Genomic DNA, 238,776 nt, shown 5'->3' on the forward strand with positions numbered 1-238,776 from the left:
TTAAATATCTATCTATCTACCATGTAATTATCATTAACTATATATATATATATATTACAGAAACTAAATTGAAATTAAAATAAATTAAACATAAATAATATAAAAATGTTCAAAAATATAATATATTAATAAACATAACTTTTTACAAATAATAGGCTACTCTATCTATCTATCTATCTATCTATCTATCTATCTATCTATCTATCTATCTATCTATCTGTCTGTCTGTCTATCTATCTATCTATCTATCTATCTATCTATCTATCTGTCTGTCTGTCTGTCTATCTATCTATCTATCTATCTATCTATCTATCTGTCTATCTATCTATCTATCTATCTATCTATCTATCTATCTATCTATCTATCTATCTATCTATCTATCTATCTATCTATCTATCTATCTATCTATCTATGTCTGTCTGTCTGTCTGTCTGTCTGTCTGTCTGTCTGTCTATCTATCTATCTATCTATCTATCTATCTATCTATCTATCTATCTATCTATGTCTGTCTGTCTGTCTGTCTGTCTGTCTGTCTGTCTGTCTATCTATCTATCTATCTATCTATCTATCTATCTATCTATCTATCTATCTATGTCTTTCTATCTATCTATCTATCTATCTATCTATCTATCTATCTATCTATCTATCTATCTATCTATCTATCTATCTATCTATCTATCTATCTATCACATCTGTCTGTCTGTCTGTCTGTCTATTTACAGCATAAAACTTTAAAACTTCAAAGAATTTGAAATAATGTCAAGTCAACATTGCTTTTCTGAATGTCTGCTTAAATTACATGAATTTCTTTCAATTTAAATTTAGTTTAATTATTTTAGGTTCCTTACATTCTGTTCAAATTTTGTTACCTTCAATCCAAAATCAGGAATTGTATTGGAATTTTCAAGGCTTTCTTACTGTAATTCAACTCTGAACGCAGCACACTTTGTGATCACATGACCAGGTTGATCAATAAGTTACTGACACAACGTTAAGTGTAAAGTATGTACAGGACAACATTGTGTAAGAATCACTCTCAGGCGACATTCTAAACAGAGAAGTATATTTTTCAACGTCAGTAAAAGGGGACAATCATTTTGTCCTCGCATGAGGTTTTCATGCAACATAATAGAGGAAAGTTGCCATAGAGGGTGCAGCATCAAATATGGTCTCGGTACAAATATGGAAGCCAACATGGATGCCAGCAATGTGAGAGAGAGCTACACATGTTTTGAGAGTGGGCATGTATGGAGTTCATGAGCTAATGCTGCATGTTATAAAAGCAGGATCACCTGGAGAATTCAGGTTATGGAATGTCAGTCGTTGCATAAAACGAAAAGAAAAACCAAAGCAGTGGCCTTCTCCTTACATCTGTTCATTCAAGAGTGCAAATAAGCCCTTAGTGATCGCTTTCAGTATTCAAACTCTTTATCTAAAGGTGAGACATGATTATAAATTATAGCATTGTACATTCCTGTCTATGTTGTTGATGGAAACCTAAGATTGTGAATTTGAGTACCATATTACGCAGGATAAAGGTGTCACGAGTTTGCTGCTTCAAATCAGGGTTCAAAAACTTACTTGCATACAAAGATATCGTATTTAACTACACAAAGTGATACTATAAAGTTAGCACAGACGCATACATACACCAAAACATGCAAACCGTCACTCTTGCATACATACGAACGTGCATAACCGCACACACACAGATGAAGCGCTTCAAATGATATGTGCTACCAGTGTCTTCCATTCAACGGAATGTGTCCCCTGATGCAAAAATTTCTCACAATGCATTGAAAAGCCTCGAATGACTAACAACTTACTCCAAACAGCATAATACATCACCAAGTGTCTCACGTCTCGGTTTGACAGTAATAAAATCACTCTTGGTAAAATAAACACCGTAAAAATGCAAAAAATAAATAACGAAATATGGAAGCAAACCACATATTTACAGCAACAACAAAATGAAATGAACAGAATTCAAGAATGGGATCCTCAGCCTTCTCTTTGTAAAATAAAGATCATGAGCGCCAGAGCAGAAAAATCCCAACATTCAGTCCATCAGTCCACTGGGTCAATTGGAGGCGAAGTTTTGGACACTGTCTGAAGCTACATAATACTGCCGTAAGATGCATGTGAGTAAAAAGACATCTATAACTGCCTTCCTTTGATGTCCTAACGTTTCTATATGCATTTATACTGTAAATACACTTAAATATCAATATAAAAAGTAGATGGGGAACTGTGCCCTCACAAAACAACGGGGAAGAGAAAAAAAACAGCACAGATATTAAACACAAGAAGGTGGTGAAGATCAAGAGTGCATGCACAATTCCTAAAAAGGAACATTCCTTTCCAAAATCTGGACCCTGGAACACGATCAGCCGCTTTTTTATATATTTTTTTGAGTCGAGAACTCCATCAGCTTCTGCAGAGACAAGGACAGATGACACGCAGCAGACAGAGAATGTCCTGGCAGGTGTTGTCTTTGTTCTTCAGATGTATGCATGTCCTTTCTGGGAAAAACGGAAAGTAAAATTGTTGCATGTTTTTTTCTTAAAACTCTTCCGTCTGGAACACAAAGAAGAATGACATATAAGAGCTTTCATGCATTGAGTGCCGCTTGTCTGGAGCGACTCAAAACTGCGAAGCGCTGCTGGGGTCACACTGCAGTAGCCGCACAATGGAGGGATCACTTTTGGCACCTTTTATGAACTCTTCCAAAGACAGCTTGCCTAGAATGGGAAGACAGAAATGGTGGGGAGAAAAAAAGTTGAGAGAAAAGACACTGCAAGGCCTGACCTGATATGAACTGGGGTGCAGGGGATTTTTTTTATTTTTTTTTAATATTGCGATGATAGAAGTTCAACTTGAAGGTGAATTTTTGGTCAACATTTTAGTATACAGCAGTCAAGGTATTGTTTATAGATTTTTTACACCTGTATTTTGTACACAAGTATTACATTATTTATATTTTTTTATTTATCTTATTAATATAGATAGCTAATTATGATTTATATACTTGATATATATGATTTATTTACTTAAGACCTTTCATGAGGCCTACACATGCTCTTGATGTCCACAGACTATACATTTATTTAATTAAATCACACACTTTTGCTATTTAATAATCACACCAGGCCATTTTGTGATTTCAATTCAAAATGAATTCAGACAGTCAAGAACTGGTCCATATCTTACCATCATTGTTCAGGTCCATTTGTCTGAATATCTTATCTGTCCTCTTCTCTGGTGTGGATTCATCCTCAGGCATTTTCATCACCGATGACACCATCTTATAAATGGCCTGTTAGAGATATGCATAATGAAAAGTTAAAATATCAGTGGACCACCTTTATCTGGCCTTCACAGGTTCAGCTTATCCAATATTCGGTTCCATTAGTATTTCATCCTGCACTGAGGTTCACCACGAGCCATGAAGCAGAAAGCAAACTCGAGTAAGGAAACGTCACAGGCTTTTTCAGCTCATTTACCTCCCATACCCACTAAATCAGAGAAGTCAATCAATTATGTAATGTTTTTGAGGGATAATGAGATTCACAGTTGGGCAGACTGCTGGTGCTTGGCTTAGCCCTCCACCTTTTAAAAGCAGCCGCCGTGATAAAATATGCAACACACTGCAATCTCTGAGTGCCAGCCAACTGTAACCTCCATGAGCTTGCGGATAATCTCGCCACCCTGCACACATGGGGATAAACCCCAGTTAAATTTAACTCCTTAATCCAACAGAGAAGAGAGCCAACGCGGGCGCTACGGCCCTCCCCCAACTCTACGATCTTCCCCACTGGCATTACTAGTCGAGGGGCATCACACAGAACGGAGCTTTGCCAAGCCTAGCTGAGGGAGACTGGTACCAACTGAGCATGCTAAGCACATGCTAATAGCTCCTTTACTCCCACAGCACAGGCTGACAGGGGAGCGATCATCTGGGACAGCGCGCTAATGTTTGTGTTTGATCTCTCCACCAGGGGTCAGGCTGCTCATCTCTGTGCTTTCTGCAAATTATGCAGACTTGTACTGTACCTACACTTAGAACTAGAAGTAACTGCTGGTGTAGAAGGAGAATGTCTGCCTGTGTGCAGAATTGAAGCGCACTACTTTCTAAATGCTACACAGTATGCTGCCTTGTAATTTAATGTAATTTAGTCAAAATACAATGCTACTTTTTTACAACCAGATGGTGTAGCATATGCAGAGTATACATACTATATACCTCAGAAATAGTAAAAATATATAATAGTTGTCTCTTAATTATCAATTCTGATTTGATTAATCATTTCGCACACATGAAAGAAGAAAAATATTGAGGCAGGCTGAATAAGAGGAGCATGAAAGGCTGTGGCTGCACTGTTATATATTGGGTGAGTAAAAAGAAATGCTCAACATAAATTAAAAATTGCATCTGTTTTCTTCAAGTATTTTCATTCTTTCATTTCTTCAAAGATAAAAGCAAGTGTTTTTCTCTCATCTGATATTATAAGGACACAAAGTCAGTAGGCTACAGAAGTAAGCGAACAGGATAATTTTTTGAGTCAAGTTTGATCATCATAAAACTAGTATGCTCAATAAGCCTGCACTTTTATAAATCACAAATCCATGCTGAAAACCTTGCTTGAAAGAAAAGGTGAGCAGATTTCTGAAATGGAAACCAGGGGCATTTTCTAGTTCAGTGGTTAAAATATCTGTGAAATGTCATGTTATTACAGTAGTGGCTAAAATTATTAGAACACTAGTATTTTTACCAGTTAAAAAATGGTTTTAAATCAGTTATTTCTATCTTTTGCTGGAGTGTGTCAGTAGGAAATATAAATTTACATTTCAAAACATTAATTTTGTCATAATTGTAATAATCCAGTGAGATTTTTGTCAAGTCTGTCTGGAATGACATGAAGAAACAGAACAAACTGAGACAGACTAAATCCAGAAGAACTGTGGGAACGTCTCCAAGATGCTTCAAGAAATCTAACCTGCCAAGCTACTGTTAAAAGTTTAAATACTAGAAAATACTAGTGTTCTAATCATTTTGGCCATGAAAATCCATGAATTTTTGAAATGGGGACAATACTTTTTTATTGTTTTTTAATTGTTGTTATTTCCATATACTATTATAATAATTAATAATTATTACGCAGTTTGCCGGTCAAATGGCCCCAAACTGGTGTTAATAAAATTCAACAAAAAAATTACACTATGAAAAATTGTAAATGCTACACATTGCATAGAGCAAACAGATCTAAAGAGTATTATAATATAAAATTATGACTTTACAGATGCATTGCAAAAATAAAAATAAACAAATAACATGATAAATAAACCTGTATTTAGCAAACAATGTTTTTTACATTTTCTAATTGTATTTAATAATTACATTCATTTTCACAAACTGTGCTGTATACAGTAGTTACATATTTTTTCCCTTTTCAAATGTTACTTTAGGTTTGTGCTTTTGGAAATGGATCTTTACTATGCCTAATTAGTCTCATGCAACTTTTGAATAGTCTCTAGTAGACTACTATCTATCAGAACATCTGCCAGAAGCTTCAGAGATGTTGAAACTGTGTGCAAAACAGTCCTGCACACTTTTCAAGTCCTGTTATAGTAGAACATAATCACTAAACAATTGCTCTGGTAACCAGCAGGCTATGTTGCAGTGTATTTGTGGAGTGTTTCAATGGTCACACTAAGGCTGTTAGCTGGTCTCCCAGCCTGCCCAATCTGGTTGGGCTGGACTGTTTTGGTAGTTTGGGTGCTTGTCAGCTGGTCAGGCTGGGAGACCAACTGGCCCAACGTTGAGGATTATTGAGCACACTAACGTTGACAATTAGCAGTTAGCATCAAACATCTAAAGTCCCAAAATCATATTTGTTTATCAAAAGCATCATTGCAGTGAAATAATTAGTGTATGGATGCAATATACATACATTTGTTCTTATGTTAGATGTGGATTTAAGCTGCAGCACAAGCCAGAATGCCACTGACCTGCACGATCTCTAGCATTTCCTCGCGGCTGATGTAACCGTTGCCATCCAGATCATACATGCTGAAGGCCCACTTTAGCTTCTGCTCCAGTTTTCCCCGTGATGTCACACTCAGAGCAATGATGAACTCCCTGAAGTCAATGGTCCCGTCATTGTTGGTGTCAAATGTACGAAAGACATGCTCAGCAAACTTAGAGGCATCACCGTATGGGAAGAAGTTGGCATAGATCTTCTTAAATTCCTCAACGTTCAAATGCCCAGTGGGGCAGTCTTTCAGGAACCCCTGTTTAGAGTGAACAATGTATACTGACATAAGTGGCATGCTTTAAGAGGCTCCTTTATTAGAATATGACATCTCAGGTCAGACACAAGCATTCCAAAACCACTAAACTCATAAATAATTTCTCATGATGATGCTGTAATTTCCACTTAAGTCTTCAACTTTCACAATCAGCCAAGTGTTTGTCGGTTTATATCAAGTGGGAAGGTCTATTGCTGCATTCATGTCCTCCTGGGAAATTCCTACTTGCAGAAATTACAACATGATGTGTTTTAAAGTGATTTTTTTAATACTAAAATGGACTCACCAGACAATTTCATATTTCTGTCTTTTTTCCTTCCCAATAAAGACAGGAACTGTTTTCAGCGCTAATGTAATAATATAGTTTGTGTATTTTATCATTCTTGTGCTGTTATAAAAAGTAATTTGGTCAGCTCATAAATTCTACATCAACAGTACATAAAGTGTATGCAAACTAAATGTTACAGGCATTTCCAACAGCACTTGACTGCACAGCAAAATACTGTCCCAGTGACATAATGCATATATTTTGGGACACCATGAATATGAACTAAAATGCACTTTTAACATACTATCATTGTATTTAAAAAATGTGTTACATTTCCACTTGTAGTACACTTGAGTGTACTAGTATATGAAAGATGGGTTCAAGTGAAGTACAAGTGGTAACTAAATACATTTTTTAAATACAAAGATAGTATGTTAAAAGTGCATTTAGTTCATATTCACGGTGTCCCAAAATAGTACAGTTGAGTATACTTAGATGATCTTAAGTTTATCTTAAGTAGTACTAAAGAATCATTTTTAGTATATTAAGTCCAAAATTGGTGCGCAAAAATAAATTAAATTAATTAAATTAAATATTATTCTTACCACACTGGCAAATGTTTTTTCTTGTTTTATGTAGAAACTCAGTTCATTTTGATACGTTTTTCAGAATTGTTTTTTTGTCAAGTTTAGATATTTTTATTGGAAAATAAATATCATGTAGGAAAATATTTTTTTGCTGTGCACTTAAAAATGTATGTCACTGCATTAGATAACACACTATCAAATAAATAAATAAACAGATAAAATACATTTAAATTTATACGTTCACAATGAAAACCAAAAAAGTAAATGCAAAATGTCTCAGTGTAATTACTTCTGAGAAAAGATATAGCATAATTTGTTGATGCTTGGTTTGATATTTTGTTTGCTAATGCAATAAAATTAAAACATTTTGTGTGGCTTAAGTACCCAGTTACTTTTTAGGGGCACCTGTGCATGTCTCAAGATGTTCCCACCTTATACCACTCCTGCAGCTCGTGGTCAGTGAACTCTGTGTTCTCCCTCAGGTCCTGTAGCATCTCAGGCCTGAGTTTGCTGTTCTGTTTTCCCATGATGATACGTCTCTGTGTGCGCAGTGACAACACCGAGGCCCCAGGTCAGACCTGTCGGCAAAAATGATACGAGGGCCAATAATGTGAGCCCTGAAAACATTTTAGACTAGGTTACAAGTTCAAGTGGTAAGAAGGAGTTTTAGTTATGAGGCCAGGGGTCAAGTGATTAGACGTCGCCACGGCATCGTGAACATGAAATTTCAGCTAATTAAAAACCACAGGCTTCTTCCAAACCATAACAACGTGTGTTTGAACTCTCTTGCTCTGGTGTGACACCCATCAGTGCTCAGTGAACTCTAATGTCTTCCCTGACATTACATGGATAATTAGAGATAGTGTGTTTGTGTGCGAACATGTGTTCGTATATGAACATATCCATTAGTGAATTAGTACCCTTCTGAGCTGACTCATTCTCATTTCCTGGGCACAAAAAGTGCTCTGATAAAAATACATAAACGTCTGTAATGCTGCAAAAGGAAACGTACAAATTAATTGGTCCAAATGTGAGGCAGAAAAACAGCCGTTCTCTCATGATGTTTTGAGAACACAGTTAGCTACCTGTGCTAATTAATAAAAGAGCCGCCCACAATTACTGCGAGATGGGCAGCGATCCGAGACCGCGCAGTGCACTGCGGTAAAAACACTGGAGGAGGATCAGTACACACAAACAAGACTCTCCAAGATATATGAAAGCATCCAGCACTGAGCACTAGGCACATTTATCTCAAACACACAGGGAGCAGTATGAGCTCAATGAAGAAAGATTATCTGACAGTATGCGATAGAGGCAAAAGCCCGGTTTGAGTTTAAGCTAAATTACCTTACATAAGCATCGAGAAAAAGAACATTCTCCAAACTGTATCACTTTCAGGGACGCTAATTTTTGCACGATTATGGAATGATAGCAGTCTGTCTGATTTGATTTTCCTACCCCATGCTGAGTGCATGTACTCTCGAGGGAGAAATAAACCCCAGCGGAGAGGGATCAGATGAGGAAAACCTAATTTAAAACTATTTTTTAGCTCTCCAGATGCATGACCTGGGAGAGAATTCATTGTTGTAAATCATTTGCTGAAGTCACTGCAATAAAAACAGCCCCAAAAAAGCAGTGCTTCAAAATATCTTCTATTATGTTGGACACAGAAGAAAGAAAGCCAGGCTGGAAACAACATGAGGGTGAGCAAATGATGAAAATTTTAATTTCTGGGTGAACTATCCCTTTAAGTAAGTCCGTTTAAATGTGTTAAAGTTAACAATTTTGCATTGCAATGAGTGCTGCACAATTAATCAAAATGAATCTGAAATGGCAATATGACGGAAAGACTGCAATGTAATTAAACTTATTTCAGAGTAAAGCATTGTGTTCATTTACACATGAGCAGCTCATGAGCCGGTGTTTTCAGTTTCTCAAAGCAGCTCAGGTCACACAGTAAATGCTGCTCCGCACAAACTCCATCTGCTCTGTATTTGGGGTGCCTATAACATGCATTTGGGAATGCAACATGCACTGTTCATCTTCCCAAACTTTTAATGAGAAGCACTTACAAACCGGCTGTTGTCGACAAAAGAGAAGCTATAATGGCTCCCTGCAGTTTTCCACCCAAAAGCTTGATGTTCAGTGTTTAAAAAATAAACATTTATCTATCTATAAATGTCAGTATTGTAATATTGCAGTTTTATTATAAAATAAAATTACTGTTATATTATTATTATTATATTTTTCTTAAATACTTTTTTAATGTTACAGTGGTATATAATCATAACATTTTTGGCCAAAATGTTCAGCCTTATAAACAAGCACAGATTTGTTTTTTTAAGAGCAATTACAATTTTATCTGAAAAATCAAAACATTTTCCCAAAATAGCACAGCCTTAATTGCAATTATAGTGATCCTACATATACAAGTTCATATGTGCTTTTCTTTGCTAAATCAAAAGGCCACTACAGGATATCAACGAATGATGCCATTGGTTTTGTCCCTACTTCATCAGGCTCCAAGATTCAAAGTCTTTAACCTCAGCTGAGTCCTGTGATTATATGTCCCAAACACTTTATACTTATAGCTTGAGGCTGGTCTCCAGACTTAGCCATTTAGGGTTGAAGCTACAGCAAATGATTTAGCACAGGGATCACAACGAGGCCAACAAGGGAGTGTGGGTGGGGAGGGCTGATGGGAAAGAAAAAAATAACAACAATGGCAAGAATGCAGAGCAGGAGCAGCTTACACTGGCGGCAGGCCCAATGGTGATGAAAGAGCTGAATGTTGGTGTTGGACTGACCAGCAGACATGCAAATGGCTCTGTGCCGTGCATGTTGTTTCCATTATGCCGTCTCATTCTGTGTCTTAACCAGCCCTTTGGATAATTGTTGGATGTCTATTGTGTTCTATGTTGCCTTCCACAGGAACCAGAAAAAGGAGAGGTAATATAAAACTGAAACTACAGGACGAAGTATCTGTGTCTGCATCTGTGCCAGAATAAACTCCAACTGGCTATCAGTGCAATGTCAAGCGACATACCTCTCTCTCTGCATAGCAGACACCTTGCTGATATACTGAAAGGAGGGCCGTTCCCCAGGGCTTGAATGTCATCACTCACACTGGGACATGTCACGCTAGTTTTAGCACTCTACACTCATTAGACTTCATAAAAGAAGGCTGAACCGAGCCTGTCTAAAAAAAATGTCCTTAGCTCCAGCCAAGAAGAGTGGAATAAATGACATCTGGAGGAAGATGAGGGCAATGTATAAAGAATGAAATGACTTCATCCACTCACATTTTCTCACATAACTGTCCCTTAGCCAATCCTAAAGGGAAAATCAGCAGTAAGATCTTTTAAATATCGTGTTTCTCCTTAGAAAGGAGGTTAAATATCCTGCTTCTTATCATTTTCTCTTGCAAAAAACACCCTAATAGTCTTCCCTAGGGTTTTCAGCAAGCTCTCAAACTACGCTTAGATTAGCCAAGATCGCACTCAGCAAGTCTCCACTCAGAAATCAGAGATTTGAGTGTCTTTTATGCTATTCTCGCTTCTATTATTACTATTTAAAAGTTTGGGGTCGGTAAGATTTTTTAATGTTTATAGTGAAATCTCTTATGCTCACCAAGGTAGCATTTATTTGCTCAAAAATGCAGTAAAAAAACATCAATATTGTGAAATTCAATATATCTGTTCAATTCAATAAGCTATATTGTTTTTCTAAATTATTAATATATTTTAAAATGTAATTAATTCCTGTGCTGGCAAAGTCTTCCATGCCAATCAGTGTCAAATGATTCTTCACAAATCATTCTAATATGCTGATTTGCTGCTCAAGAAACATTTCTTATTACTATCAATGTCAAACAGTTGTGCTGTTTAATATTTGTACGGAAACTGTGGTACTTTTTCCAGGTTTCTTTGATTAATCTGTTCAAAAGACAGCATTTATTAATGTGTAAAAAAATTATTATAAAAGTCTTCACCTAATGTACACCGATAAATCATTCACTGTAATACCAGGCAAGAGCAAAAAAGTAAATGGGATCATATCTAATTTCACGTTGACTTTAAGCCTCTAAGAAACCTCTGAGCAATAAAATGTTCATCTGGAAAAGCCTGCAAATACAAAAGTGCACAAAAAACAAATTACAAACAGAGTTTATTTATGACATAGAAGTCGGACAAGTGCTCTTGAAAACCCCCGATGACAGCAGATACAAGAGAGTCGGATATGCCGAGGCACGCTGGCGCACACACCCCCTCGCAACCTCAAACAGAATTTCTCCTTTTCTTGTTCTTTGCAGTTTCTCTTGTTCCTCCCTCTGGATGTTTGGGCTTAAGGGGTAATCCTCTCTCTCTCCACAGTGTCCCACATGTGTTAGTGGTTGTTATGACTGTTAAAATCCAGGACAGCCTTCCCACCCCATCCTACAGACAGCTGTTCCTCTACTCTATGTGGGTCAGCAACATCTGGACTGCTAATCCAACTGTGGAGGGATGGAAGGATGGATGAAAAGGAGAGGAATGCTGTGCTCTCTGGAAAAAAGACAGAGGCAAAAATTCACCAAGAACTGCACTGTTTGCTTTGCGTCTGCTCAATGCTGCATCCGCACCACCAAATGTCAGTATAGTGGCACCTGAAGTATCGGTCAGCACAACATAAACCAAAAAATCTTCAAGCACAGCTATCAGTAGCCATGTTTGCGTTGATCAGTGCATTTAGTGCAGGATTGCGAACACTTGTGTACAGCATTCAAAAGGGCCTTAGCCTGAGGGCTAAGGAGGCTGAATATCTGAAACACAAGAGCCTCATTAAAATCCCTGCCAGCAAGAGAGTGAATGAGCCATTGCACACCAGCGAAATAAAAGTGCAAGGCCGAGAGGAGAAAAGAGAAATGAAAGGAGGGAGTAAGAGTGTATCAGAGGAGGGGAGAAAGAGCCAAAAGATTAATCTCACAACAAGAGTATCTTATTCCTGCATCTATAAAAAGCCAAAGGAAAGAGGATGACAGAATTGATTTTTCTCCCCGCTCCTGCGTTTCTATCACTCATCCATTTATGAGAAACAGAGGTAATCAGAGAATCAATCTGACCCGACAAGCGACTTTTGATCTTTCTAAATCAGCCGCCATCTCTTTCTCTGCCTCTTCCTTAATAATCTGCCAGCTCTATCCCTTCCTTCATTTCATTTGCTTAAGACCCTTTTAATTCCTCTAAAGTTTCATTCTAATTGCGCAACCTTTGCATGAACCATCTCCTGTTTTAAATTATCTCTCTCTTTTTTTCCCAAAAGTCCTGTTCCAAAACCTTTTGAGTTGTCTCTGTAGGCAGCATTTTAAGAAATCATAGCCACCCAGCTGTTCCAAAAAGAAGATAGCATAATTACGTTGGCTGTTAATACACCACCATTTCAGGATGTATCCCTTGTGGAGAAAGCAATCCTATAATGCTCTGAAAAAATTCAAGGCTGTCAACTGATTAAAAGTTTTAATCAAACTAATAACATACTACATACAGCATTTCAATATTTGCTGAGAAAACCCCTTAGTGATCAATACATTATAAAGATAAAATCAATGAATAGATATTATAAAGTAACTTTAGAAGTCTATTATTATTTGTTTTATTTTCATTTCATAAACAATCTTTAAAGCAGGCAGTAATTTGTGCTGCTCTTGGTAGTTTGTGCTGGTCATTATGGAAATTATCTGGCTGCGTCTGTGTTCTTTAATGCGCATTGTTAGTAAATCACCCGCAGAATTTTCCCCTCCCGTCGGCACTTTTATGGAATTGCGCTCTAACTCTAATTTGCCCCGTTTTGTAATCTGGCCCTTAGTTTGTCAATATATTTGAAGGGAACTTCGATATAATGTTACAGAAGGAGACTCACACAGAAGATTAGAATAATGCAGAAGGCATTTATTAACAGCAATAGAGGTAAATGGGTCAATGGCAGGTAAGTGGAATGTTCAATGCAGAGGTTGCACAGTACTGATGAGGAAAGTAATCAGGTCTTTTCCTTACACCTCGATGGAGCAATCCAGGGGGACACAACGGAGACTTGGGAGTAGACACACGCTGGAGAGGAGCACAGGTAAGTACACGAAGGAGGAAAGTATAGCTGGAGAAGCATAGAGATTCCACTTCGTATGAACGAGACCAGACACTGGAGTGGAGTGAGGTGTGTGCTTATAAAGCCATCTTGATGAGGGTGCAGATGCAGTGCAGCTGTGTGCAATCAGTAATCAGGTGAGCGTGTACGCTGTGATTGGGTGGTGAGTGAGCCTGGCCAATCTGTGACATATAACTGATCACACTAAATAACATGTTAAATAACAAAGAAAATAAATTGACAGATGAATTGAGAGAAATTTATTTTATAAATATATTTTATTCTAAAAAGAAAAAAACTACATTTAAAATAGGAATTATATTTTTAAAAATATATAAAATTCTATTTTAAAATGGTATTGTGTATTTTGGCCACATGCGTGCATAGTAATTATTTTATTTTTATAGTTATATTTAATAAGTCACACTATGTGTAGTGTCCGCACCAAACCAAATCTGCAGGTTCTCTCACGAGAACCAGACTGAAAACCTTATGTGCAACCCTGCTAACCCTTATCCCTACACTGTAAAAAAAATTCCGTAAAATTTACGGTAAAAAACTGGCAGCTGTGATTACCAGAATTCTACCGTAAAAAATACGGTAGCAACGTTTTAGGTTTTACGGTTTTAACTTAAATTTACAGTTAATACCGTAATCTCTTTAACTGATATAATCTTAATATACCAATCTATCAAAGTACTGAAATCTGTTTTGTTCCTTTGAAATACACTGATATCCACCAAATGCAGGTGATGATGAGAAAGTCACATGATGAGTCAAAGCCCATCACAAGCAACTTTTAAACAATAGAATAAACAGAAGGTGCACAGTATAATTCACACAAGCACTAAACACCATCATGGTGAGACTCATTAAACTGAAATATGCTATAAACATTAATTTAACAACATTAGATGTAACATACAACCCTAATAAACATAACCGATAAGAAAAAACTAAGAAGAAACATAGTTATTTCAAAGAAAAAAACGTCAAATTCAAGCAGAATTTGAAATGGAATGCAAGGAATTCTGGGAACGTCAGTTTACGGTTTTTCCCTGTAAATTTTACAGGAACTTTCCGTTAACCATGTAACAGGTTTTTACCGTAGCATTTTCACAGTTTTTTACCGTTAAAATCACGATCATTTTTTACAGTGTACGCTGTAAAAAAAATTCAGTGAATTTAACGGTAAAAGACTGTAAAAATGCTACAGTAAAAACCTGTTAAATGGTTAACGGTAAATTCCCCTACTATATATGGTGAAAAACTGCATTGGACATTACATATAATTTTACGGTAGTATACCATTTTTAGAAGTGAAAAAGAACATATAATTTACAGTGAATAACCATAAATTGACATTCCCAGAATTCCCTGCACTACATTTCAAATTTGATGTTTTTTGTTAAAATAACTGTGTTTATTCTTATTTTTTCTTATCAGTTTTGTACATTAAGGTTGTATTTTACACCTAATGTTGTTAAATTAATGTTTATTGCATTATTTAAGTTTCATGTGTGTTACCATGATGGTGTTTAATGTTTGTGTGAATGACACTGTGCACCTTCTATATATGTTACTATTTAAAGCTGCTTGTGATGGGCTTTGGTTCCTCATGTGACTCTCCCATCACCACCTGCAAATGGTGGTTGTCAGTGTATTACAAAGGTACAAAACAAATTTCAGTATACTTCAATACAGTAGGTTGGTATATTAACATTATATCAGGTAATGAAATTACGGTATTTAACTGTAAATTTATGTTAAAACCGTAAAACATAAAATGTTGCTACCGTATTTTTACGGTAAAACTCAGCTGCCATTTTTTTACCGTAAGTTTTACAGAATTTTTTTTACAGTGTAACCTTAACCTTGGTATAGTTGGTAGCACATCCTGATAAGTAGCATTATTTTTTGTCGCGGTTGGATTTTTTTTTCTTCTGTGCTCTGAATTGAATCCATGAAGTCTGACCGTTTCTTGACAGGTAACTACATGATTGAGTTGACCAATGCAAACAAGTGGGGAGTGGCGTTTGCGCTTGGTTTAAAATTACAAAAAATAAAGTCCATTTTATGCTTATCAGAGTGGTGCACAGTTAGCTTAGCAACATGTTAATGGAAATCTCTATTGGAGCGCTATTTGTGTGGCTGCCTTTATAGAGTGTTCCAATTCAGTCAGGTCAATCAGTTGGAGGTTCCATGAGGTTAATATGCTTTCTTAGAAGGCAGACAATAAGGCAGCTCACTATGTTTTGGAACAGAGCCATTTTCTATTTTTTCCAGTCTTTTCCTCGTTCTGTGTGATAGTGTGGAAATAAATTACAACTTGTTTTTTTCACCACTCTCACACACACACTTCACAAAATGAATCCTTGCGCTGACATTTTGACAATATACAAGAACATCTCCTATGAGCCAAAGGACAGACCTTCTCCTTAAAAACACTGCACTGAAATCCCCAATCCATCAAATTTCGGAACTTACAGAGGCTAAAGGCTGCCAGCCAATATCATTCCACAAGTGTAGTACAACACAGTAAATCTAAATGCAGATTTCAAATCACGGTTTAGCTACTAAACAATCCTGACGTGACATCAGTGTTTGAAAAGATGTTTCTAGATTTGGTTTAACATTTGAACGTAGCATTACACAGCAGGACTCGTTTCATCCAGCTGTCAGGTATGGTTTTTAATAAAGACAGCAGGGGTCGAGCCCTGACCTGAATCAATGAATCTGCTTCACATTACTGAGCGAGGGAGGGGCTAGAGGACATAATAACAAGAACAGACTGAGAAACAGAAAGAGAGAGAGAGCAAGAGGAAGATGGAGAAAGTGAAAGAGCGAGAGGAAGATGGAGAATGAGAAAGGGAGAGAGAGCAAGAGGAAGATGGAGAAAAGATGCTAATGAAAGAGGTAAAAATAAGAATGAGGCTGTGTCCTCAGTGAGTGAGGTCCCTTCTGTTAGCTCACATTGTAGACGTCATTTCATACCTCTTGCCAACAGGGACTTCAGCTGATCTCAGCTGGCTGCCCATCACAGAGATGGAAGAGTACTGGCTGGGTGTGTATTGAGAGGTGTTTGGCCTTTTTACCATTTTTATTGATGGGACAGTAGAGAGAAGACAGGAAATGATGACGAGAAGAGGGGAGAATGGCATTGGGAAATGACATAAACTGCTGTTGTACCCTATCCAAGTCTCTGTCATAACCCCAGCCTCACAGAATGAAAGATTCCACTGACTGAAAAAAAAAAAAAAAAAAAAAATATATATATATATATATATATATACACTCCAAATGTTTTGAAACACCCCAACCTTCCTAAACCTTCCAACAAGACAATGACCCCAAGCACACTTCTAAGCTGTGCAAATCCTATTTGGAGAGGAAACAGTCAGCTGGCATCATGTCTGTCATGGAATGGCCTCCCCAATCACCCGACCTCAACTCAATTGAGCTACTATGGGAGGAACTCGACCGTGATGTCCGTAAGAAGTGTCCAACCAGTGTGAATCATCTTTGGGCAGTCCTTCAGGAGGCTTGGAGTAATATACAGTATCAAGTCAATGTTTGCTCGGATTTCTATGTATAAACTGTTTATGTAATAAAATATTTGTACGTAGTTTGTGTTGTCCCTTATCAGTGCAAAATTATCACATATTAAAAAGGATTCATGCCAATATTGTCCAAAACCCCACTTTTCTGTGGCGTTTCCAAACTTTTGGAGGGCAGTGCACATATATATATACAGTATATATATATATATACACACACACACACACACACACACTCACACACACATATATATTTAATTGTTTAGTATGTAATGAATTATGAGGAACTATGTCAGTAAATTGCCTATTTTTTAACGGAAGGATAACATTTAATTAATTTACTTCAAAAAAGTAACATATCAATACATAATTTTTTTTGTTCTAATATCTGTATTGTCAGTGCAGAGTAGAATACTTAATTGTAGTACTGTACATTACTGATTACAGATTGCATGATGAAATCTGTAGTTAGTAACATAATCTAGGTTACTCATTTTTTTAGATTACTTTTTATCGAACTTCTTTTAAACCATTTTATACGGAAGTTCTAAGCGGCCATGCATTATTATAATTTTTCTGTCTTGTTTTCTCGTGATCACGACTTAATTTTTTCGTGATCTCGACATAACGAAGGTTGTTTTGTCGTTATCACGACTTAATTTTCTCGTGATCTCGACATAACGAAAGTTGTTTTGTCGTTATCACGACTTAATTTTCTCTGTGTATTCGGCATGATAAAATGCTATAGAAGCAGCATCATCGCAGCATCATGGATGATCGTATTCGCTTTAACTTTGATCAGGGACTCACTCAAACTGAAATAATAAAAATAAAAATATGGTATAAGTACCATCCCAAATATTGAAGGTGTTGTGTGTGTGACCGACTACATTGATCCATGATAGAATACTTTTCATGCATATTCATACTCGGACATTTTAGCTCTGTGTCTGTCAGTGATTGACGACTTACACATAAGTGTTCGACACTTGAGAAGGAGGCTGTCGGGTCTGCAACTTTATCGTCGAAGACAATATAGCTACCCTGATTTTCTCACGATAGCTACAATTACGTCGTGAGAAAACGGTTTTTAGGTTGAGATCAACAACTTTCGTTATGTCCAGATAACCACAAAACAAATTTCGTTATGTCGAGATCACGAGAAAATTAAGTCGTGATAACGACAAAACAAATTTCGTTATGTCGAGATGACGAGAAAATTAAGTCGTGATCACGACAAAACAAGACAGAAAAATTATAATAATGCATGGCCGCTTAGAACTTCCGTAATTTTACCATTAAATGTATCAAATTTATATAAAAAAGCAAAGAGAAAGAAAATATATTCCGTATTTAAAATGGAAATGCATTAAACATTACATTAAGCCAGGGTTTCCCAAACCGAGCTTAATGTAAGAATGTAGTGGGTTTGCAAACTGATAAAAAGCTAATAATTAATTAAATCATACAAATATAACAAAGATAATTTAAACAATTGAACTCTAAAAATAGAGATATTTTATTTGTTTACTTGCATGTCAATGTGACAATTAACCGACATCAGAACATTTTGAACATGTGAATGTTGTAAATTTCAAGTAAATATTTTATGTCAAAAGGGTTTGGCTGACAAAAACTTTAGGAATCCTTGCATTATATGAATAGACATTATGAAAAACGTAAACAACAATGGCATTTGTTTGATTATGCCCAAAGTCTTCCAGGTTTGAAATATTTTTGTCCAGAATCATCGATTACTGAAGGTCACTCTAGATATGATGACGACATAATGTTTCAAAGTTATACATCACCAGTGTTTAGTAACTTTTTTGATCTAATAGCTTGATCTAATAGCCCCCCCCCCCCCCCCCCCCCCAAATTCATAAGCATGGTTCACAAATTTATTTACATGACATTTCTGAATCTCTTATCTCTCAGTCTGATTACAGTAGGGGCATATGATGGCATGATCATTAGAGATATTATTATGAGAGAGAGAGAGAGAGAGAGAAAGAGATTATATGCAGGAAAAATATGGCATAAGCAGACAGATGGACACATGCGCTGCGAGCATCTCCCTCAGCGTATGACCTACACCTTCGTTAACAAGCTTTCCGACACATCGGCTGTAGCGTATAGCTATTACACCATCCTTCCTCCACTCTAACGAGTGATACATGAAGAAATTCCTGGCATCCCTGCCAGCGTACTGTAGGCAGATCGCTTGATCATAATAAACAATAGCAACTAGGACCTGCTCTGAACGTGTAAGCCTGATAATCACTGGAGACGGGATGACCTCTGTGACCCGTGCGTGAGCGCATGTGTGTGTGTGTCCACACGTGCATATATGCAGTATACTGTATGTGTGTATGTGTGTGTGTTGCGTCATAAGCTGGATAGAGTTGCAGATGGTGCTGAAAGAGTATAACTGCTCATCTGTCGTTTATTGTTTCAGGAACAATAATTTAGTTTCACTGCGGCTGCAGAAGAAATGCAGTCCATTATATGCAATGATGAAGGGTTATTTTGCTCAACAAAAGACAATATTGACTAGCCTTTAATGAGATGCTTTCTTGCAGTGACTCGATGAGTAAGCTGTATATGACTTATACTACTGTAGAATACAAGCATCTCTCAAGAAGAAAAGTGAATACAAACTAGTATTTGTCTGAACAAAAATCACCACCACCATGCTTGAGTGTTTGTATTGCATGAGCATTTTAGCACATTTCTATGCAGTTTCTAAGGTATTTTGTGTGATCAGGGGTGGTGCTGTCTGATTTTGGGGGGGAAAAAATTGAAATTGTGATTTTTCTGATAAAATCGCAAATGCAATTTAAAATGCGATTTATAAAGTGCTGTTAGGGGTGCACAATTTGGTCAAAAATGTTGATTATATATCAATATGACTATAAAATAATAATAACAATAATAATAATAATGGAAACACTTTACAACAAGGTGTCATTTGTTAACATTAATGTATTACAATTTTTTTATTTTACAGTAAAATATTTATACAATTACATGTATAATAATAATAATAATCATCATTATTATTATGCAAAAAAATTATAAATATTTTACTGTAAAATAAAAAATGAGTATTTTATATATTGATATTACAATCAATATGACTATAAAATAATATGTAAATGATATTATTGAAATATGTAATATTAGTAAAGTATAACATTTGACTGTAAAATTAAAAATTACTAAAAGTATATTAAAATATACTATTTTTTATTTTGTAATACTGTAAAATAACAAAAGAAATATGGCTGTCTTAATTTCTTTATTCTACAATCATTAAACCATCAAGCTTTTATTTTGGTGGAAAATGCAGCCAGTTTCTAAGCACTTCTCATTACAAATATAATAATTTACACAAAGCCATATCGCAAATTTGGTTTTATTCTGATTAATCATGCAGTCCTAATTACTACAAGGCTGTTCGGAGTTTGCTAGGTTATTTCTTACAGGTCCAAGTTAAAAAGTTGTTGAAAGTCTATGAAAATCATACAAGTTTAGAATGACATGAAGATGACTAAATGATGACAGAATTCTCATTTATATGGAAAAAAACTGTATCTAAATATGAGCAATAGTGATGCTTGCATTAGTAAGCATTGCTAAATCATGAAGAAAAAACACTCACAGTTGTAAACACCTACAGTTATCAAGTTACTTGGCCTGAGTCAGATGACACAGAGATGGAGTGTTTGAAAAAAGTGGTACATCGAGGTCAACCCTGAGCACATCTCCTTAGAGGAACTCAGGCTTTTAGAAGAACTTATGGTCATGTGGGTCACACAGAAAGGGACCAGCAGCCTTCATCCACATTGGCACAGCATCAGAGCACAAGAGGAAAGAATAGAGACATGAGAGAAGGACACACGCACAAAAGCACACAAAAACTATTTCACATTCCACTTTAAATGAGCTAAGTGCTTCTTTGAATATACATAGCAGCATAACTTACTAATGTAACTGAGAGCTGACATATGAAATCAAGATCTTAACATATAAAACATTTGGGCCGGAGCTTTAACTGAAGCATTTCACAAACCAGGAACAGATCATGACGTTGAAAGAAAATAGACAGCCACCCATTGGACAGGAATGCTGTTTATATTGAGCTGTACACTCATGCTCACTACAGTCTAATTTATTACACTGGTACTGGCATCAAACAGTATACACTTCAGAGAAATTAAAGTACTCTAGTGAAAAATAAATATTCTAAAATGTATTTGAAATACATTTTTTTCATGCTAAGTATACTACAAATGTACTTAATAAATATAACCTGCAATTGTACTTTTGATATACTAAACTGGTATACTTAAAGTCTGCTAAATTGAAATAACTCATTTTGAGCTTAGTGTACTTTAATTGTGCAGAAATAGTCTAATAGTCCAAATAAACATATACTGAAGTATATTTGATTGTGGTAAAGTGGAACTATTGCAAGTATACTTTAGGTACAAATATCTTGCATTTAAAGACAAATATTATTCAAAGATCATACAATGCTCATCAATAGTGACATTAACACACATTTTAGGCTTAATATTAAGAAATGTACATTGTGCACAAGTAGTAACCCAAATAAAGTTTAATTATAATTTTTATATCGGTAAGTCACGAGCAATATGTCAGTAATTATGTTAATATGTTTGAAATGGTACTATATTCGATTATTAGTCGATATTTGATTTTTAAAAATTTTCGGTATTGGTCAATATTGTATATTTAATCAGTCATGCCCATTTTACAGTTTAACTCAATAAACTGTAAGCAAATCACAAAATAAATATTGATTTTTATCATAAATTATGATGTTGTGATGCATAAATTCAGTTTAGCATCTAAAATGACAGATTTTTGTTTTTTAATGTTTTATTTTAATTTAATTTATTTATTTGAATTAAATAACACCAAATTTTAATAGACAGACAGACAGATAGATGATAGATAGATAGATAGATAGATAGATAGATAGATAGATAGATAGATAGATAGATAGATAGATAGATAGATAGATAGATAGATAGATAGATAGATAGATAGATAGATAGATAGATAGATAGATAGATATCGGACAGAATTTTAATATCAGTTCATCTCTAAATGAAAGTCTTTAAGAATAAAATATTTCTCAAAACAGACATCAACTCTTTAAAGTCTCTGAAGTACCTTTTATGCTGCAAGCAAAAGCCCAGATGGAAAAGCAGTGTTTAAAGGCTGTGTCAAGCATTCAGTTTCAAAGAATTCAAGAGCATGGGATGTTCACATTCATGAAAAATTCATTCTCAGGGACTAATCAAGGTTCACCTCTTTAGAGTTGCTCGTTATAGATGTGGAATTCAATAGATAACAATAGGACCTCTTAACAGCTTGTTGACCTAAGTCATTAGTTTTATTACCTGTCACATTATTGATGCGCAGCTGGCACGAGCTTTCACGTCACAATATACACTTTATATGGAGCCTGCAAGTGCCAATCCTATCCTCTATTCATCTGCCTCATACTCAGGCCAAAACATAACTCATCTTGTTATGTCGACTCCCAAACTTTCTTGTGCAGTCTGTAAAGATAGTGAACGCACACACACAAATACTGCAACACTGCAGTGGCACTCATAAAAGTCAGCTTATCTACTTCCACTGAAACACTGTTCTGAAATACTGCACAGATGAGAAACCCCTCGACCTGAAATCTCTCTAAATGTGTATTAAAATTCAGATAAGATGTTCATCAAATGCTCTTTGACAGAAGCCACTGGAGCTGCAAGAGAACAACACCTAGAGCAGCTGGACCATGAGTTTTACTCTCAGCGCCTCAGGATCTCTTCCCAATGTAGAAATAATGTGTAAGGGAGTGGGAAACAACAAAAAGGTTTAGCATTTGTCTAATGACCCCTCAGGCAGTAGCTTAAATAGAATAAGTATTAGGTTTCGTGCCATTGTTTTCCCAAAGGGTATAAAGTGGTGATATCTTTTGCAGAGTGCCCAAAAGCAACAAATGAATGATGGCTAAATTACAGACACAGGCACTGAAAGTAACCTAAGGACTTATTTAAGCTAGAGATTTTACAAACTACAGTCAGTGTGAAAGGATAAAATACTGCAATGATAAAGACTGTTTTATTTGTGTTACTGAGCTACGTGTCTAGATGCACATGTATTAAATGTGCCTCATTTAAAAATGGACATCACTGAGAGTAATAACTTACAGTTTAAAGGCCCGTTTACAGCAATAACGATAAAGATATAGACTATAAAGATAACTATATCAGCATCCACATCAACGCACATTGTAACATTGTGTTTATTATAAGTGTGCTGCAGTTGTCATCTTGCTGTTTAAAGCAGGGTGGATTCTAATTGGCTGACCATGTTTTATTATTCATCATCTGGAAAAAAAAAAACATTGTCAAAGTGATTCCAATGATGTTGTTCCTCTGTGTCCCTAGTGTGGCCTTGTCTAGTCTTATATTGATTTTACAACTATATATTTTACAGTTATGTTAGGGAAGAGCGATATGTAAGAATCTATAGTCTGCCTCGACCCAACTTCCACTCCACAATATATTTGATCATGCTCATTTCCCAAAATGGCTTAATTATTATAGAGAATAAGTAAACAGTTGTTTGTAGACCATTTGGGATGATCACATCTTGGGCAAAAGTTGACCAATTGTAAAATAGGAGCAGGTGTGGGACACTGAGAACCACCTCAGACAAAGGAGTGTCAGAACTTAATTATCAAACAGACTACAGCTGTTACAAAAGAAGCAACTTCATTTACATGTAGGGTAGTAAACTGGAAATGTATAAAAGGTTTGAACTTATGATGTTCTGGGTTCATTCCGACTCCGTTGAACCCAAGGTACTACATGTACTTTGTCACTGCTATGCTGCAATAAACTTCTTCATCAAGATCTTCAAAGTCCTCTTCACTTTTTCATACAGATATGACTAAATCTTTTATCACAATATGAGTCATTTTATTTCACAGTACTGATATATATCAGGATATAGTTATTTTTGTTTTAAATAAGGTCTTCATGATATCAAAATTTCCAATACCATAGAAATTTCATAATTCTTGTCATCAGCGTCAATATCGCAATAACCTCTTAAGACCCTGGGGCCTCATATGAGGACATTATATTTTAGTGAATTTCTCTGAGACTATACATGCCAGAGTTTTACGTCTGGATGTCCTGTACAGAGCACTTTCAGGGCTTTTCAGAGATACCAAATTATTGGATGTTTCACCATGACCACTTCCTCTACTTGGTCTTCAAAAATGTCTGAAATTAATTTAGTGACACTCTTTTGGAAATATGATAATGTTTTGTAATCATAATTTAAATCTGTCTAATTTTTAAATTGTGTGTAATAAATTAACATCTCAGGAAAAGTGATTTCATACATGTCCTCATATGAGGACACTGGGACTAAAAGCATGTTTTTTACTAAAAACATGTTTTTTATTCTATGAAATATTATATATTATTATGAAAATCTGGTCAATTATTACTCCCATTATTACAATTCTTTTTTCATTACATGTTGCCCTGAAAACACATTAATATGCAAATTAGATTTAGTTTACAGATACATTGTATATAATGACAAAACCCCGTTTATGGCCATTTTACACACATTTTGCATAAAGAGAAATGGTATATCAAATCATTCTGTTATAACATAATTGAGAATCATCTTTATACAAAGTTTGGTAAAAAAAATAAAAATAAATCTTAAACTAAAAATGTATTAGTAATTTAAAATATCTATTGTTTTTGCCCATGCATGTTCATTCATGTCTTTTTAGTTTTTCAAAGAAATTGAGTCCCGATGTCCTCAACCGAGGACATAGCATAACTTATGAATGAAATATCAGGGGTTTTTTTGTTTTTTGTTTTTTTACATTATTCTAAACGTTCTAAACAATTTAAAGACATGAAAAAACTCGGGTCTTAAGAGGATAAGCTAATACTAGCCTAAAAAAATCTTTCTCAATGAAGACAAGTAAACAGTTATTGAATAAGTATAAGAAACAATTACAAGCAATAGGATAAAAAAATAGAGTACAACAAATAAGAAATGCTACATACATTATATAAAGTAATCAATATATAAAAGTAATCAATGTATAAAAACACTGCATATTCTTCACTGTGTAAATTAAATATATACTTATTTTTATTAAAGTTAAAAAAGTCGAGGGCAGAGAGACATTTCTTTCTTTTTTTGTTTGATTAACATGAATGAATGACAGACAGCAGGAATATTAGACTACTGTCACTTTAAGAGCTGCCTGAATTCAATATACTGGCACACGTGTTTCCTTGCTTTCACTTAAGAACTAAATTACTGTGTTTATGAGGATACTTCCAAAGACGGGCATTTTGACACATAAAAGTGTGTGTATTTCATCATTCAAGGCCTATAATGCGGCAAAAATAGAATCAATACTCACAATAGTTCAAAATCTCTACCAAATCTATACCTTGACAAATTTCTACTGGTTAATCGTGTCTACCGGTATATCGCACACCCCTAGTTCTAGTTATAGTTATCATTCATAGTTATAGTTATCATCCTTGGTGTTAAAAGTGTTAGATGTTGAATCAGTCAGAGACCCGTATCTATGAGTTCAATCAGTAAAGGATTCATTTGGACAAGATTACAGAGATAGAGTTGGGGAGAAAATGTATCCTAGTTTAGTCTCCATGTGCCTTTTATACGAACATAATGTCAACATAGAGATATGTCAGATGGATAATCTCCCAGCTGTACAAGCACAGATTAATTCAGATAACACCTTACTCTGCTCAGCCAGCTGACACAAATGCACACAGAAGGTCTGCTATTCTGTTATTGTAGATGGATTAAAAATATATGGCAGTGCTTATCAAAATATTGCAATTAGCACGATTTGGATTCACCCCAGAGTGTTGCTTCAAAACCTCTGCAAAACTACTAATGTTTAACAAATCCATTAATTTCTTCCTCAAACGTCCACCTGCTTGACGTTGCTGAGGGATCGGTTTGTGAGTTCCTACTGCCAGATTTGGTGGCGGTCTCCTGCCAACCAGTCTAGCACTGGCTGACTGTTCAGCCACAAGAAGACACAAACACATAAATCACCTCACAGGGCTGTGGAGCCGCCTGCTGCTGCCCATTCCTGAGATCTACAGTATCGCCTCAAACTGGGCCTGAAGGTCATTAAGTCACGATCAGTGTAGAGAAACAGACAGGGCTCAGTTTCAGTAGCCCCATTTTTGAGGGTTTGGGTTATGGCAATTTCCTGCACTGTGGTCTGCATATTAGATCTGGAGAACCTGAATTATGTAGGCGACGTAATTAGAATGTAACTTCTGCTTTGGATTTCCCATTTTTCCTCTGGGACGTGCAATGCAGTGGAGTGAAGCGAAGGCAGCGTATCATTCATCCCTCCGGAGTTACCTGTTGCATGAGTCCTTCTGCAGCTGTAAATCCCACTGACTGGGATTTGGGCATCAGCTCTCAGTGTACGAGGAACACAAATAGCTTTTCGCAGAGAGTCTGATCTTATTAGTGAAGGAGGTGATCAAGGTTGTGAACAATTCCGTTTTCAAAGACATCATCCTGTCAATATCGGAAGACAAGCCAAATCTCCTACAAACGATGTTAAGAATGACATAAACACACAAAAGAAGTGTGAACTGAATGTAACGTTTTCAGACACTTAATTGCATGTTAATTACAATTAAATGAAAATGTATTAAAGTTTAAATATATATGCAAATAGATGAACTTTAGAGTGCTTTAGTAGTACACTTAATAGTACTTAAGTACACATTTTGGTAACACTTAAGGTGTCCATAATACAGAGTAATTACTGAGGCTGTCAACGTTAAAGCGTTAACGCATACGACTAATCTAAAAATTTTAACGTGTTAAATTTTTTACGCAAATTAATCGTTTGATAAGGTTTGACCCCAACTTCTTAACGTCATCGCAGCGCGGAAGGTAATCATTGCCTGCGTGAGAGTGTGTGTCCGAGAGAGAGAGAGAGAGAGAGAGAGAGATGAGAGAGTACTGTCTACCACAGTGACCCTCAGCCTGTGTGTTTATATGTTAAACACTGTGGTATGAAATGTTCACACAAGTTCTTATTTGTTAAAATGTTTATTTAAGTTTATATTGTTATAATGTTTTAATTCTGTTATTTTGATATTTTCATTGTTATTATATTTCAAGCTTTGGCAATATTGTATTTTTTACAGTCATGCCAATAAAGCAATATTGGATTGAATTGAATTGAGAGAGAGAGAGAGAGAGAGAGAGAGAGAGAGAGAGATGTATACTCATATGTGATAAGGGTACAGCGAACCAGTGTTGCCAGGGTTGCGGTTTCCCCGCACAATTGGGCTATTTTGAAAATACAGTAGCGGGAAAAATTACAGAGCCGTGGTTTGCGTTTTTTTAGGCTACTTTTATAATGTACCGCAGCCGCCCAAAGTATGCACATGTGATCGCAAAAGGAAGTTATTACAAACACTCGATGGTGGTTTAAAGTGAGTTCTGAGTAAAAGTGTACTATTAATCTAATACATTTTCTTATGTAGCATGATGCTAATGTTAGCTCTAATGCACCTGCAGAAAAGGTCCAATTCTTCTTCATAATGCATTTTATCATAATACTTCATGTAAGGTCGCAAGAAAATGTTTTGTTGTATTTATTTAGAAATACTTTTGATAATAGTTGGATAAATGTGTACTGGGATTGAAGCGATGTGGCTTGGTAAACGTTTTATTGCCAGTATAAAGGCTGATAATGGCTGAATTAAAACAAAAGAATAATAAGGATTATGTCTCATACCTGGCGGAGATGTGAAAGATTCTGTTTCATTAAACTAGTTTGTCATGCATTCCTTTATTTCAACACATTTACAGGTAAATCATAGTATTTTAAATTTGCGATTAATCGTGATTAATCACAGTCCAGAACTGTGATTAACGCGATTGGCAGCATTAGTAATTAGCTAGTTAAATACTTAGTAGTAGCCGTTGTACTTACATTAACTAAAATGTACTTACCATGTAACTAAGTTATGGAACAGCCTGTACTTACAGTCTGTAATTATGTAGATGTAATGGGCAGCTACTGTTAGACATATGTAACAGACCGAGTCTGTTACACAGCTACTTATGTCACCAAAAGATTGTTACATATGTGTTGCAAACTTTATAAAATGTAATTATAAATGTAAGTACACAGACATAAGCAACTTAAAATAAAGTGTATCAAGATTGTACTTAAGTGTACTTCATGTGTATCTATAGGCTAATGTACACCTTATCCAGCTGCACCTTAGTTTGATTTAACCCACCAGTACACAGTTTAAATACATGTAATACCTTTCTAATTACATTAAAATTACAGAATATTACACAGGCATAAGCTACTTAAAATAAAGTCTATCAAGATTGTATTTAAGTGTACTAGTAGCTGTGTAACAGACTCGCCCTGTTACATATGTATAACAGTAGCTGCCCATTACATCTACATAATTACAAACTGTAATTACAAGATGTTCCATAACTTAGTTACATGGCAAGTACATTTTGTTTCTTATAAGTATAACGGCTACTACTAAGTACTTAATTAGATAATTACTCTGTATTATGACACCTTAAAATAAAGTGTTAACCATAATTTAATGTAAATTTATAAATACTTCTGTTGTCTTTGAAACATTGTTAAAGTGTGCAGCCAAATGGACTTTTGCAATGACAAAATTGCAATTTAGTACATATAGAACATATTGACTTTAAATGTAATATCGAATGACACACTGAAGATAAAATTATAATCAATTTCTTTACACGTTTTAGAGTTTTAGAGAGGAAATTGGATGTAGTTTAGCAGGCATTACACAAAAATATTTATAAATATATTGAGCAATCATCATTAAGTACTTGAGAGTGATGTCATAAAAAATATTAAAAGCCACTGCAGTAGTGCTGACCACCTTTAAGGGATAGTTCACCCAAGAATGAAAATTCTGTCATTAATTGCTCACCCTCATGTCGCTCCAAACCCGTAAGACCTTCGTTCATCTTCTGAATACAAATTAAGATATTTTGGATGAAATTCAAAAACGGGCATTGCTTCATAAAATTATGATTAAATCACTGGTGCTACATGGACTATTTTAACGATGTCCTTACTACCTTTCTGGGCCTTGAACATGATAGTTGCATTGCTGTCTATGCAGGGCCAGAAAGCCCTCAGATTTCATCCAAAAATATCTTAATTTGTGTTTTGAAGATGAACGAAGGTCTTACAGGTTTGAAACAATATGAGTGTAAGTAAGTAATTTTCTAAATTAATTAGAATTTTCACAGGATTTTCATTTTTGGGTGAACTATCCTTTTTATTAAAAAAAGGAATAACTAATAAGTTTGTCTCAAAATATAATTCAAAAAGCCACATATACTACCACCCATAAGTTTGGAATAATTACAATTTGAATGATTTGAAGAGTGTCTTATGGTCACCAAGGCTGCAATTATTTGATCAAAAATACAGTTTATTAGAGTCAGGGTTTATTAGAGATATTATTACAGTTTCAAAGAATTATTTTTCATCTCATTCTTGCACTGCTTTAATAAGGCTAGAAGTTGGTGAGGTTTCCTTAAGGCAAAAAGAACAGGTTATCAATGGTATAAAAACACCATGACTGATTGGAACATCTCTGCACTCTAAAGCTAAGCCTGCAGTCACTTGTCTGCACTTGTGAAATCTGCCAACCTGGTTTCTGGTGGTCTTCATGCACTTAACAACTGCTAGACATACAAATCACATCTGTTCTTCCGACAGACGCTTGTTCCAATTGCCACATTGAGCCAGACTACGGACATGTTCCCTAAGCCTCCATTACCAACATTTCAGAATCCACTAATGAGGAATGAGAAAGCAGACAGTGGAGAGAGCATTAGCAGAAGAGCACCAGCTGTAGTCTCTGTGGCTACAGCTAAATCACATCAGGGATTTTATGCCATATTTTCAATTCAAATTTATTTAAACTATATTTAACCAATCTGACAATACAAATCATTCCAAAGCATATGCACATAGAATAGTGCTTTGAATTCCCCAGCAGAGAAGCCACGGCATCGACAGCAGCAAGGAAAAACTCCCTAAGATATTTAATAAGACTAAAAGCCTAAGAAACCTTGGGAGGAACCAAGACTCAGCTGAGGAGTCCACATCCTCAGGCCGGCACGTTTAAATGTACACAAACCACCTAAAGGCGATCTTTATAGAGCTTTATTTAGCTTTGTTTTGAGGATGTTCCTTTTGGATAGAATTCATAAAGGCCCTTAGTCCAGTGTCATACTGCGTTAACTTCAACTCGAGATGATGAAACAGTGTAAACAATGCTAGCTTGTACGTTTTTTTTTTCTTGCCTTTGTCTTACTTTCATTACTTAATAAAACCTACACAAAAGAAAAAGCTGTGGTCATGATGAATAAAAATATAATGTGAAGAATATGTTTGTAGAAATTAGTGATATACCAATTCATCATTCAGACCAGTTGATCAGACAATATTTGTGCATTTTAACATATTTTTTTATGTTAAATCCAAAAATATTGCATTCACCCGGGAAACTTTCCGTTCGCTCGCAAAACTACAGCATTCCCCTGAGGATCTTTGTATTTGCTTGCAAAAAGCACTGAAATATAGTTTTCCTTCTCATATTATTTCCAAAGATTTTGTGATCAAACACAAAGTTTCTCAGGAGGAAGCAATGAAATATATATATTTTTTCCTACCGATCTCATTTTTTAACATCACTATTTCCTTTTAGGAGCTTCATACAAATCTACAAACAGCCTTGTCAACAGATAATAAACATAAACAAATACATTTTTAGGGGTAAATTATTGTGTTAAATTTCTCTTGTTTCATCATTCGCTATCATTTAACTGTTTTATTTATTATTTATATTATATAAGGGCCAGGCTGATTTGAGATTATTGGCCCAAGGATGATCAATTGACAGCTTTTATAGTATAGTGTATTGGCATTTTCAAATATTTATTTTATAGTGATTTATAATTAGAAATGTGGGTCACACTTTATTTTAAGGTGTAATTCTCGCTATTAACAAACCATTAACTAAGACTTTTGCCTCAGTAGACTACTAATTTGCTGTTTATTAATAGTTAGTAAGGTAGTTGTTAAATTTAGTTATTGGGTAGGATTAGGGATGTAGAATATGGTCATGCAGAATATGTGCTGTTTAAGTACTAAGAAACAGCCAGTATGTTGATAATAGGCATGCTAAGCAACAGTTAATAGTGAGAATTGGTCCCTGTTCTAAAGTGTTACCAAAATGTGTAATATTACATTTAAATGCTATCATTTAACCACATTACTTACATATATGAGACATACTGGTGTTGGACAAAAATGCAGGTAACCACTAATATCCAACAATCAAACATTAAATAACCTATATTAGTAGATTACAAGCAAAAAACGTAAAGCCTCTTCAGGAGATATCTGGTCCCAATTTATTCTGTGATATTTTTTTTTTTTGTCACACCAGAATGTACAACGGATTTTGTGGAAGTTTCCATTAATGGAAGCAGAATGTAGCGCAGCACATTCCCATTTTTAACACTACACACTGAAATGTGCCAGACTCAGAGGACATCCTCCATCCCACATCGTAATTATTCTCACCACACTTTAATTGCCCAGAGCATCATAGTATTCAGGTCAAGGAGAACTGATCTCTCACTTCGCAGGTCTCCGATGAGGAACAAAATAGGCTTCAAAGTGGCAAGTCACGGCCAGATCTTCAAAATGCCAGATCTTCATCTTATGGATGTCCAGACATCAGCCTGACATGCCAACCTCAGCACATCCTATGACAGGACAGCAAGTAAATCTTTCCTGTCACACCTGAGATTTGGACTCATGGTTAAGAGATGATATACTAAGGATTCATTTTCATAAAGTGTGACAGCAATAAATTCAATTTCAATAACAATTATACAGAGTTGTTCACAATAAGGCTATACGGTCAAATTGGTAAAAACAAATCTATATGCTTCAAACCACTGCAGTGATAGTCCCAAATAAGGTCAAACTGTTCCACCTATTGTTTAGTGGGAGGGCTTGGAAACTGTGTTAAGGGTTGGGAGACAGTGAAACAGAAAAGTCTCAAAAAGTATGTTATTTGAGGCATTATGGAGCCCACTATCCCATTTCCTGTCGTGATGAGGCCAAGACTAAAAATACACATTCCCTTTCGTCAGAACGCAAATTGCCCCCTCAGCACGAATTTCTCCTTCAACCGCTATCATGTAGCACAGCACACAGTCTCAGAGCAGGAAGCGAACCCCCACGATCCCCATGCCTGGGATCAAATGTGCCACACGGTTGGCTTACTTTGATCCTGTAATGGGTTATGTCTGTGTAAACTGTGTTGACCTCACTAGTCTACAAGAACACATTCTTGGCATGACTCAACAGCAGCGTATCAGACCAAGGGTGTGTGAAAACGAATTGCGTGCATTGACCTTAAACATTTGCTCTCATTCTGTTTATTAGTATCCATAGATCCTTTGGGAATACTGACAATATGTGTTCATTATATAATGAGAGTGGGGGGTGAAAAGATTTCAAAGTTATAAGAGTCCTTGTGATTTTCTTCAGAGTCATTTTTATCAGCATTTCAGTTCTAATTTTGTTTAGCTTCACTGGCTTTCATTCATCTTCCTAAACTAACTAACAGTGGTCTTGAACTTTATACTGACACCTAGTGGCATGGATGACAAACCACACAACAATAAAAGGTTTTGCGTTATGTATGGCATTGTAGAAATTACCATTTTACCAGGGTATTAAAATTCAATCAGCAAGCAAAAGTGTTCAGTAATGGGGAGGTTGTCAAGAGTGAGTAGTATTTAGTCGGTCATGTGATCACAACATGGCGGTGTACATGAGGAGGCACCTTCTCTATGTAGAAAAAAATATGCATATTTTTTAAAATGCTGAAAATAAAATTCTATAAAATTAAAAGTTAAAAGAAATAAAAATAAAAATATAATTTCTGTATGTGAAAATCTTAAAGGGTAAATAATCTCAGAACTCTTTTAGCGACAGTTTTTCTCAAGTCAAATGATCAATTTTGCAGCTTGAATCCACTACACTGCTTTCTTTTTCTCATTTTCTTCTTTGAACTTCTATGTTGGTCTCTAAATTTCTCAAACGAGGAAACCACTACGCATCCCAAAACACCAAGTATGACTCTCATCAAGTTCAAGAGTTCCTCCTAACTCCCCAGTGTCAATGATAGATCGTCCAAGACATGACAGCAAAAGGAACTGACTCACCAAGGCCCAGTTCATGCTGAAAACAAGCCAGTCCATCTGAACAGTGGGAAGATCCTCTGAAAGAGCTAATACTACGTCAGACTGGACGTACAGAAGCACTGCTGTTCAGCACGACCTCACAGAAAAGGAGACAGATGTACTTGAGACAACTTCACATTTCGGTCCCCTTAATATCAGAGTTCTGTAGTTTGCCGTACTTAAGCAGGGCACTAGTACTTTTTTAGCACTAGCCACAGACTTAATGTGCTCTTAAGTTTCTATGCAGCCAGTGAGCTTAAAAACAGCATGACATTGATTGCATTTGCTCACAGACAGAGGCTCACCAAGAAACACTTGAGCACACAAAAACACACATCCTACCACACACACTCTCCCTGCAGAACAACATAGCATTTCTGAGAGAGCTCCTTAGAATCAACCACAGCACTGCTGCTGGGAGTAATTGGCCTTCCTTTCAGCAGCCTAATGGAAAGCGCGGGGCAAGGTTGGATTTGGGTATACTATGGAAAAAGGAAGCAAGAAGTTCTCAGTGGGGGGCAAAAGCCACATCCTCCCTTGAAAAGGTTCTCAAACTCACAATCACACCCCACAGCGAAGCCACATCGGGATGAGTGGAACGCAGCGGTCAGGTGAAAGGAGCACGCAGGGCTTGGTTACTCACAGTGTTCAAATGAGCAGTATAACGCTGAGTCACACTAAAGCAAAAAAGTGAAATCTGAAATTCTCAAAATTTTAAATGCCTCTACAAATTTCTGTAGGCCTTTTTGATTGCAGTCTCCCTGCTGCATTGAAAGTAATGGCACCTCTGATCTGATTTCCATATCTTCATTACAATGGGTACTGTAATTTATTCTAACAACTAGCAAGAACGTCATCTTTATCTCAGATTAACTGCCATGACTAATATTATCACTAATGTCCATTAACTCACAGGCCAGTAATGTGGTGTTTTATGGACCTGTGTTTCCGATAACGTATGTCATAAAGTTACATTTTATGTGCAGCAAACCACAGCTTCTATGTAGTGAGTGCATATGCCGTCACTTATTGTTGAAAACGAACAAAGTGGATGAGATCCACCTTTCATTCATCCTTTGACCAAAACCAAAGAGGATCATGTGCTTCAAGCCACTAAAGAAAACAGCAGAGTAAGAACTAATGAGACCAAGAGATTTCTAAGAGAAATCCAAGGAAATGCCCCGATGGGAGATTCTAGCCTCAGAGTGGCAATGCTTCACGTGTCTCAAGCACTGATCACATACTTTAAATGGTGCTGTTAATGGCATGCGGAATCTACAGAGCCCTTGAGTCACTGGCATCTTCTGTTTTCTCAGTCTACACTTAGATGCAAAGTAACTATCAAAGGAAAGCACTTTCTTCAAAGAAATGGTTCATCAAAAAAATCGAGATTATGTCATTATTCACTCACTGTTCCAAACCCATATGATTTTACTTTTTCACTGAACATAAAAATAGAGATTTTTTGAAAAATGATTATGCTGCTCTTCCCATAACACTGGTAAAATTTAATCTGTTCATCATTCAAAGCTTTGACTTGGAATATAGTGCAAGAGTTATATGGACTAATTTTATAATACATTTATGTTGTTCTCTGTCTTTTTGTCTTCACAGTAGTGTTTAATCAATATAAACATTCATTTTATTGGAAAAAAAGCTGTGCAACAATTCTATTTTGGTTACTTATAAAATACATAACAGCACAATGCACGCAAAATCTAAGATTGTGTTCAGTGTCATTTTAAATGAATTCTGACAGCTCAAACCCCAACCAAATCTATCATATGAGTTAATCATTAATCTTACACACTTCTCAGCACATCTTACGTAAAAAGAAATCCCTGGCCTGATGTCATAACCCTTCCATCGATCAATGTGCGACTTTGAATAAAGTATGTCCTGAAGGGATTCAGTGGGACCAGCAGCCTGATTACAAACAGACTTTGAGCCCGCCATTCCCACTCTTATCTTCTTACATAACCGTAGCCTTCACAAATATCAATGGCATGGAGAATACCCATTCATATGCAAGTGTGTGTCACTCAAATTTATAAGTATTGGTTTTTTTTGTTGTTGTTGTTGTTGTTGTTTGAAAGGAAAATTTGGGACCCCTAGGACCTGTGGGCCCCTAAAACCATACAAAAAATATGCACATATAAAAGTCAATAAAATGTCATTTGATATATATATATATATATATATATATATATATATAAATATATGCATATATGTGTGTATATACACACACACACACACACATAAATTGGACCAGAACTATCCAATGACATTTCATTTATTTTTATGTATATATTAAAATGTTTATTTTTTTTAACTGTGAAGCAAGAAGAAATTTACTGTCTGTTGGTAATAAGGTGTTTCGTAAATATCATACAGTAGCCAATGGTACATTAGCTATCACAGTAGCCTATAATATATAGCCTACTGTATGGTTCTTTATATAGGCCTATCTTTAATCGATTAAATCATTAGCTGGTTATTTTAAAAGCATCGTAAAATTGCGTCATAAAATAAGCTATACAGTACACTGACTGTAAATATCATATGCCACTTTTTTCGAGATTATTGTTGATTAAAATACTGCTTTTGGAGTCTACTGCGGCGTAATGCACGTTGCCGAACAGTACTCTACTCTTCATAATAATTCCATTTACATAGTAGATAATTGCTTCAGGTTCAGAATATTTTTGCTTTGACCACTTTTCGAGCTATTGACTGATCCCAGCAGCCGAGGGTTGCCTGCGTAGGATCCATGTCCCGCTTCCTCGAGCTCTTCAGAAGCGCAGTTTGAACAATAGCATCGCCTGACTGTCCAAACAAAATAACTGGAAGCGCGCACATCCGTCGAGCGCGACCCCTGACCCATCTAAACATTCCTTACATCCGTCATAATCACAAAACTATCAATTTATTCATAAAGTGCTGTTCACACGACATGGAGGCTGCGCAATGACCCCAATCCCATGTTGTGAACTATCCATCAATGGAGCAGAAATAATAGGCTACGTTATTTTACATTCGCGTTATTTGTGTCTTTCTTTTTAATTATATTTGTTTTGTCGCTCTTTTGCAACTGCAGTCTTTACTTTCAATCGTTCTCCATATCCCAAACAGCTCGTTATTTTACGCGTGCTTATGATGGGATGCTATTTGACAATACAGTCTCACTGCAAGAGGAGAGCCAACGTTCCGTCATTAAGAATTAAAAAATATGAATATTTTACAGTAAGTAAGCAAGGCGCGTTGATTGGCCATCATATCGAGCTTACCGTATCCAAGAAAGGCGAAGTTTCCCTCGATGTGTTGATATGTTGTGGAAGGAGAGCAGACTCTTACGGTCCAGTGATACTGTCTACTGCTGCCGCGCGCTGCACACCATGTTACCGGAGGAACACGAGCCGCGGCGCTGCTCTGCTGGAGGAGGAGGCTGTGCGTCTACGGAACTGCACCGGACCAGCGGATTTAAAGCAGGGGAGGGTGTTGGTAGGATTACGTGGTGCCGCTTTAATAAGATGTCACTACGCCGAATGGGACCGCTGCTACTGTGTCAAGGTCCATAAGGCTTCTTTTAGAGGTACAGCAACACCAAAAAAAAAAAAAAAAGAAGCTCATGTAGGCTAGGAGTCACGAATGAAAGCCGACTGGAAATATTGGAGTGGCTGCAATTAAACCTTGGTTTAACCGTATTGATGTTGGAGTCCAGCAAGGAGTATATAGTTGCCTACATTATGTGAGATGCATACAGACAGACAGACCTATAATCTACAATAGATAGATAGATAGACAGATGCTAAATTCCAAGTATACATACTAACATTTTACCTACAAAAATGTTTATGGGGCCCTTACAAATACATGAAACAAACAAGGAGCACTGTTTCATTCCAGAAGGATGGTTGTGGCATAGTGGGTTGAGTCCTGTTTTACTTTTAAGAGGGACGTCTCTGTTTGATTTAGGCTATTTGTGATCTCACTGCATGTGGCCCCTGAGAGCCCGGGGCCCCGGAGGGTGTGCCTCACATGCCCAATCTGTAATCCTGCCCTGGCTATGAGGAGGTATCACTACTGGGAGAAGAATAGCATATGGACTAGCATATAAGATAATGTGAATCTGTGGCTCTAATAGTCTCATTATCCACTACAGTATGTAGAAAACACATTTTCCTTTTACTAAACAAATGGGTACAAAATACAATAAAGCGATGTGGATCCAAACCATGAGATCTCTCTGGTGTGAGACTAAGTAGCTTTAAAAGCTCTTAATGCATGATCTTAAAGGCTACCAGGCGGGCAGAGCTTTGACAGAGATCCGGCTAATTAACAACTTACCAGCAGGATCTGCCCAAGATGCATGATGACCCACCAGGAAGGCAAACATCGAGACAAAAATCATGTATTTCTTCCTGACAAAATGACTTGAAGCTACTTGCAGAATTTTGCAAAAAAAAAGAATAGTTTTAGAATGTCAATATATATTATACAAAACCTCTCATTAATAGACAAAAACTGAATATGCAGATTCAGACTCATTTAAATTGAGGCGGCCAAGAATTAAAATAGAGTAAAATGTAAAGAAATTTATATAACTGCTGTTTTTAATGCATTTTGTACTTCATTCCAAAATGACCCATAAATGTATACACGCTCAGAGAAAAGAAGCAAAACTTTCACTGGGGCTAATACAGTTTAGGTACAAATATGTAATTTTAAAGAACTAATATATACATTTAAAGTATGAATATGTATCATTTAGGGGTAAATAACATACAAAGATGTACCTTTTTACCTTTTGCACCTTTGGGTACCAGTACCAGCTTCGTACCTATTTGATCATGTATAATTAATTATTTCATAATAGTTTTCCACTGTAATCAACTATCTATCTATCTATCTATCTATCTATCTATCTATCTATCTATCTATCTATCTATCTATCTATCTATCTATCTATCTATATATATATATATATATATATATATATATATGCACACACACACACACACATACATGCAGTACATAAAATGGATCACAATTGAAAACATTTTGTTTCCCAGGATGTCTTCAAAAGATCCCAAATATCCTCTTCCTGTTAATTTAATTCTAAATGTGTGGTCAAATCTATTCAAATTCACACTCATGAATAAATTCTGAAATTTGTCCAGCTTTGTTAGAGAATATTTCTTCAAATAGATTTTAATCTTTGAATCCAGTTTTACATTCCATTTCTAACTAATTAAAATATCACTGTTCACTGAAATGAATAGGAAGTTGAATGTTCTGCTTTAAATATCTTCTGCTGGTCATTATTAAGTTTAGTTTCAAGAAGCATGGCTGAAGTGTCTCATGGAAGACTGGGCAAAGAGCTTGAAATAACATTAATCAAATCCTGGGGGAATAGATCTTGAGCATGATCACGTTATGATCTATGAGAGCAGGTGTGTGTGTGTGTGTGTGTGTGTGTGTGTGTGTTTTGAGTGGCCGTTTTACTGGTAGATGGAGACGGCTGGTGCGGAGTCATATCCCAGGCCAAAGCTCTGACTCAGCTGATGTCGATTGCATTAGTGTTGCTATATCTTCAGCTCCCTCCTCTCTCCTCTCTAGCTCTCTCTCTATGTGAATAAGAAACTGTGTGACTGCTGCACCTTTTGGTTTGTTAGCTGTGCCAAGCATTATTCTGTTTCTTAGCCAAGCTCCATGCTTTTTCTCACTCCTATTGTCACATGCATTGCCTCTTTTTTTCTTCCAGGGCATTTTTGGCTTTGAAATACTCTGGACTCAAAAGCATAGGGCATATCACAACAGTCTTTTCACAAAGAACAAAGCACCTTCACAGGAGTCTCAAGGCCAAGACGGAACCTAGACATTTTGACACATTATGTCCCGATTTTAAGGGGAAAATCTGTGCATCTCAAACAGTAAAGCATGACACAGCGATACCAAGGTCAAATAGGTTTGATTCCCAGGGATTGTATAAATAAATTAAAATCTATATCTTCAATCCCTTTAAAAAATATATCTACCAAATGTTTAAATAGCACTAGATACAAATATAGATTTTCTGGTCATTTATTTAAATCCTGATATTAATCTAAAATAGTATGAGATATTACTATGACAAAAATCATACGACCAGTATAGTCTGATTCAAAAGAAATTCCTCTTATGAGCCAGTTCTCATTAGTGAATCAAAAACATGCAGTGCAAATAGTGTAGCCTGATTCATGAAACAAATGACTCTTATGATTCAGATCTTATAAGTTACAGATTTGAATCAGTCTGAAACACTGTCCTGTACAGCTTCAGTAGAGAGAGGATTTCTTTCATATATAAGGAAAATGGACATTATAACTTAATCAAATCAAAATTAGAATCAAATAAAATTGCTGTGTATCTGAATGGAATCAGGGAATTTGTAATAATAACTAGCTGTAAACATCGATGTAATCAGTCAGAAAAAGTTGCCTGTACAGCTTTAGCAGAGAGAAACAATTTATATAGAAGGCAAATTGGACATTATAGCACTTGATTTGAATTGAATCAAATCAAAATTAGAATAAAATAGAAACACTGTGAATCTGAATTGAATCAATAAATCTTTATTAATATCCATTTGTAAGAATCAGTGTAATCAATCTGAAAATTTCCCTGTACCGCAAGAGAGAAAGTTTTTTGTGTGTAATCAAATTGTATATAAAAACTGAAAACACACAAATGAATCAGAATCAAATAGAATCAAAGTGAAACTGAAATGAATCAGGGAATCTGTGTCAATATCCAGCCCATCAATATAAATGTGCAAAACTGTGAGTTCTACACTTTGAATAGCTGAAAGCGTAATTAGCCAAAATATAAAATAAATGAATACAAACAGTGCTAAATTCTGTAATCACAGAATCAATTATCACTAAGAAAACAAGAATTAGTTCCCACCATGAATCATCAACATTAAATTAGCACACAGGCAGTGAGCAAGCCCTCTTTTTCACAGTACAGTTCCCTCTCTGATAGCAGTTCTGCAAGGTAAGACACACGACCAAAGGAAACTGCGCGCAGGGTTACTGGTGTTACATTTCTGCCTGACTCAGAGACCTGTGAAGCAGGCGGCACTTTCACCTGGCCACTGTCTCATTCAGCGACGGCTAATCCTTACAACGTTTATGTCACCTCTGCTCAGTTAGGGGATTATCGGGTTGAGCTATTTCTGGTGAAACAGGACGAGCTGCTCCATAATCTTAGGCGAAGCTTGACCAACCCCAACACAGTGGTCACTGAAGACAAGCACACAGGTCTTAACTCGCTGCCTCTCAGAGCACAAGGTGATGATTGATTTAATGTGCTTTTCACAGCCGTAATGCGTATAGGTGCTAGAACACCTTTCAATAATTGCCTCTGAACTTGAATAGAGCGGATGTTCTTGTATAAGCCAAAGAGCACAAAGGATTATGAATGAATGCACGAACAGCTGAATGAAACTAATGGATGAATGAGAAGAGCTTCTCAAAGCTCTCACTGTACTCATGCATTTGGGTTATTCCCAGTGCATTATGATAAATGTTAAACTTAGATATTCTCTAGACAGCCTTAAAGGGACGCAAAAGGTCAAATAAGGTACTGATCTGCATAGAGATTTTTTGTGTTCTTAGTGATTCACAATCACTGACCTTAGCAGAAGCTTTTTAGTTTCATGAAAGCATGTCTTCTGTCATAGGCACCTGTGGCCCACGTGGTCTAACCAAAACAAATGCTGGCCAGAGTGAAGTGCCTTTGCCATGTGTTGTCCATGATGTGGAAGTCATTTAGACTCTACAGCCTCCATCCATATAGGATATTACTGTAATTACGATATTGGCAGGGCTGGGTAATTTCCAGAGGAGAACATCTCTCTCAGTAAGGCAGGGCAGAGGATGAACCTCAGTGCATGGCGGCACATTAGTGAGAGTGCTCACAAAAGCAGATTAATAAACCGTGATTTGGACCTCACACCCTTTCTCTCAAATTAATAAAAGAAGGGTTGGGAATTGAGAAACAGGGCTTATTCAGAAAAGCAGGTATTAATTATATATATTTTGTTTCACCCCTTCAATAATTTGTAATAACTTTTTTGAAGAAGAAGAAGAAGAAGAAGAACCAGGGTTCCTACTATACTGGAAAGTATATGAAGAAGGCTAATTTTAAAAGTGTGATTTATAGACCTGGAAAAGTCATGTAAATTCATAAAATGAGCATTTTTATACATGTTGGATTTTTTTTTTCTTTTTTTACATTTTATGAATATACATTTTTCTAGTTATGTCTCCTATGTATAGGCTCTAAAATAGGTAGAAATTGTGAGTAAAATTGTGAGGTAGAGGAAGAAATTGTGAATAAAAAACATGCAAACAACTTGAAAAGTCATTGGGCCTTGGATATCATATTTCTATCAAGACAACTCTCTGAAGATTTTAGCATGGTAATGGATATGACAATGTTAATGTATTTGGTCTTGGCGGAATAGATTATGCTATGCCGTTGCTGCTGAATTGCTCTTACTGTTGGTTATTGCTGCTGCTGGAACTATCTACTGCCAATACATATGGCAATACGCTGCTGTGAGTATTTAAGACATACTGCTGCTGCACAAATAGCATATATAGTAACCCGTAGCAGATCTATACAGGTGGATCTGGGGAGGTAGAGGGTTTCAGAGGATCTCTGAACTGTGAAATGCTCTAGTGGATGCTAACCAGCCATTGAAATGTAAAGCAGCAAACTCATTGGCTGCATATGAAACATGAACCAATCAGTTTGTGCCAAGTAGTTTTACACTGTGAATATCATCAGTTGCATTATCAACCCATCAGCCTGCGCCATCTAAAGTTTCTTAGCAGAGCTTGGCATATCCTCTTGATCATACATCTTCTTAATCCTGTGCATGACCTGGCTAGGATTTCTAAATTGCCTAAAATGTGCAGGTTTTGACTTTGTTTTTGTTGTTTTCATACTTGCTGAAGGTAATGACTAGGAAGTTTGACCAATAGCGTGCAGGAATTGTAGATAATTTACCAATCATTGTTTGCAAGAAGGTGGCATCTACAGGTCCTTCTCAAAAAATTAGCATATTGTGATAAAGTTCATTATTTTCTGTAATGTACTGATAAACATTAGACTTTCATATATTTTAGATTAATTACACACAACTGAAGTAGTTCAAGCCTTTTATTGTTTTAATATTGATGATTTTGGCATACAGCTCATGAAAACCCAAAATTCCTATCTCAAAAAATTAGCATATTTCATCCGACCAATAAAAGAAAAGTGTTTTTAATACAAAAAAAGTCAACCTTCAAATAATTATGTTCAGTTATGCACTCAATACTTGGTCGGGAATCCTTTTGCAGAAATGACTGCTTCAATGCGGCGTGGCATGGAGGCAATCACCCTGTGGCACTGCTGAGGTGTTATGGAGGCCCAGGATGCTTCGATAGCGGCCTTAAGCTCATCCAGAGTGTTGGGTCTTGCATCTCTCAACTTTCTCTTCACAATATCCCACAGATTCTCTATGGGGTTCAGGTCAGGAGAGTTGGCAGGCCAATTGAGCACAGTAATACCATGGTCAGTAAACCATTTACCAGTGGTTTTGGCACTGTGAGCAGGTGCCAGGTCGTGCTGAAAAATGAAATCTTCATCTCCATAAAGCTTTTCAGCAGATGGAAGCATGAAGTGCTCCAAAATCTCCTGATAGCTAGCTGCATTGACCCTGCCCTTGATAAAACACAGTGGACCAACACCAGCAGCTGACATGGCACCCCAGACCATCACTGACTGTGGGTACTTGACACTGGACTTCAGGCATTTTGGCATTTCCCTCTCCCCAGTCTTCCTCCAGACTCTGGCACCTTGATTTCCGAATGACATGCAAAATTTGCTTTCATCCGAAAAAAGTACTTTGGATCACTGAGCAACAGTCCAGTGCTGTTTCTCTGTAGCCCAGGTCAGGCGCTTCTGCCGCTGTTTCTGGTTCAAAAGTGGCTTGACCTGGGGAATGCGGCACCTGTAGCCCATTTCCTGCACACGCCTGTACACAGTGGCTCTGGATGTTTCTACTCCAGACTCAGTCCACTGCTTCCGCAGGTCCCCCAAGGTCTGGAATCGGTCCTTCTCCACAATCTTCCTCAGGGTCCGGTCACCTCTTCTCGTTGTGCTGCGTTTTCTGCCACACTTTTTCCTTCCCACAGACTTCCCACTGAGGTGCCTTGATACAGCACTCTGGGAACAGCCTATTCGTTCAGAAATTTCTTTCTGTGTCTTACCCTCTTGCTTGAGGGTGTCAATGATGGCCTTCTGGACAGCAGTCAGGTCGGCAGTCTTACCCATGATTGCGGTTTTGAGTAATGAACCAGGCTGGGAGTTTTTAAAAGCCTCAGGAATCTTTTGCAGGTGTTTAGAGTTAATTAGTTGATTCAGATGATTAGGTTAATAGCTCGTTTAGAGAACCTTTTCATGATATGCTAATTTTTTGAGATAGGAATTTTGGGTTTTCATGAGCTGTATGCCAAAATCATCAATATTAAAACAATAAAAGGCTTGAACTACTTCAGTTGTGTGTAATGAATCTAAAATATATGAAAGTCTAATGTTTATCAGTACATTACAGAAAATAATGAACTTTATCACAATATGCTAATTTTTTGAGAAGGACCTGTATATGGTCAAAGCAATGCAAATACATATACATATAATATATGATGTCTGCAATGAGCACTTCAATAGAGAAACAAAACCAAATCCTGGACATTTTAGGCAATTCAGAAATTTTGAAGAAAGAGGACATATGGTCACCGTGGAGCCAAAAGGTTGAGAACCACTGGTGTAGACTGATTACAAAATTAAAGACTCTTATGAATTGGTTCTTTTTGACATAGTCATAAGCATAACTTTACAAGTATAGTTAGATTTTCCAAAGAACATTTAGGAGCTGATTCTTTTTAGGGAGTCAAAACACTTGTTCAGGCTGATTTCTGAAGGAATGACCCCAATCATTTCTTGCAATGAATCAAGCACACACTAAGAGCTATGATTTTACTAGATCATTTGTAAAACTGAACATTATGGGTTTTGTCAGTAGCGTTTCCGTAGCATAAAAATAATTAAATATTTTGTTCGTTTATTGTTGTTTGATGCACTCATTAAAGCATCGTACAACATTTACTATAAATTAAATGAAGAATCAACAGAGAGAATAAAAAGAGTTTGATAATGGGCAAAGAATTATCATAATGAGTCATGATAAAGTGTAACGAATTAACATAATGAGTAATGAATAATGTATTATCTGCAATTTGGTGCAACAAAACATTAATTACAAAGCAATATGAGATGTCTAACAAATGTACTTCAGTCATAATATGTTGGAAGCTACATCAGTCAGTTTTTCTCAGTCTGAGAATTTTAAATATGGCAGGTTTACAATTCAACATGTTGCGTACCAAGGACAATCTGCATGCTTGATATCAGGATTGATATCGAGTACCTGACGATTCTCTTCCCTCAGTGCACAGATGAGGTGATGACACTGGTGCATATTAATGGGCCATCAGTGACGCCAGAGAAAAACGATGGTCAATTTCTATTGCAATGTCAATATCAAGGTGGCACCATTCTGGCCATTTAGCACTAGTCTATAAACAAAACCAGCCAAACGTTATCAGTTACATTCAGCTGCATGTGAGAATGAATTTAAAGGTAAGCGGTAAGAGCACTTGCGGCCGGACTGTGTGAATTATTAAAGTGTTTGTCAATGTCACTACTGCTATTAGCAGCAGATTGCCTTAAAGGACAAATGTTGATGTAATGTTGTGGGAAAACCCTCTGTCACGATATATATTCCACTATGTGAAGCCAAGAAACACTGAGCATCTGCAATGCAGCCCCGGAGTCAGCCTAAAGTCTTGTATAACAGCAGCTGAGCAGCAAGAGACTGAAAAATGAAAAAAAGAAAACAAAGCTAAATTAATAATGATGGTGGAGCCCACCAGCAGCAGGAGAGTTGCTGCAATATTGATGAGATCTGAATAGGAACAGAGTCTGAATTCTATGCTCGTCTGTATGGAGCATGAAAAAAGCTTGTTATCGGTGTAACATACTGTTATCTACTTATTAAGCTACATACTGTAGGGCTTGTTTTTGACAAGGCCAGGGCATTTACATGCAAAATAAAAAACTGGACAATATTTTTCTCTGGTTTTGGTTTAAAGCATAAAAAGGGATGCGCACATTGAATAACCTGCCAGAATGCAAAAGTAAATATGTTTACATGGTGAGTTAAATCATGGTAATTGTCTTATTACAGATTACAAATGTCAATTACCTGGTAAAAATAGCATAGTTTATGGTGTTTTCTCACCCTCACACATTGTTGGGTTATTAAGCATAGCAAACTATGTAAAATTGCACATGCAAATGCTCTCAGAGTGCTTTTACCTAGATTATTTGGATAAATAACTTTATTTTGCAATATTTGCTGCAAAGTTTCCTCTAAAAGTTGTGCTTGAATTATTCCTGGTTCTCAATGATATGCAATAACCCACACAAGCACTGAATATCAATTAATTTGCTTGGGTTGCCTTTCACAAGTTGCAATCAATATGCACTATCCTTAAAATTACCCATCAGTTTTTGCAAAGCATATCGCTGGTTTATATAACCCATAAGATGCTGAATTATTTATACAGAGATGGATGAAAGTGTTGATATAAGAACTGTGAAAAGTGTTGAGGCAAGTAGCAGTTTGTGATTAAATACAAAACTTGCTACAGCTAAGACAGAGACATTTATGAAGGTTGATTAAGATGAACCATGGTGTCTAAGCTGTTTCCTCTGATTTACTCTCTTGCTGCTCTCTTGAGTCTTTTGCACAGACCCAGAATGCTCCTCATAAACTGTGTTCTTCACCTATTATCATTCAGGCAAACACTGGCCGTTTCACCCAAATGGGTTTAGTGTTTATCACAGGAGCAAAAAATGGCCACTTGTGACAATGATTATTGATGCTAATGAATACAGTTTTGACGTGGCCCGTCTCCCCTGTTCATTCACACAAAAGACACCAATCAGTACAAACCTCTAATCAACAAAAGTCACATACACACACTCACGAGAATTCACTCAGCAGTCACAGAAAATGAGAGGAAAATAATCAGGTTTACTGGAGTGTATATGCCACACACAAAAAACAAACATTCAAATTAGTAACTTCATGATCATATCTGATTCAGTCAGTGGCTCTCTAATTTGGGTCATGACCAACAAATGGATTGCAGGTCTTTTTATCTGACAACGGGGAAAATGCTGCTAATTGGCAATAATAGAATGCTAATACATAATAAGAAAATAAATAAAATAAAATAATGTTCTTTTAAGATTAATATTTAATTATAAGTAATTTTGCATAGTTACACGGTAAAAATGTGTCTATTTTTTTACAGTAAGTTACCTTATATGGTGAAAAATTTTAAATGATTTAACGTCACATTATGTGTTTTTACTGTAAAATACTGTCACATTTATGATTTTTGCAAATAAAAACCATGAATTATTGTACAATTTACAGTCAAAACTGTAAAGTGATATTTCTCGAAGCCCTGCATTACACATCACATATGATCATATTTTATTTAAATAGTTTTAAATAGTTCTTTTGATTTTTGTTATTAGTAAAGTTAGTAAAATTAGTAATTGCATTATTTTAGTGTCATGCGTGTTACCCTGATGGAGTTTTGTCTTTGTGTGTATGATCCATCTATAAAATTGGTTGTGTTTTATGATTGATCATCATTATAACATTTTATGGTAAGCATTTTATTGTGAGTTTAAGGATTCAGAAAATAAATGATCAACTTTTTAAAAGAGATTGTAAAACTCATGTTTGGTTGACATCAAAGGCTGTGCCTCCAAAAAAAAAAAAAAACTTCTGTTGCTTGAAGCAGCCAAAATGGACCACTCATGTATCGTGTCCACATCCTAAAAACCATGAAGGAAACTAATCAAGGAAGAAGAAAAAAAATTAAGAACCCAACTCTAGACGAATCCTGAGCCCAGAAGGAACCACCATCTCATAATCCTCTGGAAGACCTAACCTCCCAAATCTGAACCCATTAAATTACACAGTGAAGAAGAACTACATCTCGCCATCAGTCTGCAAGTCGGGAATAAAATTTTGAACAAGACGCATCATTTTATGAGCATAATTCAGTTCTGAAATGTCCTTGCGATGTGAATTATTTTAAAAGGAATCCTTAAGCATTATTTATAATTTAAGACGCTCATCAATAAGAGATTTGTCAATTTAATTAAATGTACAACCATAATCCATAAGGCAGAAATATCCAGTGGCACTCAGAACGTGTAATCTTCTCTTATGAAAGTACTGAATCACGACCAAACAAATCAGTAATTTCGAGTTCTTCAAAGCCTCCTCTTTTCAACTCTTGATCAAAGTATCTTTCCTTTCCAGCAACTGTCAAATCCACAGAGACTGAAACGATTATCAGAGCACAAGTGACATGCACAGAGCTGCCCTCTTGCTGTTGATGATGGCAAGATGTCACAAAAGTACTACATTTGACTATTTTCTCATGAAAAACATGTTACGGGTTCATTTGAGTACAAATTATGCATAAATGTAAATTAGATTGCTTGCTATGCAGCAGACACCTACAGTATACTAGACTAGTCCATTTGTGTACGGCAGTAAATCCTGTTAAAGTGATGCTGTAGTGGAGTAATTGGCTTGATGTCTTCCCACGACTCTGGAGCCAAACTGTGACGCTCAGCTGATGCTACCTCTAGAGAAATTCACTGAGGTGGGTTAATGTGCTCAGATAGGAATCTTCTTGTGATGGGTCTCATAACTTTAGATCAATATTCAATATCTTGTGTGGATATCAGAATGTGTTTCAATAGTGATCTTAGAAGGTTTGCTAGGCAAATACAGAGTGCATATCTCTTTTCACACACTTCTCAGCTGTTCAGTCAGTGGAACAACACACATCTATTATGCATGGGAAGTAATGCACACTTTGTCTATACTGTAGAGTGCAACTGCTAAAAACTAAAAACAGCCTGAAAATATTATCTTGTATGGGTATTAATTAAAGAGATTTACATATTGTATCCTCATATTGTTTGAAACATGTTGTCCCATTCATGAACAAATCATTCTTTTCAGTAATTTTTTTTTTTATGAGTTGGTTGAACCAATTCAGAAAACCAGCTCACTGATTTAGTGATTTACAGTTAACAGCTCATTGGAGGGGAAGATTACTAGTGAATATCGACTTACATTTCTGTTGGTTATGGAAGCAAGTGACTGCCACAGAATCAAAAAAGAAATTCAAAAGACAATTGAGACTTTGGGACAGATTTACTAATAGCTTGCGCCAGTGCAAACCGTCTTTTGGCATTAGGGTTAGCGCTGAAAAGGCGTGGACACAGTTATTTTTGCACCTGGCCTTATTGAATTGCATTTGTATGCACAATTAATGGGATGACAGTATTAAAATGAATCATGCGATGTGAATTACAAAAAATCCCACGCAGAATTTTTCCCTCCCATTGGCACTTTTATTGAATTGCACTCTGAAATGCTTATTTGCCCTATTATAGTAAATCTAAATCTAAAAATTCCTACTTTGCTTCTCGCAATTCTGAAAAAAAAGTCATAATTGCTAGACATAAACAAATAATTCTGATTTTAAATCTCACAATTCTGAGATTTCACAATTCTCTGCCAGTGCTATCCAGGGACTATTTTTTTCAAAACAAAACTCGAGACTCCACCATTAACATATTATAACAACAAAGTAGTCAGAGGATGGAAGCGCCACAACTTTGCCAATTGCCAAAAAATTTTGTCTTTTTTTCAGGAGAAAGCAAGGAAGCCCGTTATCGCAATGTAATCGCAACAAATGAGATATAAAGTTGAAATGTTGAAATGTCATATAAATGTTAAATGACAGAAAAAGGCTATCTATATGTATAAATAGAGGAAAGATAACATAACCGAAACCAGAAAATTAAAACATTGGCTGATAATAACTGATCTAGTAGGTACCAATATATCATAAAGCCCTACTAGTGTCCTATTTTTCAGTCTGAGAAAGACTGCAATGATTTAAATACTGTAATAACTAGAATCCTTCTGATCTCAACATCTCATTCACTTTACCAAAAACATTTTTTTGTTTGATGCTGTTTACTCAGAGGACTTTACTGTGGAAACTACTGTACAAGAATCTTTCACCCTTTCACCATCTCCACCATTGCATTTCATTAGGAAATGTCACTAGTTCTTGTCACTTGTTTAGCAGAGTGTCTCTTTTTATTCGGGACTGAACTGTCAGATCACAGCTTGGACCAATTTCACATCTGACTCCCTCATTATGATGAACAATGGTTTTGACGTAATCATGTTGACTTTCAATAAGTGTTAATCTCATCACTACATCCTTTTATGTACAAATACTTTGTAATTTGCTCCGTTTACAAAGTTATCAGGCTCAGCCCTAAATAATTAAATGAATAATTATTAATAAAGGAATAAAAGAGGATTTGAAATCAAACCACAGCTTATGGGCTAGTCCCTGAAGTCCTGCGCAATATATGATCCAAGACCATCTATTTAAGAGGCTCATGATCAAAGAACAGAGCTCTATCTATGTAAACATCTATCACATTTTCACCAGTCTTTCGATTTAAGTCCAATTTGGGACCAGCTTCACATGGGAGCGATTTTAATTAATGTGGATTGCCCTAATTAGCCTCTTTGTGACTGTCTTAATTACCAGGACAAAAACCGGGACACCCCAGTCTGAATTAGCGTCATGCTAGTGGATTCTGAGCTTTATTTTTATGCAGCAAGGTCAAATGTTTCCGTTCTGCTCTCCTTGCATTAATGAGACTGAATTTGCATGTGTACTGAATCAGATCTGACAGATTATCGTTCCTCTGCTAATCTCTGCCAGTGCTATCCAGGGAATATTTTTTTCAAAACAAAACTCGAGACTCCACCATTAACATATTATAACAACAAAGTAGTCAGAGGATGGAAGCGCCACAACTTTGCCAATTGCCAAAAAATTTTGTCTTTTTTTCAGGAGAAAGCAAGGAAGCCCGTTATCGCAATGTAATCGCAACAAATGAGATATAAAGTTGAAATGACAAGAAAAGAATTCACACTGTGAAATACAATGTCATACAAATTTGCAAGAAAAAGTTGCATTAACAATAAAAAGTCACAATTGCAAGAAATTATCTCTAAATATATATATATAAAAAAAAAAGTTGCAACTGTGAGATGTAAATATACAATGACAAGAAAATAAGTCATACTGAAATGACACACTGAAAGATATAATTTTGCACATAAATTTGGAATTACAACAAAAAGTCACAATTACAAGAAATTTGCAAGTACAAGACATAAATTCCAAATGTAATGATAAAAAATAAAGACAAAGTTGCAGCTATGAAACATACATTCGCAATGACAAAAAAGTTAAATTTTATCAGTTAAAAGAAATTTGCACAAAATTGCAATTACAAGAAAAAGTTGCAATAACAACAGTCACAATTACAAGAAATTCACAATTACTAGAAATAATTTCCAAAAATAAAGATAAAAAATAACCGAAAATTTGCAATTGTGGGACATAAATTTGCAATCACAAGAAAAGAAGTCATACTGTGAAATGTCACACTGTAAAATATAAATTCACACATAAATGTGCAATTATGAGAAAAAGTTGCAACAAATAACAACAAAAAGTAACAATTACAAGAAATTTGCATTTACAAGAAATAAAGTCTAAATATAATGCTAAAAAAATAAATAAAAAGTTTGAACTGTGAGATATACATTCTCAATGACAAGAAAAGAAGTCACTGTGAAATATAATGTCATTCTGTGTGAAATAAATTTGCACAAATTGCACAAAGAAAAAGTTGAAATAACAACAGAAAGTCACAATTACAAGAATTAAAGTCTAAATATAATTATAAAAAATAAAGAAAAAATAAATTAAAATTACATTAAAAATTATGTGAATTACATTAAAAAATCTCAAATATAAGAAATAAAGTCACAGTTATGAGAAAGTTGCAAGTACAAGAAATACAGTCTTAATTATCGTATATGAAGTTGCATCTATGAGAAATAATGTTGCAATTGTGAGACCCTAAAGATTAAATTATGTAAAATAAGGTTTCGATTATGAGAAAGTTCTGAAATATGCCAAATTGTGAGATATAAAGTCTCTGGGCTTCCATACATAAGTGAGAGATTGACGATGGCCAAGAATAGAAATGACAAAATAACAAATTCATAAAGGTCTATTGAAAAGCAATAGATTTTCTATGTACAATGAATACATGTGGCTTTGTACACCATATTTATGAATTTCAGTTGCATGCTTGGCTCTCAAAAGAGATGAGAAAATATTAAAAACCCTCTGAACTTCAGAATTCCCAGCATCGCCTGAAGCAGAGGATTTGCTGCGTTCCAGAAGTTTGATGGCCTCGTAGTAAGAATCAAAACAAACATTACTTGACAGAGCTGATGTACTTAAAGTCGTATGCCGAACAGCCTTTGGCAGCTCAGGAGCCTTAATTAAATGGAGATTGAAGAATGAGAAGCTTCGCCAAAAGGATTGAGCTTCCATGGCAACAAAGTTGGGAAGGTTTAATTTATGTGTGAGGATTTTCTCTCTCTCTTTCCCCACATTATGGGAAGTCTCAAAAAAGCATCAGTGAATAGTGCTGACAATGCTTCTATTGGAAGGCCTTGTCACCCAGGGCTACTCATTGGTCTGAAGATACAGCAGATTTGGTTATTGGTATGGCCTAAATATAGCACCAGGGCCGCTAACAGATGAGAGCAGACAACTTATCCCTGGAGAAAAGGAGCGTTTATAGAGGCATTCAAGCAGTGGACATCTAGCAGACATGCATAGAATGCATGAAAATAAATTGTTGTTTGAGTTTCATTTAAGAACAATATTGTTAGGAGACTTTCAAATCCAACATAATGCCAATCATTGATTAAATGGCCAAAAGAATGAATCTCAAACAGTGCTGCTCACGCTTGCTGAAAATATATTATTAAGTCAACAAATAAAATCAGTGAGTACTGAATGGCTGAGCCCTCTAGAGAAAATGCTCTAAAATTCTAGAAAATTATTTTCTAATTTAATTTTAAAAAAAGACATTCCAATTATATTATTTGATTGATCAGCACAACAATTTTAATAAAAAGTTGCAAGATGTATATTGACTTATTTGGACTTATTTGATACTGTAAGTAACTTTGTAACTAACTCTCATTAGAGTATTTGTAGACTGCTAGATTAGTTAGTAGAATTAGGTGACATGTAGTTGCATAGTTACTTATAGTCAACCAAATGTCTAAAGAAGACCATGAAAATAAAGTGGATATTTATATTTATACAACAGTTCTTTCTGGTACTCGAATCTGATTGGCTGAGAGCCTTTTCCAGAGGTGCGATATTCTAGTGATAACAGAACTCCAATGGACTCACTGTTTGTACCACTCCATTTGTTATATTTCTCACAGCGAGTGTCTTGTCGAATACCTAAATCCACTATAATTTTATAAATAATACTGCTTTTGTGTCACGCAATATAGTTTAAGAGTTTTTTAGGGGAGAATACGCTTCAAATAGGCAGTTTACTACAAGATAAGGTCTATTTGAAAATTTGCTTCAATGTTTTCGGAGATGTAAGCTCCAAGGCGTCAGCAGCCGTTCAGCGCTCATGAAACTGCCGAGACCAACCTTACGATGTCCAGCTCAGTCGCGCAGTCCATCTCTCTCTCATAATATACATAATATATAATATAGTATATATTATGTATATTGTATACATAACATAATATAGTGAGCTTTTAATACAGTAAAACAATAAGCTTTTAATGTTTCTTCGTTCCTGCGGCTTCGTGCCTACAGCGAAATCACAGCCGTACTGATATACAGACATATCGCACTGCTATTCGTGTGATATTGCTCATGTAAATCACTTTAGGTAACCCTAACCCTTTGTTTAAAATTTTCCATAATCTTAAAACCTTCTTTTTACTTCCAGGTTTAAACTGGTCTCTTTTTGAAGCCCACTGGATCTCTGAACTTCTGGACCTCGTTCAAATATGATTTTGTAACATTATTGACCTGTTGATCATGGATGGATTTGTAGATTGTAATGCACATGTAGCAATCATTCAGTCTTGAAATGCAGCATCACTTGTGAAAGACTGTTTAGTTTAACATTTCTGTAAGAATCCCCAAGAGTGGCCCCGTAGCAAAGGTATGCTGGAGGTCTCTATCTCTGACTCATGTTGACTCACCATGGGAACTGGTCCTGTTTGGGTTAAATGGGATAGGAGGGGGGATTCTGATGTAATGTATTTGACATATTTTATTGGCATCCCTCATATAGAGGAATAAACATGGTATTATTTACATTACACCGTGTACTGTTAGCCAGTACTTTCTAGAAGGGCAGTCTAAACAGATTCTGTGAATGAACCTCACACCATATGATCTGGAAGCAGCCCAGTGCACAAGTAGGTTGCCATGGTGAGCAGTGGAAAGGTTCTCCCCATGGAGACTGACTCAGACAAATTTGAATCGGGCAAAAGTCTGTTCTATTGCTGTTTGAAAGATGTTGAGTCTGGGGGACTAATTAATTTACAACAATGCTTTGTCTTGTGAAGAAGAGAAAATCTACTTCAGCCTACAGCAGGATTAATCAAAAAAACCAAAAAGCTTAGAGTGACTATCCACGTATAATACAACGTAAGTCAACAACTCTGCTGAAATCTAAAGGCGAAAGGAGAAATCTAAATTTTAGTGTTTGTGGCTTTTAGTCTATTAACTTCTATATGCTATCTATATGCTAATCCTAAATACTGACAAAATGATCTTTTAGTAAATATACACTACATTCAAAATTTGGGGGGTTCAATATTTTTGAAAGAAATGAATGCTTTTACTTAGAAAGTATGCATGAAATTGATCAAAAGTGACAGTAAAGGCATACTGTTACAAATCATTTCTGTTGCAAACAAATACTGTTCTTTGAAAATTTCTATTCATAAAAAATGTATCACTGTTTCCACAAGAATATTAAGTAGTACAACTGTTTTCAACATTGATAATAATAATGTTTCTTCAGCAGCAAATCAGCATATTAGAATGATTTCTGAAGGATCATGTGACACTGAAGACTGGAGTAAATATAGCTGCAAGCAGCGATTCCGGGGCCAAGCCTGCGAAGGGGCTGTAGCGCAGCGCAGAGCGGGAAGAACAAACACAGCAGGAATAGAACGTACATTGAAAAAACAGATAGTTTCAGAAGTTCAAAACCTAACAGAAGTTGGAATGAGAACGAACAAACACACATTTCTGATTCAAGACGAATGCGCACGGAAGATCCAATGTCTGGAACAAAAGAAATATTCACACTACTTCTGACCACAGTACCTCTTGCAGTCTGGGAATGCGCCAACCGGGATTCGAACCCTCAACCTGAAAGGTATTAGGCCAGTGGCTTAGCAGAGCATGCCACTCAGTCACTGCACGTTTGACAGGCTGCCGAGGAGAGGTTTAGGTGTGAGAATGAGCTGACAAAAAAAAGTTATTTAGCATTTTAACCAGTGTAACATGCAAAGTTAAGTTAACTGTAACGCAGCTTATGGATAACTCGATAGTTGAAGAGTCACAATAAAGAGTATGGTAATTGTTTAGCCAGTAATTTAGTAGAATGCTAAAATTACTAGCATAAGACAACGAACACAGGTATGGTCAACTTCCGAGAGGTATTTCACGGGAACGGTAGTGAATATTAAAAATTTGTTCAGTAATTTCTATGCAGGTCAGTCCAAAGATCATATGATTAGATTTTGGACAAAATTGGACAAACTTTGAATGAGGAGTAGCAAAAAAATTTTTTTTTCATTTATTTCAATTTGGCTGATAGGCACATGGAAAATGACAAATGAGACATCATCAGAATCGGCATATCCCAGAGAACGAAAGGACATAAAAATAACAAAATGTGGACAATGCTTTCAAAAGTTATAAGCAAAATTGTGCATTTTTGGTATCTCACAACCCATAGGTGGCGCTGTTCCCATCTTTGGCATATATCCTCAGTTCATGGTGTTGATGAAGCGTACCAAGTTTTGTGTTGATTGATCAAAGTTTGGCTGAGATACAGCCTCTGAAACAATTTCAGGTCGACCTTGTTAACTTCACAGCATCATAACTTTTTTTTTCACCAGGAGGTCGAAAAATTCTGTTCAGTCATTTCTATGCGTCTCGGTCCAAATATCATGTCAGCCAATTTTGGGAAGAATTGGACAGATTTTGAAGGAGGAGTAGCAATAAAACTGTTTTTCATTTAATTCAATATGGCTGACAGGTACATTAATGGAAAATGACAAATGAGACATCGTCAGAATCGGCATAACCCAGGGAACGAAACAACATAAAAATGAAACAGTTTGGACAACATTTTCAAAAGTTATATGTGTTTTTGCAAGAATCGTTATATCTCTGGAACACTAGGTGGCGCTGTCTTCATTCTTCCGGGGTACCTCCAGGACATCATGTTCATGATCCCTACCGGATTTTGTGCAGATATGTCAAGTGGTTCAAAAGATATTGCAATTTATGACAAATTTCAAAATGGCGGACACGTGGTTCAGCCAATCCTGGCAAAATTCTTTGATTCGGCATGATCCAAGGAATCCATAGACACAAAGATTATAATTTTCTGCCTGACTATTCAAAAGTTATAAGCGAAAATGTGAATTTTTGGTATCTCAAGACCCATAGGTGGCGCTGTTCCCACCTTTGGCATGGACCCTCAGATCATGGTGTTTAAGAAGCGTACCAGGTTTTGTTTCGATTGATCAAAGTTTGGCCGAGATACAGCCTCTGAACCAATTTTGGGTCGACCTCGTTAAGTTCACAACATAATAACTTTTGAACAAAGATAAAAAAAAAAAAAAAAGACTGTTCAGTCATTTCTGTGCGGCTCAGTCCAAAGATCATCTGAGCCAATTTTGGGAAGAATTTAATCAATTTTGAAGGAGTAGTAGCGAAAAGACAGAATACTGTACTTTTCAAAATGGCTGCTACTGTAATGGGTGGAGTCTTAATGTATGGTATTGAATGTGATCAGCATGAAGAGAGTAATCAGGTGTACTAAATTTCAGGGTTCAGGAGTTATTACCATTTCAATGTTGAATTTTTGAACTGGTGGTGGCGCTATAGAGTTGGTCATAGAGACCCCAAAGTTGGTCAGATCACTATTCATGGCCATCACTACAAGTGTGCCAAATTTCATAATTTTCCTATGTTCCCTTCATAGGGCTGCCATTGGATGAAAATAATAAATCATACAGAAACAAAAGGGGCTACAGCCCTTCGGGCTTGGCCCCTAATAACTGGAGTAAACCTGAGGTCAAGACTATGGTCAGAGAAGAGTGTAGAAACACTTAAAAGGATGTTTTTTGAACACAGACTGGGAAATCCTACAGAATGGGCACATTCATGAGGCTACTGACACAACTACTGAATACATTAAGTTTTGTGTGGACAATGTCTTGGAAAAGAAATGTGTAACTGTCTTTCCTAATAACAAACCATATTACCAAAGAAATTAAAGAATGTATTAATCGGAAGAAGGAGAAGGACTGGGTTAGACTGAGAGTGGTACAAAAAGAACTCACTGTCATGTTGAGAGGTGCTAGGAAAAGACATAAGGACATTTTGGAGCAGAGGTTTACCTCCACTCCATCAAAAAAGCTATAGGACACTATTAAAGCGATGACAAATATGAACACTAGACATAAGCATCTCTTTACTAATAATGATTTAGAGAAGGCAAATGAATTAAATGAGTTCTATCTCTGATTTGAAACACAGGATTATACTCAGGAAGATATGCACTTTCCCGAGACTTTTGTAAGTGAGGATACTTCTTTCTGAGTGATAATTTACCCTCAGAAGGTCTGTTCATTTTTTACTCAAATTAATACTAGAAGGTCTGCAGGACCTGATGGTATTTCAGCTGCTCTTCTAAAATCATGTGCAGATGAGCTTACAATTGCATGGTGCCCTGTTTTTCAATGATCTGTGGATTGTCATAATGTCCCTGATATTTTGAAAAAATATGTTATTGTTCCTTTACCATAGATATCATGTCCAGTGGAGAACTATGACTATAGGCCAATAGCCTTGACATCATGTGTTATGAAGTGTTTTGAGAGGTTTAGATTACTTTGCTAAAGACAGAGGTAAAACCTGTTTTAGATCCACTTCAGTTCGCCTGCAGACAAGGCCGTGGTAATAACTCATACTATTCTCCATACTAATATATATATGCATATACATATACATATACATATAATATATTAATAGAGGAGTACAGAAGTTCCACAAGGTTGTGTTAGCTCCCCAATTCTTTTTACATTGTATACAAATAAATGCACAACTCATGATCCCAGTAACCTCATAAAGGCAAGGACATGACATGTGACCAAGTATGGTGACCCATAATCAGAATTTGTATTCTGCATTTAAACCATCCAAGTGCACAAACACAGCAGTGAGTAGTGAACAAACAAGCACACACACCGCGAACACACACCTGGAGCAGTGGGCAGTCAATGCTGAGGTGCCTGGGTAGCAGTTGTGGATCCAGTACCTTGCTCAATGGTCTCACCTCAGTCATGGCATTGAGAGCACTGGACATTAACTCCCCCCACCAACAATCCCCACCGGACCTGAGATTTGAACCCACAACCTTTGGGTTACAAGTCCGACTCTCTATCCATTAGGCCACCACTGCCCACAAAATGCTCAGATGATACATAATAAAATACTCTGCTGAGCCTCTTGTATAATGATACTAATCCATCAGTATATTATTCAGAGGTAGAAAGGTTTGTAAAGTGGTGTGACCTAAATCATCTTATTATAAATATTTAAAAAAACTGAGGAAATGGTCTTTGAACCAAAGTCAATTGGAAACCACTCACCCGTATTTATTCATGAGGAATCCATTAAACAAGTGTGCTCCTATAAATACCTGGGCGTTTACTGGGGATAATTTACTCACCTGGGGACCCCATGTAGATATGTTCTCGTGCGTAGCAGAGGTTACACTTTCTACGAAGCCTGAGAGTTTACGGGGTTCAGCAGAAAGTAATGTGTTTATTTTACCAGGCTGTAATTGGAAGTGTACTACATTATGGTTATACTGTGTGGTTTGGAAACATTACAGTTCAATAAAGCCAAACTGGCACGTCTTATAAAGATGGCTATGGGAATTATAGGGAAAAGAGAATATCAAACCTTGGAATCATCTTATGAGCAGTCGGAAGTCACTAAGATACTATCTGACTCCTCACATTGCTTATACTCTGAGTATGAGATGCTGTATGAGAAAATTCAGCTTTACCATCACAAGAATAAAATAAATTTTAAAATATATTCAAATTATATTATTTTATTAATTATGATTATATTATCAGTTATTTTAAATTTCAATAAAATTTCTCAATATTACTATTTTTACACTAATTTTGATCAAATAAATCACATTTGAACGATATATTGTACACATTAAAAAAATTATAGTCTTTCTCTTCTGGTAAAATGGAGCAAATACACCGAAACATTATGAGGTAGTCAAATTCTCTATTGAATATGCAGCAGTCTAGTTTCCATTTCAATGTAAAACTTAAAACAGGTAATATGTGAGATAAAGGTTAAAATATGAAGTCACAAATACAAGAAACAGTCACTTTTTATTATTTTTACTTTGATGTAAAATCATGATTTTATTAGAATGAATGTCTTTCCCTTTAAAACCGCAGGCCTGTGACTAGAAATAGCAACTAGGCTTGTAAATCATGGTTAATGGAGAATTGCTACTAGTAATGATGTTATAGTTGGTTTCTTCATGTGGTCTTGTATGTATGTGAACATGACCATCTTCAATTGCGTTATACATTGGAGCCTATTGAACCAAATCAGGAAAAGTCTGAGAACATGACTCCCTCAAATATCCTGTGGTTTTTAATCATCAAATGTGTAAAACTGGAAGACAGATGAACATCCAGTTTCATATTGCTGCTTTTAATTCTCTAATGACTCAGTTCTAAGATTCTAAATGATGACTGGCTTAAGGTGCATAATCTGCATGACCTTAGAGACGTGTCGTGTCTGTGCACCCAGGGTCCCTGTTATTACATTACAGTCTGCTTAAAGTCACAGAGAGAGAGATGAACATGGCCATTTGAGGCCAGCGGTGTAGCCTGACGGGGAGTGGAGATCAACATCATTGGTGAGGGACGCCTGTTGTTCGGGATCAAACTGACAGAGACATCAAATAACCCCGATTTCCGGGAACAAGCATTTCACACATAGGGCGAAGTGTGACTAAACAGTTAAAATGTCACTGGGAGGTGAACAAGTGGCCTTTACAGCACATTTTGGTTCTAATAAAAAGCTACTAAAATTAGGCCATCAATATAACTGTTGGAGGACAGGCGCACAGGCGCACATCTAGAGGCAGTTGGAGTCTATCAGCTCCTTCCTTCATGAGGCCAAAGAGACCGGTTGGTTTTTATTTGTTTAGCGTCAATGGCTTCCGGATACAAATGACACACATCTTCATGATTTTAAAGACGAAACGAATGTGTCTTACAAAATCTTTCTCTGTAAAACATCCACCATCATGACAGTTGCAAATTAAGGAATTCAATGCAAATTCCATGTGGATGAACGTAATCCTGGGACACTCAATCAACCAGCTGCTGAGCGTTGCTGATAGCTGCAGTTAATTCCTGCGTCATGAATAGATGAGGAGAGCTCTTCAAAATCAGTGAATGTTGTAATGTGTGAGTTTTCTGGCAATTTAACAACAGATAGAGAAATATTGATAACTGAGGTAAATTAAGCAGAATTTTCACTGAATTTTTATAAAGGTCTACACAGCATGTTTATTTAGATTGAGTAGACATCACTGCAGAACGGATGCACACTGGGGACCTAAAAACCCAGAGCAAGCCACCCACCGCTGCCCTGTCCACCCACAGCCTGACCGCAAGGTTACATCAAGGTGTCAGCGAAGTATCCCAATCAGGCTTACTTTGCAGTTCAGTTACACTTTACAATTAGTTATACATGTTAAATATTAATTAATGCAATAATCAAACTGCTATAGATTGAGACTTAGCTTTAAATCCCGCCCTAACATGTTTAAAAAATATGTATGATACAGAAGTTTGGACATTTTAATATCAATTATTTTGGTTTCACAGGAAAAAGACATACAAATTTCAAATGATAACATGGTGGGTAGAATATGCCCTAGTAAAAATGTAATATATTTCAATATACATTTATTTCATATTAATTATAGTTTAAATGAATTAACATATTTACTGACATATCGCTCAAACTTACTGACATAAAAATTGTAATGAAACTTTTTTTGGAGTACTACTTGTGCACAATGCACAAATTTCTTCTTATTAAAAATGTGTTTTAATGTCCCTACTGATGAGAAATATATGATCTTTGAATAATATCAGTCTCAATAATTGTGCAAATTAATTATCAGATATACAAACCATTTCTTTTATTTGACTTCTTTTCTGGAAGTTGCATTAAAAACAGCGTTATTTTAGCATTATTTATATACTATTATAGCATTTATAGCTTTTATTTTTATATTTTAAGTTTTTGTTGAGGTTTTGGTTCTTTTGGGTATTTTGTTATTTTTATTAGTTGGTTTTTAAATATTTCTATAAAAATTTATTTTTATTTCAGTTTTAGTGATTTTGGTACTTCCACTTCAACTTATTTCAATTAATTGCCAGGCAATATTTCAAGTTTTTCATGTAATATTTATATTCTATTTTAGCTTTATTTTAAATATCGGGAATGATTTTTAATAGTTTTATTTAACAACAACCGCACTTATTACAAATTGACTTCAATGTGTTTTGCTATAAATAGCATGATGCTTCTGACAAAGATTAAAAATATTAATATTATATTATTATATCTATTATATCTAATGCATTAACAAATATTTAAATTTACAACCTTACTGTAAAGTGCTACTTGCTGCCAAATCTCATTATAAAACACATTATAAACATATACAATTTTCAGAGAGTTAGCCTTTAAAAACTGTGTGTTCACTTATAAAGGTGTTGATTAAAGAACCCTGTTCTTGTGCGGAGCCTAAGTTAAGTTATGCATGATTGCTCTAATGGTGCTACTTGGGCTCTGGTTGCTATGGAGACAGCCATAAGCTGTTTCTAATTTAATAAATACTGTAAAGATTGACCATAGATTGCCCACACCAAGGAACAACCTCATCCTGTTGCCATGGATACCTCCTGCCGACCATTAAGTCCAGGTTCAGCACCAGAGAGATGTTGAAATAAATAAATTTACAAATTTACATTATAATAAAGGATACAAAAAAAAAGAGTTTTGAAGTTATATGAAATGTCTAAACATCACCATCATATAAGCTTGTAACCAAGACGTCAGTGTTAAGTAATTACACAAATCCTTGTCTGCCTCCACGAGACTCAATTCAGTTCCACAATGACGTCTGTGGAAAAAAAAAAGAAATTCCTGTTCTTTTTTTAGACACAGGTAGAAGAATGTGTCTAACTGTTGCTTTTAGTCACAATGGAAATCAATGGCCGGCAGTGTATGAGCTTATTGATTAGATCTGCATGCTTGCTTAAGGAGACATTTCAGTAGAGCTGTCGCAAAGGGAGCGAGGCTTTCTACTGATACTTGGCTCCTTCCAGCTCCCTGTCATCTATTCAGGCCTGTCATCCTAAACCGATGGCTCAGGCTGATCAGAGGCATTTTGGTGAAGCTTGATGGATCCGTCAAGACTCATTCACTCTCAAATTAGATTGTTGTTCTTGGGCTATAGGAGTCCAGATCCTGGTCTGATAAAGAGATGCCTGTGTTACAGCAGAAAGAGAAGCAAAAAAGCAAAGAAAGAACTGGAAGATCTAGGACTGGAAACTAATTACTTTTATACACACATAGCTTATCTGTTGGTTGGTTTTTAAAGGATTCTGGGTATTTCTCATCTAGTCAGGCTGGGAGACTAGCTTGGACTAGCAAAAACCAGCATAAAACAGCTAAAATCTAGCAAACCAGTTTAGACTGGTTTACGTTTTTCTTTTCATGGATGTTCATGGATGTTCATGGATATGCATGCAAAAATATTATCTCTTCATTACAGGAGTAAATAAATCAAATAAACAGCAATATTAACGTAAATATATTTGTAGTAGCATGCAGTTAAAAAACGCATATTTTCTAGTCAAGCAGTTTAGCTGGTTAATATGGCCTCATCAGCCTGGTGGTAGGCAATAACTACACTATAACTTCTCCATAGACAGCCAAAATAGTTTTCTGAGAAATAAAGTTTTTAAGCAACATATATAATGCAAATGTTTCATTAGCATAGTAGATGTATTACCAGTGTCCGATTCTTGTAATAGCATGACTGTTGTGGTTTCACCTGTAAATCCGCATTGCTGTGCCAATTTTTCCTGTGGCTTCAGAGTCACATGGCATTAGTTCTGTGGTGAATTCGAATGGACCCTTTTCACAAGACTGTGATCGCGTTTCAACTGTCATCAGCATCATAAATCCTTGAAAGTGTTTTATGTTTTGATTTTTAGAAATGGTAATGCGAGTGTGTTTCTAATGCAGCATCTATATGGAAGGGACGGAAATTTTGACATCGTTCTCTCTTCTGACTGCTGTTATCGGTCAGTCTCAATATTTTCCCTTTTTTTGAAAGCCATGAAAACACTATTGTGGAGTTTTTCTTTTGTTATTTGAGCAACTGGGAATGCAAAAAATATTACTCTGCCATTCACTGCTCTCGAAGTTAACTCAACTATGAAGACTTCAGCTTAGTGTTGCCAACTAATTTTCTTACAGTGTACCTAACTGATCAACAATGATAGGAACAAACTAATAACAATGTGTATCATCTGGCAACTTGATTCACATCTCATCTCTGTATTGGTAGGCACTTCTCTCCAACTCTCTACAGGCTGATTGTCACGAATCCTGTCCGTGATTTTCCGTCTTCTCGCCACTAGTTGTTGCCTTCCAGTTACATTGGCTCTCACACTCAAACTGTTGCATGTCACCCCGGACTACATTTCCCATCATCCATTGCACTGATTACACACACAGCTGCAACCGATCAAACACACTTTATAAGCCATGGAATTCCTATTTCTGATCGCTGAGTATTGTTTAGCATTTATTGCTCTCATACTTTATAGAGCCAGTTCCCGGTCCTAGTTTCTAGCTCTAGTCTAAGTCTAGTCATGTCGTGTTGCCTTATTGTCTGTTTCCTAATCTTCTGCCTGTCTTGGATTTCTCTCTCATCTTATCTTTTGGACTCTGTTTGTACCTCGCCTGGATTGTTGTCTGACTGTTGGATTACGTCCGAACTGACTGCATTGGATTTTTATGTAATCATTTTCTATTCTTCTATTCTAATTTCATTTTAAATCAATTTCCATATCATTTTAAAATTCGTTGTTTTTATTATTCTTTTTTTAATTCCGTTTTTATTTCTGTGATTATTATTTTTAATGACTATTTCACTTTCTTTTATGTAAACCACTTTGAATTTCCACTGTGTATGAAATGTGCTATATAAATAAACTTTGCCTTGCCTTGCCTTGCCTTACCCGTTTGCTTTGCCCTGTTGGTTATTGTTCGCCGGAGACTGATCACATCTGTCCTTGAATTACTCTTTTTGTCTCACCTGTGCCATACCTGTTTGCTGGTGTTTTGACCCTGCCTGTTTCTGACCATGTCTGTTAATAAAGCTCTGCAAATGGACGTCTCTCGTCTCATTCGCCCCATTAAACTGATGTGCTGCTTGGCTGGTTAGCTCATCAATGTTTTTTCTAAAAGCTAATAGTTGCCAAATGAATTTTAAAAATAGATAAATTTGTAAAAAAATAAAATAAAAAGTTGCTAAATCAAGCAACAAAATTGCTAAGTTGGCAACAATGCTTCCACTACTGAGAAACCCGCAAATGTAAAAAAGGTCCATCGACTGCTTACAAGAGTCCTGCGTGAATGAGATGGAATGAGGAATGAGATGAGGATGAATGAGAGTGCTAAAGGATAAGCACTCTCATATTACAGATCTCCTTGGTCCCCTAAACAGACTACAGATCTCATGGTCCCCTAAACTGTATTCACTCTCATTGGCAGAGTTCAGAAGTCCGATTCAGTAATCAAATAATCATCAAGACAGTACATGTAACTGAATCAGTTAATACAAAACGATTTGCCGTTATGAGTCCCTAAAAAAGCCTGTGCAATGTTTTGTCTTTTTCTACCAAATATTTAGTTCAGTGCTGCTGCTCTCATTCGTTGTACAGTTTCATTCTGATCCTGATTATTGTAAATTTATCTAAGTTTAATGATAATTTAGTAATAGTCTTATATTTATTTTAAAATGCTGTCTTAAATAGTTTTAATATATTTACTTTGGATTATGTATCTTGATTATTAGTTACAGAGCTTAAACATTAGTAGTTTGTAATTTTGAAAATTACAAAGTTGCCTCCTTGCTCCCAAATCTCTATCTACAATATGCATGAAAATAATATTAACAAGGGGCACCTCTTTTTAGCACATTTTTGTTTACATTTGATATTTATTTGTAATTATTTCTCTGTAATTTTATTATAGCATACATTCATGTGGAGAAAATCATAAAGCATGGTGCAAAAACAACAGCAAATTCCCTTTACAGTCCAATGTGGTTAGTCGTGGCATAAGATTATAATGATGATTAACTTCCCGGGACCATACACCATCCAATCTCCCACTTTTCCCTAAAGAATTCCCCCAGCTGCTGATAGAGACTAATTATTGGTATTACTTCAAAGTCTGCAATTATCTCACTATTACCTCATTGCCACAAAGGCCAATTCATTGGCTACCATCAAAGGTGCCATGAGGCTATCGATTTTAGACAGGATATTAAACATTAGGTGTATACAGAACCTGCTGCAGCCTATCTGATGAGAAGATGTTTTCCTGTGGAATATATTTGCTAAAACATTGGTCTGAATACATAAAGACACATCAGCAGTGGAGACTGCATGATTAACTGAAGCGAGGCTGTGCTGAGCGAGAGGGCGACCCTGCGTTGTGGCAGGCAGATCATATGAGTTCACGGCACTTCTGTCCATCTGTCTGCAACAGGTTTAGATGTGGCTTCAGCTCACTAGCTCATAATAAATTGGTCATAATCTTCCACCCATCAGGTTACAGCTGCTTCAGTCTAATACTACAGGATGTAATGGTGCAGCACGTACAAACTGCCATATCATACACAGAACCGCTAACATTTTGTTCTGACTAAAGAAATGCTTTTATGCCTGCATTGTGCATTTTTACAGCCACTCTAATTAGCCAAACCTGGCAAATGTCATAACAGAGCAGCTGTCAAAAGTATCTAGCGAGATTTGTGTGCATGCTGACCTAAGGTTATTATAAAAAATTCCATGCTCATTATTTCAACATAAAATGCCCTTTTAATGTGTCTCTGACTAAACAGGCATATCAAAAACCACAAATTGTAATTTTCCACTCTGTGAGACCCCTATCAAGCCAGTGCACATTGAACCAACTGCAGAACTACAGGAAGGAAGTAAAAGTGTTATGAATTTATTTTCCTGAGAGCATAACAGCATGGTTTCCCCCAAGCAAACAAAACAGTTTCAGCATTACCATTGATTTGCAGGCAGAATTCAGTTTCTGTGAGCTTTATAACACATAATCAGTTTGAAGTGCCTCTATGGGCAAACTGTTAACATGTATCCTCATTCATTTACATTTGTCAGAACATTGGAAAACAATACAACCGTTAGTTAGATACAATATTTCTACATTTTCTTAAAGAAATGGTTCACCTAAAAATTATAATTTGCTGAAAATGTATTCACCCTCAGGCCATCCAAGATCTAGATGTTTACTTCTTCATCAGAACAGATTTGGAGAAATTTAGCATTACATCACTTGCTCATCAATGGATCCTCTGCAGTGAATGGGTGCCGTCAGAAAGAGAGTCCAAACAGCTGATAAAAACATTACAATAATCCACAACATGACTCCAGTCCATCAATTAATTTCTTGTCAAGGGAAAAGCTACATGTACTGTATGTAATAATCAAATCCGTCAAGATGTTGCTTCCGTGAAAAGTCCATCCCTTGTTGTCTTCTCGCATCCAAATCCACCCACATATTTGTTTAGAGCTGTTCTGGACTGTTTTATACAATATTGGAAATGTCTTTGACTACATCTTTATCTGTATCCATCTGTATGCCATGGCTTTATTTCTTACAAACATGCAAGATGACCATGATGAACTGGACTCGTGTTGTGGATTACTGAGATAATGATTTTTATCAACTTGGACTGTCATTCTGACGGCACCCATTCAGTCCAGAGGATTCAATCCAGAGCAAGTGATGTAATGCTGAATTTCTCCAAATCTGTTTTGATGAAGACATGAAGAGGATGGCCTGACAGTATATGTTCGGCAAAATTTTGGGTGAACTGTTCCTTTAAATTGCAATTGAAATGAAGGTGTTGTTAAAATGCGTCCTGGGTCGCTTTTCTTAATCAGTCAGTTTCAAAATCATTTTATTGAAATTTTGTTTAGCAGCAGACTTTCATTTGCTTATTTACAGATTGTTTGAGAACAGTGTATTAATAAAGTCAGCCAGATGGCAGAAGTCCCTCCCCAGCACTTCTCCGAAGTAATAAAATGGAAACGATCTCTGATCAATCACTACACATGGGGTGGACAACGATAGCCTCATTACCACGATGGCGCCTCAGAGGCACAGTTGCTTGATAGTTTATCTGCGCCTACATTTTTGGCGAGGCTTCTGGGTAATTGGCACCAGCAGCAATGATCAACAGAGAAAGCATTAATTTCTTCTCTTTTTAGTTTCAAAACCTCACAGTGCTTGGACACTGACAAATTATAGTCCTGTCTGATAGATTATTTAAAGCAGAATGACACAGAAAATAATAAACGTCTAAAGTATATAAATGCTCCTTATTCATCAATGTTTTAAAAGATTTATTTTGAGATTATGGTAGCTTTAATAATGTTTTTGAGGTCTTCAGCTCGCATAAAGCATTGCTGCCACCTAATGTGATGCTAAGGAGGTGCATGCCAGGATTGCTAAAACATGTTCTCAAAAAATACACTCAGAAATGTTATTTTATAAAACACTTCTTTCTTTAAACTGAACAAGAAACAGCTGAAGGACTGTTATGCAATTACTCTTTTGTCTACACAGCATTTGCAGGCGAAATATGCTGACGGTGAAACTGATAAGACTTTTTTTGTGCTACGTTGCACATGGATACAAAAGTTCTGTGTCCTCATAAAATACTGCATTCCTAGGAATTGTAACTTTTGTATCAAGGTAGATTTTCACATTAGTTTCTAAAAGCAAAAACCATTAAAAACTCTTCATTCGGTCAGAACAAAACCTCCTGTATCCAGTATGTAAAGTTCAAGAGAACAATACGTTCTACATTAGTTGCAGTTTTGATTATAAAGAGCACAATGAAAGCTGAAATGATGTTTGCTTCTCTGAGATAATGACTTTATTTTTTTCTACATTGTACAGTTTAATAAGTAGAAGGTTTATTCGGTGATGGAAATGTCTTTGACTGTCTTTATCTGTATTCATGACATTAGCTGATCATTTAAGAAATGGCATTAAAAGTTAATATGGCAATGGCAAAATTAATAGCCTTGGTTATAGTGTTTCATTATTGTGACTACAAATAGGATAACACCAGAAACTGGGCTCTCTTTTGACAGCCATCATAATTGTCCAAAAGTAGCATAGTTTGCCTGCACTGTATCTTTTTAAATGAAATCATAATTATTGCATTATATGTGTTTTGTCCTTCATAATATTGACATTCTCATAACTGTACAGTGACACAGCTCTGTAAATAAACATTTATGGAGGAGGCAGCTAGTCTGTCACATTTTGTGTAGATTTAACAATGAGAGGTGGATTAATTTAAAGAGGCAGACTAAACACTGATGTCAACACAATTTGTTCCAATTATGTTTATATGACAGATGCTGCAAAACATTACTAAACAGCACAGGAAGACAAGGAAGAGGAAACATGTGAATAATAAGCAGGAAATAATGTCTTCACTACCCTAAATCAGAGACAGTTCTGGATTGAAACATAATGATGATAACTTTTATTTGTGTGCATGCCAAGCCAAGGATTATGTGTAAACAAGAAATTACATTAACTGCATGACAAACGTATGAGCAGAGAAAGAGTGGCAGGTAATGAAGCTCAATAGAAATATTGCACGGTTTGACTGTTTTGTTTCTACAAATGAATTAGCAAGGGATTTGTTTTCCTTTGGATGACATCTGTCGATATATGTGACCACTACTTTCCCTTTTAAATTCCATTCACATACCTTAATTTCCATTACTAACCATGTAAAATTGTCTTGGCTGAAAATAGCTAAGTACATATAAGTATGTATGTTTTTATTTGAGGCCTATGGACACAGGTGGATCAGCCTTTGCCAGTTTTTTGGGCTAATCCACTATTTGGTATACAGGACATGAAAGTAATCAATACTTAAAAATTGCTTTCAATATATATATATATATATATATATATATATATCATTCAAAAGTTTGGAGTTATATTGTCATTTATTTTCAAACTAAATGTATTCCTGTGATGCAAATCTGAATTTTCCGCATCATTACTCCAGTATTCAGCGTCACATGATCCTTCAGAAATCATTCTAATATGCTGATTTGCTGCTCAAGAAACATTGATTATTATCAATTTTGAAAACATTTATGCTTCTTAATATTTTTGTGGAAACTAATGCATCCTTGCTTGATAAAATTATTAATTTCTTTCAAAATGTATTACTAATGCTAATTACTAAACTTATAGTGTATTGAATGCAGATGAGAAAACAAAAAAAGGACAGTGTAAAGATGAAATATATCTTTCACTACTCATGGCTTTCTATAGATTCTGAGTATTTTATCTTCTCATATGTAAAATATTATGGCTTCTTATCAATATCGAACATTACATTACAGACTAATACTCCTTCCATTACATATATATGACATACTCACATACGTTAGATTATATAAAAGAATACTGTATTTTGGCTCACACAACAGCAATAAACAAGCACACCCTTCTCTGTCCATTGCTGAATTATACAGTGCGGTTCAAAACACACACTGTGTAAACACCATTTCTGTATCACTCCTTTTCGTTTGTCATGTTACATATTCACTTTATGTATAAGAATAGCAGCACACATTCCATTTTAACAGTAAGTTGATGTCATGTATATTTCGACAAACCATCGCTGAGAATCGTATGCTTAGATGAAAATGACCATTCATTGCAGTGCTTCAGCAGAGGCACATTGGTCAAATTTCATTCATAATGAATATGTCAAAAGTCATGTACAGAATTACTGATGTTGAGGCAGTGCAGAAGAACAATACAGGGTTGAATCTTTAGCTGGTTACATGTTGTGTGTGTCCTTGCATAGGTCACAGAAAAAGGCCAAGAGAATACTGAGGTCCTGATTCAATGAGCGCACAAAGGAGTTTAAAAAATAAAGATATCTGCAACTTGAACGTCGCTTCCAAAATAAGAACATAATATGCCTCTTTATATTTTCACCATTCATCTTTGTTATTTTCCTGCATTGGTGCTTTTTTTATGAGGGTATTTCTGCGCAATCCCATAGGGCACATGGGCGGCAATGGCACCCATCTCTGCAGCACCCTCCACGTGAAACATCTGGTCATCAAAGTAGATGTGGGGCCGGATTTTCTCCAGCATGGGGCCTTTTGGTGCCCCGGCCAGGAAAAGAGCCTCGTCCACCTCCAGTCCCCAGGCACGGAGAGTCTTTAAGGCACGGATGCCTGAGCTGGCTGCGCTGCGGGCCGTCACGAGGTAGGTGCGGATGGGACAGTCCATACGGTGACCTTTAGCGTAAAATTTCTTCTGAAGCTTCCCAAGCAATTCCAGGAAACCCTTCAGTGGCCCCTGTGTGGTAGACAGATATACAGTATTAAACAGTATGTCTATTGTAGCATCAACTACATTAAAGAACAAGGACACTCAGTCGTGTTCTTGGAGATTTAGCCTTATATAAAACTTTACATATTATATCTGCTAATTTAAAGGTGAAGTGTGTCTTTTTTTACTCCATTAGTGGCACCATATGCAAAAATTATAATTATAAAGGATTATAAAGGGATAGTTCACCCAAAAATTTAAATATGATGAATTCTTCATCAGAAATGATCTGAAGAAATTCAGCATTGCATCACTTGCTCACTAGTGGATCCTCTGCATTGAATGGGTGCCGTCAGAATGAGAGTCCAAAAAGCTGATAAAAACATCACAATGATCCACAACTAATCCACACAACTCCAGACCATCAGTTAATGTCTTGTGAAGTAAAAGCTGCATTTTTGTAATAAACAAATTCATCATTAAGACATTTTTAACTTTTAACCGTTGCTTCTGGCAAAACTATGATAACATATTCTCGAGTGAAAAAGTTGTCTCATCTGAATAAGGAGAGAAATATTCACAGATCAAGATTTGTACTCTCATTCTGGCGGCACCCATTCACTGCAGAGGATCTATTGGTGAGCATGTAATGTTAAATTTCTTCCAATCTGTTTCGATGAAGAAACAAACTCATTTCCATCTTGGATGGCCTGAGTACATTTTAAGCAAATTTTCATTTTTGAGATAACTGTTACTTTAAACATGCATTTTACATTTGCTCTGTGTCATATTTAAAATATAAACCGTTTAAATGAGTAACAATAACAATGCTTACATGATCTAACAATCTGTTTTCATTTTCCCTCTCATGCTCGAAGAACTTGTCCAGGCCGTGGGCTTTAAAAATGCGCTCAGACTCATCAGAGAAAAGAACAGCGTCGCCATCAAATGCCACTCTCAGCTGGGTCTCGGACACCTCGATTTGTTTTTCTGACATAAACATGGTGGCTGCTGCAATCCCTGTAAGAAAACACAAAGTCAAAGATAAAGCTCACCAGCCTAAATGAAAACGCAGTGTGATGAATGACATTTAAAAGGTGTCCTTTAAAGACATTAGGACCCATTAAGCCTCAGTAAAACAAATAGGTCATTGGATTGTTAAGTCGATCTGGAGTTCAGTGCGTTCCCCCGCTTCAGTTAGTTTTATTTAGCTTTTTTTATATACACGATTATTTCTGCAATAATTAATACAATGACTGTATATTACTGTATATTACAATGACTGTAATATGTGAACAAAGCAACATACGATATGGTGCTCATGTGCTCAAAGGTTCATTTAATGGCAAACTCATTTTAAATGGCAAACTGCAAGAGCAATTCCTTTGGAGTCACCATCACCACTAAGTAATTTGGCACTTTTCATCATTCAAAGTCAGGTTACCTTTCAAACGCTATCTAAATATACAGCAAGTCTAATGTCTGTAAGGCACACCTGTTCGTGATTTTTAAACTGGTTTCTTGGTAAGTTCACTTCATACGGTTTTGCTATACTTTGTATGTCATTGAGACATGTATATATACCAATTCTGCATCATATAATATAACTTTTACTCACCATTTGAGAATTCAATTTGATTAAAACATTTTGCACAACTATATTTGGCCAGAAAAATTCCTATGAATATTGTATTCATTAAAATAACATGAAAGGTCTCTTGTTAGCATTTTTTGCACTGCTTGTTGCACAAAAATGTCACATTCCTTTCATTTACTGAAATTCTGTAATTGTGCTACAAGATGAAGCACTAGGCAGTTGCATGTGTTATCAGATATTTACTGTGTACTAACCTTCAGCGAGGGCTTCCTGAACCTTTTCAGCATCAGCAGACAAATACAAGTTTGTATGCAACGCTTTCAGGTACCCAATGGGGCTGCTACCTCCTGTCATGCAGAACCGCTCAATGAATAGATCTGGGGATGAGAGAAGAATATTAAACAGCAATTAACATTTCATGAGAGCCAGATATTATTACATTTACATTTACATTTATGCATTTGGCAGACCCTTTTATCCAAAGCAATTTACGCATTCGAGCTATTGTTACACATTTAATCAGTTATTACCATATCCAGCACTCAGTCTAATGCTTTTTTTTAGAATACACCTCTTTTTTATTTACATTTACATTTAGTCATTTAGCAGACGCTTTTATCAAAAGCGACTTACAAATGAGGACAATAGAAGCAATCAAAACCAACAAAAGAGCAACAATATGCAAGTGTTATGTTATTGATTTTTTTTTTTATGAGGTTAAGAAACAAGTAGAATAGAAAAAAGAAAGCTAGTGTTAGTTTTTCAAGAAACGCTAGCAGTTAGAGAGTAAATATGCAATTGATAGAGGGTCAAGTGTGTGTGTGTGTGTGTGTTTAAATAAAAAGAAGACAGATCAAATAGAATTAGAATAGAGAGTGATAGAGTTAGAGGGGCAAATATAGATGGAAGAGATGTGCTTTTAGCCATTTCTTGAAGATGGCTAAGGATTCAGCTGCTCAGATTGAGTTGGGCAGGTCATTCCACCAGGTGGGAACAGTTAATGAAAAAGTCTGTGAAAGTGATTTTGTGCCTCTTTGGTATGGCACAATAATGCATCGTTCATTTGCAGAACGCAAGCTTCTAGAGGGCACATAGTTCTGAAGAACTGAATTTAGGTAAACAGAGCCAGAGGTAGTTTTCCTCAAGTTATTTAAACCGTGTTTAAACGGTCACAGTCTACAATTAGAAGATTCACTATTTTCCCTTATGAAAATTAACCATGGTTTTATTATAGTAAAGTGTAGTAACCATGTTTTTTTTTTGCTCATTACCATTTGTATAACCACAGTTTTACTACAAATGTCATGGTTAAACTATGGTTAGTGTTGCAAGACTATGGTTAATTTGTGGTTACCATGGTTTAGTATATGGTTATAAAATAGGTTTATAGGTTTACCATATGTAGTAATATAGGTAATATCTATATTATATATAATATTGTAATATAGGTTTACCATGTTTTTTTGGTTTTATTTGTAGTAAAATCACGGTTCATTTTCATAAGGGATTGACACCTCAGTTATGAACTGTTTAACAGATGGAAAGCTTAGACTGGTGAGAAATGTTGGGGTAATGTGCTCCTTTTAGCCTTTAGTCTTTGACACATGGGTGCCAGCTTAGTAAGACATCAGCAGCAGGTTTGATTTACATGACATGTCAAGCCAAGTTTGCACAGGAGTAAAAGAAGGGATAAGGTACAGTCAACTGATCAGTATAGTAAAATGAACCCCTATCAGCATTCTGGTGTTTGAGGGTGCAAAAAAAATCTAAATATTGAGAAAATCGCCTTTAAAGTTGTCCAAATGAAGTTCTTAGCTATGCATAGGCTATTACTTGTCAAAAATTAAGTTTTGATAAATTTACAGTAAGAAATTTACTAAATATCTTCATGAAATATGATCTTTACGTAATGTCCTAATGATTTTTGGCATAAAAGAAAAATCGATACTTTTGACCCATGCAATGTATTTTTGGCTATTGCTATAAATATACCCCAGCGACTTAAGACTGGTTTGTGGTCCAGGGTCACATATCTATTTTCTTTTTATTTATTATATAATTTAAAAACCCCTTGCTACGTGTACTGCATTAGGCTAACTGAGACTTGTCATAGCACATGCGTATCATTGCTCTTTTGTTGATTTTGATTGCTTACATTTTCCTCATTTGTAAGTCGCTTTGGATAACAGCATCTGCTAAATGACTAAATGTAAAATGTAATGTACTTGGCAAATAAGTGAATACATCAATATTAAATATTGATTTGAGCTATTTTATCACTTAAAAGATGAAACTGCTGAGTGCAGTAGGAGACATGAAATAGCACCAAGTAGGAGACTGGATGACAGGAACAGTGTCAAATATACAGTTTAGCCTCGTTATACAAAAATATGTGATCTTTGACCAGAGGATGCCATGACTGACCAATCAGAATCAAGTATTCCTGAGCGTCATTAAATAATGAGATATATGCAGGCAGGAGATGTAAAATGATGCTAAATGAGATAAAAAGGCTCAGGTGATTGAGCTCAATGCTATGTGATTGGCTGATGACAACTCAATACCTGACATCAAGGAAAGCAGTAAAAATATTTTCATATCATTGATTGATATTGCTAAATGATTATAATGTGTTTTAATAAAGTATGAATATGATTGCATCTCCAGGCTAACAGGGTTATTGTTCCCCAGTGAGATTAGCACAGAAACATGAGAGACATTTTCAACACTCTTGATATTTTAGATCAAATTATCCTTCATGTAATCTGATTGGCACTTGTTTCAAAGCCCCCCCCCAAAAAAATCTGGAAAATAATTATTGGGCTTTAGATGAAAGAAAAATAGGTTCTCTCTTATTTGTTGTATTATTTGTATAATTTTTGCTTTCTTCTTTGCAGTGATGGATTTCGGAACTATTAGGGCATTAGACTCACATTTATCATCTAACAAACATCTAAAATTTTCATGGTTCAGGACATGAAGTTCTGACTTCAAATGGTTCTTGAAACGTCAGTTCATATCCACATATTTGTTGTTTTGTCCAAAGAGAGGCCAAAGCATGAAGAGATGTTTATTTTTCTTCAGTAAGCCACCGGAAAGATCAAAACCAGTCCAGCTGGGGCGCTGCAGGGAACTGAGCAGGAAGTGGCTGGTTTGTGATACAAAGGTTAGAGGTGTCACATGCATCTCTGTGGGAAGATATGATTGGCCAGCTGGAGATTTATCTTCTAAGAAAACATTTGCCTTTACAGTTTTGTGTTATCAGAATCATGTCGTTACTTTGCATCCCATGCCTTTGACTTATTGATTATCAATAATAGAGCATAGCAGTGTACATTTTCTGTTTTGTGGTTTATGATTTCATGATGAGGCACCTTTATTTCTTTAGTTTTTATTTTTTTTAATGAGTAAATGATGACAATTTTCATTTTGGGTGAACTATCCCATTAATAATTAGCCTATCATCCATTGTCAACACTGATCATCCAAGGGGAGCAATGTTTGCAAGAATGGACCTTTCTGACCATGTACAAGTTTGTGACAAGTCCAGGTTATTAGAAGGTCAGCAAATTATACTTACTGTGGTAGTTGATAGTGTTGATCAGTCTGATGCCTACATGAGCATGGTTGTAGGTTACCAGCACAATATCAAAAATCTCCTCGCTGTCTGGATAAAGCTCCCGCAGCCAGCTATTTACTGCCTCCAGTGCCTGGCAAAACACACAAAATTATGTGTCTAAAACACAAGTGTTGTAAACTATTATTAATAGTATATTAATACAAATACAAATGAAGATAGATTTCAGTGTGTTAGAGTACAAAATCACTTATACAATGATTTAGGTACATCAACTGGTGTTCCACAAGGATCTATCTTGGGTCCAATGCTTTTTGCTATGTATATAAATGATTTTCATCTTGCATGTCCTGGCATTAATATACAAATGTATGCGGACGATACAGTAATTTATATACATGGTAATAGTCTGATACAGGTTGCAAATGAAATTACAAATTCTATGGTTAATGTGTCGGCATGGCTAAAAGAGAATTGCTTACAACTAAATGTGTCCAAAACAGTATGTGTGTTTTTCAGTATTATTAAAGAGCCGGATGTTTACGTGTCAGGGGTGAGGCTGCAGGTATTGCCTCAATATAATTATCTGGGAATACTGATTGATTCTAAACTTACATTTAAAACTCAAGTTTTAATCGGTACATTATCATCATTGTCCAATACTGGAAAAATATAATTTGTTAAATTGGGAAAACATGATTAAGTATGCAAATGTATGCTTGATGTATAAAATTATTTATGGTTTATCTTCTCTCCCTCTTGGTCAGTTAGTTCGTATCAGAACAACTGATTATTGCTCTACAAGAGGCGCATTAAGAGGATACTGTATCATACCGTTTAGACGAAGTAAATTTAGTAAGTCTGCTTTTTGTGTCAAAGCTGCACGGGAATGGAATAGCCTACTGTTCACATATGCTTTATTTAGGGTTCAATTGAAGAATTGGTTCATTAGTACGCAGATTTGTCAACACTAGAATCTATCCTATTGTTGTTTGTATTTTGTTTGCATTGTTTTTAATTGATCTTATATTGTTTTCAATAGACTACTGTATGATTTGTATTGTGTAATTACTACATTTTCTAGTATGTATTTTTAATAAAATATTCTTTAGGGTGACTTGTAACATCTTGTCCAGGGACTACGGATGAAAAATAGCCTTTGGCTAATTCTGGTACATTTACAGACATGTTTTATTAATGTACAATGTCCCTGTCAACTAAATAAATAAATAAAGTAAGTAGTTGTCAGGAGTATGGACTGTTTTGTGTGTGTTTTGCTCCCCATGTGTTCCATGTGACCCAGTTTCCCCCTCATGTTGATTGTTAATTTGATTCCAGGTGTGTCTCGTCTTCCTCCCTGATTACCCTGTGTTTATAAGCCCCAGTCCTTTCAGTTAGTGTTTGTCGGTTCTGAACATCATTCCTTGTATTTCCTGTGCTTCCTATACACCCTGTTGGATTATTAAAGACTCGTTTTTGTGAGTTCCTCGTCTCCTCATTCTTTGCTCTGTGCTCCCTGGCAGAGTGTGACAGTAGTAGACAGTGAGAACATTGCGGTCAATAATAATAAAGGAATAATCCTGAAAATGTACCCACCCTCAGGCCATCAAAGATGTAGATGAGTTTGTCTGTTCATTGGAAAAGACTTGGAGAAATTTAGTGTTATATAATTTGCTCAATATGAGAATAAGAGAACGAGAATTCAAACAGCTGATAAAAACCTCACAATAATCGTATTAATAAACTAATAATAGTTTACAACATTTCTGTTCATAATAAACAAATTCTCCATTAAGATGTTTTTCAGCTAAACATAATATTGCTTTCTCCAGTGAAAAAGTCATCTTGCCTGAATCAAGAGAGAAATGTGCACAGATCAGCATGATTTACAAGCAAAAACAGTTCAAAACCATTCTAAACAAATATGTGGGTGGATTTGAATGTGCGAGGACAACAGGGGATGACATTTTTACACTGGAGGAAGCATTATTATGGATTATAGACTCATTTGGGACAGAAGTGACTGTTTAAAGTTAAAGCATCTTAATGATGTATTTGTTTATTACAAACACACAGCTTTAATTGGTTAATTGATAGACTGTATAGTTGTGTGGATTACTTATGGATTATTGTGATGTTTTTATCAGCTGTTTGGACTCTCATTCTGAAGGGAACCCATTCATTAAATGATGTAATTTCTTCAGATCTGTTCTAGTGAAAAAACAAGATGAGTAACTCATCTACATCTTGGATTACCTCCAGGTAAGTACATTTTCAGCAGATTTCATTTTTGGGTGATCTTTCCCTTTAAGGCAATGTCCTAGTTTTTGTGAAAAAATAACTCTTTATAAATTCATAATGCATTATATTTTATTGTGCATTATTACCTTAACAAATGGGAATGCTGGGCCCGGAGCAAAGGGCTCATTTTCGTGCTCCATCTGATACCTGAGGTACTCCTCTATTCCTTTCTCCTCAAACACCTTCTGCTCTTTCTCTGTGCGGAACAGAACCCGCGATGACACCGCAATGGTGACGGCATTCTCTGGTTTGGGCTGAATAGAGATGGTGAAAGAGTGAGACATTCCCAATGAGACATTCATTACAAATGTTGAGCATATAACATACAAGTACAGGCTACCTGGTTCTTCTGTTTGTTAAAAGCATGTGCACTGATTTCATAAAAGTGGTCTATATGACTTGTGCACTGTTACAAATCTTCTGAAGTCATAGCTTTATGTGACAAGTTTTTTCACAATAATAATCATCTCCACCATAGCTCTCGAATTCCATTTGAATATGGATATATTTACATCCAATATATTGTATACTGTTCATTTTAGTAATAAATTTAGTAGTACATTCTTTTGTCATTTTTTAAATATTTTAAATTAATTTCCTTTTTTTAAATAATTCTATTTAGCTTTCATTTATATTTATTTCAGTTTTAGTTATTTGTGTATTGTAACTTAAATTTACTTTATTTTTATTTTTTTATAATTTTTAAGTTAATTTTTTTATCTATTTCATCTATATATATATATATATATATATACATATACATATACATATACTGTGTGTGTGTGTGTGTGTGTGTGTGTGTGTGTATATACATACATATATATATATATATATATATATATATATATATGTGTGTGTGTATATATATATATATATATGAATGTATATATTCAATTATTTATTTGTGACCCTGGACCACAAAACCAGTCTTACGTGTACATTTTTCTAAATTGAGATTGATACATAATCTGAAAGCTGAATAAATAACCTTTCCATTGATGTATGGTTTGTTAGGATCGGACAATATTTTGCCGAGATACAACTATTTGAATATCTGGAATCTGAGGGTGCAAAAAAATCTAAATATTGAGAAAATCACCTTCATAGTTGTCCAAATGAAGTTATTAGCAATGCATTTTACTTATCAAAAATATCTTCATGGAACAGGATCTTTACTTAATGTCCTAGTGAATTCTGGCATAAAAAAAATCGATAATTTTGACCCATGCAGTATATTTTTGGCTATTGCTACAAATATACCCCAGCGACTTCCAGCGGTCCAGGGTCACATTTAGGTAATCTTTACTTTAACAAAGCTATAATAATACAATAACAACACTGTTCAATATAAGAACCAGTGACACTAAGATCAATGATTCTAAACCTGGCAAGACATGTTAAAACCGATAGTTCACCCAAAAATTCAAAGTCATTGTTTACTCACCTTCAAGTCTTTTTTGGGTGAACTATCCCTTTAATGCACCACATCTGAATATACATAAGCACACACGAAGGGAGAAACTATTGAATAACAATGCCACTAATGTATCACATAACTTCAGATGACTTAAAATAGCTCAGAAGCCATATTGACCACTCATTACATAAAATGATCATTATTTTCATTTTTGGGTGAGCTATCCCTTTAAAAAGAGCCAGCAAGAAATGCATTCTGTAGAGTGCATAAAGCAGCTGAAAGAACAGTATGAAATGCAGTAGTCATCTCTCCACAGCAAGCAATCATGCGTCATTACAGATTATCTCTTAAGGTGAGAAGGCACGAATAGCGTGATTAATGAAGAGCACATTAGGATCTCCGGCGTCAGAGTAGATCGCACAGAACTGGATAATTTGAGATTATCATGGTCATCACAATAGCTCTTTCCCCAATTTTATTGTTCAATCAATATTTCATATGCAGCCACAGACCACTAAAAGTGATCCAGTGATTATACAAAAAATTCATTTCCAATAATGTTGTCAACCTGTATAGTCCCCAGTTTAGATATAGTCAGTAATGTGATTCCCAGAAGCAGAGCATAAAACATGTACAGTGCTTATGTATAATCACATGGCCACACATCAGCTGAGTATGTCACAGGAAACCACCAGGAAGAGCAGGGCTACTTAATTTTGGAAAGGGGCTACCGCATGACGCAGACCTCTGTTCGTGCTGTTCAGCACGCCCTCAACCGAGCGACAACCCTCCAACCCCAGACATGTACTGCCTGGAGGGTTATGGGAAAAGGACAAGCCTGTGTAAATTGATCTGTGACAAGTTAACAATCTCTTTCCCCAAAGGACCGGAGACCGATTTGCCATTCCAGATGAGCCGTGTCACGTCTCTCGCTCGTGCTGAGAGATCCTGAGAGCTTTGAGCTGGACTGGGAAATTTTGATGATAAAGGGTTTTTCAGGTGGTTGTAGAAATGAGACATTACCAGGAAATGAGAGTGGATAAGTGGCCACTGCATTACAGAGGGAATGGGCTGTTGGGGCAATGGGGCCAGAGTTTAGCTATCCAGCACATTGTTAGAGGGAACATTTACTCTAAAAGCCCTTTACAGATCAGGAAGAGTGAACATTGACCCACTGTATCTGTCCTAATTGTTATCCTAAATTGTGACTTTGGTGCCCACTTACCAGCTATATGTGATATTTTACTACAGATATTAGAGTTTTCTGAATCAGAAACATAAAGGCAAAACACAGGGAAAAAAGTATATAGTGTTTCAGGGGGAAAAAATAATAATTTAAGAAAGAAAGAAAGAAAGAGTTACTGAGAGGACAGGAAAGGAAAGAGAGGAAAAAGTCTGAAGTGTCCTATAAACCAGTGGGACCCCGCCCCCCAAACCCCCCCCCCCCACACACACACACACACACAAACATAAAATTATTATATGAGGGAACTTTACAAATGTGATTTCTGGACATGGAAAAGTCAGAGAAAATATTTTTTAAAAAGTGTAGTTTTTATAATTAACAGATTGTTTTTATTATTTTAATTCAGAAAAGGTCGTTTTAAGAAACACAACAAAACAAAATAATCACACATGACTATAAAAGACAAGTTAACCATGAAGAGCATTGTTATTAAAGCTTATGAAATTATGCATTTTGATCATTTTAGTTTTCATACATATTTTATTTAATTATTCAAATATTGCCACTCCTGTTTTCTTTTAAACGTTTATATTCAATTTTTTTATTCTACACTATTTCAAGTCACTAAACAAATTTGTAAATTTCTGAAATGCATGTTCATTTTTCTGACTGCATTTTTCTGAGTCCTATATAATTTTTTATAATTATATACTGTACATTTGTGTGTGCGTGCGTGTGTGTGCGTGTGTGCGTGCGCGTGTGTGCGTGCGTGTGTGTGTGTGCGTGGGTGTGTGTGTGCGATGAAAAAATAAAGGATTTACACTTCACTCTTCGTCTTTTGGACCACTGTGTGTGATATTGTGGTTATGCTACTTATTCTAATTTGCTATTTTCTGCCTTTCATGTGTGGTCAATCACAGGAAATCACAATTTCTAATGCATACAGCAAAAAATGTTGAATGCATTGCACAGGCACATGAAAACTTAAAGCCGTATATCTCTTGCCTTTAGTTAATCGCCACTGGCAGATACACTGATATATCTACTGAAAGACAGAAATGGATTTCGAAATGAATTTTCTTTGCACCCAATAATGTGACTTAAACACACTGTCAAATGTACTAAAAGCACCATCAAACTGAGCTCTTAAAATGCATTAACGTATTTATTTGTGTAAGTCCATATTGTGGGTCAAAAGGTCATGCGTTTAGTAGAGCAAAGCAGAACAGATTGTTAATGAGACGGCAGAGTTGAAAATCTGCATGACCCTTTGAAAATACTTACAAAGAATATGCCTCCCTCCACCTTCCTGGCCCGTCTCACAGGTCCCTTCATAAAATATTATAACATATCAACCTCCACGTAACAGGCATACAGATTTGTCTATTATGTAATGTATATCACAATACATATATGTTCTATGGATGAGATTGCCATAGCTGGAAATAAATAGGAAAAAACAGGTGGGGCAGAAAGCAAATAACAGACAAGCCTTGTTGAGAAACGAACCACGAAACAATCCTATGACCAACAACAATATTGGAAAAACTGCTTCTGATTCATAAAATAACACTGTATAAGACACATGTATAAGTGATATTGTAGTGCTTTGGAGTAGCTGTTCCTATAGAGGGGTTTAGCTCTCCTGTGGAGATGTGTTATATAAACCGTGTGCTTGAAAAAGCTCCTCAAATGCTTGCTCAGTAGTATGCAGTGTTATTCATGGTTCAAACTCTTGATATAGAGACACTTTAATTATACTGTCACAGATACAGTTACAGACACCACATGGGCTTCAATATTGAGTGTTAGTAACAGCTCCTGGTAAATAAACTAATTAAACTCTGTGTTTTCTTTCCCTTTGACCAAGCGGAAACAGAAACTCAAGCTGTACACTGTGCATATAAAGTGGGCAGATACTAGCCCTCTTCATGTGGTTTTGTTGTGGTAAGGCTCATAAAATAGGAACAATTGTCCATTTATATTCACTTGATAGTTAACCTTTTACAAATCATTTCAGAGACCATTTCTGGTTATGATACTGAAGAACTATGCAGATGCTTTGCAGTTATGCTTTGGGTCAATTCAATATTGAAAGGTTAACTATTTTCCCAATGGGTGTTTATTAGCTAACGAGTCATGGAGCTTTAATGTGGAGATCACAAGTGGTCATTTTTGTAAAATCTGACAAGAGGTCATTTTAACCAGTTTGTTTAAACAATTTAAAAAAAAATCAATATCAGGTTGGACTAAATTGTTTTATTATTTTTATTATTATTATTGTTGTTGTTGGGGCAAGTTGTCCTGTGCTTTTTATTGTACACCATTCAAAAGTTTTTTTTTTTTTTAAGTTTTTTATGTTTTATAATAAGTCTTTTGAAAGAAGATAAAACATATATAGTAAAACAGTAATATTGTGAAATATTTCTACATTTTAAAACAGCTGTTTCTATTATGATTTCAGCATCATTACATCTTTACAGTCTTCAGTGTCACTTGAAGAAATCATTCTAACATTACTGATTTGCTGCTCGGGACATATTTCCTCTTTCATTTTTATTTCATGTTTATTCAAGATTCTTTCATTGAATAGACTGTTCAAAATAACAAAACTTCTTTGAATGAATTAGATTTTTGTCATAACAATGTGAAAGTCTTTACTGTCACTTTTGATCAAATCAATATATCCTTGCTGAATAAAAGTATGAATTTCTTTCAGAAAGAAAACATCTTACTGACCCCACACTTTTGAATAGTATAGTGTCTGTTTATCATTTATATGTAGCTGTCTAATGGCAGGTTCCCATTTTGACAAATTACCATAGTGTACATGCTGTATATGAACTGTAACGCTGGAAATATTTCAGTTTTCTTTGTAATCAAGATTTTAGTGTATGTAAGACTGTAATGTAAGAATTTATTAATCATTTGGCTAATGTGGGTTCATTCATACAGGTCAAAGTGGTAGACTATGGGGTGGTGACTTTCTATACCCACAATAAATCACTTCTGGGTCAGTCTGGGGCAAGCAGTGCAAGTGTTGGAAATGGGAGAATACAAGAGGATAACAAAGAAGAGAACGGCATTGCAGGTTATTAATAGATCTGGAAAAGGCCAGTGACGCTTAGAGTAAGTATAGAGCTAAAGGCTATGGCAGAGAGGGGAATTATCCACATGGTGTTGACCAGCTGCCTGTTGCACACACTGAGTGTGTTTTTATGTCTGTTAAAGTGACAGTGTATTTAACAACACATTTAAAGTTCTCTAAGTTACAAAACAAATGCACTAGGCCAGACAAAATGTCCTATTATAAAGCTCTGCCCTTGGCAGCAGTGTCACTGTTTTATTCGCCATGCACAACATATGACAGATGGCATTTCGATATTTTACGGTGGTGTTAGCAGAGTCTAAATAAGCAGTGGACAACATAAAATGAGCTGCACATGCTGTACCTCCGATGGCATTATCTCCTTACATTAGTACCGTTACCTAATAGTGCTATCACCCCCCTCCTTTCCCATGAAACCTGTTTTGTTTCTGTTTTACAAACTCTGACACCGCAACCAGGCATCACAACATAAAAGGCTATGCTCCTCTTGTAATTATATTTCATTTAATTATGCTGTTCTGACAAGCTTCAGATCAGTATGAGAGGAAAGTGACTGGAAATGCATAAGGAAAAAAGGCTGACTTAAAAGTGGGAGCTGAAACAAGTGCACTACTGTATGTAAACATTCCACGTACTAGATAGCCCACAAAAGTGTGACCTCACCAGAAAAAGGACAGAAGCGATAGGAAAATTCACATCACAATGAATGTTAGAGTTGTGTATGCGAATATGATGCACAAAATGAATGTGAATTCACAAATGGGACACTTACTGATTTGGGCTTCTTTGTAGAACCTACATTTTCATGGACATCCTTGCTGTCATCCCAGGATGCTTGGCTATCACCATTTGAGGTTGATGGGCAGGTGTTGGGCATGGGGTCTTGCCGCTTCGTGACCTGAACAGGGTCAAGACTCATTCTCTCCAACTCTTCTCATTAACGGCACACTTATCCAGGGCTTTATCACGCTGTGCTGTTCTCTCTGTTCACATGCACAGCCTCTCTTCCACATACAGAGTATGTCTCCAGCTTTAGGTAGAACAGTATCCGATGCTATACTCCTGATTCAGTGTCTAATGATAGTGCTGGCTTTGGTTCTATGCGGCTATATCCTCTCTGCTCTGACGTTCTGCCTGCAATCTGCTGCTGTGACGCGGTATGTGTTGATATCTACCCCTTCTCTCTCTTCCTCCCTCCCCACTTATTCCTCACTCATGCACATGCCATCCTCCTCGCTTTCCCTCTATTCGCTCTAATCTATCTGCATGCGTTCTCTCTCCCTCTCTCAAAATATAATATTCTGATTGGATCAGCATCTTCCAGCCAATGAATAATGGACTTCCCTGGCAGCTAGTCCATCCCCACAGACACATACACAGACAGACAGACAGACAGACAGATAGACAGACAGACAGATAGACAGATAGACAGACAGATAGATAGATAGATAGATAGATAGATAGATAGATAGATAGATAGATAGATAGATAGATAGATAGATAGATAGATAGATAGATAGATAGATAGATAGATAGATAGATAGATAGATAGATAGATAGATAGAACTTCTCACTGTCCCCTTAATGCCATTGTAATGGTGCAAAACAACTCATAACCCAATAATTAGTTGCTAGGCAGCACTTCGACCCCATGTACAACCTTGCCAGGGATTGGCTGTTTAGTTGGCGCCCTGACAACAGCCCTGGGGCCCGGAGTGACAAACTGTCCACACTGACCAGTGGTTGGCTGCACTCTTCTGGGTGAAGGAGGAACTATACTCTCATTCTCAAGGATTCAACGATATTAGAATGACATCTAGATATTCAGCATTGCAGAGTGTGAGTGTGATCATGCTTACAATAAACAATATTGGGTAATATAAATTTTAGTCAAAAATTGGCCAGTTAGTTTTGTGTATTTCCCCTTCCTATTTATCTACAGACTCACTCTGGGCTTTCCATTTCCTAATTTGGCGTACAAGCCAACTCTTGGCAAACACCATTTAGGCTATATGTTTGTATCTGCATACATCGCCCTCATTTTACCCCATATGAACAAGTGAAGAGGAGACTCATATTTTGACCTCTTTGAGGAACAGTATTAAATAGCTGCCCATAAATATGAAACTAAATGAAATCCACTACAACATAAACTGGCTTTTGAATCGATTCATAATCGGAATCAGAATCAGAATCAGAATGAGCTTTATTGGCCAAGTATGTTTACACATACAAGGAATTTGTTATAGTGACAGAAGCTCCACAGTGCAACAGAAAGACAGTAACAGGACAGGACACAGGTAATGAAACAAAATAACAGGAAATAGCAATAACCAATGTACAAAGCAGCAAAAAAAAAAAAAACAATACACAACATATAATATATAATATATAATATAGGCGATGATGTAGATGTATTTATTTTCTGCTGCAACACTGTAAATGAGTCTCCATTATTGCAACCTCTTTGAGCCTCAAGTGGTATATGTAATAGAGTTTTGTATTTTATAAGCAGTGGATAGTTACAGTATATTAGTCTTAACGATGACGCTCATAGGACTTTTATTTTGAAGTGTAGTTTATCACGGAAAATCCCCACACGTCAGCTCGCTTCATATCGTTGTTAGCGGCGGCTCGGAAAGACAGATAGTGCTTCCTGAAAGTCTAAACAAAACATGCGTTATTGCTTTATTTCTTAAGTTTTGAGCAAACAAAGTGTTTGAAATTAATCGGAAATTACCTGTTCATTAGAATAACAAGAATGGAGCATTCGGTGCCCAAAAAGTAAGTGAAAATACGAGCTCGGCTAACCAGCTATCAGTCAAGCTAATATTTACAGGCCTCATCTTACTAACCAAACTGAAACTGCAGATCATTTAACGAACTAGAATAGATTAATATCTTAGTTAATATCTTAAGGTTCGTAATTAACTAAAGCTACAAGACCAGTTGTTGTTATGTTTATTGGTGTTTATATTAGTTTAGGTTACATTTTAACTTCTGCTGTCTGGACCTATGGCGTTTTATGCATTAAATAAACTATGATTGTGTTTATTCATAACAGTAAACTGAAGAAACTCAGTGAAGACAGTCTTACCAAGCAGCCAGAGGAAGTGTTTGATGTCCTTGAAAAGCTTGGAGAAGGGTGTGTATTAATATTATACTTCTTAAGTGATGTTGTATGCATATGTTTTGGGAAAAAATTAATATAATGAATGTTTTTTGGTTCAGATCATATGGCAGTGTTTTTAAAGCCATTCACAAGGAATCAGGCCAGGTTGTGGCCATTAAACAGGTTCCTGTCGAATCGGACCTGCAGGAGATCATCAAAGAGATCTCCATAATGCAGCAATGTGACAGGTAAAACAGCCATTAATGAATAACAATATCCTTTTATTAATCTCTTGTTATTGGCTCTATATTAAATATTTCCCAACACTGCAATTACTTGTGTTTTAACAGTCCTTATGTGGTGAAGTACTATGGCAGCTATTTCAAGAACACAGATCTGTGGATTGTGATGGAGTACTGTGGCGCTGGATCGGTGTCTGATATCATCAGACTGCGCAACAAAACTGTAAATAAAATACAACTGTAAATACACTACAGAACTTCATTGCGTGGTTAATAACGCAGTTTTTTTCTCTCTTGTCAAGCTCACCGAAGAGGAGATCGCCACAGTCCTCAAATCCACCTTGAAAGGTCTGGAGTATCTCCATTTCATGAGGAAAATCCACAGAGACATCAAAGCAGGGAATATTCTGCTCAACACAGAGGGCCATGCTAAACTAGCAGATTTCGGAGTGGCTGGACAACTTACTGTGAGTATTGAAACTATCTTGCTTTAATGTAGAACTTGCATAAACTACTAGTTAAAGGTTTGAACATTACTCATATTTTAGAATAGTAGTGCGTTTTTTTTTGTTTGTTTGTTTTTTGCTTGTTTGTCTTTTTTTTTTTTGCCTTTTTCATTGTTATTTGTTGAATTAAAAATGTGTAATTCCATAGTGTGGGAATTATATTGTTTTAAACAAATAAATTTAGTATTTTCTTAAATCTTAAATCATCCATTAGTTATGAAAAAACAAAACGTGCATATATATGACCCTGGACCACAAAACCAGTCATAAGTGTAAATTTTTCGAAATTGAGATTTATACATCACCTGAAAGCTGAATAAATAAGCTTTCCATTGTTGTATGGTCAGTTAGGATAGGACAATATTTGGCCGAGATATAACTAGGTTAAACGTACCTATTAAGAACAGATTTTTAAAACACCAGGCATCATACACTTAACGACTTTGTATATAGTCACAAAGGAAAACTGGCCATCATACACTAAACGACTGAGGATCACACACTAGCAGACTTTAAATTCCTTCCGATCACAACAAACTCACACAGAAATGTGCGCATTGTTTCTGTGTTCATCCCTATGAAGGAAATGTTTTATTGAACGTGATTTACTGAACGTGGACTAATCTTGATGTTGCAGTGTCCTTAAATGACACTTCACTATGAATATATAACTGAACAAATTGAATGCCCTGTTGCTTGATTTTAGTGTTTAGTGCCTTTTTATTGACTTTGTACCGTCAAATAAAACATTTTCAATTATTCTTTAAAAAGGTTTTTTTTTAAATAAGATTTTTTAATAAAACATGATGTGAGCTTAATGGGAACAGGGGTGTGCTTAAAGGGTACACAAATTAATTTAATGATGTATATCTTAATCAAAATTTGTTTGTCATTTAAAATAAAATATTTTTATGTGAGAGATTAATATTTTATTTTAGCATAACTTTTTGTACCGAAACCAATATCTTGTGCACTAAAAATGTCTCAATGTAGATTTTGGTGAGCTTAATAGGTACGTTTACCCTATTTGAAAATCTGGAATCTGAGGGTGCAAAAAAATCAAAATACTGAGAAAATCGCCTTTAAAGTTGTCCAAATAAAGTTCTTAGCAATGCATATTACTAATCAAAAATTAAGTTTTGATATATTTACAGTAGAAAATTGACAAAATATCTTCATGGAACAGGATCTTTACTTAATATCCTAATGATTTTTGGCATAAAAGAAAAATTGATCATTTTGACACATATAATGTATTTTTGGCTACTGCTACAAATATACCTCAGCGACTTAAGACTGGTTTTGTGGTCCAGGGTCACACACACATGTGTATATGTGTGTGTGTGTGTGTGTGTGTGTGTATATATATATATATATATATATATATATATACATACACCAAAATAGGGTAAACGTACCTATTAAGCTCACCAAAATCTACATTGAGACATTTTTAGTGCACAAGATATTGGTTTCAGTACAAAAAGTTATGCTAAAATAAAATATTAATCTCTCACATAAAAATATTTTATTTTAAATGACAAACAAATTTTGATTAAGATATTAAGTCGCTATATATATATAAAATTTACATTCAAATTCTCATCCATAATCATCTAAGAACAATTTCGGTCAAGTGTATCCAAACTGGTCGTGTATATCATGTTTCATGAATCATTTTCATTTATAATGACCACAAAAGGACACAATGGCGAAGAGGAACACAGTTATAGGAACACCCTTCTGGATGGCCCCTGAAGTAATCCAGGAGATCGGCTACAACTGTGTGGCAGATATCTGGTCTCTAGGCATCTCATCCATAGAAATGGCTGAAGGAAAGCCTCCTTATGCAGACATTCATCCAATGAGAGTGAGTGGAACACGCTGAGAAGTCCTTGATATGGAATTTAAATAAGAAACTGGTTGGTGATGGTGTGTCTTTTTGTGTCATTAGGCTATTTTTATGATCCCCACAAACCCTCCACCCACTTTCCGCAAGCCAGAGCTGTGGAGTGATGAATTCACAGATTTTGTGAAGAAATGTCTGGTGAAGAATCCAGAGCAGAGAGCGACGGCCACTCAACTGCTGCAGGTATAGGAAGAGGCAAAATTATTGCTAGATACTAGCTCCTTTTTATGATTCATACAGCTATTTATTCATTCCTGATTTTATTTTGGGCATTTGTTTTTTGGTTTTCCATCCAAGTCGTGATCATAAACATCTGGTTTGCTGTTCATTTTCTGTTCGGCAGCATCCATTTATAACCTATGCTAAGCCAGTGACCATCCTGCGGGACCTGATCACAGAGGCCATGGAGATGAAGATCAAGAGACAACAGGAACAGCAGAGAGAGCTGGAGGAGGATGATGAGAACTCTGTGAGATAATTCACCGACGTTGTGCATTAGTTATTTAGTTTACGTCAGCATTTGTGTTTCAGCTGATGTCGTATGTCACTGCATTATGCAGGATGAGGAAGTGGAAGTGGATTCCCACACCATGGTGAAGTCTGGTTCAGAGAGTGCTGGAACCATGCGAGCCACAGGAACCATGAGCGACGGCGCTCAGACCATGATCGAGCACGGCGGCACCATGCTGGAGTCTGACCTGGGCACCATGGTCATCAACAGCGATGATGATGATGATGATGAGGTAGATCTCGGCTCTATGAGGAGTGAGTATTTGTATCTTTTTCTTCACATTAACACTTTTTTGCTGCTTTGAGAGAGGTTTAATCTGATGTTTTTTTCCTTTAAACAGGAAATCCTACATCTGAGCAAATTCAGCGTCCATCCTTCATGGACTACTTCGACAAACAAGACTCAAATAAAACACAAGAGAGTTACAATCACAACCAGCAGGACCCGTGTTTAATTTCCAAGACCGCTTTCCCTGATAATTGGAAAGTGCCGCAAGATGGAGATTTCGATTTTGTAAGTGCTCTGATAATGTTCTTTTGATTCGTTGTTTATGCATAAAGCTGAATCAAATGAATCACTGTTTGTTTCTGTCTGCGAAGCTGAAAAACCTCGATTTTGAGGAGCTCCAGATGCGCCTTTCTGCTCTGGACCCCATGATGGAGCGAGAGATTGAAGAACTGCGGCAGCGCTACACGGCTAAGAGGCAACCCATCCTTGACGCCATGGATGCGAAGAAACGCCGGCAGCAGAACTTCTAACCGACTTCACAGATGCTGAAGCTTCAAAGCTGGCTGGCCAGATCTTATGTCCCCTCCTGTGTTCAATCTTTGTACTGATGCATCTTATTCTAGATTCCTGCTGTTTGTACATTCGAAGAAGGTCCCAGTGGATGTACAAAACATAAAATCACGATTTGTTTTTTGTTCTTTAGAATTCAAAGGTCACAATTTTAGGAGTTCACTTTAAACGGAACAAATTATTCACAATCTTAATCAGTCTCACCCTCTATTGTTATGAAGTTTAGGCTTTTCTTTAACTTTAAAATTCAAGCCATCTCTACATCCGTGGTTAATACTTTCTTAATACTGTAAATGAGTCCAAGGTGAAAATGACTGTGAAAATGTGAAGTTTTGTGGCTGAATTCTTAAGAAATGCTGGTTGGACTGCTGCAAAGTCATTTTTAGGTGTGAATGGATTACTAAACCAAAGACAATCAAAAGTAGAGAATGCCTTATAGCGCTTGAAAACCCTCTTTTGGAAGTTTGCATCACGAAGCTATAGGTTAGTATTCTGCTAATATGGGACCATGTTAGAGTAGAGATGCCACAGTCATCTTTACTGGTATTAATTTAGAGACAAACAGGACCATTCCTGCAGCTATGCTTCCCATCCCATCAAAATTCGTCATTGGCCCAAAGTGAGGTTTGAAACATCTGCCCACAGCTTTGTAAATACGCATGGCTTGTTTATGCTGAATGTCACTTTCTCGGTTTCTGAATGTTTCTGTGTGATGTCTTCCCTATGGTCTCTTCGCTGCCACTGGCTCTTTAATAACTTGTGGCAAGTATTAGTGTGAGGAAGTGAGAACTACTTTTCCTGTGCCCTTTTTTAAAGTTCTTGCTTTATCTCAGGGGTTGCATATCTTTGAACTGTCTCTCTTTCTTCTGGTCTTTTTTAAAGATTGAGTCATTTCAATGCAGTGATTTTGTGTTTCTCATTATGGTAATGGTACCATCATTACTAGGCCTATTGAGTCTCTCCATAACTACCAAAAGCAATACAGCAACTCAAGGACATAGTAATGTAACAATGCAAGTAATTTGAATGACCTAAACCAGTTGCTGAATCTTTTCAGAGAAGGATGAGTTGTTTTAAATAGGCATTAAAATCACTCTCACAATGTTTATGCCCTGATTGTGGACTGATGTCTATAAATCTGAGTTGGTTTGAAGTATAGTCTGCTAATGATTTATTTTTTTTAATAAAAAGGCTAATTCATAAAATAGTTAGGGATGTTACCAATGCCTTACATTTCCTGCAGTTGTGAGTTATATCAGTTTATTTCATACTCTGACATTTACATAGGCACATTTTTACTGAACACTCTAATTTATTGTGGCATTATACATAATGTATGTTATTTTTTGCACTCTGCATAGTTTTTGAATAAAGGTCTGTTACTTGTCTCCTTAAACCCAATGTGGACTTATTTAACAACAGTATATTTAATATTGTTAAACATATGGGAACACTATTGAAACGCTATTAAATACACAGACAACCCTGGAAACAAAAGGGCATTTTAATGGTGATAGAAAATTAGTCAAATGTTGTTCTATATTTTCTCAGCTCCAAAAAAATAATAATTTTGAAACAGAAATTGTTCTTTTCGAGAACAAATGTGTATTATTTCAAAATAACTTTTTCAAAATTAAAAAAATTCAAAACTTTTTTCAGTGTGAAGTTACAAAAAAATTACTTATTGTATGAATATGATTCATTTATTTAAACGATGAACACTAAAAACTAAAATAAACAAGCTAATATTTATAAATGATATATATATGACTACAAACCATAAAAACTATATATTGAATATATTGAACTTCTTAACTGGTTACACTAAATACCGTAATTACTCTATTTCACAGAGCTTTAAATTATTCTGCCAAGTGAAAACTACTATATTTATGCATAAAGACCTGTATCAGCTTGTTTATCCATACATCCTCTGTCTACGATTTATTTTCTTGAATTTTCTTTCAAATATAGTTATATAATACCGTGCGACATGTTATTTAATGATCGTAAATACACGTGTAATGTCTCTATATGTGAGTCTTTATGGTAGGAATCGCTGACGCCTACTGGAAGTGAATCCCTACAAACCTGCTTTACACTCATTCATTAAGTTCAGTAGAAGTTTACTGACAGTTGTGCTTCCCGGGTGTCGTTGGGATCTCAGTGTTCAGAGATGTCTGCGGTTATTAGGAAGATCATTCACACTGCAGCTGCTCCGGCCGCCATCGGGCCCTACAGGTGAGAGTCTGCTGTCCAGTCAAACCAGCATGCTTACCTTCCTCAGCAAACGCGCACGTGACATGCTCTAGCATATGGATGTGTGATTTTTACATAAAACACCACCAGCTATGCATTGAGCAACAAAAGGCCCGACATAGGCTGCAATGCAATATTTGTTCGGGGCGTGTCTTTAGAAAGCGCACTCAGCAACTTTGTGCAGGAGATTCAGTGCGACTTACTTTTCATAAACTGTTTAGATGAGATGGCTTCTATTCAGAGAAAAATCCCATATACAGCTAAAGCCCCTATTAGACAAGGCATATACAGGTAATATTCTAATGAATTACTTTGTTTCAGAACAATAACATTTAGATTAAAAACGGTTTAAATTGTAAAATAGGGATTTCATGCATGCGTTATGATAAGATTTCTGTAACGTTCCATAATACCGCCGTTTTATCATTTTTAACAGGGGGCTTCAACCCCCTTATAATATATATATATATATAAGGTTTCTCCAAAAAAAAAAAAGACATTTACCATTTAGAGCTTTTTTATTATTTTTTTTATTATTATTTAATTAATTAATGCATGTTTTCGTTCATTTATTTTGCATAAAATGCAATTGAAAGTGGTTATAATGGGGGTGTTGATGTTTTAACCAATAGAAAGTAAGAGGAGGAGGTGTCAAGTTCATTGACTTCACCAGAGGTCAATGCAGTTTCTTCTGCTTTAACAGTATGATTATGTTAAAAATGGCTTTGGAAAAGTATTTCTGGCACTAGATTAGTGAAAATAATTTATTTATTTTTTGCATATATTCTATATTATATACATTACACTTTATGCCCAGCTGATTACATTGTTTAAGCCTGCATGAATCAATATTGAGTCGACCTATGAAATTTTAGTTTCCTTCCAGTTGTGCACACCTTGTGCCTAAACAACTGGCATTAATTTTTGCATTATGTAACTTACTGAAGTTGTCTTGTATTAGACACACATTAACTTGGACTTGATGTTGTCTTGGACTATGATCTCAAGCTGAACTTGCACTTGATCTTTGTGGTCTGCAATTCTACTGTGTGATATTTATGTACACATTTATGATTAATAATATCCAAATATACTATTCCCAACCTTAAATAAAGCAAGAAAACCTGATTGGCTGTTGGGCTAGTTATAACTGCAGTGCACTTATTGTGCCAGCAGAAGGCAGAGGAAGATAACATTACCCACAATGCATTGTAATGTATATTAGTAAAACATCCTTATTCCATCCAAAATCAGAGTTCACTATTAATTTACATTTTAAATTATATTGCTACTACATTCAGCCAGGCTGTTTTGGTGGACCGTACAGTGTACATCTCAGGACAGATCGGCATGGACGTTGGTGGTCAGTTAGTGGCGGGAGGAGTGCAGGCTCAGGCCAAGCAGGTGACAAAACTATATAATGATAATCCTAATAATATTGTCTGCTAAATGACAAAAGTAAAGTAAGTAAGTAAAGTAATAAATGATTCATTCACAATCATGTATTAGAATTATATTTTAAGTAATTAATATATTAAAGGTGCTGTATGTAAGTTTTTGACTCTACTAAAGCATTAAAATACCATAATATGTTTGCACATATTTAAGAAACATGCTAAGTTAACATACTTGTTTATCTGAAAATCAATGCTACAGTCAGTCATTCTCCTTTGAAAATGTGCATTCCGGGCCGGAATGACGGTCTATGTTTTGGTCTGTGTAACTGCCCACTGCCAGTTTACCCAACTGTATTTAATCACGCCGGGTAGCCAGTTGGTGGAAAACAGTGTATTTCATGTCATTCATCATCATGTGCGCTCGTTCCTGTTGGTGTCGTTAATCTTAAATCAAGTCGTTAAGTCAAGCCTGAGGAGGAGGGTCAAATCTGTCAATCCTATAAACAGTACCTTTAAGTAAATATGGTCAGTTTGTATTTCACATTTACTTTAATACACAAATTAAGTTTTATTAGTCAAAGCAGTTATTTTCACCAAAAAAAATCAATATTGGATAAATGTAGTTATGCATGTTTCAGTGTTTTTCCTTACAACTTCATAGGCACTCATTAACATGGGGGAGATTCTGAAAGCTGCTGGATGTGGATATGAAAATGGTAAATCATCAAGCATCACCTGCTTAAAGTAATTGTTCACCCAAAAATTTAAATTGGCTGAAAATATACTCACCCTCACGCCATCTAGGATGTATGCGTATTCTATATGGGAACCAAAAGCAACGGTTTGAAGTTAAAAGTGTCGTAATGATGGATATGTTTTTTACAAACATGCAGCTTTTCACTTCAAAAGAAATTAATTGATGGACTGGAGTTGTGTGAATTACTTGTGGATTATTTTGACGTTTTTAATCAGCTGTTTGGACTCTCATTCTGATGGCACCCATTTACTGCAGAGGATCCATTGCTGAGCAAATGATGTAATGCTACACTTCTCTAAATTTTTTCTTAACTACATCTCAGATGGCCTGAGAGTACATTTTCAGCAAATTTTCATTTTTGAGTTAATTATTCCTTTAACATGTCAGTTCTTTCTTACAAATGTTCATTTTTTTAAATACATTTTTAAAATTTTTTTTTTTTGCAGTTGTCAAAACCACAGTGTTGTTGGCAGACATTAATGACTTCAATAACGTCAATGATATTTACAAGCAGTGTGAGTATGAATAAAAGAGTCACGGTGGAATAATTCATCACAGAGTGTCGTATACACATACAACCACAGATTTGCCTTACAGTTTCAGTAGACTTGCTAATGTAGAAAACCTCATAATGACATTGTTGTGGAATTAAAAATAATCATTGACATTTGTGTTCCCTGTATATCCCTTTCCTAAAATAACTTTACTTCCCATCCTACACTTTAGTGTTAATGCTTTATGCAAGTTATTGATTATTCAAATGTTTCACAATGATGCCTCTGTGCATCCCTGGGTATTTCCTTGTGAACACAAAGCTGATGGGTAATCCTATCCTGTCTGCGTGTAAAGGGATACAGTGCAGTTCTGTGAAACGAAAGCCTCCTCTTTACGAGGACAACCCATCATCACTGCCTCCTACCACACAGAACTTTCCATGATGTGACATACAAACCTGTAGCGTCAACAAATACTCTGAATTGAATTCATGTCGTTCTCTCTTTAAAACTTACGATGCATATAAACAAGCAAAAGAGGCTGCTTTTCATGATCACAAGAAATACAGTAGTCGACCATGCCAGATGAAGATTATGTCTTATATAGCGTATAGACACAAAGTGTCAGTTTCAACTTTACTGGCAGTTTTGTTTATCTTTGTCATCAGGAAAGAACCCAGATTTTCCCAAAGTCTGAAAACTTTGGTTTCTCTCTTTCTTTTCAAGTTTTCAAGCGCAATTTCCCAGCTAGAGCTGCCTATCAAGTAGCTGCCCTGCCCAGAGTGAGTATAAAACACTGACTAGTTAGTGGTGTTTGCTAAGGTACACTACTGTTCAAAAGTTTGGGGTCAGTAAATCAGCCTATTAGAATGACACTGAAGACTGGAGAAATTATGCTGAAAATTTACAGGAATTAATTACATTTTAAAATAGAAACATTATTTAAAAAAATATTTCACGTTATTACTGTTTCCAATCCAATAAATGCAGCCTTGGTGAATATAAGAGACTTATTTCAAAACATTTAAAGTCTTCCTGACAAAAACGTTTGAACAGTAGTCCAAGTATTAGATGTATTAAACTTGGCACACAATCCATCTCGCACTGTTTGAGCTACGGAGATGAAGAATACCTGAAATGATATGACTTCTTGAGGAGAGTTGTGCTGTTACTTTACTGTAGGTGATCAACCAACTTGAGATAAAAAGGGAGGGGAAAATCACATAAACCTGCATTGTGTTTATACCTCATTTTAACTTGATTTTCTGTTTTCCAGGGGGGACTTGTTGAGATTGAAGCGATCGCTGTGTTGGGGCCCATCACAGATGCTTCCTGACTATATGAACCCAGCATGCATCACAAATTGTAAATCAGACTTTTATCAGTCTCATCAGACTTTTAGCCTCCCATTAAACTGATAACAGGGAAGTCACCAAGTCTGTTGCCAATTTTGCTAACATAAACACGCTATTGAGAGTTTCCAATTTACTGTTGATCTTTCGTCATTATATATTCTGTAATAGCAACAATTCAAAACCCAGTTCAAAAACGAAGTCCAAACAAAATGGCGCCGCTGATGGCAGCTATTGTGCGTTGCTCCTCGGTGTTTGTATTGTTTTTGTTTGTTTTTCCTGTTTTTTGTTTTTCAAATAAGATCAGCTTTACCAGGGATGATCTACTGAACATTCGGCAGAACACACCACAAAATCTTCTACCGGTTTTTGATTTTTCGGACGTTTTGCTGGACATTGTAGTTGGCGGAGCTGTAGCTCTGGTCAAACGCTTCAGGAGGCGCAGACGGGGAAAGAGAGCCGGCGCGCTCGTGAAACTTCGTCAGCGCGGATTTAGAACGGCGTTGCCTAGCATCCATCTGGCGAATCTCCGCTCTCTACCCAACAAAACGGACGAACTCCTTCTGCTCTCCCGGACAAACAAGGACTTTTCTAACTCTGCTGCTCTATGTTTCACGGAAACCTGGTTGAATGGCGACATACCGGACAGCGCGATCCATCTGCCTAATTACCAGCTGATAAGAGCAGATCGGGACACAGAATCAACGGGGAAATCGCGCGGCGGCGGGACATGCTTTTACATCAATGAGAGGTGGTGTACAGATGTAACTGTTTTAAAGAAGATGTGCTGCTCAGATCTAGAAACGCTCTTCATTAACTGCAAGCCGTTCTATTCGCCGCGGGAGTTCTGCTCGTTCATTCTCGTGAGTGTTTACATTCCACCGCAAGCGCACGTGAGCACAGCTCTACAGAAACTCGCTGATCTGATCACAGAGAGTGAACAACAACACCCGGACTCTGTTTTAATCATTCTCGGGGACTTTAATAAAGCAAATCTCTCCCGTGAACTGCCAAAATACAGACAGCATGTTACATGTCCCACCAGAGACAGTAATATATTGGATCACTGTTACACAACAATAAAGGACGCATATCACTCGGTTCCACGAGCAGCTTTAGGACTCTCTGATCACTGTTTGGTTCATCTTATTCCATCCTACAGGCAGAAACTTAAGTCTGCGAAGCCTGTATTAAGATCTGTTAAAAGATGGACTAACGAAACAGAGCGGGATTTACAAGCCTGTTTCGACCTGACTGATTGGTCTGTTTTTGAAGCTGCAGCAAATGACCTGGACGAGCTCACAGAGACTGTAACATCATATATCAGTTTCTGTGAGGACATGTGCATTCCTACCAGGACTCATCTATTCTACAACAATGACAAACCATGGTTCACTGCCAAACTCAGACAGCTCCGTCAGGCCAAAGAAGATGCTCACAGAAAGGGGGATAAAGTCTTGTACAAACAGGCCAAATACACACTGGAAAAGGAGATCAGAGTGGCAAAGAGGAATTATTCTGACAAGCTCAGGAACAAATTCTCTTCCAGCGATCCGGCTTCAGTGTGGCTTGGATTAAAGGACATCACCAGCTACAAAACACCACCCCCCAGCACTCTGGAGAATCAACACCTGGCAGACGACTTAAACGAGTTCTTTTGTCGTTTTGAACGATCACCCCACACCCGCCCAGAACACCCCTCCACACAACCATTCACACCTCCAGCAACCCCTCTCTCCCCCACACCTACAATTCAAATCAGCGAAGACGATGTGTGCCAGGTCTTCAGGAAAAACAAAAGAAGGAAAGCACCTGGTCCAGATGGTGTGTCACCAGCCTGCCTAAAAATCTGTGCTGAGCAGCTGGCCCCCATCTTCACACAGATCTTCAATAGATCACTGGAGCTGTGTGAAGTCCCCTCATGCTTCAAACGCTCCACCATCATCCCCATCCCAAAGAAACACAAAATTACTGGACTAAATGACTACAGACCTGTGGCACTAACGTCTGTAGCCATGAAATCATTCGAAAGACTGGTTCTGGCTCATCTGAAGGACATCACTGGACCCTTACTGGACCCCCTGCAGTTTGCCTACAGAGCAAACAGGTCTGTGGATGATGCAGTCAACATGGGACTGCACTTCATCCTGCAGCATCTGGACAGACCAGGGACTTATGTGAGGATCCTGTTTGTGGACTTCAGCTCTGCTTTTAACACCATTATCCCGGAAACCCTTCAAAATAAACTAACTCAGCTCTCCGTCCCCACCTCCGTCTGCCAGTGGATCAACAGCTTCCTGACAGACAGACAGCAGTTAGTAAAGCTTGGCAAATTCTCATCCAGCACTCGAACCATCAGCACTGGAGCTCCTCAGGGCTGCGTACTCTCCCCACTGCTCTTCTCCCTCTACACCAACGACTGCACATCTAAAGACCCCTCTGTCAAGCTCCTGAAGTTTGCAGACGACACCACACTGATCGGCCTCATCCAGGACGGTGACGAGTCTGCTTACAGACAGGAGGTTAAGGAGCTGGCTGTCTGGTGCAGTCTCAACAACCTGGAGCTTAACACGCTCAAAACTGTGGAGATGATCGTGGACTTCAGGAGAAACCCCCCTGCTCTCCCCCCACTTACCATCATGAACAGCACCGTGACTGCAGTGGAGTCATTCAGATTCTTGGGCACCACCATCTCTCAGGACCTAAAGTGGGATATTCACATTGACTCCATTGTCAGGAAGGCCCAGCAGAGGCTGTACTTTCTTCGCCAGCTGAGGAAGTTCAACCTGCCACAGGACTTACTGAAACAGTTCTACTCTGCCATCATTGAATCCATCCTCTGCACCTCAATAACTGTCTGGTTCAGCTCAGCTACCAAATCTGACCTCAGAAGACTACGGAGGGTAGTCCGGACTGCTGAGCGAATCATTGGTACAACCCTCCCCACTCTCCAAGAACTGTACTTATCCAGAGTGAGCAAAAGGGCTGGTAAAATCACTCTGGACCCCTCACATCCAGCACACAACCTCTTTGAACTGTTACCATCTGGTCGACGCTACAGAGCTCTGAGCACCAGAACGACCAGACACAGGAACAGTTTCTTCCCTCAGTCAATACATCTCATGAACACTCAATAAATAAACGTAGAACACACAACTAATACATTATCCATTCACCACACTCACTTATTTTATTTTCTCATTTCTAATTTGCACATACTTCACCTGTACATACATAGTCGCCTATATTATATATTATATATTGTGTATTTTTTATTTTTTTTGCTGCTTTGTACATTGGTTATTGGCTATTTCCTGTTATTTTGTTTCATTACCTGTGTCCTGTCCTGTTACTGTCTTTCTTTCTGTTGCACTGTGGAGCTTCTGTCACTACAACAAATTCCTTGTATGTGTAAACATACTTGGCCAATAAAGCTCATTCTGATTCTGATTCTGATTCTGAATTCAACTTTATTTTTAAACTTGTCATTATCACATTAATCTGTCATTATCACATTAAATCAAACCACACCACAAAAACAACATTACTTTCATTTGTTGAGTTCAATTTGTCATATTTGTTGCAGGAAAACATTAGCATACAATAAATAAAATCAAAAAGCCTGTTTTTTAAATATCATGTCCATTGTCATTTTAAATGTATATAACATTTTATTGCAGTTGGTAAAATATTACATAATTATATAAATAGCATTCCACAATTTTTATATTCACTTTGGCTTTTTGCATTTTTTATAGAGAGGTAAAAGCCATTCAAATAGGCACCGATATTAAATATTGAAGGAAATCTCTAACTAAAGCCAACAATTATAATTCACTAAACTATAACTGGAGTGGGATGTTTGTAATCTTTTTATATAAAGACAGGCACAGAGTCTCTGAAGACCACTTGGTCTATATCTTGGCAACGAACAAGCAATATCTATATAATAAATAAGCTAATGTTCCACTGTGAAAATCTTGAGTTTATTGAAATCGGGTGGTTGAGTCTGGATTCTGTAGTAACTGTGCCAAATGATGCACACTTAACTAGCTTCACCAGAGGCTGAAAGAGATGAAGAGGTATGGGAAATCAGACAAAACATTTATCCTCGAGAAGATGAACTTTTTAGGTCCGTCTTGCATCATATTACCCTACTTACCAGGTGCTTCCTCTGGTGGGGAAGATTCGGCCTGAGCCTCAGTGTTGTTTTCTGTGGAAATATAGATGCATGGAATTATTTCCTTTAATTTAGGCTTTTTTTTTTTTTTTTCTTCATCCAGCCAAAAAATCCAGTTAAAAAAGCTTATTAAAATGCACTGAAATTCTCATATATATGACAAATATATCAGTCTACAGAGACCATTAGCTGATTTCAGGACACATCCTGTGTGTTTCTCATTACTAAAAATACAAAAAATATCAAATTAATATTTAAAATCAGTTGCTGTGTCCAGTAGAATATTATTTCTTGTTGCGTTCTGTTCTGTGGTTAGTCATTACATTATTTGACAATGTCAAAGTTTTTTTCCACATTGCACCCAAGACATTTGCATCCGTGGATAAATTGTCATTTACATTTAAAATTCAGGCAGTGAGGCATGCTGTGGCCCTCGCCACATTTAAGATCTGGCCAAAGAAACTACTGTTAAAGATGAAAATAATGCACTACTCCTAATTCCATTTTTTACGGTGTATTCACAATCCCGAAATCAAACCTGTTCATCTTAACTGGAACCTGGTTTCAGTAGCCAAAATCTTTTCTTTCTCAAGGTTCAGTTCTCCTAACCTTTTTCAGACCATCATCTGTTAGAAACCCTTAGTAAAACGTTCGGTAACAAGGGCTGGAAAGGGGAAATTAAGCAGGGTAGTGTTGTACTCCTGGGTCACCGAACAGTTAGTAGGATACTTGTCAGGTTACTTAAGAGTTAAACAATCACACTATTACCTGTTTAAACTAGTGCCAATACCTTTCACTTAAGTATGAATGTGTAAAATGGTGCTTTAACTTCTTATAACAATACAAATGTATTCCAGGAAGCCTTCATTGTAAAAGAGAATGCGCAAGGTGTTTTGCATCTACAGATATGTCCCTTGAAAGTACCAAAGCCATTTGCATGCACAAGCACAGAACAAGGTATTATGTACCTTAATCTTGAAGAACTACTCTGAGCCAGTTTTTCCATGAGACTTTGCTCACAGTCCCTTTAAGTTATGGAAACTGGCTGTTGTCTGTAAATGCGGAACGTACCACTTGGTGCTGGTTCTTCAGTATTCTCAGCTGTCGTGGAGGGGCTGGATTCGGGTTCAGCGGGCTGGTCAGTTGTAACAGCCTCAGCAGCTGCTGCTTCTGGTTCACTGTGAGCTACAGCAGCCTCAGTGCTCTGTACTTCCTCTGAGGCTTCAGGAGCTGCACTGGATGTCTGTGGAGATTCTTCAGCTTGGGTTTGGTCTGGAATCGTCTCAGTGTCTGCTGCAGGACCACCGTTTTCATTACTTGTTCCTTAGAGATTAAGACAAACATTTTAACCAGGGTTATTATCGTGAACTAAAACTAAAAGCATTAAAGGAATTCATTACTTAAAATAAAAACTTTCACTAAAATATAATCTGATCAAATATAATAAAACATAAAACTAAATGAAAATTAGAAATGTCTCCTTGGAAATTACTGGCAATAAGTTGAAGTTGGAGCACTTAACTAAAACTTATTAAAAACTATTAAGAAAATTAAAAAATGATGAAAAAAAACACAAAATAAAACAAAATCTTTAAATATCTAAATTTTAAATATTTACAAAAAATAAACCAGTATATCAATGATACTGAAATACCTTTTTAAAATATTATTTTACCTTATTATTTTTTATCATAAACAGTCAAAAACAATTGTTTTTTTCCATTATTATTTCTCTCATATTCACTCATCGTCATACACAGACACACACACATGTGTGTTTCTTTCCATAGACTTCTACTACTTTTATACTGACCAAACAATATTTTCTATCCCCTAATCCTTAACCTAACCCTTATAGAAAACCTGTTTGCATGGTTACACTTTCGGATAAACATTTTTCCGCAGGCCGGTCCCCACAATGTCAAAAAATTTCAGGTTTTACTATCCCTGTGGGACATTTGGTCACGCGCACACGTAGTTTTCAAACAGGTTTCCGCAGCACAAACCATCTCAGTTTCAATAGTGATAAAATAATCTAATTTGAGTTCAATAAGCTCGGTTCAACACATTTTATTACATTTAAATCTTTTCCACAGAATTCACATTTCATCAACACAGAATTATGAAAAATGTTTTGTCTTTTCTCTCTTTCCATCTTCTGTGTATCAAGTGTCAACAGCCTATACTTACATGAAACTGAAAGCAATACACTGACTTTCTGGTTAAATATCAAAACCTAATGTAACAACAGGTGCTGAAAGAAAATGGATGTATTAAAACAGGCAAACTAACAGAGCTTTATGACATTGGACATCTGTGATCTAAAGCACACAGCATTTACATGAAACCTTCTTTTCAGCTCCATAAGCACACACTTTGTTTAAATGTCACCACTATCAGGTTGACATGCATCACCACGCTTGAGGGAGCTCCTGAGGTGGGGAGGACCTCCTCTGATCACCTAAAATGTATTTCCTCAGATTCCAAGAACTCACCCAATGTGATAGCTCAGGAAACAGACATGCAACATTAACAAAGCAAAACAAATTTCCTTCATTTGCTTGACAAATTTAATTCAATACAACCAAAGTCAAAATTCTATTTAAATGTATTTTGTTCTTTGCGTTTTTTAAAAACACACACATTTTATGAATTTTAATGAGATTGCAATCATCAAAATAAAACATGTTAATGTATATAGAAAGGTGTGTTTTGTGTGTATATTTTAGGTGTTCTGACCAGTCACCAATTTAAGCATTTTGACATTTCTAATCACATTTTTTCTGCTGCCGTGTGGCAAATCCATTTTTAAAAGTAAAAATATTTTGTTTCTGTGGCTCAACTGAGCATGATGCGGGTTTGTATCCAGTAAATGCATTTTGCCACTGTGGATAAAAACATCTGCCAAATACATAAATGTAAATGTAACATGGGATCATAAAAACTACATGCATGCTAATTATAAAACCACATAATATAGTGCTTCTCTGAAAGAATGTTAATCATTTAAAAAGCAGTTATTGTCATCTAAACCATAAAAACATCCCTTTTCTAGTAACTTTCAGTTAAAAGTCTTAAGGTTTAAGGTCTGGGCAAGCAGTTTAACCTTAGGTTTCTCCATGGGGACTTTTAGTGTAATGAATGCAGTAAGTTTCTCTATGAGTCAAGTAGATCTAAACTGTATGGCGGACTGATGACAGCATTCTGGATAAGGATCTGGGTGCCTTACACAATAGTTGAGGGTTCAGTTTCAAGTTAAGTTGAGCCAGGATCGGAAAAGTAACTAAGATCACAATCTTCCTCTATCACTTAAGGATCTGCCATGCATTTTAACATTGGTGTCTACACATTATGACATCTATATCACACTATGAATGTACCAAATGCAGTGCCCCCTAACCAACACTTCTTCTTCTTTAACTTCATGAAACACCTTTCAAATCTACAATATTTGACTAAATATATATCAATTGTGATTTTTTTGGGGGGGGTAGTGTATTCTTACCTGATGTGCTTCCATCTTGTTTGGTGCTGGGTCGTGTTGTGTCTTGAGCTGTGGTCTGAGTGCTAGAAGTGCATCCCATCGTGTCTTCCTCTGACAGCAGTGAAGTTAAGCACTTTAGTGAGTGTTGTCGTGCCCAGCGGCGTACATCGACTTCAAGTGCAGGAGGAATATGCTAATTAAACGCGCAGTTGATAGAGACAGCACTCATTCCCTGCTCATTGAACACATTGAGTGTGTATGAGCCTGCTCTTATTCCCGGTAACTTTACAGCTTACAGTTGAATTTGCAATGCTAAAACATCAGCGACGTTCTGTCCTCTCTGATTAAAATGCTAAGAAATTACAGATGACGCTTGGTGTTCAACTTAGGTTCTAACAACCAAATAACGATATAAATCCGATAGGTTTAATAAGAGTACATTTATTCTAACTTTAAAATAACATCACGTACTCTATGTTTTGGTTGAGTAATGATTTTGGCGACATCTATAGGTGACATCTGGAGTAGCGCTGGACAACCCCAACTAAACTGTCATAAAAATCACTGTAGGCTGTACTTCTACATCTCAATATATATTCCTACCGTCCATAACTAAATCTTGTCCGTGCGCAGAGAACGCTATATATGCTTATGAAACTCACTGCTTATATATAAGTGTATGCAGGTGCATCTCAATAAATTAGAATGTCGTGGAAAAGTTCATTTATTTCAGTAATTCAACTCAAATTGTGAAACTCGTGTATTAAATAAATTCAATGCACACAGACTGAAGTAGTTTAAGTCTTTGGTTCTTTTAATTGTGATGATTTAGGCTCACATTTAACAAAAACCCACCCATTCACAAACAAATTAGAATACTTCATAAGACCAATAAAAAAACACATTTTTAGTGAATTGTTGGCCTTCTGGAAAGTATGTTCATTTACTGTATATGTACTCAATACTTGGTAGGGGCTCGTTTTGCTTTAATTACTGCCTCAATTCGGCGTGGCATGGAGTTGATCAGTTTGTGGCACTGCTCAGGTGTAATGGAAGCCCAGGTTGCTTTGATAGCGGCCTTCAGGTCATCTGCATTGTTGGGTCTGGTGTCTCTCATCTTCCTCTTGACAATACCCCATAGATTCTCTATGGGGTTCAGGTCAGGCGAGTTTGCTGGCCAATCAAACACAGTAACACCATGCTCATTGAACTAGCTTTTGGTACCTTTGGCAGTGTGGGCAGGTGCCAAGTCCTGCTGGAAAATGAAATCAGCATCTCCATAAAGCTTGTCAGCAGAAGGAAGCATGAAGTGCTCTAAAATTTCCTGGTAGATGGCTGCGTTGACTGTGGACTTCAGAAAACACAGTGGACCAACACCAGCAGATGACATGGCAGCCCAAATCATCACTGACTGTGGAAACTTCACACTGGACTTCAAGCAACATTGATTCTGTGCCTCTCCACTCTTCCTCCAGACTCTCGGACCTTGATTTCCAAATGAAATGCAAAATTTACTTTCATCGGAAAAGAGGACTTTGGACCACTGAGCAACAGTCCAGTTCTTTTTCGCCACAGCCCAGGTAAGACGCTTCTGACGTTGTTTCTGTTTCAGAAGTGGCTTGGTAGCCCTTTTCCTGAAGACGTCTGAGCGTGGTGACTCTTGATGCACTGACTCCAGCTTCAGTCCACTCCTTGTGAAGCTCTCACAAGTGTTTAAATCAGCTTTGCTTGACAGTATTCTCAAGCTTGCAGTCATCCATGTTGCTTGTGCACCTTTTCCTACCCAAATTCTTCCTTCCAGTCAACTTTGCATTTAATATGCTTTGATACATTTTTGTGGTTTCAAAGAACAAGAGATGCCCGGAATTTATACTGTATGGATGGTCATTAATTGAAACTCAAATGTAAATATTCTAATATTCTGAGATACTGATTTTTGACTTTCATCAGCTGTAAGCTCTAATCATCAAAATTAAAACCAAAAAACTTTTGAAATGTTTTACTTTACATGCAATGAATCTAAAATATATGAAAGTTTCACTTTTTGAAATAACTTACAAAACACTTTTTCACAACATTCTAATTTGAGATGCACCTGTATGTATATGTATATATATATATATATATATATATATATATATATATATATATATATATATATATATATATATAGTGTATATATATTATTTGATATAAGGTTCTCTGAAAAGTTGTCCGTTTTAAATTATACGCTTTTTGCATACGCTTAAAAAAATGAGACGACTTATATTTGTGGGCATTATGACAACAACAAATGCTGTCTGAGAAGTGTTTGGGGTATCAAAAACGGGTATTTAATGTGCTTCAATCATACCCCACGGCTATTTAAAGTGCTTCGATCATGCTGCATAAAAATTTTACATTAAGGGACACCCATATGTAACCTAGAAATACAATGAATCTTGTTCTCTTTACATAGGTTTTAAAAGGTGGATACATGGGTTTGGCTAAAAGAAAATTTTGGTTTCGTCTGTAGGTATTTATACTATATTGACTGGCTTAAATAGAATTAAAATACAATTTTCATTGACTAAAATTAGACGAAAATAGTCATGGATAATTCTGACTAAAATGCTCAGACTTTTAGTTGGCTGAAACTTGACCAGCCTAAAGAGTATGAACGTGACTAAAACTAATAAAAACTAAAAATGACAGCTTCACACAAAGACTAGACTAAAATTAAAACAGGCCGCCAAAAACAACACTAGTTTAAAACAAACACTTTATGCCTTTTTAATACATGTTGTTGAATTTTGTCCCTCTGTTTGTCCTCCATTATGAGAAACACATATAGGCATAGAACATAACACATAGATTGTTAAGCATTTGGAAGTACAGTAGTGGTGCAAGCGAGAGTAGCCCAACTTCAGCTGGCCCGACTGTTGGCCTTCCTACACCTTTTTAAGCAGAAGTCCATAAGGTCGAATTGAGCTCTTTACTATTTCTTTTTCTTTTGCAGCAGATATGCCTACTGGTATGGGGACCAACCAGATGTCTTTGTCCTTGATTTCCCTCTTCTGGGGGTTGATTCTATTTTGCATGATGACTTCATAAGTTTTCCCATTGTTTTGCGACGTGAAGTTCTTGCTTTTCGCAAACATATCTGCTACGTTGATGTCTGGAGATGAATAAATCCCTCTTCCGTACGCCTGACGGTCTCCCGCCTTGAAGTGAGTCTGTATGATGCCTTCAGCCCCCTCTAAACCGGTTCCGTGGTAGGAGACGTGCCACTCACCGGGCACTGAACGGCTCCTCCATCCGTCTGCTCCCAGCCAAACGTTCCCGTCCGGATATTTATCCAGGACCTTCAGGGCGAAGCGCATCCAGCCGTAGGGCCGCTTGTACGGCTCGTCTCCGCGCATGCACACAGAATCAAACTTTGGCTCGGACATGTTCGTGAAGTCGAAGTCAAACACTGGATCAAAAAAGTCATCGGAGATCACAAATAAGTCCTTTCGGAGAGAAGAGCTCACACTGTCGCTTTTCGGGGTCTCTTGTGAATTGTTCCGATCAACTGACAATTGCTTTAGTAAAGACGTTAGACCAGTCACATTTTGCACTGCTTTATCAAGTAAGGCAAGAGTTGTCAGATTGGTAATTTGCAGTTGAGTGGCTTTATCTAAATCCTTACAATCTGACTGCAATGTCACAGTGACTCCCAGAATAGCAGAGAGCGCCTCAGTCAAGATGTTTGACATGCAATTTAGACCCCAGTGTTCACGTTGAGGAAATCAAGTGTGCAAAACATATGTTTTTTCTAGGCTGTTTTATTCAGGTTGGTTTTATTTTGCAATGCACAAAATCAAACTTAGGCTACATCACACAAAATACAAACGATGTATTTTATTGTAAAACACATTAATTGAAGTAAGTGTGTCATAATGAAAGACTGGAGGATTCAAGCTGCGGGAAACAATAACGGTTTTATTGAAAACACGTCAGAATGAGAACAGTCAGAAACACTAGAATGCACCGCGTCCGTCAGGCTCCGTAACGCAGGGATGCAACGTAGGGCCAAGTGTCCAGTGACGGAGTCCAGGAGACGACTATGATCTGGAGACGAAAAATCAGGAGACAGGAACATGCGGGTCTCGGTGACCAACACACGGCAGGTAATCCAAGGATCTGACAACACAGGACAGCGTGAGAGTGACTGATATAGCGCTGATAATGATCCGCAGCTGGAGCGAATCAGCCTCAATCAGCCACACCCACGCACACTCCAAAACAGAGCGAGGATGACACAGTGAACCCACGAACCGTGACAAAGTGTCTGTTGGACAGTTAAACTGAAAGCAAAACTGTACATGGGTGAAAATAAGAATAATAAGATCATGTTTTCTTAGTCAAAGCAAACTAAAACTTTGCACGCTTGATAAGTTTGACTGACTTTGTGACAAGGACTAATAGCTACACAACAACAAACAAAATCAAACTCATATAGCTTTGTGTTATTCATAAATCAGTAAGCCAAAATATACACTCTAAAAAATGCAGGGTTAAATACAACCCAGTGCTGGGTAAAATATGGACACACTTGGGTTGTTTTGGCCCAGTGGTGAGGTTACTACCCAGAAGGTTGGACAAAACATTTAACCCAACCGCTGGGTCAAAACAACCCAGCTGCTGGGTTTGTCCATATTTCACCCAGCACTGGGTTGTATTTAACCCAGCATATGGTGAATGGCCTGCTTCTTCTGAGATTCTGAAGTGTGCAACCAATGGACACTTTATTATGTCACATGAGAGGAATCAACATGTTCACAAAGGACACGACACAACTGACAGCTCACATGACAGTGCCACAAAACAGAGATTCTACACCCATGCATATGCATAGAATGCATTTATTTAATAACAGCCATTCAAATAATTTCTTCATTAAATGCAGAATATATTTTGACAGTGTGTGTCATTTCAGATGCATCATTTGTTTTGTTTACTTTGGGTGGATGAGGGAAAATATCTGAGATGCTTTCACAATTCAATAAACAGACAAAGTAACAAAAATATAAGAATAAGAACATTTCAGATGTTCTTGTAATTTTGGAAATTTATGACTATATTATATATTAGTCTATACTATGTTCAAAATAGTAATAATGAAGATATGTATGTTTGACAGGCCTAGTTTTTTGAGCGAGCCTTTGCCAGTGGCTCTCAACCAGGGGCTTGAGGCCCATTAAGGAGCATCAGCAAATTTCGGAGGAAGCCTCAAGATGACTTTGAATTATTTAAAACGAGAATAATTAAAATAAACTAAAATAACTAATTATAAAATATACATTTATTAATTGAATTTACTCCCTCAACTGTTGAGGACCAGAGTTCCATTGGCTTGAAAAACCTAGATATATGAGGTAACACGTGATTCTAAAGCTGTGTAAATTAATAAAGTCTTACCCATGGCATTAGACTATTAGCCTATAATTAATATGACTCTCTTCTGGCGACAAGTGGTGACTGTTCTGAGATCAGTGGTCTGAGAATGAGGTCTCTGCAGAGCAACAAAAGGCGTGCCTCAATTTTGGGGCGTTTTCCAACTGGGTAGGCGTTTTCCAACCTCTGTGCCTGGTTTGCTAAAACTTGAGTGGGCGATTCCTAGTACTTGAATACGCTTTTCCCATCAGATATGAGTGAGAAAGCGGTGAAATGAGGAGAGATATCACCTGTCCTGCATATGGATGTAAGTGGATTTTTGTAAATTCACATTTTGTCTAAGTTAATGTTTTAATTAGTTTGTGTAAATTTGCTTGCAACATGATTAGACAGAAAAAGCTCCAAGAGGTCTGCCACTTACAGTCTATCGCTAACCATTATTAGCAAACATTCGCTAACTTTTTGGTGCATAAGTTTGTTACTTTAGTGTTGATGGTGGTAGTTCGCTTAATTTTTTCCTGTCGGCGTATTCTAATATAAAAATTAATAGTTAGCTTGTCAGACTAGAAAACACTACATAAATAAGTTAATAAATAGTTGTAAACAAATGTTAATGGACTATTCCACCGAATAGGTGCCATTTATGTCCCCAGGACATTATGGCCCGGTTTCAGCCTAAACCAGGATTAGTCTATAGTTCAATTAGGACATTTAAATAATTTTCATAAACATGCTTAGAAAAAAACATTACTGGTGTTCATCTTGAGACAAAACAAATGCATTGATATATTTTAAGATCAGTCAGTGCAAGTTTATTTCAGTTGAAACAGCTCAGACTTACATTTTAGTCTAGGACTAGGCTTTAAAATTGTTTTTTAAAAACAAACCGGAGGGTATAGGTACTAATATGTACAAAAAATAACTGTAAATACATTTTAAGGAAAGTGTTGTGCACATTAATCTAACTGCAAATTTTATCTAATTAAAACATTATTAAAAACTATAATATTTTGGATAAATTATTTTTTCATTCAGTCCAGAACACACTCCCTTCATATATGAAATGGTGTTTGAGTGTGAGGTGCGCTGTAAGAAAACAAGAAAAGCTCCACAGAAAAGCTGAAAAAGCATTGCTTGTTAAGTTTATTATTTTTAATATCATGGTCGTGACCCTGCACCCCAGAACCTCAATGACCTGAGGGCAGCCCTTTAAGAAGAGTGGGATGCTGTGCCTCCCCAGACAATAAGTCAGTTTGCAAAAGTTGAATATCCCTAACTTTTTGTGAGTAGTACATGTCATTTTTTGCATTATACTCCAGTATAAATTGAGTATTAAAGTATGCTATTCACAATAATTGCCAAGTGATTATTTGACATTTTGTACTATTATTATCTGTTTATTTACCTCATTAGGAATATCCACATACTGCAAGAAATGCAGTAATTGTGGTATGTTTTACCGATACCAGGACTGGATGCATGGGCTTCACAACTTTAATGATAAAGTGCTGCTAAGCATCTTTCTATGCATCTTCATAAGGAATTCTGTTCAGGTTTTGTTTCTGAAATTTAAAATACATTAGGCTCAAGATTGTTCAACTTAATCTAGCACTGATATATGTTCTCATGACTGTTCTCACTCAGGATCATGTGTCAGTTGGAAGGGTGCGTTCCATATTGCAAAAGACAACACGCGTGCCTTACCCAAAGGAGACAGAGTTTCTTCAGGCATATTTACATTTTGAGGCACTAACTCACCATGATTATGCCTTTTCGTGTCTAAAATGTGGACATCATCCTCCAGTTGTTGTAATGGACTTACATAAAAAGGGAGTGTTAAACATGGCAGGTAAACAATCATAGTTTTTTGTCATTTTCTATTTGCAGTTAATTTGTGTTAATTTAATTTTGTTTCTTTATCCAGTCAGTGACATAAGTGAGCCAACTGAAACCTTCAATGGAGAGGTGAATTCCGAGGAGTTCTGGGAGACTTTCAATGGAGAGGATTGCAACTGGCTTGTTGAGGAGTAAGTTGCAAAAAGACAATTAGGCTATCATGTGCAATAATGTAAACAACTTCCTTGTCTCTTGTACATATACTAGTTGAGTTCATTGCATCAGTGGTTCCCAACCACGTTCCTGGAGGCCCACCAACACTGCTCATTTTGCATCTCTCCATTGTCTGATACAAACATTTCTGATCTTGGAGTCTCTACTAATGAGCTGATGATCTGAATCGGGTGTGTTTGATTAAGGAGATATGGAAAACATGCAGTGTTGGGGGGCCTCCAGGAATGTGGTTGAGAACCACTGCATTACACATGTATTTCCACATCTAAACAAAATGCCTTGTTTCAAGAATTTGTTTCACTACATTATTTTCTGTATGATTTTAGTTGGAGACACAAATCCTTACACTTTGAAACCCAATTATGAGAACTGGGCCCCATGGATCGGCCCCCATGGATCGGCAGACACACACGCAGGTCACCATCTGTGATAAACACAGAGTGGAAGAAAGTGCAGACCACAAATACACTAGACAACATCGCTGAAATAGACATGACAGAAGAGAGACTCAGTGATGAATTAATGAAGCTAAAGGTATGCACCAGCTCAGTATAAATCTCTATAGCCTCTTATAATTTGCAGTTGATTAAAAATGGTGATGGTTGACCAGTAATGAAACAATCACTATGCAGGTCTAAATCAGTTGTTACCTTCTAGTCGTAGTTAGAACTAACACACAAAGAGCTAGTTTCATATTGTAATGTAATATCAAACATATGTGTGCTTTACCAGGTTGCAGACATTGGAAAACTCTGCAAGGCCTGTGGAGTTGGCACTGAAGGATCAAAGACTGATCTTCTATCCAGACTGAGAGAAGAAATGCAAAACAGAACTGCATACGACAAGACTTTTTCAAAAAGTTTGGGGAGCATCAGGTATATGGTGGGCTCTGTGAGTTCAAATGTACATGTTCTGAAAGTTAATGAATTTCATTCACTAAACAAACTATACTCCTCTTTGTCAGGTGGATGGGCAGCCATTTTATGCCCTTGTAGTCTGTCCTTTTGTTGGAGAAATTCCCACCAAGGTGTTTGACTCTTTCTTTCTTTCTTTCTCTCTTTCTTTCTTTCTTTCTTTCTTTCTTTCTTTCTTTCTTTCTTTCTTTCTTTCTTTCTTTCATTTTCCTTGTTATTAGTCCTTTTCTAAAAAATAATGACAAGGATGGCAAAATGCCTTTACAGTTAGTGTGACTTTTAGTTGTCATATCTTCATGCAATGAAACTTGATATACTGTATTATTAATGTGTTTTTATGTCATAAATTTATCAAGATCGGTCATGGAAATCCAGCAAAGAAAGAGACGGCGGACTGACAAGCCACACAAAACTGGTATGATCTATTTTGTTTGAGGTGCTCTATTATTTATAGTAAATGTTGACTGTCATTTACTGATGTTCTTCATTTGTCCCTTCATAGTGGGATGAAAAAAACGGGAAAACGGGGAAAAAAAACCGTTGACCAACCCCTGAACATACAGGAGGCATGTATTTGTTATTACTCAATTTATAAAATGCAAGGGAATCATTATAAACAAGAAGTTCAGATTATGTTTTGTTCATGTATAGCTTCCTCCGCTGGTCCTTCGTGAAATCTTACTAGAGGTTGTGCTTCAAGATGGTGATGTTGCAATTGGCTCCCTTGCCCTCACCTGCAGGTGCTTCAACAGCATTGTGAGCATGGAAAGTTTCCGCCGAGAGGCTCACTTTTGGTGGTTGGACAGTAAGTTTTATTAGTGTCACTGTTTGGTTAATCACAGCTCTCTCTCTGTTTTTTCTCAGTTATGTATGGTTGAATATTAAGACAATGATGAGGTCAGCTGACAACCTTTTTTTTTTCAGGTGTCGTGAACTGATTTCACAAACCTGTACAGGGTTCCATACAGTCTATCCAGATGTCTCCATTGTGAGACTACATACAAAGACTGTGGTGAAGGCTACAGAGGAAGAGGGCAAAGAGGTGTGATGCAGGGGTTCTTTGGCTCTGATGACTTCCAAGGATACTGCGCAAGCGACTGTTTCTATGAGGCTGGAGGAAGCATCTAATGTTTCATGCAATGTGTTCCTCATGTTTGAACTTGCCACATTTATTGCTTATTTTATTTTATTGGATTCTCTCTTTTTTACTATTACATTAAGTAGAGAATGCTGCATTTATCAATATAGTTTTTCATCATATTGGTTACAGTATCTATATGGTCAATAAAGTGATGCTAATGTTTAAAGTTTTCAGAGTCATTATTCTAAGTTAACACATTTTACCTTAATTTAAAGGTCAATACGTTTTACTTTATATATCATTTAATGTAAGCTACAAATATCAGTCATTACATATAAATATCATATTTTGAAAAATACAGATGAGAAAGACCAATACAATCATTTTCACCATTGCTTTACAATAGGATTTGGTAACTTTATTGGAAATTGCTATTAATTTTCCTTGTTAATCACCGTTACAACTTGATTTATGTTGTGTTGTTCACACACACACACACAAAACGAAAATAAAACAGTAATGTAATTATAAATAGTTGAGTAATAAAGTAATTTTTTTTTTTTTTTTAAAGTAATACTTTTAGCTTTTAAGGTTTACATTTAGAGAAAATTGCATGCAGGTAGGAGAGAATATTATAAAATATAATACACACTCACAGGCTATTATATACAAGATCTGTATCTTATAACATAAGAACGGGAAATTTGGTTTATGAAAGAATTCCATATTAAAGATCTCTCAGTAGTTTAATGTAACACTTTTTTAAAAAAAAAGAAAATAGGTACTGTAGCCTGTATTTTATACACATATTTTATTTTGACATAAATGCTGTCGCGATATCGACATAATAGTAAAAATCAAGAAAAAGCGAGAAATAATAACGCATTTCCGCTTCTGAAAGGGCTTCCGTACGGGTTTGATTGGATGGTTGGAAAATGCCTAGACCGGTTTGAAAACGCCCAATAATTGGGAAACACCTTCTTCTTGTTCCGCAGAGACCTATATTTGAGTGGTCTCGCGAGGTTTACGCGCGCGGTGCACGCTGGGAAGTCCTTTCTCTACGAGGCCATCTTGGTGAGATCAGGAGGTGAGCGCGGCTCTGTGGGAAACTATTAAAATACTCATTTTAAGACTTCTGTCAAGGATACAAACGCATGATTTTAAAAGTGTAGGTCTTGATTGGTCGCTCTTCTGTGTTTAGGTTGGCCAGATCGGACTAATCAGGAAAAATGGTGGCCGCGAAGAAAACGGTGAGTGGAGCGGAGAACTTCACGTGGACGAGCCGCTACAGGCCTGATTATAAAAAACAACACGTTTCCATCCACAAACACTGCTCTATACGATTAAAGCTGCGCTGTTGAAGTGTTAATACGCATTGTATGGGGCAAATGTTTCTCTCTTATCGGTGACGGCTAAAAGCTAAACGTGCAGCTGCTTATGTTTCTAGTACAGAGGATTTGTTTTGTAGTGTATATGTCATTATTAATATATTTAATATAAATGTCTCTACAACGTGATGCGTTTTTATCAGACAAACGCTTATTACGTAAATCAAAGCCGCATTTGATAAATCATTATGTCCCAATGTGCAATGAATGTAGTAACGTTACTGGAGCAATACTTATGAAATGTCATTGAGAGATAGTATTGAATTGTACGTTAGTTTGGTCACATTATGTATAATGAACACTGTTTATAAGTTTATTTGACGTGAGCCTCATAGTGTGAATGGGATGTGGCTTTGGGAAATGTAACTTATTTGTGAATTATTATTATTATTATGTGCTAGACTTAATGCACATATGTGACCCTGGACCACAAAACCAGTCTTAAGTGTACATTTTTCCAAATTGAGATTTATAGATAGATAAAAAAGGAATAAATAAGCTTTCCATTGATTTGTTAGGATAGGACAGTATTTGGCTGAGGTACAACTATTTGAAAATCTGGAATCTGAGAGTGCAAAAAATCTAAATATTGCGAAAATTGCCTTTAAAGTTGTCCAAATGAAGTTCTTAGCAATGCATATTACTAATCATAAATTTAGTTTTGATATATTTAAAGTAGGAAATGTACAAAATATCTTCATGGATCATGATCTTTACTTAATATCCTAATGATTGTTGGCATAAAAGAAAAATTTATAATTTTGACCAATACAATGTATTGTTGGCTATTACTACAAATATACCCCAGCGAATCAAGACTGGTTTTGTGGTCCAGGGTCACATATTAGTCTAGTGCACAAGATTAATATACAGAATTCACACCCCTTTCAAAGAAATTACTGATAATAGCCTGATGTAAGATATATTTGACATGTTAGTCACTGCGTTGTCAAGGTGTACTTTTTAACATTCTGTGCTCTAGGTGTATTTATGGTTTCATCTTTACAGAAAAAGTCCCTGGAGTCCATCAACTCTAGACTGCAGCTTGTGATGAAGAGCGGTAAATACGTTCTCGGATACAAGCAGTCTCAGAAAATGATTCGCCAAGGAAAAGCCAAGCTGGTAATCCTTGCCAACAACTGTCCCGCTCTGAGGTGTGTGCTTTTTACTGCTCCGTGACCCCTCTGGCATTATTCAAATAATCTGTGGTGTCTTAGTCAATACAATTGTATAAGGGTTGAGGATATTTTAATGATTCATAATTTTTTTTCTTTCTAGGAAATCTGAGATTGAGTACTACGCTATGTTGGCCAAAACCGGAGTCCATCATTACAGTGGAAACAACATTGAGCTTGGCACAGCCTGTGGCAGATACTACAGGGTGTGCACACTGGCCATCATTGACCCTGGTGTGTATTCATGCATCTGTTCCATTCAGTGGGACAACTGATGTGACTTGATCTTACGCTTTTGATTTATTGTAGCTAGTTTAGTAGATAAGTACATGTACATTTAAAAAAAAACTCTAGAGTATCTTAGACATTGTCTGACTGTCCTTTGCATTTTTAATATCAATATTGTAATATTGTGTCCAGGTTAAATGAATTGCTCTGTCATTAATGCCTTTCTCTTGTGTTGATAGGCGATTCTGACATCATCAGAAGCATGCCAGACCAGCAGCAGGGGGAGAAGTAGAGCAATTTGCAGGGATGTTATTACAAATAAAGAAGTTGAAATGGTTTTTGGTTATTTTTGTCTCAGCTTTTGTTCAGACTTGATGTCTAATGGGTAAAAAGCGTGAACTTTTCCCCCTTCTCATCTTTTGATCTTTGATGTTGAGGAATGGGATATTGTTTAGTCACTATTTTTCAGTTATTTTTTTTAAGTTCAGCATGATACCTGTTTCTGGAATCCTTTATATGCTCTTGGGAAATGTTTATTTTTCCCAATTTAAGTATGAACAGTCCAATGTTTATATTAGTTGTGAAAATTAATTTGTTTGCTGTGAATTCATCTTGAGCCACAGCAGTGGGATGAATCTAAAGTAACACATTCACACCTATGGATCACAATTTTGCCACTAGAGGGTGTAATATTTAATGCATTTTCTTAGTTTTGCAGTTAAAACATTGTATCAGTACAGGGTGAATTAAAATACAATGTTATCTTTTGGTTTGAAAATGTCTAGCCCTTTTCTAAATTTGAAAAATACGTCCGTCTTGTTATGCAGTCTAAAAGCATGTCACCCGATTTAACTGCTGAAAAAGTTGTCCAAATAACTTAATTTTAAATTGCTACCAAATGTATTTGGCTCATGTAGTTTTTCCTAATCTTGAGGGGCATATGCAAGCTTGAACAAATATTTAATATATTAATTATATAAAATTAGAAGACGTTGACATCTTTTTCAGATTTGATGATAAAATATTTGATTGATGAGATATTTGAATCACAACTCCACAGTTATCTGAATTAAATAAAAAAATGATGTCATTGCAGTGGCTACGTGCCAGTGCATCAGCTATAACTAGGCACAGTTTGTGTAAACCAGGCACATTAATACTCTCTAAACAAGGCAAATGTGCAAAATGAGACCATCTGTGTGTTTTTTTTTTTTTTTTTGTATAGTGTTAATAAACTTCATTTCAAAATTGTTCACATACTCTCCAGTGATTTAATGCAGCCCTTGAGATGAGGCTGAGGCATTAGAAACATGCTGCGGCAATGACACTTTTTTTTCTCAGCCCAAAATAAAAATCTGACAGGCCTAAAGCGCTTGAGCAGAGAAAACCTCAAACGCTCTCCTAACTGAAGTGATTGCCCTAGTTTCCTCAGTCACGTGTAGTCAGTTTTGAAGTCTAATTCTTAAGTACCCACACAGATAAATATAATCAGCCTCAACTGAGCATGTTCAGTGAGCTTGCCAAATTAAAGGATAAATAGGGAACTAAAGCATCACTGGACAGCATCCTTGGACCATCAAAAATAGGTCAGTGGATGAAGTGCATATATTTCAGTTTCTTCTAACCATGGTAAAAACCCTGACACAATTCTGCTGAGGCAGGACTGAAAGTAGGTGAATCCGTCTCCACTGGTCAAGCAAAGGTAATGCCACACTTTAATTGCGAAGTCAATCCATTCTCCCTGGGCTTCCACAGACATCAGGCAAAAGACAGCCATAATGAAGCATTACTGGAATATTTTATTGTTTAGAAATAAGACATAACCCAGTGACAACCCAATACAGGATGTGTAACAAGACAAAGACAAACATTCACAGGCATTCTACCTACTGACAGACATTGTTTCTGACAATTCATTTTTGTGATATCCATGGATAATTACTTCATTTTTATGAGAAATATTGTGAGAATATTATAATAAAAATTATAGGTCACAATACCAAAAGTAATATTCCAAATACACAGAATCTTTTTAAATCGTGTTTCATGATAAAACATCGCTTGTGAAGCTAATTCAGAGATGCTCAATTGAAGATGAATGTCTACACACTGAACAATGAAAGAAAATTCCTACATCTATCAATCTCTAATACTTTCATTAATGCTTCTATATCTAATGTTACCATGATGAATAAATGTAAGTATATAGTCATCTTCAGCTATGGATACATGTTACAAAATACCCTTGCATAGCCACTGCATATAAAAATTTAAAATGTTCCCATTAACATAAGCTACTTTGAGCTAGAAGGTGACTGGGGGGGGATTCCATGTCATCTGAACTCAGCAACATGCTAATCTACTGTCGGGTCACATCGTTTACTTTTCATTTGTCACAATTACTGATTAACACACCATTCATCACAGACAATAGCATGAATTAATAATATTCACATGTGCAAAAATATTGCAGTCTGCAGCCACAGATTGTAACCTAGTGATAATGACAGAAAAGGTACACTACTTCTCTAAACAGGAGCATGTAACTTCACCAAATGACAAAAATGATTTCCTAACACCCATAATTCTCATTTATTCACTGAGCACTGTCTGGTTCAATGCAAGTCAAGATCAGTCGACAGCACTTGTGGCATAATGTCGATTACCACAAAAATGGTCTGGTCCCTTGTTTTCTTTAAAAAAAGAAGCATAAATTAAGGTAGGTTAGGCACCTACAATGGAAGTGAATGGGACAATTTTTCTGAAGGATTTTAAGTGTGAAGCTTCTAATTTCATGAAAACACTTTAAATCTGTGTATTAAATGAGCTTTAAGCTGTAATACAGATAACAGATTGGCCAAATTCACTTCCATTCTAAGTGCCTCAACTATAAAGATGTATTTACATTACCAAAATTTTAGAAAAATGTTGTGTATTGTCATTAGCGTAGTGATGTCTGAAGCACAGCTCACACAGAAGTCAAGTTTCAAACCAAGCAGCTTTTGTTCGTCAACATGGAGAATTTGCGTGCAAGATTTAATGTTGTGGAATCTTTCACTAAATTAAAATTCAAACTAAATTCGTAATCGCATGGATTCCTAGTGAAACAATGGTAAATGTAATGACACCTTGAGCCAATTTTTTTTTTTTTTTTTTAAGTAAACAAGTGACAAGTCCTTTAATTTGAAGTCAGATCCTCCATGATACATGAATCTTTAAAATGTTTCAAATCTAAACCAGATTTTCACAAATATTAAGTGTATACAGCTTTATAACTGTTCACAAGCAGCAGGATCGTTCAGTCTTTGCAACAGCTACACCATCTAAAACTAACGATTAGCATTTGATTGATTGAAAAAGAATATTAATCAATGATTGCATCATGTTTTGGGACACTGTGTATAAAGGAAGACTTAAAAGATTTCACTTTGTTAGATAAAATGGTGTAGAATTGCTCGCATTCAATTTTTTTTACAACTAATTTAGTTATATTCTGAATAAATTTTTTTATTTCGTACAGTACAACGAAATTAAAGTGAAAATGCCAGCTTCTTACATTCAGTATATTTCTAAGTAATTCCCATTTTAAAAGTGCTCTTACGTAACTCCCATGTTTATCATGCACGCCGCATTCAAATCTCAGGTATATCAGTAGACAACAACACTACTGAGTAGTTCACAGTATTAAAAAGGCCTGTGCCACACATAATCGCCGAAAGTGCAAATCAGATTGGAGCTGACACACAGCGTTGGGTTGCCAGGACAGCTGGGCAGCCTCGTCGAGGGAAGGGCGTCTCAAAGTCATACTGCTGCCTCCAGAGAGGAGAGGAGAGAGGAGACTTACGTCACACAGCGACAAACAGCAGACCAGGGCAACGGAATGGGCTATTGTGACGGAGATTGTTTCTTTGGATAAGGTTTGGGAGGAGCGTAGTAAGAGAGTGGTGCGATTCTCAAGCTGAAACATACTGAGGAGGGGGATCCTTCGGTGGAATAGCGATGGCCTCCTCGTAGGGTGGAAGTAGTACCTGAAAATAAAGCAGTAGCATTAGTAAATGCTTTACGTATCTTTTCTGTTGTACACTATATTCTTAGATTAATCAAGACACAAAAAATGAAAACAATAAGATAATAGTTTGAGCTGTAACCATTAGCACACATGCTGTTTGTCATGAATATTAACTTATGCTATAAATTGCCAATTAGATTTCAAACAGAACATATGCAAAACAAAACGTTTTAAACAGAAGGGGCTATATTTCTGTATAAAATAAATTTAGAATGCATACACAATTTTACGTAGACATAATATATACTGAAGATATAATAAGAGTAGCATGGAAGTGTGTGTTCTGAAAATAGCCAGTGATCTATGGTGCTTTAGAGGATGCAGGTTTGCAAAATTATTGTTGCTTTGCAAGCCCCCTGTAAACCAAGGCCATGTCAGACATAAAACTAAAGCATTTTTAAGCAAATCTGGGTCAGGGGGTCCCCGAAATGCCTTCATCTTAAATTTAAATGCTGCTATCCATCTCCGCAGAGGAAAGTTCATTCTCCCTATACAGAAAAACCAGCCCAAAACATTCTCTGTTATTATGAAAAGGTGAGCTAATTAGTAATATGGTCATGAATGCCCTGAGGGGATCACATTTTCACCTTGTCTGGAATGGCTGGAATGCGGATTTCAAATGAACCAAACAAGTGTGGACAGTTATGTAACAGCCTGCAGCTGAATGGTGAAAAAGCCCCATGCTTCTCAATGGCCTTTTATTTCAGTTCTCTTTTTAAAGCATCTGACCACTCATTATACTGGTTGTCCATCTGTGGAATGACCCGGACAATCCAATTAGTCCGATCACCCAAACTTTTTTTAATAATTATAAACATACAAATAAAATGCATTCCTTCAAAGCACTGTAAGTCACTTTAGATAAAAGCATCTGTCAAATGCATTAAATGTAACTCTTCGTAGTGACTGGAGGGTCAACAGAACAGCAGGACAGACAGGCAGAGGCAGTAAAACAGGATTACTTATGGCAGACAGTAGTGGGATTAGAGGCAGTAGAGGAACACAGCACACTGCCCTCTCTTATGCCCTCCATAAACACTGACTCAACAATACAGAGGGCATGAGGAGACCGTCATCATGATCCTGCTGCGAGATGCACGTCTGAACATCCCCTATAGCTGTGCAGAGATAAACTACATGAGACTGCTTTTATGACTGAATCACATGTTGGGCCAGGAACCGAACCAGATGATTTTCATTATGTTCAGTTTGGTACTTAAACATTTGCATTCTTTTGCTGACATATACACCATGACCAGTTTAGTCCGATTTGCGAAAGAATGACTTGTGTGGATCAATTGTTTTCAGTGAATCAATTTATATGACTCACAAACTCACTGAATCAGCCTTTCAGATAATATTCAATTCACATTTAACTCACTGAACCATGATTCATTACTTTGTCCAAATCATAATAAAAGTTAAAGATATACAGTCAGAAAATAATTGTTGCATTTTAATGTTTAATGTATTTATTGTAATTTAAATGTTACCAAAATAATATATATTTTTAAATTCTGTATTTTGTTTATAAAAATATAAATCTCATATAGCTTTATATGGTATAATAAAGGTAGTATCTTATAAATGTACTAAAATAATGGAATCAGTAAGGAACTGGGTGCATTAAATGGAATCAAAATCTGAAACAGAATCATCAAACTCCTTATGATTTTTATCCATAATTACACTACCATTCAAAAGTCTGGAGTTTGTACGTTTTTGTTTTGTTTTTTAAATGAAGTCTATTCATTATCAAAAATACAGTACAACAGTAATGTTGTGAAATATTATTACAATTTAAAATAGAAAATTGTTACTTAGATTTATTTTAAAATGTAATTTATTCCTGTGATTGCAAAACTGATATTTGGTATCTTTTATTCCAGACTTTTATTAATATTACTGTTGAATACAGTTATGCTGCTTAATATTTTTCTGGAAACTATGATTCTTGATGAACAGAAAGCTCAAAAGAACAGCATTTGTTTGAAATGGTCTATGTGTGTTCATTATGGAGACATCTGCAAATATGAGTGTAGAGAAACAAGACTCCGTTAAACAGTTTATGTTCATATAAACCTCTGACTTACTGTAGTGTCATTTGTGGTGACATAAACCAGGACCTCTGTAGTGTTTCTTCCACTGACGTATCTGTAGCAGTTCCACACACAGGCAATAAGGTAAGCCTAAAGAGAAAAAGAGAAAGAACAGCCGCTGATGCGAAATAAAACACCACCATAAATCATGTGCATATGGCTTAAGCAATAAAAATAATGAGCCACAGACACAGTGCCTTGTCTACACTATTTCATTTCCAGATGGCAAAAAATTATAATTAGAACATCTGTGACAAATAATATGATTTTTTCCATTTAAAAAATACACACAGTGACGATATGAGCTAAAGTTGTGCTATAACCGGTCACCTTTCTTTTTTATTCTTCATTTTTAATAATAACCTTTTATCTTTTTGCATTTATGCTAGAGAAGTAGTTTACCCAAAAATGCAAAATGAATAAAATGCTGACAAACCTATAAACTGTCAACCAAATATCTGCTTTTACTGTTCAAGAAATTAACTCTTTAGTAAAATTTACAGTCTAAACAGTTTTTTCAACACATTTGCCATTAAATTCAATGATGATGTTCATTCCCAGAGGCATTCAGTTTGATTTAGACAGATCACAAAGCAACAAACAACCTATTAGACTGTCATGCACACAACAGCATGGGAGGCAAGCAGAGGTTAATTTTAGCACACTGTGTTTATCCCAGCAGAGTAATCTGCCTCTCTCTAATGCGTGCAGGCTCTCATAAAGCGATTTGTATCACATCTGAAGTCTACTGGAAAAGTCAGGCTTCTAGAAGGACAACACAATGTTTGTCTGAAGTAGTCATATTCACAGTCATCTTGCAGGCTACTGTGCATCACATCCAGCTATAGTGAACCAAAAAATGATCTGGCAGATCACAATAAAGGGAAAGCAGTACAGTTGTTTTGCTTTACCTTAAAGGCTAAGATGCATCCAACAAAGAGAAGCACTGCTAATACTAGGCACATGTTGTTTGTGGACATCAAGTCCTCTTTGTATGGAAAGGTCCCAGGCTGTTAAAACATAAAGACACATGGAGTCAAAAATGACTCCGAATGATACTCAGCAACTCCAAGTTGATATTTTAAGAGTCAGTTTAGATCCTTACCAACTGCTGAAGATAGTCCTGTATGGTGTTGGGGTAAACGACAACACTTATTGCTACCAGTGTGTTAAGAGCAAAGTCAAAGATCTGGTAGCAGAAGAAAGGAATGATCCATGCAGCATGTTGCTGAAAGAAAAGAAAGAAATTATTTTACTACACAGCACAAACTGACGAATTAACCATTTCAATTGATTCATTTAGCAAATTCATGGTAAATGGATAAATATTCTTATTTAATGAGCTTCAAAGGATCCTTCAATCACAAATGAAAGTTCTGTTTTAGAGTTCAAGAAAGAAAGTCTCATGGGTTTGGAACAACATGAGGGTGGGTAAATAATGGCAGAACTTTCATTTTTAGGTGAATAATCCATTTAATAAGCAAGTTGTCAAACCTTATATGCACCGTAGGCCGCCATTCCACAAATCAAAATCATCAGCAGTGAGATTGCAGCAGCGATACACATGTCTGTGGAGGACAGACACATAACATCAGATCTGCAGACGGAATATTGGGTCTAATAGCTAAAATATACCATTTAGGATTGAATCTGAAATTCAATAATCCAATATCAATTCTTAAAATCCCAAGACTGATCTTTTAATATGATAAGAATTTCGCTAAATGTTATTTTGCAGCAAGCCTGGCATCCAGCTAATTTCACTTTGAGTTGAGTTTGTGCTGAGCTCACTACAAAACTCCGTTTACCAAATAATGCTTTGAATGAATATTTTTATTTTTAACATCAACTGTTTTAATAGTGTTAATGTTAAAAATAAATGCAAATTTAAGAGCATTCCTTGTAAAGGTCACAGTATCAATTCATAGAGAATTTCTTGTAGAATTGTAGAATTTCTATATTTCTATATTTCTACAAATTAACTGCAATAACTGAAATGTAGACTGGGCCAGATAAATCTAATAAGATCCAAATCATATTGACTTGAATGAAGAATTTATTAGAAATTGTCCTGAATCAAATTAAGACCGTTGATCAGAATTTAAACAAATCTGAGCATTAGTGTTAATAGCCAGAACCATCAACAAACCGGAAAATATATCTGTGTAAAATGTAATGAATTTTCTTATTATGCACTGAAACGTCTATGAAAATTTCTTTAAAAATGCATTGAAATATATCCGTCAATTGTAATAAATTATTTTGCATTGAAATTTCTATGAAAATGCAATTAAATATATCTGTGTACATTTCTGAATGATTAATTTATGAACAAACTTACTAATTCATCAGAAAAAGCTAGAGACTGACATACGAGCCAGTAACATTGCCTGCCTAAGTTAAAATTTTAGTAGCTCAGCCTAGCACTCACAAGACATTACAGGCTCCATGAACTAGTTACTTGACCTACTATCTATAGTGCTATGTTTCCAAAACAGCCACCAAACTCTCATTCTCTCCAAAACACAGGCATATCTCATATTATTGAGAAATGCAAACAAAGAAGCTTTACAGATAATAAAATAGCACACAATGGAGCAAAACCAGTTAAATAACTCCTCTAAATCCTCCACTTCCAACCGGGAGATTTCTGGCCTTAGTTTATAATTTTACAACTTTTCAGAGTATGTAATATTATCACTGACATCCTGAATTACTCTTTTGAATGTGATGCTGTAACTCTAGCAAATTGATTTGAGCTGCTTGTGCTCTCAGTACTGAAAGTACATTGAGTTCAGTGGTGCTGGTCTTTGAAATAGAGCTTAATCCCCTGAATATGTTAAAGGACACTCCACCGTACACTCTGTCTACTTCAGCGCCTATTACAAAACAGGCTTCATATAACAGATTGCAAAGCTGCCCAAACCAATTACAAGGAATCATATTTTCAATCCTGCTGATGAGAGCCGGTTTTAATCAAAGCCACCAGAGCCAGAATCTATAGCCGCACAGACAGCAGTGAAATACGATAGCAGTCTTCGAGCTCTCGCTGAACTTAGAAAGTTGATGATGACTTGTTTGCTCATACTGGAATTTAATAACTATACGGGATTAAATGACTCAAACGTACTTGCATCGTCCATGACATCCAAATCCGTGCCGAGTTCGGAGCTGGTGAGGTGGTAGTGGTACTGGACTGGGTCATTGAGAGCCGATAACAGGATTAACAAAACCACTGCATTGATGAGCTGAAAAAGACAGAGATTATTATATACAACAAATTAATTTTTAGGTGAAAACTAACAGAATAAGATGAAAACGCTCTGGTCTATTTAAATTACATTTTGGAATAAACTGTTCAGATTAGTTTACTGCTCAGTTTGTTATTATACCTTTGGATTTCAAAATTATATTTAATACCTGCAGTATCTTGTGTGAAGTATAAACATGCAATCTAAAGTATTTGCATTCACTTTCATAATACATGTTTTAATTAATTAATTTATTAATGATATGTATGTACTTGTGTGTGTGTGTGTGTGTGCGTATATATATACTTTTATAATGTATGCCACATTACAGGCCTATTAAAAAATTTAATTTTAAATATATAATGAATTAATTAAAACATGTATATAAAACTTACACACACACACAAAGACATTTACATTACATTTAGTAATTTAGCAGACACTTTTATCCAAAGAGACTAATATATATATATATATATTTCATTCATTTATTTATATGTATTATTCTAGACCTTCTGAAATGTTTGACATTGCTGTTTGACTTTCCAGCCCAAACAAAATTAGTCCCGTCAACCATATTATAATGTTAGCTCTACATAACGGACAAATCTCAAATTAAATGAATCTGTGACACACATTGCCTTTATCCTCATTCACTGTCTCTGATCATGTTTTGTCTGTGACAGCAGTTTCCTGTCTGTGTCAATAAGCATCAGTGTAGTTTTTAGGTTAATGAATTCTGCTGTTCCTTGCAGTGCAGAAGAAACTGGAGGTGACCAGAATAATCTTCCGCGGTTTATTTGCATCTCCTATATTTAAGCATTTGCACATACTTTGATAAGACACAACTTCCTTTAACAGTTTTGGCAAAAGATCAAGGATTATTTTTCTATTTATATCACGTAAAAGGGATCTGGTGTCTAAAACAAGCCTCAACTTTTAGATAAAGGTGGAAGTACGACATCATGGGAGTAGTTCATTTAGTGGTACCCTAAAGCGGATTTTCTTTTTAATTCTGTTTTCATAATCTGGCAGCAGTGTTGCTCTCTGGCATTAGCACAATATCCTAGACAATATTATCGGATATTATAAAGATGAGTGCAGAATTATAAACATCAAACGTTCAGACACACACAACCCCCCCCCCCCCCCCCCCCCCCCCCCCAAAAAAAAAAAACACATATACGCTTTTGAAAACACGACCATTTATTAATTTTAATTCCCCTAAATTAGAAAAGGAATTCAATTAGAATTCCACTAGTGTAATTATTACTTACTAATCATATTCAGAATATTTTATGTTGGATATAAAAATAAACAGAAGGGGTTAATGAATATAAGAGTTGTTTTGGCTCACCATATACCAGATGCCCAGGATAATGGTGCCTGTTCGTACATGACAGCACAGGCAGCAGCTGGTCGTGTACCATCTGTCCCACGGAGAAATCATCTTTCCCTACAAAAACAGCACGGCTAGTTCATGTATGCCTTTTTAGCTCGAAGCGATATATAGATTTTTTAATATAAATCGATGGTTTTTGGGAGCTACAACTCACCGTCGCTGTTAAATCCTGAGTTGTTTCCGTCCCGTTCTTTCGCACCGCTGCATTAATCCAGCTCCGCACCACGTGACCGGAGGGGGATTTAGCGTGACGTCAGGGGCCCGCTGTTCAGACGCCGGAAAATCAAAATTTGGATTTATTTTTGAGAAGGTTTAAACATTTAAGAAAATACAGTTGTGACAACAATATTGTCATTCAACATGGGGCAAGTTGTCACAATGGAACCTGAGTTTATCAGCTAAATAAAAACAGAAAAATCATATTACACAAAATTTATGAAACACTAAAAATAGGCTACAAACCATTTTGGCTAACAAATATTGTAAATAAAAAAATGTGTTAAATCTATAACAATTAAAACATCAAAAAAACATATATAGACTAAACAAAATAAACATATTTTCATATGATATATTCCAAAATGAAAAAATAAGACAAAAACAGCTGGCCTCTTTGCTTAAACTAGACATGGCTGTGAAGGAAAAACAACTGATATTTTATTAAGATCTCACTATTTTGAAAATCATACATCTATTTAAATCTTTTATAGTGAAAAAACTATCTATAGTGACAGAAGTTACACATGAGTTAGAAAAACAGGTAAAAACCGGAGCAAAGATGTCTTCAGATTTATTCTCCCTTGGTTACAAAAGTGTTCATACAATCTCACTGGAGGAGATTATATGAAGGGATCCAGTGTTGATGAGGACAGGGCTCTACGTGACACAGGAGGGGAGCAGATGGCTCATACCAATGAGACGGTGTGTGTGTGTGTGTGTGTGTTTGCCTAAGCCTCTGTGGGCGGCAGCTCCTTCACTGCATCAGGGGATTTACTGCTCTCAGCCAATGGAAGTTAGTTTAACAGCAGCAAAACAACATGGTGGCTGTACAGAGTGAAATGTGCTCAGGTTCACTTGGAATTGGGACCTTCACAATTTATAGAAATATATTTAAATATTTTACAATATTTTATCCTCAGTGTTTTTTTTATTATTATTAGTGTTAATTTGTATTTTTGTTTTAGTTGCACAATACTTTGACTCCAACTTCTGTTTATATTTTACCATTCAGAAGTTTGGGGTCAGATTATTATTTAAGAATTCATTACTTTCTATTCAGCAAGGATGCATTTGCTCAAAAGTGAAAAATGCTTTAGAACTTTCATCATTTTTGTTCATTAAAGAATCCTGAAAAAAAGTAATGGTTTCCACAAAACAATAGTAAGTTTTCACTATTGATAATAAGAAAGGTTTCTTGGGCACCAAATCACCATATTAGATTTCTGAAGCATCATGTGACAGCTTTACAATCACAACCTTGGTGAGTGTATGAGACTTCTTTCAAAAACATTAAAAATGTTACCAACCCCAAACTTTTGAATGCTATATATTGGTGGGCAAATACACTCCCAATGACTACTTTATTAAAAACAAATAAATACATATTTGACAACTGCCTTAAATACAGATAACTCGTATAATGACTGTGGTTAACAAATTCCTACTTGTATCAATTAACTAATGAATAACTGTAACAAATGAAAAACTGTAATTCTCTTTCAAGTTTTAACAACAGTATATCATGGCTACCACAGAGGATGGTTGCTAAAAAAATTCCTATCTCTTTGGGGGGAAAAAAAAGCATAAATCAGTTAAAAAAAAAGGATTAATAGGTCACAGATCTGAAATGAGATAAGGCAGGAGAGGTTGTGTCTGTACTCAAGACTGCACTTATTGTCAGGATGCTGCAAAATCGAGCAAACCAACAAATCATTGTGTCTAGTATGCACTATTTCTAGTGCATATTATATATAAAAAAAAGGTACAGGCACTAAACTAATTTGTATTCCCTTAAGTTCTTGCCATGTAATAGAAGTGTGTAATATGGCAGTTAGAAATGTTGTCAACCCAAATATTGATGGATAAATAAAGGCGTCTGTGCACAATGTCCTGTATTTGGGGTATAAAGATGGATTTAAGAGGCCAATAACAAGTCATTATGAAAACAGAAAAAATGACTAATTGCAATTCAACGTGCAAATATTATGGCTGTGGGTTGCACTTTGAATTCTGAATGTTTTATTAATGTAAGATTAAACAGCAAATTATTTGCAGAAGTGTCATTTTTTTTAGTTGCTTAGTTGCTAACATCCCCCCACCCCCCAAAAAAACCAAGAAAGCTCTGAGCCCAAACAGCATTTTCTTTTATTTAACAAATCAATAGCTCTAAGCTCAAATAGCGATCTTCTTTTATTTAACAAATCAACATAGAAATATTGCATTGACTTAAGTAAACATGATCATTTTTAAATCCATAAACTGGTAGAAATACATTGAGTATCCTCAAGAATGATAAACTAAGGCAGGCATCCGATGCTAGCCCAGAGTGCCTCAGAAAGACATGATCTACTGAAATTTACAAAACGACCATGGGCAAAACACCACTAAGTCAACCCAAATATGAATATGCATTAAAAATCCCCCCTCCCAAACCCACCCCACATCCATTCATCACTATCATCATCATATTCATTCATCATTCATTAAAGCCTATTTACAATGAGTGGTACTTGCACGAGTGGACAGAGAATGAGGACGTTGTTCATCACTAGAAATGATTATTAACTTCATGCAAGTGCAACACTGACATCAATCAAATCTGAAACAAAATAAAATGCCAAACCTGTTAAAAAGACTTCAAAATGAGGAAGAGAACAGAAAGCATCCACTACTAAATACAGATTAAGGCAACAGATTCCTGATAATGATACTGTTTTAGTGTCATGGAATTAAAGCTGCGCTAATCATCATCACCGTTCCCAATTAAAATCACATAAACCTACTAATTTACTCAGTCAAAACGAACATGAACAAAACTCATATGTTCACATTGTGCAAGAAAAAAAAAAAAAAAAAAAATGTAAATACACATGGTATTTTACAACCTTCAGCACAGTGCAATTACAAAGAATTTTACCATAGAAAAAAAGCCCTTATAGTTCTATACATATGGCGTGGCTTTTTCTACTTTAGTTTGCAGGAAATAAAGCATTAGAGTCAACTAGTAGTTGATTAAAAGGGAAGAGTCATAACATCTCCAAGATCCACATACCCAGTTATATGGGTAAAATATATATATGTAATCAGGACGGAAGAAAAGCTCTAAGAAAATAGGTTTAGCATTAAAAAAAGTTCTCTGTAATATAAGCGTTCTCTGGTTTTGCACCACAGCAATCTATAGGATTACAGTAATTCACCTCTTACTGCTCAAGCTAAATCACAGAAGTACTGCTGTAGGAGACGCCGGCTCCCAGCGCCTCTCTGTGGCTTTAACAGTAACTGCAATAATTCAGCAGTACTGAAGTGACACAGGAACCGTAATAGATGGAAAGCAAGTAGATTCTTAAAATTTCCAAAATCAGTTTAGAAACAATTGGAAAATAATGATCATGAATGTTTTGCTCCACTGAACGCATGTCTGATATCAAGGATGAGAAGTATTCCTTAACAAACTTCAGTGTAGCGTAATAGTGCACTTATTAGTGTTCCAGCCCATGGACTGCTCACCTTTACTCTATATTTGTCTTTTTTTTTTTTCTTCTTTTTTTTTTTTTTGCAGAGTTCTCCCAACTCAGTTTTGTTTCTATTTTGGATTTTTTTTTTTTTAAAGCACAGTAAATTTATTCAGTATAAAATTCTGCACTGTGAAATTATTGCATAAACTATTTGCATAAGCTATCCTGGATGTTATTCCCGGTTCATGTTTCCCTCCTGGCCTTTTTCTTCTGAACCTGCTTCGGTGGTTCCCAATTCTGATCAGATTTCTCTGTGGGAGCAAAAATAAAGACTTTTATTCAGTATGATTATTATTACTTACGTATATTAATACTATTATATACAGCAGGGCCCCAAAGTCAACTTTGAACATCTAGGATTTAAAATGTAATTTAAACCTGGAAATAAAGTTTTAGGATTTTGGAAAAAAGAGGGGGAAAATTAAATACAAACATATTCTGAAATGTACGTTTTTAAATCCAAATTATGCTGGAGATATTCTCTGTAATGGGAAAATTGCATTAAAATAAAATGAAAAAAGGAAATTCAAAATAAAGCATTTTTACTTTACTTTTTCGACTGCATGTGGCCAAATGTATTAGGTCACACGTGTACTATTGTTAAACATTCTCACTAGGGATATAACAACCATACAACATTACTTTATATAAATAAACTGAAATAAAATACAACACAAAACATTTATTTAGTTCAACAAAGTACTACAATAACCATCTATAAAAACAGAAAATATATTATAATACTGTTTCAATGATACTAAAATAATGCTGACTCTCACTAGATCCACCCAATGCTCATCATCTGTGATCCACTCACTTTGTGAAGACTGTGGAGGCACGTTTTGCTTGGATCCCTCATCTTTTTGAACATGAGGAGGATGAGGCTTGACAGTCACACTCTTCTCTGCAGGAGCAGAACCTACTTGAGTCACCTGGAAGAAGAACGTACAACTTGTTCAGTCATGCAGAATTCAACCAGCGTTGACATTTAAGTATTCATTCATTGTGTCATTCATTCAATACTTGGTTTATTGAAACCCGATGGTTACCTCAGCGGCTGAACCGTCTTCTTCTGGTCTCTTCTTTTTCTTTCGTCTTTTGGATTTTCCACCTCCTGCAGGATCTACCTTGTCATTGTCATCATTTGATTCCTACATCCAGGGCAAATACTTAAATCTACTAAAGGATTTGTTGACATAAGTTACAAAATAGTAAGTGAATGTGTTTTTTCATACCACAAGTGGCTTGTTAACTGGCATCTCTTTCAAAGCGTGGGGATCTACTTTGTGCTCTTCAAAATTGCCCCATAGCTCACTTGGAGGGTTCCAGTCTGAGCTCTGGTCGTCGGTGGCAAGACCATCTGAAATCATATGGAGATACTGATGATGTTAATAGTCTTTCATAATATAGACTACCACTCCAAAGCTTCTGTGTTTTTTTTTTTTTTTAATTTATACTTTTATTCACCAAGGACACATTTAATTGATCAAAAGTGACTTTCATAAATGGTCCAAAAGATTTTTATTTAAAATAAATGATTTTCTTTTAAACTTTCTTTTTATGAAAGAATCCACAAAAATTAAACAGAACAACACTGATAACAATGTTGTGTTTGAGCAAATCAGCATATTAGAATGATTTCTGAAGGATCATGTGACACTGAATACTACAGTGATGATGCTGAAAATTCAGAAAATTGTGATTGACATCACAAGAATAAATTACAATTTAAAATATATTATAGAAAACAGGTATTTTAAATTGTGATAACATTTCACTGTTGTGTTACAGTTTATTGCATTTCTAATCAAATAAACAAATAAAACATTTTTTTTTAAATCTTACTGATCACAAACTTCGAAATGAAACATTCATCAAGTAAATATTGGGTCTAAATAAGTTTTGATCTTACTGAGGCTGGACCATTGACTGCCATAGGTGGGTCCACTGTTGCATTGCCTGATTTCAGAGTTAGATTTAGTCCCAGTCTCTCCACCTGCGAAAATACATGGAAAAGGTTCATTCTTCATGTTTGCAGTTCTTATTAGCATACAAGAATAAAATTATGTGCTCCTCACAAGAATGACAGCGTAATGAAAATTAAAAATAAGTACCTGATGGGTTCAGTCCGACCATTGTCAAGTTTACTGGGTTCGGTTCTGCCTTAATTCTACCATCCAAACCAGTCCACGGCCCTATCAAAAAAAGAAGACAGTATGTAAATATAAAGCATAAAAGTTATTTGTGTGTTGTTACTATGCTTAACATCTTAAAATGAAGTAATGTGAAATAACTCAAGGTTTGAATTTCATTAGATCTACCATCTGATGATTACTACATGTAACAAGAAACTTCAAGATCTGACACAATAATCTGAAAAAACCCTTAAAATCAACCACTGTTATAAACAAATCATGGCAGGGTCATAAACAGCTCTGATCTATTGCCTTCTGACTCTTGTTTCCGGGTGGCGTTCTCACGGTTCTTGTGCCCAGGGGTCTTTCTCCCAGCAGACAACTTATCGTTGTTTAAAGCATTTGTTTGGGTTGACTTCACAGGAACCTCTGTCCATCCTCCACCATTAACAGAGTTCACATCATTCCAGTTAGACAGTACTAAAAGAAAAAGGTGAAATTTGAAAGGTACTTCCTGTCAAATCATTATCGTTGAAAAGATTGTGGATGGTAAGATGTTTTTTTTTTTTTTTTAAAGAACTCACTTTCACTCACAAATGCTGCATTTATTTGATCAGTAAAAGCATTAATACTGTGAAATATTATTTCAATTATTTTCTCTTTAAAATGTATTTTAAAATGTTATTTATATTTTAAAGATGAATTTTCAGCAACCATTACTCCTGTCTTCAGTGTCACACGATCCTTCAAAAATCACTCATATATGCGGATTTGCTGCTCAAGAATCATTTCTTCTTATTAATATCAATGTTGAAAGCACTGCTTAATATTTTGGTGAAAACTGATTTCAAGATTCTTTCAAGTTGAAAAGAACAGCATTTATTTAAAATAAAAATATTTTTTAACATTGTAAATATTTGTTGTGTCCCTTTTGATCAATTTAATGCATCCTCGCAAAAACATCTTACCATCCCAAAACTTTTGAACAATAGCATACATGAATCTATGCCCTCAATAAAAATATATTTTTCATAATTCTATAGTTTTTCCATAAAGAAACATTCACAGATTCTGTATTCAGTATATGAAAAGTGTCATTTTTACCTGAGGGTATAATGGTGTCACCCTTCGAGGCCTTGGCACGTGATGACTCTACAATATATCAAAGGAAGAACGCTTTAATGATCAAAACTAGCATGTGTCTTAAGGAAATCCTTGCGTATTAACATTTTCTTGAATGCCATGAACACAGTCTCATGAACAAGCACTGAATTTAGGAAATGCATACCCTTGTTCTTTTTGGTGCCAGCTGTGGCTGTAACCGCAGGTTGCTCTACCTTCTGACTGGCACGATCTCCACCCTCAGGGCTCCCAGAGACGTCACCAGGGCCCTTCTCTTTTTTGCGCTGCTGACGTTTTTCTCGATTACTGACCTTGGTTTCCCAAGCACCTGCTAAAAACAGTCATACTGAAAGTGCATCTCGTACAAGCAGCTCATTTGAGTTTCTGAGACTAATCACTAACAAACAGCCTTCATACTGAAAATGTGAAGTTGCCACTACAGTTTCATACCTTCATCAGGTTCCTTGCTATCGGTGGAGGAAACATCTTGGGTTGGCTTCACCTCTGGTTTTGGTTTCTTCTTGTTTTTCTTGGTCTACGGAAGAGCCAAAAACACTCATGACAAGTCAGAAACAAAGTGTCTCTCTTACTCTCACACTTACTACAGGCACATAGTGACAATGTTATGAAGATTTCTTAAAAATACTTAATCGGCCTTGTAAAAGCTATGCCTAAAGTTTGAGACCTTGGGACAAAGTACACAGTTTCCCCTCTGGATGTACCCTACATTTGCTGTATCTGCATTATCAAATTACAGGTCGATACTGACACCCGACCTCTCTCAATCACTGTTTACAGACCGAACCAAGGCTGATTCAAACCTTCATAGCACTACTGTGCAAAAGAGTCAAATGTGCTTTCCAAACCTGTCAAATATTTTTAATGTGCCCTACAAGTGAGCTTAGAAATTTCATAATTGCACATTCAAAACACATGAATGACCAAGCAAAGTCATATTTACAAGTGGGAAGCTGATTCCAGATGATACTTGAACTGTGACTTTGGAAAGGGCATGCAGATTTGAAACACTGCGTAAACACTGATATATAATATGGACAATACTATATCATATCTATAATCTACTGTCTATAAAGAGTCTATAGTGCAGATATTCACAAACTTTTTATCTGCCAAACCCATTTGACTATTTTCACTTGCAAAATATTCACCCCATGAGAACCCTTAATGAACTTTTAATAGTTTAACAACAGATTTGCTTGTTCACGGTTCTCTGATTGTCATCATGGCATGTAGGTAAACAAATAATGCATTTCATTTGCTTTCTTTCGTAAGCGTTTTATCATTACGTTAGTTACAACACTAATATTTATTTTTTATTTGCTTTTATTAAGGTAAGACAGTTTGTACACGAGGTCCGCGAGCCGAGACTCGAACTCGGGACACCCGAAGCACAACGGTGCTATATGTACTATTTATTCTTAAATTCTCCACTGTTGGAATCACTTTCAGAATGATTTTTTTCCAGCTGATGAATGGTAAAGCAGCCAACTGACTGCCAAATTCACAACTTTAAAGAGCAAACATTTCAATCAGAAGACCATATTACTGCAGCATGTGCTTATAATTAAAGTTATCATCAGTTGTGTGGATTTATATAGCTTTCCTTATAGTTATCTTTATATTTATCAATATTAGTGTGAGCAGGCCTTTAATCACTCAATTACTTTAAAGGTTTGCATCACATTTACTTTATCATGTACAAATATTTGTATTCAGATTCAGAGTTCACAGTATGACTCTTTTACTTTGTTTATGCTACTTCCATGTTGTCTCTGACTTGAGCGTTTGTTATTACGACACAGATATGCAAGTTTTTCAGTCAACTCGCTGCATACGTATGTTCGACATTGTTAGCAAATCTCCAAAGATCTCTAAACTGTTTTGCTCTCAGAAAACCAAACCACTCCTATTAAAATGCACCCAAAGCGCCTTAGTTGCTATAATTATTGTTACTGCAAATATATAAACAAGCAAATTCACTTCCTCAAGGAAACCAGCATGAATACTAGGGGGACCAACCTTTGTGTCAGCAGGTGGCTGTGCTGGTGCAGGTGCTGGTGCTGGTGCTGGTGCAGGTACTGGTGCAGGTGCTGGTTTCTTTTTCTCCTTGGTGACTTTGATTTTGATCTCCTCCTGAGGTCCAGCCACTGTCTGTCCATTCGCCTGGGCCTTCTGCTGCGGGCGCATGACAGTTACACATCAACAATTGCAAACTCCTCATTTCCTTCCTCTATCAACTGACAGTGCTGGAAAACAACCCAAAACTGTCACTATTTCGGATCCTTCAAAAAGCTGGCGTTTAGCCAAAACGAAACTTATGAGCGTGTCTGCTGTACTGTGCTACGTGGCTCTCCTACCGCCTTCGTGTCTGTTTTATTACTATACTCGTAATCAAATAACGACGTCAGATTTGTTAATTTAATACTAAAGGTGACGATAAGCAATATAGAATTAAATAGTTATGATAGGGAACGAATTTCTGTGTGAACAGCTGATTCTTAGCGGTTTTGACAGGTTAGCACGTTAGCTGCTAATTTACTCGTGCAAACTCTAACTTAGTCTAACTTAACTAAATATGATTTTTAGAAAGATAATAATGTATCTCAAGACCTAGCAGGCTGCCTATCTAGATTTCCTTTTTGGGTAACGTTATCACAAAAAGGCTGTCTAGGAAGACAGCTGTCTTAGTTTTGAATCACAGCCATTAGCAGGTCACAAGCGCAGGCCGCTTAACGTTACCTTCTCGGCTGCTTTCTTTTTGTTCTTCTTTTTCGGTTCGCTCGGTTCGGTCTTAACAGCCTTCGGTGCTACGGCGGCCTTAACCGGAGCCTCGGTAACGGCGGTGCTGGGGGTCACAGGAACGGGCGCCACTCGGCGCTTCCTCCGTCCACAGGCCGCGATCAGCAGCAGCACCGTCAGCGCGATCAGCGCCGCGCTCAGAATCAGCCACGACGGATACTGCTCCGGCTTTATCCCCAAATCAAGCCCCAGCTCGGCCCGGAGGAAGTCTAGGCCGGAGGACAGCAGTCCGCGGATACGGTCAGACACGTACTCGGCTCGCTGTGCGGCTAAAGCTCGCCAGTCCAGGTCCATTTTAAGCAGGCGGAGAAGAACCGCACGCAGAGACGGAGAGTGAGCTGCTGCTGGCTGCGGGAGAGAGAGAATGGCAGGAGGGAGTGGCTTTGATATTTCTCGCCTTATGGCTGTGTTGCAAAACATATCGATCTGACTACATAGACAACACGTTTGGGCGTCTTTGGAGGGCGCAGCATTTTTGGACATCAAAAAGAGAAAAAAGTCTAAGGAATATATCCTCGATTTTTTTATCTATAAATAAAAAGTTTCCGGGCTCACTTCCTTCTGTCACTTTTTTTTTTGATTGAGCTAGACTGACTTCTCTTTTTTTAAAATTAGTAATAAAAATGTGACATATTCTTGAAACAATGTGATTTCTTTTTGATGATTCTATTCATTTGCTTCCCGTAGCCTATGTTTCCGTTTATTTATTAATTTATTTTTCTTTCACAGTTCCACTACTGATACTTTTGAGAAAAAAAAATATTTAAAAAGATATGCCGCGTTTACTAACATCATCAATCTATTGCAAAATTATGATATTAATTCAGTTTTAACCCATCAAAATTGGTTCAATCACTGATCTATTAATCATTATATAGACCAGTGGTATAGTTTAAATAAAATCATTAAACAAATAAACATGTAGTAATCTGTGTATTCAATCTGGGTTTGTCATAAATCAGAAAAGGACACTGATTTAAGTCTCAATAGGTCTCAGACGCCCACGGACCGGTGTCTGATGCATATGGGACACTTTTCTGGAAACACTTCAGGAATGTCTATTGATTTTATTGAGTTTTCTACGAACATAAAAGCAATAAGAACAATGACTTTGTTGAAAGACTTGGCACTTCCTTTGGACTGAATGTCCCTGAACGGTTGTTGTTATGTTTTGACGATGACAATTGTTATTGTTTTTTTTTAAAGCATTCAATAAAAAAAAACTTCAGGAATGTCGAAGTCCTCGTCTGACTGGTTGAATTAAACCGGTGTTGTATCCTAAATCGCCCCATAATAAATACCTAGACGCCTCCTCATTGGCCGCTCGACCGCGCGTCAACGGCGCCGCCATATTGGTCCGGGCAACTCTCCATAACTCTCATATCGGGACAGAAGAAAACATACCTGACTCGGCGGTAGTTTGGGGATCTGCAGACCGTCGCACAATAAAAAAAAAAAACAGATCTCGGGGTATTATCTTATCTAGAATGCACAGCCATTATGGGCTCAGCGAAAGACAAGTGTTCAGTGTTGGACCACACATGCCCTCGAAGGACAGATTTCAAAACCCCTGAAAATCCTTCATTTGTAAACAAATAACATAGATGGTGAGATTCTTAGACCTCTTATTTGAAATAGTGATCTACAGGAATGATAAAGGAATGAGGCAGTGAGAGGAAGGTACTAACAGAGAAGTAAAAAAAAAGTAAAGATAAACAGTAGCCTAAGTGTTTAATAAATTATTGGGTTAAATTAAGTATATAGGATGGAATGGTGCATTGTAATTTGAATTCTATTTGAAGTCAAGGAGGTTGCAGTCGAGCTTGTAGTAAACATACGGATAGTACTCTTGCTGGCTGAGATTCAGACCCGGGATGTTCATAGATGCCTAAAACAACAAAAATGAACAAATCAGCTGTGATATAGTGATATCTTCAATTAGGCCAGTTTATTGCATTTATTTGATCAACAATACAGTAATATTGTGAAATATTATTAGTCGTGAATTTTGAACAGCCATTACTCCAGTCTTTGTCACATTATCCTTCAGAATTTATTCTAATATGAATAAAAGTACATGGGTTAAGTTAATGCTGAGTGACATGGAAATAAAATACGCAATACTGACTTTTAAAGTAACATGTTGTGCTTTCTATTCAACGCATTGTTTGCAACAATTAAACTTTTCTTATTGTTTATTTGGGGCATTAAAGGTTATTTTCTTAAATATTGGTATGTGATTGATTTTGATTCATAACTTTAATTAATAGGCAAATCATGTAATTATTTGATTAAAAAGTAATTAATTGACAGCCCCTATTGTTACTCAGTATATAATTATAATACCACTTATCTATTTTCCATTATACAATATTTTTGGAGATTTGTAACATTTAATAAATACAAAGCGATCATGGCCACCAAATATTAACAGTATTTAAAATCTCATTATTGATTTTATTTGCATTCAGTTTTGTGCATTCAGCTATCATTTTGCACAGACAGGTAACGCTTGTATAAAAATGGACAAAATTAATTAATTTAACTGGCTGACATTTGACTGACATTTCCCTGATGAAAGTTATAAGTGAAGCTAAAACTTACCTCATTACTGTGTAAAAGAAAGTAAAATGCAAAAATGCAACAAGTACTTCTGTAATAAAAGTTGATAGTACTGTATATAGGATATAGTACTGTTTTCCCCTCTGAAATGTAATCAAGTAAAAGTACAAGTTTAAATTGCAGTTGAATGAAGAACAAATCCCCCAAAATAATACTTAGGTACAGTAATCAAATAAAATGTAAAAAGACCTAAAACATCTTTGAAATTCTAAAAGTTTTACTCCTTTTGAATGGAAAAAAGAAACCAAAATAAAACAAAAACTAAAAAGTCTACAGTTTACTTTCTTCTTGGACTTAAAAGCAAAAGAAAGTCAACTGACTTATTTTTTTTTTCCTGCAGAACATTATGAAACTGTCCCAAAAATAAATAATATTTCTTCTAGTTCATTGTTAGAAATCTGCATCAAGAGTGAATTCACAGTCCATCACATTTGACATCACTCCAAGTCGCTGGTATTCAGCCACTCGCTTCTCGAAGAAATTAGTTTTTCCCTCCAATGAAATGGACTCCATGAAGTCGAAAGGGTTTTCTGACTTGAAAACCTTTTGAGACAGAGTTTAAAAAGCACTGTTATATAAATATAGAGATTAAAAGACAAAAATCATAATGCAATCCTGATAAAATACTGACTTTGGGCAATCCTAGATCGGTTAGCAGCCGGTCAGCCACAAACTCAATGTATTGCTTCATGAGAGAGCAGTTCATCCCGATTAAATTGACGGGTAAGGCTTCTGTGAGAAACTCCTACAGAAAAACAAGCAAATACAAATGCAGTTACGCACATGCCTGAAATAATGCATTCTGCAGCACTAGAGTACAGCAAAGTGTCCGTACCTGTTCAATGCTCACAGCTTTTGTGATGATGTCTTTCACTCTGTCAGCAGACGGTTTCTTCACCAAGTAGCTGTACATTAGACATGCAAAATTACAGTGAAGACCCTGTGAAGTTTCAGATGGTACAATCAATAATCAATAACAGCATTGATTAGATTTTCACTGGGACTTCTTATTATTATTTTTTTTATCATGGACACATAACAAATCTTGATCAAAACATGATCTGAATATCTTAAAGAGTTAACCTCATCTCTGCTGATGAGTTCATTGGAGTAGGTGAGTCCGGGCATCAGGCCTCTTTTCTTCAACCAGTAGATGGCAGCAAATGATCCAGAGAAGAAGATGCCTTCCACTGCTGCAAATGCTACTAATCGCTCTCCTAAAACCAAATAGATAAATATATATACACTGCTGTTGATCAAGTGTAATAATCAATATTGTATGCTCATTTTAGGAAAAAAAAAAGCATTTTTTCCACACACCAAAAGTTGATTTTGTGTCAGAGATCCACTGTAAGGCCCAGTCTGCTTTCCGCCTTACACAAGGCATGGTGTGAACTGCATTAAACAAATAGTCCCTTTAAGAAGAAGTAGTTTGGATTTAGAGAGAAACAGAAAACAATACTATATATATAGATAGTTTTGTTTATAGTATTGTTGTTTTGTTTAATCTTAATGTCACTATGAGTTTATAACACATATATTACAATTTTAATCAAAGATGTTCACAAGTAGAGCAATCATTAACTTTGTCTCATGTATACAAGACTTTTTTTGTGGTTAGAAAAAAAATATCTTGCAAAGTTTGCTCATAAACCACAAACGGAAAATGTTATCATAAACTGCTTAAATGAATCTTGCACCGGTCACCTGTGTAAAAGCACTTTAAATGCTGAAACTGACTTTGTTAAAGTAAAGAAACACACTTTTTACCTCTCTTTTAGATCCCGTATGTAGGTGTTGATAAGCATGCTGTACATTTCGGAGTGCACATTCTCTATGAGGATTTGAAAGCCGTAGAAGGAGCGAGCTTCTGGGATTTGTACCTCTTGACTGAACCGCTGCACCTGTGACAAGACATGATGTTTAGAAGGGACACATCTTCTTGGTCTATTCAGTCTGATATTTTACATTGGTTTCCATAATGTAGGTTAGAAGGAGATGCACTTGCCAGGTTCTCGTTGACTATCCCATCACTTGCTGCAAAGAAAGCAAGTACATGGGATATGAAGTGTTTCTCTTCAGACTTCAGGCTGTCCCAGTGGACCAAGTCCTTTGATAAATCCACCTAAACAAACCATTGAAATGTTTAGCAGTTACTATTTTTGATACAATTATCTTAAATGTATAATTCCCCAAAACTGAAAATTCACCCATGTTATTTCAAAAGTGGGTTTCTAACTTCCATGGACAGGTTTAGAACAAAATGAGGGTGAGTAAAGACCCGTTTACACCAAGAACAATAACGACACAGAAGCATCCACACCAATGGACTATAACCTGCTAAGGTCTGCTTTAAAAAAATTGGGTGGATTTTAATTGGCTGTCACTGTTTTTCTGTTTATCAGTTAACCCATAAGAACCCACGGTGACGGTATTAAATAAACCTCTTAAAAGTAGGTGGAATTTTGATGTGACATATTTGTCATATTAAAGGGATAGTTCACCCAAAAATGAAAATTTGATGTTTATCTGCTTACCCCAAGGGCATCCAAGATGTAGGTGACTGTTTCTTCAGTGGAACCCAAACGAAGATTTTTAACTCAAACCGTTGCAGTCTGTCGGTCATATAATGTCAGTCAATGGTACTCACGGCTTTGAGAGAAAAAAAAACATACAGAGACAAAACCAACTTAAACCCCGTGGCTCGTGACGATACATTGAGGTATAAAGACACGAAACGATCGGTCTGTGCAAGAAACTGAACAGTATTTATACCTTTTTTACCTCTGATCCGCCGCACTGATATCGTCAGGAGCCACAGAGTTTAATTTGGTTTTGTCTGTGTATTTTTTTTCTCTCTCTCAAAGCCGTGAGTACCATTGACTGCAATTATATGACTGACAGACTGAAACGGTTTGAGTTAAAAATCTTTGTTTGTGTTCTACTGAAGAAACAAAGTCACCTACATCTTGGATGCCCTTGCGGTAAGCAGATAAACATCAAATTTTCATTTTTGGGTGAACTATCCCTTTAAGAAAAATGGAAATGAGCTGTTCAATTAATTTAGCTGATTCAATTATTTTAGTGTTATATATTTTCAGCTGCTCATTTCAAAGCAAATTTGAACAAATCTGCATGCACGTTTAACATGTTGACCTCCAGTGTGAGTTAGTTGTTTATTTTTATTCAGTTCGCACATTTTCGAGTTGTGAAAAAAAAAATCAAAAAATTAATTTCTGGTTAAACCATATACCTGAAAAGGTAGAATTTTGATATGTTATAAATAGTTGTTGTAAAACTTAATGGTCACAGTTATGTGATTTTGAAATATGTTGTGGCAAAGCAAATAAAATACAAAAAATGCATTTCTTCTGAAAAAGGATTTTGTTTTATCTTGCCAGAAAAGTAATCATTTTGATATAAGTTGTGGAAAAGCAAATAAACAGAAAAATTGTTATTTAGCAAAAAAATATATATAAAATCTGAGAAATAAACGCCCAATGTGTCATATATGTAACATTACAGATCTTTCACTAGGAGGGGTTGTATTTCAAAAACAACTGCAGAAACATGTTATAAGTGGTCCATTTGGTTTGTTGTATATGACCCATAATTTTCCTATAAGGAGAAATTGGTCCGGGTTCTTATGGGCTAAATTTATAGTTAAAGTCAATAACACCTACACCATGGAGACGTCTGCATTTACATCTGCAAGTCATGTTTTTTAGAGTAAATTTCTTCTTAGAAATCTTAAGAGTAGATTTAGATTTCTTTAAGATGTTTATGATTCAGAATGTATGTAAAACTGACATCTTAAAGACGTCTGTCAGATGTTTGTACACACCAGATGCTTTCCAGATCTTTAACAGACATCTTGCAGACGTACATGTGCTATGTGATAACTATATTATGTATGTTGTCTGTCGCAAGCTCTGGTCGATTCTGATGATTGGCTGTCAATGTTTATCAGCTGAAAAGAAATTGCTCTGAAAGCAATATAGTTCTCTTTGAACGGGTCTTTAAATAATAATTGAGTTTTCGGGTGAATTATCTGATTGAGTCCTGGCATGGTGGTCGCACGTTGTAATGGTTTTCTAAGTACAACAGTTATTACAATACATTCAAGAATTTATCAGAGTTTCCAAAATGCTCATCTTAATATTCAATTGATAAATAACTAAAAATAATATTCACCTCCTCAACTGTCCAGAATGATGCCTGAGCTTGTTTGTACATTTTCCAGATGTCGGGATACTGAATAGGAAAAATGACAAAGCGCTTTGGGTTTTCTCTGAGAAGGGGTTCGTCTTCAACACTGTTTGTGTCAGCATCTTTGTGGCCATTCTGCAGGAGAAACATAAGAGTTAATAGAGGTTTTAAAGATGTGTTGTTAACTAATTCACCATTATGAGAGCGCGAGGGGAACAGCTGCTGCTTGTGAGGTGACGAATCTGCTCATGCTAAATTTAAATGACTTTCGTGTCCATGTGATTTAAACAACAACACTATAATCCTCAATTTTATTTACATATAACTACGAAAATAAATGTCAAAATCCGTTTTTGATTCACTTTATCCATACCTTAATGTTACTTATCTTTAATCCACATATTGCTGTCGCTATCCGCAATACATAACACTTTTTACTGACACGGCCATTATTATACAAAATGCTTTAGATTTCATTTTTATTATCATAAATGTTATATATCGTTTTGTTTAACTCCACCAAACGCGCGAGGCTCATTGTTATGAAAGCTCACTTAAGGCAAGCAGATTCAACCTTTTTTCGAAGGCCGCAAAATCGCACTTAAATGCTGTAGAATAAGTTGATTATTACCTGATATTCCATAATGTTCGCCGGAGTGTTGCTTATACTGGAGTTCATGGTAATAATCGCCTTTGGTAGTCAGCAGCGATCTCTCTCCGTCGTCTGTCATTGAGAAAGAGCTCCTGAAGCAGTCCGTGTACAACAGGCGACTAGCTACAGAAATTAACCCTTTCCTTCTCATGCCTTACATAAAGCTAAAATTATTAAAATATCCTCCTATCTAATTTGCATATTAATGGGTTGCTGTTGGGACAGCATGTTAAAAAAAGAATTGTCATAATGGGAGTAATAATTGGCCAGATGTTCATAATATCTAATATTTCATAACAAAATAGATATATAATTTATTTTCCTATTCAATTGTTATGTGTCCCAAAATGCATAATAAACATCCTTCTGGTGTCCTCCACAGTGGACATGTATGAAATGATGTCCCGTTTCATAACAGGAAGTCATATTCGAATTTGAAAACCCATAACATTTTCCTGAGATGTTGCTTTATGACAAACAATTTGAAAATTATTCAGATTTAAATGACAATTATAAAATATAATCATATTTCCATAAGGATGTAAAATGTTTCACTAAATTAAATTTAGCCATCTTTAAAGACCGAGGAGAGGGAGTGGTCCTGTGAAACGTCCAATCATTTAGTATCTCTATAAAGCCCTGAATGTGCTCTGTACAGGACATCCAGACTTACAACATGTGACAAAAACTCCATAGCTGGGTCTCAGGAGGATATAAAACCACCCTCAGCTAGTTCAAAATACATGTAATGTCGGTGTTGCTTTGGGTATTGCAGTTTAATTTATTAAACTAAGCTTACTACGCTTTCAGGGGTATACATAAACCACTTACAGACAAAAAAAAAAAAACCCAGACTCGATCGTATTTGCTCAGAAATGTATTAAATTAATATTTTAATTACTTTTACAAGCACAATTTTACAGTCAAAAACACAATGGTCCATCAGTGGACTTAGACAAAAGGTATATTTCATTTCTAAGGGGTGTGTTTTTATAAAACAGTGAGCTGTTATAATCAACCTTAGACACCATGCTAAACACACAAGAGGTTTAACATGAATTTGAAATATACAACATTTGAATTTTCGATTTTTGATTGAGAACTAGTGCCTTGCAGCATTTAATCTGATTGTGGTGAAACATGTTTTTTAGGTGTTACTTGAGGTAAATGTGACCTCTAAGCACACTGCCAGCAGATTCATAACACCAGGCAGTCTTTCTAGTTTTATAAAGCACACCGTTAGAGAAAACTTTACATCGACCTTCAACTGATAACCTGGCAGAATGTTTGAAATCTTTTGAGGGGACACTGCAAATTACAGCACACTCAACCATAGAGCACTACGAAATATATAAGAACCTTTGGAAATACTGTCACGTGACGCACCACATGTAACGAGGAAACCATAATTTGGCCTGAGGAGCAAAGAGAAGCTCCCTACTCCTATAAAACCCATGAAAAGTGAGAACAAGGACAGAATTGCTAAACCAATGTTCACTCGTTCACGCACTATTTGTGCAGAATTTAAAATCTATCCTGATTTGAGACAAATGCATCTTGTTGTAAGGACAACTCATTTACAAGACTGTCAGTAGGTCATCTATATATGTATACATAATAAAATTAAATTAGTTTAACATTTATGTAAACGGTGTTTGATTAAGAAACCCAAGATTTGGGTGCCATCTCCACAGTTATCCATTTTGTTGCATATGTTATTTCATATGGGTTTTCTGTCATTCTTTTTGAGTGATAAGGAAAGTGAGCCTTTTGTAATTGTGAGAAACTGAGGTAACAATGTCAATCAATTAGTTTTTGACCAAGTCATTTTTTTCTCCCCCACCAAAACAAATATAATTTTCCACCCCTGACTGTTGGAATGTTGACTCTGCAAGCTATTCACATGCCCAGTGGTTAGTGGACGGAGCTTGGCTCTTTTACAAGCCATACTGGACCAATGAGAGGTTTTTCATGGCATCATCAAGAGAAATTCCAGCCTCTTGCATCTCAAACCTAGAGGAAAAGAAAAAAAAACAAAAAACAGTATGATATTAACTTTAACCCTCGTGCTGTGCTGAAAATCCTTTACACAATTATGCTATATTATCACCAAATCTTGCCTTCAATCTTTCTGTAAACATGTTTTCTTTCAATTAGCACAGGCTTTGTTTTTATCTGAGCATATGAGTGAAAAAACACTTTCGTGTTGATAATTTTGGCAATGTTCACTCAAAAGCTCAGATCAATGAGGCCTAGGACCAATCAGTTCCAGATAGAAGCTGATAAAAAGATTGAGTTAAAGGGATAACAACAGTTAAAGGGATAATTCACCAAAATATGAAAATTCTGTCATTAATTACTCACCATCATGTCGTTCCAAACCTGTACGATCTTCATTCATCTTCAGTACACAAATTAAGATATTTTTGATGATGAATTCTGAGAGCTCTCTGACCCTCCCATTGATAGCAATGTAATTACCACGATCAAGGTCCAGAAATGTAGTAAGGACATCGTTAAAATATTCCATGTGACTGACATCAGGGGTTCAACCGCAATTTTACAAAATTACAAGATTACTTTTGGTGCGCAAAGAAAATAAAAACAATGACTTTATTCAACAATTTGTCTCCTCCGCGTCACACTGGCGCCATTTTGGAGCGTATCCACTGAACCTAAACAGCATATGCTGCTCCCACGTGGATACGTTTTCTACGCTTTGATCTGAAAACAACGTATCCGTGTGGCGCAGCTGACACAGAACAGCATACACTGTTTACATTCAGTGGATACTCTCAAAAATGGCACTATGGTGACATGGAGGAGACAAATTATTGAATAATGTTGTTATCTTTTGTTTTTCTTTGCTCACAAAAGGTTTTCTCGTAGCTTCGTAAAATTACAGTTGAACCCCTAACGTCACATGGATTACTTTCTATATATATTATTATTTTCGATAAAATATCTTAATTTGTGTTCCGAAGATGAACGGAGGTCTCACGGGTTTGGAACGAGATGATGGTGAGTAATTAATGACAGAATTTTCATTTTTGGGTGAAAATCCAAACTATCCCTTTAAACAACCTTTTAGGGATGCGCGGTCTACCGGTACTGGAAAAATACCGGTATATATTATATTTCAAGTGGTACGATATCATAATTTTGCTCAGTTCGGTATTTCATATGCTACTTTTGTGAAGTGCACATGTAGGTGGCAGTGCGTCCCAAAGTGCTGCGTAACCGGTAAATGTGACAACAGAACAATGCGATGGGGATCAAACAGATGAAACTATCAACGCAGCCGAAATTAATAAATAAAGAGAACAGTAGAAGTGAAATATGGCATTACTTTGCATATAAAACAGATGACAAAGGTGAACGAATTGACCTTTCTGCACCTGTATGCAAGTGTTGCTACAAATCATGTGTTGCTACAGAAGGCAAAACATTAAATGCTTTCTCAACCTGATCTCTTCAGAGAATTAAGAGATTGACAGGTGAGTGCATCATTCATAAATTCAGATTTATTTTGAACTTTTATTTACAACTGATCACATACAGATGTGATACAGTAAGCTCAAATGTGCATGTGACACTCTAGAACCAGTGAAGTTTTGGTCACATAATATATGCACTTGCATTTCATACAATCAAATATTAATTGAATTTGAATTAATGAATTCATTTTAGTGTCAATAATATGAAGGGAATGTTTCTGCCGTGCTGCCAAACGCTAATATGAAGCACCTAAGAGAGCGAGATTTATTTAACCCTTTTTCTTTGGCTATCCGAGTCTGAAATCTGAAAACAATCTGAGAGAGAAATAATAGCGTGATTTTGAATATTACTTGACTGTTAGAATAACACTTTACAATAAAGCAACATTTGTTGCAATAATAGGTTACAACAAACTGAAGTAACGCAATGTTCCCGGTAGGTTTTTTGTTACATTTTGAGACCTTTTGTTTTCACTATGTGTTTGCACTGAAAAGATAAGAAGATTTGAATCTATTTTCATTGTATTACTTCAGTTATATATATTTTTCTCCAACATCAAAATATAACCTATTGTTCCCTGTAGGTTTTTTGTTACAGTTTGATACAAAAGGTATTAAATATATGAATCTGTTTTTATTATTATTATTATTTTAATAAAATTGTTTTCAATTCGGCTGGTTATTTGTCACCTCTGGTATCCCTACCGCGGAATTACATTTTGGTATCGTACCGAAGCCAAAATTATGGTATCAAGCCATCCCTACAACTTTTATATAACACAATCACTCTTTGTAATGAGTGAAATTAAAAAGGGAAGACAAAAACAGTCTGTGACAAGCACAAAAGGTCAAATATAATGTGATCTTAATCACCAGTCATCTGTGGAGATGGTGTAATACACAGGTGGTTGGTCTGTGTCGCTGAGGGTTGCCGGACCCTCCTGACCGCTGGCCCCCATGTTGCTGAAAATGAGCCAGTCCCCAACAGCGAGCTCAGGGAGCAGGCAGTGCTCCACCACCTGGTCCAGAGGGTCACACGATGGACCCCACAGGCTGCTAGAAAACATAGGCTCATCTAGGGTGAGCGACAGCTGAGAAACACAAAACAATGAATTTAGAAATCTCAGGCAACTTACTGAAGTATCGTTCATGTGTTCAGGTACATGCGTGTTATTTACCTTGTGGACAGATGGTGTGGTGATGACATTTCCAAATAACTTCCCCATGAAAGATCCATAAACACCATCATTCATGTAATACACAAATTCTGGTGCATTGTTTGGGGTCAGCTCATCTGAAAGTGCAAATAACACAGTGAGAAAATTAGGCAGATGTATCTAATGCCATATATATCTCAAATATGATGGGACTCACCATGAGTGTTGCTGTGGAGATCCCGGTATACTGCTTTTTTGCCAATAACATTGACAGCCAGAGTGAAGGAGGAAAACACAAAGAAATTTCCCGGTTCAGCGATGACGCTCACTCCAGACGCTGAGGGGAAATAGGCCTCCAGCAGGGGTCTGACGATCGAATTTACCTGATTAAACAGACATGAAAGAAAAGCTTTGAGTAAGTGGATGATATTCAAAAAAGGAAAACAAATGAGACTCGTGTTTGCTGTACCTGTTTCAAATGAAACTCAGAACCACCGAATCCTCCGCCAATATCCAGGATCTTCATGTCAAAGCCTAGTTCCTTCTGCAGAAGTAAGGAAGACTCAGCACTCCAACAGATACATGAAATGTATTAATAAATCTAAGTTAAATTAACACATTATAACATTTGTACTACTACTACTCACCGCCATGTCAAAGATGCAGCGGGCGTCTGACAGTGCATGGGTGTATGCTTGGGGATCTCTGCATGATGCTGGTACCTGGAACCTGCAGAAAAATTCCCACTTTCTAAAAACTCTAAACAAGACAAAGTGGGTCTCAGCAAATTAGTGGTGACAAAATCAGTTGACTTACGTGACTCCAACCACATTCACACTCAACTCCTTGGCCATTTCCAGAAGGTGTCTACAGCTCTTTAGGGAGCAGCCAATGGTCACACTTGCTTCCTCAACCTGTGCGTCAGTAGACACTTGAAGCAAAAGCCTGTTAAGACAAGAACAATGCAGAAAGAGAATTACATAAATATATTATAAACACTTACTGTAAATAAATAATAATATATTACAATATAAAATACATTCTATATATTTTACCATTCAAAGATGAAGACCAAAAAAAGTTTTTGAAATAAGTCTCTCATGCTCACAAAGGCTGTAGCAATAGTTTTTTTAAATACAGTAAAACAACATTTTAAAACAACTGTCTATTTTAAATTTATTTTAAAATGTAATTTATTAATGTGATGCAAAGCTGATTTTTTTTTTGCAGCCTTTATTCCAGATCCTTCAGAAATCATTCTAATATGCTGATTTAAAACATTTCTTATTCTCAATGTTGAAAAGAACTTAATGTGTCCTTGCTGAGAAAAAGTATTAATTTCTCTAATTTCTGCCACGGGATTAACATCCCATGGTAACTAGGAATGACAGAAGCTTCAGTCTGGATTCAACCCTTAAATGATCTGAGATGACCGAACACCTGAGAAAAGATAATGCCAACCCCTCAGAGGACCTCAGAGGATGCCAAAGCTCGGACAACATACAGAATTACCAAATTTTGCCATAAGTTAAATATATTAAGGTTCCGCAATATATTGTGGAAGCTTAATTTCCTGTAGAGCTGCTTTGCAACGATTTGTATCGTAAAAAGCACTATACAAATAAACTTGAACTTATTCTCACTACTAACTAACTATTAACTACGACTTTTGCCTTAGTAAACTCCTAATTTGCTGCTTATTAAGAGCTAGTAAGGTAGTTGTTAAGTTTATGGGTTATGATTAAGGGATCTAAAATATGGTCATGCAGAATAAGTATAATAAATAACTAATTATAAGTAATATGAATGCTAATAAGCAACTATTTAATAGTGAGAATTGGTCCCTTAAACTAAAGTGTTACTGAAAATTTTACTGACTTTTGAATGTCATATAAAATACATACATTTTGTTTTACTGTATATTATACATATATAAAATATGTTTTAAGGACTTACTTGGCCTCAGGATGGGCACGGGCTATTTTGCGAAGCTCTGCCTCATTTTCACACACCAGATAGTTAATGCCGGTCTTGGCCGCGTGTTTAATGAGTGAAAGCTGCTTGCAAACTCCAGACAGAATGATGTTCTCAGGAGGGACATCATGATTGAGTACCAATGTGGTTTCAGCCTGAAAGAAGCAAGTACATTTCTATAAGTTGCTGTGCCTTCAAAATATACGTTTTGAGATCTTTTTAATATCTCTACAGGTAAGATTGAAATAAATTGTTACCTTATTTGCACAGACAAAACCAACGCCAAGAGCAGACAGGACTTCAATGACTACAGGGCTCCTGTTACAGCTGACTGGGTAGAAGGGTCGAACAAGAGGCATAGTGGTCTTCCACAGAACATGCTGTCGCATTAGGGCCCCAAGGTCGGCCACAACAAATGCATTCTTTTCAGCCTGACAAACAAAATCAGATCAATGATAAAGACAGAAACAACACCGCTGTGTTCCATTTGTTTACTAAAACAGATGTTCATAACACAGTCTAACATTTACTTGGAGAATGATTTTCTGAACTAACCATATTTTGCTCATAGACATGGTTGTCGATGACACTGTCAAGGGTCGTTCCTCCCTCAAGTAGTTCAATGAAGTAGTTTGGTGCATCAACGAATCCTTTCATCTCAACCGTATTCCGCAAATCCGACAATCATAGAGAGTTTACTGAGCCGCTGGGGTATTCTGGGTATGCAACAAACTGTTCAGGGGAAACCAAAACAGCAGTTCATTACAACAACGTGCATAACATACAAATAACATAACGTTTGCACACAAAATTTACGTCAAGGTGTACAACTACAACACCAACCCACATGTTGTATGAGCAAACTTTGAATAGGAAGTTCAGAGTCATTGTAAGGCTATCGTTGATCTAAACTGGGTTTCTATAAGGCTAATAAATACAAGAGGCAGGGAAAATGAATCACATAACTAGAGAAGGCATCACGAGTCCATCTTTAGAGATGACGACAACACTTAGGCTTCAAGAATGTGGCCTACAGGCTATTTTCTTTTTACTCGAACACAATCAAGATAAATCCCTGTGGCTTTGAAGCACAATGAAGCATTTGATGGTATTACCAATGGATTTGTGCAGTATGAACGGGGGACAAAGGTGTTACATATAAGCCAAGAGTGTTATGTAAAACCAAAAACAATCCACAACAGTTGGATGAGTGCAGACACAGATTTTGTGTGTAATTAAATAAATCATATTATTATGTAATTGTCTCTCAACGGTACAGGAGGGGTGTGTCTAATATTTATGGACTCACATGGACAACGTGGGAGATGGTCCTCTCCCGCTATCAACTAGGATCCCAAGGCGGCTCAGCGTTGAAGTCAAACTGCTCGCGGTAGAGGGCCTCCCCTAGGCCTTCTGGGTAGCGCTTATACACTCGCAGAGAGAGTGGGGAGCCCTGTGGAGTCACACAAACAGGTGTATGCATAAATATTTGATTTACAAGAGCAGCTGATGGATAAAGTAAACTTGTATAACACCAATGTAGCCAGGCAGGTTAGAACATTTCTGAAATAACTCTTGATTTAGACATAACCAGTTTTCTAAATACAGATGCATTATACATCTTCAGCATCACTTTATTTGTAGGCTATAATGTTTTTATCAAGTGACTGCTTATTTACTGCTGTACTTTGTACTTGACTAGTTAAATGGACCTGACGATCAGATACTCGGTGTTCTCATTTTTAATTAAACAACATCTTATCAGGAGGGGATCTTCCCACATGTGGTCAATAAATGAAGTAACTTGTTGAACATTTATCAGAGGTCATGGTGTTTGTTTCTTCATGCGGACACCACCTTAAGCCTATAAAGCCTAATGTAGCATGTTATTTGACACATTCATTTCTCAGGCCTCTAAATGATCAACATCATCTAAATGTGGCTGGAAAAACCTGCTACATGCCTTGCATCATCTAATTGATAACTCACACTTTTTAAGCAAGTAAATGGTAACTTTTATATTATTAGTAACGTCATAAGATGGACAATTAATGGACTAAAGCCAAGTCATCACCTTTTAGAAAAATAATGTTAAAATGCAATTATCAAATATGACAACAGGCTTATATATCATCTTTGTATTATATTGCATTACATTTTTCAATCACCTTACAAAGACATTTCATTGAAAGTTACAGAGTGACAGCTGTTATTTATATACAATACATAATTATAATTTTATGCAAGTAGTCTGTTATATTATTGGAAAGATTTACATTATAAGTTATCAGAATCTCATTTTAAATGTTCTCACTATATCATAATACATGCGTCATAAAATCCTAATATACATCCAAAACAATAAATAATCACTTTGTGAAAAAAAGACTTTATATTTTGTCTAAAGGTTCAATAAAGTGTTCTATTAAAAACATATTTTCCCAGCTATTATTTTACATGTCAAACTTTACATTTATAGTTATTAAGGATGAATAAGAATGAAAGTGACTGTGTTTTTGTATGAACTAATGTTTTACCAAAACAGATGTTTCTTAGGAAAACTAAATTTTAAACACACCTAGGCCTAACTAAGTGTTAACATAATATATTTGATTACTAATATATATATATATATATATATATATGAATGTCTAATCTGATATTAAAACACAAGTAAACAAGTAAATCAGTTTATAAATTAAACACGCTCGTCATTCAATAACCTGATAGGGCATGTCGTAAGCGCCTGAATCAGCTGTTTAGCCAACTATGCTCCGACAACTAACGATTTATATAAATAAACGCGTTTAATCCTCGTAATTTGTGAGTTTGAGATCTATTTCTCGTTGTCCGTCCCGGAGCACTGCCGTTGGCCGTATAACAAGCGCGACTACAACCAACCGCCATGTTGTGTCACGGCTCCTTACAGCAAACGGCGGATTTCTCCGGGATGAAGACTAAAAACAACAACAAACGCGGTACTTACGTGAGATAACGGCCTGAACGATTTGGAAAATCGTCTTCTCTTTTTCGGCGGAATTTTTAAAGAGTGGTGGGGACACAAATAGAAGAAAGAAGAGGGGCTGTATGTGCCATATGCCTGGGCGAGGATAGCTCGGCGGAACACGTGAGCGCTGCTGTCTGTCTCAGGAAGAAATGGTCGCTGCTGGAGGAAGGCGGGAGAAACGGTTGTTAGAGAACACGGGGCGGGGCCTAAAGGACTGATTCGACAGGCTTGTGAAGAGCTACGTGATTGGCTCAAGACTAGTATTTCTGGGGAGGATTTCCAAGAAATCCCCGCCCACTCTGATTAATATTCATGAACTCGGCCTATAGTAGGACTCGGATAGTGGTGGGCGGGGACATCTGTACTCGTGAAAGAATTATGTTCTTATAGCAAAAACACACTCCTTTGAACATGTATGGGCCAACGTGGGCTCTGTTTATATTGCTTAATACGCTGCTTGTACTTTCTGAAACATGCTTCCCTCTCTTCTTTTTCACTATATGAAAGTCATTGTTGTTCATTTAGATTTACAGTATAGTTTGTTATAGTATGTTGTATATTGTTATACTATACAACCATACCACCAGAACCAGTAAAGCCATTTTAAAATGTAGATCTGTAATTTTTATTAAACGGTTGATCATAATGAGGAAATCAACAATGCTGAGGTTCACAACTGGCAAAGCTGTCATAACAAACCCTTACACAATGGTACATGAACATACCCAAGTGTTTTCAAAGCCTTTTAATAGGTGAAAGGCCATATTTTATGGTTTCAGGTTCTAGTTTGTTTGCCAAAGAATTTCATATAATTCCCTAAACAGACTAAAAATCTTAATTTTCAGACAAATATCTTGTTACAGTGCACATGCTTACACTGATTTAGTGAATTGATGACAAATATGTTGCTCCATTTAGGCTATATTTGAGATCTCTGACACTTTGTCTGCAAATCATGTTATTTACAGTAAATTTTTAATTTGTATCAGTTAAATAGTAGCATAAATGTACCCTGGCAGATTGCTGTGCTGTTGGATACCTCTCAGATAACATTATATTGTATTTACACATACAAAAAAAATTAGCACCCTGTTTAATTTAGGTGAATTTATGAATTCAGTAATTAAGATATTGAATCTCAGTAAGATCTTTTCTACAACTGTAATTTATTTAACTACTTTTGAGACCGACTGCATGAAGGGTTCGTTAACATAGAATGTAATACTTTTGATTGTCACAAGTTCAGCGTTTTTATGCCAAACAAAGGTTGTCTGATTATATGTAGGCTACGTTTTATTTAAATAAATGTAGATTTCTTAAAGCTCAAGCTGTTTTCTTTAAACATTTTAATACTTAAAGCAGCTAAAATGCCTTAAATGTCATACTCTGAAAATATATTGATTAATTATAATTAATTTAATTAGTTTGTTATTTGAAGGGGTTTGATAAAGGTTAAAAATACCCTGATTGCGCATTCTGAACGCATTGTGAACCGAACGAAACACTGATCCTCCGGTCACCTGACTGGAAGTGTGAGGCTTTTCAACACGCAGACTCAATTAACTGTGTTTTCAATGAAGATATTTTAAATTTTAACAGATTATTTAGTAGTTTACTGAAGTGACTTATATAACCGGTAAGTATCGCCAAATAATTATTTCAATTTGATAGTCGTGACAGGGGTAAACGCGGCTCATTCAGACATCAAAAGCGCATTTAACCCCATCGCATCACGTAACGTTAAACGTATCACGATTAAAAATTATGTGTTCAGTCTTTTAGACACGATTAAAAGCAGGAAACCTTTTATCTGCTGATGACTCGTGACTCGTCATTTTTATGGAATGAAATGCAGAAGTGTGGATTTGCTCAACCTTGAAAAGACCTCTGTAATGTATTTGACAGGTTTTGGTTGAATGTGACTTGACTCTTATGTTTAAGGACCCTCTCCGTGATCATTTGAGCAGTCATGACCGAGTTCTGGTTGATCTCTGCTCCTGGAGAGAAGACCTGCCTGCAGACATGGGACAAGATGAACATGGCCACAGCCCAGACCAACATGTCCACTAACCACAAGTTCAACATCCCTGAACTGAAAGTAAATGACTCCTTATTTTCTATTTCAGTTATAGCACTGGTTTATTTTCAACACATTTTCTATTTGTCTGATGAGTTTTGGGGGTGTTTCTCAACAGGTGGGAACTCTGGATGTCCTTGTTGGGCTGTCAGATGAGCTTGCCAAATTGGACTCTTTCGTAGAGAGGTTTCATGTCTACGTTTGACTTTTTAATGTTTAGTTTCAAAATTGATACATTTGATTTTTTTATATTGTTATATATATCGATCATTATCAGTTACACACAGAGTCATAGTTCCTATAATTCCCTTAGGCTTCTAGTTTTAGGCTTCTGTCATGTTAAAGTTCTCTAAATATATTTAAATGTATATGTGCTGCTGTTATTTATTTATTGGTGTTATTTTCCAGCGTAGTGAGGAAAGTGGCCCAGTACATGGCTGATGTGTTAGAGGACAGTCGGGATAAAGTTCAGGAGAATCTTTTGGCCAATGGAGGCAAGTGAACTTAAAATCCTCAATACATACTAACCACAATATTGATGGCAAACAATACTACTCTTAATTATTATCACAATCACAGAAACATTTAACAGGTAATGTCAAATGATCATTTATATAACATTGTCAAAGAAGAATACATGTAATCTTTCATAGTCTAGTCAGTCATATTCGAATGTCCTAGTATATTACCTTATTTTATATTTCTAATGAATAACTCTTTCCATACAGTTGATCTGGTCACATATGTTACACGGTTCCACTGGGATATGGCCAAGTATCCAATCAAACAGTCCCTTAAGAACATCTCAGAGATCATGTCCAAGGTGAGGCATGTTCAAATATTTTGTCAGTGTTTATAATATAAGGAGATTTAATTTTCTGTAAAATGTTTTGGTTCTCTGTTCTTAGCAAGTGAGTCAGATTGACAATGATCTCAAAGCCAGAGCTTCAGCTTATAATAGCCTAAAAGGGAACCTTCAGAGTCTGGAGAGAAAGAATGTGTAAGTGGGAGGAGTTTCATATTCTTAACTTATTTAAAAATGCATTAATCATTTTAAGTGAGCTTAAATAATTACATGTCTTGTCCACTAGAGGGAGTCTTATGACTAGGAGTTTGGCTGATATAGTCAAGAGGGATGATTTTGTTCTAGACTCGGAATACCTTACTACTCTACTTGTAGTTGTTCCAAAGTAAGTCAAGCTGGAGTATTTGTGCTTTTTTTGGTATTTTGTGCTTTTAAAATGTTTCTTCGTTGGATTAAAAATTGTCAATATTTACTTGCCCTCATGTTTTTCCAAACCTGTGTGACTTACTTTACTCTGTGGAATGCAAAAGAAGATATTTTAAATTCTGTCAGTAAGGAAACCGTTTCAGTTCCCACTGACTTTTTCAATTTTTCCGAGTTTTTGTCTATACTATGGAAGAAACATTTTTTCTTACCAACAATATTAAGAATATCTTCATTTGTATTTCGCACAAGGTGTGAGTAAACGATGACAGTTTTCATTTTTGCGTGAACTATCTCTATAACTTGGAATGAACACATTTTGTTTTATTATACTTGTTGTTACCTTTGCAAAACTCATTTTTGTCCATTTTATGGCCTAAAAAGGACTAGTTATCCTGACTGGCAGAAGACATATGAAACTCTTTCTGAAATGGTGGTTCCAAGATCCACAAAGTGAGTAAATTTCAGTAATGATCTAAAGGATAGAATTATGAACTTTGTGTTGCCTTTATTTAAATCTTGACATTACGCTTTGCTTTTGGTGGACATGTAAACTTGGCAGACTGTATCTATGGAAACCATGCCCTTCTGTTATTGCTGTTACACACAGTAATACAGGCATTACATATATATGCTTTGCGCATGTGCACTCCTTTTATGTGCTCTATTAATCAGAAGCAATCAGCTCTGCAAGAATCATGATGAAGACCAAGGAACATTTCAAGGAGATTCAACAACACAGAGAACAAATTTCATTCAGTGCAAAGAACAGTTCCAAGACTTTGAATAGATGTCATTAAAAAAAGATTACAAAACATGAAACTGTGAACCGTAAACCTGACCAGAATTGTCTGTTCAGTGCTTTAAAGAAAATGAATAAAAGGTCTATGGCAGAAACTCTGCGAGTGGAAAAAACTATTTGTACACTTAATGAGACAGAAGTTTGAAATTGAGAAATAGCTACCTAAGTTATGCTTTTTATAAATCATCTGTTGATAAGTGGCAGCATGTGGCTTTAAAGACCTCATGTTGTAATGGAATTCATGCTTGTAATATTCAAAGCTTTTATATGTGTTTTATCCAGTTGAATGAGGGAAAATGTTGCTCTGTGATGTGATAGTGAATGACCTTTTCATCTGCTCTTCTGTTAGGCTTGTAGTTGAAGACCAAGACAGTGGGTTGTTTAGTGTTACACTCTTCAGGAAGGCTATTGATGACTTCAAACACAAAGCAAGAGAAAGCAAGTAAGTCCTTGAAGCTTTACAGTCTGTAGTTGTTATTTTGTCAAATGCAGCTGAAAATCAGTTTGAAACCATCCTGTAGTCTCAAATCCTTAAGTGTATTTGGATGTCAGATTTGCAAATACTAGGTGGGATTATTTTGATAATTCTTTCAGAATTCTTTGGTAGAAAGTCTAAAATAATGTAAAAGAAAAGTAAATACACACTATCGTTGAGAAGGACTGTTTAGATTTTTTTAAAGAAGTCTCCTATGCTCATCAAGGCTGCATTTATTTGATCAAAAATATAATAAAAACAGCAATATTGTGAAATATATTATTACAGTTTAAAATAAGTCTTCTGTTTTAATATACTTTAAAATATAATTTATTCCTGTGGTGGCAAAGCTGAATTTTCATCAGTCATTACTCCTTCAGAAATCATTCTAATACGCTGACTTATCACTGTTGAAAATAGTTGTGCTTCTTAATATTTTTTTGTGATACTTTTTTCAGGATTCTTTGATGAATAAAAACGTATTTTAAAAAAAATAAAGAAATTTTCTTATTAAAAAAATACTTTACATTAACTTTTATTTTTATTTTAGTTCTGTAGACAGTTTTGTCCCATATTCAAGAATCAGTGTAAATATACAGTGCCCTCAATAAGTATAGGAACAGTGAAGACAAAATTGCTCTGTTGGCTGTGGAGTCAAGACATTTGCAAATATGATTAAAAAATGAATATGAGACAAAACTACAGAATGTTACATTTTATTATTAGCCGTTTCAACACATACATATTTTACCAAATAAAAAGAACAGCACTTTTAGAGTTCATCCCACTCATTGATATGAGCATAAGTATTGGAACAGCTGAACATAAGGCAGATATAAAAGATTAAAAGCTATTATTTAGTTGCAGATCCCTTGCTTAAAATCACAGCATGAGTCTGTGACCCATAGACATCACCAGACTCTTGGTCTCATCCTTTGAAATACTTTTCCCAGCCTTTAATGCAGCCAATTCCAATTGTTGCTTGTTTTGGGAAGTTTCTGCCTTTACTCTCCTCTTCAGCTGGTGAAATTCATGTTCAATCAGTTTTAAATCTGGAGATTGACGGGCAATCTAAGACTTTCCATTTCTTTGCCCTTATAAATTCCTTGACTGAACTGGCAGGGTGTTTTGGGTCATTGTCCTGATGCAATATGAAGCACTTCCCAATGAATCTGGTGGCATTTTCTTGAATATTGGTAGGCAAGATGGTTTTGTACCCTTCCAAATTCATTCTGCTACTGTCATCATACATTAAGTCATCAGTAAAGTTGACAGGGCCTGTTCCAGAGGCAGCCATGCATGCCCATGCCATGACACCACCTCCACCATGCTTTGCAGATGAGGCTGTATGCTTGGGATCATTGCAGTTCCCTTTTTTCCTGCACATTTGTGCTTTCCCATCACTTAGATAAAGGTTCATCTTTGTCTCATCGGTCCATAAACTTACTTACTCCTCTTCGTCCCCTGTGGCAGAGGTCCCCAACCACCGGGTTGCGACCCACTACTGGGCCGTGGAAGAATTCCTACCGGGTCGCGGGAACATTCTGGGGAAAATGTGTATAGATATATAACGCTCGGTCATTGTGCGTAAATGATTGCTCTAATTATTCTGTATTTTCGTTGTATGCGATTGATATGGAGTAGCAATTTGATGATTTCATGTTAAATTAGTAAATAAAATATTGCTCTGATCTGTCATATAGGCTATTAGGGCAGAAACGGATTTCAGTTGATCTGTGATATACGGACCAGGTCCAGACCCCACCGTTCAGCATGTGATTCGCAGATTAATTTGCCAATTTACACATTCAAGCTATTTAAAACCACAAGAAGAAGAAACTAAACAGAACTCAATTCGTTACTTGCACGCTGTACTCGCACACACCCGAAGCCCGCACAAGCACATAGACGTGTTTCAGACTGTGCGGCATACCGAGTTATTCCTCTTTCATGTTTCCCTGCATTTAACATACGTATGCATAGTTATGCTTGTGAACGATAGTTTTCTAACGCTGCATTAACAGCGCATATTCTCTAAGAGACTAATCTACTTCAACATATGCTGATAACAGTATAAATGAATAGACCTGTTTTAAAGAAGACTTGTTTTAATATCTTTAGATGCCCCGCTGTCCTTACTGATAAGACTGCCCAGACAGGTGAAATCTTCCACAAACTCAAATGGCTCAACATTAACAAGTATAGGTGCTGTGGGGACGGAGTTGACACACATCACTTGTGTTTTGGAAGTATTGACACTGAGCCCAACTTCTCTAGCAAAGTTGTTCAGCCTATCAGTCTTAACCTGCATGTCATACTGGTTGGTTGATAGGAGAGCAAGATCGTCAGCGAAGTCAAGATCTTCCAGCTGGGAGAACAGAGTCCACTGGATGCCTCTGGGTCTGTCTGCTGTGGTGTTGGTTGTTATCCAGTCTATGGCGACCAGGAAGAGGATAGGGGAGATAATCAGTCCATAAACACAGTTCCAAAACTCTTCTGGCTCCCCTTTGAGCTTTTTTTACAAACTCTAATCTTGTCTTTCTATTTTTGGTGCTGGTCAGAGGTTTTCATCTTGCTGTGTAGCATCTGTAATTCTGTGTCAAAGTCTCCTGAGGACAGTGGATTGTCAGAGCATCACCCCAGCTTTCTGGAAGTTGTTGGTGATTTTACAGACACTTCTTTTTAGGGTTCATTTTCACAGCTTTTATGATTTGTCTGTCATCAACTACTGTTGTTTTCTCAGCTGATCAGGTAGTTGTTGGTTGCTGGTGGGGATGCAGCCCGATACTAAACGCCGATACCACACAGCATGTGATAAGTGCCATATTCAGACAAAAAAACACGACAACAGGCAGCAGAATGGAGTTATTAGAGATTAAGGATGTCTACGAAGCAGATGTATGCAATGAATAATGTTAAACATTCAGTATTAATGCCTTTATAGCTGATGTGCGCGTGCTGAAAAGCAAAGCGCTGAGTAGATTGAGCGCGCGCCGGCGCAGATGCGCAAGATTGTCGAGTGAATATTCTTTTCTCACAGACATCACTGGAAAGTTTGTAGTTCGGTCGGATATGTCAAAAACAAGTAAGCAAAACAATGCACAAGTTAATGGTAGGGAGAGAGAGATAGAGCACGCGCGCACTTCTGTTGTGTGATCTTTATTGATGTTCGCTCACATAGCACGCATCATTTGGTTTAAAACTAAATCGTATATATATAAGACAATTTATAGTGTGTAAGAAAATTAACTCTTATTTTGATTTTGCTTTTAGGAAGTTGAATCGTAGGGATTCGATATTGATTTGGTTAATTGATATTAATCAAAACGTGTCATTTATACTTTATTAACGACTCGTCCAGCGAGCATTAAACCAGTATATCTTAGCAATTCTGTTTATTTCGTGGCCACGATAATAATACAGAATTGATTTGGATACATTTTGAGCGCAGGTAGCATTCTCTGGGCAAAGTTTTGACTTGAATATTACACAACAGAAGACAAAAGATTTCTTTATAAATTAATCAAAGTTTATTTGCTAATCTACAATAAAATACTACACAAAACACACATATACAGGAATGCAATTTGAAGAAAGTTAAAGTATAGCACTATTTGCTATTTCCAAGGGGTCTACCAGGGGCAGATCACGAGCAGAGAACCTTACTATCTTTACTTTTAAAGATTAAGAAAAACCAGCTCAGTGAGATATGAAGATAGTTTGTTACTTGTTCTTAGTTGTTTCGTTCCATTCCTGGTTGAGGGAACCCCGCGACTGCTGATTGGCTGCTGTAATCGTAGTTGCGTGACGCGTTTCAAGGGATGCCCCTCCGGTGGTAGGTTGGCTTCTCTGTGACGTGATGACGCTCTTAGGAAGTCTGTTTAGAGTTCTTACGGCTTCAGGTGTTAAAGTTTCATTGGTCAGAACTTTTTTCAGAACGATTTTTCAAAACGACAATAAAACTCATTCAAGTCGTCTGCCAGGTGTTGATTCTCCTGTGCTGGGGGATGGTGACTTGTAACTGGTGATACACTGAAGCAGGATCACTGGAAGATAATTTTTTCCTTAGCTTGTCAGAATAATTCCTCTTTGCCACTCTGATCTCCTTTTCCAGATTGTGAGTCAAAATGGGAGGTGTCCGGAGGTCATGAGAATGTCACTTTGGGTGTGTATCTGTAAAACTTCAATGCTCAGTCTCGTCGTAAAACAGTCTTCCCTTGTTGATCGCATCACTGAATTAATGCGTTAATGGTCAGGAGATTCCGGGAGAGTCTGTCGCTGGAACATTTCCAGATACAACGTTCTTTGTACTGTTGTTTATTCGATTTTATTTACGGCAAGCCAGTCAGGAACCACATTGAAGTTCTGCTCTTTAAATACAGCCAGATGTTCTCTTCAAATCTATCATTGTTTTTATGGGTCTCATGAGGTGATAAGCAGAACATGCCAGGAAACTCAATTGCACGCGGTGCTGTTCATTTATTAATTTTACGACTTGCAGATAATGGAAGGGGAAGTTCCTTAGGAATGTGCTCTCCTGCAATAATTTTTTGTGTGTCCTTCTCCACAAGGCATTACAAGGGGCATTCACTATAAACATAATTTATTTTCAACCTTAAGCATACACGACTTTCTGGCGAAATTGAAACTAGCAGCCTGTGTGAAATGCGCTAGGCTGTACTTGTCCCTCTCACCAGTACAAATACTTGCGCGTTTTGCTTGCTTCGTGAGAGTTTCTGCATTATATGAGTGGCTTTGGAATATAAATCGCAGCATGTTTCAGATGAAAAGAAAAACGCAACTTCTATTTCTGAAAACATCACAGTTAGGAGATTTATAACGAGTGGTTCCCTGCATTATAACAGCAAAATGCGTGATTACAGTTCTAAGCCACTGCAATGGAGCAGCTCTAATTCTATTAAATTAAAGATGATGTACCATAGAGCAAGAAAAATTAACAGTGAAAGTAACAAACTTGAAAAATACATTTTAATGTGCATAATTGTGAAAATAACCGAAGGATATACAGTCAAACCAAAAATTATTCAGTGGACCAAATGTAATTTTTTATTTTTTACTAGTGGGTGCAGGACACTATAGTTCATTTAAGTAAGTGAGGATAGCAAAATAAAGTAAACTTTGACATATTATATCCAAAAATTCTTTATTCAGTGGACTACCAATAAAATTTATACAAATTTGGAACCAAAAATTATTCAGACCGAGTCTGGGAAGAAACTGAATTTCAGGTTTGCATGAACCTGGTTGACCGCATGCCCAGGAGACTACAGGCTGTCATTAAGTCTAAGGGTTGCCCGACAAAGTATTGATAGTTGTGTAAATATTGTCATACTAACAGCTGTCTGAATAATTTTGGTTAATTGTAATCCATCACATTTATATCACAGTTATCTGACATTATCAAGCTGAATTTGTTTTGACACAGTTTAACTCTGAGTTCTTGTCATATTTTATTACCATAAACTATAGCGAATGAACTGTGATAATGTGAGAAATGTTGAAGGTGTCTGAATAAATTTTAGTTTGACTGTATATTTGATAAATGAAGTTAACCAATTAACATTATACATCCTCTTTTGGTTTCTGTACCCAATATTTAAAAAAATTACAAATGCAATGAAAATATCGGTATCGGTACTCTGTATCGACAAGTACCAAAATAAAAGTATCGGTATCGGGCGAGTACTGGAAAAAGTGGTATCGGTGCATCCCTAGTTGCTGGTGGTTTCCAAACTCTTGATTTCTCCATGCCCTTTGTTTTTGCTATAGCTCTAATTGACTTCCTCTTTTCTTTTAGCATCCAAATTGCTTGCTTTTCTCTCAAAGTCAGCTCCCTCATCTTCATCCTGGTTTGTGTGTGTCATCATCGAATGCAAGATTCAGAATGCAGAAGTAATGGATATAACTGATACGACACATTCCCTGCTTTTAATATCTGAAGAATTAATGCAACAGGACACAGCTGATCACTTAGAAAGACCTGTGAGGCAACTCTTCCAATACTTATACTCACATCAGATAGAGGGATGAAACTCTAAAAGTGCTGAACTTCTTAGCTGGTAAAACATCTATGTGTTGAAACGGCTAATAATAAAATGTGACATTCTGTAGTTTTGTCTCATATTCATCTTTTAATCATGTTTGTAAATGTCTTGACTCTACAGCCAACAGAGCAATTTTGTCTTTACTGTTCCAATACTTTTGGAGGGCACTGTATTTTCAGATTATGAATAACATACTGTTGTAAGGCTGTTATAATGAATCCCAATGTGTTTGAGTGTCACTCCGTTTTTGATGTTCACTGATGCCATCATGTCTTTCAGCTGAATCAGAGGAAAGCTGACCCTGTGTTACTGATTTTTTTTTTTCAGGTTCATGGTGCGTGATTTTGAGTACAATGAAGAGGAGATGAAAGCAGACAAAGAGGAGATGACTCGCCTCTCCACTGACAAGAAAAAGCAATTTGTATGCATGCAGCTGTCTAAATTTTATTCTCTATTGAACATTATAAAATCCTCCACAATGATGTTGATGAGTAACCTCAAAACTCATCAACCTCACAGCCAGCTTGAGAGGCCCTGGGCCTTGATTAGTTTTCATTTGAAGTAATAAGAAAGAGGAAAAAAAAGAAAGGTAATGATAACAACGGTCAATCTGCTTCTGCACCTCAGGGTCCTTTGGTGCGTTGGCTTAAAGTAAACTTCAGTGAAGCTTTCATCGCATGGATGCACATCAAGGCACTCCGGGTTTTTACAGAGTCAGTCTTGAGGTACAGTGTATACAGATCTGTTTAAAGCGTATGAATCTATTTCATATGTAGATTGTCTGATGTAAGACCTGCATATTTGTATTGAACAGGTATGGGCTGCCAGTCAATTTCCAGGCCATGCTGCTTCAGCCAAACAAGAAGAATGTAAAGAAACTGAGGGAAGTTCTGCAGGACCTTTACAAACATTTGGACAGCAGTGCTAATGTTATTGATGTGAGCTATTATTAAGTCTATTTTGTTTTTGAAAGACGTCTCATGTGGTCACCAAGGCTGCATATATTTGATCATAAATACAGTAAAGTAAATGGTAATAATGTAAAATATTGATACAATTGAACTGGTTTCTATTCAGCTTTGCCATCAAGAATACATTACATTTTTAAAAATATTAAATATTTAAATATGCTATTTATTCCTGTGATGGCAAAGCTGATTTTTCAGCATCACTCCAATCTTCAGTGTCACATGATCCTTCAGAAATCATTCTAATATGCTGATTTGCTGCTCAAAAAAACAAAAACAAAAAAATCTTATATTTTTATCAATGTTGAAAAACTGTTTTTGTGATATACAGTTTGGGGTAAATGATAATAAAAAAAAACATTCAGAAAGGATGCCTTAAATTAATCAAAAGTGACAGAAAAGACATTTAAAATTTACTAAAGACGTTTACAAAATAATTTTGTCAAATAAATGCTGTTTGTTTGAACTGTCTATTCATCAAAATATTCTGAAAAATGTTTCAGTTTCAACAAGAATATTAAGCAGCATTATTAATAGTAAAAATGATTAATAATAAGTATCGCTTAAAAAAACATAGCTTTTTTTTCAATTTATATGTTTACTATTGAAATGTTGTTGTATGCATTTGTCAATTTTATTTAATTTCTGTTTTCTTAAATGTGTGTGTATATAGAGTATTTACAGAGTTTTAACTTTTAGTTTGTTACCTTTTCTTATTTGTAAGTCGCTTTGGATAAAAGTAAAGTAAATAATAATTGTGCACCAATAATAACTGATTAAACTAAAGGTTTAGTTCACCCCCAACACCTCAAAATGGCAATTCTGTCAACATTTACTCAACCTCAAGCTGTTGAAACAGTTGCTGGCTGCCATTGGCTTCCACAGTATGGAGAAAAAAAATACAATTAAAGTAAATGGGACCAGCAATTGTTCGTTATGCACATTTGTCAAAATACCTTCTGTTCAACAGAAGAGAGAAACTCATACAGGTTTGGAACAGCTTGAGGGCGAGTAAATGATCAAATTACCAAAATCAGCATATTAGAATAAATTCTGAAGAATCGTGTGACAAAGACTGGAGTGATGGCTGTTGAAAATTCACGACTGTAATAATATTTCACAATATTACTGTATTGTTGATCAAATAAATGCAGCTTTTGGTGAGCATAATAAACTGGCCTAATTGAAGATATCACTATATCACAGCTGATTTGTTCATTTTTGTTGTTTTAGGCATCTATGGACATCCCGGGTCTGAATCTCAGCCAGCAAGAGTACTATCCGTATGTTTACTACAAGCTCGACTGCAACCTCCTTGACTTCAAATAGAATTCAAATTACAATGCACCATTCCATCCTGCACCCAATAATTTATTAAACACTGACTGTTTATCTTTACTTTTTTTTTTTTTACTTCTCTGTTAGTACCTTCCTCTCACTGCCTCATTCCTTTATCATTCCTGTAGATCACTATTTCAAATAAGAGGTCTAAGAATCTCACCATCTATGTTTGTTTAATTTGTTTACAAATGAAGGATTTTCAGGGGTTTTGAAATCTGTCCTTCGAGGGCATGTGTGGTCCAACACTGAACACTTGTCTTTCGCTGAGCCCATAATGGCTGTGCATTCTGTTGACGGTTACTCTGTGCCATGTGCGGGTAATGCAGTGATTATGTTTAATTGTGTTGTTGAGAAACCCTATGTGTGTGTTTGTCTGTGTTTGTGCTTCTGCTGTGAGATTAAATGTATTAATATTTTTACTGGAAAAGGTGAAATACATGATCATATGCTGAATGTAAAGACCAATCAAAGTCAATAAAATTATAGCACATACTTTTGTTTATTTTGTTTTGTTGTCACTTGTCAGGAGTGAGGAACTTATTCATATTATTATATATGTGACCCTGGACCACAAAAAAAAAAACATGAAAGCGGAATATATAATAATCCTACATTTGTTAGGATATGACAGTATTTGGCTGAGATACAACTATTTGAAAATCAAAATAATTATATAATCGCCTTTAAAATTGTCCAAATGAAGTCCTTATCAATGCATATTACTAATCAAAAATTAAGTTTTGATATATTTATGGCAGGAAATTTACAAAATATCTTCATGGAACATGATCTTTACAATAATATCCTAATGAGTTTTGGCATAAAAGAAAAAATTATAATTTTGACCTATAAAATGTATTGTTGGCTATTTCTACAAATATACCCACGCTACTTATGACTGGTTTTGTGGTCCAGGGTCATATATGCACTGATTCTGCTGAAATATTAGAAGGAAATAACTCATAAATATCACTGCACCACTGTACAGTAATACAAGGGCACTTTTATAAAACAGTAAGTCAAGGGCAAATTAGGATTTCCAGAAATATTTTAATTCATGTGTTTTCATTTAGGTTTCATAGTTTTTATTTAATGACTCTTTTAAATTAATCTTTTTAATTATAAAATGTCAAGTGGTACTAACATATTTTATATCTACAAAAGATAGCCTACTGACATAAATATATTGGCCTAGTAATGACGATCAAAAATAGCTTGGTTACACCACACTGACAGATTTATAATTTATGAAAAATCTTGTATAAAATTGGAAAATACAAACTCTCATCATCACCCCTGGGTGTAGCCTACTAAATGTCAAGTGGTGTAACATCAGCCAGAAAGTAGCCTAAAATATTTTAGATCTACAAAATATAGCCTACTGACGTAAATATACAGGGCTCAGGCATTCACCGTGATGAGACTCACGCATTTCAACCAGTTCACACGCTGAGAAGGAATAACTTGTCCCGCTATATGTACAATAATAGACGAGGGAAGTTCCTGGCAACCATTCATGGCTGTCTCGAGTTATACGGAGTTAAATGACACTTACCAGCCAATCAGAAATTAGGATGTTGTTGTTTCCGTTTAAATTACGCGATTCTGCCGCAAACGCGTTTGTTACTAAGCAACATGGACGCGCGCGCACGCGCTCAATCGTTCAATCTTTCCATTGATGTATGGTTTGTTATGATCAGACAATATTTGGCACAACTATTTGAAAATCTGGAATCTGAGGGTGCAAAAAAATCTTATATATTGAGAAAATCGCCTTTAAAGATGTCCAAATGAAGTTCTTAGCCATGCATATTACAAATCAAAAATGAATTTGAGATACATTTATGGTAAGACATTTTCAAAATATCTTCATGGAGCATGATCTTTACTTAATATCCTAATGATTTTTGGCATAATTTTTTTTTCTATAATTTTGACCCATATAATGTATTTTTGGCTATTGCTACAAATATACCCAGGTGACTTAAGACTGGTTTTGTGGTCCAGGGTCACACATGTGAGAGGGATAGAGGGTGTATATGAGTAGGTAAGAGTGTTATGTATTATTTTTAAAAAGGGTCATTAAAAAAATGCACATTCAATTAGAGTTCATTTTATGTCATAAAAGTCAGTGCACTATATATTTATTAGTGCACTGATTCTTACAATATAAAATTAATGTTGACTGAATTATTACACTCATCTCACCGACTCATACACACACACTTCATCCCTTCAACATAACTCTGTGTTTGTGACAAATTATCTTTGTATTATTCTATATGAATGGAAAGATCACATAAGGATTGTCATGTTTGTTTGTCATGTTTTACAGCATTCTACACATTTTTGGTCCTAGCCTGATTCAGAGCAGTTCTGCTGTGATGAGGGGGTGCCTTGAAAGTCCATGCCATGTTTCTGTGAATAATCTTAACAAGGCAAGGAATCTCTCTATGTAGCTTATGTATGTATTTGTACTGCATTTAAAGAACTGTTTATCTGATCATTCAGCTGTTCATTTATGATAGTTGGAACATATCTCTTATAGAACATATATTTTTTTGTAAAATTTTAAATTGAATTATTTTTGTAAAATAATAAATAAAAAAACACCTAATGAAGCAAGGGATGTCTGTTTATTCATCTTTAAATATAGGACCTGGACACACTTCATATGAAGTTTTGTTGATGAACAAGGCCTGAATGTCAATGCTATATTACTTGTTATAATCTATCAAAGCAAGCAATCTCTATTTAGCATATGTAGGTGTACGTTTTGTATTTGTGGAAAATACAAAACGAGCACTCTCATCATCACTCCTGGGTGTGTGTTTGTGGTTTATAATATATAAATATAAAAGTTTGCATGTGATCACGTTTTTGGTGCTAAAACATGCCACTAAAACGTAAACGTATTCCTCTGTCGTTTGTTTTGGTGCAAATCGCCTCTCCACAGTATCTCAATAAACCGATGACGTAAAGGATGACAAATCTCAAGTTTGGCAAATGCACGAGGGCACTCATTCATTCACAGCTGCGCGTGGGACCGGAGCATAACCGCGCGCGCTCGTCTGCATCAGTTATTAGCGCATGCAGCGCTCCATCTTATTTCAATGGGCTGCGGTGGGAGTCGAGCAGATGCTATTGAACCGCGATATCATGAGAGCTGGACCAGAGAAACCGAATCGACGTGGCTTACTAATACTGAAGCTGAAATCCCCAACGGCGTGACTTCTAAGAACCGCGTCGTGCGTGGAGAATCTAGCCATCTTATTAAAGCCAATTCAAAACTATCAGGTATATGCTGTTTTTGGTAAAAGTAACAGGGTTATAATATGTATACACATACGGTTGAAAATACAGTCTATCTGATTTAACTGGAAAAGTCTGCAGCTTTAAGATGCTGAGGTTTTTCTCTAAATTAAAATCAAAGTTTGTTTGGCTTTATTATTCTCTTTTGAAATGTCATTTAGTCTTAAAATAGTTTTTAATTTAGGCAAAAAAAAGCTTTTTGTGACATTGTCACTTCCTCCTCAGGTAGAGGTATGGAGGCCAGATCCTGTGGAGACAGAGGCAGACAGATGGTTAATGCAGGAACTCAATGTGGAAAGCAGGTTTTGACTTCCAGCACCTGCACAAACCCTAGAAAAACATCCTGCAGTCATGAGGTTTCAGTCATTGAATAAAAAACTAACAGCTATTTATGAAATATTTTACACATTCAAAGGTCTCATAATATGCATAATCCTTCAAACTTCAGGGTTTTGACAATGTAGCCTAAAGATAAAGCAGACTGAAAGAACAGCAGTGTATGTTTAAATAACATTGCTTTGCGTTTGATATATGGTGATAGCTTATTTGTGTTTTACAGCAGATAAGTGACTCAAAGCAGACAACGCACAGGGAGGAAGCTACTCATTCTGAAGGGGTTTCATCTAATGCTGCATCTAACCCAGGGGAGCCATGAGGGGAAAACAACCCCATCTTTGTCTGATGAGGAGGATACGCTTTGAAACCCAGAGGAGTTCAGCGATGTGGTTTATGGGTTATATAAGCCATAAGCTGTAAAGAGAAATAGAGCTTCACAAGAGATGATATCTTATTAATGCACACTTAGCCTATAGAAATATGCTTTGCTTTAGTTTGTTGCAGAAATGTGTTAAAAAGATGCATCTGATCATTAGCTTGGCAAATATAGATTTTAGTCAACCCTGATATCCTCACAGGAGTTACTGAGCAAAGCACATTCATAATGTTAATAAATTCAAGTTCATAAAAAAAAAAAAATCACATTCATAATGTTGCACAACGGAGTTATCGCTCGCAATTAATAATAGCTCTTAGAATTTGACTGTGCAATTTGAATGCTAACATATTTTAAAAGACAAGGCTATTGAATATCTTTGTCATGCTTAAATACTTGTAAAAAAAAAAAAACAACAACAATTCTAATTGATTGGTTGGTTAATATTATGGCCTTCTTAATGATTTTATTTATGTTTTTTTGTTAAGTCCATTCTTGTAGATATGCATTTAGGCTACTGCAAATTGCAAAGTATTTTTGGTATGTGTCTACTGCTTTGTTTAATATGGACAGCAAAGTGCTGTAAAATCTCTGGAACCACTAGATGGAGCAGTTTATCTTACATTTCAATTGCACGGGCAACTGAGACATTACCCGTGCATAATTATGCTGCATCACAAAATAGACATTAAGAATAGACATACAGTCTAAAAGAGTGAGTACTGTTTTTATAGAAATGTTTAACTTATTCCAAAACTATGTAAATAAATGTCAAGTACAAAGAGCAATGTTGTTACCTCTAGCAACATGTATGAGGCAACATTGTTTTTGTGTGAATATTTCAATTCTGCTGTCCAGCATAAAAATTATGCCATCCCTTATCATCCTCATTTCACAACAATTGAAATTCAAAATGGTAAACATGTAGGAAATGTTTTTTATGGTTCATAACAGCAAAAAAATACCAAACATAGAAAGGAATTAGCACAGTTTACTCTGAAAACATATCTGGCACATAGGCACCTTCTCACTCCAGGGCCAGAGGCTGCAAATTTGTACGTGCAGAGCATCTGCTGCATGAAATGTGATCTTATTATGTATTGTCAATGTCCAGGAAAATAAATAAATAGATAAAAAAATGGGACATATTTAAATCTCTACTGATTTTGCAATATGCTATTTGTTGTTCTGGAAATGAGCTATATAAATAACTGTTACAACCACCCCTGTGTGGTTAGACACGATTTTGACATACAGAAAAAAAGCTTGTATATTATACAGCACAGTGCATCCGGAAAGTATTCACAGGGCTTCGCTTTTCCCACATGTTGTTATGTTACAGCAGGGTTCCTCAAATCTTACCCTGGAGGTCCAATCTTAGGGTCATTGTCCTGTTAGAAGGTGAACCTTCTGTCCAGACTAAGGTTCTGAATACTCTGGACTAGGTTTTCATTAAGGCTATCTCATCTCAATCTTTTGGTGCACTGAGCTTTTCTTCTACTGTGATGAGTCCTTCAGTCCCTGCCACTGAAAAACAGCCCCACAGCATGAGGTTGCTACCAGCACACTTTACTTTTGGGATGGTACTCTGCAGGTGATGAGCAGAGCTGGTTTCCCTCAGACACGATGCTTGGAACTGAGGTTCATCACACCAGATAATCTTGTTTCTCAGAGTCTGAGGGTTCGTTCTGTGCTTTATTTGCAAATTCCAAGTGTGTTTTCATGTATCTTCACTGAGGAGAGGATTGAGTTTGGCCACACCACCATAAAGCCCAGATCGGTGGGGTGTTGCAGTGATGTTTGTCCTTCTGTAGGTTTCTCCCATCTGCATATATGATCGTGGAGCTCAACTAGAGGGACCAACTGATTCTTGGTCACCGGTCTAGATAAGGCCCTTCTCCATCAATTGCTCAGTTTGGTCAGGAGGCCAGCTCTAAGAAGAGTCCTGGGCTGCGTTTCCCAAAAGCATCGTAAGCTACGATCAATTTAGGCTTACAATGCTTTTGGGAAACGCAGCCCAGGTTGTTTCAAACTTCTTCCATTAAGGGTAACAGAGACTACATGCTTGTTAAAACCTTCAATGACTTTCCGGATGCACTGTACATTAACTTAAACAAAAGAACCAGCTGTTTAAGATTTTTACCAATTTAGTTTTATACTATCCATTACCAAGCAAATCAAATTATAAACCAGACATTTTGTTTTACTTTACCTCAAAGATTACGTAAATCCTTTTTTGCTTTTGCCATTTCAATTACTATAGCTGTCACTCATTGTTAATTGGTTGAGCAAATGGAGTCCCTGTGCCTTCATTAAATCCACAATTTAGTTTGCAATTTTGAGCTGTCTTGTTTTTTTATAGAGAAAAGGCAGGCTGGTACAGCAGCCTAATTATTTATGAATCAGCTTTAATTGGGCAATCTAAAACTAAATGTTAATCTATTTAAATTTAGCACAGGCCATTGGTACAAAGCCTCAGCCTACAGGGTTATTTCTCAATCATTTGACTGGCTCCAAGCGTATTTGCATACAAAATAATTTTACATTTAACGGGTTAACAGTTAAATTTCACAGTTAGATTTAAATGAAAAGTTTTCATCCAAATTTATGTCAAGATTTAACATATGTAGCCTACTTACATTACCTTTCAGATGAGGGAGCTTGTTGTTTTTTAAACATTAGACACTGTAAACAACTGTAGCGTTTTGGCTAATTCTAAAAGTTCTTTCATTATTATAAAATGTGGAAAAAGTCGTTTTAACAGCTTGTTTTGTGAAACACCTGGCTGAGGATGAGACTGACTCTGAGACCATGCGGAAAAGTCATCCGAGCGCCTCTCAGAGTCGAGCAGCAGCAGCGCGAGCTCAGAACTAGCGACACAGACAGCAGAGGAGGACACGCGCGCTGCTTCTAGATGACAGACCTAACGTAAACATACCTTTCCTGCCTCTTTATCGTCGTAACACAGTCTTTCCTGCTCTCGAGAAGCCTGGAGAAGAAGAATGACTGACGAAGAAATGCTAATCTCACCGTCGGCTCTCCAGGATCCCGGAGATGGAGCGAAACCTGAAGACATTAGTATGGATTGTACGGACGGGGAAGATGAATTGTGTCTGGAAGAGATTTTAACACTGTACAGTCAGCCCATCAATGAGGAGCAAGCCTGGGCCGTGTGTTATCAGTGTTGCAGGTGGTTAACTCAAAAACAGAGACGGAAAGAGACAGGTGGGAGTCCACCTGGACGGATTGCGGGTCCTGGAGATGTGAGGATCCGGAAGGACGGGACTGTGAAATTATATCAACAGAGCAGTCCAGGTAAACTGAATGTTTACGTTTCATGAGAAGTCAAAGTAAATGGCGTAGCATGAAGCCAGCTAAACAGCAATGGCATTGAGGCGCGTTATATTTACAACTGACATAAATATAAGCGAAATTATGATTAATGGAGGCCATTTCGAATTTTAGACAGATTTAGAGATGTAACGTGCCTACACCTCATTTCTAGCTTTACGCCGACTATGTTAATAAGTGTTTTATTCGAGAATTTAAATATATAATTGTATGTTTATCGTATGCTTTGATTTTACTAGCACTTCATGGTTTTAACCATTATTCAATGCAATACAAACCATTTACTCTCCATAATACCAGTTGTATCGTGGCGACCATCATGCCACTGTAAACAATAGGGGCATGTGATGGATTCATCCATAAGCACCTTCAGTCATGAGGGCAACAAAAGGGACCTGCTCTTTGGCCTAACACTCATCATGCATGCTTCTCATCTTGATTCAGCATATAGTCATGTTTATGTATTGTTCAGAATGCGCTATTTTTACACTGCCACCTTTGATAAATGTAGAGCATTTAATGTCTTAAATACAGCTCTGATGTTATATTCCCAATCATATTTAGTGCATTGGCTGTTCTAAGTGAATAATATTAAACCATCTTAAATTAAAATATACCATCAAATAACTGATTAAAATTATTTATTTTATATCAATATGAGAATGAATAGCAAGGCTTTGAATATAGATAATAACTGCCCCCCCACCCCAAGTCATCATTTCAAAAAATTAATTTAGAGAGTGGGATGTCTCAGACAGAACTAGTATAATTAAATTTGCAACCATTATCTCATTTGGGTTCCTTAGCCTCAGGCTTTGGGATTTGGCTTCCATCTCTGTTTCTCCTTTGGGAGTCAATCTGACTTCTGGTTATAAGTGTAATTATTGGGATGAATGTCTCAATCCTTTCATCTCCCTAACAAGGATTTAGACATGATAGTCAGTTATTTGAGCTCTTTTTGCTGTTTTATATAGCTAGTATCTTTATCTGAGATTTAATTTCCAAAGCACACATCCATAGGTTTCTTCTTGAAGTAATTTAGATCAAGATGGTCATAGTATAGCTATGCAGTTGATAGTCCATGACCCTCTTCATACAAACAAAAAAAGATATGTCTTCTGTTTCCTTATTAAGTATAGGAGTCTAATGCCAAATGTCAAGCAAGTGATTAGATCAGATGGTCCCTATCAGGCAGGAAAATCAATGCTTATGTAACATGGTCTGCTGAATTCTGCTCTCCTGAGGAAGTTTGCTGGCCTGGTAAATGTGGGTATGCGTTCAAATTACGCTGACTGACCAATGATATCAGACATGTGGGTAACTTGTGAACCTGCCAGTTTCAGTCGTGGTCTATCCCTGGCGAATAGATCTGTCCCTCAAACCAAGCAAAACAGTTAGAGAGTCTATTAGAGATTTGTGTAAATAAGGACCAACATCTGCCTCCAAGCTCCAGGCAATGCTTCAGTGATATTTATGTCTTCTTTTGATTCATAGTTGCTGCAACCCTGGAAATAGCATGTGTTCCAACTATGAAATATGAAAGTGTAAGCTCTGAAGCTCATGAGAAGCCTAAGATACAGGTTATTCTGAGATAGATAACGCTTTCACTTTCTATCCTACAAGGTATTGTGATTGCATCAAAAGCATCAGAATATTGCATTTGTCACACATGTTGTTGCTAGTATTTTCCATTAACAAATATTAATATACGAACATTAACATATTTAGTAATCCACTTGGTGGCTTTATTTAAAATTGTCTGATTAAGCTCAAAAATATGAATATTTATTAAAATAAATAAATACAGAGTCATTTTTAGCAGCATGGGTTTGCCCCTTTTCCTTTTTGTCCCAATTTTGGTTAGTTACTTTCCTATTGAGTCAACATCCTTGTGAATGGTAACAAGGTCACAATGTAAAGAATGAATTATTTCCAGCGATCTTCTTTAATTTTTATAGGAAGATAATATTACAATACTTGTCTGTTTTCATACAACAATGTAACTGCCATCTGTTTTGCACTAAAAGACAAAAGCACCTCTTCAAAAACACCTCTTTCGTGTCAGGATGGTGAAGGTTAGACTCTACAAGGATTCAGTTTCAGACGTCTTTGCACTTTGTCAGTTATATTCGAGTTTCAGTTGTTGAAAGTGGCCGTTGCAATGACACTGGGTTCATTCATTAGGGGGCAGAAATGAACTCTGGGTCTCAGCCAATCCCAGAGGAGGCTCTTTCTTTTAACACTGTAATATTATACCTCCAGTGCCACTGAAGGAAGGGCTAAAAGACAGACATTATGATTCTAACCCCAGTGTAGATGTTGTGTAGTTTAGGCTCAATGGGCACAAATAGCGTCTCTGTCTGCCTCTTATAGATTTGAGTTAAATATTTAATGTGAAGATTGTCTGAGGTGTGAACCCCTGGGTCCCTCAGGGTAATATAGAAATGGGGAGGGGGTTTGTCTTGGTCAATTTCCCTTCTATGAAATTTATTCATGGCTGCAACCCATACTGCACACTTCTCTGCTGTTAATTAATGGTGCTTGCTACGGTCAGCATCTCTGTTGTTATTGCATGATCATATGCATTAAAATTAAACGCCTATGTCGTCCCACATCATCTGTGCTTCGGAAATTAATGTTACCTCAAATCATGTGGCATGTTGAGGTGTGATATTTACTTTCTGATATTTGGTTGGAATGAAACATAAACAAAAAACCCTATAGACTTGTATTGAAAGATGGACCGAGTAATATTGTCTTGACTTGGACCAATAAAACCATTCAGCACATCCTATGAACCGTGTACCGATGCATTAGCAACCACCAGTTCTAGCCATAAAAGAGTGCGACAGTCAGGTTGTGAAGTAAAAATTTTATTTTCTCCATAACCAAATGTATTTTTTAAAATAATTACTTGTAAACCATTAAAGACAGACTTACACCGTGTCTACACCGGATGCGCAACACCGCAACAGCTAAAGTCTGTCTACACTGGACGCGACAAATTTGTGTCAATACGTCATAAATAGAATGCGGCAGCAGTTTACTGTCGGGGATTTGTCATGTCATGCAATCATAGAATCAAAACAAATCATGCCAAAAGAACTCTTTAGCCCTCACCTGCTCCCATGAAGCACTGTGAATGACTTGACTGCTAATCTCCCTACACTCTCAAGCCACTTAAATATTTGTGTATATGTGCATATTTTGCCAAAAAAATTCAAATATAGCTATTATTTCCAATAATCAACATCAATAGTTTTGTTTCTCCATATTTTGTAATTCGATTATATCATTTGTTGTTGTTCTTTCCTGCATTAAAGCCATTAAACTCAGTCTTGTATCTTGTACCTTTTGTATATTTTAAATACTTTTTAAATACATTTTTGCTTCAAATAAAAGCTTGTAATGTTTTGATTGACCTCATACAATAGAAATAAATACATAGGGAAAATACATAATACTGATGGAACCAAGGCCGCAGAAAAAGTACTGTTGCATTGTAAGTACATAACAACTTCAATTCAACAATCGCTATAGCAGCTCACTAACAGCAGACTAGAACACCTTAGCAACCACAATCTTAGCAACCTTAGCAAACAATCCTTGACACATTAACAACTGCCCAGAATTGGAAAAGTCTAGCTCTATATTGTCAAGTTCATTGATAAAGAGTAACTTATGTGAAAAATCAGTAGTTTGTGGTATGTGAATTTAAAACATTGAGTATAATAATGTATGTCTGATTTGTTTCTTTTTTCTCCTCCCCATTACAGATAAACACATCCCGCCCAGTTCATCAATAGAGGTGAGTCATCTTGTTCGCTTTTGTCGAGGTGCCAGACTGGTTTTTGACTTTTGAGAGAAGTGAGTCATTCTGTTGCTATATTTGGTTTTGGGCATCAGCTTGACAAGCCATCTTGAGGAAAAAGCTAGTTTTCATCTTAATATGTTTGGTTTCTGAAGGTTTCTAGATGCAGGTGTTTTTTTTTTTTTTTGCTGACGTTATCTGTGTCCATGGTGAGATTTAGGTGTGAGTGGTTTTCAGGAGTGTTTGCGTCGATGGCAACCTCATTGTCTTGATGGTATTCATTTAGCTGTTTGTTCTTTGTCGGTGTGACAACCATGTGGATCTCAGCCTGCCTCAAAGATTGAATGTTTTGGTCTCTAAAGCTCCCTACCACTTTGGGAAGTAGCCAGAGCTTTGCTGTAATCCATTTGGAAATAGTTTTCCCAAGCTTTTCAGCACCAAGAGATCTCCTGCTGTCTGACCCAAACAGAACAAGACATATTTACTGCCTTTTGATTTAGTAAATAAGAGAGTTCTATATAGGTGCTGTGTGTTACGCTAAAAATACGGAAGGTCTTTTGGCTAAATGTGATAGATTTTAAAATGCCTTCAGCAGTAACAGATGGGTCCACAGGAGGGGATGCGCACATGCAAGCATGCGCCCACACAGCAACACACACACCCAGACTCGCAAACAAAAAGAACACATGCACCTGTGCATGCATACATTCGGAGCCTTCTCTGAACGAGATTATCAACAGAGCACTAGATGCTAGACTCGTGACCGTGAATGGGAGGATATTCAAAGAGGAGAACAGCAGGGCCCTGCCTATTCTGCACACAAACACTATCTCTTCTCCTATCGAGTCGATACATAGCAAAGATAAGTCATTTTGTAAACATTCATGCGCCATGTGACAACTTTCGGTAATTTAATGTTCTTCAAGTTGAATGATGTCTGTTCCTTGCTGATGTATGTAATGTGAGCAATTCAAATCGGCCATAAATTCAGTCTTACTCTCCCTCATGTTGTTCAAAATTGTGTGACTTGTTTTCTTACGTGGAACACAAAAGGAGACATTTTGAATAATGTGTTGGTTGCTTTTTTCTATGCAATTTCCATTTCAAGCTTCAAAAATGAGATAAAAGTATCATAAAATGGTCCATATTCTGTGTCCACCGAAATCAAATGATAGTGTTGTGTGACAACCAGACTCCAATACTGATAATCTTAATAGAAAAGACGTAGTGGCTGACCGATATATCGGCCGATATCTGACACTTTTTCAAATGTTGGCATCGGCCGATAAATTTTCCTGTTTGGCCGATGCATTCAATAAAACACTTTTATTTTGACGGTGCTGAGCCTGAGCACACAGCGCTCACATTCTCCCTCTTGTTCGCTGTCGTTAACAGTTCTGTCTATGCGGATAGAAGTCTGTCTAATAATCAGACAGAACTGTTAAATAAAGGAATTAAAAGGTATACAAAAAAGTATTATAACTATTGCTTTTATATTATTAGTAAAAGCAAGGCAAACATTAGAATACTTTCTCGTTTGCCTTCAGCATTAAGCAAATGAGCATTTAATTTCACAAACCTTGCAGAATGTGGACAGGAGGAGAGTTCAGCTTCACTGGAGATGCATGATCGACAAACTTTAAACTCCTGATTTCAAATTACTCTGCGATTTATGCTTTTGCCCACTGCCATATTCATGTCATTTTCACTGTGTGCAGTATGTAAAATGAATGTTACCTTGGATTTATTAAAAAAAAAAAAAAAAAGATTCCCAATGCACACAAACATCCCAGAATACTCAGTGCCCTGTTAGTTACAGTGTTTACTTCCTTTTTAATTTTTTTATATCGGCTTTATATCGGCCACCCTGCTTTCCAAGATATCGGCATCGGCTATCAAAAAAACAATATCGGTCGACCACTAGAAAAGAGCAGCAATGATGGGTTGTATTGAATGATTCATTTGATTTGAAAACTTTGAACCAGTGTTGTTATTGCTAACTAAAACTACAACTAGAAAAATCATTTTCATTAATTGACAAGAAAATTAAAAATGTTGCTGTCACAACTATTGTTACTGAATTTAATCAAATATAAATAAAAGCTAAATAGAAATATTTTAAAAAGCTAATTAAAGAAAATTACTAAAATTAAAAAAAACTTTTATGTAAGAAATATGAATAAAAGCTAATTCAAAATGACAATGAACACTGTAATAGTAAATAATACTAAAATAGAATTGTATGATCTAATTATAAATTATTTGTTAACAAATTGGTTCCCGAGTTAAACAATTATCACTGGATAACAACAAATTTTTATAGCTTAAAAAGACTTTTATAATGTTTCTACTACATTTTTGAAGTTTTAAAACGTTAGTCCTCCTTCATTGTAATTGACCCTTTACAAAGACCCGTCTTTGCTATGTCCAACAAGCCACGCCACACATCATGTTCTCATGCAGTGATAAATACATTGCGGAGCAAAGAGAAAACTGACAACTTGCCAACAGACAAGACAGAGCAGGTTACTTCTGGTATGAAACAAAGTCTTAGCTTTCAAATTTTGTCTTTTTTTTTTTTTTTAATTTAAAGAAATTCAAACAATAAATACCGTTTTGTGGCTCTTTAATGTGTCGTGACAGATCGCTGTAGCGCCTCAGTTCAAGTAAATATGAATGAACATCAGAAGTCTTTTATTTTAAGAGTGTAAAGACATCAGCACACACCATTTTTCAAGTTCAAGTCTACCGAAGTTAATCTACTCTCCTGTCTGGTTTGTTTGTCGGACAAAATGGCAGATTCAGCTTTATGATTGGTCAGATCACCTGCCAATCAAGCTCCCTACGAAGGGACAATTGCATGGAAAAGAGCAACCACCACAATCTCAAAATATCTCTTTTCGTGCTCTATTGAAAAATAAAGTCTTGCAGGTTTGGAACAGCATGAGGTTAAGAAAAGGATGACAGAATCTTTGTTTGTACATAATATTTAATGTGTACACTCAGTGAGATCAGAGCTTTGGACTAAGGTGTCCTCCCAGTCATAAAGCCTACACTGTCTGAGGGCAGTAATGAGACAGGGTGTGTGTGTGTGTGCTCTGTTCTGCATGACTGCACCTCTCGCTCCACGGTCATGTGATGTTGCAGCATGCATGCATGTTTAAGACCTCACCCTCAATTGAGTGCTGCCTCTACACTGAATGAAGTTTTAGCAAACTGCTACTCTCCACAGAAAGGCCACAACCACAGCCCCACCTGGATGAGTCCCAAACCGACTGCCCAGTGAGTCAGTGACTTAACGGTAGTGTTTTTGCATGAAAGTACCTCTGAAGGAGTCTGGATTCAGACAGGCATCATAATGTTCCACCTAATAATCTACAACAGATTCAAGTGAGCCTAAGAGTGACAAAGTGATTTGTTTTTTATTGCTGCAATACTTATTTCATAGTAGAGTAGTTAATTTATTCATGTCTGTTTCATGTGGTTTGAATTTTATGTTTTCCAAATGAAAAAAAAAGTTTACATTTAATGACTTTAAAATGTCTCGTGGTCTAACAGACATCTTAATCATTATATAATAATGTTTTGCTAAAGTATTACTTTTTTAAAAAAAAATGCTAATAAAAAATATTATTTCCAAACTCTTCAGTAAGGGTTTCTTTTCAGGAATTTAATTTCTGTAATTGGGCTTTTGTCTTTGTTGTGATATCAGGACAGTTTTTGTATTGTCCTGATATTTTTGACTTTGTCTCAAAAATTAATTTTAATTTCAAATGTAAAAACATCATAAAAGATGGTCATTTTGTAATGTATTTTGAATAAATTAATGGATGGGACAAAAAAGAAGCCCTGTGCAGTAATATTTATTTATAATAGTATTAAAATTTTGAATTAGCTTTAGTGTTCATTTAGATTTTTTACTTTTATTTTAGGTTTTAGTAATTTGATGTGGTTTTGTCATTTTTGTTATTTATTTTTTCTATTTAGATTTCAGTTTTTAGTAATTTTATTACTGTAACTTAAACATCTTTTATTTCACGTAAAGGCCAAAGTAGCATTTCGAATTTTTGTTATGTTTATCAAGTTTTAGTTTTCATCTAATATTTGTATTTTATTACAGCTTTACTTCGGTTAGTGGAAACCGTTTTTAGTGGTTAACAATAACAACACTGGCCTTGTGTCATTGACCCAGATATCACAGGCAGTGGTGGTCACATTTGTGCTATGCCCTCAAAAACTAGCCAGATGAAGACGTCTTGCTACTCAGGATGTTTCAGGACCGGATGATTTTTTAGCTTTCAGAGACAGCCATAATTTGTCTTAAAATAACCATTATTTGTTAATAGTAAACAGTTAAGCATTAGTTGTCAATGCAGAATCTTATCGATCCTGCTCCAAAATGCTGTCGATTGGGGAAATGCACTCTGTTGGGCTTCATCCGGCCCACACTGGCCTTTGGCATTTCACCCGGACAGAATAAGGCGAGCTGACCCAGTTTTTCCCGTTAACTCAGTACTATTGGCAGGACTCAAATACGTTATAAATAGGAGAATAGTGATCACACTTAGATGCCTTGGCTTCTCACCAGGGACCTTCACCTAAAAACAAACCACTCCATCAAAATCAGACTGAGAAATTTGTGGGTTTCCAAGTGCTTCCATATTCACCAGTGTGCATCTGCCAACTGATCATTAAAGATTTCATGACCTACAAGCTCTGAAAGATGAAAGATACAAACTTTGATCCATAGGCATAACAGTTTAATGAAAAATCGTGAGTATCACTGTGTTTCCTCCCTCAAGGTGCACAGTCAAAGAGAATTAGGCCCAAGAACCAGTTCAGTGGCTAAAGTGGGATTATCAGACTTCTTAATGAGAGTTTCTTTGAGCTACAGGTCATACTACCTGTCTGTGGTTCTGCTCTCAAGGGAGAGGCTGCTGTTAGACCAGCTTTGGCTGAGGAGTAGGAATGCTGGAGGTCTGTAAAACACCTGTCGAGACTCTTGTAAATTCCCAGTACAACTTCCCCTTCAGTGACTGATGTTTTTTAACAATCCATGTTTGAAATACTCCTCATCTCGCTTTCGCTTTCTCATTATTTTGTAGTGTGGGGTTGGAGAACTTGTTTGTTAGCTGTGTGCTTGATGCTCTCGTGATTTAACCCCTGGAGGTTTTCTTTATCACTGCACAAAGCCTGTTTCTTTCACCTCGCTGCATAACTTTCCTTCCTCAGCTGACGGTGTGAGTGTGTTTGTGTGTAAGGATGAGAGAGAATTTGTGAGTACTTTGGCCTGGTCACACACAGCCTTGACGCACAACCTTAATTTTCCTGTTCGCATTTGGTGCCAATTTACGCACAACCATTACTTTTTAGTCACGTAATAAACCTCAAATTACATGTTCTCTTATTCTCTGAATTTCAGCTGGTTTACAGTTTAAGAACAAGACATGAAGACTCTGATCTCTAGCCAGACATGATCTTGACCCATGTATCTAGGTCTGTCATGATTATTACACAATCGCCTGATGTATTATTATTTGATATAATCGTGAATATTTGAGGGAATAATTTTAAGTCAGTATTGAAGTACACACTATATTTTTTTATGTGTGTTCGTTTCAGTGTTGTACACAAAGATTATTGGAGTATGGTTTACAAGAAAATACTATTTCAGTTTTTCTACTTCAAAATGTCATTTTTAATATAATGCGTTACTTGATGGTTCTTTGTATTTGTGAAATTTACAAGCCATTTCTATATGAAAATTGTTTCTTCACCGGTTTTTTTTTTTTTCGGTGTAGTGTGGTTTAATTTAATTAATAAAGCATCATAAAAAGCCATGTGAAAGTGAAGAAAAACTGTTTTATTTTTGTCATTACTGTATGGTGATGATAATACAAATATTGTTAATCATAATTATTTAATTTTTAAAAATCTAATTATTATTATTTTTTGTAGTATTGAAAATATAACGTAATATAATTAGCATTTTACATGATGTAATAAAATAAATTTATCATAATACTATTGGAAATGATCATGAATTTTGTTTACATGTTTCCTAATTCAGTGTGAAATTCTTGCATATTTAAGCATGCTCTATTACTAATATGAACAAAATAATTATAGCATTAATTGCAGTTACTTGTCAGCCAAAGCTTCATAACCGTGACAGCCCTAAATATTTGCATAACGCCATGCTTTGTAGTCAGCTGAGGAAGATCACTTGAGTGTGTGATGTAAGATGTGTGAAGTCAGTGTAGAATCAGTTTTATTCTTCACATTTCTTGAACTTCGGCCTGACATCCTTTTTAAATATTATCATTCCATCCACTGTGAAATAAATGTTATAAATCAAACCAAGAACTGATTTATCAATGTTTGGCTAATCAGTCATAAACCAACCATGCATGTGCACCTAGGGTTATTAATGGCTCCTGTCTTGTAGAGCCTCTGAGATTGTGTAGCATGCAAATGACTAAAATGTAACAAACAAACACTGATAAATATCCCTAAGAAGCACATCTGGAGTGGTTTGGCAATTCATTATTAGATTTGTGCATCCCTAACCTGTTGTTTCTCTGGCTTCTGTCACTGAGTGGTTAACTAAACTGCTGAATGGCTTTGTCTGAGAGAAGTTGATGAGATTTATGCTGGGTTGGCCATGAGTCAACCTCATAAAGTTACCACATCCTTTCCCAGAGGACTTCCAAGGGCCGTGAACAGCAGAGTGAGACTAATGGTTTTAGGTTTCTGATGAAACATCGTCTCCGGCCCCCTCACACAGATCGTCTGTTAGATTGAGTCTGCTGCTTTGAGCTCACCGGGGTTCTGGATTTGACATCTTTACTTGCTTTTTCTTCATTGCTGTCTTTCTCTCTGTCTTGATGAGTGTGATAGCAGCTAGGCCTACATAACGGTATCAAAAAAGTTTGGGGGCAGTAAGAAAGAAGGCTGCATTTATTTGATCATCAATTCTAAGCAGCAATATTGAGAAATATTATTGCAATTTAAAATAGCTGTTTTCTATTTTAATTAGGGCTGTCAAATCGAACAATCACGATTAATCGCATCCAAAATAAAAGTTATATTTTTATAGATATATTTCTTAATGTATGTGTGTGTATCTATATATACATATAAGTATACACAGTACACACCCATATATTATGTAAACACAAACTTTTATTTTGGATGCGATTAATTGCGATTAATCACGTTGGCGGTCCTAATTTTAATATATTTTAAAATTTTCTACATTACAAAATTGCTGAGCTCAAACTTTTGAACAGTAGTGTATGTTGTGAATACTTTTTAAATACAATTTTTTAAAGGGTTAAAGCACTGTTTTATAACAATTTTAAGCTATTAGCTATTTTAAGGAAACTGTAAGATTTACACTATGTGCAAGAAAGTAGTGAAAAATTGAAGTTTATAGGTTATAGTACAGTGATACATTGCTCGTTTTTGCACAACATGACAGAACACAATGCAGTGTTTCTTAGCATCCCTGAATGGATTACCCATCCGTTTCCACCTTAGATGCTTGAGTGAGGTTATAGAGAGGTAAGGGAGTATGATTTTTCCTATGTTTGAACAGTAGCACAAGGCGTCCCCCTGTCAGTCTCTGTACGGGGCAGTGAGTCACAGTGTTCGTCTGACGGAAGCAAATGTCCACCTTGCTGTAGGGCTCTGGATGAAGCCCAGATCATTATGTAACCGTTCACTTTTTCTCTTTCATTCACTTTCTCATAGTGTTTTTTTTGTACTCCGTTCTTGTGCTTTCAGCGGGTCATCTCTGTGCCAGTCTAGCGCTCAGTGGATGTCTGTACTTCATGATCCAAATGTTCCTGGGAAACAGTTCTTACATGCCCCTTAAATGCAGATTGTGTTCTTATACAGTGTGTGAAATCTACTTTTTTGCCCAGGAAGCTGGTAAAAAAAATCATGAAAGCATTGGAGATAGAAATCAGAAAGGTAAACATTAAATCAAACTTATATTTTGGATTTTTTAAGAAGGAAGGAATGAAGAATGTGGATATGACTGATGGGATTTGCCAGGAACGTCGTATGAAAATAATAAAATACTCTGAAAGATCATGAAAATGAGGATTCCCCTCGCACACCACCATTCAAAGATAGTGTTAGCCTTAACCAAGTATGGCATTAAATCAGCTCTTTTGAGGTCATTTACAGTGAGCTACACAAAATCCAGCATATTGCAAAATGTTTAACCCTATAAAGACTACTTTATCATATTTCATATGAAAATAGCAAAGGCTTCTAAATTATCAACATGATCAAAACAAACTGCTACATGCCTTCTGTCATCTGATTAATATTTTTACAGATTTTTCTAAAACAAACGCACAAACAACTTATACATTGTTAGTAGTAATATTTCAAGATGAGCACTTACTTGACTGAAGCAATTTAGGTTTACTTGATTATCTGTAATTTTTAGAAAAGTTATGTAAAAAGCAAAATATATAAAAACAGATTTTTCAAACTATTTCAGGTTTACATGATTAAAATCACAATATTATCATATTACCATATTTTTTTAATAGCCATTTTATTTTTGCAATTGAAATGAGAAAAAAATGTATATATGGGCAAAACAAGGTCTAATGAATGGGAATGTCCAACATTACAAAGTTCCCACATTTGGTTGGTGGTGAGTGTTAATTTCTCACCTTGTTCATATAGTTTATCCAGGGCTGGAACAAAAGGCCATAGGACCCTTGGGTACAACGTCATTCCCCCCCCCAACTACATTCATGTGATTGTGAAGCAACTATGTACTGTAAGTTTATCGAGGTGTGGTTGGGACCTCTGGGTGTCTGCGGTCTTGAAGCATGTGCTCCACATGCATAGTCAGAAATTTAGCCCTGAGTTTATTCTCAAATCTCAACATGATGCGGTTGTGTAAAATAGAGAAGAATGGCATTGTTCTGGTCATCTCCAGTGGCTCATCTTCATATGATGCTGGGAAAATGGTGAAGACACTTTGCCTCGGAGCAGTGATGTCATGTGAGAAGCGCTCCGAGAACAGTAGCCTGTGTCTTCATTGTTTTGTGTAGTGTGGGAGACGAATAGAGCTCGGGAGAAAGGAAAACAACTGCATCATAATGTGAATTTGGACGTATTGACTTGAGTTGGATGAAATATCACTCTAAAGTCAGTTGAACTAGTTGAGGTGGGAGGTCAAACCAGGCGTGTTCATATTCTTTGTCATAGAGCTGCAATGTTATGTGTGTAAGAAGTGGCAGGATGTTTTGGTTCCCTCCTGTCAGCTCAGTTCCACATGAGTAACGTCTTTCCCTCCACCATCACTGATCTCTTTATTGAGTCCCCCCTTCAGAGGGACTCAAACCCACACAGACTGCTCAGATTTAACTGTTCAGATGGGAATGTTTGCTTAGATTATTAGAGGTTTACCAGTGTTTATGTAGTTTATTCTTGGTAGTGCTGGAAACCCACCTGGTGAATGAATAACTATTAATGGAATGTTGCTATGGAAACACTTTTGAATGTTTCGGAGTCTTTTGGGATGTTCCATCTCGCAGACTGAGTGGTCAGTTTTTTTTTTTAGGCCAAGAAAGAAAAAGAGAACATCTGCCATGTTGAATGAAATTTTTTCTCATCTTTTACTCGCGCTCATTTTGTTCCAAACCTGTATGAATTTCTTTCTTCTGTTGAACAAAGAACATATTTAGAAGAATTGTGGTAGTCATAAACTTCCATAGTATTTAATTTCATTTCATTCATTTTTTTTTTCATTTTTTTTATACTTAGGTTAGTGGTGAGAGTAAATCATGACATAATTTTATTTATTTTTTGTTGGGTGAACTATCCCTTTAAGCAGGGTTTGTGATGATACAGAAATGTTTAACTTGTTACAATACCTTGAAAATAACAATATTTAATTCACTATAACAGGGAAAATTGTCACAACATTAAGGGCCAATATCTAATATTCAGAGTACTTTCTTATCAACTGAAACTCTGAGATTCCTCTGGGCTAATAGCTCTGAGTGGGATTATATAATATATAAAATGTATTTATTATTATTATTACATTTTGTTTACATGTTTTTGCCTTTTTCTTACAACTGTGAGAAATACATAAATGCAAAATAAATTTATTTGCAAATGTGTATATGGAAAATATTTTAAATGTAAAAATTGTAAATTATTAAAACGACTTTTTAATAATAATAGTAATTATTATTATTATTATTATAAGAAATATACTACTACTGTAATACAACTGCATTATAAAGTAGATTAATATTACATAAGTGTATTATTAATATTTTAGTTTACAGAAATAAAATTACAATACTTATATAATTTATTCACTTACCAAAGTTAAACTTATTTTGGAAGATGTTTCTGATAAAAGGTTTACAAATGCTTATTGCAAATCTAGTGAAATGCTGTATTAACCTGTCCTCAAAATGTTGTAAATTATGCAGTGAAAATAAAATGCACCTGGTGCTTATGTTAAATTCATAGCACATGCAGAGATGGTTTTACTCGGCTACATTCACAGTGAACTGAGCCGCTCTGAAAACACCAGATCATGAACTGCACTTGTATTGATACTGCCGAAATTGAGTATTAAAGTATTATTAGTACTTTTTTAACTATTCAGAATTGATGTGTATCAATAGATCTATATTTTTGATGACAATAATGCAAAGTAATCAGAAACATCAAGGATATCAAGTTTGCCTGCTGCTTAATGCCTTAATCAATAGCATGAGTCTGAGGTTGCAACTAATGAATGATTTTGGTCTTCATAAGAAATTCGTCTCGTGTTTTGATGTTAATTTCTTCCCAGTGTGCACTCTGATGATTAGTGCAATAACCCCCTAGTGAACAGACAGACATAAGTGGTGTGAATGAACAGTGATGAAGAGCCTGCCTCATCTTGTCTCATCTGCACTGTGTTTTAGACGGTCCATCTTAACAGGGTCAGTCATCTATTAATAAATAATCCGGAAACATACCCTCCCTTTTCGATAATGTGATTGGACTCAGTACAGGCTGTGCTATTGATTATGCTTCCCTGGACGATTTGGCACAGCTAATGTTTCTGTAATGTTAAGATAAAAGTCTTGGGAATATCCTGGTATGTTGTGGCACCTTGTTAAGTGGTTACAGATACACATTGCCTCTTATGTATGCGGTTGTGCACACATTCATTCATGCATCATGTGCTTGTGTGTGTGTGTGTGCTGAGCCACATGCCGATGCTTCAGCGGACAGCTGACTGCTGCCTACATCTGTGTAAAGGCACTGGCATGCTAACTCAATAGAGGAAGCAGAGCCATACCCAACCGTGTGTGTCTGATGGACAGACAGCTCTTGTTAGAGTCAAGATGTTGTTAGGTGTCTTGATTTTCTCTGAAATGAGACTGAAAAGTCTGTGTGGATGTAAATAACTGTCTGAATTAGGCTGTTATTAGCTGGTTTGGCTCTTGCTCTTTATAGACTATCAGTTCTGTAATCAATGAGACAGAATCACTGCTTTATTCCAATAGGTTTACTAATTGGTATATACAAATAATAAAATATCGGAAGGAAAAAAAAACCAAGATATACTGATTATTATGATCTTTTTATTCATTTTTTATTTCTTATGATAATATATTATTTGTATATAATAATAATAATAATAATAATAATAATAATAATCTATTATTTTATGATAGTAAATAATGATAACTGTTTTTATTATTGTTATATACAAATTTAACCAAAAATGCTTAATATTAATAATTACAATTGATGATAACATAATCTAAATAAAATATTAATTAGTAATATTATTTGTATGATTGGTTTTATAAAATAAATATTATTTTAATGTGTGTGTGTGTATTATTTGTGTGGGTGTGTGTGTGTGTATATATATATATTAGGGGTGTGCGATTATATATCGTCTGCGATTAATATCGTAATTGTTGTTTTAACGATGTGCCAATATCGACAATATCGAGTAGTTTGCAAAAACCAAACAAAATACCAATGGAGTGCACGCATACATTAGCCTATGTGATGAAGCGGGTTAAACAGTGCACGTGCGCATTTAGAGTGTTCTTTCACTGCATGATTCAGTCTATTAAAATGCATTAAGAACGATTGCAAAATTCAAGATATGGGTGCAGAAAATTTACATTTCATGTAGTTAAAATCACACGAAGAGTGCTGTTTTTTTTTTTCAAAAATAAACATGATTACAAATGTGATATTGATTTTATACAACAGTTCAATAAACAATCAGTTAATATTAAGAGACTTACGCTTTAAACACCATATTGCCTGTTTTTGCTCCATTTCGCCGACAAAAAATAATTCCAAACAGCTACAGCACTGTTTTGCGTCTCTGAGCAACATAAAGGTGCTTCGTTCCTGAATGAATCAACCGTTAAATGATTCGGTTCAGTCGCAATGACTCCCAGTGACTTTCTGCCACCTACAGGCGGTTTTAATTTCACATTTAAAGTCTATTTTCATTTTTAAAATAATTTTAAATATCAGTATTCAATGTTTTATGTTTAAAAGGTCCAAAAATTATGCATTTGTAACTGGTTAAAGCACTCCATGTCCCTCTGAGTTGCATTAAATGGTGTGTAAATACATCTAAATGCCACTTCAGATGCAACTTCTGCAAAGATTAATTTTGATGATACTGGTTTCATTTGGTTGGTAACAGCCTAAATGTGTATTATCTTAACTGACTGATTAAATGTAACAATTTGACTCAAAAGATGTACACTTTTAGAAAAAAAATGCTTTATTAAAGGTAAAAATCAATTTAAACTAATTGATGAAAAGATTAATTAAATGAAAAGATTAATTAATCACTGATGTGAACTGACCACACAGAATATGAAGAATATCAAAAACTGCAGCGGTCCACGGTAGTCAGATATCAGCATAATAACAAATTCTGCAAAATAGTCTAGTTATCGAAAAAAAAAAAATAAAATTGAGAATTTTTTTCAATATCACACACCCCTAAAAAAAAAAAAAAAAAAAAAAAAATATATATATATATATATATTAGATTAGATTCAACTTTATTGTCATTGCACATGTAAGGTACAGGGCAACGAAATGCAGTTAGCATCTAACCAGAAGTGCAATAAGCAGAGGTACAGGATATACAGTGCCTACAATATGTTACATATGTACAGAAATATACAGATAAGGCAGTAGTACTATGGACATAATTTACAAGTTTTTAAACACTATCAGTATGATATACAGATGGGTGATATGAACATACTATACAGATGGGTTGTGCAGTAAATGTATGTACACTATGAGCAAAAACTATGAAAATAATTACAAATGGATATGAATAAGCTATAAATTAAGATATATAAACACTAGTGCAATGAACATTGAAAGTGCATAGAAATAAAAATTTACAGTACATAGTACTCAGTGTAGATTGGTTGTTTTTTTGTTTTGTTTTTTTAATCAATTTAATGATGGGGAGGGGTGAAGAGTTTGTAGTGGTGTGTGAGGGGGGGGGGGTATCATTGGGCAGAGTTTAGTAGGGAAACAGCTGTAGGGAAAAAGCTGTTCCTGAGTCTGCTTGTCCTTGTTCGGAGGCTCCTGAAGCGCCTCCCAGAGGGCAGTAAGTTAAACAGTCTATGGTCAGGGTGAGAGGAGTCCTTAAGAATGCCGCGAGCTCGACGTAAACAGCGTTTTCTCTGGACGTCCTCAATGGCAGGGAGTGGTGTCCCTGTGATGCGTTGGGCGGTTTTCACCACCCTCTGTAGTGCCTTGCGGTCAGCAGCTGAGCAGTTCCCATACCAGACTGTGATGCAGTTGGTCAGGATGCTTTCAATTGCACACCGGTAGAAGTTCCGCTGGATGATTGGAGACAGGTGGTTCTTCTTCAGTGTCCTAAGGAAGAAGAGGCGTTGGTGAGCCTTCTTGACTAGGCTGGATGTGTTGGTGGTCCACGTCAGGTCCTCCGAGATGTGGGTTCCCAGGAACTTGAAGCTGGAGACACGTTCAACAACCATCCCATTAATGTGGATGGGGTCATGCGTTCCACTTTTCTTCTTCCTGAAGTCCACAATGAGTTCCTTTGTCTTGATGGTGTTGAGGAGCAGGCTATTGTCAGCACACCATGCAGCCAGGTTCTGTACCTCCTCCCTGTAGGCAGTCTCATCGTTGTCTCTGATGAGGCCAATCACTGTGGTGTCGTCAGCAAACTTGATGATGGAGTTGGATCCATGCACAGGCCTGCAGTCATGGGTGTAGAGGGAGTAGAGAAATGGGCTCAGCACACAGCCCTGTGGTACGCCGGTGTTGAGTGTGATGGTGGTGGAACAGGTGAGGCCTGACCTAACATGCTGAGGTCTGTTGGTCAGAAAGTCCATAATCCAGCTGCAAAGGGAGGTGTTAACACCCAAGTCTCCAAGTTTAGTGGTCAGCTTGGAGGGAATGACGGTGTTGAATGCTGAGCTGAAATCAACAAATAATATCCGTGCATAATATCCGTGCATAATATCCGTGCATATATATATATATAAATAATAAAATAAATAATAAAGTAAATAAATAAGACAAAAAGGGGTTGGCAAGATGAGAAATTCTAAAATATTTTTTTAAAAGCATGCATCAGGTATTTTAAAATGTACACAGTGTGTTTGTTGATTTTATGTAGTTAAAAATGACACTTTTTTTTAAAAAAGTTAAGACTGAATGTACATGAAAATGTCAAATGGTGTAACCACCAAAGAATGAGAAATATTAAATATTTTATCCACCTAGATGGCGTGTAAGCTTACTCATAGAAATAAATACTTCATTTTAAAATATCACACAAAAATAGATTTTATTAGTTATCTCTAAATGCAAATAATCTTTGACAAATTATATAAAAAATGGTAAAAAAAAAAAACCTTATTATACTAAACTAGATTATTACATTTTATTCCACATTAATTTTCCTGTATATAATTATATTTTTATGAAAAATACTGGTTACGCCAATTGACACAAAACAGTTACACCACCTGACCATGTTGCTTCTACAGCCAAAGGACATTGTTTGTTGAAGAAATTGACACTGAAAATCAAGCATGACTGTTAACAAGTTCAGCTCAAGCGTTTGTTTTTTATCAGTGCTAAAAAACAAAATCTGCCAACACGAAATTATCATAGTGATGAAAGGTGAACTCATGTCTCATTGTAATTGCAGTTAAGAAACATATCTGACAAGAAATCATCAGAGTGATGAACAGTGAACTCATGTCTCATATTGTAATTACAGTTAAGAAACAACGTGACAAGAAATCATCAGAGTGATGAACAGTGAACTCATGTCTCATATTGTAATTACAGTTAAGAAACATATCTGACAAGAAATCATCAGTGATGTACAGTGAACTCATGTCTCGTATAATAATTTCGTAGTGTAATGTGGCATCTATTTGGGAAAAAGGGGCTCTGTTATATCATATTAATTATAAAATGTCAGAAATTTAATGAATTGTATTTTACATATGTAAACTAATATTCGTTAACATTTATATCACTGAATAAAGGCCTCCTGAAGCGAATCAATGCGCTTTTGTAAGAAAAATATCCATATTTAAAACTTTATAAATCGTAGTAGCTTCTGCTATCTGTTGTACTTGCATTCATGAGAGAGTGGCATTCCAGCGGATGATGTAGGATGTAGACGTAGTGTAAGCACTGGTGAGAATATGCTAGTCTCACAAGAACCAAGTTTTGTTTACAGCAAAGGAAAACCAATCTCTTGGCTTATATCGAAATCCTTCGACATTTTTCTTTACAAATTCTCATTTAGTACTAATTCGTGACCAGTGTTTTGTTTTGCTCTCTCCTCTACGATTCCATGTTCATCACTTCTCACCAGAGCTTATGCTACACTTACATCCTGCGTCATCTGCTTGAATGCCACTCTCGTGAACTCGCGTACGGCAGTTAGCGGAAGCTACACTGTAAAACAAATTACAGTGATTTTAATGATAAACTGTGAAAATACTACAGTAAAAACCTGTTAAATAGTTAACGGTAAGTTCCCCTACTAAATTCGGTAAAAAACTCTAATAGACATTTCAGACAATTTTAAGGTAAAATAGTGTTTTTGGAAGTGAAAAAGACTGTATAATTTACATGGAAAACCCGTAAATTGCCGTTCCCAAAATTCCCTGCATTGCATTTCAAATTTGATGTTTTTTCTTTGAAATAACTGTTTCTTCTTAGTTTTTTCTTATCAGTGATGTATATTATGGTTGTTTGTTACATTTAATGTTGTTAAATTAATGTTTATTGTATATTTCAGTTATGAGTGTCACCATGATGGTGTTTAGTGTTTGTGTGAATGACATTGTGCACCTTCTATATATATCTATATATATTAGTATTATCCTTCTCAGCTTGTGGAAAATCTGCTTGTGGTGAGCTTTGGTTTGTCATGTGACTTTCTCATCAACACCTGATTTTGATGGTTATCAAAACAGATCAGATACTTCAGTAGGCTGGAATAGTAACATTACATATACGTTTTTTTAATTGTAAATTTTAATTTTAGTAATTGTAAATTAAATTGTAATTGAAGTTAAATCCGTAAACCTTAAAACATTGCTACCATATATTTACGGTAAAATTCTGGCAACCACAGCTGCCAGTTTTTTCCCATAAATTTTCCGGTGTAGAAATTATGGTTTATAAAGTTTTAAATATGGATATTTTGCTCACAAAAGCACATTGATTTGCTTCAGGAGGCCTTTATTAACCCCCAGAGCTGTCTAGAGCACTTTTTTATGATGAAGGGATGCAGGTTATTGGACTTCTATTGGACTATTGAATATCACCCATTCACTGCCATTATAATGGTTGGAAGAGCCAGGACATTTTTTTAAGATAATGCTGATTGTATTCGATGTCTGAAAGAAGAAAGTCATATGCACCTTGGATGGCTTGAAGATGAGTAAATCAGGTGGTAATTTTCATTCTTGGGTGAACTGTCCCTTTAAAATGTTGTGAATGGAATAGAAATATGCATTAAAGCTAGCCTAAACATTTCAAAAACACTACAGAGCCTTACAGAGCCTTAATAATAAAGTTGTAGATAAAGAACCATTTTCTCAAAAAATATAACATTGAACATTTTAAAATATTTTAAAATAGTAGGTTAGTTTATATTACATCTTTAATCCGCCTCATAAACTAGTGATATTCTGTGCCTTGACAGTGTAATTTAATTGGCAGTCAATGGGACAGCCACAAGCCTCCCGGTTTTCATCCAAAATATCTTAAATTGTGTTCCGAGGACGAACAAAGCTTTTACGGGTTTGGAACAACATGGGGGTAAGTGATTAATGACACAATTTGCATTTTGGGGTGGAGTATCCCTTTAACAAAATGGCTCCTTGAATGGTGGTTGCACCACCTTGACACTCAAGGAATTTGACCCATAATTCCCCAAATTAATTATAATTTTCAGAACAATGGTGCTCCATTTACTTTTAATTACTATTAAATGGTACTAATGTACGATTATGCCAAACTAGCTGATCTGGTGTTTTCACCGTTTTTAAACAAGATACATTTTTTGGTACAAGGTTTTCACGGTTACACCACATTGAAATTTTTGTAATAATCCCCCAAATATTCTCTCAGAATTAATTAAAACCAGAAATTTTAGACTTGGTCCACAAAAAAGAGAATGTATGCAATTAATTTTCACATTTATTTTGAAATTTTAACCCTTTTAAATTTAATTAAACCATATGGACACAAAAAAAAAATTAGCGTCACGTCATTGACCCATATATAATAATATTAATATTATTATTATTATAGTAAATTATGATAGTGTTGTTATTATTATTGTTGTTGTTGTTATATAATATACAAATTGTAATAATAATAATTAACAATAAAATAAAATACTAATATTATATATTAATATTATATATTTTTTAATTTATTTATAAATTTATTATTCAGTTTTTCTTGAAATTTTAAAAAATGCATCTAAAATTATTGTAAAAAATCAATGTATGTGCGAAAGTCACCATTTATTATTACTGCCTTTACTTTAAATTAGTAAAATAATTTTTTTAATTAAACTACTTATAATTATTGGGCAGAGGCACTTCATAAAACTAGCTAATGGTATCTCTGTTATTTAAAAGAAATCGTCACAATTATACATGCACAAAAGTATAACAATTCAAGACAGATTTTTAGTTATGAAAGTTGTACATCCTCAAATCAGGCCTTGAGAAAAGCTTAACAAACTTGGGATGTGCCTCGCTGCAATGATGTCATGTGAACTGGGCTGAACGAAGACTAGCCTGTGTCTTCATTGTTTTGCATAGTGTGAGACAGAGGAAGGCAATGGCATCATCAGTGTCAACATATACTCAGGGAGATTTGAGATTTTTCTATTTGATATACATTTTAGCCAATAAAGCAAATGGTCTCTGCTATCAGAAGATAGACGATGATGATGATTTATGAGCTGATCAGCTCACAAATCATATCCTGCACGTCTAGTTGAAGTCATGTGCTTCTGACTGGATTTAGTCCTGTGTGTGTTAGTGTGTCTCTCCTGCAGTTTTCCTCCAGCATCACTGCGCTCTCTCACACTCACTCCTTCTGAGTCACAAGCCTGGAGAGAAACTGCAGAGAGAATATTCTTGTGTTTCTTCACTGTTTCAGGAGGATCTTGTTTTCTCTGTTCTCACAGTCACACCTTCCACTGCCTCTGAATTACATGCGGACAAACGTAAGGGTACAGTACCTCAAGCACGCAATACTGCAGGAAAAAGTACTTCTGCTTTTGTAAATTTGCTAAAACAAGTTGCATCTGTAATTTAAAATATTAAATATAAAATAAAACAATACATAAAATAAATACTGTGTTGCTTTTTCAGCATGGGCACTTGGGCAGCTCTACAAAGGCCAAACAATTACGTTTAGCTTTGGGGCTGTTAGTTACTGACGTGTGGCAAACAACATTTTCATTATTTAACAGATGATGAGCTGTCATTGCATCTGCATCATCATACAGCGTTCTCGTCCTCCCGACTTCCTCTTTATTGCGTCCTTATATTATGTAAAAGCTCTGCCTCTCCTAGATGTGTAACTGAGGTGGATGTTTGATGTTTTGTTTGTGTTGACCACACCTGGAAAAGCCAGAATAAAAGGACATCATTGACAGGTTGTTCTGAAGGCAGGAACATGTTATTTACACGTGAGAGCAACAAAGAAATGGAGTAATGACGTGCCCTAAAAAAAAATCAGTTTTATAGTAATTTTTTAATTGATTCATATCAGATGATATTGAGTTTTCACAGAATTAATATTATTTAATTATAAATATTAAATAATATTATTTATATGTAATTGTGCATGCTTGGTTAATGTAAGAATTACAAAAACTAAATCCATAAAAAACATTTTCGTTACTTTAGGTAAAAAAATATTTTAATTAGTTGTATATTTTAATATTTCAATTAGTTGCTAAATTTAAAGTGAAGAAAAAAAAATAAAATAAATAAATAAATAAATATATATATATATATTAATTAGTAAAAAATGACCATGAATTTAACGGTAAAAGACTGTAAAAATGGTACAGTAAAAACCTGTTAAATGGTTAACTGTAAGCTCCCCTACTATATACGGTGAAAAACTGTATTGTATATTTCATGTAATTTTACTGTTTTTGGAAGTGGAAAAGGAACATATAATTTACAGTCAATAATATTTTTAGTTCAAATTCTGGCAACCACAGCTGCCATTTTTTTACCATAAATTTTACAGATTTTTTTTCACATCTTATCTGTATTGGCCAGAATTTTAATAAACTGTTATTGGATAACATTATGGTGATTTATAAAATTACTCATATGACATGAGATATTTTTCATACTGCCCACTCCTAGTGTCTAAAGTGTTATTAAACAACGAAAAACAAGTCTGCAAGTAATGAATGAATCCTTCTACACACTGTTTAGGGCCCTTTCTGTGTTTACAACCCCACGCAGGTTATACTTGCTGGTAGCTGAGCTCTAGTGCAGTGTATTACACAGAGGATTAGATTACATAAGAGCAGGACACTTATAATATTTGAAAAATCATGAGAAGTATTAAAGTCTAGAACACAGCATGTCATTAGCAGCAGGTATGAACTACTGGAGATCCACACCTGGAAAAGTATCAATATTGATACAGAGATCGGATCGGTGGAAGTGGAGAAATGTTTCGGAGACATGATGCCCAGTAGCGAAGCCTCATCTGTTTGAGCACTCGCTTACATAACGATTACGCTGGATTTTATCTTCTCGTTTTGCATAACCTCCTTTGAAAACATAAATAATTCTCTGTACTATGTTTGAGTCTAGTTGTAGTTTATTAACAAAGGGTTGAAGATAAATCTGTAAATAGATTCTCTGTATAATTCTCCTTAATTGATCTAGTTCCGATCTTCTTTTTGTGGTTTTGGGATGTTTGCCATACTTTTGCATGAAAAAATAGTTAGTTTTACCACTCTTTTAGTAATTGCGTAATGTAATTTGCTCTGCATGAACTGTTCTCGCAGCTCAATTGTATGCTTTAATTGATCGCTCGTTGGCTGCCGGGTCATGTCAGTCTCCTGATGTGAGCACAAGTTGTGATGATTCCCAGGCTGATTTTCACGAGTGCATCCATTCCTGCTGCCTGAACTTACTCTGACATGATTGAATTGAACTGGTACAAAACAACACTAGGCCAGTCAATCAACTCCTTGATGGCTCATATGATAACATAAAGCATCTTTGTTCACAGAAACAGTCAGGCACACGGTGGGAAATGTCAGCATACTGCACGGGTTCATATTTATCTGGAAATGTGATGCACTGAAAGATACTCGTTTTCACTGGTCCTGAGGCTTAAACTAAACATTGCTGCTATTTTTAGAAAGTTTACATAGCCTATAATGTGTCACAACATTTGTTATTGTAAATAATTTATTTAACATTAATTGATGAACGCTGCAACATCGACACTGTTATTGAACTAAAATGAATCAACGCTAAACTGACTCAAGCTGACGCCTCTATTGCCTTCTGTAGAGCTGTTTATAGCTGAATTAAGCTTGTTTCATAATTTGTGAATTTTGCACTTATTGAATATTATAGAATATTGAACTTATAGAATATTGATGCTATTGTCTGCTGTAGAGCTACTTTAATAGTTGAACTGAGTTTGCCTCATAACTACTGAACTTAGCGACGTTCACAGTTAACAAAATTAAATCAGCATTAAACTAAATTGAGCTCCATAATGATTCTGTTTTCTTTTTGGAGCTGCTTTAAGTCCAAAGTACATTTCACTTTTTATGCATACATGAGGGACAGCGTAAAGCAAAGTTCGTCATTAGAACAGTACGCGATTTTTGTACTTTGTACGCGCAGGTTGCACATGAACATTGAAGTTATTTTGCACTAATCTGTTGTTCCTCAAGGTGGCAACACCGACCCGTGCTGCTGTTTCACTGTAGAAAATGAAACTAAAGAGACGGAAGAACAACAACGCTAGCGTACACGTACAAAAATTAAGTATACTTGGGGCTTTACAGCTAAAATTATATTTGTTTCCTAACTGGAGAACTTTGCAATATTAATATTATTTTCTTGTGTATTACTGTGAAGCTGCTTTGAAACAGTCTGTATTGTTTGAATAAATGTGACTTGACTTAATAATATATCATATAATATTACATTAATAGATTTTTATATAATGTGTCCGAAATGTTTTATCTAAATAAATATTAATATAAATTATTAAATGACTTTAACACTAGTTTAACAATTTTAAGACAAATTTACAACAAAAATAATGAAAAAAAAAATGAAAAGGGGGATTGATAGGGGATAATGAAATTGTTGCTGTTTTTATCAACATTTTTCTTTAAAGATTTATTTTGGGCCATTTTTGCTTTTATTATTATAGGACAGTTAGGGCTGGGTGATTGGGCAAAATATTAAAATCAAAATTTTTTCACAATATTTGACAGATGACCCACACATGAAGTTTTCAACATGATGTAAATTTTAAACTAATCACTTGTTAAATATCTTTGCAGAAAAGATGCATGAACTACAACTATATCTTGTAGAAACTTGTCTTATACATGTTATGTGTTCAGAAATAATATGAGGAAAATGCTTTAAAAAAATCTCAAAAGTCAAGGTAATTCAAAATGACTTAAGGTATAACACAAGTAGACTATTATTAACTATAAATGTTCTGTAAAAACAACAGCAGCTTTCAGCCTGTCACCATGATGCAAACATGAAATATCAGACATACAGTAGTAGTTACAGGTTTTATATTCGATTGCGCCACTTTTCCATAGTTTTTTCTAAGTAAACATTGACTGTTGAGACTGTTGCCCTCGCATCTCTTGCAGCGTCTCATGAATGAAACGACATTGTAAAAACGCAATGCTCAAGTTAAAAAGAAGTTCCCTCCCATCTTCTTGCATGTTTTCCCTATTCCACTGCCCACATCGCATCTTTGTCAACACAAAAGCGCATTCTGTATGAACTGTGCCTACCGATAAGAGCGCGTCACATGTTAGCGTTTAATCATACGCGCCGACATGCGGTTGGATCGGGGGTTTTTTCTCTTTACTATTATGACCGACATATTGTCAAAGTGTAATTCTAACGTTTGGTAATATTTCTATTCAAAATCGCGATTCCTCGATTTCTAAAAAATCGTGACAAAACATTAAATTCAAATTAATCTATAAAATCGGAAAAATCGCCCAGCCCTAAGGACAGTATAGAGATAACAGAAAGTGAAGTGGGAGAGAGTGGGGGTAAGAGGGTGAGAACGAAAATGGTCCTTGAACCAGGATTCGAACTCTGGACGCCCGTAGTGCAACAGCGCCATACGTCGGCGGCATGCTGCCCACAAGGCTATTTGCCGTTGACATTTTTATCAACATTTTTATATATATATATATATATATGTCAAAATTATTAATATTATTATAATAAAACAATTTATTAGTAATAATTCATCTATCGATTTTCATTCAAATAAATAATACGTGAATGAATTAATATATAATTCTTTTATACTTTTTACAAAACATTTACAACAAATGGCATAAATGCAAAACTGGCCCTCAAGCCCTGTTTGAGCCAAATATCCAGTGTTTGTCAAATCTGAACATCTGAATTCCCCCTCCATTACAACATGCAGGCCACTGAGAGTCATGAGACTGTAATGAGGCTTATCCAAGAGGTTGTTGACTCTCTCTTTCTTTTGAGCTAATCTCTGATGCCTTTTATCGGTGCTCATGATATGGGTTGTAAACTAGAGGTTTATGTCATAGCACGTGTTACTTCTGATGTCATGACTTTACGGTTATTTATTCTTGCTTAATGAATGTGATTGTGTGTGTGTGTGTGTTACAGATCATAGAGTCTCTGGGTATAATGATCTACAAGGCTTTGGATTACGGCCTGAAGGAGCATGAGGAGAGAGAGCTCAGCCCTCCTCTGGAGCAACTCATCGACCTCATGACCAACATGGCAGACACAGAAACCGACTGTCCTGATGAGGGATATGAGGCAACAGAGGAAGAGGATGAGGGAGAGGAAGAACCCACAGAAGTCTCCAATATCAGAGGCTACCGTGATATCATTTCCGTAAGTATTGATAGAGCGTTATATATCGGCTAGGCCAATTATTGGCTATTTTGTCATTGGCATTGGCCGACAACTGTGATCGCCTGTACGATTTAACAGAAGTGGTGGTTGCCAATTTGGCCAGTTACTAAATCTACCAATAGCCCTGTCAGTTGTGGTTTTTGAGTGAATATTTGGTAAATTTAGTTTTTATTTAATTTATCCTTTTTAGCATCCTCAGGTTATATCCCATAAATGTATTTATTCATTAGTTACATAATAAAATGTATAGGATTCAGTTAACTGTAAAATAAACTGTAAAATTTTAAATAATAATTTTAAATTAAAGGCAATGAATTGAATTAATTAATTTATTAATGTAATTTAATTTAAATGAACTTATTAATAATACATTTTTATCAATATAACTTTTTATGTATTAATGTACTCATTAAATTAAATCAACATTATATATTTATATAATACAAAAATGTATGGGATACAATTTACAAATACTATGTTTTATTAACATTTTATGCAAACTGTCAAAATTTAAATGCATTATAATTGAATAAAATATATTTTTAATTTAAATTTTTTATAAATGTATTTAAATTAATTACTTAATTAATTTACATCAATATTTGTTAATCAAAATTATATATTTATTCAATTATTTATTTGTTTATTAAATGCATAATACATTCTATGGGATACAATGCACAATTTTTTATTTTATTTATCAAAATTTGACCAGTATTTGAAACACTTAATAAATGTTAAAATAGAAATGTAATCAAATTTAATTAGTTTATTAATAATAATTGTATTCGTAGTCACACACATATTAAGAAATATATTAATGAATTCATTTAAAATTTTAATAAATGAAAATATATATTATAGTGCGAATATTGAACAATTGAGAATCTTGGGAAGCAAGATCTTCTTCACAGATCCTGAGTTGGGTTTATCTGCTCTCTCTTAAGATCGGAGCGAGTGTTATTTACTGAGAGTTACTCTCTCAGCTGCTATTCATTATGCTGCTCCCTTAGGCCCACTCCAGTAACGCATTACCCTGAGACTCCATAAAGGCCTTCGGACACTTAGCAGCAGCGGTTATTTTAAATTACAATCATATTTATCAATACGCTAATGGAGAAGCTCTTTACAAACTGTGGAAAGAAAGATTATGACCAGACTAAGACCACACAGATACTAACATTAGCATGAATTTAAATCTTAACAAGGAATACCATGAAAACACCCATGGAAGCTGTTAAATGACAAACAAACGAGGAACATACACTCAGTTTGGTTCACAGTATGTTCTGCACTATTCTACAAGGCCATTTCAGGACTTGTTAGATAATGTCTGTCCTTTCATGCCTTCCTTTCAATCTCCGAATTTTGTGATGAGGTTGAGCGCGGAAACGAACCGTGACATTAGATTTCTCCAAGCTGAACCTGGTGAAACCTTTTAAATTCTGTATTTAGACAGAGAGAGATTGACAAAAATAAAGAGGATGAGAACAGAAGCTAGTGGGGACTACCTTTGAGGCCTCTTTCATTATCTCAGCCCATTCGTTTGGAATGGGAAAATAAAAGGACTTCCTGGAGTGTTTCTTTAACTTCCTTTAGCGCATCCTCCTTAAATTGTTTTTCATTTTTTGCCTATTTTTGCTTCTTAGCTCTCTCCTGTCAGGTCTAGCAGGTTTTTTTTCCAAGTTGTATTCACTTTCCCTCGTCGTAGACCATATTCTCATTAACTGTGATTCCTCAGAAAAACACGTCACGGAGACAGTGAATCTACGCTGTGTAAGACATTCCTGAACAGGGCAGAGCTCAAGGGAAGGTGTGGGGAAAAATGTCATTAAGCCAGTTGGATGTGTATTGGGTCAGCACAATTGTGCATTTTAAAATGCGTGTCATGCTCAAACTATTATATTTGAACTTTAAATGGGCCTGTGTTTTTGACCTGACTGGCATGCTAACTTGGGGTTTGGCTCTCAGCTATGTGCCAAAATATAATGTGTAACGCCAGGGTTAACTTGTTAGATTCGGAAGATGATTTTCTTAAAGTCTGCATAAAAGATGCAAGGATTAACTTATCAGACAGAGTTGGATGAGACCTTAAATGCACTTCTGTCCTCTGAAACAGTCAACTATTTTAGGAAAGAGACTTGTTGACAAACAGAACAATTACTAATGATTTGTAGTCACACTGTAACCAATTTGCTCATGAATGGACCAAAGCAGTGGAATGTTTGTGAGCATTTCTGTGTGCAGTGTATTTATAGCAACATTCAAATGGGAAAGAACTAACATTGAACATTCACTTTCCTCTGTGATTTGCTCTCAATCTAAGGGACAATAATGTTTGATCATATGATGGTTGCCCAAACAAGAAAGCAGCCTCATGCAGAGTTTCCTAAACTGGGGTTTGTGAGTTGATGAAAAGGTAACAATTACTTAAATCAAAGGTAACATTTAAATAAATATATTTTTTAAAATAAAACCAATCAAAATAGAATGCTTTCAATATTTCTAAATATATATATATATATATATATATATATTAGGCTTACTAACTTAAAATCTCAGACTCAGAGGGGGTGCTTAAAGGCATAGATAAATATAATTTTATCAAAATATTTAATAATGTTTTAGGTAAAAAAACAAACAAAAGAAAATCCTACACTCTACCAATACTTGCAAAAGTATCAAAAACAATAATATACTGATGTTTTGGTCTCATGATCTTCATCAGCCATATTCAAACATAAAAATGTGACATTAAAATGACATCATGACCAATCACTGCGAAGGCTCATCAGTTACTAATAACACCCAATGAATACATCGTTAACTTTCTCGTGTACAAAAATCACATAAAAAACATCACATTACACATCACATCACTTTAAATAGTGCTTCATCATTCATGCCCATGGGTGATTGCTTCACAGTGATTGGTCATGATGAATATGCCTGAAACGTTGTCAATAAATGTGTGCAGGATTTTTTTTTGTTTTTTGCCCTTGTTTTTTTTTGTCTTTTTCTCCGAAGCATCTATATGTTACCTGCAGGTGTGTAATGACTGATTGTTAATTGATAATATTTTAGGTCAAAAAGGTTGTGCTGACAAAAAATTAGGCTTTAATGCTGTGATGTACGTCTCACCGTATTCTCTTCTCCAGCTGTGTACGTCTCACCTTCCCAGCCCATCAGATGCTCCCAACCACTACCAGGCCGTATGTCGAGCCCTGTACGCAGAGACCAAGGAGCTACGCACCTTCCTGGAGAAGATCAAGAATGCCAAAGAGGTAATGACCCTCATATGACACAAAACTTTAGAGTCAGCATATTACAAAGATATTGACAGGGTAAAAAAAATCTAAACAGCTGTATGCATGTACAGTACTGTAAACATGACGCTGTTTGTGTTTATTAGCTTGAATAGAGTTAGTGGGCTAACAGCACAAGTGACTCATAAAGCTGTGGAGGTGGATTTGAACCAGTGCTTTATTACCCAACACATTGTCATACACTTGTTTCATCAGGTTTTAAGACTGTAAATCTTGTACTTATGTTTTTTTTTTCCTACAGGACTCTAAGTATTCTTAGACATTCACATGATCTGTTATCTCTCTTTAGCATTTAAGAGATTTTAGATCCTTCTATAGTCCACTCTAATTACACAAGTACACAATTAAGCAATATATATTTTCTGAGGTATGGATATATGATAATGTTTGTACACAAATGTGTCAGTAGTGTGCCTTTTCAAAAGGTTTTTTTTTTCCAAAATGTAGGTACTAAAATGCATCCGTTTCAGTATATTTTTTTCCACTTGTCTTAACTGAAGTCATTTGTAAAAATTAATAAAGTCTTAAATATGCCAGGTTCTTTACTATAGCTTGGTATGTTGAGCCACTTACTGTAATATTGGGATAACTATCAAAAAGTGTTCCAATAATTTATTAACAAACGTTATTATGAAGTGTTATTGCGTCTTATGACATGGTAATGTTATGATGTGCACCATCTGCAGGATTGAGATGCTATCACTCTTTAACTCTTAAAAACAATATTTGCATATAACATGGCCCTCATACCTTCCATTGAATGCATGTCATGAACACCACACAGAGACTGAATGTTCCCATCAAGTCATGCAGAAACTTTTTTTTTTAAAGAGATTCGTTCTGTCATTTCAGTTGTCAATTATGAACAGCTTTACCTGCTAATACTTGAAGACATTTCATTATTAAACAGCATCAACTGCTTAGTGTGCCAGAGACATTTTTAATTATTTTTAATTAAATATTTATTTTTTTTATATAAAGCAACCAGTCCAAAACACCTGTTTTTTCTACATTATCTGCATTTGAAATTAATAATATATTATTTATTATATATAGATATTGCAGTGTTATTTTATTACTGCTTTTAAAAAACAGTCCCTGATCAGAATTCATCAAAAATTTGTGAATGAGTTGTGTAACCCTAAACTTGACAAGCTTTGTAAGAAGCTGTTTTTAAGGGGATTGTTCTGTGATCGGCCTAGTCAGGCAGACATGTTTAGCCCTCTTTAGTACATAGTGTGGCTGTTTAAACTGTAACATGTAATCAAGTGGCATGCGAACACCATGTAATATGAGCCTTATCCCACTGAATGTGTTCTTTCTCTCAGAGGCATTAGTTTGCATTAACCTGCTTACTATACTGTAGCTCCTCCTCCTTTCAAAAAGGAGACCTAATCCTGCAGCACCAAGTGGCACTGGGTGGAGGTCACATGTTGGTGGGTGAAACAGGAGCAGCTGTCATGGGTCTTAGAACAGGTCTGTTCTAAGACATTTTAGAATAAAAGTGTGAAATAACATTAGCGAAGTACATATTACTTGCGAGTAATGGAAGTATGACAATTAGGATGCAGCTTAGATCAACTGCTCAGTTGAATATTACTGACAGGTTTGTTTGGTCAAGGTTGGAACCTAACACTGCAGCATAGCACTTTTCCAGAATGTGGATTAAGTAATCACCCCTGCTTCAGAGGACAGGAGTGCAGAGAGCGAGTGAAAAGGGGCAGGGAAAAAAAGGCAGAATCAGTTGTGCGGTTCTTTTGATCTTCGCCAGATTGACAGAATAGTCTCACTCTGATGATTCAGAGTCTACAGTTTTTTTTGTTTTTGTTTTTTTCCTGTGTGTTTCTTTTTTTTCTTATGCATGAATAAAATATTCCTTTTTGGCTTGTGCTTTGTGATGCAGCACGGTTGTGTTTGCTTTGAGAGATCAGACTCTTTCTGTTCAGCTATTATTAGCTCTGTTTGTGTGTCTGTTCATTCGTGCTAAATCTACGTCAGGGCAGGTTAAACTATAGAGGGGGGACACCTCTCTGCTTCACTTTGAGTTCTTCTGCGGGAGACTGCAAGCTCACTAAAGGGATTTAATAAGCAAACCAGGCGGCAGCAAAATAATGAATTATTGTTCTGACCATAAGTCTGATTTACATAATTCGAAGGCTATGCTGAAAAAAAAATCCTAATTTAATCATACACAATTTAATTTGTCCTGTGATGGTAAATGTTATTTATTTTGCTATGAATGTCAAACCACTCAAAACAAACAAGATGGGAATATATTAAAGGTTGATGTTTACTGAACACGTTTTGTAATTTGTCAATTAACCAGCGCAGGTGAAATAACCTTTGTGTCTATCATATATGCTGTTGTCCCAACTTCAACCCTGTGTGGAAATGACCTTTTGCTAGTGGATCAGTGGGTGTGGCTGTAGTGCAGACTAGTTAAAGACTGCATTAGCTGCATATTGATCAAGCCCTAATATTGGCATGCTTACTGGGACTGTCTGTCACATGAGAGTGAATCGATTTACACACAAGCCAGACCACTATGGATAAAGCAACATTGACTTTTTCTTATTTGACCCCAGACTGAGGACAATCTATGTAATTTTACATATCCAACACCAAAGAAATGCCATGTTATAGATAGATAGATAGATAGATAGATAGATAGATAGATAGATAGATAGATAGATAGATATTGTTTTACCTATTTATAATGTCTGTTTATGGACCTTCTGCAGGATCTTAACAGCCTCTGGTACAAGACTTCAATCTTTTTCTGTTTTTTTTTTGTATTTTTTCAGAATTTGCGGAAGATGGAAGGAGAAAAAGAGGAGCCCGTCAGAGACCTGAATGAGCTGCAGAACGCTGACTGGGTGAGAGCAGTTTGATAAGCCCATTCCCCATGAGCACTGTTGGTTCAGGACAGTCATAAGCCATGGCTAACTATGTGTTGTGTATATTTCCACAGGCACGGTTTTGGGTGCAGGTGATGAGGGACCTGAGACACGGTGTGAAGCTGAAGAAGGTCCAGGAGCGTCAGTATAACCCTCTAGCCATCGAGTTCCAGTTCACGCCTTATGAGATGCTCATGGATGACATCCGCTCCAAACGCTACAAACTTCGCAAAGTCATGGTGAGCGTGCACATGTATAAATGAATCCTGGGTCATGTCAACATCTATAATCAAAATCTATTTATGAATTTCTCCATGAACAAACAAGCATGAGTCATTTTTCCCTTTGTACCATTGCAATTCACCTTTATTGCTGTTTGTTGCAGAGATCATAAACCACAACAATGTTTACTCTGCTTATCAGGAATCAAGCAGGCTTATTTCTGAAGCTGCAGGGTAGAAAAAGGTTTTATAGGGTTGAGCTGGTTCAAGTGAATGACACTGAAGACAGTAAATCATGATGGCTTGAAGTAACTTTTTAGAAATAGACCTATAAGGTGGCAAAACTTTCAGAGAGATGCCACGTCAGAATCAACACCTTACATGATAGGCCAGTTTGAATTGAGTAGTAGTTCAGTTTTTGTTCACCTACCACACCTTTTCCTCTAGTCATTAATGCATTGTCATAGACAATAGCTGTCATTGATATTATTTTGATGCATTCTTTAGACAGGACACGTGTTTGAAATGCATCCTGTGCATTGTTTCAAATGATACAGACTTTAGGTTATAGTTCACTGACAACATCAGTGACCCCTGCTGTGCCTTCTTTCTGCTGTAGGTCAATGGTGACATTCCTCCGAGGTTAAAGAAGAGCGCTCACGAGGTCATACTGGAGTTCATTCGCTCCAGACCTCCACTCAATCCTGTGAGCATGAGAGCATACACAAACACGCTTGCATGTGGTCATATGTGAGCTGGAGTATCTTTAAAATGATGCAGATCAATTAATACAAATGTCACCTATTAACTCAAACCTGTTAATGATTGTGTATGTGTGTCTTTGAATGTGCTTTAAGGTTTCTGCTCGTAAGCTAAAGCCTCATCCTCCAAGACCTCCCTGTCTTCATGAACGTATCCTGGAAGAGATCCGGTCGGAGAGAAAGCTCAGGCCTGTCTCACCTGATATGATTCGTAGAAGTCGACTCGGTTAGAGCACTTTATCACACTTGCTCTCATAAACACACATACTCTTATTCATTCATGCACATCATTTACCTAAAAACAAATCTCTCTTTCTCTATATATATATATATATATATATATATACTGTACATATTTAAGTGTATATATTTAAGTATATATTTAAGTCTGACAATATACAGTGTGCACTAGCAGTCAAAAATGTCTTCTGATTTGACCAGTTTTACAATAATAATAATAAAGTATCATAACTTTAACACAAATTGATTTACAGGAATTGTGTATGTGACCAGTAAATCTAAAATAAATAAGTAAATGTATATAGTATTTACACACACACAAAAAAATATATATTTTATTCAAATATTATAAAAATACACATACTCTTGGTTCTTATTGTATAAGAATAATAATTTTATTAACAGCGATATTAATTATTATTTTTTAAAATCTTATGTAGGCCCATTTTTTTAAACATTTTTAAAATATTAAATATAAACATTTATGCATAATCAAAAGGTTTTAAATGTGGAAAATATTGCACAGAATTATATATAAATTGTTTATATTACTACTAGTACTACTAATAATAATAATAATATATTATTATTATAAACTTTTGTTATCATTGTACAATAATAATAATAATCATCATCATTATTATATTATTTGTAAAAAAGATGTTTAAAAGATTAAGCACAAACATTTTCGCATAATCAAAAGGTTTTTAAGATCTTGATAAACATTTTTACCAAATTGTTCAAGTATGTCCAAGTTTTTGCCTGCTAGTGTTTATTCTTTAGCACTGCATAGACACCTTTATTTTTCCAAATACATTCTATTCATATTCAATATACATCGTTTCTTTTAAATAGCTTGTGTTTACACTCAAAGCCAGCTTCATGTTGTGTTAGTTAACCTATATATCAAGTATATCAGTCATGTGGAAGAAGGTGAGTATTTGTCGAGGTGTTAGAGATTGACCTCAGGTCATGTCAGACAGCAGTGCAGATGTGTGACAGTGTGTCAATCTCATGCATGTCTGCTTGTGCTACACTCAACCATTTGTTCACTAACAGTGTGTGTAATACAGCCCTGTGTCTCTAACTCTGCGCCGCCCATTTTATTTAACAGCTGTAAATCTCTAATTACATTTCTCATCTTGGATTGATACTGTATGTTTTTAAAAACATACATCCACATTGTTCCACTCCATTTGATTCTTGTACTGTACATCAACACTATTGAAATTTGCAAGGTTATAGAGAAGGTACATAGTCTTAATAGTGGATTTGCCCTGAGATTTGGTCTCAGTGGTATTTTGCTGTAGGATTCAATAGTTAAAGATTGTGAGGTTTAAAGTTGAACGTGCACTTGTACATAAAGACCTCTAGGCTATTTGTGTGGATGATTGTACAGTTACACAAGCACAAATCTGGCGATCATTATATCGGACTGATCCATGTTGGTCCAGTTGGTTACAGCAGACTTAATACAGCTTAAGGTTTGCACGTATGTATTATCAGTTTGTGTGGTGAAAAGAGTCTGTTGTTTCCTCCAGCTGCCTAAAGAGACAAAGTTCAGTGTCTACAGTCTATAAACCTTTAAAACTTAAAGGAGATTAACATAAATATCTATTGTATGTATTATGTGAGGTAGTTGGACTTTACTTCAGTGTATTTATTGTTCTCATATTTTCACTAGTACATTATATATAAATGTTTTTTTCGTTCTTGATCCCTAAAGTATTATAATTGTATTCCATTGGTTGTGTGAACGTGATATACATTATATGTTGTCAGAAAGCTTCATCAGTCCTCCCTTTTGTAATGTGAATTGTACTGTAGCTTTGTCAGTTTTACCTGTGCTGTAAAAATAATATTTATTCTTTCTTGATCCTAAAAGAAATTACCTGTTGTTTGGCTGCTTAGTTGTTGAATTGTGTTCCTGTTTTTTAATGGAGTTACAGAGCAGCATTCTTTATATCTAACATTAAATGCATTTACATTTAATGCCTTATTTTAACCCATGGCCTTATTTATCTTCTCCTCCCTCTCTCTTCATCCATAACCTCTGCCTCTTTCTCACAGTAATGCGCCCACTTAGCATGTCTGTCAGTTTTGACTCATCAGGTAAAGACTTCACTGTGGCTTTACCGCTGTCAGCTCACTGACCCTGTAGCTTCTGTGTTTGTGCCAGACCCCCGTAGTCGCTCCTACCCTCATGTCATGCTCCTCTGGTGGTGGGGTCGTGGCATTGAACCTATTAGTCCGTAGAGGAGGAAGGGGACAATAAACCCTCTTACATTGACAAGCCTGCATGTCTGTGGATTGAATTCTGCAAGCATTACTTATTTAGTTAAGGTTGGAATATGGCACACAACTTTTTCTCGGATTTGTGCCTGGATTTTCAATCTGGACGAGTCGACAGTGGAATTTTTGGACTGTCAGAATTGACAGATTTATAGAAAATCGTGTAGTATACGATGGGCACAGATTTGATTTTTTTTTTTTTTTAGCTTCAGACTACTTGTCAGATTGTTGTAATAGTTAAAAATAGAAATAGATTAGTTGTCTATTGTGTTAAAAATATAATTAGATTAAGGAACTAAGAAATAAAAGAAAAAATAAAATAATTTTTTTTTTTTTTTTAAATGTTCAGATTTTGAAAATTGTGTACTGTATTCCTGTTTCAGGATAACGTTCCATAAAATCTAGCTATGTTATCAGTTATTCCAATAGGTTTACGGCTAACCAGGTAAGCCACATTCAAATAATAATAATTTAAAAAACAAATCAGAATCAAGAGAATAAATCTTAAGTTTTTATAAGCTTTTCTGTGATCAGTCAAATCCATTAAATTGTAGATGCTCTTCCATGTTTGTAGCCAACATTAATACATATGGTAATGGTTGTTAAGATTGGTTGGATAAGACTTGGTGTGGCCTGTGAATGGAAGAGACCGTAAAATGGATTATGGACTTCTTAAACTCTCATGCCCTGGTTCTTATTATAATTCTTAATGACCAGAAGATATGCCTAAGAGACTTTAGTCATGGTATATAGCATATTTCATTTGATTCCAAGTTTTAAAACCCTTTATTTTAGGAATGTTCGCACTGACAGCAATTTGCAACAATTTAAAGTAATTAATCTCCAATGAGAGTTGGTAATTTCTGAAAACATGACTGTGAGCCAGCTCAGCTTTTATTCAAATTAGAAGCAGTGCAGATTTAATCACTGTCAGTGTTTAATGAATAAAGCCCTTTAAGCACACTGTATTTCCTTCCCTTTCCCTTTTGTTGTATTAAATAGCTCATACACTAAGATTTGAAGTTTTTAATGTAAAGTATTAGCTGCTAGCCTCCAATATGGCTGCTTGTGCTGGACTTTCCTCTGTATGTCCTCCTGCTGCTGTTCCTTCCACCTCCATATCCCACTAATCCTCTATCCAGTATGGCTTGTGCTTCTGTGTGCCGGTGTCACAGAGCTGCTGATTGGTTTACCTAAGTGTAGTTTACACTCATATATTGGCTTACTGTGTGAATGTCACATATAGAAAGGTCTGTTTTGTGCCATTGGGATCATATTGAAGAATATGTTCCTTTCTAGGCGCAGGCAAAAGTATGAGCACCCCACAGGACTTGTTCCGAAGCTCAGGTAAAGTATTCCTGACGCAAGCATGACTTTCACACTGCTCCCTCACGCCTCCGAGCCCAGTGCGAGAGAAATGCCTGGGTTCTGAGAGCTCGAGAATGAATCAAACACAAACTGTGTGGGTGAACAACAGAGCTCGCAGAATTCATTTCTGAATGAGGATTCGTCTAGTTTAAGAAGGGTTATGTAACTCCGGGTCTGCAGGCATCAATATTTAACATGCTGCAATGTTTATTTTTGTACTCTGTCCATCTATAAATATCTCACTTGAGCCTCAAATGACCAGGAATATTGCTCAGAAAGATCAGCATGTTACCTGTAGTATATCGGTCTTTATTTTCCTAAATGTTCGGATTGTACTCTATTAGTTATGTGAAAGTTTCATACATCACATATATAGTTTACATCTGTGTGAGACTTTTTAGGGTGCTGTGCAAAAGAGATTAACACTACAGTTCAAAGGTTTGGGGTGGGGGGGGTAAAGAAATTAATACTTTTATTCAGCAAGGATACTTTAAGGTTTATAATGTGTTATTGATGTTGCAAAATATTTTCATTAAAAAAGCTGCCCTTTTTACTTTCTATTCATTCAAAAAAATCATGGTTTCCACAAAAATATTAAGCAACACAGATGTTTTCAACATTGATAATAATGATAAATAGAGCAGCAAATCAGCATGTTTGAATGATTTCTGAAGAATCATGTGACACCGAATACTGGAGTAATGATGATGAAAATTCATCTTTGTCATAGCAGGAATAAATAAAATGTTAAAATATGTTCAAATAAAAAAAATATTTTAAATTATAATATTTCACAAAAAATTTATTTATTTATTTGCAGTATATAACACTTTTGAACGATAGTTTATTTAAACTTCTATTGACTTGATTTAGTGAATTATACTGTTTTCAGGCATATGGTTTTTCAGGAAAGCCATTATTGTTTTGGTGTTTACAACACAAATCTGTGCGGTTGTAGTCTTCATAAAAAACACATCTGTTTTTACAATTCAAACCACATTAGATATGAGATTTTAAATCCAACAGAAAGCAGATTATTTGATCCTAAATGGTCAGATTGGATTTGAAGTCACTTTTGTAGTCATTTGAGAAATCTATTGTGTTACTAGCTGTGTCTGAATTCACTAATTAGTGAACTACGTAGCATTCGCTATGTAGTCACTTAAAACAAGTGAGAGAACCATTTCTTTCACAGTATATCCATGAATGTGTAAATACAGTAACTACAGTGAGATGCCATGATGGACAAAACCTCCAGTTTCTGTCTTCACTTTCCACTTTGGAAAGTCCTCCGCTGTTGCAGAGAAACATTTCTTAGCATCATGCATCATAAGTCATTACTGTGGCAACCAGTATAGATGATTCAGTTTCAACATGTATAATTTTACAATGCAAAGAGTTGGTAATAAAGATCTGTAGACTGTAAAACAGTTTGTAGTTGGGTGCGGTGTAAACAAAGCATAGTTTTCTTTGCTGTCCTGATTGGTGTCTGATTATGTCCCTATTGTCCACTCACACACAGACTTCCCTGATGGACCCCGAAAGCTGGCTGTCAGCACACTGTCCCTGGCCAATGGCACTTCGCCAGCTCGGAGCCCCATAAACGGTGTAGCCGGAGGCCAGCCACTGTCCCAGAGAAAGAGGTTGCTCAAAGCGCCTGCGCTGGCCGATCTCGATAGCTCCGACTCGGATGTGAGTGGGTTTTATATCTTCTACATTGCAAAAACCCTGCCAAAATATTCAAAAAGACAAAATCCGATTGTTAACCGCCTCTTTTTCCTACTGTAGGAGGAACAAAACACTCAGAAGTCTGACAGCAGCTCCAGCGTATCCGCCTCGCTGGTTGAGGACACGTCTCCAGAGTCCGTCGTGGCCAAAAAAAGTAAGACCCGTCTTGAAATATCCAGAACTTTTTATTCACAGTCCAACAAAAACCTTTCACTGACTCTCCAGTTCTTCTTCACCTCAATTTTTGTCTTCATTTTCGTCTTTTCCCAGCTCCTCCGCAGTTCCTGCCCATATCTTCCACCCCTCAACCTGACAAACGCATCGCTCCACAGAGGAGGCACTCCATAGAGAAAGAAGATCCCACCAGCGTACGGCCTTTCCTGCCTCCGTCTCGCCAAAACTCCAAATCTCTGGTAACTGCAACAAAACCTTCCTTTAGCTCTGTGCTTCTGCCTACAAAGTTGTTTTTCCTTGTTGAACAAATCCCGGAACAGTAAATGAGTGGTAATTTAGTGTTGAGCAGTCAATTGGCTGCAGGTTGTGGTCACACTTAACTGTCCTGAGTCTTGTGAAAGTATAATTAGATTCTCAGGATTCTGTCTAGTGCTGCAGCACTGCAGGTGCTGGAGAGAGAGAGAAAGAAATAAAGAAGAACTTGTGCGTTCATTTTCAATTCAGAAGCCTTATTAAAGGCTAATCTATGACATACAGCAGGTTTTAATGTCATTCACATTCACACAATACAAGTACGATACAAGGATACAATTTTCAGTGAATTTTATCTTTTAAAAAAGGGCAGTATTAATAGATTTACAGATTATTTTTGACTAAATCTTACATGAAGCTTTATTTATGAAGAACGGACTACTTCAGATTTAGCCATGCTGACTGTATTTGGTCTTGCCTAAAAGGACTGTTCCTTATCAATGTTGACTGCAAAACTTCTGAGGTCTTTGAACGGTTGTAAATTTGATATTCGCAGAGCTCTTACAGGAAAATGATTTTTAAACGGTTCTAGATAGTGAGCGATACTGTAGTTTTATTGCTGTATAGATAGAAAGCTGTAACCGCTCTGCTTTCCTTTCCTGCCTTACACTGAAGCTGTCTTCGGACAACAAGGTAAAGCACACCATATTTCACATTCTCATACCCACGGATTCTGTTACATTATGTTGGAGGAGTCATTTCATAACTATTTCATCTGCAGTGGCTTTATCGGTCTTCCAGCAGGGCGGTTGCTTCATGTGTGTGTTGCACAATGTTGCATGGCTAGTAGGGAAAGCTGCTGAAGGAAATGGCCCACACTTAAACCACTTCAGTTACCCGTCACCAGGATGGTTTATGATCGAACGGAAAAACAGCTTCGCTCGACAAACTTCCTCCTTTTGAATAATGCACAAGTTATGTGCATCATTCAAACAATGTTAGACTTAGATAAGAAGGTTTACGTATGGGATAGTGCAGAGATAGGTCAAATTTGTAGGTCAAAATAGTTTATTATATTATTATTGATTATTTTAAATGCCTTTCTTTCTTTCTTTCTTTCTTTCTTTCTTTCTTTCTTTCAATTTATAATTTAGCAATTCAATTAAAGATATCCAGTCTGCTTTTTTAAAATTGTTTTGTCTGAACTTAGTCATTTAAAAATTAAAAATGTAATATTGGCTTAGTGTTTGTTTTATTTACATAATAATATCTAAATCTGTCATATTTGATCCTTTATATTATATTATATTATATTTGAAATACCAATGGAGAGTGATGCCTCTTTTTGTTTTTTATTTATAGTTTATCATCAATACAATTAAAGAGATTCCTTGCTTTTTTCAAATAATTTTTCAGTGAACTTTCTCCTTTTTCTGCTTTCTTTTTTTATACTATCTTAGTGTTTCTTAGACATTTTGTCCCTTTTAGAAATTTTTTTTTTTTATTAAAAAAATATATTTATATTTTTTATTTATTTGTGTAACATTTAGGGAGCATCAGTGACACTTTTTGTTTTTGTAAATGAAATATACAGCAGTTATTTTCCCAAAAATGCCAATGTTGTTTTCTTTGGTCAGGCTCACGCACTAGGCAGCGGTCGTGCGGTACGTCCCATCAAACTACATATTACTGATACTAACACTGGGTGACAAGGGGCATAAAAGCCGATATGAATCTCTTATTCTGTAGTTCATAAGACATGATTTGTCTTTTTAATAATAGTTAAGGTGGTTGAAGGTATAAGTATTAGAGATATGCATTGGCTTTTATGTGTGCTTGAATCAGTGTGACCTGTAAGGTTGGGGAAGGACTAGTCCTGGGGCGCCGTGCATTGTTTTAGCACAGAGCATGAACATTTCTGCTCATCCTTGCATGCAAATTTTGCATACAAGACCTGACCTATAGAGGTGAAACTTGCATAACATAAACAGACAGTTTACCATTCCTCATTAATAAATTAAATGTACAGCTCTGTCTCCATTGCCATTGTGTTGTGCATTGTGTTTGGCAGAAGGTGTAACCATTATCGGGAACTAGCATGTAATGGTTTTGCAATCCCTTATTCTTGGGTGGGACAGCATGGCACGTTTAAATATGCAGTGTATACTTTGGCATGTTTGTGAACGTGAGATGTTTGTTTCAGGAGGAGTTCTGCTACCCCATCGAGTGCCTGACTTTGACCGTAGAGGAGGTGATGCATATCAGACAGGTTCTTGTTAAAGCAGAGCTGGAGAAGTTCCAGCAGTATAAAGATGTCTATAATGCGCTAAAGAAAGGAAAGGTAAATTTACTCTTCACATTCACTGCCCGCTCTACATGTATAGCACTATATACATTAGCCCAAGCTTATGTTTTGGGATTGTCTTCTTGTGTGGAGCACATGATGCCTAAAAAAAGCTGTCTATATAGGCAGCTCACTAGGTTTTGAACATGCTTGGTGTGTGCAAGTGTGTATGTACTGTGTGTTTCATTGTGTAACCCTTCCTCTCAGCTTTGCTTCTCATGTCGGGTGAAGAAGTTCTCGCTCTTCACCTGGTCCTACACCTGCCAGTTCTGTAAGAGGTGGGTGGAGATTTTCATTTCAGACTTTATACATAGAAAATAAAGTGATGTTCAGTGGAATCATATTTTTTCTTCTTTTCTTCTCGCAGACCTGTTTGTTCACAGTGCTGTAAGAAGGTAAATGTAACATCTTTACCTTATGTTCACCAAGGCTGTATTTATTTGATCAAAAATCCAGTAAATGTTATTACAATTTAAATGAAATGTTTTGTATTTTAATCTGTTTTAAAATGTCATTTATTCCTGTGATGGAAAGCTGAGTTTTCAGCATCATCTCTCCAGTCTTCAGTGTCACATGATCCTTCAGAAATCATTCTAATATGATGATTTGCTGCTCCATTTATCATTATTATCAATGTTGAAAACAGTGCTGCTTAATATTTCTGATGAATAGAAAGTTGAAATAAACGGCTTTATTTGAAATAGAAATCTTGTGTAACACTATAAACCCTGACTTTTGATCAGTTTAATTCATCCTTGATTGATAAAAGTATTTATTTCTTTAAAAATAAATCTGATTGACCCCAGAACTTTTGTACAGCAGTGTGCATTTTTCACTTTGCTAATGACCTCATATCCTCTCATCTCAGATGAAGTTGCCCTCCAAGCCCCATGCCAGCCTGCCCATTTCCTCTCTGGGCCTCAGCATCCTGCCCAAAAATGAGTCTGCAGCGTCAGCTGCGACAGAGAAGCCCTCCTCCACATCCAGCCACAAGCGCCACAGCCTTCAGCGCACAATGTCCAGGTGAGCTTCACAAATGATGAGCGAGTATGTATCGTATGTATAATTTCCAACATTTTTGACGACAGATGTCTACAGCATTTCATCAGAATTGCACCAGAATAAAAGCTTGAATTTGAAATGTTATTTGTTAAGTTTTATTTTACTATCATTGAGATACTATACACTATTTTATTTTTTGAATCAGTTTTTATTTTTGTGTTTTCTATTTTCATTTGTTTAGCTTTTTTATAATTTTTATTAGTTCTTAAAAATGTCTTTTTTTTTAGTTGTAGCTGTTTTAGTACATCAGAATAAACACATTTAAAAAAATAAAGATTGCTTTGGCAACTATTTAAATAAGATATTTCAAAATTTATTATAAAATATTAATTTCAGTTAATTTTATTTTAAAATAATAAAAATGTTTTATCTTGGTTTTAGTTAACTATAATAACCCTGTGTGCATGTTTGAAAGTGAAAAATTTAGGACATATTATTATTATTATTATTATTATACTTGTAGTGTAAAATTTAAATGTTATAATATCACATATTACATTTTTATTTTATTTTACACTACAGTTGTAATCCACAACGACAATGTTTCTGTCTTATTCTTTATAATTAGAGAGAAAACAAATATTATTATTATTATTATTATTATTATATATTAAATTTAATTGGGTACCTAAAACACAAGAATATAATGTAGACTGAAACACAACTAGGTCACTTTAAAGTTCAGATAGAAAGTTAAATGTGTATCATATCGCAGTTGATATATGACAAAATAATCATCAAGTCATGCAGCCCTTTATATAAATAAAACTCGAATAAACAATCAAATAAAACCCTTACTAAAAAAGTTTTACTTGCATGTAATTGTGTCATTTTAAATGATTGAAATATTAACTTAAAATCAAACTGGGTTCTATAGGGTTCAGCTGACAAAAAAGTTTGTGAACTCTTGATCTGTACTATGGTAATGTCTGCCAGTAAGATTATTTCTTGTGACGATTCCTCTCTCAGATCATCAAAGCACGGCGAGCGCTCATCCTCCAAAGACGAGCTGGAGCTGCCGGAGCAGTTGACAGAGGACTGGAGCAGCATGGATGTCTGCGTGGACTGCAAGAAGTTCATCAACGACATCATCAGCAACAGCAGGCGCAACCTGACCACCAAACGTGCCCGGCTGCACCGCAGGACCCACTCCGTCTACATGTCCAACACCAGTTCTTCCAACTACAAACCCTCAGAACGGACTATCAAAGAGGTTTAGGATCCGAAGTGTTTGGAACGGTCACGGTGTGGTCCTTCTATTAAACTGTTCCCGTTTATACTAGTCTCACCTGTCGCGAAGGTGCCAGACGGAAATGCGCTTATGTTACATTCTGTATGAAAAATACGGCCACTTTTGTTAGCTTTGTAACGTTCCTTCAATACCTCTTCTTTTCCATTTAAAAAGTGCCAGAGGTGAAGGAATAAAGCCGTCCCTCTTCCAGCATGAGCCTTCTCAGGAAAAAGGTTTCTTCTGTGATTAAAGCTTTGGAATGTAGTTTAACACTTTAAATTTACTTTGACCAGCTTTTCTCAAATGAATCTACGTTGACACAGAATGAAATGCCAGTGTGAAAAAATATATCGCAAGGCTGCTTTGATCACTGAAAGGCACAAGGCCTGAATGTACATTTTTCAATGGAGCTCAATTGTATGTAAATAGTTGCTGAATGCTCAGCCTAAATGTAAATATGCATCCAAAAAGACTTATTTTCCCCTTTTTGGAAGTACTAGTTGATTGCTGAAAGACCAAGAGACTGTAGATTTATTCAGCCTCCACAACAATTCAAGATCAAGTCGTACCAAATGTTTTTTCTTATTGTTTGTTAAAATTGCTGCTGTGATTGTGACATGGTCCAAACGAATATCGTTTTAGATAATTACAGAAAGTACTTACAGATGAATATATTTTTCCTGTCTGATGGCAGTGTTTTTGAGATTTTAGTCAAAAGATGAGGGTCAACAAGTGTTTTTTAAAGAGCGGATGCTGAAAGCTGTAGTGTTTCTTAAAGGAGTGATCGGCTGTGCCAAACAAATCTCCTCTATCTGAGCAATATGTGTCTTGGACCTGATGTACATAGTCAAAATAACATTTACCGGAGATGGTGACGGCCCAAAGGGGGAAGCCAGTTCTCTCTTTTATATAGACTTTTGTAGGATATGTTTATGTACATGCTGTATATCCGAATCTCATCTGTTCCACTTATCTATTAAAATAGGCTCTATTGTTCTAAAGTTATGATTTATATTATTAATAATGATTTTTATTTTTCAGTGTCAAATGTTGCTTTCTTTTCATGTTCACTCCACACCTAAAAATATTTTGTTATGTTTCAGCTGCACATTTAGTTTGATGTCTTAAAACTTTGTAAATTAATTTATATTATTAATGACCCGTTTTGTGCAATGAAACACCCCGGGAGAATTTAAATGTAAAAGTACTGAAGTCATGTCAGGGTTTTTGGAAGGATTGTTTCTGTTTGTCCTTAAATAAAATAATAATACACGCACACTTATAAGTAGACATGCACTGCAATGGTATACAGGCCTGTTCTTTTGTTTTGTGCAAAACTGACTGTACTGCCTTCCTCTGAAGAATGATTGGTGTGCATGATGAAATCTATGATTTTTTAAATAAGAACGGAATTGCCAATAAATAAAGCATCAAATTTGAGTATTTGAAATTGCATTTGATTTTATTACACATTCCTCATCAGAATTGCGTTGAAATGCCAATGAAGAATTTTGTGCTTCCATTCATCTCATATTATGAAGATAACATTACTAGGATGTATTAAAATATTTAAATTAGATACCCCAATGGAGCCATAAAAAAGGCCTAGCATCTGTGAGGACTTTAATGACACAGGCAATTTAACATTAATACAAACTTCTCTACATATTCATGCCTTAATATGTAACCTTTAATAATAGCCACATAATGTTCTTGTGACAAATTTAGGGAGGGATTGACCAGGTTAGTATTTCATTTAAAACAAGGCTTAAAAGTACAGTGCGTTTAATGGATTGTACTGTTATTTAACAACAGATTATTCAGATGAAAAAAGTTGTGAGTTTTGAAAATGACGTAATCTAGTACTTTGATACAGTGTGTCATTGTAAAGACCATAGTCTATCCCTCATAACCTCGTTTTTATCCGCGTTAAATTCAACATGGCGTCTAAACTGAGGCCTGTTGTACGGTTTCTGGGGTCTTGGGACGTTTGGGTTTGAAAAAAAAACTAAACTAAAAAAAAAAAGATTTTTTACTTATGATTTTGACTTTTGATTGTCTAAAAATAGAAGTGAATGCTTGTCCCAAACTAGTGGGAAAGAGACAGAACTGCAATTCTCCACTAGAGGGCGGAAAAACATCACTTTCAACAGCTGACTAAAACTTCTGGCAAATTCTACATTTCTTAAACGGTTATGCATTATATATACATCGTTCTGTAATGTTACTACATATCGTTTTAGTAATTAAAAATCTCTCTATCTCTAAATTCTCTCTAAAAACTGTCGCTAAATCTAAATAAATTCAATTTTGAACAAATTAATTATTAGTAGTCCATGTTTTTTTCTGCACGTTGTGTGGTAAACACAACTGTAGAGGGCAACAAACCACTTTCTAAATGTGACAAACTGCTTCATTGTGCACTTTGGCCCTGCTTGTGGCTCCTTTTCCATTACATGAACATAACATGGTGGTTATTGTAAAATGTTTGTGAAAAATGTATTAAAAATATTAGTTTGTTTGTAAAATACTGATTTTATGAGATCTTTTCTTTCGGTTCAGATATGCATAGAAATATGACATTCAGATCAGAAGTACAATTGCACAACAACGTAATATGTCCAAAACACAACACATAAGTACTTAAAATCTCAATATTTTACTTTTGATTTTTCTATTTAAAATAAAAAAACACCACTTATCAACAAACTTCTTAAGACTTGTTTCAAAAGGCCTAATTACATAGATCATGCTGACTTATTTGCAAACAAACACATTCCCGCTGAGGTTCAGCTGAAATGGGCTTAATGGGTTTGAGTCTATGAGAGTGGACTGTATATTGAGATGATAGTGGCAAAACAAGCCTGTCCTGCAGTCTGATTGGTGGTTCCCATGACAACAGTTGTCAAGGGCTATCTACACTTGAGGGGTGTACTTTCTATCTAAAAGCTTGGGGCTAAAGTTAGTGGTGAGTTTTAGCTCCAGACCAGCTGTGCTTCCGATTATGCCGCCTCTCCATGCGGTCAGGCCCCTTTGTTATGCTCAGTATGTAGCTGTTTACTTCTTGTTGTGTCCTGTAAATGACAAAATGCAGTGAAAACTAAGCTGAATCGATCAGTTTTAGAAATGTATAGCTTATAAACCCTTCAATATTTCTCAGAAAAACAGAGATGTCTTATATACCTCATTTTTAGTTTAATCATGAAAACTAAGGTCACCAGGCACATAGTAAACAGTTTCCAAGCAGCATTAAATACTAGGAGGCAATGGACATCTTGGCTGAATCTCTGTCCACTGGTCCTTTGTATCTTAAGTGATGTCAAGGCTCTTCAAGCCCATACTTTTTATTTGATAATGGAGTTTGCGGACAAAACAACCTCTTCAAACCGTAATGCAGGAAACACAAATCATTGCAAACAAGCACTTCCTGTTCTTTCACAAGTCATGATTTCATTTTTACCGTCAAAGCTTTTTTTTTGCTACAAAGGGGAAATGAGAAATAAAATACATGGCCAAAAGTAATTATTTAATTTACCATCTGTACACTTTTTTCCTATTTATTATGTTTGATGATCTCTGTTCAGTTTTCTTAAAATATTAATTATCTTTATGCCTTGTGCAAGACATTCATGCTTTTCATCTTCAAAAAGATCTTTCTTGCATGAGAAGTGTGACTTGCTCAGGGTTTTTCATTTAGCCTACATAAGAACTGACACAAACCTGTCTGAGATTGATACAGTTATCTAAAAAAAATCATGTGAAATAAAAACAAACACTTTCTTTGAAAAACTAAAATCTGTTTATTATTATTAATAATAATGTTTATTTTACTGATATGTCACATAATTTGGATCACAGTGTGTATGTATATGAATATATTAATTGTAATTATAAAGAAGAAGAAAGTGACATACAGCCAAGTATGGTGACCCATACTCAGACTCTGTGCTCTGCATTTAACCCATCCAAAGTGCACACACACACAGCAGTGAACACACACACAGCAGTGAACACACACCCAGAGCAGTGGACTGCCATTTATGCTGCGGCACCCAGGGAGCAGTTGGGGGTTCGGTGCCTTGCTCAAGGGCCGGACCTGAGACTCAAACCTGCAACGTTTGGGTTACAAGTCCGACTCTCTAACCATTAGGCCACAACTTCCCCCTAGTCACCTAGTTCATTTTGTCCACTGACTGAGTTTTATTATAAATATAGACCTTTTTGTCATCAGACAAATAATAAAATCAAATAAATCAAGCAATATATTCTGGTCATGGAAAAGGCTCAGAAGCTAATTGTCAACTAGCAGCTTCAGGTAAAAATGAAACATAATTTGAATTACATTTAATTATAGTTCAGTTCAGTATTAAGTTTGAATCAGTGTATGGATCACAGACATGCCCTGTTAATAACCCTGTTAGTGTTATGGATTAATTATGGATACATTTTTCACAGATGTTGCATTTTTGCAATAATTAATCCTTTAATTTGTTTTTCTAAATGTATAGTAATCAACATTTCAAGTGGATCAAAAAAGTTCATCAAAGTTGTCCTACAAGATAAGAATGCATTTTGATTTTAGGTTTTAGGACAACTTTGATGAAAGGTTTTGATCCGCTTCAAATGTTGACTAATGTACTTTTAATTGTGTTTTTTTAAATAATTTTTAATATTTGATAAAAATTCATAACTATTGTTTTTTTGTTATATGGCCCTCATGATACAAAAACTAAGCACTGCTGCAAGGGGCTTTCTAAAGTTGGAAATTTAATTGTTGAAACATGGTAGTTTACAGGACCTAGAGGACCTGATTATTCCTGATTATTGCTAGAAGGGATATAGCTGTGGCCAGAAAGTAAGAATAAACTAAATTTGCTGCCTATTAGATTATGTTTCATTAACTTCTATACCTACCCCAACCCTAAATCTACCCCTCACGATAATACAAATACAGTAATTATTGTTGTTCCGTGTGACAAAAATGACACGATATTAATGTGCGCATGCCCAGTAGCCACAGCTGTATCCCATCTAACCTTAAGCCCTGGTCCTGGGGAGCCACCGCTTTGTCGATATTGTCTCACTTATTAAACACACCTGATTCAGATCACCAGCTCATTAGTTGAAAGCTCCATGAATTCAGCTGACTGTGTCAAATAAGGCAGACATACAAATTGTGTAGAGCAGAATTGAAAACCAATGACCCAGGCAAACCCCCAGAGGGCCAATAATAAGTCTTAAACTTATTTATATTTAATTACGTTATCTTGCTAAAATGCTAAGAGGTGCTTCTCAGCTTAGATAGGAGGATCTTCGAATGCTGTCTCAAACAAAGGGGGACCTTAGTATCAAAAAGTTTGAGAACCACTGCTGTGTATTTTTTTATTATTATTTTGCTGATGGAGCAATTGGAAATCCAAAAAGCATATTTTATTTGAATATAATCACCCTTGTACATCTATAAAAGTTTACCCCAGTTAATTTCCACGTTCCAAACCCTGAAATGAGTTCATTGTCATGCTGGAACAGAAAAGGGCCCCATACTGAAAATGTTTGTCTCAGCAGATTGCATGGCTGTATGCTTGATTTTATGCATCTGTTAGATATGTGTGTAGCAGAAATAGTAAACCATGTTAATTAGAAGCAGGTGTCCACATACTTTTATCGTGCATGGTACATCAAGCATTTCATGATCCATTAGGTTTGCTTTTGGCCTTCGTTAATTACATAGAACTGACCACACACCACAGCTCTCAGGGAATGTTCTCTTCCCTTCACCAATAACTTCATCAAACAGTCATATCCTTATGCTTGTAGATTTTACACTGGCTAAAAAGATTGGAGACATCTCCTGGATTCCAATTAAGTTCATGCTAACAAGGCACTATTGAATTAAATTTGGCTGCTCTAGCCGTTCTGAGAAAATGAGATCATAATGAGAAACATCTGTCTGAAGATTTTCAGGTCACAGTTCAGCAGGGACAGCTGTACATTGCATAAGTCTGCAGTTTTGCTCTGAGGTCCTGGGCTCACTCCCTGAGGTCCACTGTGACACTTGCAATTGCCAGCTCAAATCTCTTTTGATTTAAGACGGCACAGATGCTGGCGAGCACCAGCAGCATACCATCAAAGCCACAGCTGAGATGTACTCAATCCACAAACGAATGCAACCTTCCTCAGATGGTTTCCAGTCTCAGCTGTGGCCCCATATTTCTCATTTCCCTTAATGAGCAGGGGAGCGAACAGGATGCCAAAGCAGAGATGTTGCGCTCTCTGAGCAGTCATGGTGGGTTGGGGCGGTTGGAGACGCAGATCAGCGACAGTGAACCGTGATCAAACAGTTTGTACGGTAACGATCCTTTAGAAGTCCACACATCTGTTTTAGGGTCGTAGCACTCAAAGCAGTCTGAGTCTTCGATCACATCATGACCGTTGAGAAAACGTCCTCCGGTTACATAGAGTTTGTTATTGATGACTGTGGCCGCGTGGTGCATCCTTCTCTCCTTCATGTTGGTGCACTTCACAAATTTATTAGCTTTGGTGTCATAGGCAATCACTCTTCTTGTGTATCCTAAAAATAAACAGCAGTTGAATTAATGTTTCAATTCATCAAATGATGCATAATGTTTCGTGGTTGGATTACTGTGTGATCCTAGCAAGGGGCAAGATTTTCCCCTTGATTTTCCTCTTGACAACAGCATTTGTCAGATTTATGAACAGATTAGCTTTGAGGTTTTTATGTCTATTTGTTCATGACATTTAGATTTGTAAGGTAAAAATGTTGAATTTATGTAATAATTTCATGAATGAAATGTAGGTTTGACATTATCATCAATATTTATCATAATATAGGCCATAATAAAGTGAGTGGAACCATTCAATCTGAAATCATAGTCTATTCAACTGACCCTTCACAGGGAGCTTGATTGACAGGCGATCTGACCATTCATAACGCAGAATCTGCCATTTTTGTCCGACAAACAAATTAGACAGGAGAGTAGATTAATTTTGGTGGACTTAAACTTGAAAAATGGTGTGTATTGAGTCTTTCTACAGCTAAAATAAAATACCTTCAGATGTTCATTCACGTTTATTTCATGCTTTAAGTAAATACGAAAAGATGACTTGTTCACATGCCGCTTGAACCGAGGCGCTACAGTGATCTGTCTTACCTACATTTCACTGCTGGTTATACCCTGTATAATTGTGTATGTAGGGATGTAACGGTATGAAAATTTCTTATCACGATTATAGTGACCAAAATTATCACGGTTATCAGTATCATCACGGTATTGTTAAAATGTGCTGGAAATGTTCAAAAAGTACAGAAACATAAATCACTTCACCAAGTTTCATACTTAAAAATCAACAAACAGCAAATAAAATGACTTTTTGTTTGCATAATCACTAAAACAATAACATTACCAATGAGGTCTGGATTTTAAATGACAATTTGACTGACACCAGTTTAATAGCATGTTCAAATAAATAATGTAAATGTTCAAATAAAGCTTTGAAAAAGTTTAACATAAAGGTAGACCACACATTTCAGCCTTTAAAGAAAAGGGTTAAATTAAAATGATAATTAATAAATGATTATATGTATTTTATCTGCTCCATAAATAATCCTATATAGCATATCTGAATTGTTTAAATGTACATAAGTTTGTTTTTCATCAACCGGTTAAAATTTACAGCAGGTCATGCAAATTTGGTCAATTTTTTGTCCAGACAGAAACTGCACACAGACTGAATGTAAATAAGTGTCTGTAAATCCACTCTCTGACAGCAGGTGGCGCTTTATATGGAAAAGCTGAATTACAGCTGATTCCCGTGAACGCCGCGAACACTTCCTTTAGGTATTACATGGAGCGAAGATGAGAACAAAATGCCATCAAATCGTTTCTGAAGACAGTCCGAACCTTCAGAGGTACATTCATATAATTAATTAATTGATATATTAATTTGTATAATTCCCTTAGCACTCTTTTAAAACCTCCCAGCTTTTCCGCCCTATTTTCACTCAGAACGAAACTACTGTGCTGCTGTGCGCACGTGAGACTGTTACTGAAAACTCTGCTTTATGCCGGACAGTATTTATTTATCGCGAGTTGTTTAAATCGTGGTAATCGAATACGGTTTTAATGATAATTAAAATATGAAACGGTAATACTAACCGCGGGGAATTTTATCATGATTTATCGTCAAACCGGTAATCGTTACATCCCTATGTGTATGTGACAAATAAAAATCTTGAATCTTGTCACGACACATTAAAGAGCCACAAAATGGTATTAATTGATTGAATTTATTACAAAATGACAAAATTTAAAGGCTGAGAGTTGTTTCATACCAAAAGTAGCCTGCTCTGTCTTGTCTGTCGGCGCTTTTTCAATGTTCTCTTTGCTCCGCAATGTATTTTTCACTGCGAGAGCGGCATGAGTTGTCAGACGTATCAACAGTAACTAAGGGGGGTGGGTCTTTGCAAAGGGTCAATTAACTAACTAAATTAAATCAGTGGTTCTCAACCAGGAATCCAGCACCCACTAGGGGGCATCACCAAACTTCCAAGGCATCTTCCAGAATGATTTAAAAAAAAAAACAACTAAAAATCAAGGTATTTAGTATTTTTTTTATTCACTCAACAACTGCTTTTTTCTTTTGAAGAACCATAGTCCCATAGTTTTAAATATCAGATTGTCCATATTCTTTCTTACAGTTTAACCCACCTCCAACAATATAAATCTTGTCTTCTATCACTGCAGCAGGTGCGCAGACGTTCTTCACTGTCCTGGTTTCCAGTCTAGACCACAAGTTGCGAGAGACGTGATAAACCTTGGGAAGACAAAATGCATTTGTCATGTGGGATCACACCTTGAGTGAAGCACAGATTATATTCTCTGAACGACTTTTCTTACCTGTATTTGTCTCACTGGATTCTGCAAGGCATCCTCGCCTCCAAACACGTAAATCCTCTGATCGTTGGCTGCGACTGCAGGGTGTAGGACTGCTGTGGGCATCGGCGCCATGGCCTCCCATTGATTGAACATGCTGTTGTAGCGCTCCACCTTATTTGAGATCTGTTTATTTGGCCCTATTCCACCAAGAGCAAAGATGAAATGTAGGTAGGAGACGCACTGATGGGCGTAACGTGGCTCCAGCATGGGCTCAGCGGTCCTCCACTGGTTGGACTTCAATGAGAGAGTATAAACTGTGGCGCTAACCGCACTGTCTCCAGATACCAGACTAAGACTGAGGCCACCAACCACGTACAGAATGCTGTGAATACACACATATGCCGCCTTGTAGAGTCGCAGAGGTAGTTTGGCGAGCCACTGCCACCGTTGTGTCCGTTCATCATAGAGAAGCGCCTCTCGAGACGTCTGTTCGTTGTTCTTGCGGCCTCCAACCACCACCAGAGTCTCCCGGCACGTGTAGCGGCGTGGTGTGGTCCAAAGAGGCTTCAGCTCTTGAGTACATTTGGCGCTTACCGAAAACATCAGACGTCGCACAGACTCGATGATCTCCGTGCACAGCGTAGACGACTGGACGAGTGGATCATTGGCAATAAACTGGAAGAGGTACGTCGGATGGATGTATCTCAACCGGACCTTCTTAAAGAGGTCATGAATGGCTCCTCGCCGGGAAAAGGGGTCATGGTGGATCCAAGCAAGTAACGTCTCGAAAACCTGCTCTTCCTCCGCGCACAGTCGGTCGTCCTCCAGGTAGCACATTAGCTCAGGAAGGGAAAGTTCGCAGAAGTCCTCAGAAGCAGCTACGTCTGAGAAACACCGCACAGCCATTTCTTTGGCTCTCTCCTTGAGGCTTTCACAGTGAAGGATCTCAGAGAGCCGGATCATGCTCAGGCAGTTTTCCGGATTGAGCTGTTCCTGTAGGAAGGTGGAGCAGGCCTCGAAGAGCCTCCCGTAATGCAGCATGGAGGCTGCCTGCATCAGGGGCAGCACCAACTCCATGGTGATGGTGATGGTACCAGTATAGATGTAATCCACAACACATTCGATGACCTCCGGTGCAATGCCTTTCAGGTCCACTCTAGCCTGGCTACTCTCCCGGAAGTTGCTGCAGAACATGGCTCTGAAGTACGGGCTGCTGGAAACCAAGACGTTCCTGTGGCATGGGATCTCCTTGTCTTCGGTGCACAAGATCACATCGGTGAAGATCTGCTCCAGTCTCAGTATGTTCAATTGAAACAGGAGGTGAGCGGGGAGCTCTTGGTCCTTGAATGGAAAGATCTCTGTTGATGTACTAGCCATGCTGCAAAAGGAAAAGATTGAGTGTTTACTGGAAAATTACAGTTGAGTCACAGTGAGTAAGAAGTTACGGTTTGCTGTTGTCATGGCCACCACACAACCTTTCCTCCCTTTCCTTGCTCCCTCTCTCTGTTTTATCACCCCTGATGTTTAGCGCCAGGCCACAATGTTCTATTCCAGTGTCATTTTAATGCTTCCATGTGCAGAGCATGGCTACATTTCCCTATCAAAGCTAAGTTTATCAACGCCGTTGTATCACTTGCCAGCTGTTTCTGATCCCCTCGGTATGTTTGCCCTTGACAGCCTAACCATTTAGACGAGGACATTTCATGGGGCTATTATCAACGCTAAGTCGTCTAATCACCCCAGAGACAGCTACTGATTTTATTTCACTCCAGATCACATGGGCCTGTCTGACGTCTATTTTGGGATGCTAATCGTTTTTTTTTTGTATTATTAAACACCATTCTGACACCACAACAAGGCTAAAAATATTCCCCAGAGATAAAAGCTACCATATCATATTTCAGTGGCACTTATTTAAAATAGACCGCAAACTCTCAGTCGCCAGTGAGGTTATGAAAATGACAGTAACAACAACTGCCGTAAGAAAATCTCAAGAAACAAGGATTGACTCTGTAACTTTGCTAGATCATAACATGTAACTGCTTAGTAGTAGTATTAAAAACTTGCATTGCATTACCAGGACAATTCAGAAGAGGTAAACTACTTTTTACAATCTATGCAATAAAGCATTTCTTCAATTAAATCTTGTTTCATGATTTTTTTAAGTAGCTCTTGAACTCACCTGTTTGTTCTTTACAGTCAAGTTGATGAGTTTGAACCGAATCAGGCACAGTTCAGCAGGGTAAAAGCAAATACATTTCTCCCAGATTTCTCTCTCAAAGACGACACAGTCAAAAGTGGCATGGAGAAAGACACGAGGTCTCAGGTTTGGAGTTTGCCATGAGGTCGCTGTGTACATTCCAGTTACCTAGAATAGTCTGAGGGACTGCTGTCATCCAGGGCTCACATGTTGCCCTCCCCTTGTTTGTTCCCACAGTGGTAGGCCGTGCACCATGCATTTTGTGTGTTTTCTATGGCAGTGACAGAGAACCCAGCTTATCCGGAGGACAGAGGAAGGGGTTGAGGGCTTGTGCACACCCCTTGGCAAGCTTGTGTAACCCAGGAAGCTGGTAAATATAGTGCAGTGCTGATGGCTAGGATGAGTACGGTGAACAGCTGAACTGTTTGGACCGGTTACCTTGGTTTGCCTCTTGCTTGAGAAAATAAGGGGAAAACCAAAACAGCTATTTATCTGCCGCCTATGAATTTGCACATTCGAATTTTAAACATTTTGTTTTTCAAATCAAGCTCTAAGTCAAGTCATGTTTTTTAACTTTGCACTTGTGTTATCAATGTATCTACTTTCACAGGCTTTATGCTACCTAGAGACCTAACACATCTTTTTATATATTTCCATCAGTGTCCTATAGAGAAATATTAGCAATTAATAGTTTTTTGTAAGCATAATAATGTATGCAATCAACATCAAAGAAAATGAAAAGGGCAGCAAAAGCATGCAAATGAAAAAAAAAACAAAGATCATATCAGATGAACTGAACTCTAGATACTGGTACATAGATTTCTTACAGCCCTATCATCAACTGCATGCTGCTGGGAGAAGATGAATTACTGTCATGTTTAGATTGCTGCAGAGGGAAAGAAAAACAAACACGCATCTGGGCAGATTATATGACAGTCCCAGAATGCCATGGAGTCTGGGATGTCAGCAAGGGAGCGTCACCTTTAGTAATGTCACCTGTTCTCTTTGATGTATACAGCTGTGTTTGCTTTGCCTACCGCACTGCTTTCCTACCTAGTGGCTTGTAGTAGGCGTGGTTAAAGCATTGATCTTAACACAAACAGAAGATATTTGTATGAAAAACTTGATAGTGATACAGTAGTTTTATAATAAGGTGTGGGCAAAGATTTAGCATATGAGTTTCAATTTGTGCTATCACGGTTTATTTTGGTTACACTCACTACATTTGAATGCAACGCGTTTTAATGTTTGGTCTGCAGCGATGCCTGATTCGTGAATGAATCGTTCATTTGAGTCGGATCTTTTTCATGATTCTGTTGAACCCGCTCAAAAAGACGGTGGCTGTGTTCGAAATGCCATACTATCATACGAAATGCCATACTATCATACTACTCTTACTATTTCTGCAGCATCCAGTATGTATGCTGCTCATAGTATTAACATTTGCTGTATGCATGAAATACCCGGATGACCTACTATATTTGCCAGAATCTGCTAAATATAACTCAAGTATACTGAAATCAGTACAGAAGCTGTGTTCTGAATGGCATACTATCATACAACTCCTACTATACTGCAGTATGCTGTGTGAATACTGTGAATAGTATGTGAATTTTCTGTATGCATGGAATGCCCGGATTACGTGCTACATTTGCTGAAATTTGATGTATGCATCTGAAGACGCTGCGTGGGGTACTGTTTCCCAGAATGCAACGCACTCCATGTGACCTTTCATCTTCAAACGCGTGAGTGAACTGGAGGCGGGGAATAATAATTATAAATGTTACACTTGTATATGCACGTTTATACATATACATGTAATCTACAAACTATCGCTGTGCATTTAAAAACAATATCATTTGTAGGACATAAATTGTACTTTAATCTCTACGGCACTTTTCCGATCAAGTCAAATGACGTCACCTTTATCTGTATAGCGCTTTATACATTGTTTCAAAGATATTACATAATAATATTAATATTGCTGTAATATAATATATACATAAATTATATATATAACTAGAATTAATATTTTAATTAAGCAAACAGAATTAAATTCCGATGCAAACAGCTCTAAAAAGAAATGGAGTGTATTTACTCTAAGGACAAATAGACCAATTTGTTGTCAGAGGCTATTTACATGAACTCCGCCCACCAATGCCTGCCTGTGATAGACAGCTCTGCAGAAGACACGTGTATTTCTGTAGAATCAGTGGCGGAGAGAGTAACAGATACGAGCTGCTGTTGATCCGAGTTCGATTTCGGCTTTTGTCAAACTCGTGCAACTCCTTTTCCCATCACATACCAGATCAGAAAGGCATTTATTTTCAATAAAAAAATTAAGTAAATATTTGAAAAGTGGAGATTAAACACCTCATTAATAATACAGTGTGCTTAGCTGTTAGTGTTGTGGAAAACGTGCTCTCGTCGATGGTCTGGATCTCAGTCGTGCAATTAGAAAGGCTCAAAAACAGCAGAGTTTCAAATGTGGAAGAAAAGACTTTATCATAACAAGATAATAAAGCCGAGAAGCAGCGGCCACATCAACTGCTTCTGATTCTGTGAGTGTCAGTACAGAGCATATATATGTTTCTCATTGCCCATATTTGGTAGTTCCTGTTATTCTCATTGTCCATGTCTGTTTGATTTACCACATTTAATTACTTGTTCACCTTGTCTATCTTTTAGCGTTCGTCTATATTCGTCATTTTTTAAAAAGTAAAAGTTCTTCTTCTACTCCCATTGGTTGGCAGTGATCCCAGACAACATACATCACAGTTGGTTACATGTATCTGTCATATTCCTCATATTCTGGAAATCACCCAAAATTCCCCAGGTTATCCTAAGTTTACTGTACTCCTTGACCGGTGTATACGGCCTATAAAACATCTATACTCAGTATGACCAGTAGATGGCACTCTAAGACCATTAATCAGAATCTAGTTAGAAAGTCACTTGTTGCACAGGCTCAGTACATGTTTGCATAGAACAGTGCATGAATTACATTTTTAAGCATGTTTTATCATTTTGAATAAGATAATGTTATAGTGAGTAAACAAAAATATACAATATATTCCTCTCTTTGAGACTTTACTAAGTCTCACAATCATGTTCATTAACTAGAGTGCAGTTCCATGAGTCCACCCCTCAGTTTTATACCCTCTTTCAGCCAGCGTGCGGCCTCTCATAACCTCTTATCAAATTGTTTCTTCAAGATACCGCACTCCAGAGGAAGCCAGACCCAAACATCTCTCCTCACCTTTGACTAGAGGAGAGTAAAAGAATCTATCTTCCTATCCAACCATACTTTTCGAAATTAATAATTCAATCATTAATGTGTGTGTAAGCATGTGCACAAAATGTTCAAGCCTTGCCCATGGTTGTCATGGTTATGTAGAATATATGAGTGATTAATCAATACATCTAGAAAATAGATTTAAAACACTGGTTTGTCCCACGCAGCCAGAGGAACTCTAGGCATTTCCGGTAGCCTAGAGCGCTATCTGGTGTTGTTATCCTTCGTTGCCAGAGGAGCTTCCTCTAGCCCTATCTGGTGTTGGAGTAGATGGTGGGTTTTTAAACCCCGGTTGAATCTACTCATGTTGCCAAGCACTGAGGTGCTCGTCGATCCTTCCTTCTTCCTTTCTGGCGGCATGTCCCAGTGTGTACAGCAATCATTGTTATAGTAACTAATGGAATGTTAGTGTAATAGCATAAAAATAAGTATAGAAAAAATGCATATTGATCTCTGAAGGCTGGGCTAAATGAATAAACACTGTTATTGCACTCCTGACTTGGGTCAGACCCTCAATCACCTTTCAGATACCAATTAATCCTTCCTTGTCATTCCCTTTTTCTGGTTGCAATGCCTCATAACATGGACAATGACCTGCTTCATACCCTTATCGTTCCCTTTTTCTTTCAGTAATTACATTATACATTTAAGATTAGTAAATAAATTTCAATATAAATTATATAAGGAGTAATTGACTTCAGGAAGGGGCATATGCCAAAGGAAAATACATAATACCCCTATCTCTCTCCCTACACTATCCAAATTCTCTATTATTTCTACGAAAGGTTAAAATAATAAAATATAAAAAATTAAATGGCACCCCTTCCCTACCACTCCATTGTTATTCAGGAAGGGTTTACACAACTTCGTCCAGGTCAAAGTCATCCAAATCGTCCAGTCCAGGTCCCACAGTGTATCCGTGGGCATATCCAATGTCAACTCCGGTTGGTCTTACTGATATGCTTAGCATCTGTTTGGCTGCAGCACTGGCCAGCATGGATCTGATGAAAGGCACAACACAACAGAACAGTACAAAAAACACAACAATAGCAATGGCTATTATGATGCCCACTCTAATCAACCATTCCCCCCATGACCCAAAAATTGAATTTAACCAGTTTCCAATCTGCTTATCTGCTCCAGCATTCTTAGCCACTTCCTCTCTCAGATTTTTTTTCAGTTTCTCCATTGCTTGGGTGAATGATCCATCCGGTGCTGTATTATTTGGGATATAGGTACAACAGTCAGAACCAAACATCACACAAACTCCTCCTTTCTCGGCTTCTACTTGCTCATTTCCTTCCCCTACTTGCTCATTTCCTTCATTTCCTTCCCCTACTTGCTCATTTCCTTCATTTCCATCATTTCTTGCTTTAAATTTTTCTGGTATTCCTCTAGGTTGGCCAATTGCATCCAAATACACATTTGGGTCTTGATACATTTCTCTATTTAATTCCAAATAACTACACAATTTCCCTTGAATTTTCCTAGGTCATTTTTCCCTTTTGTCTTGTTGAAGCACTCAACGTCAAATGTGCAATCAATTACATAAGCTACGGGGGGGTTCAGATAGATACTTGACCAGTATTCCCTGCAAATAAGGAAACCAAAAACCTTGGCGCTTTACCTTTCTAATCACTTCCCCCCTCGCGCAATGGTCAAAACCATGCGCGTCAGAGATCAGGAATATATTAGAACAGTACATAAAACATTAGTTAACAGCGTATGTGGATTTGGAACCTCAGCAGGCCAGTCCTCCACATTTACTGCTCTCAGATCATGTACCAGACGCCATGTTAATTTAATTTTAATAATTTAATAATCTGCTTTAGCTACTGGGAATATTGGAGTGTTACTATGGCTATTAGTTTCAATGAGTACTCTTGCTGCCATTAATCCCTCAATTGTCTTTTTTATTCCTTATTGAAATATTAGAAGATTCTCTGTAGCTTACCATTCGCTTTTTTCTGCTTCATGCATCATGGGGCCTAAGTTTTTAGAAACACAATTTTTATTTACATACAAAGTAACATGGGTAACTGAATTGGACACCTCAAACCATTCATCAATTAATTTTTCTCTATCTATCTGCATAGCTGCGCCTTTTGGTCCTATCACTATATATTGTGACATCATAGTGATTGTCAGTCCTTTTGTGTCTTTTAACCATCTTTTTTCAAAATCAGGGTCTTTGCTTTCATCATACTTCATAGTACAATGAAATTCAGTTTTTGGTAGACTTGGTTCACAAAGTTGTTCTCTTATGTATCTTCCCCATTTGCTAAGTGTTTTTTCTACGTCTTCATACAAATCTCCTAACCAATACATGTTAGCACATGGCTCTTGTGTTTGTTGTAATTCTGTCAAATTCATTTGTCTCACTGCTCTATCATTTATATAAATTCCATCTGGAGTACACCATATTTGCATTTTCAATTTACATATAGCATCCCTACCTAACAAATTGACAGGTGTATGTTCTGAAACTAAAATTGGTAATCTTATTTCAGTGTCTTCTAAGCTTATGCTCACAGGGGTCGTCATAGGAATAGCTGAGTCACTCCCGAGAATCCTACTGTCTTTATATATTTTCCAGACATAGGGAGGTGCGAGGCATATCTTGGATTTAAGCATGAGTACGATGCCCCTGTATCGAGCATAAGAGTTATTGGTTTTCCTTCGATATTAACTCGCAACATTGGTTCTTGATCAGCATCCGAAGATATCATTGGAAGTTGGTTCCTCCCCTCAGGATTCTCTGGGCAACCCTAGTAACCCTGATTAGGACCACGCCACGGGTTGACAGGTCCTTGAGCTCGGGTCTGTACTGGTTGTTGTTCATAATTAACCCCTGATGTCATCAATTGGTCTTGCATCCAAGGATTGGATGGACAGTCTCTTTTAAGATGTCCAGGCTGATTGCATCCCCAGCATATTCCTGGTCTCTGTTGATTGTTGTTAAATCTGCCTCTACCACGTCCTCCTTGTTGCGGTCTGTTCCAATTCCTGTTGTTTGCTTGCTCTGGCTTGAGATATATTACCACTGGTTGCTGTCCTTGTGGTGCATTCCCTGGTCCAGCAGGTGGCGCCTGTGCTGTTACAATCTGATTTGCTGGTGCAGCAGTCACATTCATTGGTGCTGGTGGATTGACTGGCACTGAAGTATTGACAGGTCATATTCTTCTCTTGTCATATTGATAGCTTGCTTGATCTTTTCTCTTGTCCTGTTGCATCTTTCCTCCATCTGTGCCAGTTCTTCCCGGATTGAGTCAGCAGAGGGCGCTCCTCCTTCAGATGATTCATCAGACTCTCCTTCTTCACAGCTCTCCCTGCCTCTACCAGCTGATGTCACTTGCCTGTGGCATTCTGCCAATTCTTCTAGCATTGCTGACAGATGATGATGTGTGAGAGGCTCACCTGATTTATTTTTCTCTTTGTAGTTCTTGGTCCCCCTTCTTTCAATCCTTGGCTCCTCCCTATAGGTTGCTCTCTCTTTCTCTCTTCTTGGCTGTGGCGCTGGTGTAGACGTCCATTGCCCCTCCTCCTGTGGCTCCAGCCCCTCCTTCACAGCCCTGTGAGCATACTTTTCCTCCCTACTCTCTAATGACAATGATTCTGGGCAGCTCTGCTCTTCTATCTCTTCGTCTGAGCTTGTTTCATGTACATACCCCTCAAATTCTACGGGCCCTTTTATATCTATTTTTCCCTGTATAATTGGCATCTGATTGACGGCCTGGTCACAGCAAGGAGCATATGGAGGTGGTCTTTCTTCTTTTAATTAATTCTTTTTATTTTCCCTTTCCAATTTTAGTAATTTGATCCCATATTGTTTGAATAAATTCAACAC

The 238,776-nt window shown here is 36.2% G+C and overlaps 14 protein-coding genes and 1 long non-coding RNA gene across 25 annotated transcripts; 7 read left to right on the top strand and 8 right to left on the bottom strand.

The window, feature by feature from the left end:
* Nucleotides 1-1,042: 1,042 nt before the first annotated feature.
* Nucleotides 1,043-37,199, bottom strand: LOC306885584 (hippocalcin-like protein 1). 2 transcript variants are annotated; one of them, XM_079442224.1, is made up of 6 exons: nucleotides 36,575-36,721; nucleotides 7,596-7,742; nucleotides 6,010-6,291; nucleotides 3,211-3,316; nucleotides 2,618-2,741; nucleotides 1,049-2,522 (listed from the first exon to the last, which is right to left on the bottom strand). In XM_079442224.1, exons 2-5 carry the CDS (start codon nucleotides 7,689-7,691, stop codon nucleotides 2,644-2,646), a joined length of 582 nt encoding a protein of 193 aa, XP_079298350.1. In that variant the 5' UTR covers nucleotides 7,692-7,742; nucleotides 36,575-36,721; the 3' UTR covers nucleotides 1,049-2,522; nucleotides 2,618-2,643. The 2 variants fall into 2 exon arrangements, with proteins under 2 accessions (XP_079298349.1, XP_079298350.1); XM_079442223.1 differs by having other exon boundaries at nucleotides 1,043-2,741; nucleotides 36,575-37,199.
* Nucleotides 37,200-69,405: 32,206 nt separating this feature from the next.
* On the bottom strand, nucleotides 69,406-84,878 carry LOC306885087 (cytosolic 5'-nucleotidase 1A-like). The gene is made up of 7 exons (XM_079441422.1): nucleotides 84,500-84,878; nucleotides 81,903-81,947; nucleotides 78,102-78,269; nucleotides 75,718-75,847; nucleotides 72,392-72,514; nucleotides 71,376-71,560; nucleotides 69,406-70,567 (listed from the first exon to the last, which is right to left on the bottom strand). The coding sequence occupies exons 1-7, from the start codon at nucleotides 84,644-84,646 to the stop codon at nucleotides 70,211-70,213; spliced, it is 1,155 nt and encodes a 384-aa protein (XP_079297548.1). The 5' UTR covers nucleotides 84,647-84,878; the 3' UTR covers nucleotides 69,406-70,210.
* Nucleotides 84,879-86,301: 1,423 nt separating this feature from the next.
* LOC306885388 (serine/threonine-protein kinase 3-like) lies at nucleotides 86,302-92,199 on the top strand. Its single transcript, XM_079441857.1, has 11 exons — nucleotides 86,302-86,511; nucleotides 86,792-86,872; nucleotides 86,959-87,087; nucleotides 87,190-87,304; nucleotides 87,384-87,548; nucleotides 89,290-89,457; nucleotides 89,542-89,679; nucleotides 89,840-89,965; nucleotides 90,057-90,261; nucleotides 90,348-90,520; nucleotides 90,607-92,199. The coding sequence occupies exons 1-11, from the start codon at nucleotides 86,489-86,491 to the stop codon at nucleotides 90,763-90,765; spliced, it is 1,482 nt and encodes a 493-aa protein (XP_079297983.1). The 5' UTR covers nucleotides 86,302-86,488; the 3' UTR covers nucleotides 90,766-92,199.
* A 711-nt stretch (nucleotides 92,200-92,910) lies between these two features.
* LOC306885096 (2-iminobutanoate/2-iminopropanoate deaminase-like) lies at nucleotides 92,911-97,252 on the top strand. 2 transcript variants are annotated; one of them, XM_079441433.1, is made up of 6 exons: nucleotides 92,911-93,046; nucleotides 94,366-94,468; nucleotides 95,123-95,177; nucleotides 95,665-95,733; nucleotides 96,439-96,494; nucleotides 96,989-97,252. In XM_079441433.1, the coding sequence occupies exons 1-6, from the start codon at nucleotides 92,982-92,984 to the stop codon at nucleotides 97,046-97,048; spliced, it is 408 nt and encodes a 135-aa protein (XP_079297559.1). In that variant the 5' UTR covers nucleotides 92,911-92,981; the 3' UTR covers nucleotides 97,049-97,252. The 2 variants fall into 2 exon arrangements, with proteins under 2 accessions (XP_079297559.1, XP_079297560.1); XM_079441434.1 differs by lacking the exon at nucleotides 92,911-93,046 and adding an exon at nucleotides 93,216-93,355.
* Nucleotides 97,253-100,525: 3,273 nt separating this feature from the next.
* On the bottom strand, nucleotides 100,526-105,209 carry LOC306885097 (uncharacterized protein). Its single transcript, XM_079441435.1, has 4 exons — nucleotides 104,750-105,209; nucleotides 102,316-102,567; nucleotides 101,227-101,277; nucleotides 100,526-101,129 (listed from the first exon to the last, which is right to left on the bottom strand). Exons 1-4 carry the CDS (start codon nucleotides 104,826-104,828, stop codon nucleotides 101,110-101,112), a joined length of 402 nt encoding a protein of 133 aa, XP_079297561.1. The 5' UTR covers nucleotides 104,829-105,209; the 3' UTR covers nucleotides 100,526-101,109.
* A 5,186-nt stretch (nucleotides 105,210-110,395) lies between these two features.
* LOC306885229 lies at nucleotides 110,396-114,435 on the top strand. Its single transcript, XR_013785520.1, has 11 exons — nucleotides 110,396-110,453; nucleotides 111,560-111,699; nucleotides 111,791-111,995; nucleotides 112,071-112,173; nucleotides 112,543-112,750; nucleotides 112,949-113,091; nucleotides 113,181-113,243; nucleotides 113,487-113,545; nucleotides 113,633-113,696; nucleotides 113,782-113,935; nucleotides 114,055-114,435. It is a non-coding gene; the product is annotated as an uncharacterized lncRNA (long non-coding RNA).
* An 816-nt stretch (nucleotides 114,436-115,251) lies between these two features.
* On the top strand, nucleotides 115,252-117,340 carry LOC306885247 (large ribosomal subunit protein eL30). The gene is made up of 5 exons (XM_079441653.1): nucleotides 115,252-115,298; nucleotides 115,413-115,461; nucleotides 116,608-116,753; nucleotides 116,878-117,008; nucleotides 117,242-117,340. Exons 2-5 carry the CDS (start codon nucleotides 115,441-115,443, stop codon nucleotides 117,292-117,294), a joined length of 351 nt encoding a protein of 116 aa, XP_079297779.1. The 5' UTR covers nucleotides 115,252-115,298; nucleotides 115,413-115,440; the 3' UTR covers nucleotides 117,295-117,340.
* A 1,439-nt stretch (nucleotides 117,341-118,779) lies between these two features.
* laptm4b (lysosomal protein transmembrane 4 beta) lies at nucleotides 118,780-128,710 on the bottom strand. The gene is made up of 9 exons (XM_079441859.1): nucleotides 128,592-128,710; nucleotides 127,978-128,087; nucleotides 127,779-127,877; nucleotides 126,301-126,418; nucleotides 124,665-124,738; nucleotides 124,276-124,398; nucleotides 124,082-124,180; nucleotides 123,165-123,260; nucleotides 118,780-121,030 (listed from the first exon to the last, which is right to left on the bottom strand). Exons 3-9 carry the CDS (start codon nucleotides 127,869-127,871, stop codon nucleotides 120,956-120,958), a joined length of 678 nt encoding a protein of 225 aa, XP_079297985.1. The 5' UTR covers nucleotides 127,872-127,877; nucleotides 127,978-128,087; nucleotides 128,592-128,710; the 3' UTR covers nucleotides 118,780-120,955.
* Nucleotides 128,711-130,164: 1,454 nt separating this feature from the next.
* On the bottom strand, nucleotides 130,165-138,048 carry mtdha (metadherin a). Of its 6 annotated transcripts, none has more exons than XM_079441880.1 (12): nucleotides 137,575-138,048; nucleotides 136,855-137,010; nucleotides 135,265-135,349; nucleotides 134,981-135,145; nucleotides 134,797-134,844; nucleotides 134,005-134,172; nucleotides 133,672-133,752; nucleotides 133,470-133,553; nucleotides 132,793-132,917; nucleotides 132,607-132,708; nucleotides 132,375-132,489; nucleotides 130,165-131,808 (listed from the first exon to the last, which is right to left on the bottom strand). In XM_079441880.1, exons 1-12 carry the CDS (start codon nucleotides 137,926-137,928, stop codon nucleotides 131,741-131,743), a joined length of 1,551 nt encoding a protein of 516 aa, XP_079298006.1. In that variant the 5' UTR covers nucleotides 137,929-138,048; the 3' UTR covers nucleotides 130,165-131,740. The 6 variants fall into 6 exon arrangements, with proteins under 6 accessions (XP_079298006.1, XP_079298010.1, XP_079298011.1 ...); XM_079441884.1 differs by having other exon boundaries at nucleotides 134,038-134,172; nucleotides 137,575-138,036; XM_079441885.1 differs by having other exon boundaries at nucleotides 134,038-134,172; nucleotides 134,981-135,142; nucleotides 137,575-138,013.
* A 1,505-nt stretch (nucleotides 138,049-139,553) lies between these two features.
* Nucleotides 139,554-145,510, bottom strand: rrm2b (ribonucleotide reductase M2 b). The gene is made up of 9 exons (XM_079441886.1): nucleotides 145,097-145,510; nucleotides 144,451-144,600; nucleotides 142,265-142,381; nucleotides 142,027-142,160; nucleotides 141,577-141,671; nucleotides 141,340-141,473; nucleotides 141,092-141,196; nucleotides 140,888-141,001; nucleotides 139,554-140,799 (listed from the first exon to the last, which is right to left on the bottom strand). The coding sequence occupies exons 1-9, from the start codon at nucleotides 145,142-145,144 to the stop codon at nucleotides 140,647-140,649; spliced, it is 1,050 nt and encodes a 349-aa protein (XP_079298012.1). The 5' UTR covers nucleotides 145,145-145,510; the 3' UTR covers nucleotides 139,554-140,646.
* A 474-nt stretch (nucleotides 145,511-145,984) lies between these two features.
* On the bottom strand, nucleotides 145,985-154,913 carry LOC306885844 (antizyme inhibitor 1-like). Its single transcript, XM_079442628.1, has 12 exons — nucleotides 154,732-154,913; nucleotides 153,055-153,198; nucleotides 152,301-152,477; nucleotides 152,003-152,176; nucleotides 151,728-151,900; nucleotides 150,588-150,716; nucleotides 150,419-150,500; nucleotides 150,241-150,315; nucleotides 149,989-150,154; nucleotides 149,793-149,908; nucleotides 149,488-149,705; nucleotides 145,985-147,130 (listed from the first exon to the last, which is right to left on the bottom strand). Exons 3-12 carry the CDS (start codon nucleotides 152,400-152,402, stop codon nucleotides 147,055-147,057), a joined length of 1,311 nt encoding a protein of 436 aa, XP_079298754.1. The 5' UTR covers nucleotides 152,403-152,477; nucleotides 153,055-153,198; nucleotides 154,732-154,913; the 3' UTR covers nucleotides 145,985-147,054.
* Nucleotides 154,914-156,232: 1,319 nt separating this feature from the next.
* On the top strand, nucleotides 156,233-168,200 carry LOC306885077 (V-type proton ATPase subunit C 1-B-like). 3 transcript variants are annotated; one of them, XM_079441409.1, is made up of 13 exons: nucleotides 156,233-156,388; nucleotides 156,694-156,850; nucleotides 156,948-157,015; nucleotides 157,238-157,323; nucleotides 157,558-157,652; nucleotides 157,738-157,829; nucleotides 157,921-158,019; nucleotides 158,442-158,510; nucleotides 159,209-159,301; nucleotides 165,727-165,820; nucleotides 166,027-166,124; nucleotides 166,214-166,337; nucleotides 167,601-168,200. In XM_079441409.1, exons 2-13 carry the CDS (start codon nucleotides 156,722-156,724, stop codon nucleotides 167,694-167,696), a joined length of 1,143 nt encoding a protein of 380 aa, XP_079297535.1. In that variant the 5' UTR covers nucleotides 156,233-156,388; nucleotides 156,694-156,721; the 3' UTR covers nucleotides 167,697-168,200. The 3 variants fall into 3 exon arrangements, with proteins under 3 accessions (XP_079297535.1, XP_079297536.1, XP_079297537.1); XM_079441410.1 differs by having other exon boundaries at nucleotides 156,259-156,388; nucleotides 156,658-156,850; XM_079441411.1 differs by lacking the exons at nucleotides 156,233-156,388; nucleotides 156,694-156,850 and having other exon boundaries at nucleotides 156,975-157,015; nucleotides 157,243-157,323.
* Nucleotides 168,201-170,821: 2,621 nt separating this feature from the next.
* Nucleotides 170,822-171,675, top strand: LOC306885780 (uncharacterized protein; the record flags this gene model as incomplete). Its single annotated transcript, XM_079442573.1, has 3 exons — nucleotides 170,822-171,005; nucleotides 171,246-171,376; nucleotides 171,583-171,675. The coding sequence occupies 3 exons, from the start codon at nucleotides 170,822-170,824 to the stop codon at nucleotides 171,673-171,675; spliced, it is 408 nt and encodes a 135-aa protein (XP_079298699.1).
* A 2,899-nt stretch (nucleotides 171,676-174,574) lies between these two features.
* Nucleotides 174,575-221,984, top strand: spire1a (spire-type actin nucleation factor 1a). 2 transcript variants are annotated; one of them, XM_079441071.1, is made up of 17 exons: nucleotides 174,599-175,047; nucleotides 178,860-178,891; nucleotides 202,387-202,620; nucleotides 205,800-205,925; nucleotides 208,772-208,843; nucleotides 208,939-209,103; nucleotides 209,705-209,791; nucleotides 209,943-210,072; nucleotides 213,678-213,725; nucleotides 215,269-215,438; nucleotides 215,535-215,628; nucleotides 215,745-215,887; nucleotides 218,104-218,241; nucleotides 218,452-218,522; nucleotides 218,612-218,639; nucleotides 219,113-219,267; nucleotides 220,276-221,984. In XM_079441071.1, exons 1-17 carry the CDS (start codon nucleotides 174,735-174,737, stop codon nucleotides 220,523-220,525), a joined length of 2,256 nt encoding a protein of 751 aa, XP_079297197.1. In that variant the 5' UTR covers nucleotides 174,599-174,734; the 3' UTR covers nucleotides 220,526-221,984. The 2 variants fall into 2 exon arrangements, with proteins under 2 accessions (XP_079297198.1, XP_079297197.1); XM_079441072.1 differs by lacking the exon at nucleotides 213,678-213,725 and having other exon boundaries at nucleotides 174,575-175,047.
* Nucleotides 221,985-225,932: 3,948 nt separating this feature from the next.
* klhl38a (kelch-like family member 38a) lies at nucleotides 225,933-231,915 on the bottom strand. Its single transcript, XM_079441089.1, has 4 exons — nucleotides 231,617-231,915; nucleotides 229,456-230,812; nucleotides 229,267-229,372; nucleotides 225,933-227,108 (listed from the first exon to the last, which is right to left on the bottom strand). The coding sequence occupies exons 2-4, from the start codon at nucleotides 230,809-230,811 to the stop codon at nucleotides 226,819-226,821; spliced, it is 1,752 nt and encodes a 583-aa protein (XP_079297215.1). The 5' UTR covers nucleotide 230,812; nucleotides 231,617-231,915; the 3' UTR covers nucleotides 225,933-226,818.
* Between the last annotated feature and the right edge of the window lie 6,861 nt (nucleotides 231,916-238,776).

Source organism: Barbus barbus (genome assembly GCF_936440315.1).
Source record: "Barbus barbus genome assembly, chromosome: 19".
In the NCBI taxonomy this organism is placed as follows: domain Eukaryota; kingdom Metazoa; phylum Chordata; class Actinopteri; order Cypriniformes; family Cyprinidae; genus Barbus; species Barbus barbus.

What these genes read in the sequence shown, in the direction of transcription:
- LOC306885584 (XM_079442223.1), bottom strand. Translation starts at nt 7,691, where the DNA reads ATGGGAAAACAGAACAGCAAACTCAGGCCTGAGATGCTACAGGACCTG. An exon ending in AGCTGCAGGAGTGGTATAAG is followed by an intron (nt 6,292 to 7,595) that starts GTGGGAACATCT and finishes CACTCTAAACAG; the next exon opens with GGGTTCCTGAAAGACTGCCC. An exon ending in AAATGCTAGAGATCGTGCAG is followed by an intron (nt 3,317 to 6,009) that starts GTCAGTGGCATT and finishes TATCTCTAACAG; the next exon opens with GCCATTTATAAGATGGTGTC.
- LOC306885087 (XM_079441422.1), bottom strand. Translation starts at nt 84,646, where the DNA reads ATGAGTCTTGACCCTGTTCAGGTCACGAAGCGGCAAGACCCCATGCCC. An exon ending in CTACAAAGAAGCCCAAATCA is followed by an intron (nt 81,948 to 84,499) that starts GTAAGTGTCCCA and finishes TATTTTATGAAG; the next exon opens with GGACCTGTGAGACGGGCCAG. An exon ending in CAACACTATCAACTACCACA is followed by an intron (nt 72,515 to 75,717) that starts GTAAGTATAATT and finishes TCTCATCCCCAG; the next exon opens with ATCTATTCATTGAGCGGTTC.
- LOC306885388 (XM_079441857.1), top strand. Translation starts at nt 86,489, where the DNA reads ATGGAGCATTCGGTGCCCAAAAA. An exon ending in GAGTGGCTGGACAACTTACT is followed by an intron (nt 87,549 to 89,289) that starts GTGAGTATTGAA and finishes TGACCACAAAAG; the next exon opens with GACACAATGGCGAAGAGGAA. An exon ending in CAGACATTCATCCAATGAGA is followed by an intron (nt 89,458 to 89,541) that starts GTGAGTGGAACA and finishes TTGTGTCATTAG; the next exon opens with GCTATTTTTATGATCCCCAC.
- LOC306885096 (XM_079441433.1), top strand. Translation starts at nt 92,982, where the DNA reads ATGTCTGCGGTTATTAGGAAGATCATTCACACTGCAGCTGCTCCGGCC. An exon ending in TGCAGGCTCAGGCCAAGCAG is followed by an intron (nt 94,469 to 95,122) that starts GTGACAAAACTA and finishes ACAACTTCATAG; the next exon opens with GCACTCATTAACATGGGGGA. An exon ending in CAATGATATTTACAAGCAGT is followed by an intron (nt 95,734 to 96,438) that starts GTGAGTATGAAT and finishes TTTCTTTTCAAG; the next exon opens with TTTTCAAGCGCAATTTCCCA.
- LOC306885097 (XM_079441435.1), bottom strand. Translation starts at nt 104,828, where the DNA reads ATGGGATGCACTTCTAGCACTCAGACCACAGCTCAAGACACAACACGA. An exon ending in TGAAGAACCAGCACCAAGTG is followed by an intron (nt 101,278 to 102,315) that starts GTACGTTCCGCA and finishes ATATTTCCACAG; the next exon opens with AAAACAACACTGAGGCTCAG. An exon ending in CCCACCAGAGGAAGCACCTG is followed by an intron (nt 101,130 to 101,226) that starts GTAAGTAGGGTA and finishes CATCTCTTTCAG; the next exon opens with CCTCTGGTGAAGCTAGTTAA.
- LOC306885247 (XM_079441653.1), top strand. Translation starts at nt 115,441, where the DNA reads ATGGTGGCCGCGAAGAAAACG. An exon ending in TGGTGGCCGCGAAGAAAACG is followed by an intron (nt 115,462 to 116,607) that starts GTGAGTGGAGCG and finishes TCATCTTTACAG; the next exon opens with AAAAAGTCCCTGGAGTCCAT. An exon ending in ACTGGCCATCATTGACCCTG is followed by an intron (nt 117,009 to 117,241) that starts GTGTGTATTCAT and finishes TTGTGTTGATAG; the next exon opens with GCGATTCTGACATCATCAGA.
- laptm4b (XM_079441859.1), bottom strand. Translation starts at nt 127,871, where the DNA reads ATGATTTCTCCGTGGGACAGATGGTACACGACCAGCTGCTGCCTGTGC. An exon ending in GGATGTCATGGACGATGCAA is followed by an intron (nt 124,739 to 126,300) that starts GTACGTTTGAGT and finishes TGTCCTCCACAG; the next exon opens with ACATGTGTATCGCTGCTGCA. An exon ending in AGGACTATCTTCAGCAGTTG is followed by an intron (nt 124,181 to 124,275) that starts GTAAGGATCTAA and finishes ATGTTTTAACAG; the next exon opens with CCTGGGACCTTTCCATACAA.
- mtdha (XM_079441880.1), bottom strand. Translation starts at nt 137,928, where the DNA reads ATGGACCTGGACTGGCGAGCTTTAGCCGCACAGCGAGCCGAGTACGTG. An exon ending in AAAAGAAAGCAGCCGAGAAG is followed by an intron (nt 137,011 to 137,574) that starts GTAACGTTAAGC and finishes ATGCGCCCGCAG; the next exon opens with CAGAAGGCCCAGGCGAATGG. An exon ending in CAGTCAATGGTCCAGCCTCA is followed by an intron (nt 132,918 to 133,469) that starts GTAAGATCAAAA and finishes ATATGATTTCAG; the next exon opens with ATGGTCTTGCCACCGACGAC.
- rrm2b (XM_079441886.1), bottom strand. Translation starts at nt 145,144, where the DNA reads ATGAACTCCAGTATAAGCAACACTCCGGCGAACATTATGGAATATCAG. An exon ending in GGATAGTCAACGAGAACCTG is followed by an intron (nt 142,161 to 142,264) that starts GCAAGTGCATCT and finishes GTCTTGTCACAG; the next exon opens with GTGCAGCGGTTCAGTCAAGA. An exon ending in TGACACAAAATCAACTTTTG is followed by an intron (nt 141,474 to 141,576) that starts GTGTGTGGAAAA and finishes ATTTGGTTTTAG; the next exon opens with GAGAGCGATTAGTAGCATTT.
- LOC306885844 (XM_079442628.1), bottom strand. Translation starts at nt 152,402, where the DNA reads ATGAAAGGATTCGTTGATGCACCAAACTACTTCATTGAACTACTTGAG. An exon ending in CGTGCCCATCCTGAGGCCAA is followed by an intron (nt 150,717 to 151,727) that starts GTAAGTCCTTAA and finishes TTGTCTTAACAG; the next exon opens with GCTTTTGCTTCAAGTGTCTA. An exon ending in ACCATCTCCACAGATGACTG is followed by an intron (nt 147,131 to 149,487) that starts GTGATTAAGATC and finishes CTTTTCCTCTAG; the next exon opens with GTTTGAGATGCAAGAGGCTG.
- LOC306885077 (XM_079441409.1), top strand. Translation starts at nt 156,722, where the DNA reads ATGACCGAGTTCTGGTTGATCTCTGCTCCTGGAGAGAAGACCTGCCTG. An exon ending in AGTCTGGAGAGAAAGAATGT is followed by an intron (nt 157,830 to 157,920) that starts GTAAGTGGGAGG and finishes CTTGTCCACTAG; the next exon opens with AGGGAGTCTTATGACTAGGA. An exon ending in GCAGTGCTAATGTTATTGAT is followed by an intron (nt 166,338 to 167,600) that starts GTGAGCTATTAT and finishes TTGTTGTTTTAG; the next exon opens with GCATCTATGGACATCCCGGG.
- spire1a (XM_079441071.1), top strand. Translation starts at nt 174,735, where the DNA reads ATGACTGACGAAGAAATGCTAATCTCACCGTCGGCTCTCCAGGATCCC. An exon ending in ATATCAACAGAGCAGTCCAG is followed by an intron (nt 175,048 to 178,859) that starts GTAAACTGAATG and finishes TCCCCATTACAG; the next exon opens with ATAAACACATCCCGCCCAGT. An exon ending in CTTCAGCGCACAATGTCCAG is followed by an intron (nt 219,268 to 220,275) that starts GTGAGCTTCACA and finishes TTCCTCTCTCAG; the next exon opens with ATCATCAAAGCACGGCGAGC.
- klhl38a (XM_079441089.1), bottom strand. Translation starts at nt 230,811, where the DNA reads ATGGCTAGTACATCAACAGAGATCTTTCCATTCAAGGACCAAGAGCTC. An exon ending in ATCCAGTGAGACAAATACAG is followed by an intron (nt 229,373 to 229,455) that starts GTAAGAAAAGTC and finishes TGTCTTCCCAAG; the next exon opens with GTTTATCACGTCTCTCGCAA. An exon ending in CAAGATTTATATTGTTGGAG is followed by an intron (nt 227,109 to 229,266) that starts GTGGGTTAAACT and finishes GTTTATTTTTAG; the next exon opens with GATACACAAGAAGAGTGATT.